The sequence below is a fragment of the Psilocybe cubensis genome, chromosome 11, assembly GCF_017499595.1.
Source record: "Psilocybe cubensis strain MGC-MH-2018 chromosome 11, whole genome shotgun sequence".
Classification (NCBI taxonomy): Eukaryota; Fungi; Basidiomycota; class Agaricomycetes; order Agaricales; family Agrocybaceae; genus Psilocybe; species Psilocybe cubensis.
The window spans coordinates 1-202128 of NC_063009.1; the positions used below are offsets into that span (position 1 = coordinate 1).

The window sequence follows — 202128 nt, forward strand, 5'->3', positions numbered from 1 at the left end:
TAAACCCTAAACCCTAAACCCTAAACCCTAAACCCTAAACCCTAAACCCTAAACCCTAAACCCTAAACCCTAAACCCTAAACCCTAAACCCTAAACCCTAAACCCTAAACCCTAAACCCTAAACCCTAAACCCTAAACCCTAAACCCTAAACCCTAAACCCTAAACCCTAAACCCTAAACCCTAAACCCTAAACCCTAAACCCTAAACCCTAAACCTAAACCCTAAACCCTAAACCCTAAACCCTAACCTAACCCCAACCCTAAGCTAACTAAGTCTAACCTTAGTAGGAAGTAAGGTAGGCGTGTGAACTTCCGAACGGCATGTGATTGTGAAGGGCCGGATCTAATTTAGTACATGGGAAAAGTTACTTAGTACTTCGGGAAAAGTTCCTTAGTACCGTGGAAACATTTTTGATGGACCGGATCATGAACTGTCCAATTAAGATTCACAACAATCAATCATTCTATTGTTTGATTGTTAGGTAAGGACCCAGGTAAGCTATTTATACTCTAGACATGTGAATATTCCCATGTCGCGGTTACTCGGAGCCACGTAACCAGAGTAATCTATATCCATGTGATTCACATCACAGTCAATAACCCACGATGTCAAAGAACAAAAGTGTTGGATCCACTTTTGACAGGTTACCATGTGCCACATCGACCCGTGACACTCTGTTCATCAGAGACCTGTCTAACTTGACAATAAACATTGACAGATTTGTGATAGTCGGTAAGATACATGACAGCTGCGCAGCATCACTTCACGCGCTGTCATCGGATGTCTAGAACATTCCTTCTAAGAATAGCCACTGAAGAGTCTATAAAGACGAAAGGGCTGGTTGTTGGGATCCCCCAACAGCCCTCAAGTACTCGTCCTCTCCCAAACTCCTGCCGCTTGTGCCTTCCCAACTCATCCGGGAGCCCTTTCGTCACTGATCTTGCCCTTGACTCGGGGACGTTTCATCGACATGTTGGCTGCCTCACGGCAAGCGGGGCCCTTTTTCTTTCACTCGCTCACGCCTTCTATGTTGGGTTACGGAGGTCATACAAACTCGTTTTAGTCTAGCTGCGGGGATATCCAGCTATGATGACTTTGTAATTCGAGGGCGCGCAGTTCTTCAATGGGTATGGACATCAGGTGAGAGTACACTGGGGGTTGTCAGGACCAGCTCTGCTGGATACGCTCCTGGCAAGTCGGTTGCAGCCGGCGACACTACCGAATTGCTGGGACGTCCTAAAGCTTGTGGGTACCGCCGACCGCTGGAAACAGCCTAGGCACCGGTGGCGACCGGGTATGGTAACAATCCCCAAGATTCAGCGAAAGCTGGAATGGATAATCAGCAGCGAATCCGTAACGGTCACGCCGACGGAAGCGTTCAACGACTAGGTGGTAGTGGGGTCTTCGGATCTTAAGATATAGTCTTGGGAGTGGGGAAACCCACATCTGGTATCTAAACCGCGCCTCGCTGCTTACGAGGACGGCCCGAAGTCCAGAACCGCTTAAAACGCGGGTGACCCGGCCTCCCCTTAGTAAAGGGAGTTAACACAAGGATGGACAAATAGTTCGTCGCCGGAAATGAACCTGTGGCTGTAATGGCTGATGTGGCGCCCCTTGGTAAAGGGCTTAAAGGGTATTAGCCTGCCATGTCCAATGGCATGAGAGTGTCCCTTGGTAAAGGACTTAATAGGCAATAGCCTGCTCTTTTGTCATGAGCGGTATGTAGTGATCGTTTGCCTGTACGGTAGCGCCCATTGCTTGCACTGGTCCACGCCCGTAAAAAATCACGAGCCGCTGGCCTTCTTTCTATTTCAAACTCACAGTTTAAACTAGTCGCTCGCACCTCGCTTCGCTCGGTGCTCGCTCCCCCCCTAAACCCAACGACTTTGCTATCACCCATCAGTTACCATGTCATCCCAATACTCTGCTGCATTCTCTCGTGCCATGTCCCCTACCCTGGACGCACTCACCCAGGCCGTCGTCAACAACACTGTCTTCGGCGTCAACGATGAAGCAGGCCGCCATAACGCTCTTATCGACGAGCTGGCCACTGTGGTCATCAAAAAAATAGCTGAGTGCCGCTCCGTTGACCAAGTCATAGACTGCGTCTTTTTTGACTATCGTGCTGCCCTCAGGGAGTTTCTCCTCAACCTCGCATCGTGGTGCGACAAGAGGGAAACAGTCAAGGCTAGCCTCGAGCGCCTTGAATCTGCCGTTAGCGCAGGCAACACGCCCAATCGCCTTAAGGTGAAGGCACCCGAGTTCCAACTTACGAAGGAATTCGCGGATGCCGGGTCAGCGGAGGCTCTTCGAGTCTCCACTACGTTCTCTTCCGCTCGTGATGCCTTCCAAAAGGCAATTAACGACGGCGCCGTTCAGGCGAAAAAGGACGAGCTGGCTTTTTGGGATGATAAATGCGCACTCAACTCTTGCTACGAAGCTGCTGCCCTCATCGTTAAGGCAACTTACGATGATCGCAAATCCAGCTACAAGCTCCCTGTTTTCTCTACAGACAACAAGGGAGTTCGACGTATAGCAGAGTGGGTAGTGTCTCCGCAAAAGAAAGCCGAATGCAGTGCGCTGCAAACTATACTGCCGGCGATCTTTTCTCATATCAAACAGATTGTCAACATGCGCCACCGCGCCTTGGCAATTAAGATTGAGAAAAAGCGGACGACTGCGGCAACAGCCGATGTCGAGATGGCCGATGCGACCAAACCAGGTCCATCGATTCAATCCCTTATTGATAAGGGCTTGAATGCACGTCTCAAAAAGCTCAACCTTGGATCTGTGGGCAAGAAGGCAAGTTTTCGTAACCCTTCACCCATAATTCTGGACACTAATTATTACTCTAATTACCCAGACTTTGTCTGGCCAGAATTCGTCCAAGGCTCCTCAACCTCAGGCCAGGAAAGCTGGCCCTTCGAAACCCAAGTCGTCGTCGACGCCTTCGCAGAGGAAGCCTCAAACCAAGGCTTCCAACAAGGTCGACAACAAGAAGAAAGGGAAGGGGAGAGCTCCCGTCAAGAACAACGATCCAAAGGGAAAGGGAAAGGCAAGAGCCTAGACGCGCGGTCTACTGTAGCATCATTTACGTCGGTGAGACCCGCCTTCCCCAACTCTATTCCTGACGATATACTCACCATGACTAAAACAGACGCAGTTTCTTTTGTACACCTCAATACCCCGATTTCATTCTTATTGGCTGGCCAGTATAGATCTAGTGTACACTGTAGTCCTGGTGTTTCGGTCCCTGTTGATGTAGCAAATGATTTATCTCTTGGACTCAATTATATGTTTTTTACACTGCCTTCTAAAAATCTGATCATGCAAGCATGGAATGATTTTCAACGAAGAATAAGATGGCGTATCTATTTTTTGTTTAAAGAAGGCATGAATAAACCTTTCGATCCAGACTATGGAGTAAGCTCTAAAAAGAAAGAGAAACCTCCAATGTTACCGCAATTTATGGAACTTGGCCTTTCAATGGGACGTCGGTACGTTATTAAAACGATCGCAAGTATCCCGGAAGAAGCCCTTAAAGAGATGCGAAAGCACGCGTTCTCTCCTAAAAGGGACAAGATCCAAAAGTTTCTTTTCGATAACAACTATGTTATTACGATGACAGATAAGAATCTTGGCCTCGCGGTGTCTGAACGCGACTGGATATTAAGGAATGAGCTCAATCTTCTTGAAGATGAACGCAACTACGAAGAGTTAGAATTCGAAGTTGCGCAAGAAGTTATGAAGAGCAAAATGATTCAGATGCAAACTCTCGCACGTACCGTCGAAGATGAACATCTGTTTCTATTTGAACTTGGGTTGTCTCGATTCTTTCTATCGAATGTACCGGAAGACGGATCATCGTTCAAGTATCCTCAATTTCATGGTATACCTAAAATCCACAAGAAACCTACTGGATTTAGGCCCATAATTCCGTGTCACTCTGTAGTATTTAATCCTGCAGCCAAGTTTGTATCAAAAGAGCTTAAGCCGATTATTAAATCGACTCCTTCAATCATTCACGGAACGAAGGATCTCTTTACGAGATTAAGCCAATTGCGTATAGACCCCAAACGACAATGGTATTTTGTCACCGGGGATGTAGTTGCTTTCTATCCCAATATTCCGTTGGACTTGTGCATCGAAATCGTTTGTAATATGTACGAGGAATGGTTACTCAACGCTTCGGAAGAGAACACTGCATTAGCCCATATTAATCCAAATTCGTTAGAGAATAACTTGGTTAAATTGGGCATCTTTAAACGTGCTATCGAGATTGGCAATACGCAATTGATAACACAACATGGGTCTAGATATTTTAGACAAAAAAATGGCCTCGCAATGGGCGTCGCGGATTCTCCGGACCTTGCTAACCTCTTTGGAGCCCATTTTGAAATAAAGTCAAAAATCTTAGACCACCCAAACGTGGCCTTCTATGGAAGGTACATCGACGATTGTTTCGCAATTGTTTACGCCGAGTCCGAAGCACTTGCACTTAATCTTATTAAAGAAACAATAAAGTTCGATGGTTGTGTTATCGAATGGGCTGTTTCCTCGTCGGGATGTCAATTTCTCGATGCTTTCATATTCAAGGAGTCTGGAAAACTTCATTGGAAGCCATTTGTCAAGACAGGAAACAACCGAGAACGAGTTCCATGGGTATCACATCATCCTTTGGACGTCAAACGTGGCGTCTACATTGGAGAGTTATCCAGGTTAGCCGTGCTATGTAGTACCAAGGAAATCTACATCGGAGCAATTAGAGACCTTAACGCTCTCTATTTGATGCGCGGTTATCCCGAAAACCTAGTCATGTCTTGGTGTAAGAAGAATATACAAGAACGTTGGGAAAAGCGATTCGCTTTACGAGTCGCAGAGCACGACGAATCCATTCTTGTACTTAAAACCAGATTTGATCAGGTATGGAATTGGTTTTCAGCTGCTGAACTTGGAAAGACTGTTACCGAGTACTGGTCGGCATGGTATGAACATGCCGAGAAAGGTCTGTATAGTGCAGACTCGTCCAGACCCCTTATCAAACCAGATCCAAATTACGTTCACGACCTCGATGATGTTCGCCCGGAGCTGTTCACACAGATCCTCGTGGACGGAGAAACTGAGTTCGTACCGGATTTGAGGAAGATAGGACTACTCGGAAGTCGTTGGATAGTATCGCGAAAGCGCAATACTAATCTTTTCGACCTTGCAAATGTGTGGAAGAAAACAGTTTTTCGTAAACTGGATGAAGACATTGCCGAAAAAGGTGGTGTTGTTCCCGAAACTCAAAACGTTAATGAAACTTATCATTCTGCTCTAGTTGAAGCTGCTGAACAGATAAGTATCGAAAGTGATAACGAGATAATACTTCATAGACGTTCAATCTCACAAGAGAGGGAACATCCAGAATTCGGCAGAATATCCAAATCTTACAACCGATGAAAAGAATACTAGCGCGTAAGGCGTAAAGCATTAGAAAAAAACCCTAACCGTAAGTATTCCTTGCTATAAAGTAACAAACATCTACTTACAAGCAACACTTTGGATTAAATAGCTAAACCTAAACCCTAAACCCTAAACCCTAAACCCTAACCTAACCCCAACCCTAAGCTAACTAAGTCTAACCTTAGTAGGAAGTAAGGTAGGCGTGTGAACTTCCGAACGGCATGTGATTGTGAAGGGCCGGATCTAATTTAGTACATGGGAAAAGTTACTTAGTACTTCGGGAAAAGTTCCTTAGTACCGTGGAAACATTTTTGATGGACCGGATCATGAACTGTCCAATTAAGATTCACAACAATCAATCATTCTATTGTTTGATTGTTAGGTAAGGACCCAGGTAAGCTATTTATACTCTAGACATGTGAATATTCCCATGTCGCGGTTACTCGGAGCCACGTAACCAGAGTAATCTATATCCATGTGATTCACATCACAGTCAATAACCCACGATGTCAAAGAACAAAAGTGTTGGATCCACTTTTGACAGGTTACCATGTGCCACATCGACCCGTGACACTCTGTTCATCAGAGACCTGTCTAACTTGACAATAAACATTGACAGATTTGTGATAGTCGGTAAGATACATGACAGCTGCGCAGCATCACTTCACGCGCTGTCATCGGATGTCTAGAACATTCCTTCTAAGAATAGCCACTGAAGAGTCTATAAAGACGAAAGGGCTGGTTGTTGGGATCCCCCAACAGCCCTCTGGCCTTCTTTCTATTTCAAACTCACAGTTTAAACTAGTCGCTCGCACCTCGCTTCGCTCGGTGCTCGCTCCCCCCCTAAACCCTAAACCCTAAACCCTAAAACCTAAACCTAAACCCTAAACCCTAAACCCTAAACCCTAACCTAACCCCAACCCTAAGCTAACTAAGTCTAACCTTAGTAGGAAGTAAGGTAGGCGTGTGAACTTCCGAACGGCATGTGATTGTGAAGGGCCGGATCTAATTTAGTACATGGGAAAAGTTACTTAGTACTTCGGGAAAAGTTCCTTAGTACCGTGGAAACATTTTTGATGGACCGGATCATGAACTGTCCAATTAAGATTCACAACAATCAATCATTCTATTGTTTGATTGTTAGGTAAGGACCCAGGTAAGTTATTTATACTCTAGACATGTGAATATTCCCATGTCGCGGTTACTCGGAGCCACGTAACCAGAGTAATCTATATCCATGTGATTCACATCACAGTCAATAACCCACGATGTCAAAGAACAAAAGTGTTGGATCCACTTTTGACAGGTTACCATGTGCCACATCGACCCGTGACACTCTGTTCATCAGAGACCTGTCTAACTTGACGATAAACATTGACAGATTTGTGATAGTCGGTAAGATACATGACAGCTGCGCAGCATCACTTCACGCGCTGTCATCGGATGTCTAGAACATTCCTTCTAAGAATAGCCACTGAAGAGTCTATAAAGACGAAAGGGCTGGTTGTTGGGATCCCCCAACAGCCCTCAAGTACTCGTCCTCTCCCAAACTCCTGCCGCTTGTGCCTTCCCAACTCATCCGGGAGCCCTTTCGTCACTGATCTTGCCCTTGACTCGGGGACGTTTCATCGACATGTTGGCTGCCTCACGGCAAGCGGGGCCCTTTTTCTTTCACTCGCTCACGCCTTCTATGTTGGGTTACGGAGGTCATACAAACTCGTTTTAGTCTAGCTGCGGGGTTATCCAGCTATGATGACTTTGTAATTCGAGGGCGCGCAGTTCTTCAATGGGTATGGACATCAGGTGAGAGTACACTGGGGGTTGTCAGGACCAGCTCTGCTGGATACGCTCCTGGCAAGTCGGTTGCAGCCGGCGACACTACCGAATTGCTGGGACGTCCTAAAGCTTGTGGGTACCGCCGACCGCTGGAAACAGCCTAGGCACCGGTGGCGACCGGGTATGGTAACAATCCCCAAGATTCAGCGAAAGCTGGAATGGATAATCAGCAGCGAATCCGTAACGGTCACGCCGACGGAAGCGTTCAACGACTAGGTGGTAGTGGGGTCTTCGGATCTTAAGATATAGTCTTGGGAGTGGGGAAACCCACATCTGGTATCTAAACCGCGCCTCGCTGCTTACGAGGACGGCCCGAAGTCCAGAACCGCTTAAAACGCGGGTGACCCGGCCTCCCCTTAGTAAAGGGAGTTAACACAAGGATGGACAAATAGTTCGTCGCCGGAAATGAACCTGTGGCTGTAATGGCTGATGTGGCGCCCCTTGGTAAAGGGCTTAAAGGGTATTAGCCTGCCATATCCAATGGCATGAGAGTGTCCCTTGGTAAAGGACTTAATAGGCAATAGCCTGCTCTTTTGTCATGAGCGGTATGTAGTGATCGTTTGCCTGTACGGTAGCGCCCATTGCTTGCACTGGTCCACGCCCGTAAAAAATCACGAGCCGCTGGCTACTTTCCATTTAACTCCCAGTTTAAACTAGTCGCTCGCACCTCGCTTCGCTCGGTGCTCGCTCCCCCCCTAAACCCAACGACTTTGCTATTATCCATCAGCCACTATGTCATCTCAATACTCTGCTGCTTTCTCTCGTGCCATGTCCCCCACCCTGGACGCACTCACCCAGGCCGTCGTCAACAACACCGTTTTCGGCGTCAACGATGAAGCAGGCCGCCATAACGCTCTGATCGACGAGCTGGCCACTGTGGTCATCAAAAAAATAGCTGAGTGCCGCTCCGTTGACCAAGTCATAGACTGCGTCTTTTTTGACTATCGTGCTGCCCTTAGGGAGTTTCTCCTCAACCTCGCATCGTGGTGCGATAAGAGGGAAACAGTCAAGGCTAGCCTCGAGCGCCTTGAATCTGCCGTTAGCGCAGGCAACACGCCCAATCGCCTTAAGGTGAAGGCACCCGAGTTCCAACTTACGAAGGAATTCGCGGATGCCGGGTCAGCGGAGGCTCTTCGAGTCTCCACTACGTTCTCTACCGCTCGTGACGCCTTCCAAAAGGCAATTAACGACGGCGCCATTCAGGCGAAAAAGGACGAGCTGACTTTTTGGGATGATAAATGCGCACTCAACTCTTGCTACGAAGCTGCTGCCCTCATCGTTAAGGCAACTTACGATGATCGCAAATCCAGCTACAAGCTCCCTGTTTTCTCTACAGATAACAAGGGAGTTCGACGTATAGCAGAGTGGGTAGTGTCTCCGCAAAAGAAAGCCGAATGCAGTGCGCTGCAAACCATACTGCCGGCGATCTTTTCTCACATCAAACAAATTGTCAACATGCGCCACCGCGCTTTGGCAATTAAGATTGAGAAAAAGCGGACGACTGCGGCAACAGCCGATGTCGAGATGGCCGACGCGACCAAACCAGGTCCGTCGATTCAATCCCTTATTGATAAGGGCTTGAATGCACGTCTCAAGAAGCTCAACCTTGGATCTGTGGGCAAGAAGGCAAGTTTTCGTAACCCTTCACCCATAATTCTGGATACTAATTACTACTCTAATTACCCAGACTTTGTCTGGCCAGAATTCGTCCAAGGCTCCTCAACCTCAGGCCAAGAAAGCTGGCCCTTCGAAACCCAAGTCGTCGTCGACGCCTTCGCAACGCAAGCCTCAAACCAAGGCTTCCAACAAGGTCGACAACAAGAAGAAAGGGAAGGGGAGAGCTCCCGTCAAGAACGATCCAAAGGGAAAGGGAAAGGCAAGAGCCTAGATGCGCGGTCTAATGTAGTACCTTTTACGTCGGTGAGACCCGCCTTCCCCAACTCTATTCCTGACGATATACTCACCATGACTAAAACAGACGCAGTTTCTTTCGTACACTTACATACTCCAATATCATTCTTGTTGGCTGGCCAGTATCGTAGTAGTGTACATTGTAGTCCTGGTGTTTCTGTCCCTGTTGATGTAGCAAACGATCTCTCTCTCGGACTTAATTATATGTTTTTCACTCTGCCTTCTAAAAGTCTGATCATGCAAGCATGGAATGATTTCCAACGAAGAATAAGATGGCGTATCTATTTTTTGTTTAAGGAAGGCATGAATAAACCTTTTGATCCAGATTATGGAGTAAGCTCAAAAAAGAAAGAGAAACCTCCTGTATTACCGCAATATATGGAACTTGGCCTTTCGATGGGACGTCGGTACGTGCAACGCACGATCGCAAGTATCCCGGAAGAAGCCCTTACGGAGATGCGAAAGCACGCGTTCTCTCCTAAAAGGGACAAGATCCGTAAGTTTCTTATCGATAACAACTATGTTATTACGATGACAGATAAGAATCTTGGCCTCGCGGTGTCTGAACGCGACTGGATATTAAGGAATGAGCTCAATCTTCTTGAAGATGAACGTAATTACGAAGAGTTAGAATTCGAAGTTGCGCAAGAAGTTATGAAGAGCAAAATGATTCAGATGCAAACGCTCGCACGTACTGTCGAAGATGAACATCTGTTTCTATTTGAACTTGGGTTGTCTCGATTCTTTCTATCGAATGTACCGGAAGACGGATCATCGTTCAAGTATCCTCAATTTCATGGTATACCTAAAATCCACAAGAAACCTACTGGATTTAGGCCCATAATTCCGTGTCACTCTGTAGTATTTAATCCTGCAGCCAAGTTTGTATCAAAAGAGCTTAAGCCGATTATTAAATCGACTCCTTCAATCATACACGGAACGAAGGATCTCTTTACGAGATTAAGCCAATTGCGTATAGACTCCAAAAGACAATGGTATTTTGTCACTGGAGATGTAGTTGCTTTCTATCCCAATATTCCGTTGGACTTGTGCATCGAAATCGTTTGTAGTATGTACGAGGAATGGTTACTCAACGCTTCGGAAGAAAACACTGCATTAGCCCATATTAATCCAAATTCGTTAGAGAATAACTTGGTTAAATTGGGCATCTTTAAACGTGCTATCGAGATTGGCAATACGCAATTGATAACACAACATGGGTCTAGATATTTTAGACAAAAAAATGGCCTCGCAATGGGCGTCGCGGATTCTCCGGACCTTGCTAACCTCTTTGGAGCCCATTTTGAAATAAAGTCAAAAATCTTAGACCACCCAAACGTGGCCTTCTATGGAAGGTACATCGACGATTGTTTCGCAATTGTTTACGCCGAGTCCGAAGCACTTGCACTTAATCTTATTAAAGAAACAATAAAGTTCGATGGTTGTGTTATCGAATGGGCTGTTTCCTCGTCGGGATGTCAATTTCTCGATGCTTTCATATTCAAGGAGTCTGGAAAACTTCATTGGAAGCCTTTTGTCAAGACAGGAAACAACCGAGAACGAGTTCCATGGGTATCACATCATCCTTTGGACGTCAAACGTGGCGTCTACATTGGAGAGTTATCCAGGTTAGCCGTGCTATGTAGTACCAAGGAAATCTACATCGGAGCAATTAGAGACCTTAACGCTCTCTATTTGATGCGCGGTTATCCCGAAAACCTAGTCATATCTTGGTGTAAGAAGAATATACAAGAACGTTGGGAAAAGCGATTCGCTTTACGAGTCGCAGAGCACGACGAATCCATTCTTGTACTTAAAACCAGATTTGATCAGGTATGGAATTGGTTTTCAGCTGCTGAACTTGGAAAAACTGTTACCGAGTACTGGTCGGCATGGTATGAACATGCCGAGAAAGGTTTGTATAGTGCAGACTCGTCCAGACCCCTTATCAAACCAGATCCAAATTACGTTCACGACCTCGATGATGTTCGCCCGGAGCTGTTCACACAGATCCTCGTGGACGGAGAAACTGAGTTCGTACCGGATTTGAGGAAGATAGGACTACTCGGAAGTCGTTGGATAGTATCGCGAAAACGCAATACTAATCTTTTCGACCTTGCAAATGTGTGGAAGAAAACAGTCTTTCGTAAACTGGATGAAGACATCGCTGAAAAAGGTGGTGTTGTTCCCGAAACTCAAAACGTTAATGAAACTTATCATTCTGCTTTAGTTGAAGCTACTGAGCAGATAAGTATCGAAAGTGATAACGAGATAATACTTCATAGACGTTCAATCTCACAAGAGAGGGAACATCCAGAATTTGGCAGAATATCCAAATCTTACAACCGATGAAAAGAATACTAGCGCTTAAGGCGTAAAGCATTAGAAAAAAACCCTAACCGTAAGTATTCCTTGCTATAAAGTAACAAACATCTACTTACAAGCAACACATTGGATTGAATAGCTAAACCTAAACCTAAACCCTAAACCCTAAACCCTAAACCCTAACCTAACCCCAACCCTAAGCTAACTAAGTCTAACCTTAGTAGGAAGTAAGGTAGGCGTGTGAACTTCCGAACGGCATGTGATTGTGAAGGGCCGGATCTAATTTAGTACATGGGAAAAGTTACTTAGTACTTCGGGAAAAGTTCCTTAGTACCGTGGAAACATTTTTGATGGACCGGATCATGAACTGTCCAATTAAGATTCACAACAATCAATCATTCTATTGTTTGATTGTTAGGTAAGGACCCAGGTAAGTTATTTATACTCTAGACATGTGAATATTCCCATGTCGCGGTTACTCGGAGCCACGTAACCAGAGTAATCTATATCCATGTGATTCACATCACAGTCAATAACCCACGATGTCAAAGAACAAAAGTGTTGGATCCACTTTTGACAGGTTACCATGTGCCACATCGACCCGTGACACTCTGTTCATCAGAGACCTGTCTAACTTGACGATAAACATTGACAGATTTGTGATAGTCGGTAAGATACATGACAGCTGCGCAGCATCACTTCACGCGCTGTCATCGGATGTCTAGAACATTCCTTCTAAGAATAGCCACTGAAGAGTCTATAAAGACGAAAGGGCTGGTTGTTGGGATCCCCCAACAGCCCTCTGGCTACTTTCCATTTAACTCCCAGTTTAAACTAGTCGCTCGCACCTCGCTTCGCTCGGTGCTCGCTCCCCCCCTAAACCCTAACCCTAAACCCTAAAACCCTAGCGCGTAAGGCGTAAAGCATTAGAAAAAAACCCTAACCGTAAGTATTCCTTGCTATAAAGTAACAAACATCTACTTACAAGCAACACTTTGGATTAAATAGCTAAACCTAAACCCTAAACCCTAAACCCTAAACCCTAACCTAACCCCAACCCTAAGCTAACTAAGTCTAACCTTAGTAGGAAGTAAGGTAGGCGTGTGAACTTCCGAACGGATGTGATTGTGAAGGGCCGGATCTAATTTAGTACATGGGAAAAGTTACTTAGTACTTCGGGAAAAGTTCCTTAGTACCGTGGAAACATTTTTGATGGACCGGATCATGAACTGTCCAATTAAGATTCACAACAATCAATCATTTGATTGTTAGGTAAGGACCCAGGTAAGCTATTTATACTCTAGACATGTGAATATTCCCATGTCGCGGTTACTCGGAGCCACGTAACCAGAGTACTCTATATCCATGTGATTCACATCACAGTCAATAACCCACAATGTCAAAGAACAAAAGTGTTGGATCCACTTTTGACAGGTTACCATGTGCCACATCGACCCGTGACACTCTGTTCATCAGAGATCTGTCTAACTTGACAATAAACATTGACAGATTTGTGATAGTCGGTAAGATACATGACAGCTGCGCAGCATCACTTCACGCGCTGTCATCGGATGTTCCAGAACATTCCTTCTAAGAATAGCCACTGAAGAGTCTATAAAGACGAAAGGGCTGGCTGCTGATAACAATCAACAGCCCTCAAGTACTCGTCCTCTCCCAAACTCCTGCCGCTTGTGCCTTCCCAACTCATCCGGGAGCCCTTTCGTCACTGATCTTGCCCTTGACTCGGGGACGTTTCATCGACATGTTGGCTGCCTCACGGCAAGCGGGGCCCTTTTTCTTTCACTCGCTCACGCCTTCTATGTTGGGTTACGGAGGTCATACAAACTCGTTTTAGTCTAGCTGCGGGGTTATCCAGCTATGATGACTTTGTAATTCGAGGGCGCGCAGTTCTTCAATGGGTATGGACATCAGGTGAGAGTACACTGGGGGTTGTCAGGACCAGCTCTGCTGGATACGCTCCTGGCAAGTCGGTTGCAGCCGGCGACACTACCGAATTGCTGGGACGTCCTAAAGCTTGTGGGTACCGCCGACCGCTGGAAACAGCCTAGGCACCGGTGGCGACCGGGTATGGTAACAATCCCCAAGATTCAGCGAAAGCTGGAATGGATAATCAGCAGCGAATCCGTAACGGTCACGCCGACGGAAGCGTTCAACGACTAGGTGGTAGTGGGGTCTTCGGATCTTAAGATATAGTCTTGGGAGTGGGGAAACCCACATCTGGTATCTAAACCGCGCCTCGCTGCTTACGAGGACGGCCCGAAGTCCAGAACCGCTTAAAACGCGGGTGACCCGGCCTCCCCTTAGTAAAGGGAGTTAACACAAGGATGGACAAATAGTTCGTCGCCGGAAATGAACCTGTGGCTGTAATGGCTGATGTGGCGCCCCTTGGTAAAGGGCTTAAAGGGTATTAGCCTGCCATGTCCAATGGCATGAGAGTGTCCCTTGGTAAAGGACTTAATAGGCAATAGCCTGCTCTTTTGTCATGAGCGGTATGTAGTGATCGTTTGCCTGTACGGTAGCGCCCATTGCTTGCACTGGTCCACGCCCGTAAAAAATCACGAGCCGCTGGCCTTCTTTCCATTTAACTCACAGTTTAAACAAGTCGCTCGCACCTCGCTTCGCTCGGTGCTCGCTCCCCCCCTAAACCCAACGACTTTGCTATTACCCAACAGCTACTATGTCTTCCACTTACTCTGCTGCCTTCTCTCGTGCCATGTCCCCCACCCTGGACGCACTCACCCAGGCTGTCGTCAACAACACAGTTTTTGGCGTCAACGACGAAGCTGGCCGCCACAACGCCCTCATCGACGAGTTGGCCACTGTCGTCATCAAGAAAATAGCTGAGTGCCGCTCCATTGACCAGATTGTAGACTGCGTCTTTTTTGACTATCGTGCTGCCCTTAGGGAGTTTCTCCTCAACCTCGCATCGTGGTGCGATAAGAGGGAAACAGTCAAGGCTAGCCTCGAGCGCCTTGAACTTGCCGTTAGCGCAGGCAACACCCCCAATCGCCTTCGGGTGAAGGCTCCCGAGTTCCAACTTACGAAGGAATTCGCGGATGCCGGGTCAGCGGAAGCTCTTCGAGTTTCCTCTACGTTCTCCACCGCTCGTGATGTCTTCCAAAAGGCAATCAACGACGGCGCCATTCAGGCGAAAAAGGACGAACTGGCCTTTTGGGATGATAAATGCGCACTCAATAACTGTTATGAAGCTGCTGCCCTCATCGTTAAGACAACTTACGATGATCGCAAATCCAGCTATAAGCTCCCCGTTTTCTCTACAGACAACAAGGGAGTTCGTCGAATAACAGATTGGGTAGTGTCACCGCAGAAGAAGGCTGAATGCAGCGCATTGCAAACCATTTTGCCAGCCATCTTCTCTCATATCAAACAGATTGTCAACTTGCGCCACCGCGCTTTGGCAATCAAGATTGAGAAAAAGCGGTCGACTGCGGCAACAGCCGATGTCGAGATGGCCGATGCGACCAAACCAGGTCCATCGATTCAATCCCTTATTGATAAGGGCTTGAATGCACGTCTCAAGAAGCTCAACCTTGGATCTGTGGGCAAGAAGGCAAGTTCTCGTAACCCTTCACCCATAACTCTGGATACTAATTACTATTCTAATTACCCAGACTTTGTCTGGCCAGAATTCGTCCAAGGCTCCTCAACCTCAGGCCAAGAAAGCTGGCCCTTCGAAATTCAAACCCTCGTCGACGCCTTCGCAGAAGAAGCCCCAAACCAAGGCTTCCAACAAGGTCGACAACAAGAAGAAAGGGAAGGGGAGAGCTCCCGTCAAGAACGATCCAAAGGGAAAGGGAAAGGCAAGAGCCTAGACGCGCGGTCTAATGTAGTACCTTTTACGTCGGTAAGACCCGCCTTCCCCAACTCTATTCCTGACGATATACTCACCATGACTAAAACAGACGCAGTTTCTTTTGTACACTTACATACGCCGATCTCATTCTTGTTGGCTGGCCAGTATCGTAGTAGTGTACACTGTAGTCCTGGTGTGGTGGTCCCTGTAGATATAGCAAATGATTTGTCACTCGGACTCAATTATATGTTTTTTACTCTACCTTCTCAAAGTCTGATCATGCAAGCATGGAATGATTTTCAACGAAGAATAAGATGGCGTATCTATTTTTTGTTTAAGGAAGGCATGAACAAACCTTTTGATCCAGATTACGGAGTAAGCTCAAAAAAGAAAGAGAAACCTCCAGTATTACCGCAATACATGGAACTTGGCCTTTCGATGGGACGTCGGTACGTGCAACGCACGATCGCAAGTATCCCGGAAGAAGCCCTTACGGAGATGCGAAAGCACGCGTTCTCTCCTAAAAGGGACAAGATCCGTAAGTTTCTTATCGATAACAACTATGTTATTACGATGACAGATAAGAATCTTGGCCTCGCGGTGTCTGAACGCGACTGGATATTAAGGAATGAGCTCAATCTTCTTGAAGATGAACGTAACTATGAAGAGTTAGAATTCGAAGTTGCGCAAGAAGTAATGAAGAGCAAAATGATCCAGATGCAAACTCTTGCACGTACCGTCGAAGATGAACATCTGTTTCTATTTGAACTTGGGTTGTCTCGATTCTTTCTATCGAATGTACCGGAAGACGGATCATCGTTCAAGTACCCTCAATTTCATGGTATACCTAAAATCCACAAAAAACCTACTGGATTTAGGCCCATAATTCCGTGTCACTCTGTAGTATTTAATCCTGCAGCCAAGTTTGTATCAAAAGAGCTTAAGCCGATTATTAAATCGACTCCTTCAATCATTCACGGAACGAAGGATCTCTTTACGAGATTAAGCCAATTGCGTATAGACCCCAAACGACAATGGTATTTTGTCACCGGGGATGTAGTTGCTTTCTATCCCAATATTCCGTTGGACTTGTGCATCGAAATCGTTTGTAATATGTACGAGGAATGGTTACTCAACGCTTCGGAAGAAAACACTGCATTAGCCCATATTAATCCAAATTCGTTAGAGAATAACTTGGTTAAATTGGGCATCTTTAAACGTGCTATCGAGATTGGCAATACGCAATTGATAACACAACATGGGTCTAGATATTTTAGACAAAAAAAATGGCCTCGCAATGGGCGTCGCGGATTCTCCGGACCTTGCTAACCTCTTTGGAGCCCATTTTGAAATAAAGTCAAAAATCTTAGACCACCCAAACGTGGCCTTCTATGGAAGGTACATCGACGATTGTTTCGCAATTGTTTACGCCGAGTCCGAAGCACTTGCACTTAATCTTATTAAAGAAACAATAAAGTTCGATGGTTGTGTTATCGAATGGGCTGTTTCCTCGTCGGGATGTCAATTTCTCGATGCTTTCATATTCAAGGAGTCTGGAAAACTTCATTGGAAGCCATTTGTCAAGACAGGAAACAACCGAGAACGAGTTCCATGGGTATCACATCATCCTTTGGACGTCAAACGTGGCGTCTACATTGGAGAGTTATCCAGGTTAGCCGTGCTATGTAGTACCAAGGAAATCTACATCGGAGCAATTAGAGACCTTAACGCTCTCTATTTGATGCGCGGTTATCCCGAAAACCTAGTCATGTCTTGGTGTAAGAAGAATATACAAGAACGTTGGGAAAAGCGATTCGCTTTACGAGTCGCAGAGCACGACGAATCCATTCTTGTACTTAAAACCAGATTTGATCAGGTATGGAATTGGTTTTCAGCTGCTGAACTTGGAAAAACTGTTACCGAGTACTGGTCGGCATGGTATGAACATGCCGAGAAAGGTTTGTATAGTGCAGACTCGTCCAGACCCCTTATCAAACCAGATCCAAATTACGTTCACGACCTCGATGATGTTCGCCCGGAGCTGTTCACACAGATCCTCGTGGACGGAGAAACTGAGTTCGTACCGGATTTGAGGAAGATAGGACTACTCGGAAGTCGTTGGATAGTATCGCGAAAACGCAATACTAATCTTTTCGACCTTGCAAATGTGTGGAAGAAAACAGTCTTTCGTAAACTGGATGAAGACATCGCTGAAAAAGGTGGTGTTGTTCCCGAAACTCAAAACGTTAATGAAACTTATCATTCTGCTTTAGTTGAAGCTGCTGAACAGATAAGTATCGAAAGTGATAACGAGATAATACTTCATAGACGTTCAATCTCACAAGAGAGGGAACATCCAGAATTCGGCAGAATATCCAAATCTTACAACCGATGAAAAGAATACTAGCGCGTAAGGCGTAAAGCATTAGAAAAAAACCCTAACCGTAAGTATTCCTTGCTACAAAGTAACAAACATCTACTTACAAGCAACACATTGGATTAAATAGCTAAACCTAAACCTAAACCCTAAACCCTAAACCCTAAGCCCTAACCTAACCCCAACCCTAAGCTAACTAAGTCTAACCTTAGTAGGAAGTAAGGTAGGCGTGTGAACTTCCGAAAGGCATGTGATTGTGAAGGGCCGGATCTAATTTAGTACATGGGAAAAGTTACTTAGTACCTCGGGAAAAGTTCCTTAGTACCGTGGAAACATTTTTGATGGACCGGATCATGAACTGTCCAATTAAGATTCACAACAATCAATCAATTGATTGTTAGGTAAGGACCCAGGTAAGCTATTTATACTCTTGACATGAGAATATTCCCATGTCACGGTTACTCGGAGCCACGTAACCAGAGTATTTTATATCCATGTGATTCACATCACAGTCAATAACCCACGATGTCAAAGAACAAAAGTGTTGGATCCACTTTTGACAGGTTACCATGTGCCACATCGACCCGTGACACTCTGTTCATCAGAGATCTGTCTAACTTGACAATAAACATTGACAGATTTGTGATAGTCGGTAAGATACATGACAGCTGCGCAGCATCACTTCACGCGCTGTCATCGGATGTTCCAGAACATTCCTTCTAAGAATAGCCACTGAAGAGTCTATAAAGACGAAAGGGCTGGCTGCTGATAACAATCAACAGCCCTCTGGCCTTCTTTCCATTTAACTCACAGTTTAAACAAGTCGCTCGCACCTCGCTTCGCTCGGTGCTCGCTCCCCCCCTAAACCCTAAACCCTAAACCCTTAACCCTAAACCCTAAACCCTAAACCCTAAACCCTAAACCCTAAACCCTAAACCCTAAACCCTAAACCCTAAACCCTAAACCCCTAAACCCGATGGTTGTGTTATCGAATGGGCTGTTTCCTCGTCGGGATGTCAATTTCTCGATGCTTTCATATTCAAGGAGTCTGGAAAACTTCATTGGAAGCCATTTGTCAAGACAGGAAACAACCGAGAACGAGTTCCATGGGTATCACATCATCCTTTGGACGTCAAACGTGGCGTCTACATTGGAGAGTTATCCAGGTTAGCCGTGCTATGTAGTACCAAGGAAATCTACATCGGAGCAATTAGAGACCTTAACGCTCTCTATTTGATGCGCGGTTATCCCGAAAACCTAGTCATGTCTTGGTGTAAGAAGAATATACAAGAACGTTGGGAAAAGCGATTCGCTTTACGAGTCGCAGAGCACGACGAATCCATTCTTGTACTTAAAACCAGATTTGATCAGGTATGGAATTGGTTTTCAGCTGCTGAACTTGGAAAGACTGTTACCGAGTACTGGTCGGCATGGTATGAACATGCCGAGAAAGGTCTGTATAGTGCAGACTCGTCCAGACCCCTTATCAAACCAGATCCAAATTACGTTCACGACCTCGATGATGTTCGCCCGGAGCTGTTCACACAGATCCTCGTGGACGGAGAAACTGAGTTCGTACCGGATTTGAGGAAGATAGGACTACTCGGAAGTCGTTGGATAGTATCGCGAAAGCGCAATACTAATCTTTTCGACCTTGCAAATGTGTGGAAGAAAACAGTCTTTCGTAAACTGGATGAAAACATCGCTGAAAAAGGTGGTGTTGTTCCCGAAACTCAAAACGTTAATGAAACTTATCATTCTGCTCTAGTTGAAGCTGCTGAACAGATAAGTATCGAAAGTGATAACGAGATAATACTTCATAGACGTTCAATCTCACAAGAGAGGGAACATCCAGAATTCGGCAGAATATCCAAATCTTACAACCGATGAAAAGAATACTAGCGCGTAAGGCGTAAAGCATTAGAAAAAAACCCTAACCGTAAGTATTCCTTGCTATAAAGTAACAAACATCTACTTACAAGCAACACTTTGGATTAAATAGCTAAACCTAAACCCTAAACCCTAAACCCTAAACCCTAACCTAACCCCAACCCTAAGCTAACTAAGTCTAACCTTAGTAGGAAGTAAGGTAGGCGTGTGAACTTCCGAACGGCATGTGATTGTGAAGGGCCGGATCTAATTTAGTACATGGGAAAAGTTACTTAGTACTTCGGGAAAAGTTCCTTAGTACCGTGGAAACATTTTTGATGGACCGGATCATGAACTGTCCAATTAAGATTCACAACAATCAATCATTCTATTGTTTGATTGTTAGGTAAGGACCCAGGTAAGCTATTTATACTCTAGACATGTGAATATTCCCATGTCGCGGTTACTCGGAGCCACGTAACCAGAGTAATCTATATCCATGTGATTCACATCACAGTCAATAACCCACGATGTCAAAGAACAAAAGTGTTGGATCCACTTTTGACAGGTTACCATGTGCCACATCGACCCGTGACACTCTGAGACCTGTCTAACTTGACAATAAACATTGACAGATTTGTGATAGTCGGTAAGATACATGACAGCTGCGCAGCATCACTTCACGCGCTGTCATCGGATGTCTAGAACATTCCTTCTAAGAATAGCCACTGAAGAGTCTATAAAGACGAAAGGGCTGGTTGTTGGGATCCCCCAACAGCCCTCTGGCCTTCTTTCTATTTCAAACTCACAGTTTAAACTAGTCGCTCGCACCTCGCTTCGCTCGGTGCTCGCTCCCCCCCTAAACCCTAAACCCTAAACCCTAAACCCTAAACCCTAAACCCTAAACCCTAACCCTAAAAGCTCCCCGTTTTCTCTACAGACAACAAGGGAGTTCGTCGAATAACAGATTGGGTAGTGTCACCGCAGAAGAAGGCTGAATGCAGCGCATTGCAAACCATTTTGCCAGCCATCTTCTCTCATATCAAACAGATTGTCAACTTGCGCCACCGCGCTTTGGCAATCAAGATTGAGAAAAAGCGGTCGACTGCGGCAACAGCCGATGTCGAGATGGCCGATGCGACCAAACCAGGTCCATCGATTCAATCCCTTATTGATAAGGGCTTGAATGCACGTCTCAAGAAGCTCAACCTTGGATCTGTGGGCAAGAAGGCAAGTTCTCGTAACCCTTCACCCATAATTCTGGATACTAATTACTATTCTAATTACCCAGACTTTGTCTGGCCAGAATTCGTCCAAGGCTCCTCAACCTCAGGCCAAGAAAGCTGGCCCTTCGAAATTCAAACCCTCGTCGACGCCTTCGCAGAAGAAGCCCCAAACCAAGGCTTCCAACAAGGTCGACAACAAGAAGAAAGGGAAGGGGAGAGCTCCCGTCAAGAACGATCCAAAGGGAAAGGGAAAGGCAAGAGCCTAGACGCGCGGTCTAATGTAGTACCTTTTACGTCGGTAAGACCCGCCTTCCCCAACTCTATTCCTGACGATATACTCACCATGACTAAAACAGACGCAGTTTCTTTTGTACACTTACATACGCCGATCTCATTCTTGTTGGCTGGCCAGTATCGTAGTAGTGTACACTGTAGTCCTGGTGTGGTGGTCCCTGTAGATATAGCAAATGATTTGTCGCTCGGACTCAATTATATGTTTTTTACTCTGCCTTCTCAAAGTCTGATCATGCAAGCATGGAATGATTTTCAACGAAGAATAAGATGGCGTATCTATTTTTTGTTTAAGGAAGGCATGAACAAACCTTTTGATCCAGATTACGGAGTAAGCTCAAAAAAGAAAGAGAAACCTCCAGTATTACCGCAATACATGGAACTTGGCCTTTCGATGGGACGTCGGTACGTGCAACGCACGATCGCAAGTATCCCGGAAGAAGCCCTTACGGAGATGCGAAAGCACGCGTTCTCTCCTAAAAGGGACAAGATCCGTAAGTTTCTTATCGATAACAACTATGTTATTACGATGACAGATAAGAATCTTGGCCTCGCGGTGTCTGAACGCGACTGGATATTAAGGAATGAGCTCAATCTTCTTGAAGATGAACGTAACTATGAAGAGTTAGAATTCGAAGTTGCGCAAGAAGTAATGAAGAGCAAAATGATCCAGATGCAAACTCTTGCACGTACCGTCGAAGATGAACATCTGTTTCTATTTGAACTTGGGTTGTCTCGATTCTTTCTATCGAATGTACCGGAAGACGGATCATCGTTCAAGTATCCTCAATTTCATGGTATACCTAAAATCCACAAGAAACCTACTGGATTTAGGCCCATAATTCCGTGTCACTCTGTAGTATTTAATCCTGCAGCCAAGTTTGTATCAAAAGAGCTTAAGCCGATTATTAAATCGACTCCTTCAATCATTCACGGAACGAAGGATCTCTTTACGAGATTAAGCCAATTGCGTATAGACCCCAAACGACAATGGTATTTTGTCACCGGGGATGTAGTTGCTTTCTATCCCAATATTCCGTTGGACTTGTGCATCGAAATCGTTTGTAGTATGTACGAGGAATGGTTACTCAATGCTTCGGAAGAAAACACTGCATTAGCCCATATTAATCCAAATTCGTTAGAGAATAACTTGGTTAAATTGGGCATCTTTAAACGTGCTATCGAGATTGGCAATACGCAATTGATAACACAACATGGGTCTAGATATTTTAGACAAAAAAATGGCCTCGCAATGGGCGTCGCGGATTCTCCGGACCTTGCTAACCTCTTTGGAGCCCATTTTGAAATAAAGTCAAAAATCTTAGACCACCCTAATGTGGCCTTCTATGGAAGGTACATCGACGATTGTTTTGCAATTGTTTACGCCGAGTCCGAAGCACTTGCACTTAATTTAATTAAAGAAACAATAAAGTTCGATGGTTGTGTTATCGAATGGGCTGTTTCCTCGTCGGGATGTCAATTTCTCGATGCTTTCATATTCAAGGAGTCTGGAAAACTTCATTGGAAGCCTTTTGTCAAGACAGGAAACAACCGAGAACGAGTTCCATGGGTATCACATCATCCTTTAGACGTCAAACGTGGCGTTTACATTGGAGAGTTATCCAGGTTAGCCGTGCTATGTAGTACCAAGGAAATCTACATTGGAGCAATTAGAGACCTTAACGCTCTCTATTTGATGCGCGGTTATCCCGAAAACCTAGTCATGTCTTGGTGTAAGAAGAATATACAAGAACGTTGGGAAAAGCGATTCGCTTTACGAATCGCAGAGCACGACGAATCCATTCTTGTACTTAAAACCAGGTTTGATCAGGTATGGAATTGGTTTTCAGCTGCTGAACTTGGAAAAACTGTTACCGAGTACTGGTCGGCATGGTATGAACATGCCGAGAAAGGTCTGTATAGTGTAGACTCGTCCAGACCCCTTATCAAACCAGATCCAAATTACGTTCACGACCTCGATGATGTTCGCCCGGAGCTGTTCACACAGATCCTCGTGGACGGAGAAACTGAGTTCGTACCGGATTTGAGGAAGATAGGACTACTCGGAAGTCGTTGGATAGTATCGCGAAAGCGCAATACTAATCTTTTCGACCTTGCAAATGTGTGGAAGAAAACAGTTTTTCGTAAACTGGATGAAGACATTGCCGAAAAAGGTGGTGTTGTTCCCGAAACTCAAAACGTTAATGAAACTTATCATTCTGCTCTAGTTGAAGCTGCTGAACAGATAAGTATCGAAAGCGATAACGAGATAATACTTCATAGACGTTCAATCTCACAAGAGAGGGAACATCCAGAATTCGGCAGAATATCCAAATCTTACAACCGATGAAAAGAATACTAGCGCTTAAGGCGTAAAGCATTAGAAAAAAACCCTAACCGTAAGTATTCATTGCTATAAAGTAACAAACATCTACTTACAAGCAACACATTGGATTAAATAGCTAAACCTAAACCTAAACCCTAAACCCTAAACCCTAAGCCCTAACCTAACCCCAACCCTAAGCTAACTAAGTCTAACCTTAGTAGGAAGTAAGGTAGGCGTGTGAACTTCCGAACGGCATGTGATTGTGAAGGGCCGGATCTAATTTAGTACATGGGAAAAGTTACTTAGTACTTCGGGAAAAGTTCCTTAGTACCGTGGAAACATTTTTGATGGACCGGATCATGAACTGTCCAATTAAGATTCACAACAATCAATCAATTGATTGTTAGGTAAGGACCCAGGTAAGCTATTTATACTCTTGACATGTGAATATTCCCATGTCGCGGTTACTCGGAGCCACGTAACCAGAGTAATCTATATCCATGTGATTCACATCACAGTCAATAACCCACGATGTCAAAGAACAAAAGTGTTGGATCCACTTTTGACAGGTTACCATGTGCCACATTGACCCGTGACACTCTGTTCATCAGAGACCTGTCTAACTTGACAATAAACATTGACAGATTTGTGATAGTCGGTAAGATACATGACAGCTGCACAGCATCACTTCACGCGCTGTCATCGGATGTCTAGAACATTCCTTCTAAGAATAGCCACTGAAGAGTCTATAAAGACGAAAGGGCTGGTTGTTGGTACCCCCCAACAGCCCTCTGGCCTTCTTTCCATTTAACTCACAGTTTAAACAAGTCGCTCGCACCTCGCTTCGCTCGGTGCTCGCTCCCCCCCTAAACCCTAAACCCTAAACCCTAAACCCTAAACCCTAAACCCTAAACCCTAAACCCTAGCCACTGAAGAGTCTATAAAGACGAAAGGGCTGGCTGCTGATAACAATCAACAGCCCTCTGGCTACTTTCCATTTAACTCACAGTTTAAATTAGTCGCTCGCACCTCGCTTCGCTCGGTGCTCGCTCCCCCCCTAAACCCGTTACCATGTGCCACATCGACCCGTGACACTCTGTTCATCAGAGATCTGTCTAACTTGACAATAAACATTGACAGATTTGTGATAGTCGGTAAGATACATGACAGCTGCGCAGCATCACTTCACGCGCTGTCATCGGATGTTCCAGAACATTCCTTCTAAGAATAGCCACTGAAGAGTCTATAAAGACGAAAGGGCTGGCTGCTGATAACAATCAACAGCCCTCTGGCTACTTTCCATTTAACTCACAGTTTAAATTAGTCGCTCGCACCTCGCTTCGCTCGGTGCTCGCTCCCCCCCTAAACCCTAAACCCTAAACCCTAAACCCTAAACCCTAAACCCTAAACCCTAAACCCGTGACACTCTGTTCATCAGAGACCTGTCTAACTTGACAATAAACATTGACAGATTTGTGATAGTCGGTAAGATACATGACAGCTGCACAGCATCACTTCACGCGCTGTCATCGGATGTCTAGAACATTCCTTCTAAGAATAGCCACTGAAGAGTCTATAAAGACGAAAGGGCTGGTTGTTGGTACCCCCCAACAGCCCTCTGGCCTTCTTTCCATTTAACTCACAGTTTAAACAAGTCGCTCGCACCTCGCTTCGCTCGGTGCTCGCTCCCCCCCTAAACCTAAACCTAAACCCTAAACCCTAAACCCTAAGCCCTAACCTAACCCCAACCCTAAGCTAACTAAGTCTAACCTTAGTAGGAAGTAAGGTAGGCGTGTGAACTTCCGAACGGCATGTGATTGTGAAGGGCCGGATCTAATTTAGTACATGGGAAAAGTTACTTAGTACTTCGGGAAAAGTTCCTTAGTACCGTGGAAACATTTTTGATGGACCGGATCATGAACTGTCCAATTAAGATTCACAACAATCAATCAATTGATTGTTAGGTAAGGACCCAGGTAAGCTATTTATACTCTTGACATGTGAATATTCCCATGTCGCGGTTACTCGGAGCCACGTAACCAGAGTAATCTATATCCATGTGATTCACATCACAGTCAATAACCCACGATGTCAAAGAACAAAAGTGTTGGATCCACTTTTGACAGGTTACCATGTGCCACATTGACCCGTGACACTCTGTTCATCAGAGACCTGTCTAACTTGACAATAAACATTGACAGATTTGTGATAGTCGGTAAGATACATGACAGCTGCACAGCATCACTTCACGCGCTGTCATCGGATGTCTAGAACATTCCTTCTAAGAATAGCCACTGAAGAGTCTATAAAGACGAAAGGGCTGGTTGTTGGTACCCCCCAACAGCCCTCTGGCCTTCTTTCCATTTAACTCACAGTTTAAACAAGTCGCTCGCACCTCGCTTCGCTCGGTGCTCGCTCCCCCCCTAAACCCAACGACTTTGCTATTACCCAACAGCTACCATGTCTTCCACTTACTCTGCTGCCTTCTCTCGTGCCATGTCCCCCACCCTGGACGCACTCACCCAGGCTGTCGTCAACAACACAGTTTTTGGCGTCAACGACGAAGCTGGCCGCCACAACGCCCTCATCGACGAGTTGGCCACTGTCGTCATCAAGAAAATAGCTGAGTGCCGCTCCATTGACCAGATTGTAGACTGCGTCTTTTTTGACTATCGTGCTGCCCTTAGGGAGTTTCTCCTCAACCTCGCATCGTGGTGCGATAAGAGGGAAACAGTCAAGGCTAGCCTCGAGCGCCTTGAACTTGCCGTTAGCGCAGGCAACACCCCCAATCGCCTTCGGGTGAAGGCTCCCGAGTTCCAACTTACGAAGGAATTCGCGGATGCCGGGTCAGCGGAAGCTCTTCGAGTTTCCTCTACGTTCTCCACCGCTCGTGATGTCTTCCAAAAGGCAATCAACGACGGCGCCATTCAGGCGAAAAAGGACGAACTGGCCTTTTGGGATGATAAATGCGCACTCAATAACTGTTATGAAGCTGCTGCCCTCATCGTTAAGACAACTTACGATGATCGCAAATCCAGCTATAAGCTCCCCGTTTTCTCTACAGACAACAAGGGAGTTCGTCGAATAACAGATTGGGTAGTGTCACCGCAGAAGAAGGCTGAATGCAGCGCATTGCAAACCATTTTGCCAGCCATCTTCTCTCATATCAAACAGATTGTCAACTTGCGCCACCGCGCTTTGGCAATCAAGATTGAGAAAAAGCGGTCGACTGCGGCAACAGCCGATGTCGAGATGGCCGATGCGACCAAACCAGGTCCATCGATTCAATCCCTTATTGATAAGGGCTTGAATGCACGTCTCAAGAAGCTCAACCTTGGATCTGTGGGCAAGAAGGCAAGTTCTCGTAACCCTTCACCCATAATTCTGGATACTAATTACTATTCTAATTACCCAGACTTTGTCTGGCCAGAATTCGTCCAAGGCTCCTCAACCTCAGGCCAAGAAAGCTGGCCCTTCGAAATTCAAACCCTCGTCGACGCCTTCGCAGAAGAAGCCCCAAACCAAGGCTTCCAACAAGGTCGACAACAAGAAGAAAGGGAAGGGGAGAGCTCCCGTCAAGAACGATCCAAAGGGAAAGGGAAAGGCAAGAGCCTAGACGCGCGGTCTAATGTAGTACCTTTTACGTCGGTAAGACCCGCCTTCCCCAACTCTATTCCTGACGATATACTCACCATGACTAAAACAGACGCAGTTTCTTTTGTACACTTACATACGCCGATCTCATTCTTGTTGGCTGGCCAGTATCGTAGTAGTGTACACTGTAGTCCTGGTGTGGTGGTCCCTGTAGATATAGCAAATGATTTGTCGCTCGGACTCAATTATATGTTTTTTACTCTGCCTTCTCAAAGTCTGATCATGCAAGCATGGAATGATTTTCAACGAAGAATAAGATGGCGTATCTATTTTTTGTTTAAGGAAGGCATGAACAAACCTTTTGATCCAGATTACGGAGTAAGCTCAAAAAAGAAAGAGAAACCTCCAGTATTACCGCAATACATGGAACTTGGCCTTTCGATGGGACGTCGGTACGTGCAACGCACGATCGCAAGTATCCCGGAAGAAGCCCTTACGGAGATGCGAAAGCACGCGTTCTCTCCTAAAAGGGACAAGATCCGTAAGTTTCTTATCGATAACAACTATGTTATTACGATGACAGATAAGAATCTTGGCCTCGCGGTGTCTGAACGCGACTGGATATTAAGGAATGAGCTCAATCTTCTTGAAGATGAACGTAACTATGAAGAGTTAGAATTCGAAGTTGCGCAAGAAGTAATGAAGAGCAAAATGATCCAGATGCAAACTCTTGCACGTACCGTCGAAGATGAACATCTGTTTCTATTTGAACTTGGGTTGTCTCGATTCTTTCTATCGAATGTACCGGAAGACGGATCATCGTTCAAGTATCCTCAATTTCATGGTATACCTAAAATCCACAAGAAACCTACTGGATTTAGGCCCATAATTCCGTGTCACTCTGTAGTATTTAATCCTGCAGCCAAGTTTGTATCAAAAGAGCTTAAGCCGATTATTAAATCGACTCCTTCAATCATTCACGGAACGAAGGATCTCTTTACGAGATTAAGCCAATTGCGTATAGACCCCAAACGACAATGGTATTTTGTCACCGGGGATGTAGTTGCTTTCTATCCCAATATTCCGTTGGACTTGTGCATCGAAATCGTTTGTAGTATGTACGAGGAATGGTTACTCAATGCTTCGGAAGAAAACACTGCATTAGCCCATATTAATCCAAATTCGTTAGAGAATAACTTGGTTAAATTGGGCATCTTTAAACGTGCTATCGAGATTGGCAATACGCAATTGATAACACAACATGGGTCTAGATATTTTAGACAAAAAAATGGCCTCGCAATGGGCGTCGCGGATTCTCCGGACCTTGCTAACCTCTTTGGAGCCCATTTTGAAATAAAGTCAAAAATCTTAGACCACCCTAATGTGGCCTTCTATGGAAGGTACATCGACGATTGTTTTGCAATTGTTTACGCCGAGTCCGAAGCACTTGCACTTAATTTAATTAAAGAAACAATAAAGTTCGATGGTTGTGTTATCGAATGGGCTGTTTCCTCGTCGGGATGTCAATTTCTCGATGCTTTCATATTCAAGGAGTCTGGAAAACTTCATTGGAAGCCTTTTGTCAAGACAGGAAACAACCGAGAACGAGTTCCATGGGTATCACATCATCCTTTAGACGTCAAACGTGGCGTTTACATTGGAGAGTTATCCAGGTTAGCCGTGCTATGTAGTACCAAGGAAATCTACATTGGAGCAATTAGAGACCTTAACGCTCTCTATTTGATGCGCGGTTATCCCGAAAACCTAGTCATGTCTTGGTGTAAGAAGAATATACAAGAACGTTGGGAAAAGCGATTCGCTTTACGAATCGCAGAGCACGACGAATCCATTCTTGTACTTAAAACCAGGTTTGATCAGGTATGGAATTGGTTTTCAGCTGCTGAACTTGGAAAAACTGTTACCGAGTACTGGTCGGCATGGTATGAACATGCCGAGAAAGGTCTGTATAGTGTAGACTCGTCCAGACCCCTTATCAAACCAGATCCAAATTACGTTCACGACCTCGATGATGTTCGCCCGGAGCTGTTCACACAGATCCTCGTGGACGGAGAAACTGAGTTCGTACCGGATTTGAGGAAGATAGGACTACTCGGAAGTCGTTGGATAGTATCGCGAAAGCGCAATACTAATCTTTTCGACCTTGCAAATGTGTGGAAGAAAACAGTTTTTCGTAAACTGGATGAAGACATTGCCGAAAAAGGTGGTGTTGTTCCCGAAACTCAAAACGTTAATGAAACTTATCATTCTGCTCTAGTTGAAGCTGCTGAACAGATAAGTATCGAAAGCGATAACGAGATAATACTTCATAGACGTTCAATCTCACAAGAGAGGGAACATCCAGAATTCGGCAGAATATCCAAATCTTACAACCGATGAAAAGAATACTAGCGCTTAAGGCGTAAAGCATTAGAAAAAAACCCTAACCGTAAGTATTCATTGCTATAAAGTAACAAACATCTACTTACAAGCAACACATTGGATTAAATAGCTAAACCTAAACCTAAACCCTAAACCCTAAACCCTAAGCCCTAACCTAACCCCAACCCTAAGCTAACTAAGTCTAACCTTAGTAGGAAGTAAGGTAGGCGTGTGAACTTCCGAACGGCATGTGATTGTGAAGGGCCGGATCTAATTTAGTACATGGGAAAAGTTACTTAGTACTTCGGGAAAAGTTCCTTAGTACCGTGGAAACATTTTTGATGGACCGGATCATGAACTGTCCAATTAAGATTCACAACAATCAATCAATTGATTGTTAGGTAAGGACCCAGGTAAGCTATTTATACTCTTGACATGTGAATATTCCCATGTCGCGGTTACTCGGAGCCACGTAACCAGAGTAATCTATATCCATGTGATTCACATCACAGTCAATAACCCACGATGTCAAAGAACAAAAGTGTTGGATCCACTTTTGACAGGTTACCATGTGCCACATTGACCCGTGACACTCTGTTCATCAGAGACCTGTCTAACTTGACAATAAACATTGACAGATTTGTGATAGTCGGTAAGATACATGACAGCTGCACAGCATCACTTCACGCGCTGTCATCGGATGTCTAGAACATTCCTTCTAAGAATAGCCACTGAAGAGTCTATAAAGACGAAAGGGCTGGTTGTTGGTACCCCCCAACAGCCCTCTGGCCTTCTTTCCATTTAACTCACAGTTTAAACAAGTCGCTCGCACCTCGCTTCGCTCGGTGCTCGCTCCCCCCCTAAAACCTAAACCCTAAACCCTAAACCCTAAGCCCTAACCTAACCCCAACCCTAAGCTAACTAAGTCTAACCTTAGTAGGAAGTAAGGTAGGCGTGTGAACTTCCGAAAGGCATGTGATTGTGAAGGGCCGGATCTAATTTAGTACATGGGAAAAGTTACTTAGTACCTCGGGAAAAGTTCCTTAGTACCGTGGAAACATTTTTGATGGACCGGATCATGAACTGTCCAATTAAGATTCACAACAATCAATCAATTGATTGTTAGGTAAGGACCCAGGTAAGCTATTTATACTCTTGACATGAGAATATTCCCATGTCACGGTTACTCGGAGCCACGTAACCAGAGTATTTTATATCCATGTGATTCACATCACAGTCAATAACCCACGATGTCAAAGAACAAAAGTGTTGGATCCACTTTTGACAGGTTACCATGTGCCACATCGACCCGTGACACTCTGTTCATCAGAGATCTGTCTAACTTGACAATAAACATTGACAGATTTGTGATAGTCGGTAAAATACATGACAGCTGCGCAGCATCACTTCACGCACTGTCATCGGATGTTCCAGAACATTCCTTCTAAGAATAGCCACTGAAGAGTCTATAAAGACGAAAGGGCTGGCTGCTGATAACAATCAACAGCCCTCTGGCCTTCTTTCCATTTAACTCACAGTTTAAACAAGTCGCTCGCACCTCGCTTCGCTCGGTGCTCGCTCCCCCCCTAAACCCTAAACCCTAAACCCTAAACCAACCCTAACCCTCAAAAAAGAAAGAGAAACTCCCAGTATTACCGCAATACATGGAACTTGGCCTTTCGATGGGACGTCGGTACGTGCAACGCACGATCGCAAGTATCCCGGAAGAAGCCCTTACGGAGATGCGAAAGCACGCGTTCTCTCCTAAAAGGGACAAGATCCGTAAGTTTCTTATCGATAACAACTATGTTATTACGATGACAGATAAGAATCTTGGCCTCGCGGTGTCTGAACGCGACTGGATATTAAGGAATGAGCTCAATCTTCTTGAAGATGAACGTAACTACGAAGAGTTAGAATTCGAAGTTGCGCAAGAAGTGATGAAGAGCAAAATGATACAGATGCAAACGCTCGCACGTACTGTCGAAGATGAACATCTGTTTCTATTTGAACTTGGGTTGTCTCGATTCTTTCTATCGAATGTACCGGAAGACGGATCATCGTTCAAGTATCCTCAATTTCATGGTATACCTAAAATCCACAAGAAACCTACTGGATTTAGGCCCATAATTCCGTGTCACTCTGTAGTATTTAATCCTGCAGCCAAGTTTGTATCAAAAGAGCTTAAGCCGATTATTAAATCGACTCCTTCAATCATACACGGAACGAAGGATCTCTTTACGAGATTAAGCCAATTGCGTATAGACTCCAAAAGACAATGGTATTTTGTCACTGGAGATGTAGTTGCTTTCTATCCCAATATTCCGTTGGACTTGTGCATCGAAATCGTTTGTAGTATGTACGAGGAATGGTTACTCAACGCTTCGGAAGAAAACACTGCATTAGCCCATATTAATCCAAATTCGTTAGAGAATAACTTGGTTAAATTGGGCATCTTTAAACGTGCTATCGAGATTGGCAATACGCAATTGATAACACAACATGGGTCTAGATATTTTAGACAAAAAAATGGCCTCGCAATGGGCGTCGCGGATTCTCCGGACCTTGCTAACCTCTTTGGAGCCCATTTTGAAATAAAGTCAAAAATCTTAGACCACCCAAACGTGGCCTTCTATGGAAGGTACATCGACGATTGTTTCGCAATTGTTTACGCCGAGTCCGAAGCACTTGCACTTAATCTTATTAAAGAAACAATAATGTTCGATGGTTGTGTTATCGAATGGGCTGTTTCCTCGTCGGGATGTCAATTTCTCGATGCTTTCATATTCAAGGAGTCTGGAAAACTTCATTGGAAGCCATTTGTCAAGACAGGAAACAACCGAGAACGAATTCCATGGGTATCACATCATCCTTTGGACGTCAAACGTGGCGTCTACATTGGAGAGTTATCCAGGTTAGCCGTGCTATGTAGTACCAAGGAAATCTACATTGGAGCAATTAGAGACCTTAACGCTCTCTATTTGATGCGCGGTTATCCCGAAAACCTAGTCATGTCTTGGTGTAAGAAGAATATACAAGAACGTTGGGAAAAGCGATTTGCTTTACGAGTCGCAGAGCACGACGAATCCATTCTTGTACTTAAAACCAGGTTTGATCAGGTATGGAATTGGTTTTCAGCTGCTGAACTTGGAAAGACTATTACCGAGTACTGGTCGGCATGGTATGAACATGCCGAGAAAGGTCTGTATAGTGCAGACTCGTCCAGACCCCTTATCAAACCAGATCCAAATTACGTTCACGACCTCGATGATGTTCGCCCGGAGCTGTTCACACAGATCCTCGTGGACGGAGAAACTGAGTTCGTACCGGATTTGAGGAAGATAGGACTACTCGGAAGTCGTTGGATAGTATCGCGAAAGCGCAATACTAATCTTTTCGACCTTGCAAATGTGTGGAAGAAAACAGTCTTTCGTAAACTGGATGAAGACATCGCTGAAAAAGGTGGTGTTGTTCCCGAAACTCAAAACGTTAATGAAACTTATCATTCTGCTTTAGTTGAAGCTGCTGAACAGATAAGTATCGAAAGTGATAACGAGATAATACTTCATAGACGTTCAATCTCACAAGAGAGGGAACATCCAGAATTCGGCAGAATATCCAAATCTTACAACCGATGAAAAGAATACTAGCGCGTAAGGCGTAAAGCATTAGAAAAAAACCCTAACCGTAAGTATTCCTTGCTACAAAGTAACAAACATCTACTTACAAGCAACACATTGGATTAAATAGCTAAACCTAAACCTAAACCCTAAACCCTAAACCCTAAGCCCTAACCTAACCCCAACCCTAAGCTAACTAAGTCTAACCTTAGTAGGAAGTAAGGTAGGCGTGTGAACTTCCGAAAGGCATGTGATTGTGAAGGGCCGGATCTAATTTAGTACATGGGAAAAGTTACTTAGTACCTCGGGAAAAGTTCCTTAGTACCGTGGAAACATTTTTGATGGACCGGATCATGAACTGTCCAATTAAGATTCACAACAATCAATCAATTGATTGTTAGGTAAGGACCCAGGTAAGCTATTTATACTCTTGACATGAGAATATTCCCATGTCACGGTTACTCGGAGCCACGTAACCAGAGTATTTTATATCCATGTGATTCACATCACAGTCAATAACCCACGATGTCAAAGAACAAAAGTGTTGGATCCACTTTTGACAGGTTACCATGTGCCACATCGACCCGTGACACTCTGTTCATCAGAGATCTGTCTAACTTGACAATAAACATTGACAGATTTGTGATAGTCGGTAAGATACATGACAGCTGCGCAGCATCACTTCACGCGCTGTCATCGGATGTTCCAGAACATTCCTTCTAAGAATAGCCACTGAAGAGTCTATAAAGACGAAAGGGCTGGCTGCTGATAACAATCAACAGCCCTCTGGCTACTTTCCATTTAACTCACAGTTTAAATTAGTCGCTCGCACCTCGCTTCGCTCGGTGCTCGCTCCCCCCCTAAACCCTAAACCCTAAACCCTAAACCCTAAACCCTAAACCCTAAACCCTAAAACCTAAAAACCAAAACCATACTATGATGATACAAGCTACCTTCCACCTGCTGTTGCTGATGTTGGAAGACAGAGTAAGACGAGGGCGAGGCAGAACCTGCACTCGACGACTGCGGGTGCTGCGAATACGATGCGAAATGTGCGAGATAGAGTGCTGCGAGTGCGGACTGTGCCCACGGCTTTGGCTCTGCTGCCCCTCCTGCTGAATCGTCGCAATAGACGGGTACCCATCATGCTGCACCGAAGACGGGTTTCAAACCTGCATAACAAACACAAAAAAAAAGACAACAAACATGCTTAGCGCATGCGCATCATAAGGAAAAGTGAAACGATATAACATACCGTTGGATGTGACGCTCATGATACTCCCCGGCCGCCCATCAGGCGCCATTGGCGTCGTCTCGCGCGACGCACCTGGTAGCAGCTTGGGGTGCGGCGAAAGCAGCCCATGGCGCACCATCAAATGTCTACCCATCCAAAAAAAAAAAAAAAAAAACACCTCGTCAGAAAGAACCCATAGTATAAAAACCAGCTGAACAAAAACTCACGGTAAAGGCGTGTGCGGATCCAAACTCGAATCCGAGTCTTCATCGTCCTATCCACGCCTTGCTCTTCCTCTCCTTCCTGCTACGCCTCCTCCGACGCCGCCGTACACATCATCATCGCTCCCCTAACCCTCCAACACCCGCTGTCCTCTCAAAACTCATCCGCTCCTCGCCTTTCGTCCAACTCCCCGACCCGGTGCCCAACCCGCTCCCAGACCCAGAACCAGAGCTCGCAAGTACAACCTCCATAGTCTTTGACACCGCCCGATCGAGGTCTTGAAGAACCTGGATCTCGCGCTCTTTGCTCACTCCTGTAGCCGTGCTCGTGCTTGTGCTTGTGCCGGTGTTCGTGCTCGTGCTCGTGGCAGGTCCTGCGCCTGTAGTGATCCCAAGCCCAACACCAATTCCACCTTGCTTCACCGCCGCCATAGCCAATGTGAGCAAGTTCAATGAGAGGCGGAGGGAGCCATGATGGGGGAAGGGGTACGTAAAAGAGGACGCAATTCCTGTGCACGAGCCACCTCTAATGTTAACAGTACAGGGGCAATGATAGTAAACCACTTACCAAGAGCGTGTTCCCTGCGCACCATCTAACTCCTGACAGTTTTCCGCCACCCGTGTCTAGATGGTCGAAGTTTTGTCAGCTATTTGTAAGCTTCATTGTATTTGAGTTATTTTCCATCGATCAGGAAGAGGCAGAGATGGTGGTCGAAGGGGACAGTAAAGTTGAGTCATCGTGTGGGGCCAAAAATGATATGTTGATCTACGCACCTTTAGCCATGCCATGACGTGTCACCGGAATCCCCTTCTATTCTCCCAAGATTAGCCTTTAGCAAATGAGAATCTCAGATAAAGAAACCAGTCAAGATTGCCCTTGGAGTCTGAACGATTGAACACGAAGGGACGAGAGCGTTTGTCTTTGTTTGCCGCTTCAACCAATTTAACAACTCCAGCGAGACGTAAGACAAAGGCAGCGCATTAATTGCTTTATAAAGGTTTTCTGCTCGTTTGAGAGGGAAGGGTCAAGTGATTACAAAAGGCGCTACAAGGCACCTCTCAGTTATATTCCACCCGAACACAGAACACAAAACACAAAATAAAACACGTAAAACACACCTGCTCTCAACACTCTGCCTCTCCTGTCCAACCTACTGCGCATAATAACCAATCTTGACGATGGAGTAGGGCTCGACGACGCGCTTGATATTACCTTTGAGGAGTGCCTCGTACAGCTCGGGGAGGTGCGTGGGGATTGATGGGTCGGATTGGAGTTCTGTTGGTGGTGTTGTGGCAGGAGTGGTACGTGGGTTGGGGTGTGTGACGTGGTATTGGAACGTGTTGTGTTGTGTGGTGTTGTGTGGCGTGGTGTGGGAGGTGTGGTATGTCCGTGTGGTCTGTGGCGAGGTGTGGTGTGGGTGAGAGGACGAGAGGAACGAGATGAGGAGTGGGGATGGACAAAAAAGAAAAGGTCTTTAGTAAGTGTACCGCATTATAGTCATAGAAGATGGAAGAAAAAAGCGAAGAAGCACCTGGCAACCAACAAAGTACGACAAAACGCGAGAACACAATAACACAATCACCCGCGTCTAAGCACACACACAGCGTGTTCCATTGCGCATACAAACATCTATGGGAACCGTCAGTGGGTTAGGTGCATCGTGTTGCGTATTGAAATTGTGTGTTGCGCTGTGTACGTTGCATTGCGATTGTGTGTTATGCATCATTCACTACACGCAGAAAAGCTTCGGACCTGCATGTATGAGATGCTGTACAATACGCAACGCAGCGGCTTCGTGGAGAGGGGTGCGATAGGGATGATGATGACGGTGGTGAGGGAATGTTAAATGAATGCCCCCAGAAAACGAAAGAAAGCAAGCAATGTACAATAAAAGGAAATAAAAGAAGAGAAGAGAAGAGACGACGGACGTACCATTGCAATACAACCTCAACACCTTGCCAAACTCTTTCAAATCTCTCCCCTGATGCCCACGCGCAACGGCGTGCATGGTGTTGACGAGTTTGAGCGTAAGGAGCGCGTTGACGTCTTCCGACTTTCATTTTCATGGGTGGGGTGAGCTGATAAAGACGTGAGGCGAGGGAAAGAAGGGACTTACAAAGTTCAACATGACTGTTTAACATGTACTTCAACGCTGAACCAACTTATCCCTGCTCATTCTTCGTGTCCCCTCCAACCTCCTTCGCCCTAGCCTTCTCTTCTTTATCCTGAACTTTGCCACCAGCCGCGGAAGAATCTTTCATGCCCGCGGCGCTGAGATTCTTGAATGCCTCAAAGAAGGAGGAGGAGACGGTGCTGTAGTCTTTGCCTTTGGCGTGCAGGATGCAGGATTGCATGTCGGTTTGGGATTGGAGGTAGGGTGGGCCATAAATTGAGCTTGCGGCGGTGCTGAAGGAGGTTAGGGATACAGATATGTGCCTATGTGTGTGCGTGCGTGTGCGTGTGTGCGTCGGAGGGTGGATGAGGGAACGAGGGAGAAAGGCTGAGCTCTGTGAGAAGTGTCTCGATGAGCGCAAGTTGACTGTCATAGTTGGCTTTTATGTCGCGTCAGAGCCCTCTGGCTACACAAACGAGGTCAGAACGCATGAAAAATACCGCAAGTTGATGTACTTACCAACTCTCCTTTAATATCTTCTAACAGGTCACCTCGCGGGAAGTTGATACATTGCGTCCGAGCATTCAGACTATGGAATAAAGGTCAGAATGTGCCCAAAGCACTTACCATATTTTGATATACAAGTTGGGTAGATGGCGGTTTGCGGGAAATTGATACATTGCGTCGGAGCTATAAAATAGCAGATGGACCGCTCGCGGGAAGTCGATACGTTGCGCCGGAGTATTCAGACTATAAAGTAAACGTCAGAAAGTGACCAGAGCACTCAAAGTCAACTTACTTACCACTCGATGTACAAGTTGGGTAAGTCGGCAGCTCGCGGGAAGTCGATACGTTGCGTCGGAGTACTCAGACTATAAAGTAAACATCAGAAAGTGACCAGAGCACTCAAAGTCAATGTACTTGCCATATCTCGATGTACAAGTCGAGTAGATGGGCAACTCCCGGGAAATCAATACGTCGTGTCGGAGTATTCAGTCTTTAAAAGACCCGATGGACCGCTCGCGGGAAGTCGATACATTGCCTCTGAGCATTCTGGGCTGAAAAAAAAGGTCAGAACAACTCCCTAACCCTGCAAAGTGATGTGCTTACCAACAAGTCACCCTCAATACGACACCAGCTGTCCACACAAATGCAAAAGTCAGTACAGTGATCAACACCAGATGTAAACTACATACCTTTCAGTCACCAAGCCTCTTTGCTCAATGTTCACCGGCCGTCCAAATCTCAAATCGAACCCTGCAATGCATGGTCAGTACCATGGAACTCTGATGACGGCTGAAAAACTTCCCCATGGTGGTGGTTCAAAGTCAAAGTGTGATGCGACGGCAGTGACCATGTTTGGCATGGCCAAACAACGGATACCGGTGGTGGAACATACACCCAGCAGGGCATAATGCACGGCTGGAATTCAGCAAGTGTACTCCCTCTTTATACCTTTTTTTGCCAAGGGTCGAGCCTCATGCCATTTTCTCTAACTTCATCAATCGGACTAGTCTGCACTTCGTTTCCGAAGCTTACGAGGTCAGTAAATTTTTGTATTACAATGCCATAATTCGGGATCCTCACTGCTTGCTATTCCGCTTCTCATTTGCACCCTTTTCCGACCAATTCTATGCAACATACACAGTGTATACCTTTAACTTGGTGAATGACCCAGGCTGACAGCGAGATTGAGGCGCGAGGGATTGCTGTCGATACGCCTTGACTGCGGCCTCGTACCATGGGGGTTGGTAAGGTTCTTGCCGGGTTTGTGTTGTTGAGGTTGAGATGATAATGATAGTGGAAAGAGGGGATGCCCCGATGTTGTGGGGTGTTGTGGCTGTCTGTGTGAGTGTTCTTTGTGGATATCGAGTGCCGGCTAACTGTGCAGTTCCTTAATACCACGACGGCGCACTGAACACTGCCCGTCAAATTTATGCTGACGTCGTCACTGGGTGGTATGTCAGCCTGCTGAATTTGCGTTGTAAAACACAACGATGGGTCGCGGTGCTGAAGGGCATGTAGGTGCTATGGGTATCGTATGGGCAGTGTCTGCTGACAAGAGATGAAATGCAGGTCTGGGAAGCTTTGAAAACGATGGCACGTACCTTTAATGCAGTCAATGTTGAGCAGTACAAGGCTGACAAAAGAATTGAGGTGCGAGGCGTTACAATAGTCAACAGTTGACCACTGGCGGCGTTTGTACCAAGAGGACGGGTGAGTTCCTTGTCGGGCACGTTGTGACAGTTGGTAAACACGATGGCTAGTAAGCAACGTGCAATGATGGACGCAGTATGCGTTTGGAACAGGTCGAGTGAGAGCAAGTGTTGTGGGTATCGTATGAGAAGTGTCTCCAGCCGGGGGATGAGTTGTGCATCTAGAAATCGTTGAATGACAACGGTACGTACCTTTTTCGCAGTTGATGTCGAGTACCAGGCTGAAAGCAAGGTTGAGGCGCAATGACTCGCTCTTGATCAGGCATTGTCCATTGGCGAGGTTGTACAACGAGGATCTCTGTTGTGGGCGGAGAGCTTGAGGCTGTACATAATGAATGGCGCCTACGTTGGTGAGTTTTATGCTTTTTCATGCCAACAACGATGTTGAAACCGATGGGCAGCACAATGAGCAAGGTTGAGGTGCGAGGAGGATTGGTGGAATTGAGGCGGAGGCATGTTGTGGGGTAGCAGGTGGAGTGTCTGTTGACAGGGAATTAATGGGACACCTGGAAACCTTTGAATGACAGTACGTACCTTTATCACGATGGATGTTGAACACCAGGCTGACAGAAATAAAAAGGGTCGCTCATCGTTGACCAGCGACCACAAAGACGGCTGTCGGTGGTGTCGAGGGTTGATGAGAGAGGGAGGGAAGTGTGCAATATGAGTTTTAGGTGAGTTTTCACGGTTGTACACGGTGACAACTACGTTAACGTTGCACAGGGACGTGAAAATACGACCGAAAGGCACGGTAGAGGTGCAATGCAAGGAGTAAGATCGCGTTGTGAGGCGCCATGGATAGACCGGATCGGGCGGAGGTCAAAGGTGTAGCAGCGCAGAAGAGAGAAGCAAGGGACGCGAAAAACGAAGAGTCAAAGCGAGACAGTCGGGTTGGGAAAGAGGGAATTGCAGCAAAAAAGATGAGACTTGATAAATTTGAGACTGCGGGACGCGTTGAATTGGAAAACGCCGGCGACGGACAACAACACCTAGGTAACAACATTGCACTGTGTATCAACATCAATTAAGCGCCAAGGGTGCGCATCTTTACTTCTAATGCAAATAACACCTTGAACAAGGATCACATACCGATACCGGGCTCACGAACCACCCACCAGTACCCTATCACACTCCCTTAAACCACCCACTCAGCAGGACATCCTCAACTATCCCACCAAATCCTTAGCGTGGATGATAGGAAATTTAAAACAATATTCAGTATCACGCAATGAATCACGCAGAGAGCGTGGACAATGAGACGCGACCAGGCAAACAAGGACACCGACGTAACTTTTCAGAGGTCACAGAAAGAGTGTGTGAGTTGGCGGAGAGTGCATATGCAATTAGCGTGGCGCACAGAGTCGAGTGGAATTGGGATGAGATTTGACATTATGGCTCACTTAAACAACAGTTACCAAATGCCTTCTCCAAGCGACGCTATACATGATGTTCAGTCTGAACGGCTCAATAGCGACCGGACAGTACAACAGGGCAAAAGGGTGCGATGAGCTATCAATTTGGGGGTGGAATGCTTATGGTGTGAGGATGAAGGCGGTGGTAGATTATATGGAGAGGAAACAGCGAGGATACGTATCATAGAAAGGGACGCACTCGGATTAAACACACGCGCGCACATCCAACACATCCACCCACACCGTTGTTCCGCTTGTCATAGTACCCAACACATCTAGTTACATCAAACATTTCAATTTGCCACGCCAACGACGCTCCTCTAACGCTTGGTATTTCCCTCTTGACCTTGCTCTTATCTGATACCATCGTCCGACTTCTACAAGAAAATCATGATGCAGGTTCAACGCTGATACATAGCGTCTCAAGCAACACACCAATAGTACGCACAAGCAAGGTTGCACCAGATAAAGAGGACGTGGACTGCAACGTAGAATCGACAGGTACGAGTGGATGTTCAAATATTGAGTCTCAAACAATTCACTTAAGCAGAATATGAGTGCGAGTCGTGGGGTATCGGGGTGGGTGTAGTGGCCAGGTTAAGGGACGGAACCAACGTATGTAGAGGATGAAGTGAGTTTACTTTCACAATGCACTTGAAACTTGGATTATTCTACTTAAAATGAGATTGCCTTGAGAGTGTTTTGAAAGGTCATTTACAAGAAACTTTCTCAACGTCTGCTCAATAATTATAAACATAAATTGGTGCAGATCATGGATCGACTACGGCTGACCTTATCGGTGATGGTCCATCCATGATCAGTATTCTCCACAGGGCCTGCATCACTCAGAATAAGGCCCATAGCTGTAGATGAGTCCATCATTGTTCTGAAGAGCCGTTTACCGTGTTTTCATACCTAAGGAAACCACAGTTTCTCACAGTTCTCCACGACCGTTGTGTTGATCATTGCTCGTAATGCCAGTGTTGTAGATGGGCAAATAAAAACAAGGTATGGCGGTGGATTAAGTTGTGTACAGGGGTGCCCGTCTTATATATCAATACGCTGTGTATGTGTGTTGCTGATTCGGTCTCCGCAGCTTGATTGTGCCTATGGACAATATGGACGGTATGGATTTGACAGTTCATTGTCTTTAAAATGAGCGTTGGCTGCAATTAAAAGCTAGATAAATACACGTACATCTACATCGTCCGATAAGACGAGTGGCGTCCTTGCTGTGGGGAGAGGAGCCGCAGATATTTGGGTATAGAATTCTCAGCTGATTTTGAAGAATACGGGACACGAGTAGGAACAATGGTAATTCAGCAATTTATAAGAAATATTGTTAACCCTAAACCCCTAAAGCACAGAAAGCAGTCGATCCCCATGCTAATTTCGGCCACGCTCCCACTCACTATCCCACCCACGTTCATCCCGGCGTCACCGGCCATCGACATATAATTGAATCGTTGGTTGAGGATACCATCGACCCCGTAGAGCGCAAGAATGACACATCCCATGCGCATATTGCATATTGAGACCCTGCGCAGAGTTGGCGCGGAACTGGGGCAGGCAAAGAGACGAGCGGGGGAGCTGTAAGTCATGAGTGGGTGGAGGGGGTCCTTGGAGACGTTTTGGGCGCTTAACGAATGCCAGACCCAATTTTCATCTGGATGCCGTGTGAGTGACTCGTTTATCTTATTTCACATAATCTCCTCCAATGTATAACTTCATTTTATTCAGGATCCTCATGGCAGACCCAGATTTCCTCATTTTGTGCCCAGGTGCGTCTAAACGGAATGTAATGTTTTTATACATGTTCAACTTCGATTGACTTGCATCCAGCTTCTTTACATCTTGCCTAGACAATGCCTTCGGAGGTACCCGGCTCCTTTATTCAATGTTTGAATGTCAGTTAGATGCAGCAAATGTTTGAAATTGCGTAATTTCGTGACTTGGGGGAGGAGGAGATGTATGTGGTGCTAATTTTCCTTCGGCTCACAGCATCATTGCGGCAAAGTATTGTGTTTAGGTGCATTTGATGATAATAGAATGCGTAGTTGAAGAGGTGGCAGTGCGTTGTGATGAGGAAATGGTGATACTTTTGAAATATTCGTGCCGGGTCTTCAAATTGCGTATATCCCACATTTTCATTGTCTGCGACATTCTGTGGTAAGTTTGAAGCACTGAATAGATATAATACTATTTATAGTACTTGATTGAATGTGAAAATTAAGTTCTGCGGTGTTGAGGAAAGTCGGACATGTGAAAAATTGTGGATACATTAGTACATACACACCAACCCTAACCTGCTACATATATAATTGTATTCACCAACCCTAACCAACCCTAACCAGACTAATCTGTGCTTTTATGGTATTATCAAATCCCAACCAACCCTAAAATCTAAACCCTAAACCATCCTAATCTGTATTTTTGTGGTCATCACCAACCCTAATCCCTAACCCTAACCAAGGCTAATATGTGCTTTGTGGTGTAGGTGTTACATTGTGTTGTTATAATTGTATGGTGATGAATTAGTGATGTTGCTGGTTTGAATCCATCCTGTGTTACAGCCTAGCATTTAAATACGGTGACGGCAGATCCAAATTTGTTGAGAAGATGGAGGCAGTTGAATGAAGATAAATGAAAGGGAGTCCAATGTACGTGAGCGAGTTTGCCGTGTGGCAAGTGTAATTATTCCCCGATTCGTATTTGGGATTTCGTGTTCTTTGATATTTTGGATTGTCTTGAGAGATTACAATCGTGAGTTGAGTTTGATAATCGACTGGTAATTGACTGTGGATCCATGCATTGCGACGGATAACACTAAATACTCGTATATGAAGAAATTTCATTTGACTGTGAATGTGTGCATTGCATGTAAGTATACGACGGATAGTGTGCAGGGCATACTTTGATACAAATGCAGACTGTGATATCATGCTACCGACTCTGACTCCTTCATGGCTCTCAGAATACTTGATGAGATGAATTCTCACCTAAATGCAGATCTCGATGGTCAACACCAAACCAAAGCTGAACCACAAATTCATCCAGTATCGAGTTCTCGACAGTCATGCACACGGAGATTTCGTCGCCGTTGTGTAAAGCCTTTGAATTTGCGAATCGGGACTAGCGAGAGAGAGAGAGAGAAAGATGTATTTTCGGCTGTTGGGTGGTATAGTCTACGCCAGCTACGGTACGTAACACCCTAAAGGTATATAATGGGCACTAACCTAGCTCTTTTCCGTCATCGAGTCACCGCACTTGTCCTCTCATCTCTTACAACCGCCAATTTCCCTGTCCTTGCCCTCCCATTTCATGCCACGGACATCGTGTATATCCCAGAAGGTGAGTCAGTCTTCCTGGTAGATGATGGGTGACTACACAGATTTTCAATCCTAAAGCTTGCTAGAAACGGGAAAACAAAGACATGTACGGTACCGTTTTGTTGTAGCCTACACCCAATCAACATTATAAACTCCAAAAACTAAATACGCATTCCCACACGTAGCATCCGCACCTATACACGAGTCAACAACAACACATTATAAAATAAAGGAGAAACAGAAACATACCGTTTACGAAACATTCGCACAAGGCGATGACGCTGGGCCAGCCGTCTGGTGGAGGCTTGACCTGCCGATAGCCGCGTCGCCGACGGTGCAGAATACAACATTGTCTCCGGGCACGGTGAATGCAGTATTGGGGATGCTGGCAAGGTGAATGTAACATTCTATGGTGTTGGATATGTCTGCGGTTGTGAATGTGGTGACAAGCATGGACCATGGTTCAACATAACCGCCTGTATACCGTGTACCTCAATGTATTAACAAAGACTGGCATTTGGAGAGCGGTAGAGGATCTATGGGCAAATATTGGTTGTTATAGGTGATAAGAGAAACCACTCACAAATCGTTAAAAGCAAATCGCGCACATATATGTCGTCTCCCGCACTTGCGGGAATGGACCGTATTTGACACGTCACTTCCTTGACTTGCGGAGGACTTGGTTAGCTAGAGAGCACAGATTTGAGTGTCTAGACAGGTAAGCGATTCGAGAATGTACTGGTTGATGTATATACTTGACTAACTCGTGTATATGCATGAAAAGAAATAAGCAGACAAGACTGAAAGCGAGACACAAGCGTATTTATCTCATAAGAGACAGACACAACCCAACAAATAGACAGTCCAGAAAGCCAAATGGACGATGAAGGATTGGACAAGACACTGGTCGTACGTAGTGAGAATGGAGAGGTGATGTGGGTGGTGGTAGGGGTGACAATCACGCCAGGGAAGGTGAAGAAAGGAAAGGATAGAGGATCGGATTGGTTTGTCCTGGGAATCTGTTGGAGGAGCACAATGGGTTACAAAACGGCACGCACCGGCTCATCTATATTTGGTTTCAAGCCCATCGCTCATCCCGCCCCACCCGCACCCTCACCCTCACCCTCACCCTCACCATTGGCCTCGCCAATGTTACGGCAACCCCTGCGAACAGGAACCACTAGATCTGAATATCCCATGACCTTGGGGGATACAAGTATAAGTTTCACACATCCCATCGACACCAAAGTGCACAAAAGACCGGGTCATGTCATGGCCCTTCAGTATTGTCCTATGCATATGTGCGGTATCGCCCATTTCATCCTGCACTATGACCGAGGAAGAATACAGCACATGTACATGTGTTCATCACGGGAGGCCGTGGCGGGCGAAGAAACATTGTGGATGCGACGGAGAATGCAAAGATTGGTGGAATTACTAGGGGATATGGTGAGTGGAGAGTGGAATAGGGAGTGTTGGTGAACGTGAGATTGAGGGTTGTGCTTTTGCGTCGACGTTGACTGTGAGGTAGTAAAGAGAGGGAGGGGGGCGTGCAATGTCCGGGTTGATCCTTCATTCCCTCATCCCTTCTTTTCTGAGCTCTCGGACCTTATTCCCTCCTCTTTCATTGACAATGGCGGCACGGCAAGCTTTTCTCGACACAATGGTGAGTCACATTCTCCCGATGCTGAATGGTTCTGACGCCCTCTGAGCATGACGGTAGGACATGTTAGACCACGTATAACACGCAAACCGTTGACGACGCACCTTGACAGAGCGTCCCGACAACTCATCCATTCCGTGCTCATCATGTACACCGTCGGACTCTCGCCCTCAATGATGGTGCTGCAAATGCAGTGGCATGGTGAGGCCAGTCTGGGATTTTTGATACGCGTGGGCTGGTTGAACGGGACACAGTGAGTGGACCATGGTAACCAGCAGTGCATAACTGACAGACCTTGATAGAGTATCCCCTTGTCATGCCAGCCTATCTGGCCCATGCCGAATATTGCGTTGCAAGTTGGTCAGCGTGATTTGTAGTTCATGCGGGCTGACTTGGCATTGAATGGACCCCCGTGAGTAGACACGTCCTGTAAACCAGGCCTGATCGCGCTGCAAGTCGGTTCCGCAGACCCACAACATCGTGGTGAGCTCATTCGTGATGCGTGCGGGTTGTAGCGTACTGCATAAGTTGAATGAGACACAGTGAGTAGATGGCCGGTGATCAACAGTACATGACTGACGCACCTTTATACAGCATCCCTCGTCCTGCAGACATGTCCGGCCCAGTCTGTTGCACAGGCCGCATCACCGTGGTAAGCGCGTTCTGCAATAAAAAAAAAAAGGTCAACCCGTGAGCAACAGCACCATGACTCTGATGGTGGACATACCTTGACAACCCTTCCCAACCCCCTCTGCGCATCGAGCGTCGCGTCGAACACCAGCTTTGCAAGGTAGGCCAACGGCTTCAGGTAGTTGAGTGACACTAATACCTTTAAAGCGTTCTTCGATATGCAGACTGACACACTTCTGTCATCCCATATGTAGCAGCCGGTCCGAGGATGCGAAACCACACGTCACTGTGGAGTCCCCAAGTTGGTGCAGAGACAGAGGAGAGGCTAGATGCGGATGCAGAGAATGTGTGAGAGAGAGGAAGCAAGAGAAATCGGTGAGTGCCACTGCAATGAAAGCCGATCTATTGACTTACCTGAATTAGACCACCCATTGCTGTCACCGCGGGCCTGCTTGCACCTCGCTGCCATTGCGCCAGACGTCGACCAACACCCTTCAGTCTCCCACCTGGATGGTGACAAAGGTGCGTTGATGGCCGCGGTACAATGATTTCACGGTGTGTAGCCGTTGACTCACCTTGCCCACACCATCCCGTCTTCTGCACCACACTTCCCCATCCACACCCGCTCGCGATGTTTCTCTGAAATAGTGTGTAAGTGTTCTAGTAGGTTGTACATACCGATTGCACGGTGTCCGGTGAGGGGTCAAGAACTCGATGATCCTGGGATGAAGGGTGATGGTTGGAAACAAGGACTACACGTTAGTCATCGTTAGGGCATGATGATGATGTGATACTGACAGCAGAGTCAGTGAATAATATTTCCCACTACCACATCACTGTACGAGTGAAATCAAAAGACAAAGAGAGTACTGAGAGAGAGAGACAGTCCGAATCCAAAAAATCAATGGAGCTTGAATAAATAACTAGGTAAAAAAGCAGTTGAGCGAACGAGTGGGTTTAGAAACCCTTCCCAAGCAGCGTACGCTCTCCCTCTCTCTAAGCAACACCCCGTCCTCTCCAACCCCACGTCCAGCTACCATTGTCACATCACCAACGCCCATGCCATCAAACCCACGGCCTCTTCCTCTGACAATATCATACGCTGCACGCTGGTCCATACTCATTCCATACCCGCCATACCCACTTTGATCCATACCACCCAGCGAACCCGGCATCCCCAGCTCACCGCATGCTGCACCGCCCCACTGACACACCACTACCCATCGCATGTTCTTGCATCGAAGTCGTCGCCGCCATGCTTATGACACGGGGGGTTAGAGCATCATTGTTGCTGTGGTAGTGGATGGATAAAAGACCAGCGTGTCGAGGTCGCGGATAGACATGTTGGCACAGCCAGATGGGAGTCTTGATGTTGAGTAGCGAGCTATGCTTGAAGATATCGGGAACACGGGAAGGTGACTAAAGAAGAGGCAGGATGGTCGGCACTATTCTGAACAGCGAGTAGGTGGGAGTGCAGGGCGTTGGTAGTGATGTGCGAGTGTGAGATAGAGCAAGTTGAGGCCGAGAGGACGAGCTGCAGCATGCAGCATGGCTGCCGGAACGAGGATCGGGATGGAGGACGGCTGGACAGAAGCTGGTGATAATGGGAGTGGAGACTGGTTGCGACTGAGCGAGGGAGTGACGATGAAGAGAGGAGAGATGCGCATCGGGCATGCGCATGAGGGGCAAGGGTGAATGTCACGCACGATGGACCTCTAGGTTGGTCCAAGAAACATGACTGGACATCAACGAGGGGTGTTGGGAGCGGGCGACGGGGCATTAATGGTGAGAATGCGCATACAAAGGGGGGTGTGGGTGTGGTTATGGTGAATGGGACCAAGTTGAAGGAGGTGACGAGGGTTGATGATGAGGCGCTGGTGGCAGGTTGAGAATGCAGACGTGAGCACCTCGTGTGTGTCGAAGGGTTGGTTCTTTTCGATTTCGAAGACATCGAACCCACCTTACGTGTTTGTGTTTGTGTTTGACACTGTAACCTCCGCTTATGCTTATACCACACCTCATGACACTGTCTTTGCCTCGCCTGCTGCACCACCAGCCACCTCAATCGTTCTTCGGCTTTCCGACATGTCCCAGGGTCAAAACACAGTAAGCGCACAATTGGCACTTATCCTCTCTGTGCTCGAGTCTTTGCTTGCATGGTTGGACAACGTGTTGCAGAAAGAGGGAGCAGATGCAATGTGTGGAAAAACCATGTCTATACGCACGGATTCAGGAACAGCGGTTAGGGATAGTATAAGCAAACAAAAACAAACACAAACACTTTGGCGAGCGAAGGCGGCGGCGGCAGCAACAGGCGGCAAGTGGGGCCGGGTGGCAGCAGCGCGGGGGGTGGTGGTGCAACAACACGCAGCAGAGTGCGTGTAGTTGTGGGCGGCGAGTGGACGCAACGGCGGGACGGCAGCCGGCGAGGGGAGGCGGCGTGGCAGCAGCAACGGCGTTGAGTGGAGGCGGCGGGCAGCAGCAGCAGCGGCCTGGAGGTGGCAGTGCAATGACACGCAGCGGCAAGCGCAAGTGTCGGGGCAGCGAGCGCAGGCGTCGGGGGTGGTGAGACAGGCGGGAGGCCGGCCTCCACTCGCGCGTACGACGTGCGTACTAATTGAGGCCGGCCTCCAGTGCCTGTCAAAATTTATTTTTAGACGGAGGCCGGCCTCCAGTGCCTGTCAAAATTTATTTTTAGACAGAGGCCGGCCTCCAGTGACCTCCATCAATTTGGAGGCCGGCCTCCAGTGGCCTCCATCAATTTGGAGGCCGGCCTCGGTAAATTACATATTTAATTACGTAGCACCTCTGTATGTACAAAATAAAATATTTTAAAAGTGGATTTGGGGGTTTTTGAGGTCGAGGAACCCGAATCTGGCATCAGATTTCCAGAATTCTGAACAGGAGGCCCAATGCAACGAAGGCCCCCCCTTTGGGAGGGAATAAGCTTAGAATTCGGCAGAATATCCAAATCTTACAACCGATGAAAAGAATACTAGCGCGTAAGGCGTAAAGCATTAGAAAAAAACCCTAACCGTAAGTATTCCTTGCTACAAAGTAACAAACATCTACTTACAAGCAACACATTGGATTAAATAGCTAAACCTAAACCTAAACCCTAAACCCTAAACCCTAAGCCCTAACCTAACCCCAACCCTAAGCTAACTAAGTCTAACCTTAGTAGGAAGTAAGGTAGGCGTGTGAACTTCCGAACGGCATGTGATTGTGAAGGGCCGGATCTAATTTAGTACATGGGAAAAGTTACTTAGTACTTCGGGAAAAGTTCCTTAGTACCGTGGAAACATTTTTGATGGACCGGATCATGAACTGTCCAATTAAGATTCACAACAATCAATCATTTGATTGTTAGGTAAGGACCCAGGTAAGCTATTTATACTCTAGACATGTGAATATTCCCATGTCGCGGTTACTCGGAGCCACGTAACCAGAGTACTCTATATCCATGTGATTCACATCACAGTCAATAACCCACGATGTCAAAGAACAAAAGTGTTGGATCCACTTTTGACAGGTTACCATGTGCCACATCGACCCGTGACACTCTGTTCATCAGAAACCTGTCTAACTTGACAATAAACATTGACAGATTTGTGATAGTCGGTAAGATACATGACAGCTGCGCAGCATCACTTCACGCGCTGTCATCGGATGTTCCAGAACATTCCTTCTAAGAATAGCCACTGAAGAGTCTATAAAGACGAAAGGGCTGGCTGCTGATATCAATCAACAGCCCTCTGGCTACTTTCCATTTAACTCACAGTTTAAACTAGTCGCTCGCACCTCGCTTCGCTCGGTGCTCGCTCCCCCCCTAAACCCTAAACCCTAAACCCTAAACCCTAAACCCTAAAACCTAACCCTAAGTTACTTATCCATATCAAATGCAGTTTTAGACATAGATTTCAGTACTGTCTTGACGGATAATGGGTGTGGGTAGATAGAAACAGAAAGGCGTTTGATCGTGTTAAAAGCGGTGCGTCAGCGCAGGTTTAAGGGCCGCAGACATTACCTTTGAGTATTTCAACACTCTCGTATATGTGTAATTTGCCTTGTTGTTGCCTGTTGGCATGTTCTTTCATTGTCTCCATGCACTTGATATGATTTCAGTGGCTTGAATCGTCCTCACACGCCACGCTCAACCATATAGATTGACAAGGTCTGGGGAGCCTGAGACTCCTCCCATTTCAAATCCAAAATATTACATTCCAAGAAAAAAATATATCATCAAAGCAAGGAAACAGACTACAAGTTGTATGTCCACCCATCTATATTCTCATCACACCCATCTGTCAAAATCAATTTTTCCACTCCTCTTTGTTGGGTTGATTCAGCTTAATTCAGCTCTGGTTACTTTCACCACACGGAATCACGAGGGGAGTACCGGGTATACACTTAAAGCCCCTCTGAGCGTGTACTTCTCCTGAAAAATCCCATACGACAACATCCCCTCTGTAGCATTATTAGATAAGGATACAAACCACATCAATATCACTTCACTTACCTCCATCATTGGGCGTTTGAAAGGGGCCTTTTCGATGTGATTTGCACCGCCTGTTTGTACACTGCGTTCATGTGAATATATTGCCTGAGATCATCGGTACATGGAACCTGGAGGTTTTCTCAGTATTGGCGGACATGATGAGCTGAACGGATAAGCATAGAATAGACAACGTACACAATCGTCTGTCTTGGTAGTCATATTGCATCCCATCAAAAGAAATGTGTTTGGAATCCCCTTGTTGGCCGTCATCAGTGCTCAAACCAAATACGCCTAATGCCAATGTTCCATGCACTGATTAGCCTCGAGTTATCCGATTCATAAATGATTAGAGTGGAAACGAACCAAAATTGAACATGCTAGAGTGAAAGCAAGGCACAGGAGTGTAGTGATAGACAGATAACGTGGCCGGCTAATAAGGTCGGGGTGAGCTCAGGCATGGTGTGCACCATCGATTGAATGGTTGTATGCCACTGTAGATCGGGAATATTGTTGTGGGTTGTACAAAACATTTGCATGCTGGGTGGTGAGGCGGGCGCTGAGTATGTATAGATAACACCATAACAAAGACACTTTGTTTCAATGTGCGCAACAAAATTCGTTGTTCATCTACTATACTACAATGGATTCAATTGGCTGTTTATGTCCCAAATGTACTGGATGATTCTTAGCGCAGCGTAACTCAAGATTCGAAGTCAGAAGCTTTCTATCTCTTTGACTGACTTTTTTTCAACTAGAAAACCTCAATCATTCTTTGTGCGCTTTTTGAAGGTTGTTTTCACTCAATGACAAAGCCGAACTCTAAAGAGCTTTATACAACCTTTCTCCACAGATTGGCTGGCGTTGTTGAGCGAACTCGATTTCGATCTCCGCATTATGCCCTTGCGTTTGTTTCGCATCCCAGATGTTTTTAATTGCCACATGGACAATCTCAACCAGTCAATGTATCTAATAACCGGTTTCTCTCTCCAGCTTCTCCTGTGAGAGAATGAGCGTTGCGCACGGCACCAATACAGCGCACAGCGCACCGAATACCAAGGGCCAGCTTAGCCTGTCGGGAAGCGGAGTTTGAACCTACTGGCGTCTCAATACTGTGTTTCTTACTCCCTCCTTCACATTGAATACATCCTAGCGACAGTATGGACGCATAACAACTCTTTTTTCCCTTTTTTCCCACTCGAACGCGTGATAAGGAAGACAGATACCGTGGATGGAAGCAGGGCACGGTGTGAGATTTCAGGAGTCGGGATGAAAGGTGAGTCGATACAACCAATTATGCACCGCAAAGTTTCGCCAATGACATGTTTCGAAATATGCATCGTTTACAACCCAAGATCCAGTGTCAATATTCGACTTTTCAGCCCCACCAAAGCCTACGTGGCCTTCAACAGTCGCGTTTACCTCTTCTCTGAAAACACGCTCACGCGAGCCTTTGGCACGCTATCGCAACGACAAATTCAAAGATCGGCTGGGTGACTCAGGAGGTGTGGAAGTGAGGGAGAGGCCATATTCCGAGGTGCGTCAATATCTTATTTCATCCCGTTCACTTTTCGTGTCTGCTCTCACACAGAACCTTTGTCTTTCCGACCCCGCCACACGCCACAGCTTCGACACTCTTCCCCCACCCCTCGCATTCTCGTGTTCCCGTTGCCATCATAGACCTCCCAAGCTCACGTCATTTCTATCCCTACCCCAACTGTCTTTATGGTGCATGCACACCGAACCTACGTTCTTCCGACCCCGCCACACGAACACTGCTTCACCACTCTGCCACCCCTCCCCTCCTACTCCCATGCTCCCGTCATCGTCATTTCAGACCTCCAAAGTCTTCTGCGTGTCACTTGAACAGGGTAATCTGGGATTTCATCATTCAGGTCGACTTCCATTCACCGTGAGTTACGAGTATGGTTCACGAAGTCGATGTGCGTATGTTTGACGCGAATCAGGACTTGGACATCGGTGTTGAGACCAAAGGATTGGCAGACGAAGCCGTGTTGTGGTTTGGGTATGCACTTGATGATGGACCTCTCTGCCTTCAAGCAGGTGCAGGTGCCAGCGCTGCTTCTCCGACCATCTTCATCGTGACACGTACCCAAGACTTGAGTGAGCGTCTGATGTCTCTATCCCTCCAGGCCGACAAAGCTTACTGAAATACTGTAATAGGAGAAACCCACAACCGTTGTAGTGTGCGTCGCATCTTATGTTTCCAATATATGCGTGATCTCATTGACGGTTTCGTTTTCAGCAAGCTTGAAGCAATCGGTGATCGGGCGCGGGGTGGCGCGCGTAGAGCAGTTTGTCAAGTGTTTCCTGCGGGAGAACCTTGTCGTCAGTCGATTTTCAATCCATGCGGAGGAATGGGCGCATGTATGCGCTGTTGTGAAGATGGGTATATGTTGATTGGAGAATGTTCTGGGAGACAAGGTACGTGTCACTTTCACCTCGAACCCATCCTCAATCTGAATATCCCACTTGCATACGCTCCCATTCTCCCTGATACGGGACAATCTCGTTCGCCGCTTGTTGGGATGGAATGACTTATCGGTCTAACATATTCGCGGGAAATGCATGTAATCGTATGTTTTCTTACTAACTTTCTCCCATCTATCGCACCCTGGACCTCATGTCGTACTTATCCCCGTCACTTCCACACCTCACCATTTCCCATGCCCATTCGCCCATTCGTGCACTCGCCTGACACCTCCCCTTCCTAGCTTATAGCGATCTGTCCTCTCCTCTCCTCTCACACATCTATTCGCCTCTCCCAGCTGAAGACAAACGGCCGTACGTACATGCTCTTCATATCTCTCCCTACAACGCCCACCCAGCGCCTATCGAATATATGGGCTATAATCGATTGATGGCGATGCGAAATCGCTTCTGGTTCCTGGCTAACCGTCTAGTAGGAGGTAAAGTAGCAGAGGATACATTGTTGATGGACACAAATGCGTGTTTGTGTTTGTGTTTGTGTTTGGCACTGTAACCTCCGCTCATGCTTATACCACGCCTCATGACGGTGCCTCCGCCTCGCCTGCTGCACAACCAGCTGCCTCGCTCGTTCTCTGGCTTTCCGACATCTCACAGCGTCAAAACACGGTACGGCGCGTACTCGGCACTTAGCCTCTCTGTGCTTGAGTCCTTGCTTACATGGTTGGACGACGCGTTGCAGTAAGAGGGAGCAGGTGCGATGGGTGGAAAAAGTTCATTTTGTTGAATGATATGGGCGAGTATAACCCGGAGCATGAGCGAATGCATTGAGAGGAGGGAATGTTGGACGGTGACTCGTGCGTCTTCCATTTTCTGCCCTGCCCTCTTGAAAAATTGTTCTCGTCTGTGCATACCTCCGGACTTTGACTCTATGTAAGCTGTTACCACCCCACATTGACCCCCCCTCCCCTCGTCGCTATATCCGCATTCAATCCCACTTCGTCGACGAGGTCTATATCCTCTCTGCTTCTGTGAAATCATGATCCATACATTGCACCAGAGCTGTTACAGTATATGTACGCCGTTCTTGTGCGATGTTAAGATATCTTGTTTCAATAGGCGCAGAGGATTAAACTCTGGCTTACCATTGTATAAGGTCACGGAATCTTCAATGAGATTGCGGGATACCTGTTTCCTTCTTCTTAATTTTCTTTACGCTCCGCCCTCTTTCGGATTGCTCTGATGCGTGTTGCATGTCTGTATCGCAGCCATTTGCTACAGATATACTCTGCGGGTTGTGCATGGTTTCAAAGCACGATAACGCTGTCGTCATATGGCGTTGAGAGATCGTTGGGGTGGTACGAGGGAAATAAAAAGACAACAAAGAACGCATAATTGCTGTCGAATGTAATTGTATACACGTCGGATTCGTGGGGAACCCAAAACCCCAATCCTGTTCCCGTTCATTGAATAGCTGAGCTTTGATCTCCTCCATCCCCTCAAATCGGGTTATAATGAGAAGGTACACTTGGAAACACAACTAGCGCATACTCGAAATAGGTACTGTTATTATTTGAAGCTAAAACCTATGTATTCCATTCGAATATCAACTGTTTTTCATCTTGTTAATCAATATGATATAAGGTAGCACACACATATCCATAATCAACCTGCCACAATACATCGCACTAATAGGGTATTTACCCACCAAGTTCCAATAGGTCTGCAGGTATACGTGCAGATGCACTCTTATGTCCCTCCGCTCCGCTAGAAAAGTTGGGGTCGTGGTTTCGACGATCATGGATTTGTTGGGTGAGTTTCCTAGTAATGTATTATTGCTGCCACGTAATATAGCATTGTTCAGCTCACTGCAATTCTTGGGCTCAGCATCTGAATCAGCTGCTGGCGTATTGCTTCTGACCATGACAACCCAGCATCAATTGCCCAGAGGTGACTGAGGCATGCAATGCACAGCACACGTCAACCTGAGTACATCAACGAAATGACTGGTCAAAATTGACAAGGCGCTTTCGACATGAGACGCACAGAATAGGGTAGGAAACACCTTCCAAGCGATCCCACTCACGTGGCGACCAACCAATCATGCGCGAACCAGTTGTCCAAAACAGAGATTGGACTATGTTTGATGCTTATTTGGTGTCCATCCCGGACGCCTTATGAGGGTGTTGGTAACGTGGATGCAGCTATTTTTGCTCGGAATGACGAGCTCTATGTGGGGTGTTGATGTTGGTGATGGTGGAAGAAGACATCGTTGTCGGTGGGGTTGTAGTATGTGATGTTGACGCAGGTATCGACGTTGACGTTGGGGCAGGTAAAGGGGAGGACGTGAATGCGGCGCACCTCAATCTCGCTATCCCAGCACGTGTAATCGTCAGCAGGTTAATCCTGGAATCAGTCAAACTACGCATACCGACGCGCACAGGCGGCCACATAGGAATGGGATATGAGCAGTCAGGAATGATGAATTGAATCGCAGAGGGTAATGACGCACCTAGGAGAGCCTGCGGTTTGAAAGTTCCCTCTTGGAGTTTGCTGTCGCGATAGCGTGCGGGAGGATATTGTGTGGGGTGTATGTCAAGGAAATAAGGAAATGCTTCTTCCTTTGTTGTCTGAGAAAATGGAACGGTGTTCGGTGATCGAGAGTCGTATAGGGTGTGGAGAGGTTGAGATGCATAGTCAGAGCGTCGACGCTACAGGCTGTTGTAATAGTTCGGAAGCTTCTGTCTAATTCGCCTTCGCAAGGAACGACGGGTTGTATGGACTCACCGTTCGACTTGACTCTGAATCCTGCGCGCCCACAAAATCACCTCATCTCTCATCCCGCTCTGCCCTCGCCGACATAATGCTTCCCATTTCCATCGGAGAATCGACACTAGAAACGACTATATGGCGTACAATGCATGTTTGTAATAGAGGACATGAGATAGTAAAGGGTGTATCGTTATCATGCGGCGCGCATGCGCTTTGCGCAGCATAGCGGAGTTTCAATGTCTTTTGACGACCAAGGACAAACAAAGCGCCACTTGTCTTGCGCCGCCGTCAAACTCGAAATCCCATCCAACAATATCTACCGCCCCCAAACACTTTAAGACGGCTTGTCAAGGGCAAGAGGTGCTACAGGATTACTTCTCTGAATGGATCGCATCTGTGGAAAGGAGTGAATGCTGTCGGTCCAGGGCACGAGGGTTGTCAAGAAGCATGGGTTAAGGAATCGTGGAGGAGGAGGAACCGCTCGGTGAGTGATTTGTATTTTATGTGATGTGAGGTCAATCGAAACCTCCCTTCCCCCTGATATCTACCCCTCGCACTGGGAGCTCGCGCATGTATAACGTTGACGCAGCAGCAGCGACACCAAATTCACACGTGTACTGTATGCCCTGAGTCTGTCGCGCCTCGTTTTGAGTGGCGTCCAGTGCAGTGGAAAGGGTAGTTCAACCCATGCACCTGTTCTCATCTCGTCGGTTTTTTCCCTGTTTGGATATAACATCTGAAACCCAGCATATACGACGTATGTACGTTTTGTTTCGGGCGGTTGATGAGGTAGACTCGTTCTGTATCACTCCCGCTAGTGTCCCTTCCCCTCCCATTAATATGAACCCTCCTTCAATATTGCAGACCGAATATACTCATTCTTGTGGTGCGTGACGGGCACTGGGCGTAACGGAGAGATAAAAAGAAGCTGCGATATGCAAGTAGTGGCCCGGATTGCTAGTGTGGTGCAGTGAAGAGTTGGAGATGGGTGTTGAGCGACATCAGGGAAGAGGACAATGAGTCTGTGATGAAATTTCTCGATGTGTGCTGGCCCAGATGTACACATGTTTAAGGGAACTGGATTTTCTTGGGAAGCAACATAGGAGTGCAGGAGAGGAATCTTCCATGATGATCCATTTAACAACTCGTGCAATGTCATCTCTCCCCCAGCCACTCTAACTACTATGACTTGAAGGAACGGGCGTGTTCAAGGAATTGCGGGAACGCATTGCCGTTGCTGATGCGGGTTTTCTCTTCACCGCTCTTTTACCCTCCCATCGACATGATCAACTCATCACATTCCCGCCACCTCCACCGCCACCTCTCCCTCACCACTCGCATTCTCAACCCCACTGTGTGCGCTCAGGAGTCAAGGCGGAGTTTGAATTTGCTTGACAACAACCGCTCACAATTTCGTTCTTTTCCACTACCACCTCCACTCCAAACACCCCAAAGACGACGAATCAAAGGGAAGGGATGCTGGATACAGTCGAAAAATGCAGGGACCCTGTGCCTCGCACAGCAGCGTGGCTTCTAGGCGGGGTCAATGGATGACGATGAGGACTCGGAGGATTTCGGTGAGTGTTTTTCTCTTCACTGTTCTCGACCGGAACAATCGGAACCACCGGAACCACCAACAACTTCTCCCCTTCCTCTTCGTGGCTCGCACTGTCGACTTCCCACTGCGCCGGCGCACGCGAAAGATTGACGCCGCGGCAGCTATACCAGGTCTATAATCACGACGCTGGTATACTGTGTGCAGCGTACTTAAATTCTCTCAAATGCGTGATGCACCAGTGCAGTGGAATGTCAGGTGTATTATCTTTCCCTATACCCTTGTTTGCATATCTTCATCTGTTGATACACCCCATCCACCACCCCGCATGTGCGTATGGCGCATACACGAAACACCTCCGCCTTACGGACCCCGTCGCCCAACCTACACCGCTTCATCCTCCTATTTCCATACTCCCGTTTCCATCGATGACCTTCCAACTCATCCGTGCAGATTTTGAAACAGGGAATCTGGGTGTCTTTCTTCATTTTCCTCGAGCATGGGTAAACGAGGCGTCGTCAAAGTTAACGGATGAATGCTCGGTTGAAGATAAGATGTAGAAGGGGGTTGATTGGCAGATGCAGGTTGTGTTTGTAAACATGGCTGAGGTGCAGATCGTGCGTGCCGCGTCTTTTGCCACCTTTCATCTCTCTTCGAGGAGGCGGTCGCACCAGTAACCCCTATGCATCTCTATTTTCACTTGTCCCCATAGCTTCAACGTGTATCCCACTGTCCTGTTCCTACCCATACACACCCTTTGTTCGTGATTATGACAATGCTCGCACCGCTTCAACGATTGGTGACACATATATGCACACAGGGTGTCAACAGATTGTGTTTGTACACATGGTATCTTTCCGGCGTTTTCTTCTCTTCGAGTAGGTGCTGCCACTAGTACCCCCACGCATCTCTATTTGATGTGTCCCCGTAGTTTCAACGAGTGTCCCACTGTTACTGTTCCTACCCACACCTCCTTTACCCGCGCTCACGAAGCTAAATGACGGCGCTGGCTGCAATGAGTGTGCCTATATCCCCCTTGCTTGCAACACTTGCAAACATTGATTAAATTGCGCATATATTTGCTTATTTTGTGGAACATCAATGAATGGTGATGCCGTTTATATATGGGTGTCTCCTTTGCTAGAAGCTTGCGTGTACGGTCCCTCGTCATCGTGTCTCATTGCAAATTCCCTGGTGATGTGGCATGAGCCAGTATGCGCATAGAATACGCCTGACCACAAAACCTGACCACTAATACTAAGTATGGTAACGGCTCGAGCAGCGCTAAGTCACGAGAAAGTGTGAGTCAGCCGGGCAGCACCGGAATGACCATACTCCGCTCTAACAAGGCAGCCCGGCAAGTGAAAGGCATAGTCAGTAACGCAACTATTGCCTTCCGCGGGAACGAGCTGACCGGCAACATGAGCTCCCAGTAAAGCGCAGAAGCTATGAATTAACTAGAAGGGCCAATAGTCCAGAAAGTGGTCAAGAGAAACAAGTATAAGTGGTAGGAATATAGTTCTTGCACATGGTAAACCCTACGACAAGACGAAAATACACCATTATGGTAACAGAAAAACTATAAAGATAAAGCGATGTGGGAATCCTCGCGCGCGCACGGACGTGCTGAAAGGTATAAATACCAGAGGAAAGGGCCAGGAAGAAGCAAGCAGTCACCGTGGTACAGAACCGCATAAAAGTGAAGGCTTCTGATATTGATCACACCTACCAATTGGATTAGATTGATTGACAATTTGAGACCTACTTGATTGATTGATTGACTACAAACTTGAAGTTGAGCCTGAAAACCAATTGATTGAGTTGACGCGTGATTGTCAATTGTTCGAATCTTGCATTAAAATTCATACTCTGTCCATATTGTAAAATATTAATATACACATTATCCCTGGACGAACTACCCTCCACCAATCTACAATATTGGTGAAGTCCCGTGTGAAAAGATACACTAACATAAGTGAACTCGCCACAAACTACTTCATCTGGAGCCCACCGCGAGGGAGGGTTAATCAGACAGAGATAAACAAAAGCAATAAAAAGAGCATAAAAACTCACACAAGATAACAAAAACGCGGACAAGACTAGGTGCCACTGAAAGCAGCGAGCCTCGTCGAAGTAAACGCGCTTCAACAATCAAAAACACTTTAGTTACACAAGCAAAAGGACCGTTACCTAAGAAACCAAGGAAAACACAATATAAACGAACAGAGGTACTCACCAGAGAAGATCTGTTTGCTGACTTTGTACGAATACTTGAGGAAATAGAAATCGAGTGGAATCAAACAGACGAAACCTTCTACCAATCGGCAGAAGAAGATTCGGACGAAATAGAGCCAAAAACAATAACAAACACAATGACAAAAGATCTACCGGCAGCAGGGGAGCGAGGAGCTCCAAAGTTCATCGACACCGAACCCGAGGAGTTGCTCCGCTTCCTAGAAGCAGTAGATGAATTATATAAAAAATGTGAAATTACAAACGACAACGATAAAAAGAAGGCGGTTGGCAAATATGTATCTGCGCAAACGGAAGCCCAGTGGAAAGCCTTCAAAACATATAAAACCGGAACCTGGGAAGAGTTTAAAACCGAAGTCACAGCCAGTTATCCAGAAGTGGTACTTCTGGAGCGCGGTTCCATCACGGCCCTAGACAAATTATGTCGAAAATATAGTCGTGCCAATCGAATTGAGGCAAGCGACATTACGGGTTTAGCAGCGTTAATACGTTGCTTCCGGGCTGAGGCAGGAAAGCTTACTGAAGACCCTCCTCTAGTGTCAAACCGAGACCTAGTAGATAGGTTTTTAGACTGCCTTACCCCAGAATTCGCTACTCGTATTGAAGATAAACTTGACACAATTATGGACGCCCGGGCCTCCATAACCGATAATGCGGGAACTAACGCGCGCTGGGAAGACCGGTATACTCTACAAGAAGTAATTAATATGGCACAAGGCATAGCTGAGCGGTCCCGGAGAGGATACGGTATTAAGCCAGCCGAAAATAAAGGAAACCGGCGAGGATACGGGGACGAAGAGTTAGTACCAAACCAGAAAGGGCTAGAAACGTATGTCAAACTAGAGGAACAGATGGCACAGTTAATTGATACCATCACCAATGCAGAAAAGCGACGAATGGCGGACTACAAGGTACTCCAGGAAAGTCAGAATCGCCAACTTCGCGAAATGCAACAGTTCTTGAGTACGAGACAAACCACACCAGGGCTATTGCCAAACAACAGCTATGCGCCCAGCAGATACAGGGATAACCCTAATACTGGGTGTCACTACTGTAAGGAAGACTCCCACCGAATTATAGAATGTCCGTATGTAAGAAAACACCTAGAGGCAAAATGGATCATTAAGAATGCAGAGAACCACATAAGGTTACCCAATGGGGCACAAATCTACCCGGATGGGAACAAATCCCGCAAAGAGGTGGTGGAAAACATGAATAAGAGCAAGGGTATGGCAGCAACCATGCTCCAAGAAGAACGGGAATCTCCTGCGGGGGAAGTAAGGTATAAATTGCATAGACAGTACGAGTTAGCAAAATCGTTACAAGCCCTTACAGAGGACTTCGGCGAAGACGCCCTAGAAGCCGTACTGGAGGAAAGACAGGCATTTAAAGAAATGGAGGAAGAAGAACCAAGATTAGAAAATTTTCAGTAAGTTCGAGGAAGGGGGACAACGTACCGCGCCGAACGTCACCTCGATTCCAGAAACTAAAACCCCCGGAGAACAATAACATAACAAAACCAACAGTCATAGAGGATCTAGAAATTACAAAGGTAGAAAACACAGATAAGCAAAAAACGGACGAGCAAGAAACAGAAAAGACACAAACAGAAGAGACACAAGCAGACAAGCTTCCATATCTTAAGGTGCCACCACTGCGAGAAGTTACGCGGCCGGCTAGCGATGCCCGGCTACTGCCTAGCAGAGAAACAAGCACACCGTATACGCACAAGGCACCTGTAGAAGAAGAGAACAATGTAACCGAACTGTTAGACAAGACGCTAAACCTGGAAATGAATATAAAACTTAAAGACTTGTTGGGTAATGCACCACAGCTGAGGGAGTTAGTCAAGAAGACAGTATCGGCTGCGCGAAAAACCAAAACGAATGAAGCAGCTAATAGCTGGCTTTTGGAACCAGTACAAGAAGAAAACATAGGACGAGTAGGCAGCGACCCGTATCTGCAACTATATCAGCAAGGACAAAAGGAACCGCCAGTGGCGGTTTATTTGGGAAAAGATTCCGAAACACTCAGATCAGTATGGCCAAAAATAAATGGTATAGACGAAATAGAATGTGTACTAGACAGTGGTTCGCAAATCGTGTCAATGGCGGAAAGCGTGGCCATGAGAACTGGGTTAAGTTGGGATCCGGATGTTGTCATTGACATGCAAAGCGCCAACAGGACTATAAATCGTACACTGGGAATGGCAAGGAATGTACCTTTTACATTCGGAAACATCACAGTGTATCTACAGGTACACGTCATTAGGAACCCAGCTTATCAAGTTCTTTTGGGGCGTACCTTTGATGCTCTAACCCGCAGCGAAGTTCAGAGCGAAAAAGATGGATCTGCCACACTAAAAATCGAGGACCCTAACTCGGGTAGAAAAGTGGTGGTACCTACTTTTGAACGAGGACATGGACCACATGATAGCGCGGAAAAGCGACAAAAACAGGCGGAGGGTTTTTAAAAGGCCTCGAGGACGATCTCAGGAACTCATTATTCGCAACACTACCGGATGAGACCGGAGAGGCTGCTGTTGTAATAGAAGTAAATGAGAAAACCAAGGAAATCGGTATATGTGCCTATCAGACAAAAAAAGGGGGCTTTACCAAAAGAGAAGTAAGAGATGCGTTTCTCTTGCAGGCCCTAAACCACAAAATAATAAACAAAGAAGATAAGCGGAGGCTTAATAATTACTTTGTGGGAAAAGCCTACGAGGTACCCCATAAGAAACATACCGAACCTAGCCAGAAGGTATCAGTATTACAGGGGAAAAAGTATAAGCCAGTAGCACAAAAAGTAAGACCCATCTATACAGACCTACCAGACGAGTTCAGAATAGAACGAAACATAACAGGGGACCCGCTGGCAGACATGCCACCATTGAACCCACATCCGGTAGACTTCAAGCCGACCGGCAGGTATACCAAAGAAAGAAAAGAAGCCATGGACAAAGTCCATGATGGCAACTTCCTATGGCCAGAAGAAAGAAAATTAGTACATAATATTGTTATGAATCAAGAACAAGCCTTCGCCTGGGAAGACAGTGAGCGTGGCCATTTCAAGGAAGAGTACTTTCCACCGGTCAAGATTCCCACCGTTGAGCATACGCCATGGGTATACAAAAATATACCCATACCCCCAGGACTATATGACGAAGTCTGCAAAATAATTAAGTCAAAACAAGCATCGGGGGTGTACGAGTTGTCAAACGCATCATACCGGTCGAGGTGGTTTACAGTGATAAAGAAAGATGGAAAAAGTTTACGAATAGTACACAGCCTGGAACCGCTGAATGCAGTAACCATAGCTCACTCCGGAGTGCCCCCGGGAACAGATAATCTTGCAGCACACTTTGCTGGCCGCGCATGTGGAGGAATCTTCGACCTATATGTGGGATATGATGAGCGAAAAATCGACGAAAGGTTCAGAGACATGACGACATTCCAGACGCCGTTTGGGGCAATGAGGCTGGTCACCCTACCAATGGGATGGACCAACTCAGTCCCGATTTTCCATGATGATGTTACCTATATCCTGCGGGAAGAAATCCCTCAAGTAACTATACCTTATATTGATGATGTGCCCGTTCGAGGACCCGCTAATAGGTATGAAGCCAACGGACAATATGAGACTATACCTGAGAATCAAGGCATCAGACGTTTCGTATGGGAACATTTACAGAATGTAAATCGAGTCCTGCAACGAATGAAATATGCGGGTGGCACCTTTTCTGGGTATAAATCAGTACTGTGTGCCGATGAAATCACTGTAGTAGGGCATCGCTGCACATACACAGGAAGGAAACCACTAATCGAACGAGTTAAGGTCATCACTAACTGGGGACCGTGCACCGAATTAACAGATGTACGATCGTTTTTGGGCATTTGTGGGACCTTGAGAGCCTTCATACCCAAATATACAGAGCGGGCCCACCATCTGCAAAAGTTAACAAGGAAAGAACGACCGTTTGAATGGACTGATAAGCAGGAGTTAAGCATGAACTTGTTAAAAGAAGGTGTACTTAATGCAAAATGCTTGCTGCCCATTGACTATGAAAATGGTGGTGCTGTGGTGCTTGCAGTAGACACATCATGGATGGCAATAGGGTATTATATCTACCAAGAGCCTAGTCAGAAAGGAGATATAACGAGGTTTGTAAAATTTGGATCAATAATTTTGCACGACCATGAAGCCCGATATTCACAGCCAAAACGGGAGCTTTATGGTTTAAAACGGGCTCTGGCGGAAAACAGGGAATTATTAATAGGTTGCAGAAAGTTGATTGTCGAAATGGACGCAAAATACATAGATGGTATGCTTAGAAACCCGGACATGATGCCCAATGCCACAATAAACCGATGGATTGAGCAAGTAATGATGTATCATTTTACGCTGAGGCATAAGCCAGGAAAGACCTTTGGACCGGATGGCCTATCTAGACGGAAACATTATGAGGGGGATGACGAACCAAGAAGCAAGAGTGAAGAAGTAACTGAATGGATGCTGCCGCCAACAGAATTTACGGGAATGCCGGAGGGGCTGCTGGCAATAACGGAATTTAAAGATAGTATTGACCCCCGAGGCGGATACACACAGATAATTCCAAGTCCTGTGCCAAGTATATGCCAAGCCCCGGAGCCTATAGAAGCATTTATAGACGACTTAGAAATAGAACAAGGGCATCTGTATGGGGCAGCAACATCAACAGAAGAGTTTGCAACCGAGCTTCATACCGCCGACACCCTGCGTTACAATGAGTTGCTAGCGGTAGAAAATTGGTTAGCCCATTGCCTAACCAAGGCCCAGTTACCAATCAAAGAATACGTGGAGCAATTAGTGAATATTCTAGCATTGCCCGCCGATGACGACACGGTTTTATATCCAGCAGAGATACGGCCAGCGGTGGCTCAGTGGCAGGATGAGCAGCTAGAAAGTGTGAAAGAATGGCTGAAAAACGGCCACCAAGAACGACCAGGAGTAAGTCAATTAGAACGTCGTAAATTCGAGAAGTTTGCGCGAAGGTTCTTTTTATATAAAAATAACCTATATCTAAGAAGTTACCAAGCGGAACACCGCCTGGTAGTAATTGATACGAAAAAGCGATTAGAGATGATACGAGCAGCCCATGACCATAACGGCCACCGAGGCTTCTATGCAACCAGTCAGCTGCTCAACAAGAGGTTCTGGTGGCCGGCCATGGATAAAGACATCAATTGGTGGGTGAAAACCTGCCATCGTTGTCAGGAACGACAACAAACAATGGTGAAGTTGCGCCCGGTTTTAACACATACCCCATCCCTGTTTCAGACAATGCACAGTGATTCTATGAAAATGTCCCCGCCGTCAAATCAATGTTCCACAATAGCCCATGGCAGAGATTATCTAACAAAGTGGGTGGAAGGGCAGCCGTTGCGGAAAGAGACGGGGAGAGCAATTGGGCAATGGATGTGGGAGGATATAATATGCAGATGGGGCTGTCTCACTGAAATTGTGACAGACAACGGTCCGCCGTACGTGGCCGCCTTAAAATGGTTGGCCGACAAGTTTGGAATAGTGGGGATAAAGATATCGCCCTACAATTCCAAGGCTAACGGCAAGGTTGAGAGAATGCACTTCGACCTGCGACAAATGATATACAAGCTATTAGGAAAAGAAAATCTGTCTAAGTGGTATTGGTTCCTACCATTCATCTGGTGGTCAGACAGGGTAACCATACGAAAACGAATGGGGTGTTCCCCTTTCTTTTTGGTAACAGCCGCCCATCCCACACTGCCATTGGATGTCAAGGAAGCTACTTGGTTAGTCGACCCCCCTGCGGGAATGCTATCAAATGAAGACTTGATAGCCGCCAGGGCAGCGGCATTATCGAAACATCGAAAGCAAGTTGATAAAATGCGACAAAGGATCGATAAAGAAAAATATGACCAACTGATAAAGTACGAGCAAGATAATAAGGCCGTCATAAAAGACTATACATTCCAGCCTGGAGCCCTAGTCCTAGTCAGGAATACGGCGGTAGAATCCTCCCTGGACAGAAAGTTGAAACCACGATACCTTGGCCCTATGATTGTTGTGCGAAGGACAAGGGGCGGTTCTTATATAGTAGCAGAACTTAACGGGGCAGTATGGCAGTATAAAGTAGGGGCTTTTAGGGTGGTCCCTTACTATGCTAGAGAAAAGCTGCAGTTACCTGATGACATCGAGAACTTGGTAGATGTTTCAAGAAAGGTACTTGACCAAATTGAAGAGGGACCAGACGATATTTATACGGCAGCGCCAGACTGGGATAACTGGGTCTGGCAAGACGACGAATCAGATTAAAACATAGTAATACAAATATTTTCTGAGATAAAAATACAACGTATGAGGACAAAAATAAGTACTTAGTGATGCGGGGCTGGAAGCTGAGGCCGAGCAAGTTGCTGAGATTGACGGGCAATCTCGCGCTGGCATACATCGAGTACCTGACGGGCGTGCGCGATCTCGAATTGCAAGCTGGCCTCCTCTGCACGAAGCTTGCGCAGGTTGCTTTCGGCAACAGAAACTGAGAAGGGTTTCTCAGGATGAGGGTCGGGCGGCAATTCGACACGCGGCCTTTTGAGAAAATGTTGTGCCTTGCGATACTGATTGTCATTAGGGGAAACGCCGACTTCCTCGTAACTAAGCAGGGCCACTTCGCGAGGCTAACAAAACATCGACATAACTAACAAGCTATAAAAGCAAGAGGATAGCTACCTTGTTAGTGTCCGAAGGGTTGGGTGGTGCAGTTTGCGCTGAAACAGATGTCGGGAAGGCGTCTTGCATTGACGTTGAAGGTGTCAGTGCGAATGGCAGAGGTTGGTCGGGCGAGCTGACATGAGGAGTGGGCGGCTCAGCAGGCCCAGGCACCGCCGGAGGACCTGCAGGCGACGTAGAAGAACTGGGGTTGCCGTTATCGGATACGACAAGAAGGGGAGGGCCGGTGTCATCAATGGACATGGCCTGTAGCCGACGCATGAGTAAAGAAGTAAGACGGCGAAGAGTTCTTACTTCGTCGCGGTCATCCTAAGTAGTCATGAGTAGGCAGGAGGAATACACCAATAATCCACTCGCCTCGGAATCAATGTATGGCTTTGACTTGGGCTGTTTGCTGGCGCGGCCCCGCTGTGAAAACAGAAAGATGATAAGACAAGGAAGGAAGAACCCAGTGGTGCACAAACCTTAGGTTTGTTCGGCTTGTTTGTGTCTGCAGAATCGGATGCGGTAATTAAGCCGGCAACGGGCCCAGTCTGGGGACTCTGCCTTGCATGTTGAATATCGCGACAAATATGTCGAACAGTGCCGCATTCAGGCGGAGTAATAGGTGCATTGGACACTCCGGAATTAATAACCTTATGAAAAAGTGTGCGAATGCGAAAGAATAGATTAACCGCATCTTGGAAAGGTAGGAGGCCAGGGCCTCCCAAAGCAATCCAGGGCCCCTGATTAAATATGAGGAAATAACAAAATAAATGGTAACAACAACATACCATCTGATGGACGGCACTGATGAGCTGCCCATATGCCATGTACAGTTGAGTAGTATCCCAAACGGGGTCTTTAATGTCGATAACCTTAGCTGCATCAGCCACAATTTGCGAAACCGTGGCAACCTTAGGCTCGGGGAGTACGGGGGCCATGATGGTAGGTAGGACCATCCAGACAAGGATGGTAGCCTTAATAAACTTGAACCTGAAACAGAAAGTCAATAATCCACCCTGTCTCACCACAATAAAGGGTGGTGACTTCATAGTACTGAGACTGGGGACCCACTAAGCTGAATGACTGAGGACAGTCACGATTTAAGTTGAGGGGGGATGATGTGGCATGAGCCAGTATGCGCATAGAATACGCCTGACCACAAAACCTGACCACTAATACTAAGTATGGTAACGGCTCGAGCAGCGCTAAGTCACGAGAAAGTGTGAGTCAGCCAGGCAGCACCGGAATGACCATACTCCGCTCTAACAAGGCAGCCCGGCAAGTGAAAGGCATAGTCAGTAACGCAACTATTGCCTTCCACGGGAACGAGCTGACCGGCAACATGAGCTCCCAGTAAAGCGCAGAAGCTATGAATTAACTAGAAGGGCCAATAGTCCAGAAAGTGGTCAAGAGAAACAAGTATAAGTGGTAGGAATATAGTTCTTGCACATGGTAAACCCTACGACAAGACGAAAATACACCATTATGGTAACAGAAAAACTATAAAGATAAAGCGATGTGGGAATCCTCGCGCGCGCACGGACGTGCTGAAAGGTATAAATACCAGAGGAAAGGGCCAGGAAGAAGCAAGCAGTCACCGTGGTACAGAACCGCATAAAAGTGAAGGCTTCTGATATTGATCACACCTACCAATTGGATTAGATTGATTGACAATTTGAGACCTACTTGATTGATTGATTGACTACAAACTTGAAGTTGAGCCTGAAAACCAATTGATTGAGTTGACGCGTGATTGTCAATTGTTCGAATCTTGCATTAAAATTCATACTCTGTCCATATTGTAAAATATTAATATACACATTATCCCTGGACGAACTACCCTCCACCAATCTACAATATTGGTGAAGTCCCGTGTGAAAAGATACACTAACATAAGTGAACTCGCCACAAACTACTTCACTGGACCTTAGTGCCATGACGCCTGTTCTGGACGACTTGCCATTCACTCACAGCTCACGAGATCCAGCGCAAATTGTTGGTTCAGGTTACGAGTCTCGATTTCTACAGTTACAATAGGTCGCCAGCCTTTTCTGGGCGCAGTTGATTCTCATTTACTGATGTTGTGTTCAATATCGATAATCCGGTCTTTTTTCATCGCCGTCAGCAAATCGCCAGCAGTAGCAGCATCCTTTATCCACTGAGCCCCGCTGTAGAGGACGCAACTGGCTGGATGTAATCCAAGCCAAGTGAGATAATCAACTGATATCGAGCTTAAAGACGTTAGAAATTATATTCAGTAAGAACTAATTTGTACTCGTTGTTGTGTTCTTTACCTATACTAACCCTTTTGTTACAGTTCTCAACTCTATGCGCCTTTTATAACCCCAAGACAATGTGCAGGCGTCCGCTATGTTTCATATTTCCACACATTTCCCTAATTCTGCGCCCCAGGACTCTGGCGCTGTGCATGGATGGGCTTCCCCGAGCCAGTATTGTGTTCCACCAAACCTCTTCGTTATTCATGTCATACCCAGCAATTTCGCTACGTATCAAATGCCCAAGCTACGTCAGACTTTATAGCAGTCGTTTGCACACTTAAATAAGGGGGGATTTTCACCCCAGCCAGGATTGCACCCCGAGGTAATGTCTTAGCACATCCATTGCTGGATAGTGTGGGACTAGGGGTATTGCCTGTCACGGGCTCACCCGACACCCACTAAACCCCGGTCTCCCTGAGCCAGTCGTCCTGCAACAGGTGTCTGTTTGCCAGCACACCCCACCATGTAGCCTCGACCACATCTGCTTTTAGGGCGAGCTTTCCGTACCGTATTCTGTTGGTTGCCAGCATTTCTGCTCTGAGGCGCGCGTTTAGAGAGGCTAGTACTCTCTTGCGCATTGCAGTTGGAGGAGGGAGCTTCAGCGGGTCGCTACCCTCTTGAATCCTCCGCCGGCCGTGTTCCTTCCATATGAGGTGTGCCGTTTCTGAGAGTAGTATGGTGCGTAGGCGGCTGGCGCCCTTGAGAGGCCTACCATTCTCCGCTCGCACTCTCCACATCTGGGCACCCAGGACTTGGCCTATGGAGGGGGCCGTGTAGGGGAGGTTCTTCAGTTCCCGGACTTCTCTTGCGGCCCTCCACGCCGCTCTCCTTTGCTGTTTCGTGGCGGGGAAATTACGTGCCAACACCATGAATCTATGCATCACTCAGCTGCCAGTGTTTTACCAGTTTCAGGACCCGGTCACTATACTCACTGCGTCTTTACTATCCAAATATCCCTGCCCACCAAATGTTTGAATACGGCGACAAGGCCCCGGACCTTCACACGGCATGGCCACTGCCACCTGAGTGGTTTTTTTTACTATCATCCCAGAATAAGCAAATCCACATCGCTCATACAAGGACAATGTCAATCCCCGCTCATCATCAAAAATGTACACTCCATTTTTGACGTCGATTAAGACACGAATCAGATTGAAGGGGTGTGAAAGGGTGGTGCGTTTGCGTTTTAGCGAGTAGAGTCAGGGTCCAATTGAAATAAATGAAGTTATTGGTAATATGTTTCCAACTGTCGATGTTGATCAAAAAGCCGTGAACACGAAGTGCCGAATGCCGAAACGCTGTGCGCAGCAATATGACCCACGGTCACTGTGCGTCGTGATTATCTCGGAGATATTAGCTCAAGGAAAACCAGTGTTATCTGATCTCTTATGTCGCTCTGGGACGACATCGCCTTTGATATGCGATGTTTTTATGCTATCCCACCTTCATGACAGTGTTAAAATGTGCTCAAGGTTATCAGGATATTCAGTGTCTCCAGAGGTATTTGTATTCTTTTTGATTTTCATTAGATACTACCTACTTTCTGTTGGCTAGCATCAAACTAGGGTACTGCACCCCTGAATCCTCCTATGGATATTATGTGGGCCTCATGACCTGGAAGGTGAGTCCTCCATCCTTTTTTCGGTGACGTTCACGCTTCTCGATCACCAAGCGCCCTTGCGAGAACCCTTCAGCTAGACAGCGCGGCTGTGCTGGCTGCAACAGGGGTCTTGGTGCGGCCGTCAGGGTCGCTGCGACCCTGCTCACACTCCCCTCTTGGTCCTGTAGAACCTCGGTCTGCGCCGAGGTGCTCGTTCCACTGCCACGAACCAGCGGAGATGCTGTCCGTGGCCGTTTGGCAGCAGAGGGGGATTTGCCCCTGGGTAGGAGAGGGAAGGAGGAAATGGAATGTCAGAGGTTAAGGGGAATGGTAAAAGGTGTGTTATACATACTCATTGCTCTTTGCCGCTGACAACCTCCGCTTCCGGGTGTATCTGGAAGCAGTAGCGACTTGCCTAATTTCGAAAGGTACAGTCAGTTGTCGTGTCATGTTTGTTGACTTGACTAAGTGAATGGACGCATACCTGTCGCCATTTTGAGTTGTAGAGTGATGGCTGACCATCCTACAGAATCGAAAAAGCGTCAGATTCGGTTTTTCACTCTGAAAATGAGAAAAGGGAACAATTTATCATACCCTCCATTGCCGTGTCTGAACTTATCGAGAGGCTCGACGGGGTTCCCCCCGGAGCTCTCTTCGCAGTTCAATTTCGCCCACATGGATCCCTCTTGATTTGTTGTTTCCTTTCCTCTGATATAGGAGTGGAAACTGTCGGTAGAACTTCCTGGGAGGATAGCACGGCTCCCAGGGTTATAATACAACACCTGTTTCTCAACGCTTTCAAGCGTTGGAAGCAACTGTTGTTTTCGTTTTTCATCTTCTGTGACTACCCTCGTAAGGGTATTCTCCACCTGTGCTCGTGGGTCTGAGTCAATGAGCCAGATCCCACCATGAAGAATGTCGATGTATCGACTTCCGTGCACATTTTTCGGGGCCACACTCGTGGACGCGGTTGACAGATAACTGGGATTCCTGAAGAAGAACATTAGTTTGGAGCAAAGTCTGGGACAATAAACACACCCGTCAGCCACGTCCGGGGATGGATATTTCCCAAAGTTTTCAAGCGGTCGAGATTGGCATCTGCTTGATAATGCCTGATGAATGGCGAGTGGGTGAGTTGCAGGCGCAAATAACCGGGCAGATGGTGGGGTGTGTATATTTGATGGGGCGTTCATAGAGGTTGAACTGAGCCCAAAAGCTGCCGTGGCCGATTCGACAGTAGACTCTGGAAAGATGTTGCGTGGATTGGAGGTAGGCATATATTCTGAATTTGTTTGAGGGAATCAGTCAGACGACAACCTAAACAAGGCTGTTGGAGGATGTGTGGTTAGCGGGCTGAATTGAAAACATGCAGCATTAAAATCTTACGATTGATGTCTTCAACACTTTGAGGAGGATAATTTGGTAATGATTCCGTCGTAGGCTGCAGGGAGGGCTCAAATGTCGATGAAGAAGTTGAAGCTTGTTGATAACCGCTTATCGAAGACACTTGAGTGGATGAGTTGGAAAACGGTGGGTAAGAGTCGAATCCTGCATCCCACTCTGCGAATACTATTGTTTATAGCCATGGTCAGATAAATTAATCTAATCCGTGGCTTACTGTTCACATCTCCCAAATCTAGAGCGGGATAAGACGACGGCTCGACAAATGTTGGTTCAACGGAAAGATCAAGGTGTCTTGAGAGGAATTGAATCTGTTGAGAACCAGTGCTGGAAGAGCCTTGGGGGCTATCTGAAGCGAAACACAGCGACGGTTCTCTCTCTGGTGATATCCTTGAACTGTCTGAGAAATGGTCCACGATCGATAAGAAATCCAACTTGATTAATTGGTGGGAGTGTATTCACCGGCAGAGAGTCCAGAGTTCAAAAAGTCATAACTGGAAAAACTGTACATATTCCTGGAGTCTGGAGATGGATTGCGCTCTGGGGGGCAGGGTTTGGGGGTGACAATGTGGAAAGGAAGAAAGGAATGATTTGCTACGGTGTGAAGGGTTATTTCTTTTAAGCTAGTGCAGGAAGACTCGTCGACTCATCGTGTATAAAATGATGTTTCAACCCTTTAGGCAATAAAATGCTATGGTTTCCCATGAAAACACACAATCGACCATTGTCTACGCCTATGGCCGCACCAGTTCCCTGACGTGCCGAGAGAAACGACCTGTCATCCACCTCATGTCCTATTTCCATCACACGAAGTGTGATTGGTTGATATATCATTTTTCATAGGTCTAATTATAATACAGCAACCGGTTACATCGAGGTCGATGTCCCTACATCAGGTGTACCTATTAGTCGGACCTCAATGTCCCAGTATTGCCATTAAACCACCCATAGGGAAGAAGAATAAGAGAAGAGATGTCATACCATACATGTGTGATTCTTTACAGCTGCGGTGATGTCGATACACATTGGAAGGCAACTCCAGATGAACAGATACAAGCGGTCTTCCTGCGCGCTGCTAGGGGAGCTCGCAGTAATTGACATTTACATTTCTGAAGAAATTTCTGAACACAGCATACATACACACCCGTTCATGACCCAAAGAATTGGTCAGGCAAGAAAACATGTAACAAAGATATCCCGCCATTCCTTCAACGCGAACACGACCTCACTGATATGCCAGAAAGTCCCTTAATCTCAAACGGAATGCGCAAACGGTGCTCTGAGCGTGTTGTTTGAGTTCCTATTCGCTGTTGTTGGCATTGTTGAAATGCAGAACGGAACAGCAGTGGGGAGAGAGGGACAGAATGGTGTCACCGTGTGTCCGTGCTGTTATGGAGGATGTGTCAGGAATAAAGAGCCGTCATAGAAGATCTCTAGGGAGCCATAGTACAACTATAAATACTATGAAGAGCACAGGTCGATATTCCAAGGAAGCCCATAGAATGCACACGGGATACGAAGATAAAACAAGAGTAGACAGTTCCACGTTCAAGTCTCAAACGAGCAGATTGATTACATGCGGAATCTCCAGAGGTAGCAGCGGTATCACAAACACAGAAGAGCAGATACATATCTATACCAGCGTGATATTCCAGCCGTCGCAGACAGCGATTAACCGTAACGCGTCATTTTCTGTACTGAATTTGGCATTTTGAACGTGCAGGATAGACTCCGGAATCTCATTCAAGGCAACATAGAACGATTGTTCATTGTTGAACAGGAACGCGTTCAGAGCAAGAAAGGAAGACACTCCTGACTCTGCTGCTTCCCAACGTCCGCCTCTTCCTTGTTCGTGGCGGGTGGGGAACAATGTTTGGGAAAGAGTCGCAGTAATGGGGTGAATCCAACTGTTACAGTGTCGGGGTGTGTAGTCAGACTGCAGAATCCCGAGACACCATTGTCGAGGTTAAGCAAAGAACCATAGGCAAGTGTTGTCAGCGGTGGTTGGTAATAAAAGATATGGGGATTGGTTCTGACAGTGTTAGAGGTGGTATACGACAGGTCCAACGCTAGTAGAATAGCTCAAATGACTTACTTTTGCGCCCTTGTCCTCAGTCCACTCTGGTCACTCGCTGCTTTCAACCAACGACCCCCAAAGCGCCAGTTTCCTGTGGCGCACGAGAATTCATTTCTTTGGTATTGAATTTCTGTTCTTGAGTTTGGGTGTAGACATTGTACGCTACGGGACAAGCAGGCGGTGGTGGTCGGTCGAAGTGAAGCGGCCTTTGTTTGACCTTATTGTTTGCAGATTACGATTGGTCGAGAACACCCGGGAATACAATTTAGGGGCTCCGAGTCCAAAAGATGGAGGTCAACTTGAATTGAACCCGATACAATAAATGTGACTTATTAACATCAGCGTTATTTTTCAGCTGAAGGCTTGGGCAGTGTCAAATTCAAGGTTTAGTTCACTAACTCCATCACCTTGATCTTCCCATTGGACTGGCGCACGGTGGCACGCATAACACAGTCTCCGTGGCGTTCTCTGCATCAGACTTGGCCCGCAAGCTCGCTTACACCCTGTCCGTGTGCATGGCGTATATACGCGGTATTTTCTTCCCTGTCGAGTGAAGTGCGTGCAACGTGAACATCAATTTCAATCTCCGCATTAAACCCTTCCGTTTGTTTCGCCTCTTCGATGCTTCCAACAATCGTCCATGGACGATCTCAACCTCAACGGTATGATGGGTGAGCCAAGAGGTGTCAAAGTGAAGGATCGGAGGTCATGGCAACGTTTTGAGGTGCGTCAGTGTCTTATTCCATTTCATTCACTAGTCTTGTTTGCTCACACACAATATCCTTGTTTTTCGCATCTACACTCCGCCCCCGCCCTTGTATTCTCATGTTTCCATCGCCATCGTATACCACCCAAACACACGTCATGTACCCCGAGTGTCTTTATGGCACATACACGCAGAACCCACGTCTTTCCGAACCGCTACACGCCACCGCTTCAACTCACCACCCTATGCCCCTCGTCGCAGACCTCCCAACCTTTTTATATGGCGCTCGAAATAGCGAAAACACCCCCTGCATCCATCTTCGAGACTTTGTTGACGGTCATTACTGTACGGCGATCGGATGAAGGTTGAATTGGGGTGATGAGCGGAGGTTACTGACAGACGTATATTCTGTGTAGTAAGGTGTGCTTTCTTCGGTTTCGGTAGTATTGCCCACTCATCTACACCTGCCCTGTCCCATCTCAACTTCATCCCACACAACACACATTCACATTGCACTCGTATTCGTAATCTCAGCAAAGCATAATAAACCCCCACTTAAACCATCGATTTCAGCGCCCGAACCTCTCACACTGCCATCCATCACCAATACCACCGCATACCCCTCCTCAGAAGTCTTAACAGTGAAAAATGCGCAATTGTTCGGTTACTCGTCGACCGACTAAGCATGGCCTTGCGTAGGACCCCACCATCTCTCTCGTTGACGTGTCCTCCGCTCCCTCCTTGGCTATACCCACTCCTTGGGCCCCGACACTCCACAGTTCTACTTCACCTCATTGTTGTTGTCAATAATGTTGAGTATCACCCCCTAAACGATGTCCTGTTCGATTTCGAACTTCCCAATCCCATCCCCATCCTCGTCTGGAGGCGCCTCGTCGCTGAGAACAACTGGTATGTTACTGAATTACACTCTCTATCAGCGTGATGCAAGATAATTTTGAATTTGACTTATTTTTAGACAGTGTCGTTGACGAAGAACACGAACACGAACGTGATCGTGAACGTTAAATACAGGACGAGCAGACGGAGAAAGACACATCGAGGGTGGCAAGACTCTCTACCTCAACGTCGACGGGCTGTATGCGCGTTCGACGGCAAGTAGCATGTAGACGCAGCGTCTGGCTGCTCGCATTGAACAGTGGAGTCCTTGTACGTGCACCTGTGCGTGGGTTTGAGGTATAGAAATGTGTGTGATGAGTTTTGGGAGGGCTTTTTGTAGTATGCGAGCGTGTGCGTGTGCGGAAATGAGTTAGTAACTATCGTCTTCTCCACTACCTCTCTCCACTAATCTCCACGCTTTCTACCACCATCACCACCAACCCTCACCCGATTGCTGAGGCCTCGCTGAGAATACGTCGTCCATAATCTATCACCTGTTACACCTCTATCGGCATCGCATACACGCCTGACCCAATCCCCTATCTCCCAACTCTTCGAAGCACGCTGTCAAAAACAAGGTCCGGAAGAAGTGGTCCATGCCTCTCAGATTATTGCCAGACTTGTGCTGTGCCATGGTACATGGTTCGGCGGGCATCTAGGATGCGAGTTGGTGCGGGTGCGGTCAGGGTGCGGGAGAGCTTTGATGATGGGATTAAAGAAATGTGTGCTCGATGGGTGTATAGGTACGTGAAAGAAGCGCTGCTATTCACATTCATCGAATAGTTGTGTTTGAATCTTCTCCATCCGCTCTCCATGCGCCTTCTATTCGCTCTCCTATCATTCCTTGTCATTTTCCTGTATACAATGGTCGTAGTCTATCCCACTTGGCTCTTCACCGGTCACTCTCCACCGCCTCTCCATCGTCACCCGTTGACACAGGTGGCTCCTCACCCAATACCCTCCATCTGCGTCTCACACTCCTTGTTACTTTAGTGCATCGCTATGTGGCCGTCCATTGTCGTTGCACAAGTAGGTGTATTTAGCTCATACGACGGAATTGTTGTTACATTGGGTCGCGTCACTCGTAAAAAGGCAATTGAATCCGTAGAATCTTGCCACTTATTGTACATATGGGAACCATGCTCACTCCACTATCTGCGGGAATGTCTCGTAGTGTGTTCTCGGATCATATTCCGTTTTCCCTACTCCAATAATTTTGTTGCACAATGATCCAAAATTCGAACAGAAGAACGTACATCACCGCAATAACCGGAGGAAACGCATGTACAGGTCATTCTTTGAGGGTAGCTTTACATTAGGATTGATGTATCAAATATCACAGATGAAAGAGGCTCGATTCGCCGTTTATTAATACTCTTATCATCACTCACACGAAATATGTTGGTCAATATATCCAGGCCGCCGGAATTTGATCTTCTGTGAATCTCTTGGCCTGTGATAAAAATACAGAACACAGAGTATGGGCGGTTATTTTCATGCCTGTTCATTGACTTCTTCTCTATAAGTAGACAGTTCGGAGATATATTCATGTGCAATGGTCAACACTTGCTTTTGAGGACTATCACTGGCCGTTCTCAGTGAGAGTATTGAAGGGGATATTATCGAAGGAAAGGTGCTGCTCACTCTATGAGAATACGAAATGATTTATTTGTTTGAAAATGCAGTGAGAACAAGAGCAACAAACTAGCTCTTGAGAACTACCTGTACCGGACATTATAATCACAAAGTTCACCGAGGTTCCGCCATGGATCATCAGTCATGAGGGAACTTTTTGTAAACGCAATGTGGAATGAAATTTAAACTTGGTGTAAAGCTTCTGATACAACAACTCAAATGAGCACGAAGCAGAGAAGCAGATTGTAACAACATCCTAATAATGGATCAGTCTTATCGTTTCTTGACTTGGAATTCACCCTACAAATTTGCGGTTTGCAAGCTATGGTAGATATTTTGTTGGTGATACAGTTATTACTAACCTGCGTTGACCGCGGCGTATCCATGAGTATAAAACCACCAGAAGGTATGGGTTTACTCATCAGTTGAAGATTTTCTCCAAGTCAAATCCTCCAACATGTTTGCCTTTACCTCTCTTGTTGCTCTTGTATCCACCACCATTACTCTTGTTCACTCGAGCCCCACCGTCTACCCAGACGTTATTCCGGGACCGGGTCTCCCTAGCCTAGAGTTCCTGAACCTTACGTCAAAGGATCTGTACACAATGACGCCCCCAACATTTGACTTGTCTCTCAACTCGCGCAGCGCAAACTTTGATGCCGAATGGTATGATGATAACAGTACACCATTTCAAACGACTAATCGCACCTCATGCAGTTTTACCTTCACCACCGGTGACGTAGACAACACCATAGCCTGCTTCAACTACCTCGTCAGCATCGGAAACAACGCCTGCGTTGTGTCCGCGGACAATGTTGAATTCTGCAGAGCTGGAGATGCCTCCATAGGCGGATCTAACCTCCACCAGACGTCCGGTGCGGCGTCGTCAGCTTGCAGAGATGTAGCTACAGCTGTCCAATGGATATTCACTAATTGCAATGTCGGTGGTAGAGTTGGCGGTAAGCTCCCGTTTGCAATCTTCCTAGAATTTAAATTTGCTGATATTGACTCTGTGTAAAGGCGCAGACGCAGCATATGGAAACGGAGATTTAGTTGTAGGAGTTTACAATGTAGATTGGATTTAAGCTGCTACCAAGAAGCAGTGAAACCCTCTATGGGATTGTTAGAATTTTGGAAAGGGAAATTATGCGGAATGATTCGGTGTTTGATTATTTGTCAATGAATTTGCACACATGAGTGGGGATTGTGTAATACATGCATGTACAACCTTCTCTTCGTACTTAATCGTTTGCTGTGAGATCGAGAGCTGTGTAGGGTATGGAGAGGTTGAGATGGTTAATCTGGACGTCGAAACGACAGGCGGTTGCAATATCTAGAAAAATTCCATCCAAATCATCATTTCAATGACTCAAGAGGGTTTGTATGGACTCACCGTTCGACCTGACTCCTCCGCGCTTCTGCAAATCATCCCATTTCGCATCCCGCCTTTCCCTCGCCGCCAAATTACGCCCATTACCATCGCACGGTCAAAAATAAAAACGATTATAGGGTGTACAATACGTGTTCGTAATAGGGGACGTGAGATAGCGCACTACCGCCTTTATATCCTATCCATACTATCCCTCCTAGGCAACTTCCTTCGTGGATGCCATTGCCTACAGTGCAGTGCACTGTTTAGCCTAGTTGGACGGGCGAGGGTTGCGGGAGGGAGAAGAAATGAAAATTTGGCGTTTTCAATCTTTTGGACAATATAGACGTCAGCCTACCTATAGATTTGAGATGGAAATACGTGTATTTGTCGGTGATCATGAGTGTGTGAGCGGTTGTGTTCTGTCTGTTACTCGACATCTTCACCGCCGTGGGCGGAGTTTGAATGTCCCTGACAACAGCAGGGACAAACAACGCGACATTTGTTGTCTTCCACCAACATCTCTAGACTCTTCCCCAAACACATGCAACTGGTGAGAGGGATGCAGGACAGCAAGGTAGATGCACAGAGCAGGGAGAGAAGTTGGGTGAGTGGTTCGCGTATGTTTTCTTTTTTGTGTTTTTTTTCGCGACTCGGCAACCCTCCCCTCTCCACCGCTATCACCCTCAACTTCCCATTACGCTGGCACACGTTTAGCATCGACGCCGCTGCAGCTGCACAGCGTCCACATACATATATGTGAGATTTGTTGTACTGCCAGCGTCGGTCTGATGGTAAAAGTCTGTGGCTCCGGTGCTGTCGAAATTGCGGGTTTGTTCGCACTCTTCATGTCATTCCCTGTACACACATACATTATTTGTGGCCTCGTTCATGCCTATGGCGTATTTAACGCCGGGACTGGTAGGTGTGTGTCGTCGACGTCAATGGTGCGAGATGGAGGCCGGGTTGATGTTATTTTGTGATCAGAACGGCAGGTGACAGAACGGTTCTTCCAACAACTCCCTCGCCCTCACACTTGGTTTCACTCTCCCAACGTCCATACACTCGTGTCATAGCCCCTCAGGTTCCGATAATCTCCTGCAAGATAGTTTGACTACGTCTATACTCAGGCTTGTACGATCTTCAGCAACACATTGCTGGATTGGTGTCGAGTGGGAAACATACCTACTCTTACGTTGAGTCAAGGTTTTTTCCCAACTTCTCGTCCGACGGTGGATTACAATAAGGTGCGCTGACCTCCATTACTCCCTTCTCGGACTCCATGTCCTCTGCATCTTATCCCTCGCAGCTTAATTGGATACACCGCTCCGCCGCCAATTCAACTGGGAACGAAGCTATTACGAAGGAGGACATTGTGACGAGGTTGGTAATTCGACATGGACCCAAGTGCAACAACGGTCTCCCGGCCCTGCACAACAGCGACGACTCCACCTGGCACGCATCTAAGTACACAGCTTTCATCTTTGCAACAAACCTGCCAGCATTTGTGTCCCTCTCTCACCCGGTTTCACCCGTTCACTGTATTCTGTGGTTATCTCAGCGCTGGTGAGTGATCATTGCTGCCTATTCAACTTCTCTCTTCCATTTGAAGATACTACTGTCAATCTCGCGTTCACTCCGCAAATCACTCCCATCCCTCTCTTCCCATTTTTGTGTCTAATTACCCGAAATCCTAACCCAGGCCTGAGGCAGTGTCGCACATGGTGTGGTTCTAGAAAGAGTTGACACCAGTCATCCGGTTGACGCTGCGCTCTGCGATTTCCGTCACCACCACCATCATCACCTTCCCATCCGCCTTCCCGTCTTTATCCATGTCTGCATCTTGTCATCCTCCACACCATGCTACGCATCGGAGGTGCGTCGTCTGCTGTTGAATAACAACACAATTCACCATCTTGCAAGTAGTACAATGCACCCTGCTTTGCTGACATTGCGCTCTCTCCATAAATCCATATACCAGGCGACGTGCTGAATGAATCGTAGGGCTGGAATTGCGTGAAGGTGGGGAGAGGACCCAGGGTGTTGATGATTATCTGTTAAGGTGTCGTGGAGGATGTCAAATGTTTCGGTGGGCCGTTCTATGTCATTTTCTACGTTCAGGCAGTTGGCATCAAATCATCCATAACCAACCTCCCCCTCCCCTGCCATTTTCGCACTTCATTGACACACAGATGATATCGACGCGGCAGCAACTACACCGGGTCTACGTGCCCTGCGTCTTCTTTTCTACTTCTGATGCGTCCAGTGATATGGACAGTGTAGTTTATCCTACCTCGCAAGCTTCATGATGTTCTCCCACGCACCTGTGCTTGTCTCTGTGTGTATCCCTGCATATGGACCCATTGTCCGCAATCCAGCATTTTTTTATGACATATATACATCTTGCTTTCACTTTTTGTCATGCTACCACCGATATGGAGTCCCTCTTTACCCCCTATCATTTCTTCTTTGACACGTACCCTTGGCTATAGCGAGTGTCCCGCTATTGCTACCCCATTCCTGGACAACAGTGCTCGGCAAAGAAGACTGCCGAAGCTCATCTTCATACACATTTCCATTATGCGTCCCATCGTATTTGTCAAATGTATGCATGATTAGATGGATTCCTTTTTCAAACAGTGCGTATTTCTTCTGCCATTTCATCTCCCGAGTTATCGTCTGCACGTCGAATTACTCACTAGAAACAGAATCCTCACGAGCGACCCACCTAAAAAGGCCGATTCCTACCTCAGTGTGTTGCATACTATTTGTTAATTTTGAGCTGGTAGTAACTAATTAGGTTATGCACAGGCGCCTCATTTCATGACTCGGGCATTGGAATACACAAGGAACCAACTGTATCTGTCCCTGTTACTGTCTCGAATACCACCGCCGCTGCCACCACCGCAGTCTTAGGACCGCGGGACAGGGAACTGGTAGGGAGTTGTTATTTCTCATGTTTGAATCATGATATATCAAGCTATGTATTCCTATCTCACCATAGGAGAAACAATGCAGGATAGAGTGCGGGTACAGAAGTATTGACAGCAGCCTGTGCTGCACCCCTGCAAATTATCGGTCGGACATCAAACTGCGATATCAAAAGAGGAGTTGAAAAATGCAATTTTTACCTACAGGACATCGACGTCGGTCACGGCGAATGCACTCAGAATGTGTACGAATGACCTGTGGGTGGCTCTATTCTTTCGATGGATTCTATGGCCGAGTCTAATTGAGACTCTGATTGGTCGATGGGTGGCAACACTGGCCCGTAGGGGTGGGGGTGGAGTGTGGGGTAGACCTAAATTTACAAATGAGGATGGAATTGGGCATGTGAGTGTGCAGACACCCATGTCCACTCATGGATGTCAAATTGGGAGTCTTCAAAACGTTTTGTTTGATTGCTCTGGAGCTATTTCTGCTTCCGGACCTGCCACCTTCAACGTTACTAGCCTCTCCTCCTCCTCCTCCCTATGGCTGTCCGTTTGCACATTTAATACCAATCTATAAACTTTTTTTTCCATACATAGAAGTCGCAATTATGCACAATTCCATATACATAATCTGGTGTCCAGTATAGAGAAAGGTGGTTTCCGAACATATAAATCTTGTATCCATACATTCATAGGTTGCACCCTCGGATACAATTTTCAGTACCATACATGTAGTTTTGGTGCCCACATATACAAATCACAATCCCTTACATAGGGCAAACACTCCCTTTTACACATATTTTGTTCCCTCACTTATATCTGAAGGTTCCTCGTATGATTATTTCTACCTTTCTTCATCCCGAAGATATACTGTCATTTTTCGGCATTCTGTCGATGCCGTGCATGCCTAGACATCGTGAGAATCGGCAAATCTCGGCAAATAAGGACACAAATTACAGTTCATTGCCTGTATGCCTGTCGACACACGCTGATTGAACACTTCAAAAGATTCACATTTATACAATCAGTAAGTATCCTCCTGTGAATGCTGATTGCATAAGTAGATTGTCTTCATAATGTGATACGAGTGCTTTGCGTGCTAAGGCTTAAAAAGGCCTAACGTTGAGGTTGAAGACAGAAAATTGCATTGGAATAGCCTATATGTAGTCTTATGTTATTTTAATGTATGAAATTATGCTCCTAATGAATTGTATAATCTTGTAACGACCATCCTACTGTCTTCACAAGTAGCAATCCACTGCAAAGCGGGACAAAAGTCGAGTTCCCACGCCTCTACGGCACGGACGGCACGCATAATGTTCTTCTGGACAACTCTATATCTTCGGACAAAAATTAAGATACATGCGGAGAGGGCCACAGACTATGGTACTGAATTTTTTATGTACGGGTAGCATACCCTTATGTGTGCAGCTCCCATTCAAACTGAAGGGCATGCAAAGACAATGATCGGGATAATTTCTTCTATGCTCGGAAACCATTTCTCTACAACCGGGACACCAAGGTATGTAGTTGAGTTCAATCAAAATTGCAACTTATATGTATGGGGAAAGAAGTTTATACTTTGGCATTAAATGTGCAAACGGACAGCCATACTCCCATCCTGGTGTCGCCGATGAGCGCACTGCGCTGGTTCTATACCAGCCAATTTTCAAACCGCAAATAACGTCTATTTCACTATGTATATCTTAACACACACTCCACTCCTTAGGTATAAACTCAGGTTCGCTGGTCTGTCGTTCTCACTGAAATATGTAGTTTATCTACCACACCATACTGTAGACAGGCCTTTTTTTTTATTGTACAGATCTATCAATTGAATTTATCCCGGATTCATGTAGCCCCCTATTTACTAATTTCCAAGTTGGATTTACCGTGTTGTGTTGTTTTCCAGACTTTAACCGTGAGACATCACCCACAAGATTCGGTTTGCAAAAATGAGACGCAAGGCCCCAATGTAAGACTCACTCTCACACTCAAGATTTGTACACTGCACAGGAAACGACAAACCGGTAAAATCAAGAAAACAACCAAGTCTGAAGAAGCAAAATCAAGGAAATTGCACATGGAAAACCAGAAACAGCAATGGCACTCTCAAAAAAGTGTGGACGGTAAGCAGTGAACGGAAATGAAAAGCTTTTACCTCAATAACCCCGCAAATGTCGTCTCTTTTCTGCTTTCCTCAGTTTCGTCCTGTACAGAACAAGCCTGATTATATCTGACGACTCTCAAAGAAAGTGCGAAGCTCCCACATCGAAATCAATACCTAAACTTCTAATGTTTGCAGTCTAAGTGCTTAGTCAAAGTTCCCACTTGCAAGGTGTTTCAAACGTAACGAGCAGGGTCGGATATGTAATGTGACGCGACATTAGAAATCCGGTATCGAAATCATGGATATGAAGATGTGGGTGACGAGGGTACCCACGCGCCGCAACGGTTGGAGTTCAAGCTCAAAAAACGATGGCTGGAGTTGCAGAGCGAATCAGCCAAGGACTCACAGGGGAGGACGAGAGACGGTATGACAAGGTTGCAATGATGTTGTTCAAGGGACGGAATGGGAAGAAGGAGGAGCCATGGAATACGATATGCACAATGTGATGCAATGCGAAGGAACACCCACGATGCGACTCGACGCGGTGGTGGGGTAACACTAGAAATGAAGCTAATTATACGTTGGACCTTAGATCTAAATGAGGGCCGCTCCAACTGAATGCAAATATATCTGCTCGAAGATGCGATGCTATGCGACGAGGTGGTTGGAATGTGAAGTGGAATGTAGATATGAGTACCTGATGGCGATGGGGAGGGTAAAAATATACTCACATTGCGAAAGCAGTGCAATGGGCATAAGAAAGAGTGTATCGAGCTGACAGTACACGACGCTATCGTTGTCAATGAGCGCTAAACAGCGATATAGTATGCGTGTCGAACACTTGAAAGAACGAAGAAGGGGTATTTGCGGGTCTAGTCGATCGGAAATACCCACCAATCCATTAGTGAGTTGTTAAACATTGTACAATCCTGAATATTCAAATCGTCGAACTGTCTAGTGTGAGGGTGAGGTAAAGGGGGATGGAGCGGCAGATAGGAGGGGCCGTCGAGAGACCGATGATGAGATACAGTATACGTACCAGTACAGAATGGAGCAGGAAAGGGCAGAAATGTAGGTGTTTTTCCTCCCTCCCGTAGCGCTTAGCTGCTCAATTCAGATTGTCATTGCACCACACCGCAGGAGATGGCAAAAGTGAAGGAAATTGCAAATGAGGAATGTTAAATCAACCTATGCACGCGCATAAGGTCAAAAAACCCATTTGCAAAACCATTGTGCAGCCCCCTGCACGCACACCCGCGTACACCGAGCTTCTCAAAAGGCACAACCACATTACCATCTACACCAAAATACCGCCCACATACCTGTACATGTAAGCATCTGTGCATTGCCCTTGAACGTCGAAGTGCATATATGCCCTTGTCACGAGGCCGGGGAGCCACCTTGTTCCAGTGTTCTACCCCCTTGCCTGTGCCATAGAACCCATGGAAGACCACACTCTGCGCGGGACAAGTCACAAATTGGAGGAAGTGCGGGGCTGTAGTGCATCCGCTTAGTGTCGACGGTATGGTAGTCAAGAGAGCGAGGGTGGCGTGCACTGTCTGGGTTTAGGGTGAGAGATTGCGATTGTGGGGGAGAGTGAAAGAAAACATGGACCCGACAGGTATGAAGTTTATAAGACAACCAGAATCACCAACGCTGCGATATCCACTGATTCCTGCGAACGGACGAAACCGGACGAGAGAGGCGTGGTGTCCATGCAGAAATCGATGTTGTACAAACGGGGTACCATACAACATGTCAATGTCCGGACAGGGAGCAACATAGAGAACACAAGATAGAAAAACCATTATTTCCACTGCACTGGCGCAGGAAGCACACCAACTGTCATATGGACACGGTGTAGCTGCACCGGCGTCGATCGAGAATGTGTTCCAGTGCAATGGGTAAACGAGGGTGGAAGAGACGGAGGGGGAGGCTTGCAGGGTTTTTCGAGTGCCGTTCCAGGTGCCAAAGCGAAAAAAAGACAAACATTGAATACAAACTACTCACCTAGACGCTCCTCCACCGTCATCTGCGCCTCGACTTTGCTATCCCGCGTCCAATTCCCCCAATTACGTATCACAATGCTCGTGTTGTCGTTTGAGTGGGTGGGGGATGAGTCCGACGAGATGGTGGTGGAAGACAACCAGTGTCGCGTTGTTTGTTCTTGCTGTTGTCAAAGACTTCAAACTCCGCTGCTGACTCTTGACTTGGGCAGGCCATGGCGGTGATATATGCCTTGCAGGGTCTTGCGAACACAATACATGAACATTTAAAGTCACGGAGAGTTCTGTGGTGTTTAATTTTTCAAATGACAGACAATATGTGTCTTGGTTTGTGAATGAAGTAAATATGCAAACAGACAGCCATAGACCAATGAATCTCTTGCACAGTACCCTCGTCCCTCAGCTCCTGTGCTCGTCTGGTGACCTATACCCTTTGCAGTTCTTGTACGTTGATGCAAATTTTGCCATCATGGTTTTGTTTCTCGACCGGAACCACAAAAACCACCACCAACCTCTCCCCTTCCTCTTCGTAGCTTGCACTGTCGACTTCCCAGTGCGCCGGCGCACGCGAAAAATCAACGCCGCGGTAGCTATACCAGGTCTGTAATAACGACTCTGGTATACTGTATGGATGCGCCAGTGCAGTGAAATGTCAGGTGTATGCTACCTTTCCCTAGGTGCTCGTCGGTGCATATACAAAATACCCCCATTTCTCGGACCTTGAACACTCACACCGCTTTATCCTCCTATCCCATGCCTCCGCTGCCGTCGAAGACTATCAACTCATTCATGCAGTGCTTGCAAAACACGAATATGGGTTTCTCAGTGCTGCTTTCCTTCCACCATGAGTTAAAGATAAGGTATCAAAGTCTACGGGTGCATGCACTCACGATGACTGGAGATAAGATGTAGAGCGGGATTAATTGGCAAACACAGGTCGTTTTGTACACATGGCTGAGGCGCATATCGCGATTGCGCGTGTTTGTACTACGAATTGCTTGCGAGGTGACATGAACCTCATACCTTTCATTTCACTCTACAGATCTCCGCTTCAACATACTCATTTACTTCTTCATCGAGCGCAGCATCCAATCGGAAGGATTAGGTTACCAACTGATGACCGGATAACATACGGCGACTAAAATTATGTATATTTCTGTTCCACGGAACTGGACTCGGAATTCTGCGCCTTGAGGTTAGTTTTTTGATACCGAGGACATGCGACCTCACGCAGGTTATAATTCACACCCGCCACTGCCACTTCATGGAAGGAGCGTGCTAAGAGGTAGCTTCTTGACATATAATACGGAATGAACAATCATATTTGATTCCCAGACACCCATAACCTTCCTGCATCTTTGCTAAACTTTGTCATTTCAACTTTCCAGCACTCAGAAATGTAGACATTCAACGTCAACGTCGTTCACGTTCACAACTCCCAAACTGTTCCCATCAGCACACCCAAATCGCCTCAGCATACTCGAGACTCTTCCGGTGCTGGTGCTACAGAATCTGGAGTGGCGTCGCAGGCGACATTGTCGTTGAATTACACCCCTGGACCTTGGACTGATACTTTGTTGTTGGTGGGACCTACCCCACGGGATCTCTTGGAGATTTACTATGCAAAGTTCTCAAGTCAAACCATCGACATCGGAAACACGACATCAATCATTGATTCCACAAGAACCTCTGGTTCCGTTGCAAAGGGATCCGAGTCGATTGTGGACCGTCTTGTCGTGGATAGCCTGGCCAGTGGAACGGTAGACCCAGCCGTTCTCATTCGCACGTCACCCCACTTGCGAGAGAAGCGTTCACAGGGTGTGATGCGAAGCCAGGCGGCGTCAGACAGACATCACCCGTACAACGTGGTGAATAGGCCATTGATGAGCCGTGGTCGGTTGCGCGCGCGGAAACGTTTCGAACACAAGTCCATTCTCCCACGATATGCCGTGTCACATGTTCAATCTCCGACATTTCGCAAAGCACCCGCTCTGGCAATATCGCCCACACAAGCTTATCGTCGTGCACATAGAATGTTCAAGAAACAGTATTCCCCACCTATTCTCCCTTTTTATTGGCCTAGACTCGCGTACTGCACTGTTGAGTCAGCTATCGGCATCTTGGCACCGTTTCCCACGACTTTGATCGGACACTGACACCTCTTGACCTCCTCATCCTCCTGAGAAAACCAAGCGCCAAACACTCATTTCCTTTTCGTTCCACTTGAAACTTTGATATACCATTTCGTTCCATATGCTACGCCTTCTAGAATTTTTATACATTTTTCTTGGCTGTTTCAGAGTTGCTATGGCTAGATTACTATAAATTCAGGTGTAGTAGCTAGCTAGAAGAAAAACAACCCATTGGTTCGCTCCCCTCTTCTCGTTTACCATCTGATATTCATAACCTCTCGTATATATCGTTTCGCGCTCGAATTTCGTGTCGTTATCTCGCCCCAGAGTGGTTCGAAGTCCTTGAGTGGCTTACACTCAGTTACTAGTCAAATTGTGGTTAGAGGTCTTTGTGGAAGCGCATCTCGCCATTACGCACCTTCTACGAAGTGTTGGGTGTTTCCCAGTGGTCTCAACTTCTTTTGGTTCTGCTCCGCACCTCACACGCTCGTAGGCGTATCATTTTGGAGCCCACCGCGAGGGTGCTTCAATAACCATTGCAGCTTCAACCACAGCCCGTATTACTCGCTCACAAACGCTACGAGACGAGCTCATCTCGGCGTTCCAAAACCCCGACGATCTTACCGACGACTCTTTCTTTGTTGAGGTACCCGACGTCGACGCTACACACAACAATCTCCCTATCCTCACTTCCCCTCTCTTCACTTCTTCTCAATTGCCCTCGCCACTTCATTCTCCATCGTCTTCGGTATCGTCCATTACTGCTTATTTTTCTGCACTCAATATCAACCCCAACATCTCCGTAACATCACCATCACCTCCAACCACCATGACCACTCGAATGCCTGCTCGTGGCGATCGCAGTGCGCCCACCTTCGACCACACTAAGCCTAGAGAGCTCAAGCGATACTTCTCCGAGCTGGAGTTCCTATTCTCAGCTGCAGCAGTCACCTTGGATGCGGAGAAAAAGCAACACACCACTCGTTATGTCAGTATTGAGGTCGCAGACATATGGGAAACCTTGCCAGAGTTCTCAGACCCCACCAAGACTTATGTGGACTTCAAGAAAGCCATTCAAGAGCTCTACCCAGCTGCGGACGAAGAATATAGGTACACTATGGCGGACATGGATTTGTTAATTGGAAATCGTCAGCGCTTAGGCATTCACTCACTCGGAGACCTAGCCGACTACCATTCGCAATTTCTGGCAATCACCAAATTCCTTATTTCGCGTCAACGCCTCTCAGAGATTGAGCAAAAGCGTGCTTACATACGTGGTTTTCCTCCAGAGCTTTGGGCGAAGGTATCTCAACGTCTACAGCTCAAATTCCTTGACCATCTCCCCGACGAACCCTATGATATCTCAGACGTGCAAGCTGCAGCTCGTTTTGTGCTTCATGGCACACATTCTATCGCTTCTTCGCTTCCAGCAACCTCTGCAGGCTCGTCTCCAGCAATAGTCCCATTGGAAGGCATCGTCAAGACGGAGCAGCTTGGGTCTATCTTTACAGAGTTCACCAAGTCGATTCTTGAGGCTATCAATGCAACTTCACAACGCTCACGCTTCCCTGCGTCTTCTGATGCGACTCCTCGCGATGTGAAGTGTAATTTCTGTGGTCGGGATCACTATATTCGCAATTGCGAGTTAGTGGACGAATATATTCGTGCTGGCAAGGCTAAGCGCAATATTGAGGGAAAGGTAGTCTTACCTACAGGTGCTTTCGTTCCACGCGAGATTACTGGGTCTCTGTTGAAAGAGCGCATTGATGAATGGCACAGACGCAATCCTGGACAGCTAGCGGCAGCCACAGTCTCGTCCAACATGCTTGGCGCAGTTCAGTGCAGTCCCAATGCTTCCAGTGCGTTGTCTCCACATCAAGCGGCTTATCAGTTCACAGCTGATGACCGCATCGCGCTGCTTGAAGCAGAACTCTTTAGTCTTCGTGCACGGCGCCCTGACTTCTCTCCTACTGTTCGCACCCGTGCCCAGAAGATACGCGACATGGAGCAGGCCGCAAACAATGAAGCGCTGCGTGCGGATGCAGCTGGTACTCGTCCTAACCCGCCAGCATCAACACCGGATCCCCAAGAGTCTCAGAACGTTTCCAAGTCCACAAATCAAGCTGTTCCACCTCCTCCTCCATCTCAGCCTGAAGAAGAGCCAGAACACCCGTTTCGCAACGCCCGAGATGCAAATTATTTGCCACCGCTTCATCGCAACCTTGCTGCGCAACCAAAAACCGTTCCAAAGAAGGCAGAGCCCGCGTACCGCACCGCTGCACCAATACAAGATGCAGAAGTCGTTTCTACCGTCTATAACCGCTCCCTTGATGCTCCAGTTACGCTCACGCAGCGGGAATTGCTCTCAATTGCCCCAGACGTTCGTGCACATTACAAAGATGCGACTACTGCCAAGCGCACACCTACCACCGACTCTACACTCCAAACAAACATATTAGAGGGTCAACACATGCAACAGCGTACTCAAAAGGCTTACCAGTCCATGCCAGTCGCCGTTGCTCTCGCAGCAAGCCAACATCGCAGTCCTCCTGAAGGTGCAACCATTGTAGACGATCCTTTTGAGCAGTACTATCGCTCGCTGCGTCCAGGAGAAGAGCCCGATCCGACTCGACTTGCTGTTGCTAAGGAATCTGCGGCGCTTCGTTCTATTTTTCCCATCGTAGACAACAACCTTAAGGTTGAATGCATCTTGGATCCCGGGAGCCAAATCATTGCAATGTCCGAGGAAGTCTGCCACGCGCTGTCTCTTATTTATGACCCCACAATCACGCTCAATATGCAGTCTGCAAATGGAACAGTTGATAAGTCATTAGGTCTCGCACGCAATGTCCCTTTCCGCATTGGGGATCTCACCTTGTATATGCAAGTTCACGTTATTCGTGCGCCTGCGTACGATATCTTGCTTGGCAGACCGTTTGACATCTTGACTGAGAGTGTTGTGCGCAATTTCCGCAATGAAGACCAGACAATTACTGTAGCAGACCCCAACTCGGGTCAGGTAGTCACTATACCCACTGTACCAAGAGGACCACCACGCTTTGCCTGTCGCCACTCGGATTTTCACGGAACGAGGATCTAGGAGTGTCTGCCAACCTCATAGCACTCAGGATACGCATCAAGGAAGGGCATATATTTCTTGAAGCGGTAGAACCTCTAGAGTCCTCGGATATTATCTCAGTTTCGTATTTTTCAGCCTGTGATCTTGATATTCCCCCAATCTCTTCTGTCCTCAATTCCACAACCACTCAATCCTCTTCTATTTTGTTTACATCAGCTCTATCCAACCTCTGTCCAGCTAACATTCCTAACATGCCCACTCAATCCTTCCCATTGTGCTTTAATCTTCAACATTCATTACCTTTCCCATTAGAATCCGCTTCCTCAAATCTAGACCCCACTCCAGCAATATTTGCCGCCACCAAGAAGAAGTATAAGCCAGTATCAAAGAAGACGCGACCTATTTATGGAGAGCTTCCGGAGAAGTATCAAATTATCCGCAATATTATTGGAGATCCTCTCGCCTCCTTACCATCCCTGAGCACCACACCTCCTCCATTTCAACCTATTGGGCGCTATACCGACGAGCGCATGAAGCTAGTTGATGCAGCACACTCTTCAAGCTTCCTGTGGCCGGCCGAGCGCGACCTCTTGCACCACTTCATGATGCTACATCAAGATGGCTTCGCATGGAATGATACCGAGCGTGGTCATTTCCGAGAAGACTTCTTTCCGCCCGTGGAAATTCCAGTCATTCCGCACAAACCCTGGATAGTCCGCAATCGACCCATTCCCCCTGGCATCTATGACGAGCTCTGTCGCCTTCTGCAGAAGAAGCTCGATGCGGGAGTGCTTCAAAGATCTTGTGCGTCGTACCGAGGCGGCTGGTTTGCAGTTGTCAAGAAGGATGGGAAGTCTTTACGTATTGTGCAATCACTGGAGCCGCTCAACGCAGTCACCATTGCGCATTCGGGTGTTACTCCATTCACTGAACAGATTGCAGAGCAATTTGCAGCACTAGCATGCGTTGGACTATTGGATTTGTTTGTTGGATATGACGAGCGCGCCCTAGCAGAGTCTTCACGAGACTACACCACATTCCAAACGCCTTTCGGACCCCTTCGCCTCACTACACTCCCTATGGGGTGGACTAACTCTGTCCCTATATTCCACGACGACGTCACATACATTTTGCAGCCAGAAATTCCTCACACCACTGTCCCATATATCGACGACGTCCCCATCAAAGGCCCACGTTCCCGCTATATACTTCCCTCTGGCAACTTTGAAACTATCCCGGAAAATTCTGGAATACGACGCTTCGTTTGGGAGCACTTCCAAGGTCTTAATCGCGTAGTGCAACGCATGAAATACAGCGGAGGCACTTTCTCTGGCCCCAAATCGATTCTCTGTGCATCTGAAGTCACCATTCTAGGCCATCGATGCACATACGAAGGCCGTCTCCCGGATTTATCACGCGTCGCCGCTATTTCGAACTGGGGGCCATGCAAGGACCTTTCTGATGTCCGTTCCTTCCTTGGTACCATTGGAGTCTGCCGATTATTCATCCGTAACTTCGCACATCGAGCCCATCATCTCGTCAAGCTCACACGCAAAGGCCAGGACTTCGAGTGGACTCAAAATCAAGAACGCGCGCAGCAGGATCTTAAGGAGGCATTGTTAAAGTCACCTGCACTTCGTCCCATCGATTACACCTCCCCTGCACCTGTCATCGTCTCGGTTGACACTTCCACCATCGCAGTAGGTCACATCCTTGCTCAGTGCGACCCCAGCAACCCGCGCATTCGATATTTCGCCCGTTTCGGATCCATAACGCTTAACGAACGCGAGGCGCGTTATTCGCAACCCAAACTCGAGCTGTACGGATTATTTCGTGCACTTCGCGCACTCAAACTGTATATTTTGGGTGTTCGCAACCTCGTAGTCGAGGTAGATGCGAAGTACATCAAAGGAATGTTGTCAAACCCCGATATTGCACCCTCAGCAACTATAAATCGATGGATATGTGCTATACTCATGTTCCACTTTGAACTAGTGCACGTACCAGGCGTTCTACACGGTCCAGATGGTCTTTCACGACGCAAGCCACAGCCTGGAGATGCACCCGAGCCTGAGGACGACTTTGAAGACTGGATCGACGAAATGCACGGTTTTATGCACATCTTAAACCCCATCCTTCCCGCCGCCTTGATACAGCCTCACATTGTAATCTTTGCTACTTCCACTACAGTTGAACCAGCCCCACCCATTCAGGAGTCTAGTGACTCGGCTCCATCGCCTCCCGTTACTCCCAAGCCCTCGTACTCCATTATTCCACGCTCTGAACTCGCCCACAAAGCTGACAACCGCCTCTTTCAAGTCCGTATATGGCACCAAACCCTACAACGTCCTGCCGACATGTCTGATAGTGAATATGCGTCTTTTATGCGATACTGCACCGAGTTCTTCATCTCTGCTGACCGCCTGTGGCGGAAGGATGCCAATGGAAGACACAAGGTCGTTGTATTCGCTGAGAAGCGCTTATTTATTATTACAGCTGCGCATGATGATGTGGGACACCATGGGTATTATGCAACACATTCTCTGATTGCTGAACGCTTCTGGTGGCCATTCATGGGCTTTGACATTGGCTGGTTCGTTCGCACATGCCATATTTGCCAACTTCGACGCACTCATGACATTCTCATCCCTCCCACTGTCGCTATACCCGCACCACTCTTCTCCAAAGCGTATATGGACACGCTGCACCTCCCTCCGTCGGGTGGCTTCAAATATCTTATCCAAGCTCGTTGTTCAGTTTGCCACTTCCCTGAATACTGCCCACTTCGACGCGAGATTGCACAAACGATTGGCGAATGGATTATGCGTGATTTAGTATTCAGATACGGACCTCTAGTGGAGATTGTGACGGATAACGGCCCCCCAATCGTCAAAGCGATAGAGTACATTGCTAAACGATATCACATCTATCACATTCGCGTCTCAGGCTACAATTCGCGTGCCAATGGAATCGTGGAGCGTGCACACTTTGACGTGCGGCAGGCTATCTTCAAGGTGACGGACGGCGATATATCTTTATGGAAACAGTTTATACACTTCGTCTTTTGGGCAGAACGTGTAACCGCAAGGCGTCGCATGGGATGTTCGCCATATTTCGCTCTCACGGGCACTCAACCACTCATTCCTCTTGATATCAGCGAAGCAACCTACCTTCTTCCGCCTCCCGAATCGGTTCTCTCCACCACTGAACTCATTGCTCGTCGTGCACTCGCTCTTTCGAAACGGCAAGAAGACCTCCAACGCCTCTACTCTAAGGTGTATGAAGCACGTCGCAAGGCTGCTGTGCGCTTTGAAAGAGAGCATGCCCACCAGATCCGTAGCTATGAATTCAAGCTCGGTGATCTTGTCCTCATCCGCAACACACGCATTGCAAAGTCACTCAATCGCAAGATGCGCACGCGATATTTAGGTCCTCTTATCGTCATCTCTCGCAATCGAGGTGGAGCTTATATTCTGTCCGAGCTCGACGGCACACTTCTTGATCGGCCTATTGCTGCATTCCGAGTTATTCCATATTTTGCTCGTCGAACTTTGGACTTGCCGCCTCTTGATGAATTACTCGATGTTTCGCAGCACCGCCTACATGAGCTTGAGGATACTTCAGCGCCCGACCCTGAGGACGTTGAGGACGTTGAGGATGTTGATGCCGACGAAGAAGACCCAGAGGAAGAGGAAGAGTAATGGCAGCCTTGATTTAAGTAGGGAGGAGTTCCCTGCCTCCAAACTACATTTCACTATTGGCCATGACCTTTTCACCGTTCCCTCATCACTTCCACATCCAGTGCTTCCCATCTATTTATTCCCAAAATCACCATAACCCCAACTCACTTCAAAACATAAATCATGTCTTTCCTTTCTTTCCTAATCTATGTATTTGTCAACACCCCTTCCTATTTTGCCCTAATACATGCCAGTCCCATGCATTCGACTCTCAGTACACATTCTATCAATATCCTTTACGATACAACTGACTGGGGACAGTCAGAAGTTAAGTAGGGAGGAGATGATGAGCCGTGGTCGGTTGCGCGCGCGGAAACGTTTCGAACACAAGTCCATTCTCCCACGATATGCCGTGTCACATGTTCAATCTCCGACATTTCGCAAAGCACCCGCTCTGGCAATATCGCCCACACAAGCTTATCGTCGTGCACATAGAATGTTCAAGAAACAGTATTCCCCACCTATTCTCCCTTTTTATTGGCCTAGACTCGCGTACTGCACTGTTGAGTCAGCTATCGGCATCTTGGCACCGTTTCCCACGACTTTGATCGGACACTGACACCTCTTGACCTCCTCATCCTCCTGAGAAAACCAAGCGCCAAACACTCATTTCCTTTTCGTTCCACTTGAAACTTTGATATACCATTTCGTTCCATATGCTACGCCTTCTAGAATTTTTATACATTTTTCTTGGCTGTTTCAGAGTTGCTATGGCTAGATTACTATAAATTCAGGTGTAGTAGCTAGCTAGAAGAAAAACAACCCATTGGTTCGCTCCCCTCTTCTCGTTTACCATCTGATATTCATAACCTCTCGTATATATCGTTTCGCGCTCGAATTTCGTGTCGTTATCTCGCCCCAGAGTGGTTCGAAGTCCTTGAGTGGCTTACACTCAGTTACTAGTCAAATTGTGGTTAGAGGTCTTTGTGGAAGCGCATCTCGCCATTACGCACCTTCTACGAAGTGTTGGGTGTTTCCCAGTGGTCTCAACTTCTTTTGGTTCTGCTCCGCACCTCACACGCTCGTAGGCGTATCACCATCCAGGGTAGCTATACCGAGAAACAGTAGTAACGAACATGCAAACACTTTCTGTCATCCATCCGGAGAGACATAAAACGCACAATATAGAACTTCCCAGCACCGGGAACAACACCACAGGCACGGCTCCGGGTATGATATTCCTGTTGAGCAGATGCCTCGACCGGCACCGAGCCCAAACGAAGATGGAAGGTACTTTGTGGATCTCTATCTCTCGATATCATGGCACTGACAGTTTTGTTATGCAAGGAGTCGGAATGAGAGGATCAACTGGAGATGGGGATAGTGGGGAAACTGAACAGCAGCCCCAAAAAATGCAAGGTCATAGAAGCGACTATGACAGTTGCTTTAGGAGCCGGGAGGAGATTTTCTCCAAGGGCAAGGCTGGTGTAGGGAAAAGGAAGAGGGAAAAGCGGTGATTGAAGTTGCAGAGGATGGTAAAATTAAAATTAGTATCTTATCAGTCCATCGACTGGATCGATGGAGGCTGATTAGATTATATATTGTTTTTTGAGTGATGAGCGTGAGACTTCACACACAATCATGACAAAATCACCAACTTTAAAGATTGCGACTTGCCATGATGCACAACATAACCGGGGACAAGGGAGCTAATCCGCATGAAATCTCATCTGGGCGCGCACATTTTATAATTGTAGTTCTTAAAACACAAACGACAGCATTTCATTAGCTCGATAGAAAAAGTAGAGAAGGGTCATCGAGGCGAATGATACCGGGTGGACGCGTGAAAGCGGAGTTTGAATGCGCTTGACAACAGCAAGGCCAAACAACGCGCGCGCTGCTTGTTCACTGCCATCTCCACTCAACTCTGCCTCGAGTACAACGATTCAAACAGAAGGGAAGGGAAGCTCGAAAGGGTTAAGAAGTGTGGGGGACTTGGTGTCGAGTTTGGTAAGCACTCTATTTTGCTCTCCATCGTTCTCGCATGGAAGTTGGAACCACATAAACCACGACGACACTCTCCCCAACCTCTTCCATCGCTCGCACCCGTGCACTGGCGCATGCAAAACCATCGACGTCGCGGCAGCTACACCAAGTCAATCACCGACTCTCGGTATACCCTACTCGGCGCGATGGTTCATTTAGTACTCCGTTGGTGCAGTGCAGTGCCTCCCTTTACCCTCTGAATCTTCCACGCATGCCAATTTGTTGAGATACATCATGCTCCACCTGGATCCCGCGTATTTTTGGGCGCATACATGCAGTACCTTCGTCTTTCCGAGCTCGCTACAACACCGCCTCTTCATCGCTCTCGCTCTCGCTCTCGTTCCCGTCCTCCTACTCGCATACCCCCATCGTTGTTCGTCGTCAAACACCTCCCACACTCACTCGTCCAGTGCCTGAAAAAGAAAATGTCGCCATAGAGTCGCTTACACGTATCACAACGACCACGCGGTGCGTTTCTGACACAATCCGCGAATTCGAGATTAGTTGCAGAAACACGTGTCGCGCCTGTAGAACATTTATCAGCAGTTCTTAGCGAAGCAGAATGACTTTGGGACTCGAAAGGTTAGAAATCAAGGTGGAGTGTGCGGTTGGCGGCGAGGACGAGGACGAAGATGAGGACAAGGGATGTCATGAGATTGGTTGAGAAATTGTGGAGGAGGATACTCAAGGTGAGTGGTTCGCGTTTGACTTTCTACGCTCTGGCGCATGGAAATTCAAGAATCCACAACACATTCCCCATTTCCCTCTCTATCTACACACCTACGATGACCCAGCCCTGGAATTCAAGTATTTCTCTCGACAACAAGCATCACCGCATACATAATGAAATGCAGTACATCGCCGACAGACTTTCAACATCAAGCAACAACCGTCCAGCCATGATCCACATGCCAATCAGGAGGCTCAGCGAATCCTCGCGCTGCGTTCTTCCCACCAACATGCCCACGAACGCGACATGCAATGCGGACAATGGTGCGTCCTCGCATCCCTTCAGGTTCCCGCCCACCTCCACCTCCACCACAACCTCTCCCTCACCACTCGCACTCTCACCCCCATTCGATCCCTCCGTTACAGGCAAACATGTTTCCACCTGACGCCTCCCTCTTAAACCTCCGCGCCATCAATGAATTTGACGACAACGCGACAGTCAGTAACGTTGGGATGGGTGGATGGGTGGACGGCGTGAGTGGGGTAGGGTATGAACTTATGAGTCAACACTGGGACCTGGGGCAGTGTGCAGAGGGACGTAAGCGTACTCCCGGACGCTGAGATCTGCCTCGTTTCTGCTCAGACTACACACTACATCTCCGAATCATGTTCTTTGTTAGTCTTTGAATCCCCGGGGTATATTTGCTCTCGCTGCTGAATGGCACCTCAAGTGGCTGTCACTTAAATTTTACGTCGTCATTAATTCTGCTGATCAAATGCAGATGGATCCAGCTATGAATACCCCTTGCGCTCGAAACTAGGACAATGTGCCTAACAGGCTAAAATGCTTTCAGACTACCACACCCTTTCACGTATACAAAGCTCAGTGATATGAAAAATTAAGAAGAAAATGAATAATACAATCTAGCCACACGGCTGAATGCACAATCAATATTTATTAATATTACTCTACAAATACTACTTCTGCAGTCTTTAACAATGACCCATTTGGCAGTATGATTTGCTTGGTTCCCATCTGACATGAGAATGAGGGATATGACGGTGGTTTGAACTCCTTGTCTGAATCGTTGATTGCATTTTGACGAACAGCAGTGTATGCAGGGATCCATTCTGGAAAGGTGTTGCAAGGATTAGGAGTTGGTACATATCCTCAGTTCATTCGGGGCAAAAGCCCCATAATACAACCACAATGAGGCTGTCGGCAGATGTTTGGTTAGCAAGCTGCAAGCTGAAGCATGAAACATGGCGCATGAAATTCCTTACAGATAATGTCCTCAAAGCTCATTGATCAAGGGTGGATGACGATGTTCACGCTTGTCGGTTGCATCCTGTATACAAACATCAACATGAATCAGAAGTCTGGGTAGTAAGCTGGACGGTCTCATAGATGACATACCTGTCAATGCTGGAGAGTAGCTATAGACAGATAACGAATTGCAGTGCAGCGGTACTGCGAGCGATATGTATGGATGGATTTCTGCAGGAGCAAGCATTGTGCGCGTTTCGTTGAGCATCTGGGATGAAGAGTAGACGACTCGACTCGACGTAGATTGGTCGTCTTTATCCGTAACATTTGACATCTTCATCTGCTTATCATAATGCTCGCAAGAATATCTTTTCACAGGCATAAAAACTCCTTATTGTTTGTGCACCATATGGTGTGATTATTGATACCATGACACTTCTCACACCATGCCTTCTCCGGCTACAATGACTCGCGCCGGCACAGAACTACGGATTTCCAGGACAATAACTATGTATTTGATCACTGCAGATACACCTGTCCTTGCTGCAGCAGTATCGGGCTCCATACAAAAATCCGGGACGCTGAATGAATCATGCATCTGAGATTGCGTGAGCGCGGTTGGGGTGATGAGAGGTGTTGATGAGCGTCGATTGAGGAATTATGGATAATGAGAGGTAGACATCTCAGTGTAGTGATTCGCTTTCCCCTTCCCCTCGTTATCTACACTTCCCAACAGCGCATGACACGGAAACTCACAGGGTCCCAATATACCTCGCGGTGTAACACAACGCTCACATAACTCCGCAACCAAAGTCCTACTCAACTCACACGTCCCAACACCCCCTCTTCCCCATCTGCTGCGTCCTTCCCTCGCTGATACATGTTGATTGTATGTAACGAGAGTCGCACAGTCTTGATTTTCATCCTTTCGCCTCCGTGTCCGTCTCGTTTTTGGGTTTGAAGTTGGATAGTTGGCTGGTGGGTTTGGCAAGGATCATGTTGTAAGGGGAGAGAGTGCGTGAGTGAGTGATCGTCAGTAAGTGGATAATCCTCCTTCTCCTGTGTGTATGTACGTCACAAATTGTGGTTCTTGTTGGAATCGCAGTCATCCGTTCTTCCAATGCGAATTCAAAGCCACTTGCGATGAAATCAGTACATGCCGGTGTGACAAACGCGCTACCTTGATTCCGAACTCTCGTCTCGTCTTCGTCTTCGTGCAGAATGAACAAACCACGCCCAACACTGCGAACAAACCCTTATAAAACAAGAAAGACAACGTAACTGTCAGATATTTTTTCACACACATATATCAAATGACCTGCGATATCGATCGACGTCACAAATTGGACACAATAGAGATGAGAGCATTCAAAGACATTGTGCATAAAATTACAAGTTGCAATATATAATACAGTGCCTTCTTCGCACAGCATGGACTCATCGGGAATTGAACCTGACACCTTTCGCAGTCCATAAATGCAAAGCGAGCGTGATAACCAACTACACCATAAGTATGGAAAGCCGGAAGAGCGAGGTGCCCAGACACAAACCAAACATCGTCTGGCAGAGATGCCGAGTGATCGCTAGGCAACTCACAATCCCGCTGTGGCTGAACGACTTCCGACACCCTGCACCGAGTGCACTATACAAATATCTATATTCCGTCGCATACTGTAGGTGTTACCTGCCCTGGTAGGTAATCTGGATACACATAATTATTACATGTAATCTAGTACACAATAGCAAACACAATTTTACTGGCATGGCAGGCAATTGCTGCGAAGCCGCCGTTTGAAGTTATTTTTCGCACTATTATTTACTAGCTATGGCCTGTAAGAAAGGGTTTTTGCATCAGTTACAAGTTTTTCTTGCCCCCGCTGTGACGTAAGTAACAATATTGACACCGAGAGTAACAGCGGTTCCGTAGCCTTCATTTATATTGTAGAAATAAGGTGTTCAAAAGAAATAGACAAAGAAAGAGATAACAGGGTTAATTGAGAAATACATGAAGGTATAGTATAAGTCAGTTTCAAGAAATAGGAAAATAGAGTAAAGAAAATGAGCTAAAGGACTGGGTGTGTCGGGTGGATGGAACAAAGGTGAAGTCCACAGAAAAGTAAATTAAAGATAAGATAAAAGGAAGATAATCGGCGGTGTGGGAAACAGTCAGTTTTCTACAGGCTCACATCAAGGCTCACATCTTCAGCTCAAGGTCTCAACGACGTCGAGCTTAGACCACTCACCGCGCTCTATCACCTGCCCTAGATCTCCTCTTTCTCCTTTCCTCTCATGTCCATTTCGTCCGTTGCCCATGAACAGCCGTCCCGCCGTGCTGAGCGCATACCAAAGTTTGGTTTGGGTCTGATGGGTGAGTATAAGCACTCTGGATCTTTTTACAAGCAGTTTACCTGTCCTAGTTCACTTCCTCTTATGTCATCAATGTGCTAGCCAAGGCCCAAACACCGCGGTCATTTTAGTCATGCAAAATATTGAATTTATTGCCTTTCTTACAGGCCATAACTAAATAATAGATGGCGAAAAATAACGTACCTAAAGTATGTGACGGAATATAGATATTTGTATAGTGCACTCGGTGCAGGGTGTCGGAAGTCGTTCAGCCATAGCGGGATTGTGAGTTGCCTAACGATCACTCGGCATCTCTGCCGGACGATGTTTGGCTTGTGGCTGGGCACCTCGCTCTTCCGGCTTTCCATACATAAGCCCAGTAAATCCAATTTCTGCGTGGCTGGTCTCCAGAGCGTCATCAGACGGAGAAGAGCAACGACATAGTTCATACAATTTACAAGTGTGATAACAACCAAAGTTTGAGGTTCTGAATCAATGGTGAAGAAAAACGTGTTTTGTGGATGTGAACATGAGCATATATGAATCAAAATGAATGCAAAATGGACGCATTGGGAATTGAACCCAACACCTCTCGCAAAGTCATCCAATTGATGCTAAGCGAGCGTGATAACCAACTACACCATGTGCCCTATACACTTGACGCGCGCCTATGGCGTCTCAGCGGGCGGATAAGTATCAAAGAACGGTGTAACGCAAGTCACTCCAGTCTAGACAGGTTCATTCAGGTATACCGTTGATGTGGTACTCAATACGAGTGCAACCGTGTCTGGACTTGATCGGCTGGGTTCATAACGGTTAGCGCCCATATCCATATATAGGTTTGTCCTTTGACATTCAATTCGGAAAAATAATTTCAGAGATATTCGCATCGTAGTATGACAATGCAAAAATGCAAGTTGAACACGTCACGATGCTCCGTATCCATTTCGACAATGACATGGAGAAAAAAGTGCAGAGGGAATATCGAGACGCATGACGTCGTCGTAAGCTGTCGCGGTGCGTGCACGCCAGGAGTCAACGCGGAGTTTGAATACCCTTGACAACAGCAAGGACAAACAACCAGCGCGCTGCTTAAGCTTTGTTCTTTTACCTTTTTCCACTGCCATCTGCACTCAACTCTTCTCCAGCCACTCGAACGACGATGATTTGAAGGAAAGGGAAGCTCGAAATACTGAAGGAGTGCGGGGGAATTGGTGGACGAAGCTGTTTGATTTTGGGGAGGGGACAATGGATTCAGATGTCCAGTTCGGTGAGTGTTTCACATGCCCTTCATCGTTCTCGCATGGAACCACGGAAGCCACGACCACAACCACCCTCTCCCTGTCCTCTTCCATCGCTCGGACCCGGCACCATCACTTTCCCACTCAGCGACTGCACTGCACTGGCGGCGGGCGCACACGAAACCATCGACGCAGCGGCATCTACACCAAGTCGATCAATGACTCTCGGTATGCTACGTGCAGCTCACCTGTGCATTTTTTAAAGCGTCTATGTAGTGGAGTGTCTACGTCCACGTCTGCGCTACATCTCCCTTTATCCTATGAATCCTTCCACGCATGTCCATCTGTTGAGGTAAGTCATCCACCACCCTGGGGCCCGCATGTCTGTGGGCGCATACAAGCAGTATCTTCGTCATTTGTACCTCGTCACAGCAACACTGCTTCAAGATTTTAGTGTGTTTTCCGACATTGGTGGCTTCCTCTTTCTATGTAGATTATAATGCTCGACGCTCGCCGAAGCAGGCTGAAAATTGTGAACCTGATATGTCACTCACTGATATCTAACTCTTAAATGTATGTATGATACTGATAACCATGGACGTCATTAAACGGTGCAAAAATATCCATCGAATGACGCATACATCTAACTCGCAACACCCTGGTATTGAATCTCACCGTCCCCTACATGCTTCATTGATCAGTGAAGATGTTTTTCTAACACCAAGTCTGTAAATGTTGTTAATTTCAATCACAAATGGGTTCTGAATACTCAGGTATGGCACTTCAATGACACTTCAATCTAACCAAGTCTGTATCAATTTTAGATTCTAATGGTCTATAGAGGTTCAGGGAATGGATTCCAATCTACATACATAGATAAAAAGCAGTCTAGTACATTGGCTATTGCCAAGGGTAGGCTCTGTTCGGGTGGGAATCGCGGCTCGACCATTGACTATACGCCTGTTCTCTTGCTTCTCTGCAAGCGCCCACAAACCCTTTCGTATAGGCTGGGCATTTTGGAGTATCTTGAGGATACTGGCCTCATCATCTTCCTCCTCCATTTCTGACTACGTCGGCATAAATCACGGGTGTTCGTGCATTGATGCAGCGTTGAGTAGGCGCTCCAAGAGGGGAGGGCCTGGCCGTGTGTGAACAGCCTATGATTTCGGTTTGCCGCCACCTTCACGAGGGAGAGATAGCCGTGACGGCCGGGTTAGGATGGGCGGAGGGCTAGGTAAACCTTCTGGAAAGACGCGCAGGTTGTGAGTGGCTTTGCTGGAGTGTTATTTGTGTAGCGCTCTGGAGTCATTCTGGAGGTATATGTTATGAAGTGCGTTCTTAAATGCTCGACTGGGTTGTGCTAAATGTTGGGTTGACTGGTGTAAGAGCTATTTGGGTGGTGTATTTATATGTTTCTGTTCTGTGCCACGAATGTATGAAGTCAGTCTTGGCTCAATATTTAGAACGTTATGGAACATCTAGCGTTATGTGGCCCGTTTCAATCCCTGTTGTCAAAACGCCCGGGGCCCACCGGGGCCTCACTGTCTGCACCCGATCGTACATTGCTGCTCAACACGGGTGGCCCATTATACGGACTTATGACCATGATCAAAGAAATGGCCAAGAAATAACAAATTTTCAGTGGAACACATCAACCTTCCGTCTGGCCTGGTCAAGGCCAGGTTGTCGTCGAGTGCATTTGATCAGCGCCCGCCGTTGTTTGCCGACGAATTACTTGAACAAAACATGCACAAATAACCTGCCGACATCACCCGAGCTACGGTCGCAGGAAGACGGTAATATGGGTAAAAAACAAAGAATGAATACAGCTTTTCCAATGGTTCAGACCCCCGCTTCGAGTCGACGAAAATATGTAAACTTTACAATCCCATTTAATACATCACGAAGAAGTTAATCCAGTACAGTGGATACATCATTGGGCAGTTGCCACCGATTATTCAGCCTTGTTGGACAGCTCAAGCGAAGAACATTCGTATCATGGCTAGGTGCACTAGAAATTGAACAGGGGACTACTACTATGTAAGCTCCAGTACTTATTCCGAGATCAAAGCTTCGGCACTACTCTTGACAGAGACAGGCACATAGAATACACAAATTCCTGTAGTTCGAGTATATTCAGAGGTTTGTGATGATAATGCTTAGTTCCAGATAATGATATTAACCTTTGGATCCGGCAGAAGAGCTACAGTGCCAGCGGAGCACTGAACCCTCTTCTACATGCACTATTGAGCCTGCTGTAACGGTTACATGGGTTCTGGGATTTTTTGGGTCTTCATATTTTGTTTCACCTGATAGATGCAGATTTAAACGAGGGCACAAAATTAATAAACGACACAGGCGGTATAGGAACGGGAGAGGGTATACCTACCCTCAGTGAAATAGATAACTCCAGGGCCAGGATACTTGTAAGCCAACTGGCCCCCTTTGTCCATGGAAAAGACGGAGGTGAGAAGATAGTGCGTGGAATCGCTCCGTTGTCCGTGAAGTTCGATATCGGGATGTATGAATGTTTTGTAGGCAACTTCCTGGGTATCTTGGTATTCTTCGCGTGCGATATGCTACTTGATGTCAGAGAGTAATTGAACAAATGTTTTGAACGGCATACTTTAGGCATTGATGGTTATAGAATGAGAAAGTAGAGAATGAAGTGGTTTTCGAGGAATACCCCCCACTTGTTCGAACGCTTTTATATCATGGCCTGCAGCGGATTCTCAGAACTCTAAATAGACTCCTTCAAATAACATTACCCTATACCAAAGCCTAGCTCGTTTATTCACACATCTGTCAACAAACCTTTATGTCACGAGGATTATAGAACTACATGGGGCGTATGACACAGAAGTTAAACGTTATTACGAGACTTAAGAAATAGATACTACTTTAATTTCCTTGGGCATGCAGTCAGGTGTCCAGGATTATTGTATTGGTCTTTTTACGAGATGTGATAGCGGTGTTCAAAACCCCAATAATGTCACTTATGGTCATATCACAGGACTAGATACTTTGCACGGATACAACCCTTTGCCACTTTTCAATCGCAATGTAATTACAGTTGTACAGCAGGTCACTGCTGTATTTGACAGTTTAATATTTGACAACGACATATAGGTCGAATTTTCACTGCGAGTTTGTGTGTATGCCGGATCTCTAATCTCACCTAATCTCACTCTGCGACGACTTCCCCTGTGCGCAACGTTTATGTTTATCCATTTACATCATAAGCCAGAGTTGATCAGTGCTCAAACTTATAAATAAATTAAGTTTTCTGGAGGTATTTGTAGGCTCAAACTCTTTATTTTCTTTGGATACTAACTACTTTTTTGGTACTGCCCTGGAGCCTGCAATGGCTCTTATGCGGTCAAAAGTTCATATTCATGCCCTATTTTCAGCGACGCACAACCTCCATTACCAAATGCCTCTGTGAGAACCGTCAGAGCCATGATGTGGTTGTTAGAGTCCCCGTTGCCCTGCCTTCACCTTCCTCTTGATCCCAAAGAACATCAGTCTGCGGCGAGGTGCTCGTTCCACTACCTTGGTATAATGATATCCAAATTTCTTGAAAATAAGGCCGTCAAGTTGCTTTGAAAGCCAGTGACTCGATGAATAGTCTTTGGGTCGGTTGTGTATTCTCTACGAATACATACAGTAGAAATCAGCAATCCAACTCAAATATCATAGTCTGGGAGAGTACCCACCGGCCAACAGTTCATAGATCAGAAGATCGTAGCCCCAAGGATGGGGACCCTACGATTGGATTATCACCCTCACGGCTTGTCGACGAAAACGCAGTAGTGTGTCACGATCATGGGCGATTCGCCCCTCTTGGAATCGGTTTCGATATTGGATTTCAGTGGAGCCCAGGTCCACAAGATGTTCCGTGGCAATGCTACACGATGCCCCTGCGCTGAACGTCGATGAGTTGGGGCCATGACTACCTGGTTATGTGATATGACATTTGTGAGCTGCGCACATTTCAGGCCTACTTGACTGGGACACTCACCGTCGGACGCGATGTCCAACTCTGCTACTTAGACTGGCGATAACCGCTGCTGAATTGCACAATAGAACAGTTCAGCCCTGACTACTGGATTGATGTTTGAAGCAATAGAAAACGTACTTGGGCTTCTAGCCCGTTACACTCGAAGGAAGATGTAGCAATAGACAGATATGACATGGCGTGCGAGTCTGCGTGAGTCGAAGCGCAGTGTTCACCGTGGAGTGCATTGTTCTTTGCCACAGTAACATGGGTGAGGATTTGAGATTTGTGTAAAACATTGGGGTGTTGGGCTTTGCTAGACGCTCAGTATGTATAGTTAATGCAAAACCAAAGTCTGTTTGTTTGCCATGGACTCAGCGTGATTCTTGTGCAAAAACTGCACAAAAATGCCTTTATTCCCTCACAATCAAACATTATTGTGGAGCATACTAAAGTATCCTGCTCCTCATGACAGCATAATAATCTCTCGACTATTCTAAGAGCCACTCGTCCCGGATTTCATTATCATGTGTTACATTCGTTTCGATTCTCCTCGTCCTTGGTCTTTTTGATTAACAAACAAACAAACAAATGTATTCCTACACAGACAACGTCAATGACCTTTTGAACACTAGCTTACAATACAATTGACTCGGAAACATATTCAATGGCTGATTCCATGTGCTGCCTTTGTCTTGCCCCTCGCCGGCGTTGTTAATTTGGATGAAGCACGAACAAAGAACTTTTGATTTCAATCTCCTCAATCTCCTCTTGAAACGCGAGTTCTTCCTTTTCTCACGCTCTCGACCCTTCGTGTTCAATCGAACTCATGGGCCCTCTCGGCTGGTTACTTGACCTGATATTCGCAATTGCCAAAGGTAGACCTTGGGAGTGGAGTTTGGTGACGTATCAAGGCATGAATAGAGGTGCGTAAATCAACATATCATTTTCGGCGCCACCTGATGATTCGACATTGCTTTCTGCCGCTTGGTTCCCTTCGACCACCGTCTCTCCCTCTTCCTGATCGGTGGACAAAAACTCAAGCATATTGGCGCTTACAAATAGCTGACAGGCCTTCCCCCATCTCGTCAAGGGCGGCGGAAAACTGTCGGGAGTTTGATGGGGCCCCGGGATAACGCTCTTGGTAAGCGGTTTACTACCTGTTCCCCCGTACTGTTAACATTGGAGGTAGCTCGCGCACAGGAGTGGAGTCCTCTTTTACATTCCCTCTCCCTCGATACGACTTCCCACACTTCTCACTGAGCCATTCTCAACTTTCTCAATGTTGCGTCACCAATGCTGCCTCCACTCCAAGGTTATATTAACCCCGCCTCCAGACCTCCAGTCCTTTCGACTACCTTCGTGTCATCCTGGGTACAGCCTTCCTATTCAACATACTGGGAATGAGGTCGGATCGACGGCACCGTGACCGCTGGCTATGAGAATTGGAGAAGACTCCGCAGGGGCTACAAGACATTACCACGCCTCAAACGGTATTGAATGTATGCTCCGGCTTTAGATCTCGGTCGAGCGAAGGATGGAACACATGGGCAGTTGGAGGTGATGGTAAGTCACTCATAAACAACTGATTCTTTTGTCTTTCCTCTTGTTTGAATCCTTGCTTACAGTATCAACCATTCCTCTACGTTCATGCACGCTTGCGCCTGGACGATGTATCTCAAACTGACACACTCAACGTATAGAACGTGATGAAAACAGACAAAAGCTGGTCTTGCATTGCGGAATAGTTATAGGTACGTAAATGATACTCTCTTTGGACCTCGCATTCATGATGATTAAGATCATCCACCCTTCTGTCTGCTCAACTGACGTCCACACAAAGATAATGGAAGTTGAGAACGAATCAGTAATTTTCCACCGTTTGAAAGTGAGCATGGAAATGAGTGTTAGGAGTTTAATCACGAAGCAGAACAGGATTATGCGCTCTCGGTAAGCGTTTATCATTTGATCAAGCATGTACTGCAATTTTCTCTTTAGATTAAATGGTTGCTCAGGAACCCTCCCATCCATATCAATGCCACACGCTTCCTATCTCACTGGCGCATGCTTTCACAATGAAGGGTTTCGTTACCTGGAACCGAGACGCACCAATTTTGCATCACCGTCTCCCCAGAAGCGCTCTCACACCCGCATATAAGCACACGTCTCCTTTGATTTTTCAATTCATTCACATCTTCTGAGGCCTAGCCGCATTGGTAGGACTACACAGACTTGAGACCAGCTCGAGGAAGCCAGAGATGGATACGCTGATGCTACTGAGTCGTTACTGCGTCTCGTACGACATCTAATAGAGTACGTGAAGGATCCATAATGTGTACGTGATTGGTATCTGAAATGATCATGTTATAGGGCGGCTCATTGACACTGTGGAGATGATGGTATGTTTCATTTTTGCCGTTTCTCAACGTTTCTTACCATTCAAGACCTCGACATCTCTTCAACGCGCATATTTCGAATACTTAAATGCATGAGGGCGGCGGTGGAATGACTCTATGCGTTGGAGATTTGTCGTTACGAGTGCGCTGTATTCGAAGAAATACTGCCCTTCACGATCTTTATTAGATGCTATCTTTGACTAGTTTCTTTCTCACAATGTTTGTAGCCTTTGGGCTATCTATAATTTGTAGTTTCGGGCGTCTAGGTGACTTTGTTCTGGATTTTTGTATCCCTGAGGTTTGAGGAATGTATATAATTAGACGTTGCTAGTGAACCAGGTAAAACAACTCAGCACGCATGCTATGAGGAATACAGTAAGCATGCAGAATGCATTGCGGCATGGAGTGCAGGCGGGGGTTGAAAGAAGTCAGTGAAGTTTAAACAGGTAATCCCCACTACCTTGATCTTCGGGCCAAGGCCGTTCACAGCAAGATGTCGCACGGTCACTGCACTTGATTATCTCGGAATTATTAGCTTGAGGCAGCGTGTTATCTGATTTCTTATCTCACACTGCAACATTGTCCTCTTTGTACGACACTGCTGCTTTCCTACCTACCCATTACAAGATAAACAATGCTCAAATTTTAACAAGCCTGCTCAGTGTCAACCAAGGTATTTCTACTCTTTTTCATTTTTTACTAGATACTGACTACATGTTCGTGAGTGTCTAAGCGTCGAGCGTGAGGTCGACATCACCTGGAAGGTGAGTTCCTTCCTTTTCTTTGAGTGGTGCTCACGGCCGTGCATTACCAAATGCCCTTCCGAGACCGCACCAGCCATGCATCGCGGTGTAGCCGGCTTGCGCTGTGTTCTCCGAGTTGGTGCGGCCGTCAGGGTCCTCGCGACTCTGCCTTTACCAGCCTTTTGGTCCCGAAGAGGGTCCCGTGGTGACCTCTTTCGTGGGCATTTTGCGGCGGGCGCGGATTTGCTGCTGGAACAGAGTGCAAAGGGAGGAGATAGGATTTAGATATTGAGAAGAGTAATAAAAGGTGTGTTGTACATACCCATCATTGTCCCCCGTCGACAGCCTTTGCTTCCTAGAATTTCTGGATGCGCTGGCAACTTGTCTAATTTTGAAAGGTAAAGTCAGTGGTCGAATCATCATTTTTGACTAGATGAATGGCCACCTCGTACCTGTCGCCGTTTTGTGCAGTGGAGTGATAGTTCGTCATCCTAAATCACAATTGGTAATATCAGCATCACAGTTGTTCATACTCTGGAGGAGAAAAGGGGACAGCATATCATACCCTCCATCTCTGTGCATGAGCCGCGCGAAAGGCTCGACGGGGTTGCCCCCGGAGCTCCCTTCGCGGTTTGACGTGCTCTGCATGGATCAAAAATACATGTCGATACCTTTTCTCCGATATGGGAGTGGAACCTGTTGTTAAAGCTCGCCTGGGTGCTATAATGGCTTCCTCGGTGAAAATACGAAACTCGTTGCTCAACGCTTGAACGCGTTGGAATCCACTGTCGTTTTCGTTCTTCATCTTCCCTGTCTGGCTTCGTAAGGGTGTTCGCGACCTGTGCAGATGGGTCTGTGTCGGCGAACCAGATCCCACCGTGAACAATATCGATGTATCGATCATTTTGCCCATTTGTAGGGGCAAACCCCGTGGAAGACGTTGATGGATCAAGGGTGGAAGTAGATGTTGAAGCTTGTTGTGCATGGAGGATCGGAGAAAATTGAGTGGTTGTGTTTGAAGACGGTGGGTAGGAGTCGATGATAGGTATATGTCCTGCATCCGCCTCGTTGAAAGCGGAGTAAATCAATGGCTCGCTCTCTGGTACTAACATTGTACTGTCTGAGAAGAAGTCAATGATCGATAAGCAATCCAACTTGATCACTGGGAAAGAGCATATTCACCGGCGGCGAGTCCAGATTGCAGAAAATCAAAAGTGGAAAAATTATCCATTTCGATAGAGTCTGTGGATGGACTGTGCTATGTACTGGTGGGGGGCGACAATGTAGAACGGAAGAAAGAAATGATTTTGATACAGAATGAACGGGTATTTCTCATGTTTTCGGCCCTTGTTGTGCTAGTGCAGGATGACTCCTCAGCTCCTCGTGTATACAATGATTCTTCAACCCTTTAGGCAATAACGTACTGTCGTTTCCCATGAACACACACAATCGACGTTTGTCTACGCCTATGGCCGCACCATTGCCCTGACGTGCCGAGAGAAATGACCTATCATTATCCGCCTCGTGTCCTATTTCCATCACACAAAATGCTATTGGTTAATGTGTTATTTCTCATAGCCACTGGTTACATCGAGGCAAATGTCCCTACCTTGGCTGTGATTATTAGTTGCTATTAGTCGGACCTCAATGACCTAGTACTGGCATCAAACTGGTACCCGTAATCCGTAGGTATTAGGTGTAAGAAACAGATGGCATGCCACCCATACGTATATGTTCTACTATTGTCCTTGTTGCCGATGTTTTCGATGGATCTCAATATCTGCACCGCTCCTCAATTTAAAGCGAGGCACGCGCACAAGAGGCGCATGTCGGCTTGCACCGGAAGGGCACATGCGGAGTTTAAATTTCTTTTGGAACCAACAAGGACAAACAATGCGCCTTTTGACAATGTGTCAATGCCGTCCCAGCAATTCAAAGGACGATTGTTCAAAGAAAAGCACTTTTAAAGCAGCGCAAATCACATTTTATGAGGAATACAAGAAACATACAGAAGTTATCGCGACGTGGAGTCGAGGGAAGCTAACGGTAGGGGAATCGAGGAGGACGATCCCGGTGAGTGCGTTGCTTTTGGTTTTGCATGTTCTGGCGGATGGAATTGGAGAACACACGTCCTTACCATCTCTTTGTGTAGCCAACCCCGTCATCTTGATCTTCCCATTGCACTGACGAACAGTGGCACACACAACATAGTCGCTGTGGCAGCTGCACTCTCGCTCTTCATCATTTTCTTCAATGTGCCTTTGCTCATTTCTCTTCATCATACTTGGCCCACAGATTTGCTTACACCCTACACATGCTTATGATGCATATAGGAGGTATTTTCATCCTGTTTACCTCCCTTCTACCACGTCGTGTAACATATGAACAATGAAGGGAACATGGGGTTTAACGACAGTTTAAGGATTCTTATTGCGGCCTAGAAACGGTGACTCGTACGTGTAGTTGCACTTGCTGTATTCAGGGTTTGGTTCTAATGTGCGCATACATTGTAGGGTGTTCTCTGGACTTGAGAAATGCGGAATACCTGCGCCGCTCGAAACAGAGTGACCTTTGGGAGGGGACAACCGATTCAGACGTCAATATGGGGCATTCAGGTGAGTGGTTTTCTCTTCATTGTCCTTGCATAGAGCCAGAGAGACCACCACCACCCTCTTCCCATCCTGTTCTACGGCCGTCACCATCAATTTTCCACTGCACCGGCGTACTCAAACATCGACGCTGCACCAGCTACACCATGTCTATAATAACGACTTTAGGTATACTGTGTGCCACTTAACGGTTCCAACTTTAGAATGCGTCAGTGCAGTGGAACGTCAAGGTGTATGCTATTTGCCTATACACTTCTCTCTTTTTTGTCCATCATCCTCTTAAACATACGCTTAACGCTGACGTCTCCTGTTGAGTATATGCCACTCATCTTGGTTACGGGCCGCAGGCCGCGGGTGGTGGTATACTAAAAACTTGATCTCGCTCTATGCAGTCGTAGGCAGGACAAAGGGGTACCCAGGTATCCATTAGAACACTCCGAGCAACTTGACAGCTACACGACCAAACTTACCCAACCCTGTAAGTGCCTGCACCACACAATATCATTGGAGGATGCATAGCGATTCTCCAATGTAGAGCTTGGGCCTACTCAGTTTAAAAAGTATCTATATCCCATGAAGTATTTCTCGGATCGTTTACCGGGTTCCCTATGCCATTAAGGTGTACAATAATGTCCTGGAATTCAAGAGAGTAAGTAGTGAGACGTCGAAGAATACCAATTACCGCATTACCGCAAATTCCGGAGGTAACACATGTGCAAGCCATTCTCTTCGAAGAACCTATGATTCATTTTATGTGATCAGATTCAGAGTATCAAGGTTGGACAAAGACCCTTATCATTAGTCACGGCGAGTTTTGGCTCGAATCTTATGTGTTGGGACAAAAGCAACGTACACAGAGTACGGGAGGTTATTTTTGTACTTGTTCATCGACTTCTTGTTTATAATTAAGTTCTTCGGAGAATTATTGCTGTGAAAGGGCGCGTTGGTTGGACTCTGCTTTCAAAAACAAGGCAATGACTGGATGGTTGAAATGCCATTGGTTTTACTGTAGGCTCACCGAGGAATTCTATAAGAATATTACACTAAATAATTTGTTTGGTTTACAATGCGGGACAAGTAACATTTAACTTACCCTCTAACCATGAAGGTTCTCCTCAAAACTCCCAGTCACGAGGGCCCCCTAGGTCTGAAACTTCAAAGTTAACGAATCACATGAACTCGAAGAATACCAGTGAGCATTCAAACGTTCGATGATAATGGATCAGTTTTATCTTGCCAGACTTGGAGGCTGGAGTTCAGGAAGCAAATTGGTAAATGATACCAGACCTCTCGCTGGCCACACATCTCTGACAAACTTTGCGCTTATGGCGGCATATAATGGTATATAAAAGCCCACCTGAAGGCATGAGTTCAGTCATCACTAGACACTGCAAGGTTTCCTCCGAGTCAAGTTCTCCAACATGTTTGCTTTTACATCTCTCTTTGCCTTTGTGGCCACCACCATCACTATCGTCCACTCCAGTCCAACCGTCTACCCAGACGTTATTCCTGGACCGGGATTCCCTAGCCTGGAGTCCCTTAACCTCACATCAAAGGATCTGTACACCATGAAGCCCCCAACATTCGACTTGTCTCTCACATCGCGCAGCGCCGAATACGATGCGAACTGGTATATTTGGCTAGCAATATAACATTGAAATTGACTAATTACAACACATCTAGTTTTACATTCACCACGGCAGACGTAGACAACACCATCGCATGCTTCAACTACCTCGTCAGCATCGGGAACAATGCATGCACCGTTCCCGCGGACAACATCGCATTCTGCCGTGCCGGCGACGCCGCCATCGGCGGGTCCAACCTCCACCAGACGTCCGGCGCAGCTTCATCGGCCTGTAAAGACGTCGCTACCGCTGTGCAATGGATATTCACCAATTGTAATGTCGGTGGACGAGTTGGTGGTAAGTTCCTTCATTTGCAAGCTTCCTACTATATTTGCTGATATTGACTTTGTGTGCGTGGAAAGGTGCGGATGCTGCGTATGGGAACGGAGATTTGGTTGTAGGAGTTTACAATACCAATTGGATTTAAACTAGCTACCAAGGAAGCTACAATTGCCCTTTAGTTGTTGCTTTGACAATCCCAATAATGAATGCGTTATCAAGGAATGGTGATAATGTGGACACATTAACATCGTTTTTATTGATTAAAGTTCACCGAACAATATTGGTTGATCATGTTACCATGACTTACCAGTATGTCAATTCTGATGTATGCGAACGTCAGTGATTGGATAGTGGAAACAACATTATATACTTGTTAAACTCACCACATGTCCTATACCATGCTAGATGTGAAATTTATGCTGAAGTATGCCCGCAAAGAGCACGCTACCTCAATGACGCTGCACGTATTTCAATGACATGCACGCGCAAGGTTTGACAACTTGCACGCAAACTCATAAGAAAGTCGCGCAAATTTAATTGAATGCCATTTATGCGTGCCACGCAAAAATAGGTCGCACGCGGGCAAGCCACGCTCTTTTCCTGGTGCCCGTGTTGAAGTCTATAATTGTTCTATCGGTTGCAAAGTACATCGCGACTGCAGCATGCTCGGAAACGCCAGGGAATTGTCAACCGGTTAGCTGTGATTGGTCAGGAATATTTTTTTTCCACGGAACTGCGATTCTGCGCCTCGAGGTTAGTTCAGAACACACAAAAACGGGCAGCCCTGAATGTGTACCTGCGAGCTGGTGGGAAACGCGTGTTTAGCTGGGATTTATGAACCCATTCCGACGGACGAAGTAAACTTTCCACTTTCCTAACAACATAACCAGCCTTCGCATAAGTTGCTTCTTTATTTTTCCCATTCTTGCTACCGCAAAATGCAGAACGCCAACGTCGTCAGCTTTTCCCCAATTAATAGCGAACACTTTGCTATCCCTACACTGTCAACGTCTATATCATGGGACAGTGCCTGGTCAAACCTGAATTTCTATTCAGAAGGCCGCTATACAGGCGTCCCTTTAGACACAGTCCAGACGGCGTCAAATATCCAAATGTTCCCGAGTGTTGCATCAAGCTATGCCAGTGAGGAGGCTTCCCAGGACACATCGGCCTCCACCCATCACGCTCCCTTGGGGTCTGAGAGCTTGTCGTACCCAGGATTTGTACCGCAAGGAACTCAAGAACTATTTGACAATCATCACTTGAGCGAGGAAGACAATGTGTCTATCAACGGTCAGACCAATAACACAACACTTGACGTATCGTCTCCTGAGTTATTACCTACCAATAACATCTACCCAGATACCCATGTTTCTGTGTTGGTCGGTCATGAAGGGTCTGAGGATACCACATATCCAACCAATACACCGAACGAACTCACATTAGCTTCGGACACTGTGTCCCAGAGTGACCCCATAGACAGCCTACTTTCGTATGTCCTGTCCACAGGAACAATCGATCCTGCTTTGCTGGCGAAATCAATGCCATCATCACATAGCAAGCGTGAACAGGATATACCGCAAAGTCAGGTGGGCGACACATTGTTCAGTAGAAATGAGAACAACAGGGGGACATGCAGTGGGGTATACAAGCCAGTCCGCAGCGCGGTCGACGATCAAGATATGCGTGCAAACAGTTTCCGTCATGGGTATGGAGAGACGGAAACGTCGAAAAATGATACGTTCCAGCACCAGGAACCACACCTAGAGTATCGCTCCAGGGCCACACCTGTTGAGCAGATACCCACCATGGAATCTGAACCTCATGATGCTCGAAGGTATGTTTCGGCCTTCCGTTTCTCGATATCATAATACTGAAACCACTGTAATGCAAGGGAGCCTATTCGGCTTGCTCAGAGCCGAGATACGGAAGAATCCAGAGTTCAGTGTCATGAAAGTGGTCATAGGTATGTGTATATGTATGCCTGCAGTTGAAATGAATCTCTAACATACAGATGGGTTGATGTTAGAGAAACTAGACCGGCAAGAAGAGAAAAACGCACTCGGTCACGGAGTCCTACTGAAGAAACACAAGACCGATTGCCAAAGCGCCGCAAAAATCTTGAAAGTGTGCAGGAGAACAACTCAAGAGGGAGGGAAAGAATGAACAGCAATCCTGGCTGTGAGGCTCCCACCAAGAAAAAGGGCATACAAGGTCATAGGAGCGATTATGATGATACATTCCGTTCGCGGCAGGAGATAACTTCCAGTTCTTCTATCCGAGGTCGTTAGAGGGGATGCATCATCATGGAGGTATAGAAGTTGGCAGTTGGTGGGAGAGCCGTGCCAGACATTTTTATCTTATCGACCTAATCGATAGTCAGCCTGTTCTGTTATCTTATCTCATTTTTGTTTTATCATTGACCACGGCTACCGTGGGAAGTTTAACATTGTGAGGAGCGCAAGTGAAAAGGAAGAGTTTAAGGCGACAACGAATCGACGCTCGTCGTCTTCAAGGGAGTGGTGGGAGGAAGTGACAATGGGTTCAAGCGTGTATTGTAAGACGGGATGCGGACTGGTCACATTGTCAAAATTAAACTATCACGACTTTGGCTGAGGGTCGTTCGTATAAAAACAAACCTTTTCCCATCGGTAGGGACTCGTTACTAATTAATGTTTCAATACTGTCCTTTATTGACAGGATATTTTTTAGAGTAAAATCCAATCTTCATTTTCGCAAAAAGAAGGTAAATTCATTGAGGAACGTAAGAAACGATACAAAACCGTGTATATATCCAAATTTACAATTTCACAAAACAAGAGAGCGTTAACAAGCAATGGGATCATTTGTATTATTGTAGTAGCTCGCTCAGATCTTCTATTTGAATATCAGCACTTCGGTGATTCTGAAAGTTTATGCTCATACCTCGTGTCAAGCTGGTTACTTCTGGGTGATAATATGGCGGAGATTCCAAGTCGTTACGCCATAGTACATTCCTTCTGTCTCCACCACAACTCCGCTCTTTGATTTGCTGTAAATGGTGAAAGGGATATCCAGGGTAGATTGGGTAACACTGGAGGTAGCAACAACAGTGGAATGGGGAGGAGCTGTGACAGGGAATGTGGCCTTGTAAGCTTTGGACTTCTTCGTCGTTGAACCCCAGGTAAAATTGGACGTGCTGGTTGCGTCCACTTTAATCGACCCTTCTGAAACCAAAGGGACTCCCGTTTTTATCTCCAACCCCACCGTGAGACTGAACCCCTGCGAAAATTGGAATGATGATGTCTCTTCGGTGCTCGTGTCGACGGAGGCTTCCAGTTTTTGGACGATGCTGGTGTCGTTTTTGAGCTCCTGTGTGGCGAGCACCACCGGGGTGGACTGCACGATTTTGCCTTGATCGACGTGATATACAACACGGTCAATTTCCGTGTGCTCAAAGGTAAAACTGAAGTATTGAGTTACGTCCTTGGGGTTTCCTTCAGGGACACTTGTTAATAAGGAAACGGCCGAGGACCAGACAGCGGAGATGGAAGGGCAAACTACGCGAAAGCCAGACGAGAGATGCTCTGTTCCGACTTCAAATGTGAACCAGTTCTCGTCATGGACGCCGTCTCCAGCGGTATGTTCGACAAGAGCATGTGTGCCCTTCTTCGATAACAGTACTTTTCCAGAGTATGTGCCTCTTATAGCGTATTGGCCAGCACGATCGCCAGTACCATGGATAAGTTCGAAATTACAGTCACGTTCCGGTTCCGTAGACCCCATGGTTAGCCCTACTTTAGGATCTTTGCTGTCGTTAGAGTAGACTGGGTTTGGCAGTAAAAACGAGCTACAGATTGAAAAGTAAAATTTTGGAGGAGGTATAAACAGGTCTGGCATTGTGACGTTATCCTTTCGTGAAGAACAAACCATTGTCAGCATATGTAACGCCTGTTAAAGATAAACAGCTTACAAATTGACTGCAAAGAAAGGCAAACGGATATGTCGATGATTACAATAATCGAGCTTCTATATGATGCCGGTTGGAAATGTACCAAAGGAAACCTTACAATCTTGGAAAGTTAGAAGATGGCCGAATGGAGGGGAAAATAAGTCAGAAAACATTTAAAGTGCATGCAAAGTCATCTTACAATCTCGGAAGCCGCCCACCAAATGAGAGGAGGAATCGATGATGGGATGAGAGTTGCTCTGGCGTTGGTTTACCTTGCTTTTATACCTAACATCTGAGCATATTATATACATTCACAAGTGAAATTTATCAAAAACTTCCAAAACGTGTTATCAGGTTAGTGTCCGATTAGTTTCTTTTTTGACTGATGTATGTAATCACCTATGAACACCGAAGGGATAGAGAAATCTCACCGTCGAACGATTGAATTGTTCCAGGGATTCGTCGTACAATCAATGTGTGGGGGATATTTGCCGGGGATTGATGCCAGCATATGCCAGTGCTGAGCGGTACCGAATGACGGGAAGCGAGAAAAGAAAACCAACGTTTCGTTCCGTTGTCTCTTTCACGTATATGTGTCACCTCCTTTCAATTCAACGAAACATAATCCGACATGCTTCCAACTTCGAATTTGACAGAAGACGTAATGAGGCTTGAAAGCTTTGGAGCGCCAACAACTATTCCACGTACCTACCACAGGGATAATGTTCTAATAGGTTGATTTCTGTGGGTAATATTCCTCCAGTGGGATATCGAATTTTTATCCCCAAGTCCCTGAAGCGCAAAATTCTGAGGTTCACCAGAACAAACATTGTATGTTTATACAACGCGAATAGAAGACGATTGCAGTCTGGAGATGTTATGGTTCACTAAACACAAGCGAATAGAGGTTCAAGTGATAAGCGAACATTCAGTTGGATCATTGGCAAATAAATTATTGAGACCATGCTCATCGATAGTGTGTGGCGTCCGAAGGTAACGAGGGAGTTCAGGTCGTAATACGAGTTCTATTCGGACCTGTTTATGCAGCGATAGTGTAGCATTGCAAAGGTCGAATTTCTTTGTCTTTGTCTTCTGTTGTGATTTTCGTGATTTCAGCCAGGAGAAATGGGTGCGAGTACATCACGAGTTAGCCACTTAACAGGAATTGATCATTCAAGGGTGCTAGCGCCATGATACATGTGCATGAGGCCTTGAGGAGTCAAATTCAGGTTAACGATGACATATCATTTCCAATTGTGAACGATTCAGTATGTTATAAAGATCTCATCGACGACAAAACTTCCGATGGTCGACCAAGGGGTCTTACTCTTCTTTCCAAAAACCTTCTCAAAAACAGCACTTAACGGTCTCTCTCGTTTCCGCACTATGCCGGCACGACGATAAAGTCCTCAAAACCCTTTACAGAAACTGGGACATTGAAAACCCCGAATCCTATAAGTACATGTTATTATACAGAGTCAAATTGTGAGTTAACGTGACGTTTTGTAGAACAACGCACCTTTTAGTCCTGCAGGGTTGTTGCAATGCCACCGGAGAGTAATTCCCTCCTCGATATGCACGACTGAACCTGCTGTCACTGTAACGTGGGATCTGGGATTTTTGAGGTCTTCATACTTCGCTTCACCTATGAAATGAAAGTTAAATTAGTGAGATTGTGATATTGGGAGGAAAGATTGAGTAGAAATAGTTTTTTTCTCACCGTGAATGAAATGGACTACCCCAGAGCCAGGATATTTGAGATACACATCAGTGCCTTTTTCTGCGATAAAGACAACTGGAAGCAGATAGCGTGGCGTATCACTTGAATGGTCGTGAAGGACGACATCGCGGTGTATGAATCCATGGTCGCAGGCTTCATAAGGATTGTGGATATATGCTTCGATGGGAATGTGCTGTTCGAGGCCAAATGTTAGCGTCAGAAAGGCTGTTGATGATTTTAACGGAATACTTTAGGCATGATGCAAATATTGAGTTGAAGGTGAGGACTGAGAAATTGCCTGTGGCTTTAAATCGTGTTTCGCAACTACATAAAAATAGACCTATGCGGCTGATCTGTTCAAATAGCATTACCCTAGACCAAAGAATATGTCTGTTATCTACGAAGTCGTCAAAGAGCCTCGTATCACGAGGATTGCATGGCTAGAGAATCGATATGACAATACTGAAGGATATAGTAGAAAATGGGTGTACTGGAATAGATGCTTAGGGTACCACAACCTCAAATCACTCTACCTTTTTATCCCATTTGGGTAGGTGTGTTATTATTAAATACGATGTATTGGACTGCTGTTTTCAAGGGATGGTTCGCAGACGATATTGCCTATTAACGGGCTAGAGTCAACGGGATTGATGGGTGCGGGTGCAATTGTTCACACCCTCACGAGTTACAATTTTATCAGAAGCTCATCGTTTAGACGGACGGATTAACACTCTATCTGACGTGGTATGTTCCTTCCGTAATGAATATTTTATACTAATTTTCCGAGCTCAGTGAAGTACAGTGATAGCTCATACATAAATGGAGAACAATGAGGATTCCGAGACGAAAATTTCTTCTGTACTGTTTACATTGTCCGGGACATAGTTCACGGGTAATCCTGTACTTCGAGTATAATATGAAGTCAATGACAGTCAAGTTCAAGTTCAAGTTCCAAAGTAAGACCTATAGATGTAGAAAAGGAGCTGCAATGCCAGCCGACTTGTACATGTAGTTCTGCAATTTTTTGATCGTCTTTCAATGTACGTGCGAAATCTCAACTTACAATGTTATCGATAAATATACAACCTTCCGTAAATCATATGCGTCCCATCCCACATTTTCAAAATGTGTCACACACGTCGACTATTTATGGTTAAACTAGCCACTACAGCCACTACTTACATCGTCACGACGAGACAGAACTGCATATCATGTATGAATAAGAAAGTTAGACCAAGGTAAACGATGCGACTGAAATCTTGATATAAGCGCTCACACAGGTTTATGATTGTTGAAATCCTAATGCTGGATACAATGATACTGATGATAAAGGACAGATCCGCTCAGCGCGCATGTGCATAACTACACGTTCCGCTTCGACCTTTGCATGGCAAATTCATGATCTGTGACATCTGAGCAATGTCATATGGTGAGATTTAGCTATTATAATGCCGATAGTATTGATTTGATCAAGAAAAGTTGAGCTGGAAAGATTTTTGGGCAGTATTCTACCCAAGGTGCTGCCATAGCACAATGCCGCAAATCGCCGCCCCAAACATTATTCCCACGCTCAAAAGTCCAGACCGCACAGAAAATAAAATTATTTTGCCATCACCCCTAAAGCAAACAAAGCACGCAGCCTCAAGCCTCATTTCCCAACCAACCCTCCCATCATCAATTCCATATTTCCTCGATTCTTCCTGTCTGCCCCTTTTTTCCGAGCAAGGTGTCGTTGAAGAAAGCAGAACGGTGACCACGAAGGAGTCGGAGACGTGGACAGACGTGGACACATTCCCTCATCCTACGACGTTACGACCTATCGACATTTTTTTTGGGGGAACCTCGATACGCGATACACTCATATCTACACGACTTGTACCGCATATATTTACAGCTAACACCTGTTCTCGCACGCATATATTCACACCCAACGCCTCTACTTGAACGCATATACTCACCTCCAACGCTTCTGACAGCGACGGCTGAACGTTAGCAGGGATACCACCCAAAAGGACACGGTCGAAAAAGCAGGGCAAGATTAACCATGGGCTTGGAGGCAGCGGAGCTCGCACGGTGGACACGGTTCGCAGCCAAGGGTGGGATCGGAAAGTGCATCGCGTTGTGTGACTGTGTCGCCGAGAGCCCGGACGATCTTATGTTCTTGAAGGTGCGTAATCACCTCCCATCTTTTCCCCGTTTCGTGGAGGGGCATTTGAAGGCCCTGTTGTGGAACCACTCTTTCATACTGCCGTGGTAATGTTGTCGCGGTAGCGCCTCCTTGGAGCCATCAACATAACAATCTTCACGGTCAACGCCTCCTTATACTGCATGTTTTGCGATTGGAGGATGGAGCTGACAAAACGGCTTCTAGGACGATGAAATCACGGTGTTGTATCAGATACCAGAGCTTGAGGGGACGTACCTCGTAAGTGCATTCACTGCTTCCATTTTTTTTTCGCACCATTCCAAATTTTGTTGTATTTGGAATTTTATCCACAAACATACCAATCCCCCGCCTACCTCATTGCATAACGAGTTGACCACTGACTACTACTTTTTCTTTTTCCTGTTCTTCCTTTCTTTCTGCTGTTACTACTCTAACCACACCCACGGCCACGCGACATCCTAAACACCAACATTTCGAACCCCTATCCACCACACAGGGCTACTGCGAAGGCGTAGTCGGCCGCTTTTCTGGCTCGAACGTTCATTTCCTCACGCGACTCAAGCGTCCTGTCATGACCAAGCGCGCGAGCGTTGCCAGTGTGTCTGCAGCCTCTTCTGCGGGGGGAAAGAGCCCGACACCTGGAGGTGGTGCGGCTGGAGGAGCATCGGGATCAGGTCGAATGAGTGCAAGCCCCGCACCTCCGCCAGGACAAGGACAGGGTCCAAGTCCGAGTCCTGGTTCATCACAGCAAAGACGTAGCTCCAGCTCTGCTTCCAACCCGTACTCGCATTCCCTAGAAAGACGTGGGTCGACGTCAGCGTATGGTTCAACGCCGCGGGTTATGTCGCCCCTTTCCATGTCTATGTCAACGTCAGCATCGGGACCTGGATCAAGTTTGGGTGGCGCAGGGGAAAAGGATATAGAGAGGGAGAGGGGCATAGAGACGCGCGAGGGTAACCAGCATCAGCAACAGCCACGAAAAGCGAGTGCGGGGTCTGTATCTTCCTCAAGCATGGTTGACAGTCCATCTACCAATGCACCAGGCGTAAATATTGCATACCCAGACTTTTCTGCGCCTCCGCCTCCTGCGCGCGTTGGTGTGCGGAATTTGGCTGTCACTGGCATGAGCCCGCCGACGAGTCCACGTGCGGGGATAGCGAGTTTTGGGTCAATGGGTGCGTTTAGTTCATCGCCTCCACACGCGTCATCATCAGATCCCACACCCACACCCGCATCAGCACCTTCGACCAGTGTACCCATTTCCTCTTCTTCCGCATCGATATCGACATCCGCATCGAGCTCGACCTCTTCAACACCTACATCGACGTCCACATCGCCGACACCATCACCCGCATCTGCGCTCTCGCTTACGGCCACAAGCGCGTGGCCGCTCCCACCTAGTGCGACGCGGCATGGCGGTGGGTTGCAGAGTGTCGGTATGAGTATGAACTTGGAGCACGCGATGGGGAGGGAGGCTGGACAAGTGTCGGATTCGGATTGGCGTACGCAAGGTCAGCAACAACACCCTCCAAGTACGCAGCGATACACCGCACATGCGCCGTCGCCTCTTAACCTCCATCCCAATTCACACTCGGTAGAACCTGGTGGGACCTCGCCGTTGAGGATTCTGAAGCGATCGCCGACGATTGGTGGGTCTTTTTCGCCTTCTCCTGGACTGTCTCCTGGGTTGTCGCCCGGTGTGTCGATGTCTCCGGCGCTTGCGTCGTCGTATGGATCTGGCACTGGTGGTGGCGTCGGTGCGGGTGTTGGGGGCGTAGCGCCTCTATCTCCCACCTCACAGAATGCAAACGCGAACCCGCCACCATCTGCAGCATCGCTGACATCCTTCATATCCGCGTCGTCTGCGAGCGTGTATTCGCGGAGTTCGGGGCCTGAGGGTGTAGATGAAGGGAGTGTTTATTCGCAGGACGACGGCGACGAAGGGGATGACGGTGAGCGGACACAGTTGGGTCATGGTCGTGTTTCCGACACGGTCCATGGACAAGGTGGTGGTATACGCGGTGGCTTGGGTGGGTTGGACGCGTTGGCTGCGTTGGATACCAAGGAACTTGGGACTGGAAATGGTGCTGGAGCAACTGGAGGAGGGCAAGGCGGTGTGGGCGATATCGGGATGAGCCTCCTCGACGGGCTCAACGCGTTTTCCGACTCGGATTCGGATGGGGACTCGGAGACGTCGTCTGTCGCGTCGTTGCGTCGGAAAACGCGGAATCGAGGGGCCGTTGGTGGTGGTGATGTCGAGGAAGATGATGATAGGAGTGTTTACGGGAATGGAAGTGAGGAAGGAACCGTTGAGGGTTTGGGATACGCACTTTCTCTGGATGGACACGGGCAGTCTATGTCCTCCAATACAACTTCCACAACCGCGATACCCGCGACCGTCCACGAATCGCGCAACGAAGCTGCGGAGGAAGACGATGATGGAGAAGGCCAAGAAATTCTCGCTCCGCTTCCGGCGCATACAGGAACGCTTCCGCTCTCTCCACGCTCGCCAAAGTCGCCTCGATCGCCCGCGTTCTCGGTAAGAAGTCTTCATTCGCTGCAAGGTTCAGGAAGACCTCCACCTCCAAATGCACCGAGTGCTTCGGGAGTCGTACCTCCTCCAACAATACCAACGCGCGAACGTACGTCTTCTCATGCGTCTCTTGCGCCGTCCGTGCACTCCTCTATGTCCGCGCTGTCCGGCGCGTCGTCTGTGCGGTCAGGTAAAGCTGATAGCCAGCGCTCGAGCTCTGACTGGGATGGTGCTGCGGATATTTATGATGATTATCGGTATTCGAGATATTCAAGATATTCAAGATATTCGAGGTATTCTGTTGGGACTGTTGGGAGTGGGAGTGGGGGGATGGGGAGCGAGGAGATGCCCGCTGTGCCAAGAGAGAGGAGCGATTCGTCGGGTATGGGTGTTGGTGGTGGTAGTGGGATACCAGGCTCAGGGTTGAGACACGAAGAGCGGATGGATGACGAGGACGAGGCGGTGGTGGAAGATGATAAGATTGCAGATGCACATGACGACACCCCGCGCAAGCGCAACACGCTCTCACAGACACGTGATACTGCGCATATGAGGACGGCGTCGGTCGACTCGGACGCGTCGGTGTATACGCAGAACAGTAGATTGTCGGCGGCGTCTGTTGTGATGGCTATGGAGGCTGCGTTGGGTGTTGGTGCTGCCGAGGAGAAGAATGGAAAGCCGGCACATGCGAGGCCGGCGCCGTTGACGCTTGTCAAGTCGAATTCGTACGATAACGCTGGACTTGACACTGCGACTGCGACTGCGAAGGATCAAAATACAGCAGGAAATGGGGAAGCGGTGCGTTCGCCGCTGCTGAACACGACATGGGGATCACCGCTGTCGTCGCCTGACTATGCGTCCGTTACGTCGCCGAAGAGCAGCGCGGCGCTGTACACGCCTGTACCAGGGAGCGTGAACGTGCACCGGGTGGACGAGGGCGAGGGTATGGGTGATGATGATGAGAGAGAAAGAGCGGGTGTGCGGAGCCCCGCTGCGATGGTCTCGCCTACGCTCGGTGGGTTCGCGAGTCAGATGCGCATGCGCCTTGAGGAGGAGCGGCGGTCGCCTCTGCCGAAAGCAGACGATGCGGAGGAGAGCACTGTTCAGCTGGAGAGGGATACGGATAGGTCGGGGTTAGGCCATCGGATTGTAGTTGAGGATGAGGACGAGCTGCCGTCTCGTATTTTGAACAGCACTATGTCGTCGTCGGAGGAGCATGATCACGACCAAGAGCAAGATGGAGATGGGAGTTTGTTGGCGTCTTCATCTGCGGGTAAACACCTTGCGCCGTTGGGCGTTGCCAACCGGACGCCGTCGCCGTCGATTGGGGAGGGTAACTCGGATATGGACGAAGGTGATGTGAGCACGCTCGAGAGCCGGCTGAAGAGTCTTGAGAGCGAGGATAAGGAGCAGGAGAAAAGCAAGGGCACGGATACTCCGCCTCCTGCGACACACCTGCGCCCGTCGTTGAGAGAGCTCAGGGAGGGCGGGATGGTGATCGACCCTGGCACGAATCAGCGACGAAGCTTGTTTATGCCCCATCCGAACGCGCCCAAGGCGCCTGTAGGCGTCGAGCCCCAAGGACCGATGTATATTGCCCAGGGACCGCCACAGATGCGCGGTGTGCCTCCGCCTGGACATCCACAGCATCCACAGCAGCAGTGGAATGGTCCACATCCACCTCCACATCTTGGCTATGGACCACCTCCACCCCAACCGCGCCCACATCTTTTCGCTGTCATCCGAATGGCGCTCTCTCTTCCTCCGGCTCCGCCACGCGGCTCGCAACAGCAACCACAGCAGCAGCAGCGCCCTGGACCGACGATGCCACTCCGTGGACCTACGATTTATGGGCGCACCGAAGTTGACCTGTCCGCTGCGATGGGCCCCGTGCCGATTGTATGGAGTGTTGAACCACCTGGTGCAGGCGGCGCGAGCAAGCCGCCTCCTGGATCTCAACAGCAGCAAATGCAGATGCGGAGCAAGAGTATGGGTCCAGGTGGGCCTCCTCCCCCTGCGCGTGGTGGTGTTGTCTCGCCACCGCCGTCGACGCCTGCGTCGCCTGTCGGTGGTGCGCCCCCTGGAGGTGTTATACCCCGTGCGAACTTCTTCCCGAAGGCGCCTGGGCTGCGTCCGCGCTCGAGGAGTTTCTCTGGGTTCAATTATAGTAAAGGAGGGTCGACGCTTGAGGCGGTTGTGCCTGTTATGACAGAGGGCGAGGGTAGGCGGTGCGTGATTTTTCTTTCGTTTTCTTTCTTATTTCTGTGATTTGTTTCTAATTATGATTTATTGTGGACGTTATACACAGCCGGGACACTACATCTGCCACGCCTGCATCGGACATACTTTCTGCGAACGCGATCAAGCGGTCACTTGTCAAAACGACGAGTCTTTCTGCGCTGCGCTCTGCAGCTGGCGGTACGTCCTCGTCTTCTGCATCTTCTTCACCTCTCGCAGGACCTGGATCTGGAGCTGGGCCTGTACGTCCTGCGTCTTCACAACCTACATCCACATCCACATCCAGTCCATCTTCCCCTTCCTCATCACCATCTTCAAAACCGTCGCCACTTCATCCGTCCTCGACACCCAACTCGCCGCCTAGCTCCACGTCGAGTTTATCACCTGCACTGAAACCAACCATCGCTTCCTCGGCGCCGTTAAGACCATCGCCGTTGTCATTGTCGAGTATCAAAGCTGCGTCGCCCACACCTCCGCCGTCTGCTTCATCGCCTTCAATCGCCAACTCGAATGCGTCGGCGAAGGTTCCACCATCTCCTTTAGGTTCGAAACCGCCTTTGTCGCCATTAGGCTCGAAGCCTCCTTTATCGCCTGGCTTGAATCCTGGGACGGCAGGGGTAGCGGGGCAGAAACCGCCTAGCAGTCCGCTTGCGCAGAGCGTGTTTACGTTTTCGGGAGCAGGAGGGGATCGGGATAGTGTTATTGATAAGGACGGAGGTAAGGGTGAAGATGGGTTGAATTCACGCGCTGCGTCGCCTTCTGCACAACAGCAACAGCAACAGGGGCAAGGCCAGTCCTTTCGTGCTCAACAAAATCAGGGCCAGTCTGGGCAGCAAGGGCAAGGACAAGGGCAGGCGGTGAGGAGTATGTCACTAGGCGCGTCGGGATCTGCAAATGCACTTTCATCTTCAACATCGTCATCTACCACGTCTACATCCAATTCAACTTCGACTTTGGGATCAACCTCCCCTCCTCTTCAAAATGCGACAATCTCACCACCCTTTGCTAATGCACCGGGCCGGACGGCGAGTTTGCAAGCTTTACCTGTGTCGAGAAGTTTTAGTGCGGATAGGAGGGAGAGGGAGAGGGATAGTGATGTGATGTCTGTTACGAGTGCGCGGAGTGCCTTGCCTGCTTTTGGTGCCGCCGGTGGTGCGGGTGCAGGTACGTCGAGTTCAAATTCGAATGCGAGTGCTCCAGGTACGGGTGGTGGTGGTGTGGTGAGACAGACGTCGTTACGGTCCAAATTGTCACTTCCGAATCTGCGTCGAAAGCCACAGACAGCAACCTCGCCGCCTTTCTCTTCCAACGCCTCCAACGCCAACGCCAACTCCTCGAATTACAACAACAACAACAACAATGCGTACACCTACGCCCACGCGCGAGCAGACGATGACGCTGAAGAGACGCTTCAGATGCTGCAAGTGCAGGATATGGAGTTTGAGCTTGTGCGGCCGACGAATTTCGGGTTTGGGTTTGGGAGGCGGGATGGGGAGGCTGCGAGGGGAAGTGAGGATTCGGGGGTGTTGGGTATGAGTGGGCTCGGTGCGGGTGGTGGTGGTGGTGGTGGCCAGCGCGATAACGAGAAAGAGCGGGAGAGGGGGTTTTCGATTGATGATGCGGGTAGTTCTGGTGGTGGGAACGGTGGTGGATTCTTGCGCGCTGCGAGCCCTGCGTTCTCCATCTCTTCAGGTGCAGGGAAGAGGTCAAAATCGCCTGTTGGCGAGCTCTTCGCGTCGTCGTCGTCCTCCTCGCCACAACACGGAAGCTGGCCGCCAGCTCCGTCCTCCGCGTCGTCGATGTCTATATCGCGCAAGCAGGCGGAGGAGAGTATGAGCGTGGCGGATATGGACGCGCATAGGCAGCGCGAGGCGCGGTGGATGGGGATCCTGGCCTCGTCGGCGACGCCGTCGTTCGAAGCGCTCCCTCCGTCTGGGTCTGGTGCGTCGCCGCTTTCGTCATCTACGTCGTCGTCTGTGCTTGGATCTGCGACATCGTTCAACCCCCCGTCTCTCATCGCCTCTTCGTCGTCGTCATCCTCCTCCTCCGGCACCCTTTCGGCTACCGGCGGGTCATCCTCGAATGCGAATGCGAGTGCGGACGCGGCGCTGAGGCGGTCGAAGAAAGTGAGGAGGTTGTTGTTGGACGGTGTGCCTTCCTCCGTGAGATACCTCGTCTGGTCGTTTTTGACGGATGGGAAGGGGAGGTGTGTGCCGGGTGTGTATAGGCAGCTGTGTGCGCGGGGATGGGGTGGTGGCGGTGGCGGTGGGGGGTCGTCGTCGTCGCGCGCGGGTGAGAGGGGGAGGGGGAGGGTGAGAGAGGAGATGGAGAGGGATGTGAGGGATGTTGTGAGGGTTTTGGTTGGGGGTGGGGAGGGTGGGGACTCTGATAGAGGTAATGGAGAAGATGGGGATGGGGAGGGTGAAGATGGAGATGGAGGTGGGGAGAGACGAAGGGTTGAGAAGGAGAGGAGGGAGAGAGAGCGCGAGGCGCTTTGTTTGTTGCAGGCGTATTTGAACATGGTGCCTGATGTTGTATATGAGCGCGGTAAGTTACTTTTTTTTTTTTTTGGCTTGTGGATTGATAACTGTTGAACTGTGAATTGACAATTGTTCGACGAAAACGACAGGTCTGACAGAGATCGTTGCGCACCTCTTACTACTCGCACCGGAGGAAGACGCGTTTTGGATCTTTGTGTCGGTTATGGATGCGCATCTGAGGCCGTATTTTGCGACGGGGCGGGTTGTGCTGGCTCCTGTGTCGTCGTCGTTGGGTTCAGCTTCGTTGGGGTCTTTGGCTTCAAATCATACCGCAGCTTTAGGGGCGGCGGTAACAGAGACGACGACGACGCAGATGGAAGTCGACGCGGGGCTGCTTGTTAAAGCGCTCGAAGCGAACGATCCGGTGCTTGCGAAGAAGCTGTTTGGATCTGGGAATGGATCTGGGGAAGGGGGGTTGGGTGTGCGTCCTGCGCGGGTGTGTGGGCCTTGGTGCGTTTGCTTTTATTTTTGCCTTTGGTTTTGTTCTCGCCTCTGATGAAACTAATTTTTTTTTTTTTTCAAATAAAATAATAATAATAATAATCATGCACAGGTTCTCTTCGCTCTTCGTCTCTGCGCTCCCGCCTGCGCATCTCGCGCGCATCTGGGATATATTCCTATTTGACGGTGTGCCGTTCCTGATACGTACGGCGCTTGCGTTGCTCGTTTGTGCGCGTGGTGCGTTGTTGGGATGTACGTCGGAGCGGGCGGTGTTGGAGGTGCTTGGTGTGCTGCCTGGGCATTTGCGGGTTCAGCAGCAGCAACAGCAACAGCAACAGCAACAGCAACAACACCAGCACCAGAACCAGCAACAACACCCGCACCAGCAACAGCACCAGCAAGTAAGAGTGCCGCTCTCCATGGCGCCCGACGCGTTCCTCGCGCTTGCGCTGGGTATGAAGCTGAAAGACGATGAAGTGCGTAAAGTCCGCGTGAAACTTGAGGCGGCGATGAGGAGGCAGACTGCTGCTGTTGCTCACAATTCTCTCTCTCTTTCTGGTGGTGGTGGTGGGGGAGGTGGGTTGGTTGCGGGAGGGGGAGGTGGAGGTGGAGGAGGTGGTGGGGCAGGAGGGGGGGGGAGGGGGAGGGGGAGGGATGTTTGGATTTGGAGGTGGAGGTGGAAAGGCCAAGCCGCGCGTGGCGAGTGTGAGTGTTGGTGGGATAGGTGTCATTTCGTTGCCCAAGATGTCGTGATTCTCTCCCTCTCCATCCATCCATCCATCCAACCCTTCGTCCATGTACTGCATTGCGTTGCACCCGTCGCTCGTCGCTCGTCGATCGCGGTTTCTGGGCGAACTTAAAAGCTTTCTACGTTTTTTTCTATTTTTTTGTTTGTGTTCTTTATTTCGTTGGATTATATATATACTTTGTTGATTATGATTTATTTCATAGTTGGTTATTGTTATAAAGTTTGTGATATAGGCGCTAGGCGCGGATGCGCCGGGGTTCTTAATTCTAATTTTTTTATTGTTTATTGTTTATTCTCTTTTATCGTTTTTTTTTTTACTTTTCTCTTTTTTATATCGTTTTTTCTTGTTCTTTATTTGTGTTTTGAGGTCTTTTCTTATATCTTTAACGTTTAACATCAAGCTATCGCTATCCCAATTCGTTACAAGAATCCAACTGGACTCGGACTCGGTACAGTGTTCAACTATTCCCGATTTCAAAAGTTTTTGTTTTCGGTTTTGGTGTTGGTTTATTGCATCTATAACAACTTTACTCGATTTCTCGTTCAATTTTTTCAATTTTCCTCATGTCTCATACCATTGTGCATTGTGCATTGGTTGTCGGATTTATATATCATTATCTTTATCACTTGTGACTTCAATTTTCACGGTTTTTTATATTTTTTGTGTGTTTTTTTGTGTGTGCAATTGTGCAATTGTTTGGCGTTTGGCATTTGTGGGTTGATTTTGTGCATAATATATTGATATGTTAATGTTTTCCGGGTTTTCCGTCATTTTACAGCGGTAGTCTCGAATCCAGCGGTCCAGCGGTTTGAGGTCCTGAGGAGGAGGAGCACTCCCGCGCGGTTCCTGCCTTCATGCTTCCTCCCCCCTCCCCCCTCCCCCCCGCCTCCTAGGGGAAACCCATAACTATAGTATAAGTTATAAGTTATATCCTTTCCGGGAAATAACATTGATGATTCTTCTCCGAGTAGACTCTTTGCCATTCGCACTTTGGGTAGGGGTAGGGGTAACTCCATGCCCCTGAAGGAAGTCGTGTGCTATATTTAACTCGTTAACTCGTTAATCTGCTGGCGGTGTCAATATTTTCGATTGTCGATTGTCGATTGTCGATTGTCGATTGTCGAATGTGGAATGCATGAGAACGCATTGGACCCTCGGCCCAATGGTTCGAATTCCGTGTATATGTGTGCAGTTGCGTTGTGTTGTGCGTGGAGGATCATGCATGATTTCACAGGATTTCACGGAGCACGGGTGTGGCGGCTTTGAGCACCCTCCCCCCCTCTTCGACGATTACGGGATTCAGGGATTCAGGAAAAGGGCAAGGGTGCCGTCGGGTGTGTTAACAGGTTACAGTGTGTGGGCCGTCACTCAGATCCAGCGCAGCTGCGACGTAACGTACCTGCCTATACCATAAATACATGGAGAGGGAAGGTCTTTCGTTGCACGTTACTTCTTCCTCCCTTCCCCTTCCCCATCCCATTCCCTTGAGCACTTCCATTCTCCACACACTTCGATTCTTCCACACACTCAAGCTAACACACACACTCACACACCCACAGACAGACGAGCAACCAAACACAGACAGATAGAACACAAACACACACAGATAGACAACAGATAGAACCGCACAGATTCATGATCGCCCTGCTCCTCAAGATCGGCACTCTCTACGTCCTATGGCGGATTTTCAGGGCGTACGTTGTGAGATCGCCGCTGGATAATATACCGGGGCCGCCTTCGAAGTCTTGGAAAGGTGCGTGTGTCGTTCGCGTGTCGTTCGCAGGTTTTCGGCTCGGGGGCCGTCGGTTCATGGTCGGTCGGTTCGTTGGTTGGTGGCGGTGGGGCAGGGGCTGGGGTATTATGGTGCTGGTGTTAACTGTGATGCTCGCGGCTTATAGGTGTCTTCCCTGACATATTCAACCCGGACGCGTGGGATTTCCATAGGAAGATGGCTGAGACGTGTGAGTGTACAGTTCACGTTGTTGGGTGATAATTTCGAAACCTCGAGCTGATGCAGAGCGACTTTGCAGATGGAAGTGTAATCAGGATCAAAGGCCTTCTCGGGGTACACACACATTCCCCTCTCCGAAAGGATGCCTCATACCAATGTCCTGTGTAGGAAAACCTGCTATACGTGTTCGATCCCAAGGCGATGCACCAGATCCTCGTCAAAGTGCGTATTCGTATTCGTATTCGTGTTCGCCTCCAATTTACCTTTTCTTGGTAAAATGACGCATCTTCGAAAAGGACCAGGATATATACGAAGAAACTGCGTCGTTTATCGCGTACGTGTCTTCTCACAAAAATGTACATGATGTGGATTGACTGACTGATTGGATATAACTGTAGTGGGAACAGGCTCATTTTTGGGCATGGGCTGTTAAGCACCACCGGTGTGTTTATTATCCCGCTATTCGAACTTTGAACTGAGGGGTTGGTTTGCGTGTAGGCGAGCAGCATCGTAAACAGCGAAGAATGCTCAATCCCGTGTTCTCCATCGCACACATGCGACAAATGGGTGTGTGGTGTATGCCGCTTCATGGGGCGCCGTGCTAACGTGTGACGGGTGCAAAGTTCCCATTTTCTACCACGTCACGTATAAATTGCGAGATGCACTGCTGAACAGAGTCACAAATGCGCCTGTGGAGGTACTTCCCACCCACTTCTTTTTTGTAAAACTATCTGGCTGATATGAATTTGGTTTTGTAAGATGGACTTGCTGCTGTGGATGAACCGGACGGCACTTGAACTTGTCGGGCAGAGCGGGTTAGGCTACTCATTCGACTCGCTCGAAGAGGACGCTGCGACACATCGGTACAGCACATCCGCCAAACAGCTCGTGTAAGTCTGTCTATCTCTTTCCTTTCCCTCCACCCATCTCACTCAGTACCAAATCAAATCAAATAATAACGAATATCCAGTCCTCTGCTGCTCAAACACCAGTTCCCACGGACGTACCTCCTCCCTATCCTCGTCAAAATCGGCTCCGCTCAGTTCAGGAGGAGAGTGCTCAACATGCTCCCCATCAAAACGCTCCATAAGCTGCGCGATATAATTGACACCATGCACGGGACATCTGTCGAGATTCTCGAGTCCAAGAAGAAGGCGCTGGAGGAGGGAGACGAGGCGGTTGCGCATCAGGTTGGGCAGGGGAAGGATATTTTGAGTATTTTGCGTGAGTGTTTTTGTTTTTGTTTTGTTTTTTTTTTTGTGGTGGGAGGTGGGAAGTGGGGAATTGGTGATGGGTGATGGGTGCTGATAATGAGTAGTTAGAGCTAATATGGAAGCGTCGGAGGATGAGAAGTTGTCGGATGAAGCTGTCCTCGCTCAGATATCGTACGTTAACTGCTCCAGAGTCCAGCATATCTTACTATTCATTTACACCCGCTTACACTGTTTCTCTCAGGACGTTGATATTCGCTGCAATGGATACGACTTCCGGCGCACTCTCCCGCCTATTTCACCTCCTAGCTACGAACCCTGACGTGCAGAGCAAGTTGCGCGCTGAGATTGTCGAGTCTAGAAAGCGGTTTGATGGGGATTTGCCGTATGATCAATTGGTCGCGTTACCGTATCTTGACGCGGTCGTTCGGGAGACGCTAAGACTGTAAGCAGTTCTATTACGCTGGAGTTGATTTTTCAACATTTACAGATTTGTAACCAATGCAAATGCAGGTACGGACCAGTCTCCGTCGTAATGAGAGCGTGCGTGTCCATCCACTCCCCACTTGACAACAACCCTTACAATTAAAAATGTCAACCTCCAGCACGCGAGAAGACGTCGTCCTCCCACTTTCGAATCCCATCACCGGGATAAACGGTGAACAAATACCAGAAATATTCATTCCGCAGAATACCAAGGTGATAGTTGGAATGCGGGCGTCAAATACGAACGCTGAGTTATGGGGACCTGACTCCTTCGAATGGAAACCTGAGCGATGGTTGAAGCCTTTGCCGAAAGGCGTTGTGGATGCGCATTTACCTGGGATTTATTCAAATTTGTGAGTCTCGTTGATGATCAATTGGGTCGTCATTCTAAAGTGCCTTGTAATGTAGAATGAGCTTCCTTGGTGGAGGCAGATCTTGCATGTAAGCTAAAAGCGCTAAACTGTATATCCACATACTAAATCGCGCATATCAAACAGTGGATTCAAATTCGCCCAACTAGAAATGAGCAAGTCCATCTCTCCACTCACCCCTTCCCAAACGACTAATGCCCTTTGTTAACATAGAGGTCGTTCTATCTGTCCTACTCGAATCAATGCAGTTCTCGCCTTCGGATAAGAAGATATTTTGGCAGATGAATGGGATTGCTTCGCCGACTGTGGATCATGTTACGAACCTTAATAACCAGCTTCCTCTCATTGTAGAACGTTTGAAAAAGTGACATTGCTTCTGTACTTTGAGATAATTAACCTTATTACCTTCGCTTTCATTAAAGCCTTTCTCAACGTGTGTTTGAGGTGGATTTTTTCCATGTAATATCGAGGGGCACTCCTCAAGAAGTGCCTATTCAATGCTACCCACAGCATCTATACATTAAAAGTCATTTGAATGTCGAGATTCGTTCCTTACCTGGGGTTGGGTCGGTCACGTACAACATCAACCATGACGTACAGACAAAATCGCGGAAGGATTACAGAGGTCTGGATGGTTTGCATGCAGTTTGGTCGGGATAGAGTCCTATACCTCGAGCGGTAATAGGAGAAATAGTGACCACCAACATCAAAGTAAGGCCTATGTGATTCCAGTACATCAGCCTGAGAGATCGGGCATGCTCCTGAATTGATTCCCTCCCGAGAGGAGTTATTACGGTGTCGAATTTTATAGACCATATAAGGTATCCCTGTCTTGATAGCTTCCGATTCTGTCTCCGACTCTGCTCCTCGTACCATCTCGTATCATCTCAGATGTGTGTGTTGACTCTGAACAAGTATGATATCTACAAAATCGTTTTGCCCAACTTGTCAGTTATTCCTTTGTCCATTCGAATTAAGATTTGGCTCTGTACTTACACTGTGTTATCATACAGTATAGATTTTGCGTTGAAGAGTTATCTCTACTCTGGTCTTTACTAACTAGAGGAGTACTGGGTCCGGGGTAACTTCGCAATACTAGGGATCGTCGGGCACGGCTCCTCTTCATACCCCCGTCCATTGTAAATACCTGCAGTTCTATTCTAGCCCTTGTCAATCTGAGCCTTGGTCCGCAAACAAGCATATAAAATCCCAGAACGCACCAAAACAAATGCCCGGACCCATCATCCCAGCCTACCCGTCTCGCTTGTGCGTTTGTTTTCAATTTCGCCTAACCGACCTCATCCTCGGACTCCTTGGGCACACCGGCTCAGAACCTCATTATGATTGGCTTCATTTTCAACGCGTTTGTTCTGTTCTCCATCTCGTGGGCTGGCTGGCTGGTGTTCAAGGGGGCTTCCGAGAGGTCCCGGGACGGTCTCAAAGACTACAGAGGCGCACTGAGTGGTGAGTTTGGTCTGCGTTAGATCATGCGCATGAATGCCTCACCTCGCATAGGCATTATAGCGACGCTTTCCAACCCTTCCGAGGTCAAGGAGCTTCTGGCTGCATCGCAGGCGACAGTTGGAGGATGGTGGGAAAAAGGTGCGTTCGGCTATTTTAGGCTGATGAACATCCGTTCTCACGCGTTCGTCCAGGGATTGCCTTTTACAATGACCTCGACGATGAAAAGCGGGCAGAATATTCGCTACGAATGACCGAGATGTACTGTAAGCTCTCTCTTTCTTGTGGGAATTATACATTGTTGACAGGTTCCATGTGTAGATGGGACGATTATTCAACTCAATTTGTTTTTGACTTACGCACTCATTGAAGCACGAATTCGCGCCGAGCCGCTTGTGGAGTCTGGAAAGGGTTCGTCGTTATCTTATTGACTAGTTGGAAAGTCTGATATACTATATATACAGTTTCAATCTCAAATGCACTCAATCGTGAGACATGGGATGCAGTGTCGAAGTCCGTCGTGGCTGGTATCCAGCAGGGACCCATTGGTCAAGCGGTTCAAGGCGAGTATCCCTAAACTATCTTACTACGCATTTTTCTCACATGGTATCCTGCAGTGTATGCTAAATCTGGGGTGTGGACGATCCTGGAGGAACAAATTGCTGAAGGGCGCAAGTTGTTCGAGAGCACAGCCGACCGTGCTGTCAACGTGATTGTCCGAGTGAGTACACTCCAGTTTCTAGATTTATCATCCTAAAATATTTCTTGTGGACCTAGACGGCAGGTCCAGAGCGCGTCAAAGCATTTGAGGCATTTACAGAGGATCTGTTTAAAACGTTACTTGGGGTTTGTGTTTTCAATGAATTCAACACGCGTCGACTTATCAAGATTGCTAATGACAGGAGATGTCTATCTATGCATACGATCCGAGCGCCATGCACCAACTTGTTGTAAAGGTAAGGGAAGCCATTTTGTATATTGCCTATGTACCAGTGCTAAATAGGATGTTGTCAGGACGGGAATGTCTATATTGAAGACGTCGCGGTTGACACGTCCAGAAGGTACGCGTTCATTCGTGCTACAGAAGATCTGCTTCACTTGGTAACTGTTCTAATCATAGGGAACCTTCGCAATCAAGACAACTCGCCGCCAAAAGCCCGTTATCCATCCCCCTGCCAGACACCGAGACCGAGGAGGAGAGTGACAGCATTTCCGCAATCGATATCCGAGTCGAAGAAGTGGATGAAGAAGACACTTCCGAGAGTTCAGAGATCGAATATGACAAGGTGGAGAAAATCTTGGGGCTGAGTCGCATTGAAGAGGTTGTCGAAGAGGAAGTCGAGGACGACTCTTGTCCGACAAATGGTGGCAACGATGATGTCGTTGTCGCACAGGCACCTCTCCATAGCACCGAGGACGAATCTTTATCGGAGAAGCAGGTTCCGGGCAAGAACGATGACTTAGTAAGCTCTGGACAGAGTGGCAGTCGTCGAAGCAGCAAATCAGAGAACTACACCTTGGTAGAAGGAGTGGACTTGCCAAGCACTGATACTGGTATCGTCGTTAGCAAACCGCCGGTCGATGTCGATGTGGTATTTCAGGGAAGATTTGTCGAGGAGGAGATCAAGCAGAAAGGGAGGGAGGTCAGCGTTGCGGTTGCTGAGGTGACGGAGGAGGTGGATCTGGGATACGTCGATAGAGCACTAGCGGTGGTAGAGGAGAAGAGCAGAGCGCGGGAGATCTTGGAGGAGCGGCGCCTTGAGGCTGTGGATATTCACATCCGGAGTTCCGAGTCTGACTTGGACAATGCTTCAGATTTGAAGACAGTTCCCGCTACAAAGTCACCGGTACGGAAGAGAAAGAGGTTGATAAGTGCTGTTTTTGGGAAGGTTTTGGGAAAGAAGAGTAAGACTTCTTGATCCACTATCGGACGTTTCATGAGTTGGGAAACTGTTGTAACATATTGTATTGCACGTAATGGTAAATAATCAATTCAGGATATTTGCACCATAGGCCAGAGCTGCCTTGAATTTGATCTGTATGTCTTTGCTCCATATTTCTCAATTTGAAGAAATCTTTTGGGCAGGGTAAAAAACCTCCTGTCAGATAGAGTAATGACCTGCTGATACTGCTGTAGTCAGGATGCAATTGTAAAGTGGCAAAGGGTTGTACCCGTGCAAAGTATCTAGTCCTGAGATATGAACAAACGTGATATTATTGGTGTTTTGGAATACCGTTATCACGTCTCGTGAAAAGACCAATACAGTAATCCTTGACACCTGATCGCACGCCCAAGAAAATTGACACAGAACCTATTTAGATACAGTTTGTTCCTTAATGTGTGAGTCTAAACGCTGATGGATATCGATGTCTCCAATTCAACTGCTGGCAAAAAATGCCTTCAAGTTTCATTAGGAAAGTCAAATTCTGTATTATGCGCGCCATATAGTTCTATGATCCTCGTGACATAAAGGTTTGTTGACAGTTGCGTGAATAAACGAACTAGGCTTTGGTATAGGGTAATTTTATTTGAAGGAGTATATTTAAAGTTATGAAAATCCGCAGGCCATAATATAAAAGCGTTAGTGTAAGTCCGGCCGATGTCTTCAAAGACCACTTCATTCTCTACTTTCTCATTCTATAAGCATCAGTGCCTAAGGTATGCCGTTCGAAATGTTCGATTTTATTTACAACCACCATCTAACATCAAGCAGCATATCACACGCGAGCAATACGAAGGGGATACCCAGGAAATTGCAATCAAAACACTCATACACCCCGATATCGAACTTCAAGGACATCGGAGCGATGCCACGCACTATCTTCTTTCCACCGTCTTTTCCATTGACAAAGGGGGCCAATTCGTTACGAAGTATCTCGGTCCAGGAGTCCTATATTTTACTGAGGGTAGGTATAACTACCTCATTACTATCCCGTCTGCGTTGTTGTTGGGTCATTTAAATTTGCATCCACCAGGTGAATTGAAATACGAGGACCCCAAAAATCCCAGAACCCACGTAGTGGTCACAGCAGGGTCAATAGTACACGTAGAAGAAGATTCGGTCCTCCGGTGGCACTGTAGCTCTTCCTCTGGATCCAAAGGTTAATCTCATTATGTGGAACTAAGCATTATCTTCTGACACGTTTCTAAATATACTCAAAATACAGAAATTTGTGTATTCTATGTGCCGGTCTCTGTAAAGAGTACTAGCGAAATTATAATCTCGGAATAAGTACTGAAGCTTGCATAGTAGTAATACCCTGTCCAATTTTTAGTGTACTTAGCCATGATACGAATGTTCATCGCTTGAGCTGTCCAACAAACTTGAATAATTCGTGGCAGCTGCCCAATGGTGTACTGCATTGCAGGATTTGGGATATTCTGTGTATCAATTCGTAAATGGTTTTCAGAGCTTCGTCGTGATGCAATAAATGGGATTCCAAATTTAAAGTTTACTTATTTCAGTGGATTCGAAGCGAGGGTCTGAACGGTTGGAAAAGCTGTATTCATTCTTTGATTTCTAACGATGTACATTCTCCCTCCAACTGAAAGATTTAAATGACGTTTAACGACCCAAATATCTATTAGGTCGATGGTACAGGTGTAAATGCAATCAAACATGCTATCACCCTTCCCTGAGTTGGCAACGCGATGTAACACCTCACGACTGGACGTCTTGCACGTACATGAGATTGTGAACGGCCTTGTGAGCGCCACCGCTCGATTCCGCCACAGGGGCTTCCGAACTGTTAGCCGCAGCCTGATTTCCCAATAGATCCTGAAGCTCATACGGCATGCCAACCGGCACCTGCGTAGCAGCCGCAGCCGCAGCCTCAGTCTCCGTCTCTTGCCCTCCCAAAAAAAGATCAACACACGCATACGCTGCTTCCGTCGTATCCGCAATAGTCCAGCGCCCAAGGACAGTGTGCCTCCCCACAAGGCCCTGAACCGGAACCTTGTGCGTGACAACTTCGGGTGGCACAACGCCGTGTCCTGCCTCGTAATACAGCATTGTTTCGCCACTTGTGATTAGGAAGTACTCCCACGACCGTGTCCTATGTGGCGCGGTAAGCTTCCACGTAAAAGTGAGCGACTCTGTGCTTCTAGGTACAACTTCGAAATGATCAGCAAACAGAGACTCGTCGTTGAGCTCGGTGAAGCGATGGCCGCCCCCGTTGCAGAGGAAGGATCCCGCTGGCGCTTCGACGCTCTGCGGCTCCCATTGGACGATGCCACAGTTTTGTATTTCGCCCGCGTGGCAACGAGCTTGACGACTTGGAGGTGTAGTCACATAGCCATGGCCAGCGACGGGAAGGACAGAATACAATGTTATGAACGCCAAAAAGGTGAGTGTAACAGGGTTTAACATAGCGTTTGGGCTTTCTGGGTCAATATATGAACTTATCAATAGTTAGTTGGAATACAAGAGCGATGGCTTACTTAGATTTACAATGTAAAGGTCTGAGGATCCTAAGTAGTCAGACATCACTATCTGGCTTATATACCCTTCTTATCTAGTTCATAACGTACTTGCACCAATCTCTTTCGGCTTAAAATCGCGAAGAGAGTAGTAGCCGACAACAACAAAAAGATGTCCAACGTTAAACCATTACAATATGATACAATCGTTGCACAAAGAGGTCCGAATAGAACTTGTATTACGACTGATTCCCTGCAACACCTTCCGACGCCGCATGCTATCGATAATCAGGGTGTCCTCAGAATTTCTCCAAGGTAAACAACAGCCCTGAGTTATGTCGGTCCCAATTGTCCAACTTGAGGTACTAAAATTTGGTCTCCACTATGAGCACGTCCTTCATGCATTGAACATTCCATCTGAAAAAAATGTTGGATATCTACATCTAGATACTTATCAAATCTGTCATTCGCTTGTCATACAGTCTCCAATGCCTTTCTATTCGCGTTATCTTTACATACAATTAATATGATCAGGCGAACCTCCGAATTGTTTGCCTCACGCCGTCGTGCTGCAGGAATATTCCCCGCAACGTTTATGGCCTAGTAGTCTACTGGATCTAGAGACTCTGGGCATGTTAGAACAAAACATTCAGCGAAGTCAGTAATGTCATTAGTCCGTATGCCGAGATCCACGTTTCCATTATTCGTCTTTTCCAAAGTTTATAGATCAAAAGATCTGACACTCGTAGAACTGTGAATTTTATCAGAGGGACCTTGTGCCGAATAGAAAGACCGCTCTATCATTGAAAGTCTCATCCAGCAAGATTTCCGTATGACGAGTTCTGGCATTAAACCCAGATGGCATGTTGTCAATGATGTCATGGTACACTATGAATGTGCTTGCGTTTTGTTGCGATAGCTAGGGGATACCGACTGCCAGCCAAACCGAAAAGAACCACTAGACAACACTGGCTCACTGATGGTCATGCTCTTAAGCCTTTAAGACTCTTTTATTAACTGTACTCGAGAATGATTGACAGGCAGAAGCAGGAAGCATGGTGGGTTGACCATCCATGGCGACAGGTAGAAGATCAGCATGGGAACAACCCCTTTTGGCTTGTTTATCATAATCTTTCTGCTTCAGCATGAATCCCACCACCTAATTAAATACTCATATGTCAACTGCAGACGTCTGGTAAAGCCAAATTTGGTGCCGACAATGCATGGCGAAGACAGGTGATTGGTTGCACAGAGATCACGGACATTTGCGCTTGACCGGCTCGGCTGATGTCGGCAGGATATTTGTGCATGCTTTGTTAGTGGCGATCCTTCGGCAAACAACGGACAACCTGGCCAGAGGGAAGGTTGATGTGTTCTACTGAAAATTTGTTATTTCTTGGCCGTTTCTATGATCATGATCATAAATACGTATAATGGGCCACCCGTGTTGAGCAGCAATGTGCGATCGGGCGCAGACAGTGGAGTAACGAGCTGCAAATTGGCCCTTGGGGCCCCAGTTGGCCCCGGCGTTTTGACAACAGCCATTGATGATTGAAACGGGCCACATAACGCTAGGTGTTCCATAACGTTCTAATTTTTGAGCGAAGCCTGATTTCATAAATTCATGGCACAGCACAGAAACATATAAATACACCACCCAAATATCTCTTACACCAGTCAACCCAAAATTTAGCACAACCCAGTCGAGCCTTCAAGAACGCACCTCATCACATATACATCCAGCATGGCTCCAGAGCGCTACACAAATAACACTCCAACAATGCCGCACACAACCTGCGCATCTTTCCAGAAGGTTTACCTAGCCCTCCGCCCATCCTAACCCGGCCGTCACGGATATCTCTCCCTAGTCAAGGTGGTGGCAAACCGAAATCATAGGCTGTTCGCACACGGCCAGGCCCTCCCCTCTTGGAGCGCCTACTTAATGCTGCATCAATGCACGAACACCCGTGACGTGTGCCGACGTAGTCAGAAATGGAGGAAGAAGATGATGGGGCCGATATCCTTAAGATAGTCCCATTGCCCAATACTAAAGGGCTTGTGAGCGCTTGCAGAGAAGCAAGAGAATAGGCGTATAGTCAATGGTCGAGCCGCGATTCCCACCCGAACAGACCTTACCCTTGACAATAGCCAATTTAATTCTATGTATTGTAGATTGAAATCCATTCCCTGAACCTCTATAACCCATTAGTAGTATCTAAAACTGACACAGATTGTGTTGGATTGAAGTGTCGTTGAAGTGCCACATCTTAAGTATTCAGAATTCATTTATGATTGAGATCAACAGCACTTACAGACACGGCTTTATAAAGCATGTGGCGGACGGTGAGACTCATACAAAAATGGAGATGGTATGGCAATCGCCCAGCACACGCTTGAAGACAAGTGACAGACAGAGAACTGCAAAGAAAGCCGTACACCCGTGACGTGTGTTTCTACTATGCGTAAAGCAGGGACAAAGAAACCTAATCTCGACTTCGCAAGTTGCGCCGAACACACACACCGTCGTCGTTTGTGATATGCGTTTTATAATGCAGGGGGGAGGGGAATCGACTCGAGAGTGAGATTCTCTTTTTTAAGCACTGGGCGAGTGAGATTGGGAGGTTTTTGACGGCGACGGGAGCATGTAGACTCTGACTTTCCACTGCACTACACCGCACTGACGCTTTACACTTTACGAAATCCACAGGTGATCGAGCGGCACACAGTATGCCGGGAGTCGGTGAATGACTTTGGTGTAGCTGCCGCCGCATCGATGGTTTCGCGTGCGCCCGCGACCAGTGCAGTGCAGTGCTGAGTAGGAAAGCGATAATACCGGGTGCGTGCGATGGATGAGGACGGGGAGAGGGTGGTCGTGGTCGTGGCTTGTGTGATTCCATGCTAGAACGGGGAAGGGCATGTAAGGCACTCACCGAACTCGGAATCTGAGTCCATGTCCCCTCCACAAAGTCATACTGCTTTGCAACCCACCAGTCCCCTGCATTTGTCGAGTCCATAGTTTGACCCCTCCCTTCGAACCATGGTATTTGAGTGACTGGAGCAGAGTTGAGCGGAGATGGCAGTGGAAAAAAGCAGCGCGCTGGTTGTTTGTCCTTGCTGCTGTCAAGGATATTCAAACTCCCCGTTGACTCCTGGCGTGCACGCACGGCGACAGTTTACGACGACGATATGCGTCTCGATATCCCCTCTGAACTTTATTTTCCGGGTAGTCGTCGACATGAACACCGACCAATAAGATAACTGGCTCTTGGGCAGAACGTGACATGATCAACTTGCATTGTTCAACGTCATAGTACGAGTACCACATCAACGGTATACCTGTTCTTTGATACTTGTCCGCCCGCTGAGAAGCAATAGGCGCGCGCCAAGTGTATAGGGCACATGGTGTAGTTGGTTATCACGCTCGCTTAGCATCAATTGGATGACTTTGCGAGAGGTGTTGGGTTCAATTCCCAATGCGTCCATTTTACATTCATTTTGAATGGTATATTCTCATGTTCTCATTCGGAAAGAATTTTTTTTGACCTTTGATTCAGAACCTCAAATTTTGCTTGTTGTCACACTTGTAAATTGTATGAACTATTTGCTCTTCTCCGTTGTATTGACCTCCCGATCAGCAGCCACGTGGAATATCAGTTTACTGGGCTTATGGTGTAGTTGGTTATCACGTTCGCTTTGCATTGATGGATTGCGAAAGGTGTCGGGTTCAATTCCCGATGAGTCCATCCCTTGCGAAGAAAGCACTGTATATTGAAATGAGTATTTTTTTGCCCAATGTTTTGATCTCATCTCTCTTGTGTCCAATGTGCGGCGTCGATTGAGAGTTGACGCACGCTGGCTGTTCGCAGGTCATTTGATATATGTGTGTAAATAATAGTTGGCAGTTACATTTTGTTTCTCGTTTTCTAAGGGTTTGTTCCTAGTGTTGAATTCGAGCAGGAAATGATGCGTTTGACAAATGTAGAGCGTGGTTTGTTCATTCGACACGAAGACGAGACAAAACGCAGGATCAGAATCGAGGTGGCGCGTTTTTCATACCAGCATGTAATGATTTCATCGCCAGCGCTATGAGCTCGGATGGAAGAACGGATGACTGCAATTCTAACAAGAACCGACGATGACTCATGGACGCACTCTCTCCCCTTACAAAACAGTGATCTTTGTCAATCCCACCATACAACCATCCAACCTCCCGGGCCAATGCCCACACCCACAAACACACGCAACATCAAACTCGAAAACAAGATCGACACGGAGGCCAAAGGAGGAAAGACAAGAGTGCGCGACTCTGCTTACGCACAATAGACATGTATCAGGGAGGCAAGGTCACAACAGACGGAAGGGAGGAGGTACTAGGAAGCGTGGAGTAGAGGTTAGTTCCCGTGTCATGCGCTGTCGTGAAGTGGTAGATAACGAGGGTGGGGAAAGCGAATCACTACACTGAGACGTCTGCCTCTCATTTTCCATAATTCCGCAACCCATACTCATCAACACCTCTCATCCCCCGACCGTGCTCACGCAAGTGTATCTGCAGTGATTAAAGCCATAGTTATTGTTCTGGAAGACTGTGGTTCTGTGCCGGAGAGTCATGTAGCCGGTGAAGGTATAGTGTGAGAAGTGTTAGGATATCAATAATTATACCATATGGTGCACAAACAATAAGGAGCTTTTATTCCTGTCAAAAGATGTTCTCGCGAGCATTATGATAATCAGATAAAAATGTCAAACGTTACGGATAAAGACAACCAATCTGCTCTGAATAATCTGCTCTTCATCCCAGATGCTCAACACAACACGTACGACGCTTGTTCCTGCGGAAATCCATCCATACAAGTCGCTTGCAGTACCGCTATACTGCAAGTTGTTATCTGTCTATTGCTACTCTCCTGCACTGATAGGTACGTAATCCACGAGATTGCTCAGCTCACCAGACTGCTAAAACATATTGATGCTTGCATACAGGATGCAAGGCAGCATTCTAGGCCTCTGTGTCCCTGAAGCGAGTGTCAGGGACCTATTTAAAGGTACGTTTTCACACCGACATTCTTTCTGTGTTTTAGAAAAGGTCAGCTGATTCTACTCATATGATACTCATAAAAGGATGCAAGAGAAGACCACGTAGGCTATGCGGTGTGCGAGGATATTACCAGAGAGCAAACTATCAATATTCTTCGCTTCTGATAGCATCATAGGCTTACCTAGCACTGGCCACCAATATGCCATTTGCTCTCAAGAGACCTCTATCTTCCTATTGAAACAGTATTTGACAAGTTGTATTCCTATTGTTTTCCAGGTGTAAACAGTAATAAATGAATTAGATTATGTTTTCTGTCCAATGCTGACACCATGACTATGAGCAATACTATTCAACAAGTTGGATGCAGGACTCGTACCTACTATTGACTCTTAACCACCTTAATGTTCCCATTGTGCCAGCATTTGCCGAGTTGTCTTCCTATCCTTCTCTAAATTTGGCCAATGTAAACAGAAAGCCATGGAACAAATTATTTTCCAATTAGGTTATTATAATTGTACTGCACTGCACACTCTGCCATGATTTCTGGCCTTTATTTCGAGCCTTCGTCTCTAGAACGGCCGGGGGGCTAGACGCCATTGCCTCACACACATGCGCACGCGAACCCTACAACGGCGTTATGGGCCTCGCCATCTCTTGACCTCTAGTTTATGGAGCTATTGAAATGTTTCTTCCGTGATTACCATGTAATCCCCAAAAGACATCCATCAATGCGCATTTTTAAATAGGAGCAGCACAGTGACAATATTAATCCGGTCGACCACTCAAGTTCCAGCTTATTTTCATCTCACCATGGAGCCCAGCGCCACTTACACACCACAACAATGAGTACGGCCATTCGGTCTGCCATATCAAAGTAGGCATCATAATACTATGAAGAGAGGGTAGCAGGTGTGGTACAAACCGAGTCCGCCTCATCAACTGCCCAAAACAAGACGCACATACGTCGTATATGCGGGATATCAAATGTCATGTCCAGCCAGAGGAAACATACGCCGAGAAGAGAACAGGTGCATGGGTTGGACTACCCTTTCCATTGCACTGGACACAGCTCAAAGTGAGGCGCGGCAGACTCAGGGCATACAGTACACTGCGAATCATACAAGTGAATTCAGTGTCGTTGCCGCTGCGTCAATGTTATACATTCGCGAGCGCCCAGTGGGGGGGAAAAGGTAGCGAGGGAAGAGGAGAGGTTTCGATAGACCACTGTACACATCAAATACAAATCACTCACCGAGAAGTTCCTCCTCCTCCTCCTCCACGATTCCTCAACCCATGTTTCTCAACAAACCTCGTCCCCTGGACCGACCACATTCACTCGATTCCACATGTGCGATCCATTCAGAAAGGCAATGTTGTAGCACCTCTTACCCTTGACCAGTCGTCTTAAAGTATCTGGGGGCGGTAGATATCGTTGGATGGGAATCGATTTGATGACGGCGCAAGACAGGTCACAAGTGGCGCTTTGTTTGTTGTTGCTGTTGTCCAAAGTTATTGAAACTCCGCTATGCTGTGCAGTGTCCAGACCGCACGTGCACGCGCCCCACAACGACGATACGCCCCCTTGCTACCTCATGTACTCTTCTACGAGAACGTATCGTACGCCATAGCATTACATATGCGAGGGAAATTCGGGATGCGACATGGGGTGACTTTGCAGGAGCGCGGAGGAGTCAGGTCGAACGGTGAGTCCATACAATCCATCATTCGTTGCGAAAATGAATTGGTCAGCAGCTTTTGAACTATGAAATCCGCCTGTCGTGTCGTCGCTCATCCTGAGCATCACCCAACGAGCGGAAGAGTGCTTCCTTAACATACTGCACCTCATGCAATAACCGCCCGCACGCCAACGCTACTACAAACTCCAAGAGGGGTTTTTCATATCGCAGGTACTCCCTATACTATTATCACTTCTACAACTGGTGCCAGTTTCAGCCAGTTTGTAGAGCATTCCATGCGATGAGAATCAAAATATCCTATTCTACGATACTTACCGATCATGCCCGACTCCTTATCTCCGTCAGACAATTTGGCAACAATAATACTACCCTCTACCTCGTCCTTGTCCATGTATATGGGAATTGCATATACATCATGCACGTCTTGGTCGTCTTTGCTGTCGATATAACCAGTTCCGATAATTTTTTGATTGGAGTCATCGGTGTTTGATTGAGTCGTCCTCTTATGATAAATGAACTTCGAGCTTCGAATATTCCACCTACACTCTTCTAGGCGTGCGCGTAGCAAAAGTGTACCTTCCTTGGTTTCTCCAAATGGATGTTCAGGGTATCTAAGCAGCACAGTGCAGCTAATGACTTCTGCTAGTGTCTCCGTCGCATGTAACTCTCTGTCAAAAAGCTTTCCAGGAACAATAGCTCCTTCCACCGATGCCCATGACCACGAAGGCGCCCTGTAAATCTTTGGGCGCGCCATGTCCATGTCAGCAAACTTAAACCAAAGCAAGTCTGACAACAGTGTATTCCTCCACAGTCCCGCAAGATAATCGCCGCCCAACACCGTCTGGAACACCTGTGCGATGCCCGCAAACGCAACAAACGTGTCCTCTGCATTGGTAATTGAACGCCTTGTGTATTCCCTCAAAACCGCGTTCCAAGCACGTCGCACGGAAACCCATTCCTGAGAGCCCCGGACAGGCATTCCAGATGTTTTTACAAAGTCGCTAAAGAAGAAATTTTGTGGCAGTAGGTCTTCGCGGTCAGGATGGCTATTGTAGGATCCGCCGACGTTCTGCGCTCCGCCGGTGATACAGTGGAACTGCACGGTATGATACGTAAACACCAGGGAGCGCGGAGACATGGCATATTCCTGCAGACACCATGCCCGCTCATTCACAGGTTCCATGGCAGGGAAGTAGTCCGACCACTTGTCAAAACTGTCGTCTAACTCGGTGTAGAAAGCGATTGGTGACATTTTAACCTTTCCTATAACTGGAGGAAGTGCGGTGCCTCCCTGATTGGGGAAACAGGGAAAGGGAAACTCTGTGTCCCGCGGGAACTGCGACGGAGGAACAGGTGGTCGGGGACCCAGAAATCCTGCGCCATCACGTGGAGAGCATGCAGCGACGATTGTTAGATAAGAGTGGCGATATATGTGGCCCATGCGCGTAATCTCGACAAGTTTATCCTCCTCCGAGTCTTGGATGATGCATATCGAGTCTACCCAGAGGTATTGAATGCCTAGAAGTCTTGTTATGTGGATGGCGTCCAGAATAGTCTTGGGAAGATGTGCAGAGTCTATTTTTTTAGTATATGCTCCAAAATTTTCCTTGGTGGTTCTGTGTGGTTGAGGTTCACCCCACACGTAGCTCAATGTGCAGTAAGACCCCTGCATCCCGCTTGTCTTAACGAGTTTAAGGTGTTTAGGATTGCTGCAGTCTATCAAACGTGTGGGCAAGAGAGGATAGGGTTTAGAAATTGGAGGGCAATGTTCATGGGAGACGATACACTCTTCAAGTTGCTTTCGGCAAAGAGATATGGACTGAGGAGATCCCACATCAACTATACGGCTCCGAGCCGTGATATGTTCTGCTGCAGGATTATCTGACCCAATTCGTTGAGCATGAGTGATGAATAAAAAACAACTCGAAATCTAGTTACCTGCATCGGCATACAGATATCCATCAAAGCTCTCGATGTTGTTGATATATATACTCAAAGCTTGTGTGTACTTTGGTGCTCCCAGGTATCCTGATTGCGCGCGGATACCCATGATTATGTGAACTGGACCGCTCCCAGCTCTGCGAGTATCTTCTTGTATAAGACCGAGCATAAATTTACACCATTGACACTCGGAAATAGCCCCGGATTTGATATCCTCCAGTGTGGAGGTGTACGTGAGCCCACCTCGAGGCCATTCATTGGTTCCTGTACGAAGTAGCGGCTTGGAAAGCAGGCCAAACTGCATAGAGAATACTGTGTCCCAACATGTTTGACATACCGACGACGGTCGCTCAACAGTGTGCGTTTGGGAAGCCTTCTGTAAATGTACCATACAATGGGGAACGAGTGAGGAAAGAATGCTGCCCACAGCGGACGTCGTTGTAGCCTATTGAAAACCCCACACCATGGCTAGTTACAGTATTCTAAACAAAATGTCAGATATCGTTTGGTAAATTCCGTATTCATCGGAGCTGCCACAAAGTGTTCGTTGGGCTACATAGGCCAAAATAGACTTGGGAGGCCGGTCAAAAGTCAGAAAAATGTAAAGCCATCACCAAGACTGTATATGTTGCATTATATTGAATGGATAACACTTTGATAGTGCTATTGAGTAACTATAGATAGCACCTCTACCGAGCTTGTATGCAATATTGGTACCACCCTCTCGATAAAAATTTTACCAACGGCCACTTTAATATGAGTGTCACATACCAGACTTTGAACGAGTACAACATCAGGTTCATATTGTTAAGGCCTTAATTTCTACCGTATAATTCTCTTACCATTTTTACCCTATATTTTTTCCTGAGAAATTCAAGCATGCCCATTTCCTTGAGAGCTTCTGTGTTGAAGTTAAAGTTCCCACAGGGTCCGTGCGTCAAGCTCTGTGAAGTCAGGTGACCCACCATGCACAGAGGCGCGTCAACGAAAAGGAGTCAATTGGGCGTCAGAATGAGTAGTTCGCACGAGGAAATGAGGCTGAGCTTGTGAAGAATTTCGGTTGAACCTATCCCCATGAGTCATCATGTTAATTGTACCTATCAATAACACCATTTTGTTTTAGACTCTATAATTTCTCTATGATCTAAAATAATAAAGAAGCATTTTTATTAGCGCCTCGACGCTCAGAACATACCGATATCAGTTCAATCAGTGATTATATCGATTATTTGATTATGTTCATTGGCTTGAGTCAAATGACATCGTCAAGATCCGCGGGGAATGGAAGTTTATACTCAAGTTCCGTGAGAGCTCACCCGTATGCTTCCTCCCACCTTTTTCTTCATTTGCAGTTCATTAAATCAGGGATAGTGGGAGATTTACATGAGATCTGTATTATCTACACACCTTGGTTATACAAATCTGTCTAAAAGGACCCTTGAACATGAGAACAGGGTGGGTTAGCAGTACTTCTTCTAGAAGATCATTCGACCAGCGGGGTACGTGGTGGGCAGTCCCTGAAATCCTGAGTCCTAAGAACCAAAAAATCATACTCTCTCCGTGTTTCAGAGTCTGGGTATATATATCCCGATAATGACATATCACCACTTAGTTCCCCCATTCGCATAAGGAACTTGGGTTTACTCCTACATATTTTAACTCTCGTCAACGCTCTGACTGCCTATCTGCACCTCCCATATTCGTGTCCCAGCACCCAGCATGCCAACAGTACGTTTCTGTATCTAATCCAAATACACTGTTACGCTCCCATCATCACATTACACAACTTGACTAACTCTCTCTCTCTCGCATCCCATTGACTAGCACATCCCCATCGACAGCTATACCAATGCTCCCTATGAGGTTGTCCCCAAAGCAACCATCCACCCCAGCGTCGAGCTGCACGACCATGCACACGACACCACGCACTACCTCCTGCCAACCGTGTTCTCCGTCGAGAAGGGGACAGAATTTGTCGTTCGCTATCCTGGGCCTGGGGTGTTCTATTTCACGGACGGTACGTATAGGCTGTCGACTTTCTATTATCATATTTTATTAGTACCTTACGTGATCCACAATGACTGACACCCTCTTTCCTCATTCACTCTGTGAAACAGGTGAAATGAAGTATGAAGATGTGCAAAATCCGCGATTTCACAATACGGTCAAGGCCGGATCTGTCCTTCATGTCGATGAAGGCTCAGTTCTCCGCTGGCACTGCAACACCGATGCCGGTTGTAAAGGTATGATGACCGCTGGAACACTTAAATTTTTTGTGTTCTTCGTCTTCGAATGAATGTTCTGATATACAATTTACAGGATTTCTTGCGTTCTATGTCCCTGTTTCGGTGAAAAGTACAGAGGAGTTTCTGGTGACTGAGTAATTGCTAGAGTCAACAGCTGTATCGCAAGTTCAACATTAATTAGATTTTGTTGTAACTCGGCTGTATAAAAAATTTCATATGATACATATAATATGACTGAACACACGAGACAAAGAATTTATAAATCGGAAAAACAAAGAAATGGGATCAAGAGAGATAAATTGTGCTTGCCATTAATGTCAATTGAGTTATCCCACTAAATACCAAGACGACGAATATGCTACAAGCACATCACCATATGCCTCCTTGCACATCGGAAAGGCGTCCATAAAATATGGACACCATGCCTCGTCCCAGCTCGGTCCACGGTCGCTCCAATTCTCTCCACCCAACGATACATGGCGTATAACTAAGAGTTTGACTCTGATTCTTTTAAGACGGCAAAACCCCGCGAGTGAAAACAGGTACCTATCCCACTCTGAAATCTCACGTCTTTCTTCAACCGCCGCTTTTAGATCGTCCGCCGGTGGTGGGAAAGGTGCGCGCAGATAGCTGTGTATGGTTATATTCAAAGTGACCGTCTCAAGAAGTGGTGGTGCCTTTTCTCCAAGGAACGTGACAGGCGACACCTGTGGGTTCTTGTTGTCTATCGTCCTATGATACGTGATATTAAGCTCCTTGAGAAAGTGCAGCAGCCTGAACTCAATAGCAGGCTTCTCGGATGCTTCACCTAGTATCCAAGATGTAATGATCATTTGACCCGAGTATCTGTTACAGAAATGGCAACGTACTTGGGAAGAGTCGGTTTGCGTCATGAAGGATCAAGGTCTCCAAAACTTTTGTGCTGTTTACCACACTTACAGCGAGGGCGGGAGATGATACACATATGGTGAATTTCTTCAGGTATGAGAACGTATCTGGTGCTAGTAGATTCTGCCCACATATAGCAATCGTCAGGTCTTCGAATGTAATCTTGTTCACAGACCCTCCTGTGATTGACAGTGACTTCAAAGAAACTGAATGACATTTTTTGATTGGGTCGTTTCTATCAGGTATAATTGACCTATTGAGGTTAAAATCTTCAACATTTGATCCAAGGATTATACCAATAGGTACGTAAAATGAGTCTTCGAGATGTAGGGAGTTGATATAGGACGTTTCGATCATCGACCTAATTGAACGCTCCAAGGGTTTTCCATTGGACCATGTGCTCGAGGTCAGCACCAGTCTGCGAACAGGAGTATTCAGCAATACCGGTTCCCGAAATAAATGGTCGAAAATCGTAGTAAGTGATTGTGTGACTATTGAAGACCTATAATCCCCCTGATAGGGCGACAATCTGATAGAAAGCGACGCAATAAAGGTGTCGACCCCGGGAAGTGTCGGTACGCGTGTAGAGCCAGCGATAAGATCTGCTAGTTCCTGTATGCGATGCACATCGCCTTTCCCGAGAGCAGTCGGTTGTTGCTGAAAAATTACTGTGGAAAAGGTTTCCCTGTGTGCAACACTCCGATAGCGATGCGATTGAAGTGCGATAGATGATGCCCCTAAGGGATGCGACTGCAAAATCTGAGCTGCATTGTGCATGATTTGGTCGACTATCTCCATAGGGAGGATAATCATGATGCTAATGAGTAGTTATAGCCAAGATGAAAGCAAGAATACGCCCGTTTTATAGCCCATGATTATAACGAGGCGGTGTTTGATTACCAATCACAGAAAGCTTTTCATCACTGGAAAATGTCAGTGCAATGTCAGTGCGGTCAGTGCATGCCAGGCATGCCACAGTAATGTCAGTGCAGACTGAAGTGATTTCAGTGCAATGTCAGTGCATGTTTCCAATAATATATAAGTTGGTCAAGGTGTGTAAGTACATGCCTGTGCGTGCAGGGTTATGTTATTGCATTGGTTAGTTCATCGTGACTATGGCTGCCCAAGTGGGGAAATATTCCCCGTAAACTTATTTACGTATTTTTCTTACTGCGTGATTTTGTAAAAAAAAAAGTTGGAGCGCGGAAACATTTTTTGAGTGCGCAGATTGTTTTCTAGCTTAGCCGTAAATATATTTGACTGCGCGGAAACATATTTTGGGCATATTTTGCTAGCGCACATAAATTTCTACTGCCCTTAATTATACTTAATGCATAAACACTGTGCGCGTAGATACATTTTGTGCCGCAAACAAATCTTTCGAGGCGCGGAAAACATTGTTCAATTGCACTACTTCTAGCCTAAAGTGACCAGCCGTTATGCCGAGATTATGTAAAATGATCTAAAATGGCACCTCGGCACACCGAAACGAATTCAAGCTCCACCTTTCGGATTTTTGAAGAAAGTGATATCAAGGATTCTGTAATGCAATTCTAACCCACATTCATTTAATTACAAATTGATTACTATATAATCTACACTCTTTTGAAATATATTAATGTTGCTTTAATCAAGGAATGTGAGATAATCGCCTTGAAATCGCCTGTGTCGCTTTCTTGCACAGACACTGATGCGCAATTATGATGGCAGTTGCTAATATTTTACTTTGTACACAATGGTTGTGGGCAATATTTTGACTTATTCTCGTGGATTTCCATGTAATACATATTTCAACATGCTTTTCCAATGTTACTTTCCCATTTTCGACTCTACCAATGCACAAATGCGCTCAAGAATACACTGATTGATGCCTTTCCCACGATTGATGGGGTTTTTTTCACACAATGCTTGAGATGTCTGAAATGGCGCACAAGCTGCGCTGCTAATGGGGAGACCCCAAATCTACCTGATATGTTCTAATACTACATATGAAGTACTACACAAATTGTTATATCGTCCTACGAGGCAGTAATAGATAGAATAGCGATGTATTTTGTCACCGCTGGCGCTCATACATATTTTCAAAGAAAATAGGACCCAGTAATTATGTTTCCTACATTTTTTTGACGTATTTTATTGGAATATAGGCTTCGGGCTTCCCTAATTGGGTAACCCCGGACTCTATATACGAGAAAAATACGTCAAAAAATAACAGGAAACATAATTACCGATACATATTTTTCTATCAAATATGTATCAGTGCCAGCAGTGTGTGTAGGTTTATCGGAACTTGAACTCGTTTAAGGTGTGCCGAGGTGCCATTTTAGATCATTTTACATAATCTCGGCATAACGGCTGGTCACTTTAGGCAAGAATCAATGGTTGTGAACAATGTTTTCCGCGCATTGAAAGGTTTGTTCAGCGCACAAAATGTACTTACGCGCATATAATTTACACGAAAAATATAATTTGGAGCAGAAATAGTGCACTCAAGCTTGCAAATTATGCGAAAAATATGTTTCCGCGCAGTCAATTTTATTTACGGACTCGTCAAATTTACCTTGAAATCAATCTGGGCACCAAACAAATGTTTCCGCGCGCAAATTTTGTTTTATACTTGACGCACTTGTCAAAAATAAGGAAATTATATTTACGGGGAATATTTCCCCACTTGGGCAGCCATACGTGACAGTGTGGTGGCAAAATTTGTGCTTGTCAAATTGGGGCGTGAGAAATTTAACTTAGGGGGGAGGATTAAAGCATACGGTCTCGGAGTTTCTGGGTCAGACATGGCTAAATAACATGTCAGTGCAAAGTCAGTGCATGTGTCAGTGCATCAACTCTCGGCAGTCAATGTAAATATAATTCTAGGAGGATAGTAGATCTCTAAACACATATAATATATTCAAATCCATCTAAGTAGCCCTGCACTGAACGTTGTTTTATTGTATATAAGTACAGACTTCAATTGTTTCACAAATTCTAAGTAATTTCAGTGCATTTCAGTGCATAGTCATTATATTGTCAGCACATGTAAGTGCAGAAGTGCACATACATGCACTGACATGCACTGACATTTCTTGTTGCTAAGCCGCCTTTGCACTGCGGAATCAGTAGCTCATGAAACTGATCATTATCGATAATGGTTTCACAGTTCGCAGCAGTTTTTATCTTTCAACAATAAGTGGTTATCAATATCAGTTTTCTCGTGACTACAAGGTCTCTGTTGCTGCCAAAGTAGCGTAGTATTCTCAATCATACAAGAATTTAGTAACACACATTCGAAGCCTAATGACAATGTTGTACAAATCCACGTAAGAATTGACATGTTAGAATCTAGTTTGAAACCACAAATTCATCGCAGCTCTTGACAGAAACCGGTACATCGAATACTCCAAAGCCTGTGTATATATTATAGGTGAGTTTCAGCAGGAAGAGAATAAGTTGCGGAACGACTCTAACCCTGTGCTCCAGATGCCGAGGCACAATGCCACCTAACACACGAATTAGGCTCGAAGTAGGCCACCGAACCGGCTCTCATTATAGTAGGGGGACCACCTGGCGTAACCATATCCTCATACTGTATCTCTCCTGCGCCACAAGATATAAGCATAAACGCACATGGAGTCAATCAGTAAACCTTACATACCTTCAAGGATATGTATTACGCCGAAGCCTGGATACCTCATTACAAGCTGCGTTCCTTGGTGGCTAGTGAACAGCACGGGCAGGAGGTAGCGTGTCGCATCGCTCGCGTGTTCGTGATTTACAATGTCAGGGCGGGTGACGGACTTGGGAACGATAGGGTGGAGATTACCCTCATATTCGCTACGTGGGATGTGCTATTGCAATGTTAATATGGTAATGCTATAGCATGGTCTCGCACTACTCACTGCGGGCATCGTCTAACACGTAGAAGAAGCTGGCATTCACGGTGCGTTTTAGATTTCGCCTGAGACGGTCGTTTATATACAGGAGGGATATTGAAATAAGTATATCTACTAGTATCAACGATTAGATGTGCCCTATCACCACCTGCCGATTTTGATTTAACTATTGAGCAATTGAATGAGCAAAAGGTTATTAACCATTTTTCATATTCTGATTATCATCAATTGTATTCAAAGCTTTAGTTTAAACGACGGAGTCATTAATTGCGGGCCGGTTCTGTTACAGTTCACTATTACTTTGATGTTGCTTCTGAAATAATTTACCTCCGCAGCATAAAGTATACCATTTCTTTAAGCCAGGGTACTCTTGCTTAATGTGAAGCAATTTTTCCTTCCCGTTTTAGGTTGAATCTGTATAGTCTTAAATCACAATTGCAGACCAAACAATAATGCATGAGCATATCCCGACCTAATCGTTATCATTAAGATACAGTTTTTGACGCCATATTTTCTCCCATTCTTCCATTCTATCCAAATTTGCATATAATTCCCCGCCAACAGGTCTGGATGCCGCGCCAGTTCTACCTTTAAATTGAAGGCACGCGCCTCAAGGTCCGTGCGCTATCCAATTCAAGTGGAGCCTAAAAATCAACTTTAGCCGAAGTGTTCCGCCAGCACTCCGTGGTTTGTTTTGATTTGAAGCGTATCCGACACTTTGATCTTGAGGCAGCATACTATAAGTCTAATTTCTCTAGCAGCTCATTTATTAGCCAATAAAATGCTTTCGATTGTGAAGACACATCCAGATTTCTCGCGATCCGCCAAATCACCTACACAGGCTCTGAATCAATAGCAAACCGCAGTCCATACAAAAATCATACACGCTAAAGCATGAACATTCTTTGGAGCACAGCAGAATCAAAAAATGTATATATTAGATTGCAAAAGTCGGGATCAACCATCACATTATTCAATTTCTTCTGGTCGTGGAAATACTGTGTATACTGGCTTTCGTATCTCCTAAGTCCTGGCTCCTGTGAGAAACACAGACACTATTTTTGCTACAAATTATTTTATGAAAATTACATTCGTATTCCCCAAGTCTTCCCTAACAACTTTGTGTCATCCCGCTACAGCCCAAGCCGATGAATAAGCCACAGTTACATCACCATATGCTCCTTTGGACATCGGAAACGCGGCTGTGAAATACGGGCTCCAAGCTATGTCCCAGCTCGGGTACCACTGATCCTCTCCATAAAAATAAACAAGACGCCGAACCATCAACTTGACGCTGACCGTTTTAAGATTGTAGAAAATTGTTGGGGAAGATAAATGTTCATCCCATTGAGATATCTCCTGTCTTTCCTGTACCGCTGCTACGAGGTCGTCGTCCGGTGATGGGAAGGGAGCATGAAGGTAGCTGGTCATGGTTATGTCCAAGGCGAATCTCTCGAGAAGTGGAAGTGCTTCTTGTCCAAGGAAGGCGACAGGTGACATTTGTGGATTATCGTTGTCTATTGTCCTCGAGTATGCGATGTTGAGCTCTTTTAGATGCGACAAGTATGCGAAATAAATACGAGGTGTTCCGTCCTCGTCACCTGCTATAAATTTTGACCCATTCATTCGTACACAGCAAATTAACCATATAGTTAATGCAAGAGATAACGTACAGGAGAATAGACATTCTGCTTTGCGAAGTGTCAAAGACTCCAATGTCTTTGTGCTGTTCACTAAATCTGCAGCAAGGTCTGGAGACGTCACAGTTATTGAGAGCGTTGTCAAATGACAAAACATATGATGTGCTGTCAAATCTTGTCCGCCTATAATCAAGATCATATCTTCGAATGCCATATTGCTCGCATACCCTCCTGTAATTGCCAAGGATTTTAAAGGTACCGCGGCGTAACCCTCAGTGTAGAACCTCCGGTCCAGAAAAATACTGCCGTGAAAGGTTAAATGCTCGATGTTTGATCCAAGGATGATGTCAACGGGCAAGTAAGAAGGGTCGCTCACGTGGAGGTTGTTGAGGTATGATGCTGTGATCAACGATCTGAGGGCAACATCTAGTGCTGCATCCTCGGGCCACGTACAGGCCTCCAGCTTTAGTGTGCGAAGTGGAACAGACAGCATTGCCGCGTCGCGGAATAGATTATTGATGATTATAATTAGGGACCGCGAAACCTCGGACATGCCTCTCATGCTTCCATAATAGGACGACAGCTTCAGCGAAAATGAGGAGATAAACGTGTGTAACCCACGTAAAGTTGGGAATTGCCTGGAATCTGTGATAAGGCTGGCCAGCCCGTGTATGCGATGCATATCGCCTTCTTTTCGACGAGGCGGCTTTTCTAGAAACATGACTGAGGAGAAAGTTGCCGTATGCGCAACAGTGCGATAATGATGTGATAAAAGTGCAATAGAAGATGTTCCATTTGGATGTGATGGAGACTCCTGAACCGCTAGCTGTATAATGTAATCAATAATCTCAATAGGGAGGAAACCCGACATGATGTACGCGCGTGTGTGTATTGTTGCTACCAGAGTTGTACCACTTTATAACCTTGCAGCTCTAATTCCCAGGAATTGACATGATGTGACAGTGTCGGATCATATTGAAACTCACCTCCGCACCGTGTCCAACAGTAAGATCTATAAATACAGAAACTTATTTCTGGAATGTGAAAATTTAGCGCTTTGAATTGGCTGCTACTATTGAGGTTGAATCAAGCTCTGGTGGTCTGGTCATATCCACAGAAGATCCAGCTTGGCTAATGATTACATTCAAGACATTAAATCCAGTCCCATTCAAAACTTGTAGCCAGTATTGTATTTTTATTCGTCTTGAGGGGTTCATCGAAGCAGATCACAGCTCTTGACAGATATCGGGACAACGGAGTGCCAAAACACCGACACCGACGTCAATGTGCGACTTAGCGGCTCACAGACGCGTTGATTTTCTTTTCTCGGCTTGAATTACGTGTATGGGGATGTACTGGGATAGGTGGACGTTGGTTAGATTACAATCCTATACTACTGCAGTATACAATCAACCACCCAGCAGCACCACATCAAATATACTTTACAAAGTTTTCCAAAATTCAAATTCAAATTATCCTTTCATCCTGTACCCTTTCTTTCGTTCAATTAAAGCTTGGTTCCATCGCCGAATGCAATGACGAGTTCAGCACCTCCGGGGTCGGTGCGGACACCACCAAGGGTGGCTGGGCGACTCGGGTTTGTTCCGTAGCAGTCGGTGACAAGCTGGTTGAAGGTGCTCACACACGACGCGTTGCTGGCAAAGTTTCCAAAGAACCCGGCGGATTGGAATCCGAAAATAAGACGACCAGCGGAGGAGATACCAGGACCCGCAGCGTACTCGTTGCAGAATTGACTGGCGTCTGCGCGGCTGTGTGGCAGGATTGATTAATTACAGTCAAACAGTATATTTCATTGTAAGAGTATGCTTACAGGTCGGCCAAAGGGCCGTAGTTAGCAACGACTGGCGTGGCGGATGTCCAGCACCTGGACGTGGTTTGAGCTGCGACACCGCTCAGGGAGGCGGCGGCCATTGCCAATGTAGCGAAGACAGTCGAGAATTTCATGTTTAACCTGATCATTCGTCGATGATAATAAGCTAGGCGTCGCACAGAATAATAAATGAGGAAGCTTACTTTGTTGGTTATCAAGTTCAAGTTGGACTGATGGTGAAAGACCTCAATGGATTCACCTTTATATGTTTTTCCTTCCCAGTATACGCGTGTATTCTCAGTAGCTTTTCAATTGATTCCCGACTTAGGATAAATTTGTTTGGCAACTCTTTTGCTTCTAGCGAGGTTGTGCAATTCCGAATGTATTGGTAAAACTTGACCTTTACACTTGGACTATATACATTGTATTGTGTATTCAACTACAACCAGACTAACAGAATCGATTCACGCTTTGTGCACTGCCAGCGTCAAAAATATACTCAATAACAACAGAAACTCGTTTCTCTTTCGGTTCCGAAGTAATCATGTATACCACTGCGTGTCAATCGTAGCCCTGTAGATCAAACAAAATGGCGCTAGTGTTTAAAGACCTCGAAGCGTATACCACTATTTCGTCCTTACGGAACGTCGATCTGCAGCTGACATTCATTACCGACAGGATCTAGTCTTCTGTATATGTACTATGCCTCTTGCAGCATTTACTTTGTACTTTTTTGGAAACACCCATTCCATATGCTACTAAAGACGGACTGTTCCACGATTGGTCACAACATAGGTTGTTTCTAAGAATAGAGTAGGAACATGTGTTCTTGTTCACAGCTATTTAGTGTTATGGAAGCAGCGTGAGAACAGGCGAAGGGTAGTGCAGACAAAATATCTCTCTATTTGGATAATAGTATACTAATCTTTTGGGCGTTAAGCAGACTGGCACCCACGATGCAAAAAGGACCGAGATTTATGTCAATGGGTCCATGACAAACTAATCTTCCACTTGAGAAGAAAGGGAATTTCAGCCAGTGAATGAAATGAAAAAAATGCTTGAAAACGCCTTGGAGACATATGATGGTGTTTAATCCATGGATCGACTCTCCAGTAGACTCAAAGGCTTACCAAGGCTATGTGTCTTCCATGATGATGGGACTGCTTCTATGACATAACAGTGAACCTAGACTTAAAATGAGTCCTAGACGGAGTAATACAGTCATGATTGTCTAAGCGCCGCTAGAAGATCTTAGAACCCATCGAACGTGTGTTCTGGCCGGTTACCAAACAAAAAATTACAGAATCCAACGGGCTACCAAACCGTATAAAAGGGAGTCTGTTAACGTCGTTCACCATCAGTCCAACTTGAACTCGATAACTCACAAGGTAAGCTTTCTCCTTCTCATCATACGTGACAACCAGCTCATTAACTACATCGAAAAATTAGCTTAAACATGAAATTCTCGACTGTCCTCGCTACTCTTGCAATGGCCGCCACCTCCTTGAGCGGTGTCGCAGCTCAGACCACATCGAGGTGTTGGACATCCGCCACACCAGTTGCTGCTAACTATGGACCTCTGGCAGACTTGTAGGTTTCGTTATTCATGCATCCACACTTAATCATGTATTAACATGCTATTCCCTTCCCCTCAGACGCATTGATGCCGGAATTTTCTGCAACGAATACGCTGCGGGCCCTGGTATCTCCTCTGCTGGCCGCCTTATTTTCGGATTCCAATCCGCTGGGTTCTTTGGAAACTTTGCTAGCAACTCGTCGTGCTTGAGCACATTCAACCAACTCGTCACTGATTGCTACGGTACCAACCCGAGTCGCCCAGCTACCCTTGGCGGTGTCCGCACCGACCCTGGAGGCGCTGAACTCATCATTGCATTCGGTGATGGCACTAAGCTTTAATTAAACGAAACAAACGGTGACTACCAACATGGAATTTTGACTTGGAATTATGGGAAATTTGTAAAGTAAATCAATATTGTGATGTTGGGTGGTTGATTGTATACTTTAGTAGTATAAAATTGTAATCTAAAGGTCCCCCCGCGTCTCAACAAACATTAACCTGTGCAAATTCGTGCTCAAGGCCAACCCGCGAAGGACAGCAGTTCAAATTATCACTTCCAAAAAGTACAAACAATCGATGCAATACCGTACTTCCGGATGACTGTGTTTTTTCCATAGTTTACTGCAATCCATATGGGTGGTTGCACTTCTGCGTGACTTACTCTTTGAACACACAGTAAGGTGGGATATCAATATGTTGTTCCATGAGAACTTAAACATCCTCCATTAGGAAAGTGTAAAGATGTATGGAAAGAAGTGAGGAGCTTACGATGAGGTGCATTGTAGGAAATATGATATGTACCTGTGAGCTGATCAGTGATCAATCTCATCTCCGCAGATGTTTTTTTTTACCTGAAATTTGGATTGAACGACAAGGATTTGCGTTCAAAGTCGAAGTTCCCACAGTGGCCCGTGCGCGAGTACCGTGGGACAATGTTCAAGCGGAGTCTTAAACGACAACTTTGCGAACTCGGTGCGGTCAATGTTCGGTTGGTTCTTAAATCAAGAAAAGGCCCCCGTCGATATTGCTATTAATTTTATGCTTCATCCCCGATCTGTGGGTAGCCTGTGGCCCAATTTGTAGGTGCACTTTCCATCCTCTGTTTCGATTGCCGAACTTTAAAGGACATGCTGACCTATTAGGTTGCTTCAGGACAAGAATAAGGAGCAGAATCAACCAACTACCTGGTCCATACCACTTCCAAAATACACGATACCAAGTCATTTACCTCGAGCAACCTTCCACACAAAGCGATCTCGCCCTCCGGACCCGCCACATAGAGCGAAACATCCCAACAGGAGATGGTATAGGATAGTAGACTGCCGTAGGTCTTCCCTATATGGTATGTACTCGTTTTATCTTGTCCCTCCCCATTTCCAACTTCCCCTCACTTTCTTTACCACACACCTCGTCCCTAATCTGACGCAATCCATGTACCCGTTGAACCAGCCACACCACTTTGATCTCATGTATCTTCCACATTTATAAACACTCTCACTAATACACGTCCTCTCCGTGCTTCTGAAGTCTTCCCATCAAATCTCGAAGGTCCATGTGGGGTACGCAAGACGTCTGAGAACGGAATTGGTCAAGACAGACAAGTCCAAAACAGCTAAGACGAGATATTATTAGACACGCTATTAATATCTCCCGGCCGCCTCAACACAAACGACTCCGTAGTGGCTGAATACAGAATGGGGTTTTCAATGAGCAGGCGTAATTAGCATGTTAGTTTAGGATATACTATATTGTGTATAAAATTTTCGATCACTCAGGTACAGAAAGGTATATAAAGCCTCCCTGTACAGAGTGGTGGGAGTAGTTTACCTGAACTCAAAATCTATCCTTCGTCTCAAAACTCGTATTTATTGAGCTTAGAAAGCTCTTCGTCGATTATCGGATTGTATATTGTAATCGTATAATATACAATCAATCCCCGACAACTACTGAAATCCCTCACTCACACAGTTTCGTCTGTGTGATTTCGCTAACCGTCGACCGGCACTTTTCAAGTCGACCCTCGTTGAACTCGTTACAGTCCATTCCAACATCGATTCACTCTACGCCCTCGTTACCACACACCATCTCGACCATCGTTTCCTTTTCTCTCGACGGATTAAAGATACAACTCTGCTTTGTCCTTTACTTCTATAGCGTATCAATGTGGTCATTCTGAAATGGGGGATTCTTGCTCTGAGGAAGGTTGTCGCTGGTGGGCGGGCGAACGCAAGGACGGTTGTTTGATGGGAAGGTATGACCCTATTAAAATTAATGACACGTACATCGTTGCTGATTTTTCACCAGCTTTCCTATGCTTTTAACGCAGTTGAATCTATAGCGAGGCATATGTCTGTTGATACTATGTATGCGCATGGGGATGGGATGTATACCTTTGAAGGGTGAAGGTTTCTATGGTATGATACCCCCAGATGTATACCGACTTAACCTTGTCATCTCTCACTGAAGTCACGTTTATTCAGTGCTCTAGAGGACGATAGCTACTGCACCACGCGGTAAAATCATTCAGAGATTTGCTAGGTACAGGCATATACGTCACAGCAAAGCCTGTGGTACCTTTACTACCCCGGAACTCGACTTAAACAACTGGGCGTTTCGACCTGTAGCGTTGGAATAGAGGCGGGTACCAGAGAACGGGCGCGCGAAAGCGTGGTGGTTGACGGGTGGGTATGACATTAGAAAGTTCACGACCATATACAACATCGCTTACATCGTCTATAGCGAGGTACATGCCCCTGCATCATATGTAAGCGCAAGAAGAAACGTGTATATTCTTTCAAGCTACGCGAGACAAAGCATTGAAATTTCAAACATAATCTTTCAAACGGTTCATGCAATATACATCTTCAAATCCACGGCGAGCTTGCTATTGCTCCAATGCGACGAAATCATCGACGGATGTAATAGATACAGGGACATGCGCCACAGCGAATCCTGAGGGAAGCGACGTGAGTCTCATTTAACGGACTACGACTTGAAGCTTAAATAATGAATGGTCACTGACCCTTGACACCATTAGGCGATTTGCACGTCCAGCGGATGAGCGAGCCTTCTTCGACGTGCAGGATGCCTCCCTCGCGGAGCACAGTCGTATTCCCCGGGTTCTTCCGATCCTCATACTCAATCTCCCCTAACCAAAAAAAAAATGCGCTCATTAGCCTCACAACACATCTACCCTCAGAAACCAGAAAGGAAGGAACAATTTACCCTCAGTGACATAGTAGATGCAAGGGCCCGGGTACGTCGCCGTCATCTCCGCACCATTCTGGACATCCAAGACGGCAGGGAGGAGGTAGCTCTCTTTCCCTTTTGGCGGGTCATGATGCTCGACGGTCGGGTGGTTGAACGCCTTGGGCAGGTATTCATGTGGGCTTTGGATGTATTGCTCTTTGGCGACGTGCTACAATGAAATCATCATTTGTCAGGAGAGGAGGTTCAGAGTTGGAGAAGTAGGGCGAGGAGCGCTAGGAATATGGAGAGGTGCAAGGGACTCACGAATGGCATCGTGTGATTAATGATTGGAAATGGTTCAGAGATACGTGAGATATAGGGTTTGGATGGGATTTCATATCGATCCACATGTTTTATAGCGGACTTAGGAAACATCTAATGGTACTTCTGTGAAGGAGCATTTGTTCACGCAGGACGATACCATCGGAGACACACCGCCCATTGGTCAGTATCAAAAATGCTCAGCGGATCCTCAGTCATGATACCGCTGCGTGTACAGCCAGCTGATAAACGAGAGACCAATCATCATACGGCGCCTTCCTGTTGGAAATAGGGCTCGTGAGTCCCTCAATGGAAGCTCAAAATAGATGGCTGATTCGTTTGTGTTGATGGATTAGATTAGGGGTAAAAGTTTATCATCTATTCACTCGTCGTATGTTCCGAACTGGTGTAAGTTCAGGGTTGTTACAATCTTTGGTGATCTAGGGCGGGGAAGTGACTGTTTCGGCAGACTGTATTCAGGGTGGCCATTTTTGAGGCTCGATTATATGTGACAGGGTCTCCCTGAAAAACCCTTGTGGGCATGTTATGCCTGAACAGATGTCTTAGTTACCTCTGCTAAATGAAGGTGAGGTTTGTAATTTCTTCTCTTTCACAAACAGTGATCAATAAACGCAGAACAACAAACATATTCATTGATAGAATATTTTAATAGAGGGTCAGGGAATGGCTACATTAACACAAAATATCCTGTTGATATCTATTCCAGAGGCTTTAGACTCATAACTTGAAATGATTCCAATGGAGGCCGAATCGTTTTTAGTTCCGACTTTATCTATGGGACTTCTGTCTCCCATGCATCGACGGGCGGTTGAACCCCCCTCCTCCGAATCCATCATCACCAGTATCAGGGAACTCGAATTTCGCTCTACCAGCCATCCGGGCGGATGAGGTGTTTGAGATGCACCGATTGTGCACCCCGCCCGGCGCTCGCGTAGAGGATCAGGGAATGGATCGCGGCGTCGACGTGTTCTTTAACAACACTTGCGACACCATACGCCATTTTTGACGCATCCTGCACGTGGTGACCCCCCGAGGATTGGCTTGGCGGGTTGGACGATGGAGATGAGGGAGGTGGGATGTCCGACTAAAATTTTCCTCCTCTGGTGTGTAGGTAGATAGCCATCCATCGCCTCGCGAGCGCGCGAGGCGCTTATATCAACTCTATAATAGATGTTAACATTGTGTTGAAGGATATATTGATAGAAGGGAGACTTACTTGGGTAGTTGGGATAAACCTCCTGGAAAGATGCTTGTCTTTGACTAGCTGTTGTATCCAAGTAACTGTTTAACGGTCGATGCATTACGACGGTGCAAAAATGAGTTGCTTAGACTGGATGTGGTGGTATGCTCGATACTGGGGTGCGAGAGGGTGCGAGTATGAATGTGAATGTAGTCGGTTTTGTGCTGGTATTTATACCTTTATAACTCCCCTGTGGCACGGTGATTCGAAAGGCACTGGCACTGGACTGCGATGGAATGTCTACGAATTAGGAAATGTGGGCCTGTCGAAATCCGCCAACAGAGATGTCTTGGGGCCACTCATTTTCATTATTCATTTCGTGATTGGGCCACCATTGTTCAGTATTTTCCGTTATAGTCTGGGGTCACATCAGAGAATTGCGGTCGCTCTTATGGCATTGTCATACGTACCTTCATTGTTCGAAGCTACGAATCCGGTGGTCCACACAATACATAACTTCCTCACTGTCCTATTGCAAATGAGTGAAACGAGTGATTAAGTGGGCCACTCCTCAACTAAATCAGTATGCAAAGTACTATATTGAAGCCGTAATCGCTCCCCTTGTGCCTCTTCTCATACGCTTCTACACCGACGCTCTCACAACAGATTTCCAAGTTCAATTTCCCACAATGGTCTGTGCTCATGCAAACCGTGGGACATTGTTCAAACGGAGTCCTAAAGGACAACTCGGTCGTTCGATGAACGCTGCTGCCCTTGTGGTTGATTCTTAAAATTAAAGAGAAAACCCAGTCCTTTGGGGATCTACATCAAGATTACCTGAGACACATATCTGCCATTCGAAATTTTGGGGAGCCATCGCTGGCCTGTCATTCATCTCTGGCCCTCCTTGGTAGGCAGGCGCTCCATCCTTATTTCGATTGACGAATGTCGACAATCAGGCTGACCTATTTGGGAATCGTCAAGGCCATTGGCCTGAAATTCCCCCAAGCGACCTGCTCCACGGCCCTTCCAAACCCATTCATGCAACCTTCCATACACAGCTATCCATCCGACATATTAGAAAGATCATTCGTATAGTAGGAAAGAGACCCTCAGGGATGGGAGATGGTTCACTATCTGCGCTGGTCCGAAACGGGTATGTGATCCTTTGACTTAGTCCCTCCCCACTTCCGACTTCCCAATACTATCACTCAGTATCCCTTCCGGATCGGTCTTCATCGAATCACGCGTGGATCCAATTACACCTTTGAATACGGCCTCCTATCGCGTGGAGAGAAATCATAACGATCTCCGTTATTTGGCCCAACCCCTTTACCTACCTACAACGTTCCTGTGGCTCCATGGCATCATTCATCGACATTACACATACATCGTCACACGGCATTTCACTCTGTTTCACGGATGCGGTGAGTATCCCTGTTGCTTTGGTGTGTCTTACTTTATCCTTGTTTACCAGAGCCCTGACTGCTTGTCGTTCTGGGGGGAGAGTGACTAGAAACAGAAGGACGGGCGGATGGTGCTTTTGGAGCGCAGGTATGATACCGCTAAGGCCAAGGACAAGCGCCACGTCGCTGATATCACACTCAATTTTTAGTGCAGCCATGTGGCTACCTCCATAGCCAAGTAGGCCTACCTTGACATGATGTATGCGCATGCCGATGACAGATATATCCTTACAGAAAACGCTAGGCTCGTTGCGAATTTCTCCGTTGGGTATTTTTCATTAAATGCAGGTTATGTGCGATAGCTACTGGTCCGTGACGACGAAATCGTTGATGAATTTGACAGACACTGGGACATATGCTACACCAAATCCTGTATCGAGCGAAGTGAGCTGCAAAGCAGCAAAAGTAGTAAAATGTTTTCTGACCTTTGACACCAGTAGGTGATTTGCACATCCATCGGATAAGCGAGCCTTCCTCTACATGAATCACATCTCCCTTTCGCAGGACAGTAATATTCCCAGGGATTTTTGTGTCCTCATACTGTATTTCTCCTGTTAAAATGAAATAACCAACATCAACGTGCAGATATATGCCCAGGACACGGGAAGGGGACAAGTTTACCCTCGGTGACATAGTATATGCAAGGGCCGGGGTACCTCGCTGTGATTTCCGCCCCATTCTGCATTGCAAGGACGTCTGGGAGGAGGTAACTCTCCGTTCCATCTGCATGGTCATTGTGCTGAATTTTCGGGTGATGATACGCATTGGGCATATATTCATGTTTGTTTTCTACATAATGTTCCTTGGGAATGTGCTGGAACGATCTTCATTGTCAGAGCTGCAACGTGCGGAGGTGTTGAAGGACTCACGACGGGCATTGCACAAGCTTTGATAGTTCTTGGGAAATCCTGATATTGACCCACATGATATATAGCTGAAGTGTGTTCAGCTGAAGTCGGGAATGTTGGGGCGTTTCGTGATATTGGGCAGTGTGATATAGTCAGCTGCTCAAGTCAAACATAATGAAGTTGTGTTTCACAGGAGTTGAATGTCAAATGTTCTTGATCTAGGATATGTTTACTGATGACTCAATTCAAAAACACAGTGCTCAATAGCTATTAACATCCTTGAGTATATTTTCAACTCATATTCGGCTGCGTATGCAGTCAGCTGATACTGGATAGACACAAGGGTATACGCCACCCTTCTCATGATACCCGATTTTTTTTCGATGTATAATCACCCTTTCAGAACATAATTCTTGCAAAGAAAATTCTTGATACATTAATAGAGGGTTGAGGGATGCTTAAACCGTGATGTAACGACGTCGCGCTGTGAGCGCGTGCGCATGACGAAGTCCGCGTTCCCACGGCCTGCCGCGCACGGCATTGTCGAACAATTGACTTTACCCACGGTCTTACAGGTTGAACGGTACTCATACAATCTCATACAATTCGACTCGACATCCCTCAAGACGGTCTTGGTAGTCAATTGAATGCTATATTTACCACGAATATGCTAGAAATCAACCACTTCTCTCTGTCGTGAAGCAGTCGGCCCCATTTCCATGTCATAGGTCATTTCCCACGCTCATTTTCAGGCAAGCGCGGTCGACTTCGTCGAATTTTGCAAGATAGCGCATGTACACTGCTTTCAATCGTTTACATAAACTTTTATACTCAGAAATATACGCCATTTCTCTAAGTTCACAATGAACCGTAAAGCAACATAGGGAATGAGAACATAATATTGATTTGGGTGGATGCTCTCTCATGCCTGATGCCTGTCATAACTTGTCGATCTTGTGCTCCTGACATTGTCATGTGTGAGCAAAAGAGCATTGGGAAGCGGTGGCGGCGGAGAAGACTAGGAGGATCAAAGGTCGCGAAGATGGCAATGGAGGCCACTATACTACAGTAGTATATTGGCCCATTTAATCATTCCAGTGCCTAGAACAAGTGGCGATACCGTTCCAGTCTTCCTTATATTTACGCCACCCCACATGAATCAAGTCAACGCTCCGACGTGGACATTTATCCTGAAATCAATTTCAAAGCTCTGTGAAATCTTCATGATCGTTCACGGAGAGACTGGTTTATTTATGCGCAATTAGGGACAGGGTCAAAGAAACAAGGTGGTGTGATGAGCCCTAGAGGCGAGTTACGGAAGTCGTGGGTAGAGCCGTACACCGGGACTCTACAATGTAACTAATCCTTTTACTTATCGTCATTTTGCGCGATTACTTGGCGTTAGTGCGATTGCTCGAGCATAGGTGTGGCGGGAAGTGTAACACTCTGCCGAATAGGAGTGCTCAGCTGATGAGACGTCTAGGACCCGGTCAAAAGCATAGGGAACATATATTACTTTGAGAGTGAGCAAAGAAGGAGTGTTCTATAAAAGAGAGATTCCAGAGGCTAAACTTTCACCGAGCTTTAATTTTCAAGGCTTCCAGGTTTATAGCTACAATGCCAAAGGTTTGTCGCTTGACACGTCCGGTTGGTTGCACTCACCCCAAATTTTACGTGTTATATCAACAGCACGTCCCAGTACACCACTACGACAGCAATCCCTACGAGCTCGTTCCGAAGGGAATTATACACCCGGATGTAGAACACCACGACCATCCAGAGGATGCAGAACACTATCTCCTCCCTGTAGTATTTGCTCTCGAGGAAGGGGCAGTTGCGCATATCAAGTATCCCGGACCGGGGGTATACTTTTTTTCCCAGGGTTCGCTGCCCTCCCTAATTTTTTGATCCAAATTAATACTTGCTATTATTTCCGCTATAGGGGAAATAGAGTACGAGGATACCGCAAAGCCAGGGCATCATACTCTTTTGAAGCCAGGATCCGTGCTTCACATTGAGGATGGGTCAGTCATTCGTTGGCGGTGCAAATCGCCTTCCGGCGTGAAAGGTACAAGTGTTTTACGTTCCGCCACTACTCGCATGTGTCTGACATTATTGTCAACAGGGTTTGCTGCTTTCTACGTCCCAGTTTCTGTTAAGAGTTTGGACGAATTTGTGGTCCCGGAGTAATTTCGTGTAGTTGACATGAGTCGGTAATAGTTACCGCATGTACCATCATGAATATATACTTACACCAGGATATACGACGTATATAGCAGTTGGGTGTCAATTTAGTATCCCGGGTTCATGAAGTCAAGCAAGATCCAGTGTAGATGACATTATAGTATTTTAAGCCGTTACACATGTGCTATATCTAAGTTATGCATAGATCATATGAAGTAGATAACCAGAATAAGAGTCGATTCTAAGAACATCAAAGAACGCGAGTGTAGATGTCATTTTACGCCACACCTTATTGTATCTGTCTTTTCCCACTGTGTGATAGTCCCCTGAATATATCTGACTACGACAAGCGAGATTACCTCTCAAGAAATACCAATTTTAGAACTCCCTTCACTTCTACGACCGATGGACTAGAAATAGCAATCCAAACCAATGACAGACTTCCACGGGGCCGTGGACTTTGACCCCAACAGGATTTCCTCTCAGTTAAATAATTATGACAAAAGGATAGCACTACCATTATATTCAGAACCCCTAAATTCTTGTCAAACAACGATAATTGACGAGAGCAGAATCCAATCATCCATGTTCAGCTGAGTGTATTGAGTATCTAGACAGGGCCCATTTACTTACCGGAAGGGCACTGGAAAATGTCAGTGCAATGTCAGTGCGGTCAGTGCATGTCAGTGCATACCACAGTAATGTCAGTGCAATGTCAGTGCAGACTGCAGTGATGTCAGTGCAATGTCAGTGCATGTTTCCAATAATCTATAAGTTGGTCATGGTGTGTCAGTACATGCCTGTGCGTGCAGGGTTATGTTAGTGCATTGGTTAGTTCATCGTGATGGTGTGGTGGCAAAATTTGAACTTGTTAAATTGGGGCCGTGAGAAAGTTAACTTGGGGATGATTAAAGCATACGGTCTCGGAGTTTCTGGGTCAGGCATAGCTAAATAACAAGATATAGAAGTAAATATATATTCTCTACATTTTCAAGTAACAATCTGGTGTACTAAATCAAGCATAGATGTGGGAAGAATGAATGAATTGTATTGGAATCATTAATTAGGCGCCTCAGAGTATTCCACATCAGTAAAAGTACAACCCTACTTTCGGGCACTTTCATCGCTTTCTAAAGTGACGAAAGTGACAAAAGTGCGAAAGTGTTCAGGCTTGCAGCAAGCCAGCCCCCATTTTCATGCACAAGTCATTTCATCTTTCGAAAGATGCAAATGTGGCAAAAGTGGGCCTGAAAGATATCATACTTTGTGCAAGCTATCTAGCTCATGGGAAGATTCGAGCACCTTTCACGATGACCTTGAATGTCTTTTGGTAAAATAATTTTGATTGAAAATATGCGCTTTGCGCACTAGTAGATGGGATCGTACTAATTAACTAATCACTGTCATTATCGTTATCGAGAATAGAAAAGTCGGAAAGAGGTTCCTCGATGGCATCGGGGGCGGCTGGTGCTACTGGCTGGATTGTAATACTCTTGTGCCTACGTGTAGCCTTCATCGCACCCTGAATAATTTTCTCCCACCGCTTATCTGTAAGTTTCATAACTACACGCAGCAGATTGGACGTAGCTTTGCTTTCCTGAACCAATCCGGGTAGGAGTGTGGGATAGTTCTTTGGATCGCGTGTCAGATTGTCTCCCCAGTTGTCCTTTGAAAAGTCTCCCAATGGCCGCTGAATCTTCAGATGTTCGCCAGTAAGCCAGTGAGAGATAGCATGATGGGACTGACCGTAAAGTGTTAATAATGGTTGATAGCATGTAAAAGTTGTTGTAGATCACGTACCGCCTGAATAGCCATTATCAGCGCGCCTATCGGTTTGTCATCACGTCGAGCACTAGAATGGATTGCGGATATGCTGGAGTAATGGTAGGCGAGTGTCGATAATATGAGTGGATGCTGAAATATGCCCTAGTATATTAGAAAGAAAGACATCGGTTACAAATCTGATGCAAACGATTATAAATACTAGAAACAAAGGCTTGCCGTTGCGTTGATTTGGTCCTCCCCCTCCTCATAGCTTAAATAGTAGAAAGGACGACATTTGTAGTCGCCTGAGAGTGCCCATTTGCACCACTCTGCAATTCCAGATTTTGACCTATCTTCCATAGCTGGAATAATTGACTTCTCGAAACAAGTTACAGCTGTTTGTGCGAGTTTTGTACGCCAGTTATAGATATTATTTTCAACCTATCAATGGATCAGTCAAGTCCGCCCAAGATAATTACAGACGCACCAATTTGGTCACTACAGTCTTTAACCACCCTTCCAACGGTACTTCAGGAAACACTTTATGCCAAAGATCTAGTATTTGCTGCTCTGATGGACGCTCCCAAGGATTTATAATGCCAATTAGTTCACGGAGCATCGGAGAGAATTGCTCATCGTATGACAATCTCAGTTCAGACGGAAGATCGACTTTAGCACGAATTTCTTGTTTCCGTTTGAGCCTTGCATCCAATGAAGCGGGGGAAATATAAGTTGGTACAGATGTTGTGGCTACAACTTTGGCCAAGGAACGACCCGTAGACCCAGGATGTGGAGAGAACTATCAGAAGATAAGAGTAGTCAACGTGAGTCCAATTATTAGAGCTGCATTAGGTAATACACTACCTTTCCACGGGGATTTGATGCGTTGGCGCGCCTTTCAACCACCTCCCTTTCATCATCACTAATTCCATCCATAACCTCTACATCATCATCTTCTTCCTCGTTTACCTCCATATCACTGGCACCACTAGTACCACTAGCATTGGAACTAGGAGGAAGGCTTTCTATATCGGGTACAAGATCAAAACGTTCTTCGTATGTTTCTTCATTCCAATCATCACGTATGCCGCCAATGTTCGACTTTTTTAATTTCGCAGGTTTGCTTGAAAACATATGGTAAGAATCCATGTATGCGGCAGTCAATTTAACCCAAATACCTAGACTGTGTCACTCGCCCTTTCCGTTTGTTTCCTACCGATGGTTCTTGGGTATTTTCCGTCAATCGATAAGCATTCACCTGGTTTCTAAGCTTTCCTCGTTTGTCCTTCCGACTTCCCTTTGACTTTGTTTGGGACAGCTCAGTGTCATCGTCCAAACCTCCGCTGTCATCCAGGTCTGAGTCTTCAGACTCAACTTGACTATTATCAACGTATTCTTCATCAGTGCCACCACCCGATGAAATGTCACCCGACGTCAAAGGTGTGCCGCTAATTTCGTCGTAATCTTCACTCATTTCAATCAGCCTCTGTATACCTTGTGTATAGACACATACCTGGTAGACTCGAAGCGTTAGATTCTTGATGGGGTAAAGATTCAATGGAGCCTTTGGACGAGTGAGTTCTTGAGTTGGATATTACTTCCATACTATCACTGAAACAATCTTTTTTTAAATTTTCCTCTTCTTGAAGAAGCTGATCCTCGATGGCTGCCGCCTTTTGGATTGAAGTTTTGCGACGTGAGGCCAGTTTTTGCTGTTCGGCTTGTTGAGTTTTCTTTTCCTTTGCTACTTCTTCAGATGTTCGCTTGGGCCGTGGAGCATCCACAATCCCTGGGTTTTGATTGCGTACAAGACGAAGAGTTGAGCGACGGTCAGTGTTTTGCTCAGTAGCAGAGTGGAGTGGCTCATCTGATTGTGTCACTGTTGCATTGTTGACCCTTCTAGATGAACGTTGATTTGGACCTGAAAGGACTACAGGGTTCTTCTTTGGGGGCATTGATTAGGTGTTTCAAGCAATAAAGATGATGTTTACGATGTGAGCTGGTCAAATTTCAGATACCCGGTTTAGTTGTTGTGACATTGTCATTGTTTTTTTTTCAGGTCTTTGCTGGCACTTCAAACACACGTCCTAACGGTTTGAGTACAGCACCGTGGATGCTCTGGAGTTCGAGTCCTAGACATGGAAATACCGTATGACAAGCAATTCAGCAAATTTTTATTTGTAAACTAATCATAGTTTTGTCTTGATACAGTTTTTAATAGGATGCGGCGAAAGGGGAGGAATTGTGGGTCTGAAAGGTATATAGTAGTCGTCCTCTTCATGTTCTTGTTGGTAGTTGTAATGCCAGTCCAAGCTTCCACTTTCTGACCTGTTTTCTTCGGAATCGGATACATAGTTGTCAGATGTATTCCAGTCATCGTATGGCGGCATATGGTGCTATATTGCAAAGAGTAAATCGGTGAGTAAGGGTAAGGAAGCAAACGTGACATGCAATGTTAATGTAACGCCGTCCCGTCGATTTCTTTCTTTTTCCGCAACTTACTTATTGATTTTAATGCCTTCAAGAACTCGCAAAACTTTCCGAGCTGCTACTTTTCACTGCTCATATCCTGGATGTATCAAAACCTCAACAACATCGTGGGGAATACAGCAGCATTATACAAAAAAACATGTTGTTCCCGCCGCTCTCAAAGCTCAGCCTATAGTATCTCAATCTCCAACAAATTGCTCCTCTTCTTCACGTTCTCCCTCTCCAACACCACAACCCTGGTCCAACAACTTTTCACCTCGTCGCTTACCTCGCCGAACACCATCTGGGTCACCAAGCTTAAATCCAAGAAGTCCAAACCCATTGCCTAAGGCTACGCGTATTGATGTCCATCCAACAATTAATGGTTTGTTCTTTGTAGCTTTTTTTCTCCAAAAAATCTAGCTATAACTATATATGAATTGTCCAGGACGGCCGTGTGATCTGGCTGGCAACTATCTCCCACCAAAAACCAAACCACCACCCGTCGCATCTCACAACATTGATGATTTTACGCCTTTTGCAACTCGGATGGAATTCGAAATGGCTGAATTTTTATTTGTTGAAGAGGAAATGTCTGCAGCCAGAATAGATCGCCTTTCACAAATTTTAGGTGCCAATTATCCTAACCAAGACCCGCCGTTTGCGAATCACTCCGATCTCTATGCTTGCATTGATAGCATCAGACAAGGCAACATTCCCTGGACCTCGTTTTCAGTTACCTACAATGGAAAGCTACCGGAAGATGGTCCGATTCCTGATTGGATGAAACAAACATACGAAGTGTGGTTTCGAAATCCACTTCACGTTCTAGAGCAACAAATAGCCAATCCAACTTATGTGCAAAACATCGATTATGCTCCAAAGCGGTATTACAGGAATGGTAAACGCAGGTACCGAAATCTTATGTCGGGACAGTGGGTATGGCAGCAGGCAGTATGTTCGTTTATTATACTCTTTGACATTTTTTATTTACTCGACGGTACAGAACAAAATTGCGCAAGACATCAAATGTCACGGATCTATGTTTTGCCCAGTGGTTATTGGAAGTGACAAGACTACTGTCTCTGTGGCAACTGGACAGAATGACTTCTACCCACTGTATATGTCATTAGGAAATATTCATAACAAAATGCGACGAGCGCATAAAGATGGGGTCTCGCTAGTTGGATTTCTGGCTATTCCTAAAAGTATGTTCTTTTTTTATTAATGAACAGACATCTTTGCTTATACAGTTTTTCTTTAAAGCATCGCAGGAGTATAGTGATAGAGCTGACTTCCGAAAATTTCGTCGGCAATTGTTTCATACATCTCTAGAACACATCTTATCATCGCTTCGACCTCACATGTCTACGCCACGTGTAACCTTGTGTGGTGATGGCCATTACCGCCGCGTTATATATGGAATTGGCCCTTACATCGCAGACTATCCTGAGCAAGCTTTGCTTGCATGCATAGTTCAAGGCTGGTGTCCAAGGGGGGTCTAATTTGCAGGATTATTATTTCTACATGTAGCTAATTTTCTCTAAAGTACAGATGCACCTCTCATCCCGATGATTTAGATGTACCTAGTCCTCGTCGGTCACACGCGCATACTGAAACCCTTATGGATGGCTGTACATTAATAGAACTGTGGGATGATTATGGAATAGTGGGCGATCTACATGTGAGTGATTTTTCGCAAAATGTTCCACAAAATCTGAAGTTACTAACTAGTTTTTTAATAGCCTTTTACTTTGTCTTTTCCCCGAGCTGATATACATGAGCTTCTTGCCCCCGACCTACTTCACCAAATTATTAAGGGCACTTTTAAGGACCATTTGGTGGATTGGGTAACACAGTATATTAACCAACACCACGAGCCGCCACTGGCAAAGAAAATTTTAGCAGACATTGATCGATGGTATAAATTTTTGACTTGACTTGGCGGGTGAATGTTGAGTACTAATATTCAAAGAATTTTTTGCAGCATTGCAGTTACCCCTTCGTTTCCTGGTCTTTGTCATTTCTATCAGGGACGTGGATTTAAACAGTGGACAGGCGATGATTCAAAGGGCTTGATGAAGGTGATTTCAAGCTAATTTAAACCACATGTAAAGTCAAGAGCACTCAACTGTTATATTAGGTATACTTGCCCGCAATTGCAGGCCATGTTCCTGATCAAATGGTTCAAGCTGTGTCCGCCTTCTTAGACTTTTGTTACCTTGTACGACGCAATGTTATCGATGACAGTGCTCTTGATCAAATTGAGGCTGCTCTATCACTCTTTCACCGCCATCGTGAAATTTTTCGAGATCTGAACGTGCGACCTGAGGGATTTTCACTCCCGCGCCAGCATTCACTTACTCATTATCCTACGTTGATTCGCCTTTTTGGAGCACCAAATGGACTTTGTTCTTCAATCACAGAAAATAAGCACATAAAGGCTGTCAAAAAGCCTTATCGACGGTCTAGTCGCTACAAGGCACTTGGCCAAATGCTTATAACCAACCAACGGATCGACAAACTTCGAGCGGCAAGAGTCTTCTTTACCAAACACAGTATGCTAAATGGCGGCCCAGGGTGTTACATTCCCGAAAGCATATTGAAGAATACATCAAGTCCTTCTAAAACACTACCGGCGGGTCAAAGGGTTAGTGAAGAGTGTGGCGAGATTTTTGAACCGGAATCGCAATCAGAGATTACACTTGCAAAATCTCATGGTGTGTTTTTCCAACATTCTATGGCGCATATATTCAACTAATATTCTGTAGTACGTGGTGTTCCGCTAGCAATTGAAGCGTTTGCAGTCCACGTCAGACAACCACGCCTTCAAGAACTCACTCGACACTTTCTTTATGATCAACTTGTTTCTGCAAATGCCGACCTTCAGTTACATATCCCCTCCAACGATACCCTTCCTAGTCTTGCCGGTTGCACTTTTCGACTATTTACTTCTGCCCGAGCCGTCTACTTTGCACCAAGCGATCTCTCTGGATCAAATGGTCTTTACTACGAAATGATTCGCTCAACACCGTCGTGGCACAACGGTCCTGCCAGACGTGACTGTGTGTTTATTGGTAACTCAGACTCTGACGAGGATGGGTTTGCTGGTTTGCATGTGGCACGTGTATTTCTTTTTTTCTCATTCAAGTATGCTGGTACTATATACCCATGTGCATTGGTCCAATGGTTTTCACACATTGGAGACAAGCCATGTCCAATTACTGGAATGTGGAAGGTCAAACCAGACCTAGAGAGACGAGACCAACGACATGGACAACGACGGCGGATGAATGTTGTTCACCTTGATTCTATTTATCGAGGTGCACACCTGATTGGGGATCCGGGAAAGGACTTCATTCCTGTTGACAAAGAGTTTGATTTTTCAAAATCTCTTGATGCTTTTCGTTCTTTCTATGTTAACAAGTATGTAGATCACCACGCACATGAAATCGCTTTTTAGATACCAAGAATACACTCGTTTTTGATGCCTTATTATTGAGAAATTAAGTAAAGCAAATGAAGATGCGAAAGTGTATAAAAAGTTGCAACAGAAGTGGCAAGCATCCGAAACCAAAAGTGGAAGATGCAAAAGCGAAAGCAAAAGTTGCAAAAGTCCTGAAAAGTCCCAGCGTAAGTGATTTACCCGCAAGCGCTAGAGGGTGTAGTTTTACTGATGCAGTGTATAACTGATCCTGTTTGACAATGATTTGGGATCATCCTTGGCTGCAGGCGCAATAATGCTTTGGTATTGGCCTTGGCTTGGGGTGCGGATTTCTAGTAAGTATTTCAATGTCCCCATGTCACAGCTGAAAGGGAAAGGGAATTACAAAGTCCCATTGAAGCACCCTAGTCAAGGCGGGTCTTGGGAACAGCTGATGGACCAGAGGAAACTCATACAGTCTACTTACCTAAAATTGTGTTCTTCATTTGAAATAAAAGATAACATGATTATAAGGTAAAAACTATGTCAGTGCATCGTCAGTGCACCATTAATGAAGGTCAGTGTATGTCAGTGCATGTGAGTGCACCGTCAGTGCATGTAAGTGCACCGCCAGTGCATGTCAGTGCAAAGTCAGTGCAATTGCTTGGCGGTCAGTGCATGTGTCAGTGCATCAACTCTTGGTATTCAGTATAGAGATAATTCTAGGAGGATAGTAGATTTCTAGACACTTATAATACATTCAAAATCCGTCTAAGTAATCCTGCACTGAACACAGTTTCATTTTATATAAGTACAGACTTCAACTTTTTCACAAATCCTAAGTGATGTCAGTGCATGTCAGTGCATAGACATTATATTGTCAGCGCATGTCAGTGCCGACGTGCACTTACATGCACTGACATGCACTGACATTTCTTGTTGCCCTTACCGGAAGAACCTCTCACCAGCGCCGGATTTCAGATTATCATACTTCTATGATAGTATTAGCACATGGTGTATATAGGTAGGTACAAATCAAATTCCCAGATCCGGCCATGTAGATGGGAAGTTAACGAGCTAGGAAACAGTAAATATCCTATAATGCCTTATTATAAGGACGAAAATAGAAGGACGGTGGTTGCTTTAAGGAATAACATAGCGCTAACCCCCCATCCGTCGACCTTGCAGCCTCGCTCACCCTCTTGCATTCGCCCCTCATTCTCCGGGAAGATCCTCTTCTTGGTTTGCAGTCGTATTTACAATGACCCTAATAGTAGATAACAAAAAAGGGTCCACTCCTGATATGTATTGCCGCGTACAAGACCCTGTATTGATTCATATCAGATGATCATGTACAGTTGAATCCCAAATCTAACTGAACGAAGTGCTTAAATTGTCCGAGCGTGGGTAGAGCCTCGAGCGTAGAGTCATTTACTAAAGAATTTAAGTTTAATCTGTGTTCAAAGGCGCACATTGATGTTATCTGAACACCAACTTGTCGAAAGAATCTCGTTATGACGGGCTGATTCATCACAGAATCAATGGATTGTTTATTAAGGTCTTCTCCAAGCTATGAAGAATCGTGTGCGAAGTTGAATATTTGAAACAAAATGAGGATTCTGTATCCCTAAAACACCTCCACAGTCGTTTATTTACTGCCTGTAGGAATGATGGAAGGATATGTAAGCAAACTAACGACACACATATCTGGAAAATCAAGCTCGATACAATGGGAGTCAATAGAAAATCATCGTGATAATACCACAAAAATAGGGGAGCAGATGTATAAAAGAGTCAACTAGCTTTCCAACATTGTTGTCATTTAGTAAGAAAAAGACCCACCATCTAAAACAACCCCAGAAATAATTGAAAACACGTAACAATGCCTAGAGTACGTCACTCGCTCCTCTTCCGACTTTCACTGATATCCCCACCCACCCACCACTTCATCTTCGTATACTCTGTCCTCTGACAGCACATTCCCAACGAGCACTATACTAGCAACCCGAACGTGGTCGTTCCCAATGCGACCAATTTCCCCGACATCGAGCACCGCGAGCATTCAAGTGACACAACTCACTACCTCCTCCCCGCTGTGTTCAACATAGAGCAAGGCGCCGAGTTTACATGGAAGTACCTTGGCCCGGGGGTTGTTCATTTCACTGATGGTGTGTCTTCCGATTTCTACTCTCCCCGCGCCGTATTTTGTGCTTGTGCTTCTTTTGGGATCTGCTTGGCTGATATGTAGATAATACTGATGTGTCTAGGCAAAATCGTATTTGAGGACACCGCGAAGCCTGGAGTTGAGACAGTGCTTAAAGCAGGTTCAGTTCTTCACGGAGAAGAAGGCGCTATTACCCACTGGCACTGCAACTCCTCCGCCGGATCCAAAGGTTAGTATTGGTTTACCAGAAAGTCACATTTTCTTATGACTCACATTGCCACGGAATGTGCAAAGGATTCGCGGTATTCCATGTACCGGTGTCTGTCAAGAGCATTGACGAATTTATCATTCGCGCATAATACGCTGTTGTGATCTTTGCACGTTCGATGATGGCATTTCGTCCAGGTGAACGTGTAGATACAAGCAATTTTTGGAAACTACAAGCCTTAATAGCTTAAATGCTTATCACTTTGGAATAGTTGTAAAGATCATTGCAAACACACCTGAGCAACGACAGTTCCTTCATTTACTGGGAAAAAATCAGAGTATTGAAACCAAAACAGTGTTTTGGGCCCTTTCAATTTTTTGGTAAATAAGGCATAAATCCGCATGGGGACCTTTCTTTTTACTTATGTCGTAGAATTTAAGGGCCTCGACCAGGGCCGCTGCCGTTTTCGGCGATCATGATCGAAAGTTGATCGTATTCGCGTCATAGTCGTGTGCCGTTGCCCCTCCGCGAGCGATGTCCATTTTGAGCAATCACCGGTGATGGCCCTTCCTCGTGAGTGATGCGCCGGAGATAACGGCCACAGCGACGCGCGTCGCTTCCGTCGTCATCAAGAGTGCACAGCGCGCTGTTTTGCGTTTCCTGCTCGTAAACCTGCTCTCGTGCTTCGTCAAAGTTATGTATATTTGCATTTAGAACAGAGTAGAGTAATATGATATTAAAAGTATAGTAAAATAGCAATAGGAACAAACAAAAGATAACACAAACGAAGATCAAATGATGATCTTGCGGCGGCGCTGCTCGCATTCACCTCGAATTTGCTGTGCTTTTCGGATAGCTTTTAGCAGGGGCGTAAAGCCCTTGGAGTGCTCTGGATATGCGAGCATGAATGCCGATTTATCTCGCTTGTAGCTACAAATGAAAGCCAGCCACAAAATTAGTTGTTAAGAACTCTCAGAATGAACAAATCACAGACATACTGGTCAATAAACTCCAGAGCAACCGTCTGGCGCTGTCCATACTTCTGTGACTCGCCAGAGTCCTTATGCCACTGAGGATCCCATAACTTCATTGGGACATAAAGAGATCGGACAGGATCTGCTTCTTCCCAATCTTTTGCCACTTGTTCAAAAGCCCTTGCAAGAAGCTTTCGGGGAAGGCCTGGAATAAGGTGACGACGTGAATCGACACCTTTCTTACTGTCGTCAAAGCGAATCAAACCAGTGAGGTGGTGGGGTGAAGTAAAAACAGCCGGAGTGGGCATTTCAGACTCCAAGTCAACTGATGTGCAGTTACTTGAGCCGGAGAAACCTTGCACGGAATGAGGTACCGTGATTTCCTATGTAGCACATTGATATAGCACTTTAGATAGAATAATAATAACAAAAATTTTCATACCGTAGTGTGTTGTTCTTGTAGTTCCTTGAGACGAGAATGGATGGTGTCAATTTGTTGAGCAACTTGGCGAGTAAATCCAGCAACAATTTCGGCCGGGGGTGCAGCATTCAATACCAACTTGTGATCTACGTTCAGATCATCTGCTACATTTTTGGGGCAAAGGGCGTTGCTGTGATCTTCTTCGTAAGTGTATAGCTCATCTAAAAGATACCTGATTAAGGTATCCCGCTTAGATTTCAAAAAGAAACTATTAGTGACATTCAACGAGCATTCTTGAGTGTTACTCACATGCTCTCCAGTTGCCCATCCACCCCACCATCGTATCCGAGCCAATGTCCATCGCTCTCCAAGCGGTGCAAACATAAATCTGTACTGTGCACCGCCCCGTCTAAAGCAGTGCGTTGTAAAAAATGCTGCACCGTGAATACCAGACTCAGAGGCCATTTGATTGATTTTCTTTTGAGCAATTTCGGCTGTCATTGCTCGAGAGGGCTGGACAGATATGCCGTTTGTTCCTATTATTGGAAATATAAAGTCGTCGGGCTGGAGTGGTCTACCAAGAAGGATGGCCTCGTAAAACTCAAGCCAGTCCAGGAGGTGTGTATACATATCAATTTCCGGCGTTTTTGGTTGTTGATAAATCATATATGTGTGGCCTGCAGTGCATCGTTTTGATCAGAATACATGGATTAGATTTTAATCAATTAGTATCTTACCGCTTAGCTGATGTTCCCCATTCTTTTCCCGCTTTTGCCAGTTTTTCCGGTTTCGTAGATTAAGCCTAAAAAAATGGTGGCCGTTACTAGTGCGTTGACGACCCATAGGAAACTCGAAGTGCTTGTACTGGAGAGAAGTGGCCTCGCCAACCCTAAAAAAGAATTATCACGTCAGGTGAGTATACAGATTAATGTGACCGTAATTAGTAGCAGACGTACCTCATCCATATTGTAAACGCAGATGTAGATAATGCATTAAACAAAAGGTGATTACACCTTGCCGTGATTTCCTTTCGCTGATTCAGCAACTTGCGCGATGAATCAATTGAAGGGCATTTATGTTTAAAATTGCGAAGTAGATATTGCATATCTTGAATTGATATTGCGCGTGAGTGTTTTCTTTCGCCTTCGCCGTCTTTTTGTTTGCAAGCGGCTACTTGATCCTCGACTTCTGCAGATCGCACTGGATTTCCTACCCATTCTTTGCTATGAACATCAAAATGCCACTTTCCACGATATTTGTCACCGCTCCTACCAAAAAATAGTAAGCTGACATTGATACACAGATCTTAAACTAACACACGTACATCTGGTCATAGTGCCGAAGAAATGCAGCATGAATGGCAGATGCCGTTGATTTGCCACGATTATGCGTGTAGCACTTGAATGCGATAAACATAGAAATGGCAAGGGGGGTGCATTCAATAGGAAAACTGTCAAATGCTTCTCGAAACTGAGCAGGCATGCAAAATTCAGTACTATTGAGTGATTGAATGCTTTCCTCGCCTTCTGTTGACAAATTTTGAGCAGCATTATCATTCCCACACCATTCCCCTTCTGCCCGACTTTCCTCAAGAACAAAGTTCTCTAGAAATTGTCTTCCACGTCGAATATGTCCGAAATAGTTTTCGGTGGTTGCTGCAGCCTTTCCGTGCTGCTTGATTCCATCTGTTGCGGTTTTTCGAATGTCAGCATAGCTTGGAGGTATATTTACGGCTGATTTTGGCTTGATAGATATTTTAGCAGACTTTGGCATGGTGAAAGTATGATTGTAGTATCTACAGAGTACACCTGCATTGCAAAGATTATGCTACGCCGGTAAACGGAATCAGTTTGAAACATTTGTTTTAAGGTCTAATTTAGGGGCTTCTTAATTGGGAAACGGAAACCTGGCTAATGAGCGAGATACTGTTTTTTTTGCAGATTACAACGGCGAACTGAGAACACACTTTATGGTACTACGTAACTACTAATTATTACACAGAATGTACGGCAAGACTGGTTAAAAGAAGAAGTAAGGAATGATAAAAATTGGGAGTAAAATGACATTAGCCGTAAGCCTAGAAGTCAACGTGAAATTGGAAAGTTATGCAGCAAGAACCTATTTCATGGATGAAGCGAATAGAAACCATAATCCATAATCAACTTACTGGCGTATAGAGCTCTAACTGACCATCAAATGAAACTCGTGGATGCTCTGCATAGAATTTTGCAACTTTTTGACTCGAAAATGCCTGTAAAATTGGCTCGGGAATCCATATCAACATTTGAATGGTTGTCGAAAGGCCCTCGATCGAGGAAGGGTGTGTGCCAGCATGCCTAACAACGGAAGTTGCTGCCTCAGCAGCGAGGGCATTGATCCACATTGTCAACCGAATGTTAACAAATGTTTTGGATGATTTTGCACGTGTCATGAAGCGAATGTTAGATTTTAAAGCTGACACGTCATTTTGAGTATGCTCGACAGGAGAAAATGACGATAGCTAGTATATTCACAACGGATACATGTAAGCAAAACAATACAGTAAAAATGAGCAGACAAGCATACCTGTATAAATTTACGAATGAAATATCCGTCCCATATATTGCTCACAAATCTAGAAGCAATTGTTGGGCCCCAACCAAATAACCGGCCACAAGTAGCAGCCAGCTTTGAGTTATCAGGTACCTCCGGAATAAACCATTGGTTACTATGTGCCAAACTACCCGGTTGTGACTCCGAAGTAAGAGGATGACTATACAGCTTGAGCACTTTTGGGTCCGGAAATGCATCGGAAACATTAGCTGCAACCTTTGGATGCTTCCTACCAATACGCCCACTATAATCATGCTCAAGTTCATTGCACAAAGAAATGTGCCACTCTTTCAAAAATATTTTTAGCATGTTTTCGTCATACTCATGGGCAGCATCAAATAACTGCTGAGCTAGCGGGCCCGATGCAAGTGCCGAAGCCGTAATTGGTCCACAACCCTTGAGTCCGATCTAGATAATGTAGATTTTCAGATTAGCAAGAGAATCTATACTTCATATAATAATCACGTACTGTATCATAGTCACCGCCACAAACTACCGCCAAAAAAAGAAGTGCAGCCGGCGAAAATGCATTAGGGTTAGGCTGCGCAGCTAAAGCACCTGCAGTATAGACCTCAACAATGTCCTTTTCCTTCGCATCTTTTACATTCCTATATATGAATTAGAAATAGCTTGAACTAATAAAACACAAAAAACCAACATTCGCAAAATTTGTGGAGCACCAAAAAGAAATGCATCACTGTCTACTGTAAGAACAGCATCAACAGCGTGAATTCTATTCATATATGCAAGCTCGGCCTCCGCCTCCCCTGGAGCCTGCAAATTAGATATCAATATAAATACACTAAATCAAGAATTGTAACAACATACCGTATGGTAGTGAAACCCAAACCCGTTAATTAACTCTTTGAATGCTTTGGTCATCCAATGAGGCATCGTTCGAACACGGCGTCCCCTTTTGGTTTTCGGACGGTTTGCGCCATCAAATACAAACACAGCGCTTATAGCGCATCGTGAAAGCATTGCCAAACGGAAGAAAAGAGTGCGTAGTTCGGGATTCTGTCCTGCCTGAGCATGAGAATGCCCAGCAAAAATTGCCTGTGTGGAGTAGAACCATGGACTATTATGCACACGGCGCACCATACATTCAATAATAAGCACAAAAAAACGCCAGAAAAGTCTAATCCACCTACCTTGCATCAATGCCAATGACTAAAACTCCAGTACCATGCCGTCTGCTTACAACACCTTCTTGTACGGACATTTCTAATAGTGATTTTCTCTGTGCAACGGGCTCAAGCATCTAAATCGGCAGTCAATTCAAAGATTAGATCAGTATCACACAACAGCATGCTGTAACGTACCTTCCATAACTTATTGATACCCATGATGAATAGAGATTTTGAGAGAATAAGAAGACAACGGTAATTGAATGCGCTTAGAAGAAATGATGAGTGTCAAAAACAAGTATTGTCGTACCAGACATTTCACCCAATGTTTCGGTGACCGCACCATAAATCCGTGACTTTGGTCTGCTACCCAACCTTTGGCTATGTCTAGCTTTTGTCCAGTCAGTACTATTGAGTTTGTCAGTTTATATCAGAGTATAGAAAGTCGGATTTACGGTATCAAATTTTTGAGGGAGGTCTATATTCTTTAGTACAAGGAATGCAAACCAGTCAACAAAACGGACCCAAACTGCGAACCGCAGACTCAACGTCAGGTGATACCGTGATATCTAAAAATAGGTTCATTGACTTCACCATTCCGCAGATTTTGTCAACCGTTGCACGCTTGTGTCCTTCTCAGCATTGAAATAATTATACACTAGTAGCTGTATAATTCACTAAATTCACTAAATTTCTTAAATTTCTTAAATTCTTCCCAAACGGAGACCAGGGATCTCAATGACAGATGTTGTACTGCATATCAGTGCTGTTTCCGATTTTTGTTGGAAGATCAAGATGTTATATTAGTACCCAGTAATTTTGTAAGGCATTAACAGAGATTCTTTACTTAAAATTTAATATCCCGAGAATTGTACATTGAATGTGTTATTTTTGAAAGAAGTCTGCTAGTTTATTCATCATGTATTCCTATCATATTTCCCTCACGTTCACCTCAACTTCACATATCTCACGCCCCCTTTCTTGTTTGGTCATTTTTCCACACCATGTTCTTATTCATGGGGCGCATGATGGAAGTCCCGTTTATACTGGCATTGCACTTGGGGATACGGAATTGGATACAGTTTTATGACGGGCTTTTGTAACAAAACGGATCTTTTTATTGCCTTCTTTGCTCAGTTGGAACCTAGCGCTTTCAACGCCTCTCGACCTCACACCTACACCCCATCCTGTCAACCCACCCAATGCGGTTTGGACATATTCTAATGCCTTACCTTTTGCCTTTTTTGTCACTTGCCGCGCCTATAGCTAGTCCATCAGCTTGTGCAAGCCTCAATCTAGTCGCTGATTTGGCCAATTGGGTTTGGGATAAGTGCCCACTGTTATGGCACCACCGTCCGATCTTTTTTGGTGTCTTGTCCCGGCCTCCAGGGACATCATAAGGCTGCCGTTAGATCCACATCGTGGATTTTCAGAATTTAAGACGGCACGTTAAAATCGACCGATTAACTAGACTTACTTCTTCAAGGTAAGCAGAAGGTCTGTGCGTGTGAACCTAATGAACCTCCGCGCGGCCGGAATACTTGTGCCGAGATTGCACTTGTCGTTTTGCTCATTAAAATGCCGTAAAGCAGGCGTGGCGTCAGCACAACAGGGCAACGCAGGTTACGACCACATCTCATGGGTTGTTGTATCTCTGTTATCTCACCTAGCTCAACCAAATCTAAGAGAACTTCTCAACCTCTCGAAAACCCCACTTTTCGACGACCTTCATCCATCTGTCAAGTATGTTGGGAAACAGTATTCTCTGTACAGCTTGGCTTGTTATGCAAGCCGCTAGTTCGCACCGATGCTGACGAACCACCAAGAGGAGGCCTTTCTTACACAATTACAATGGAAGATATCAAAAAGAATGCTTTTTCTGAATGCCAATGGTGCATGTTCATTCTCACACTTATACAGGAAGACACTCGTAGATCAGGGAGTGGTACACTCGACATTATCATGGGTATCAGACCTCAAAACGGCTACCTAGGATCGCCAAAGAACACACAAGCGCTTTGCATATACATCAACAACTTTCTAAGCTTTGAAGGATTTTTATATGCTGATGCAGGTATTCGGCGCAGTTCCTTACTTATATAATCCATATTCACCGGATTGAGTCAGACAGTCCATCAGCAGAGTATATTACTGCTAGAAGTCGTATCATCGAGGTCGGGTCTTCTCAGGCCCTCTCACTATGCAAAAAGCACCTGGACGAGTGTGTACGCTCTCATAAACGTTGTTCTCCACGCGTCGACCCATGTCCTCCATTACCCACCCGCGTGATAGATTGCAGCGACGCCAACAATCCCCGACTTGTGGAGACAACAAACCTAGAAGGCTCGTACTGCACACTAAGCTACGTCTGGGGTGAAGCCCAACCTCACAGTACCAATAAAAACAACATCAAGGCATATACTGACAAAATTGACACTACGCGTCTCCCCAAGACCATACTTAATGCGATCCACACCACCACTGCACTGGGTTTGCGTTACCTCTGGATAGACTCCCTATGCATAATTCAAGACTCTGAAGACGACAAGTTGCTTGAGATCGCGCGCATGGGGCACATTTACCGCAATGCATATGTTACCATCATTGCTGCGAGTGCTCAACGCGTAAGCACAGGATTCTTGGAGCCACGCCCGCCCGTTCCACCTGCCCAGTTTCCGCGTGACATTTCCATGCCGTTCCCCTGCTTCCCAGAAGAAGAAGGAAATCGTACCCCTTTCACCCTCGGAACCGTGCGCATGTCCCCTACATCATTTTACGCAGAGTCAGAGGATACGTTCGACAAATGGTCCGACTACTTCCCAGGAATGGAGCCCGTAAACGAGCGCGCGTGGTGTCTGCAGGAATACGCTATGTCTCCACGCGCACTCGTCTTCGCGTCCCATACGGTACAGTTTCACTGTCGTACTGGGGGCGCGCAGAATGTCGGCGGGTCATATGGTGACCACCCAGACCGCGAAAATCTGCTTCCTGCCTCCTTCTTCGCACAAGAAGGTTCAAAAGATGTGAAAACGGTGACCCGAGGCTCGCCAGCCTGGGTATCCGCGCGGTTCGCATGGCACTCTGCGGTAGAGGGATATACGCGCCGTGCGCTTACGAAACCCGAGGACAAATTTGTGGCTTTTGCCGGTGTTGCAGAGGCATTCCAGCCTGTTTGGGGCGGGGTCTACCTTGCAGGACTGTGGCAGGACACACTCCTCTCCGATTTACTTTGGTCAAAGTTTGCTGATATGGATATGCCACGTCCAAAAGTTTACCGTGCACCATCATGGTCGTGGGCATCTATAGACGGATCTATCATTCCTGGAAAGCTATATGATAAAGAGTTGCATGAAGGGGATACTCTTGCCAGTGTTATCGACTGCAAAGTGGAGCTAAAATACAGTGAGCACCCGTTTGGAGAGGTTAATAGGGGTGTTCTGGTTCTTCGTGCACCTCTAGAGGAATGCAGGTGGGATATTCAAAATTCTAAACTGTTGTATCATAAGCGGGATAGCAAAGAGGGCTTCGAACAGAAATGGATTGGGACTGGGTCCATTGACAGCGAAGACGACCAGGACATTCATGATGTATTCGCCATATCCATATACCGAAAAAACGCAGAGGTTGAAGGCATCATCCTTGCTAAACTGTCAAAAAACAGTCTTGAACCGAATAACAAGACAAAATATCGTAGAATTGGATATTTCGACTCACATGGCATGGGAGGCACTGCCAGTTGGCTTGACTCTGCACAGGTTGAAGAAGTCATTGTTGTGTAGTAGTACACCCAGAGTACACCTAATTTTGTGAATACGTTACGTCATTTACAACAAACAGATAATGTGTCCATGGAGCAACTTGACAAGGACATAGTCAAAATTTTCAGGAGGCGAATTAGGTATCTGTGGGAGCTATTATCCAGACCAGGGTAATTTGAGACAGCAAAGGGTGGGCTGTCATGTACAGTCCGAAAAGTCTTTATAATTACTTGTCAATGCAAGGAAGGATAAAACTGTATTGTGGAAACAATTTAAGAAAAAATGTAGCATTACGAATTTGTTGATTACCTGAAAATAAGGGCAAGTACAATGTCAGCGGTTCTCAGCCGCGTCATGGACAAGAACCTGCACTTTATTTGGGCACTTAGCCGTGCAAGGTATACTCCAGCGCCACAAATTATAATAGGTCTTTGAAATCCGTGGGCAAAGAACAAGATATTTGGTTCGCACGGAAGATCGGAACACCGCTCAAAAGCCGGAACACTTCAAGCAGCCTCTATCCACAAGTCAACAGTGCCTGAATAATGTTACAGATACAATTCATCCTGTTCTTTTCTTCTCAAGGATGACGCCACCTTTCGGTCATACGATATTGATTAGCGTAGTGATCATCTTGTCAGAAACGAATCAGAACCGGGTGTAACTGTTCAGAAAATGGACCAGAAGACGGACTAAACTTATATCAACGCCACCGCGCCGGTCTATAAGACGGGCGAACGTCGAGAGAGTATTCAACAAAATCATAACCCGGTAGAGCACGATGCCTAAAGTATGTGATCATAACATACACAGTCTGTTACGCCGTCGCTGATGTTTTATTCGATAGCATATTCCAGTACACCACTACCTGCATAAGCCCTACGAGCTCTTTCCAAAGGGAACTATTCACCCAGAGATCGAACACCACGACCACCCAAGCGATGCGGAGCATTATCTCCTCCCAGCAGTATTCACCTTGGAGAAAGGCGATGCCGTCATCCTCAAGTACCCCGGCCCTGGTGTCTACTTCATCCATGAAGGTGTGCACCCATTATAATATTACTGACATAGGCCTTGCATGATACTGATGTATCATGCGCTTGCGCAACTGTAGGAGAGATCCAGTACGAAGACACTGCCAAGCCAGAGGAAGGGACTATTGTATCCAAAGCAGGCTCTGTCATTCATATTGAAAATGGCGCCGCTCTCCGATGGCACTCCCCTTCCATTGCCAAAGGTCAGTGTAGCTGGGAAGATAGTTTTTTAGATATTATTAACCCACTTCAACGTTACTTGAACAGGATTTGCTGTGTTTTATGTTCCAGTATCAATCAAGAGCTTTGACTCATTTGTAGTCACCGAGTAAATCCTTCAGCATCCCTAAATAGTCTGTAAAGATACATGCACATAAAGATACGACAAGAATGAATATCTACAGCTCGAATATGATATTGTAATAAAGTTTTCTTGTTTAGCATGACTCGACCGACTAGCATTGATATATATCAAGAGCAGCCGAATATTATTTGTTGAATGGTCTGACTGTCCCTCGATATGGTTCTCTCACCTGCTTGTTCCGATAATTAATAAAGGATGTCAATGGCATAACAACCTGGAAATACCATGGAGCTTGCAACTGACGAGATTACAGGTAGCATATTTGTTCACATCTGCTAAATCCATCAGCTTTTTTGGCAGGTCTCTTTTAAGGAAAAAGTTCACAGTTATTGCATTTTATGACACTCCAGCCCACGAAGTGTAATACCCCATTGACGATGTATAGATGTATTAGGTGAGGTTCTTGACGATGTTGGAATTCGGCACTCTGTCATTACATTCTCCCACGATGGCCTGAGCACGGACCATTTGGACATGGCGACTCTTTAGGGCAGGTTTCCCTTCGTCAAGTCACGAGTTGGTTAAAAAACGCCCCCTTATATCAGCCTCATCATGGTCCGGGGTACTCGAACTTCACAGTACTTTAGTACCGAAGTACTCAAGTACTCAGTACGCAATATTTCAAGATTTCCAACTTCAAGCTTTCAGCTTCACTTAACGTGATATAATACAACAAGCTTATCGAAAATTTTAACTTTGAATTTATTTTCACAAGATGGATGCTTTCAAGCTAGGCTTTGACCACGTTTCACTGCAATTCGTTCAAGCATTTTTGCAAAAACAAGGTTATAGACCGTTACTTGCAAATCGGCCAAATAAGTCTAGCGCTGATGAGCAACATTGTAGGTCATTTAATAACGACGTAGTGAAGCAACATCACACTCCGACCGGAATCAAGTTCCTCAGCTATAAATTCATCATTTTGAATGTCAACAGTTGTATAACATCTAAACCCCTTACCACATTATATTTGCAGATACCTGGGTAAGCTGATATACATTTGACTATTTCTGCCTCCTTTATCTGATAACCAACTTATTTATATTGACCTAGACAACAAATCGCCGTTCAGAGAAGCACGTTATGAGTAGCCTGATAACTTGATATAGCTGAACGCTTCAATGTTGATCCCCCGTAGCACTATAAAGATCCGTGAAAACCATCCGGTGTGCAAGGAAAGTTTCAAAATGCCTGTAGTGGGTGCCGTTCATTCAATTTCACCTTTCCGAGGACTATGTAACTCATATGCACACAGCACATCCCCGCAGAAGAATACACAGTGAACCCATACAAATATGCTCCAAAAACAGTCGTGCATCCGGCTGTTGAAATACATGATCATCCTAGTAACACAGAGCGCTATCTTTTTCCTGCTGTCTTTGTCGTGGAGAACGGCGGTAAGGTCACGGAAAAATATCCAGGGCCATGTGTCTATTACATTACGGAAGGTATGGATACCCAAATTTAAATTCTTTTCCAGCCTGCGTTGTTGACTTCTACAATGTCACACACTAGGAGAAATAGAATACGAGGATCTATCAAATCCTGGTTCTATTACTGTGCTACACACTGGGTCTGTGGTGCACATTGAGGAAGGTGCTGTTATACGATGGAAATGCAACTCTAGCACAGGAGCAAAAGGTTATGAACGAGAAATGTTTATACTGAATCTTTATCTTACCATATATCACGCAGGCTTTGCTGTGGCATATGTTCCGACATCAGTTGAACGGGCTGATGACTTCGTTGTAGGGGTAGAGTAATTTAACTTGGTATCCCAGTTGGAAGAATCCAGGGAGGATGTTATTGCTAACATGGCAGGCTTATATGAAATTGCAATTTTGGAGGGTCATTACAAATGTGAAAAAATGGAGTATGAAGCACGTTCCTTACAAAAATTCCCAAATCGGCGAGTCTGAATACTCATGGAGGAGGCGAGACCCTTGAGTACAATATGTTCCATTATCTTCTGCAACATACTTAAGTTGGTAACGCAGACATTGGAGAACGCACGTCACTTCAATATGAACCCTCCGGCGTCGGGGAATAATTTCATAACTTGGTACGCAAGTGTAGCTGCATTGGGCTCTCTCAGTGTCGGTTCTCGTAAAAATAAGAGACTGTCCATCAAACTACCAGATTTGCAACACAACTCTGGGAGTGTTTGCGATATAGCCAATTCTCCTAGTCCCGCAGAACCGTACATTTTGGTATATATTGCACCATAGACGTTTCAGCATCGAAAGATTCCATATTCAAGCATAAAGAGAAGATAAACTGTATCCTAAACACGGACTCATAGGCAGGAAAGTAGGTGATCAGACTATCGATCATCACTAACACGTCAGATGGGCCCAGAGAACAATGACGAATTCATGTCTGTTGACATCGAAAATTCTGCCATGGAACAATTCCGTCTATTTGAGCGGTAAGTTAGTAAGGACAATACAAATGACAGTCATGTATTGGAAAGAAATTGTGTGAAACGCACTCGTTCTGTGCTATATTCGTTATTGATGCCTATAATCAGAAAATGATGGCTTCTAAGATCTGTCTTTGATAACTATTCATAGTAGCTGATAACGACTGCATGATGGATCTAGCTCTTGCACTGTCGAAAGAAGTTTTATGCGCGCGGGTCTGGGTGCCTATATGCTGGTGACCCATTACTGTCTAATATCAGTAAGGTGAGATTCATATATATTGTATTGTAGCGATTGGAAGTAAAACAACGTAGTGCAGAGTTCATGAAAATCAAAGTACAGTGCAAGGCTCATTGTAATGTATATGTGCAAGGCTCATTGTAATATATATATATATATTGTATATTAAGTCTGGAAGACGAAGTATCCATTTAGTTACTGTGGTTTTAGTAATATTTTACATGCACTCGTACCGTTTAAATACAATATTATTGCTAATATCCCTGAATATCTGTCAAGAAATTCTCAGGTTAGCGCGCTCAGACAAATGTACGGAAATGAACTTAAAGAAGCTCCGAACAACGAAGTCGCTTGAAAGGATAGAACCATTTATCGAAGATTGGACCCGCTATATTCAAAACCAAGTAGGGTCCCTTTCATCGTCTGAAATGAAGTCTATGGTCAGCAGATGACTCGGTACTTTGTAGTTGCGAGCTTGCAAAATCTTTGACAGCTCTAGCTAAGAATACAACTTGGTGGAGAGTATAAAATGCAGAAAATCGTTCGTCCTCGAGCAAACCAAGCCCCTTCCTTCTCTGTTAAAGTTGAAGATGCCTAAAGTATATGTTAACGCTACCAACGATTTCCGTAGTGCTAACATATATGTATTAGCATATTCTCAAGGAGAATTACCATAAAAATGCCTATGAACTCTTCCCCAACGGAACCATTCATCCAGATATCGAACATCATGATCATCCCAGCCACGTTACGCACCATCTTCTTCCTGTCATTTTCACGCTGGAAAAAGGTGACCCGGCCGTCCTCAAAGCTCATGGACCGGGCGTCTATTATTTCACGGAGGGTAAATGACTTTATCCATCACCATTTTCGGCGTCTTCTTTCACTTAATGGGTTTGTTTAGGTGAATGCCAGTATGAGGATCTTGCACATCCAGGGAAAATCAACGTAGTCAGCGCCGGTGCTGTTGTCCATATCGACGAGGGTTCGGCTCTCCGTTGGTCATCGCCTTCCGTAGCGAAAGGTTGTAAACAATTTTATATCAATCGTAACGCCACATTGCTTATTTACGCACTGAAACAGGATTTGGAGCATTTTACCTCCCCGTATCCATCAAGAGTTTTGACTGTTTCGTTGTATCTGCATAAACCAGTCTTTCCTTGACTACCGTAATCGAGACGGATTCAACCGAGAAAATAAGTCGATGTAAATATGAAATACTTCCCTGATACAATCCCATACGGTCGTTTAAATGATATATTCCACCTATGGGTTTAGCGTCAATTTTTGAAGGAAAGTCTTAAAGCCTTAGCATTGCCATTTCCGGGAAGTGGATACTTTTACTTCTACCCCGGCATACTTTCGCATAGGTAAAACAAGTTCAGAACAATATGTCCGCATGCAGAACGCACATCCTGTTGAATAAGTGGTGTTCAGCGGAATAGTTCGGCTGCCTTTATGTTTAGACTCCGCTTGAATTCCTGAACGCACGGACCTCTGCGCGGGTGTCTTCAAATTGTATCAAATGAAACGCGCCGACCACCTACAATGGAATTCCATGAACGAAACTAACTTTGTGCACTTCGAAGATGCGCAACTAGCAGTTTCCAGCAATAATTCATTCTGCATCTTTCTGATTAATGCTTTTAAATCTTATCTGGTAGCATGTAACAATGTATTGAACGTTTGATGGGTTTTATACTCTCGCATATTACAAGCCGTTTCTGATACTCCAACTTCATCATCAACGGTTTGTCTCGGCTCCCAGCGATTACTCGTTTACTATAAACTCATCAATGCTCTTCACAGTAATCGGAACATAGAAAACACCGAAGCCTATAAAATAGATCAAGAGTAAGTCAGTGAATGTCATAAATAGCAGTATTGCAAGATCTATCCCATACCTTTGGCACCTTCAGGGGAACTGCAGTGCCAGCGGAAAACTGACCCCTCTTCAACGTGCAGCACAGAGCCTGCTTTCATCGCAATGTGTGATCCGGGATTGTCGTGGTCTTCATGCTTCAATTCGCCTATTTTATTTTAGGTAAACGGATGTAGTACCCGAGCGTCAGCATACAGTGATTGCACGCCTCACGTTACTTACCCTCACTGAAGTAGAAAACGCCTTGGCCAGGGTACTTGGCGACGAACTGGGCACCTTGCGCGATGGAGAAGACCGTGGGAAGGAGGTAGTGCGTTACCTCGCCTTCATGGTCGTGGTGCTCGATATCAGGGTGGATGATAGTTTTATCGACGAGCTCGTACGGGTTCTCGCTGTAGTGCTGGTGTGGGATATGCTACGCAAGTGTCCAAATCAGTTTCTCGCAACTGTACGACTAATCTGGATTCTTGATTTCTACGTACCTTGGGCATTGTTTATCTTGAATCTGTTAGAATCTGGAACTTGGTTTGGTAGGTTGACCCGTGTTTCTATGTGTCTTTTATAGCTAAGACATGCATGATCAGCTGAAGAGGGCACTCTAACTTCTGTTTTCATTAACTGTTCAATTTCTGACATACAGATGGCATTTCTGAGTATACTGCTCATTCATTTGTTTCGATCAACCCGCCATGTATCGCTTCAGGGGAACGATACACAGAAAGCAGTTACAGGAAACAACACGGGTTGCTTCTGTGTCAACGTCGACGGGACTTTGGACGGGCATAGTGGATGACTTTATCAGCTTAGAATGATGTTACTAGTGTATCTCTTAATGAACTAGCGCATGCAACAGTGCTATACATTGAGGAAAAATCTCACGCGCTATAGTTAGAGGTCCAGGTGACTATACCACACAGGAACCAGGAGGACTTGCTAAGGTGTGGCATAAAACGACATATAAACTCACATTCCCTAATTTACCTCTTTCTGCGTAGATATATATAGATGTCGTGTCAAATGATTGCCCACACGACTTGACATATCTCGAGAGGTTTGATGAGTACAGTTAGCTGCATTCGAGAGTCTCACGGCAATGTTCCACCACAGTCTCCGTAATTCGCCTCCAGCGCTCATCGCGCCATCTTGCTTCTTTCTTGCATGACACAACGAGAGATAGTTCGCTCTTTGAATTGCTCATACGCCGTGGCAAACTGCTGCATTCAGAACTTCCTGTGATGTAGATGACATGCGTACGTGCAAGGAATCTGATAGTGAACCGTTCCGATCGCGCCCCTCAACTTCATATATCAAATCAAAGCGAGCAATACATCGACTGCCCATACCCCAAACCGACTGCGATCCGAGTATCCAGCACCACGGCTAGACCAACGGAACTAAAATACTGCCGTCCCCCGTCTGTTGTGGGTAGATGTAAGCCTGGAGACTTACCACACACGCAAACACGCACCGCAGGCGGACGCGCACAACAAAACGGCGCACAAACGCGAGCCCAGATTGGGTCTCGCTAATCAACTTACAAAGATATTGAGACCGAAAGACAAAAGGGAAACAAATGACCTTCGTTGCTTGACTAGAACGCTACGCAACGAAGGTAAATATATTATAGTAATTTACTACACATCATGTATTGACTAGAACGCTACGCAACGAAGAGAGCGTTGTCCCTTCTGTTTCAGCGAGTGAGGCTGCCGATCCCGACAGCCTTCCACTTTTTTTTTGAAGCCGACTACGTACCACCGCCGCACACTGTTACCGTTACCGTAAATTGCCCACACTGTATACCGAATCGTCGCGGACCACTCGAGCGTCGACCCAACGACGAGAAGAGCTTGGATTACCCTCAGAGCTTGTTCCAGGCCTTACTGTTTTCCGCAAACCACGAACTGAACCCCAAGGTCCACCGCCGTCACCGTCTGCCTCATCAGTGAATCTCAGCTTCTCAGATTCAGCGACCTCTAACTCAGAGGACGAAGACCATACCGACACACACACTCCCACCGCGATCAGCAATCCGATCAGAGATCGACGCAATCGCCGCAACCCTAGGTATCCCACCGTTGTCAGAGTCAAGATGCCAAACGATGACGATAAACCGCTCGCTACGGTTGTCCAAAATAAGATGAAGGACGTACCGATTCTCACACCAGGGAAGATTGATCCTCTGGTAATGCAGCAGTGGGCGGTTGCTTGCCGCAAATACATGAAGCATGCAGCGAAGTCGCCAAAAGAAGTTGTGAAGTTTGTGGCCGATGGAATGCAAGAACCAAGACTGGTGGCTTGGTATCAAGCAGATTCCACACGGATTGATGAACTGCCGCTGGAGAAATATCTGGAGGAGCTTCAAGTGCTCGTGTTGGAGAAGAAGTGGGCTCACAAAGTCCGTGAACAGATCCTAACGTCCTATCAGGGCGACCGTATTTTCATCGACTGGAAGATCGAAATGGAGAATTTGAATGCGATCTTGAAGACGATGGCACCAGAGGGGTACGCCTTCCCCAATGAAGCATTGAAGATACAGCTCGAGTCACACTTGAACCAGGAGCTTCGTGAGTCGCTCGGATTCGAGCCAGTCAAGGCCACCGAATTAGCCGCCTGGTCACTGGAAGTAAAGGACCGTGACGACCGCCTTCGTGAGGAACGTGCACGCACCCAACGTCAAATCGATGCGAGCTACGCAACACGAGTGGCTGCACGCAGGCTTGACAAGAAATCCTTGTTATTGCGTCTCTCGGATAGTCCAAATCCCAACCCTCGACCATCAAACAGCGAGTTCGATAATGGGGTGCGAAGGCCACTGTTACCTAAAATCACAGCAGAAGAACGTACATTACTCGACAATCACAATGGCTGTACCAAATGCCGTCGATTTTACGTCAACCACCGCGCAAGGAACTGCCCAAATGGATGGCCAACAGCAAACGGATACAAGACCCTTACAGAAGAGATGGCATTAAAGGCACAACGTGAGAAGGATGCCAAAGAGCAGGGCACTAGGAAGTCCTTGCCCGTGGGGCAAATCAATGCTTCCTCCTCATATACCGTGCATGACGAGGAGACAGATTCTGATTCGTACGTCCCTACCATGTCTATGACCGTTCCGCACCTCTTTCCAGTTATGGAGATTGAGGGGCCAGCGGTTGTGGATTTTCCTCTTCGCATTCGACCAATGCTTGATACGGGATCTCCTTCCACAGTGATTGACGAGACACTCGTCACCCAGCTCGGCCTCCCCCGATATCCACTACCACCCGCCGAGGACAATTTGTCATCGATTGACAATACACCGCTAGAATGCAGGGAGTATGTTAAGATTCGGGTTGCATCAGGAAACGGGAGCTGGATATCACGGACACATAAAGCAAAGATTCATCAAAACCTATCTATACCGCTGCTACTTGGATTGTCATTTCTTTCCCCAGAAAATATAGTCATTGATACTCGGAAACGAACGGCTATTGATAAGCGTTCTGGATATGATTTAATGAATCCACCAACAAGAGATACTCTTGCTGCAAAGAGCACTGCTATCTGTGAGGGATTAAAGACGGACGCAGGGATAGATCAGGACAAACAGAGAAGATCAGCCATGGCAAAGGAACAACATCTGCGATCACAGGTCGAACCAGAGAGTGCAAAACAGTTGGTAGCAGCGATTAATGAGCAAATCAGCAACATTCAATTTCAGCAGAAGCTATTGCGCATGGACAAAGAAATGAAAGAGAAATATCGAGATCGCTTTCCTGACCGCCTACCAGACAACGTAGATATTCCTGATCACATATATCACCGGATACGATTGGTGGACAAAGACAAGATACATGCGGGTCGAGGATACGCTGCTCCAAAGAAATATCACGATGCATGGAAGAAGCTTCTTGACGAGCATCTGGCCGCGGGACGTATCCGACCATCCTCATCTGAATATGCATCGCCAGCATTCTGCATTCCAAAGTATAAAAACGGAGTACCTGACCTGTCAGTACCACCACGATGGGTAAACGATTATTGGGAGATCAATAAGAACACTATATCTGACAAATTTCCACTTCCACGAGTAGATGACATTCTTGCAGACTGTGGAAAAGGCAAATTCTTTGCAAAATTAGACATGACCAACAGTTTCTTCCAAACACGAGTACACCCAGACGACATTCACTTGACAGCTGTGCGTACACCATGGGGCCTATACGAATGGGTTGTGATGCCAATGGGCGGGAAGAATGCGCCAGCTACACATCAACGGCGAATGACAGATGCATTACGGGAACTCATTGCACAAGTATGTCACGTCTATCTAGACGATATTGTGATCTGGGCAGACACCTTGGAACAACTATCAGAACGAGTAGAAAAGGTCTTGAAAGCGCTTCGGAAAGCGGGACTTTATTGTAATGCAAAGAAATCAGTCCTTTTTGCAACTGAAATTATCTTTCTGGGACATGTTATTTCCGCAAACGGCATTCACGCAGACCCTGCAAAGACAGACCGAATCAAGAAATGGCCACGACCAACAAACGCAACAAATGTACGTGGATTTCTAGGACTCACAAGATATCTGGCTGTCTTTCTCCCTGCGCTCGCGGAACATACTAGCATCTTATCACCACTGACAAGCAAAGAATGCGATCGCGACTTCCCCAAATGGACCGCCGATCATGATCGAGCCTTTAACGCAATCAAGGAACTGGTTACAGGGGCGGAATGCCTCACTGTCATTGATTACGATGACCCTGAAGGGAAGATCTACGTGACAACAGATGCAAGCGATAGGCGAACAGGTGCAGTCTTGAGTTTTGGAAAAGATTGGGAATCAGCAAGACCAGTTGCATACGATTCATATCAGCTGAAAGACGCAGAAAAGAACTATCCAACACACGAAAAAGAACTCCTGGCAATTGTGAAAGCATTGAAAAAGTGGCGCAGCAGTCTTTTAGGGGTCAAATTTGAAGTCTACACTGACCACCGAACATTGGAATATTTTCAGGCGCAGAAAGAGATGTCACGTCGGCAGATGAGATGGTCGATGTACATGGCAGATTTCGATTTCGAGATATGTTACATCCGAGGGGAGGAAAATGTAGCAGCAGATGCCCTATCAAGGATGCCGGACGAAGAGCCAAATTCAAGATTTGCAGCCTGTGCATTGGCCTATACACGGAACCCTAATCGCGCCCCAAGAGGATTTGTGGGATCAGTGTTATCTATTGAAATTGACCAGGAGTTTGTACAGGCAATAAAGGATGGGTATGATGCCGATCCGTTTGTTAAGCAATTTCGAGATGGAATGCAAAAGCACAGTCTAACAGGAGCACGAGAAGAAGAAGGGCTGATTTATCTTGGACAAAGACTAGTAATCCCAAACGATAGGAAGATCCGAGAACGACTGTATTATCTGGCTCACGATGTTTTGGGTCATTTTGGATTTGACAAATCGTATGAAGCATTACACGGGTCGTACTACTGGCCTAACATGCGAAGAGATCTCGAAAAGGCATATATTCCTTCGTGCACGGAATGTCAGCGAAACAAAGACCGAACAACCAAACCTACAGGACCACTTCACCCACTTCCTGTCCCAGACAAACGACTCACGTCAGTTGCATTGGACTTTATTGGACCATTGCCCGAGGAGAAGGAACGCGACACAATACTCACGATGACTTGCCGTTTAGGTACTGATATACAACTGATTGCAACTCACTCCTCATGGACCACAGAACAAATTGCGCACAAAGTTGTTGACCACTGGATTTGCGAAAATGGATTGATGGAAGAATTAATCTGTGATCGCGACACAATCTTTACATCAGATCTATGGACTGCAATATGCAAGATTTTGAATGTAAAGATCAAGATGTCGACCGCCTATCATCCAGAAACCGATGGAGCGAGCGAGAGAACAAATAAAACCGTCAATCAAGCAATACGATACTATGTGGATAGAAACCAAAAAGGCTGGTTAGACAAGCTCCCTCGCATTCGGTTCGCAATGATGAACACAGTAAATGCATCGACAGGATACTCGGGTTTCCAACTGAAGACAGGTCGATCTCCACGGATTATTCCTACAATGGCAAAGGCAAACAAGGATGCACCAATGGTGGAAACATCAGCAAGAGAGATCATTCGGAAAATTGAGATCGATGTGAAGGAAGCGCAGGATGCCTTACATACAGCCAAGATCCGACAAGCAGCTCAGGCAAATGAGCAGCGAGGTAACGAGATCGTGTACCAACCAGGCGATATGGTAATGCTCTCTACAAAGAACCGGCGACGCAACTACAAACGGAAGGGGAAGAAAAGGGTGGCAAAGTTCATGCCACGGTTTGATGGACCGTACGTTGTAGAGGCTGCCTTCCCCGAACGATCAGAATATACACTGAGGTTACCAAACAACCCAAAGACGTTCCCGGGGTTCCATGCCAGCCTTTTAAAACCATTCGTGCCGAATGATCCAGAGAAATTTCCGGACAGAGAATTGGTACGACCACCAACAGTGATAACCGAGGACGGGGTGGAAGAGACAGTGATAGAGAAAATTGTGGATGCGAGAAAACGTGGTAGAGGGATGCAATATCTGGTACGATGGGCTGGATTTGGGAAGGAGCATGATGAGTGGCTTCCAGGGCGTATGCTTGAAGAGAATGAAGCACTGGATAGATGGGAAGAGGAAGAGGCCGAGGACAAAGAAGACGAATAACGCCATAGAGAACAGACCCTTTCACAATGGAATTCTTCAGAGGGGGGAGGGGTGTAAGCCTGGAGACTTACCACACACGCAAACACGCACCGCAGGCGGACGCGCACAACAAAACGGCGCACAAACGCGAGCCCAGATTGGGTCTCGCTAATCAACTTACAAAGATATTGAGACCGAAAGACAAAAGGGAAACAAATGACCTTCGTTGCTTGACTAGAACGCTACGCAACGAAGGTAAATATATTATAGTAATTTACTACACATCATGTATTGACTAGAACGCTACGCAACGAAGAGAGCGTTGTCCCTTCTGTTTCAGCGAGTGAGGCTGCCGATCCCGACAGCCTTCCAGTAGATCCGGTTGTGTGAAAGGATAATTAGCACTGTGGGAATCAGACGGTGCTCCGGACTCACCTCGCACGCCACAGACCTTGGTGTGGCGTAGGTCTTTGTATCCATCAGATCCCTCAACCATTTCATGTCCTTGAATCAGTAGCTATCATCCCACATCGTACCATGTGCCCTACAACACGATACTCCCCCTCTCCATGCGCATACATCGCACATTGGGCCCAATGTTCCGTTCTATATGCATTCACCGTCGACTGCACTGGCTATCTGGTGCGACATGAGTAATAATGTCTGTAAATATGGTTTGAATGCTCTCATACCTGCCCTTGAAACTACCGTCCCTGTGTCTATAACCCTCCTCTGGTAATAAACCTCCCCCAGCGCACGAGCGTCCCTCGTTTCTGGATTGATAGGCTGTAAGACAGGTATTCATCCTGGGAATGAGGGACGGACTGTATCTCCTACTCGAATTCGTCTCCTGAGTGTGTAGACTGCGGTCGAGATGACATATGATGTAGGCGTAGAGGTGGGGGAATGTCGAATGGACCTTCCGAAATTGACAGAGGTGTTGTGATTGTCCGGATGGCGTATTTCTGAAAGAGGTCCACTCGTGTCCTGTGGAAGTAATGTGAGGTCGAATCGAAAAGGTAAGGCTAGGATAATGGGTACATGGATGGAATAGACAGGGAGAGGAGGTCTCGACGTAGAAAGTGCTGGGAAGTTGCAATTGGGAAGGGAAGAAATAAAACGTACGCATACTGGAGTTAGGTAAATGTCCGCCTAAAGCTCTGTGTCATCACGGAGGA

The 202128-nt window shown here is 46.4% G+C and overlaps 42 protein-coding genes and 4 non-coding genes across 46 annotated transcripts; 23 read left to right on the top strand and 23 right to left on the bottom strand.

Annotated features, from left to right (window-relative positions):
- Positions 1-21417: 21417 nt before the first annotated feature.
- Positions 21418-23466, top strand: JR316_0011192 (uncharacterized protein; the record flags this gene model as incomplete). Its single annotated transcript, XM_047896853.1, has 2 exons — positions 21418-21610; positions 21653-23466. 2 exons carry the CDS (start codon positions 21418-21420, stop codon positions 23464-23466), a joined length of 2007 nt encoding a protein of 668 aa, XP_047743262.1.
- Positions 23467-25902: 2436 nt separating this feature from the next.
- Positions 25903-29433, top strand: JR316_0011193 (uncharacterized protein; the record flags this gene model as incomplete). Its single annotated transcript, XM_047896854.1, has 2 exons — positions 25903-27090; positions 27379-29433. The coding sequence occupies 2 exons, from the start codon at positions 25903-25905 to the stop codon at positions 29431-29433; spliced, it is 3243 nt and encodes a 1080-aa protein (XP_047743263.1).
- Positions 29434-31079: 1646 nt separating this feature from the next.
- JR316_0011194 (uncharacterized protein) lies at positions 31080-33053 on the top strand (the record flags this gene model as incomplete). The annotated part of the gene is made up of 2 exons (XM_047896855.1): positions 31080-31197; positions 31240-33053. The coding sequence occupies 2 exons, from the start codon at positions 31080-31082 to the stop codon at positions 33051-33053; spliced, it is 1932 nt and encodes a 643-aa protein (XP_047743264.1).
- A 1125-nt stretch (positions 33054-34178) lies between these two features.
- Positions 34179-34922, bottom strand: JR316_0011195 (uncharacterized protein; the record flags this gene model as incomplete). The annotated part of the gene is made up of 3 exons (XM_047896856.1): positions 34179-34207; positions 34291-34415; positions 34624-34922. 3 exons carry the CDS (start codon positions 34920-34922, stop codon positions 34179-34181), a joined length of 453 nt encoding a protein of 150 aa, XP_047743265.1.
- Positions 34923-35641: 719 nt separating this feature from the next.
- Positions 35642-36499, bottom strand: JR316_0011196 (uncharacterized protein; the record flags this gene model as incomplete). Its single annotated transcript, XM_047896857.1, has 2 exons — positions 35642-35887; positions 36446-36499. The coding sequence occupies 2 exons, from the start codon at positions 36497-36499 to the stop codon at positions 35642-35644; spliced, it is 300 nt and encodes a 99-aa protein (XP_047743266.1).
- A 154-nt stretch (positions 36500-36653) lies between these two features.
- On the bottom strand, positions 36654-37961 carry JR316_0011197 (26S proteasome non-ATPase regulatory subunit 11-like protein; the record flags this gene model as incomplete). Its single annotated transcript, XM_047896858.1, has 6 exons — positions 36654-36897; positions 37232-37354; positions 37408-37476; positions 37582-37662; positions 37801-37861; positions 37910-37961. The coding sequence occupies 6 exons, from the start codon at positions 37959-37961 to the stop codon at positions 36654-36656; spliced, it is 630 nt and encodes a 209-aa protein (XP_047743267.1).
- Positions 37962-58449: 20488 nt separating this feature from the next.
- JR316_0011198 (uncharacterized protein) lies at positions 58450-60810 on the top strand (the record flags this gene model as incomplete). Its single annotated transcript, XM_047896859.1, has 2 exons — positions 58450-58556; positions 59364-60810. 2 exons carry the CDS (start codon positions 58450-58452, stop codon positions 60808-60810), a joined length of 1554 nt encoding a protein of 517 aa, XP_047743268.1.
- Positions 60811-65769: 4959 nt separating this feature from the next.
- On the bottom strand, positions 65770-67044 carry JR316_0011199 (uncharacterized protein; the record flags this gene model as incomplete). The annotated part of the gene is made up of 5 exons (XM_047896860.1): positions 65770-66069; positions 66122-66367; positions 66464-66529; positions 66586-66846; positions 66895-67044. The coding sequence occupies 5 exons, from the start codon at positions 67042-67044 to the stop codon at positions 65770-65772; spliced, it is 1023 nt and encodes a 340-aa protein (XP_047743269.1).
- Positions 67045-69981: 2937 nt separating this feature from the next.
- JR316_0011200 (uncharacterized protein) lies at positions 69982-71897 on the bottom strand (the record flags this gene model as incomplete). Its single annotated transcript, XM_047896861.1, has 8 exons — positions 69982-70264; positions 70338-70400; positions 70470-70508; positions 70580-70975; positions 71024-71267; positions 71372-71554; positions 71604-71786; positions 71849-71897. 8 exons carry the CDS (start codon positions 71895-71897, stop codon positions 69982-69984), a joined length of 1440 nt encoding a protein of 479 aa, XP_047743270.1.
- A 2957-nt stretch (positions 71898-74854) lies between these two features.
- Positions 74855-75195, top strand: JR316_0011201 (uncharacterized protein; the record flags this gene model as incomplete). The annotated part of the gene is made up of 2 exons (XM_047896862.1): positions 74855-75078; positions 75150-75195. 2 exons carry the CDS (start codon positions 74855-74857, stop codon positions 75193-75195), a joined length of 270 nt encoding a protein of 89 aa, XP_047743271.1.
- A 1963-nt stretch (positions 75196-77158) lies between these two features.
- On the top strand, positions 77159-77786 carry JR316_0011202 (uncharacterized protein; the record flags this gene model as incomplete). The annotated part of the gene is made up of 2 exons (XM_047896863.1): positions 77159-77660; positions 77722-77786. 2 exons carry the CDS (start codon positions 77159-77161, stop codon positions 77784-77786), a joined length of 567 nt encoding a protein of 188 aa, XP_047743272.1.
- An 8283-nt stretch (positions 77787-86069) lies between these two features.
- Positions 86070-87275, top strand: JR316_0011203 (uncharacterized protein; the record flags this gene model as incomplete). Its single annotated transcript, XM_047896864.1, has 2 exons — positions 86070-86099; positions 86523-87275. The coding sequence occupies 2 exons, from the start codon at positions 86070-86072 to the stop codon at positions 87273-87275; spliced, it is 783 nt and encodes a 260-aa protein (XP_047743273.1).
- Positions 87276-98054: 10779 nt separating this feature from the next.
- On the bottom strand, positions 98055-98326 carry JR316_0011204 (uncharacterized protein; the record flags this gene model as incomplete). The annotated part of the gene is made up of 2 exons (XM_047896865.1): positions 98055-98074; positions 98143-98326. The coding sequence occupies 2 exons, from the start codon at positions 98324-98326 to the stop codon at positions 98055-98057; spliced, it is 204 nt and encodes a 67-aa protein (XP_047743274.1).
- Positions 98327-99424: 1098 nt separating this feature from the next.
- JR316_0011205 lies at positions 99425-99507 on the bottom strand. Its single transcript has one exon. It is a non-coding gene; the product is annotated as a tRNA-Ala (tRNA).
- A 1392-nt stretch (positions 99508-100899) lies between these two features.
- Positions 100900-100988, bottom strand: JR316_0011206. Its single transcript has one exon. It is a non-coding gene; the product is annotated as a tRNA-Ala (tRNA).
- A 5417-nt stretch (positions 100989-106405) lies between these two features.
- On the top strand, positions 106406-107279 carry JR316_0011207 (uncharacterized protein; the record flags this gene model as incomplete). The annotated part of the gene is made up of 4 exons (XM_047896866.1): positions 106406-106502; positions 106649-106720; positions 107096-107142; positions 107205-107279. The coding sequence occupies 4 exons, from the start codon at positions 106406-106408 to the stop codon at positions 107277-107279; spliced, it is 291 nt and encodes a 96-aa protein (XP_047743275.1).
- Positions 107280-108886: 1607 nt separating this feature from the next.
- Positions 108887-109827, bottom strand: JR316_0011208 (uncharacterized protein; the record flags this gene model as incomplete). Its single annotated transcript, XM_047896867.1, has 4 exons — positions 108887-109100; positions 109168-109206; positions 109281-109357; positions 109387-109827. The coding sequence occupies 4 exons, from the start codon at positions 109825-109827 to the stop codon at positions 108887-108889; spliced, it is 771 nt and encodes a 256-aa protein (XP_047743276.1).
- Positions 109828-112745: 2918 nt separating this feature from the next.
- JR316_0011209 (uncharacterized protein) lies at positions 112746-113379 on the top strand (the record flags this gene model as incomplete). Its single annotated transcript, XM_047896868.1, has 3 exons — positions 112746-112954; positions 113008-113249; positions 113315-113379. The coding sequence occupies 3 exons, from the start codon at positions 112746-112748 to the stop codon at positions 113377-113379; spliced, it is 516 nt and encodes a 171-aa protein (XP_047743277.1).
- A 793-nt stretch (positions 113380-114172) lies between these two features.
- On the top strand, positions 114173-115525 carry JR316_0011210 (uncharacterized protein; the record flags this gene model as incomplete). Its single annotated transcript, XM_047896869.1, has 3 exons — positions 114173-115071; positions 115129-115200; positions 115264-115525. 3 exons carry the CDS (start codon positions 114173-114175, stop codon positions 115523-115525), a joined length of 1233 nt encoding a protein of 410 aa, XP_047743278.1.
- Positions 115526-116174: 649 nt separating this feature from the next.
- Positions 116175-117155, bottom strand: JR316_0011211 (uncharacterized protein; the record flags this gene model as incomplete). The annotated part of the gene is made up of 1 exon (XM_047896870.1): positions 116175-117155. One exon carries the CDS (start codon positions 117153-117155, stop codon positions 116175-116177), a length of 981 nt encoding a protein of 326 aa, XP_047743279.1.
- Positions 117156-118549: 1394 nt separating this feature from the next.
- JR316_0011212 (uncharacterized protein) lies at positions 118550-119143 on the bottom strand (the record flags this gene model as incomplete). The annotated part of the gene is made up of 4 exons (XM_047896871.1): positions 118550-118617; positions 118685-118810; positions 118886-119078; positions 119135-119143. 4 exons carry the CDS (start codon positions 119141-119143, stop codon positions 118550-118552), a joined length of 396 nt encoding a protein of 131 aa, XP_047743280.1.
- A 1786-nt stretch (positions 119144-120929) lies between these two features.
- JR316_0011213 (TBC1 domain family member whacked) lies at positions 120930-130459 on the top strand (the record flags this gene model as incomplete). Its single annotated transcript, XM_047896872.1, has 7 exons — positions 120930-121052; positions 121257-121310; positions 121549-125813; positions 125894-128370; positions 128453-128813; positions 128917-129509; positions 130332-130459. 7 exons carry the CDS (start codon positions 120930-120932, stop codon positions 130457-130459), a joined length of 8001 nt encoding a protein of 2666 aa, XP_047743281.1.
- Positions 130460-132263: 1804 nt separating this feature from the next.
- Positions 132264-133940, top strand: JR316_0011214 (Cytochrome P450 monooxygenase 91; the record flags this gene model as incomplete). The annotated part of the gene is made up of 9 exons (XM_047896873.1): positions 132264-132394; positions 132475-132728; positions 132823-132889; positions 132960-133160; positions 133229-133258; positions 133321-133554; positions 133610-133642; positions 133699-133727; positions 133786-133940. 9 exons carry the CDS (start codon positions 132264-132266, stop codon positions 133938-133940), a joined length of 1134 nt encoding a protein of 377 aa, XP_047743282.1.
- Positions 133941-134912: 972 nt separating this feature from the next.
- JR316_0011215 (uncharacterized protein) lies at positions 134913-138266 on the top strand (the record flags this gene model as incomplete). The annotated part of the gene is made up of 12 exons (XM_047896874.1): positions 134913-135036; positions 135088-135174; positions 135228-135299; positions 135355-135444; positions 135498-135596; positions 135651-135754; positions 135811-135879; positions 135936-135989; positions 136048-136094; positions 136154-136897; positions 137693-138135; positions 138202-138266. 12 exons carry the CDS (start codon positions 134913-134915, stop codon positions 138264-138266), a joined length of 1998 nt encoding a protein of 665 aa, XP_047743283.1.
- Positions 138267-138695: 429 nt separating this feature from the next.
- JR316_0011216 (Lytic chitin monooxygenase) lies at positions 138696-139403 on the bottom strand (the record flags this gene model as incomplete). Its single annotated transcript, XM_047896875.1, has 1 exon — positions 138696-139403. The coding sequence occupies one exon, from the start codon at positions 139401-139403 to the stop codon at positions 138696-138698; it is 708 nt and encodes a 235-aa protein (XP_047743284.1).
- A 3443-nt stretch (positions 139404-142846) lies between these two features.
- JR316_0011217 lies at positions 142847-142935 on the top strand. The gene has a single exon. It is a non-coding gene; the product is annotated as a tRNA-Ala (tRNA).
- A 178-nt stretch (positions 142936-143113) lies between these two features.
- On the top strand, positions 143114-143196 carry JR316_0011218. Its single transcript has one exon. It is a non-coding gene; the product is annotated as a tRNA-Ala (tRNA).
- Positions 143197-146402: 3206 nt separating this feature from the next.
- JR316_0011219 (uncharacterized protein) lies at positions 146403-148517 on the bottom strand (the record flags this gene model as incomplete). Its single annotated transcript, XM_047896876.1, has 2 exons — positions 146403-148066; positions 148124-148517. 2 exons carry the CDS (start codon positions 148515-148517, stop codon positions 146403-146405), a joined length of 2058 nt encoding a protein of 685 aa, XP_047743285.1.
- Positions 148518-149845: 1328 nt separating this feature from the next.
- JR316_0011220 (uncharacterized protein) lies at positions 149846-150510 on the top strand (the record flags this gene model as incomplete). Its single annotated transcript, XM_047896877.1, has 4 exons — positions 149846-149854; positions 149951-150143; positions 150244-150369; positions 150446-150510. 4 exons carry the CDS (start codon positions 149846-149848, stop codon positions 150508-150510), a joined length of 393 nt encoding a protein of 130 aa, XP_047743286.1.
- A 188-nt stretch (positions 150511-150698) lies between these two features.
- JR316_0011221 (uncharacterized protein) lies at positions 150699-152073 on the bottom strand (the record flags this gene model as incomplete). Its single annotated transcript, XM_047896878.1, has 2 exons — positions 150699-151180; positions 151242-152073. 2 exons carry the CDS (start codon positions 152071-152073, stop codon positions 150699-150701), a joined length of 1314 nt encoding a protein of 437 aa, XP_047743287.1.
- Positions 152074-154596: 2523 nt separating this feature from the next.
- JR316_0011222 (uncharacterized protein) lies at positions 154597-155162 on the bottom strand (the record flags this gene model as incomplete). Its single annotated transcript, XM_047896879.1, has 4 exons — positions 154597-154661; positions 154723-154851; positions 154910-155102; positions 155154-155162. The coding sequence occupies 4 exons, from the start codon at positions 155160-155162 to the stop codon at positions 154597-154599; spliced, it is 396 nt and encodes a 131-aa protein (XP_047743288.1).
- A 1110-nt stretch (positions 155163-156272) lies between these two features.
- On the bottom strand, positions 156273-157658 carry JR316_0011223 (uncharacterized protein; the record flags this gene model as incomplete). Its single annotated transcript, XM_047896880.1, has 1 exon — positions 156273-157658. One exon carries the CDS (start codon positions 157656-157658, stop codon positions 156273-156275), a length of 1386 nt encoding a protein of 461 aa, XP_047743289.1.
- A 636-nt stretch (positions 157659-158294) lies between these two features.
- Positions 158295-158767, bottom strand: JR316_0011224 (uncharacterized protein; the record flags this gene model as incomplete). Its single annotated transcript, XM_047896881.1, has 2 exons — positions 158295-158556; positions 158619-158767. The coding sequence occupies 2 exons, from the start codon at positions 158765-158767 to the stop codon at positions 158295-158297; spliced, it is 411 nt and encodes a 136-aa protein (XP_047743290.1).
- Positions 158768-160074: 1307 nt separating this feature from the next.
- On the top strand, positions 160075-160535 carry JR316_0011225 (uncharacterized protein; the record flags this gene model as incomplete). Its single annotated transcript, XM_047896882.1, has 2 exons — positions 160075-160208; positions 160274-160535. The coding sequence occupies 2 exons, from the start codon at positions 160075-160077 to the stop codon at positions 160533-160535; spliced, it is 396 nt and encodes a 131-aa protein (XP_047743291.1).
- Positions 160536-163081: 2546 nt separating this feature from the next.
- JR316_0011226 (uncharacterized protein) lies at positions 163082-163719 on the bottom strand (the record flags this gene model as incomplete). The annotated part of the gene is made up of 4 exons (XM_047896883.1): positions 163082-163149; positions 163220-163345; positions 163423-163615; positions 163711-163719. 4 exons carry the CDS (start codon positions 163717-163719, stop codon positions 163082-163084), a joined length of 396 nt encoding a protein of 131 aa, XP_047743292.1.
- A 2957-nt stretch (positions 163720-166676) lies between these two features.
- Positions 166677-167146, bottom strand: JR316_0011227 (uncharacterized protein; the record flags this gene model as incomplete). Its single annotated transcript, XM_047896884.1, has 3 exons — positions 166677-166744; positions 166800-166925; positions 166996-167146. The coding sequence occupies 3 exons, from the start codon at positions 167144-167146 to the stop codon at positions 166677-166679; spliced, it is 345 nt and encodes a 114-aa protein (XP_047743293.1).
- Positions 167147-168839: 1693 nt separating this feature from the next.
- On the top strand, positions 168840-169412 carry JR316_0011228 (uncharacterized protein; the record flags this gene model as incomplete). Its single annotated transcript, XM_047896885.1, has 4 exons — positions 168840-168848; positions 168912-169104; positions 169165-169290; positions 169348-169412. 4 exons carry the CDS (start codon positions 168840-168842, stop codon positions 169410-169412), a joined length of 393 nt encoding a protein of 130 aa, XP_047743294.1.
- A 1387-nt stretch (positions 169413-170799) lies between these two features.
- Positions 170800-173125, bottom strand: JR316_0011229 (uncharacterized protein; the record flags this gene model as incomplete). Its single annotated transcript, XM_047896886.1, has 7 exons — positions 170800-171147; positions 171207-171332; positions 171564-171611; positions 171658-171969; positions 172035-172293; positions 172349-172634; positions 172684-173125. The coding sequence occupies 7 exons, from the start codon at positions 173123-173125 to the stop codon at positions 170800-170802; spliced, it is 1821 nt and encodes a 606-aa protein (XP_047743295.1).
- Positions 173126-173550: 425 nt separating this feature from the next.
- JR316_0011230 (uncharacterized protein) lies at positions 173551-175144 on the top strand (the record flags this gene model as incomplete). The annotated part of the gene is made up of 5 exons (XM_047896887.1): positions 173551-173588; positions 173696-174024; positions 174088-174593; positions 174646-174847; positions 174906-175144. The coding sequence occupies 5 exons, from the start codon at positions 173551-173553 to the stop codon at positions 175142-175144; spliced, it is 1314 nt and encodes a 437-aa protein (XP_047743296.1).
- A 677-nt stretch (positions 175145-175821) lies between these two features.
- On the top strand, positions 175822-177127 carry JR316_0011231 (uncharacterized protein; the record flags this gene model as incomplete). The annotated part of the gene is made up of 3 exons (XM_047896888.1): positions 175822-176359; positions 176411-176766; positions 177074-177127. 3 exons carry the CDS (start codon positions 175822-175824, stop codon positions 177125-177127), a joined length of 948 nt encoding a protein of 315 aa, XP_047743297.1.
- A 3099-nt stretch (positions 177128-180226) lies between these two features.
- JR316_0011232 (uncharacterized protein) lies at positions 180227-182603 on the bottom strand (the record flags this gene model as incomplete). Its single annotated transcript, XM_047896889.1, has 7 exons — positions 180227-180365; positions 180434-180792; positions 180852-181079; positions 181140-181507; positions 181568-181719; positions 181787-182098; positions 182155-182603. The coding sequence occupies 7 exons, from the start codon at positions 182601-182603 to the stop codon at positions 180227-180229; spliced, it is 2007 nt and encodes a 668-aa protein (XP_047743298.1).
- Positions 182604-182933: 330 nt separating this feature from the next.
- On the bottom strand, positions 182934-184768 carry JR316_0011233 (Flap endonuclease GEN-like protein 1; the record flags this gene model as incomplete). Its single annotated transcript, XM_047896890.1, has 8 exons — positions 182934-182948; positions 182998-183330; positions 183396-183830; positions 183892-184030; positions 184081-184196; positions 184251-184500; positions 184574-184683; positions 184745-184768. 8 exons carry the CDS (start codon positions 184766-184768, stop codon positions 182934-182936), a joined length of 1422 nt encoding a protein of 473 aa, XP_047743299.1.
- Positions 184769-186400: 1632 nt separating this feature from the next.
- JR316_0011234 (uncharacterized protein) lies at positions 186401-188328 on the top strand (the record flags this gene model as incomplete). The annotated part of the gene is made up of 2 exons (XM_047896891.1): positions 186401-186623; positions 186677-188328. The coding sequence occupies 2 exons, from the start codon at positions 186401-186403 to the stop codon at positions 188326-188328; spliced, it is 1875 nt and encodes a 624-aa protein (XP_047743300.1).
- A 760-nt stretch (positions 188329-189088) lies between these two features.
- JR316_0011235 (uncharacterized protein) lies at positions 189089-189673 on the top strand (the record flags this gene model as incomplete). Its single annotated transcript, XM_047896892.1, has 4 exons — positions 189089-189097; positions 189155-189347; positions 189422-189544; positions 189609-189673. The coding sequence occupies 4 exons, from the start codon at positions 189089-189091 to the stop codon at positions 189671-189673; spliced, it is 390 nt and encodes a 129-aa protein (XP_047743301.1).
- A 3123-nt stretch (positions 189674-192796) lies between these two features.
- JR316_0011236 (uncharacterized protein) lies at positions 192797-193532 on the top strand (the record flags this gene model as incomplete). Its single annotated transcript, XM_047896893.1, has 3 exons — positions 192797-192808; positions 193020-193212; positions 193273-193532. 3 exons carry the CDS (start codon positions 192797-192799, stop codon positions 193530-193532), a joined length of 465 nt encoding a protein of 154 aa, XP_047743302.1.
- Positions 193533-194139: 607 nt separating this feature from the next.
- Positions 194140-194741, bottom strand: JR316_0011237 (uncharacterized protein; the record flags this gene model as incomplete). The annotated part of the gene is made up of 4 exons (XM_047896894.1): positions 194140-194204; positions 194273-194398; positions 194473-194665; positions 194733-194741. The coding sequence occupies 4 exons, from the start codon at positions 194739-194741 to the stop codon at positions 194140-194142; spliced, it is 393 nt and encodes a 130-aa protein (XP_047743303.1).
- Positions 194742-202128: the final 7387 nt, after the last annotated feature.